Source organism: Pagrus major, chromosome 20 (genome assembly GCF_040436345.1).
Source record: "Pagrus major chromosome 20, Pma_NU_1.0".
NCBI classification, from domain to species: Eukaryota; Metazoa; Chordata; class Actinopteri; order Spariformes; family Sparidae; genus Pagrus; species Pagrus major.
This window is the reverse complement of record NC_133234.1, coordinates 11787900-12076257: the sequence shown is the minus strand read 5'-3', so window position 1 is coordinate 12076257 and position 288358 is coordinate 11787900. Positions and strand designations below refer to the sequence as shown.

At 43.1% G+C, this 288358-nt stretch overlaps 8 protein-coding genes across 12 annotated transcripts; 6 read left to right on the top strand and 2 right to left on the bottom strand.

Moving 5' to 3' along the window:
* The first annotated feature begins 10043 nt into the window (after nt 1-10043).
* On the top strand, nt 10044-22242 carry med24 (mediator complex subunit 24). Of its 2 annotated transcripts, none has more exons than XM_073490348.1 (26): nt 10044-10125; nt 10395-10525; nt 10638-10720; nt 10826-10864; nt 10950-11023; nt 11496-11719; nt 11917-12028; nt 12173-12323; nt 12537-12650; nt 13162-13215; nt 13354-13436; nt 13558-13644; nt 13875-13974; nt 14949-15091; nt 15293-15330; nt 15446-15528; nt 15741-15919; nt 16256-16355; nt 16758-16933; nt 17047-17311; nt 18521-18702; nt 18788-18881; nt 19074-19173; nt 19996-20076; nt 21405-21553; nt 21901-22242. In XM_073490348.1, exons 2-26 carry the CDS (start codon nt 10396-10398, stop codon nt 22015-22017), a joined length of 2958 nt encoding a protein of 985 aa, XP_073346449.1. In that variant the 5' UTR covers nt 10044-10125; nt 10395; the 3' UTR covers nt 22018-22242. The 2 variants fall into 2 exon arrangements, with proteins under 2 accessions (XP_073346449.1, XP_073346448.1); XM_073490347.1 differs by having other exon boundaries at nt 13863-13974.
* Nucleotides 22243-22684: 442 nt separating this feature from the next.
* Nucleotides 22685-26433, bottom strand: csf3a (colony stimulating factor 3 (granulocyte) a). The gene is made up of 5 exons (XM_073490077.1): nt 26364-26433; nt 25675-25850; nt 24179-24286; nt 23956-24096; nt 22685-23867 (listed from the first exon to the last, which is right to left on the bottom strand). The coding sequence occupies exons 1-5, from the start codon at nt 26377-26379 to the stop codon at nt 23676-23678; spliced, it is 633 nt and encodes a 210-aa protein (XP_073346178.1). The 5' UTR covers nt 26380-26433; the 3' UTR covers nt 22685-23675.
* A 9437-nt stretch (nt 26434-35870) lies between these two features.
* On the bottom strand, nt 35871-39855 carry lrrc3ca (leucine rich repeat containing 3Ca). Of its 2 annotated transcripts, none has more exons than XM_073490262.1 (2): nt 39797-39855; nt 35871-36764 (listed from the first exon to the last, which is right to left on the bottom strand). In XM_073490262.1, the coding sequence occupies exon 2, from the start codon at nt 36679-36681 to the stop codon at nt 35887-35889; it is 795 nt and encodes a 264-aa protein (XP_073346363.1). In that variant the 5' UTR covers nt 36682-36764; nt 39797-39855; the 3' UTR covers nt 35871-35886. The 2 variants fall into 2 exon arrangements, with proteins under 2 accessions (XP_073346363.1, XP_073346364.1); XM_073490263.1 differs by having other exon boundaries at nt 35871-36714; nt 39797-39818.
* An 11341-nt stretch (nt 39856-51196) lies between these two features.
* top2a (DNA topoisomerase II alpha) lies at nt 51197-64123 on the top strand. The gene is made up of 35 exons (XM_073490385.1): nt 51197-51327; nt 52531-52677; nt 52891-52981; nt 53097-53160; nt 53269-53414; nt 53631-53728; nt 53823-54035; nt 54391-54564; nt 54924-55025; nt 55140-55277; nt 55374-55512; nt 55603-55760; nt 55931-56056; nt 56258-56368; nt 56737-56842; nt 56985-57094; nt 57197-57289; nt 57373-57487; nt 57577-57698; nt 57820-57968; nt 58114-58345; nt 58436-58570; nt 59335-59535; nt 59665-59860; nt 60045-60136; nt 60226-60372; nt 60476-60559; nt 60675-60884; nt 60990-61110; nt 61835-62005; nt 62382-62562; nt 62669-62724; nt 62821-62940; nt 63174-63406; nt 63540-64123. Exons 1-35 carry the CDS (start codon nt 51310-51312, stop codon nt 63687-63689), a joined length of 4749 nt encoding a protein of 1582 aa, XP_073346486.1. The 5' UTR covers nt 51197-51309; the 3' UTR covers nt 63690-64123.
* A 1639-nt stretch (nt 64124-65762) lies between these two features.
* On the top strand, nt 65763-66632 carry LOC141015994 (gap junction delta-3 protein-like). The gene has a single exon (XM_073490223.1). It carries the CDS (start codon nt 65763-65765, stop codon nt 66630-66632), a length of 870 nt encoding a protein of 289 aa, XP_073346324.1.
* Nucleotides 66633-108615: 41983 nt separating this feature from the next.
* Nucleotides 108616-260374, top strand: raraa (retinoic acid receptor, alpha a). Of its 3 annotated transcripts, XM_073489362.1 has the most exons (9): nt 108616-108718; nt 176429-177240; nt 244278-244426; nt 250919-251060; nt 256536-256696; nt 256825-257001; nt 257111-257315; nt 257497-257655; nt 257788-260374. In XM_073489362.1, exons 2-9 carry the CDS (start codon nt 177087-177089, stop codon nt 257982-257984), a joined length of 1344 nt encoding a protein of 447 aa, XP_073345463.1. In that variant the 5' UTR covers nt 108616-108718; nt 176429-177086; the 3' UTR covers nt 257985-260374. The 3 variants fall into 3 exon arrangements, with proteins under 3 accessions (XP_073345463.1, XP_073345462.1, XP_073345460.1); XM_073489361.1 differs by lacking the exons at nt 108616-108718; nt 176429-177240 and adding an exon at nt 217034-218119; XM_073489359.1 differs by lacking the exons at nt 108616-108718; nt 176429-177240 and adding an exon at nt 217079-218119 and having other exon boundaries at nt 256539-256696.
* A 1934-nt stretch (nt 260375-262308) lies between these two features.
* On the top strand, nt 262309-274432 carry mki67 (marker of proliferation Ki-67). Its single transcript, XM_073489358.1, has 17 exons — nt 262309-262429; nt 262998-263100; nt 263504-263585; nt 263851-263966; nt 264594-264663; nt 264768-264843; nt 265202-265870; nt 266010-266242; nt 266365-267031; nt 267157-267272; nt 267460-267637; nt 267740-267883; nt 268432-269132; nt 269640-269685; nt 269821-269904; nt 271132-272103; nt 272393-274432. The coding sequence occupies exons 2-17, from the start codon at nt 263012-263014 to the stop codon at nt 274171-274173; spliced, it is 6024 nt and encodes a 2007-aa protein (XP_073345459.1). The 5' UTR covers nt 262309-262429; nt 262998-263011; the 3' UTR covers nt 274174-274432.
* An 809-nt stretch (nt 274433-275241) lies between these two features.
* Nucleotides 275242-281515, top strand: tut1 (terminal uridylyl transferase 1, U6 snRNA-specific). Its single transcript, XM_073489777.1, has 10 exons — nt 275242-275457; nt 276155-276345; nt 276500-276706; nt 277125-277239; nt 277346-277473; nt 277578-277804; nt 277913-278022; nt 279132-279254; nt 279782-279874; nt 279979-281515. The coding sequence occupies exons 1-10, from the start codon at nt 275382-275384 to the stop codon at nt 281100-281102; spliced, it is 2394 nt and encodes a 797-aa protein (XP_073345878.1). The 5' UTR covers nt 275242-275381; the 3' UTR covers nt 281103-281515.
* Nucleotides 281516-288358: the final 6843 nt, after the last annotated feature.

Here is a 288358-nt window from a genome sequence, read left to right as displayed (position 1 = left end):
ATTTTCCTAATAGTCATTTAACAATAGCAGTATGCTTGACTCTATGATATTTCTTGCTTATGTGTTGCTTTTTTAGAAAATTTTGGCTATTAAGTGAAATGTTCTTAACCCAACCCCGAATAATTTATTATGCTCATTGCCTTCTGGGAAGGTTCTATACACTGATGTGTGAAGCCTCTGCACCTACTCACAAAATTTCAGTGGTTAAAAAAAGGTGTCACGCCGCATCACTGAAATGTATAGTTCAATCATTTCTACTGAATAATTTTTTCGGAGCTTGTTTTAGCTTTGATGTTGCCCACCTGAGCCCTTCAAAAAGAAACACACACAGATGTTTTAGCTTAATATAAAGGTTTATAGTGTAAAAAGCATAGTAATGTTGTAAAGATTATAATAGGGAGCAGCCAGGCTGAACAAACCTGCTTATTTTTATACAAAGTTCTTTTTGATAGAGTACAGCAAACAATATTTATCTGTTTTTATCAGAGTACTACAATGAAATCACTATTGAGAGGCAAAAATATGAATCTTGTCTCAGTTTTCATTGATTTAATTTCTGTTGTTTCATTTCAGCACAGATGTTCATTATTAAACAGGTATTTCTCTTAAAGGGATGATTGGAAAAAACCTTTGACCTCTGTAGAAGTCTTCCTATGTCCAGCAACATGTCTACTGGGCTTTTGGTTTTAATTCAGATTCATTGAATTCATTTAAATTATTCAATTAAAAACTAACTGTGAAAAAAAGATTGTTTTTTTAATCTCTTTTGTTGAACATGGTCTACAAGTCTGGCCTCATTTGAAATGTAAAATCCAATACAACCCTGGACATCCCAAAGCCTAATGAATGGATGAAGTAGTAGCTGAGGTAATACATCACCATGAGGGGTGGTTTAAGATGAGAGATCAAGATTCATGTCACCAAAGTCAAATGACTTGCTGGTCTTAGGCCAATTATTCAAGAAGGCTCATCAATTAATCACTGCGACACACAAACAACAAGCGGGGCCAGGGGCCTTTTGGCCTCGCTGAACTGGGCAAGAGGCCTGCAGCTGACTTTGTCAAATCAATGCGGTAACAACACAGGAGAGATCATTATTACCACTACTACTACTACCACCTCATAACTGAGAAAACCTTTGTTTTTAAGCATTAAATTTCACTATAGACCTTTTTTAAACTGAAGACATTTTACCGTGTCACAGCAGGGAAAGGTACAGGTTTAAATAATAAAATGAATGATGGTTCTATATTCAGTTTGGGTCCTGGTATTCTGCATGCTGCCTCACTGTCACAATATGCCAATTAACTTGTCTTGAATAGTCAACCCAATCTCCAGAATAAATTAGAATAAAAAGGTTTATACAAACCACAGACATGTTGAAACTTAACTTTTCTTTATGTTAATAATTAAACATTTCTTTATGTTGTGACAATGGCGTGCTTATGGTCTGCTTAAGGCACAAAAAACACTTAGTTAGGGTTAGGAAAAGATCATGCTTTGGCTTACCTGGTTCTGTCACCACAGCTGGAAATTGTCTCAACCTCTCGTTAAAATTTTAAGTTTTCAACCGCAAACACCTGTCTCCTCCTATGACGAAAGTCAGCTCACATTCATGTAATCTAGGCGTTATATGACACGTAGTGTATGAATGTTGATATGATACATATGAAATGTAGAAATTTAACGTATTGAAGGTTTGCAGTAATGTTCAATGCCAACAATTTATTCTGGCAGCTGGGCTGGAATATTACGGTGCCATCATTTATGTTATTAGTAATACCTCAAAATGTCTGCTGTTAAAAAAGGCTGATTACACAATAACTGCACATGTAGGTCTTCCTGTAAATTAAAGTGTTAAACTATACACACAGTTCAGTTGAATCTAACCAATACTGGGTATGTTAGGAAGATACTGACAATAACATTCATAAGTTAAAATTCTAATAACATATCAGCAGATATTTGACTTTTAACATTAACACAGCACTGAAGCAAAGACTTTTGTTGCTTTAATTTGGTTATTAAAGAATTAATAACCAAATCTACCAACACCAATCTGTGATAAGAAAGTATCAGCTTCCAACACTGGCCCAGCCAATTCATCAGCTGATCTCTACTCTTCAGTGAATTTTCAAGTATAATCTAATTTGTGATTAAAATAATGATTCTAACAGTGCTTTGCAAATATATAGTATAAAGTTTAAAAAATTAAGGGTAATTGTTATATAAACTCAGATGAACTCCTCCAGGACATAACAGTTGCACTGCTGCAGCCTGCTTGGTTCACAACAATCTCATTCAAATGAGATAAAATTGAGGAAGGAATTCATTAATAATTTTGAATTGGATGACACACTGCACGCAAGATTGAATGCAAAAATTAAAACATTTTAGCATCCATATAAAGATCTATGATCAAATTTATGGCATTGCTGTTTAACAGGGCCCCCTCAGAGTAAAGAGTTTAAAGAGTGCTAGTACAATGCCGTCATCAGCACCATTGAACTAATTTTTGAGTGGTGATGAATCCTGAACTCTTTGCACGACATCTGCAGCCATCAGTTCTTTCTAAATAATTCAGGTTGGGGTGATTAAGTCACCCACAGTGAGTGACAGATGTAGGATTAACATGCTGGCCACTGGTTGTGCTGAGCTCAGGCGTTGGGGTCTCAGCACTAACTGACACTGGGATCACAGAGGCCATGCTGGAAGCGGTTGCCAAGTTTGATTATGTAACATGGCCCGGGCAGTGTGTGATATAGGCTTTGGTATCACACACACAAAGCAGAAGTGAAGCTTTCAGGATTAGTGTTGGACACTGTTAATGAGTGCCTAATGCATGGACGCATTATAGTTTTTTCATCAGTGTAACACGACTTGTGGAACTCAGAATTTGAGTTGACTCTGAAAGTGAGCCATGTTTTGATAGCTGTGATGTCAAACCACTGTAATAGTAGGATTAAAGGCCAAGAAGTCTTGGATAATTAAGGACATGTCAGGATAAACTGCCCTGCAAGTGAGATGGTTGCTGTGTAATCCCAAAACACATGCCATACAGATGGGATGGGTAGCCTATTGGGATGGGCAGACTATGACTTCACTCATTTAAATCATTCTCAGCAGGTAGTATCCGTGTCTACTGTCGGTCACAGTTTAACTTTACCAGCTGTGGTCTGTGCTCTAACATGCAAAGCTGCTATTGGTGCTTTTTATTGCCGATTTTGCCAACAAAAGCAAAAATGCCTTTTTATGTTAGTTATTTCTATCTATTCCTCAGGTTAAAAAAAGCTGCAATTCAATTATGGTTTGTTAGCAGTTGTCTGCATCCCAGAGCTATGAGTGTCACTAGTGCACCAGCCTCTCCCTTCACACTCACGGCTCCTGCAAATAAAACGTATTAATTACCATATGGAGGCTGTTGCCACGTAACCCGCTGGCTGGGGGGAAAAAAAGGGTGACGCTGGCGAAAGAGCCAGATACAACCTCGATGGATGGATGGATAGATAGATAGATAGGTAGGTAGGTAGGTAGGTAGGCAGATAGATAGATAGATAGATAGATAGATAGATAGATAGATAGATAGATAGATAGATAGATAGATAGATAGATAGATAGATAGATAGATGTGATGATTTTTTTCCTACATCATCATGTTATTTTGTATGAATTACACAACAGCACGTTGACACACAGGATCCCTTGGGAATGTCCCTTCTGTGACTCCCAGTGAACAGTTGATTAGGCCAGCTGGGGCCTGGACTCGCACATTTGCTTACGTGATATAAAAGAAACAGCGTAACACCTACTAAAGACAGAGCCTGTTAAAAGATGTGAAAGGATGCAAAGAAGGAAGTGGCCTCGCCAGGCTCCCTGCCAGCCAGCCAGCCAGCCCATATAGACTAGTTATAATTAATGCTGGAACAAACTCCCAGTAGCCTGGACTCTTGATGACAGTAAAATGAGGGGAAACCGTGTTGAAGGGGCTATATAAAGCTCTTCAGTGTCAAGCCTCATGTGGCTCTGTGGCCAACACTTCACCGCTAAAAGTACTCCCTGTTAATTCCTGTGATAGTATCACTCAATCATAGATGATTACTGGAGATCCAAGGTTTATGTTATTATATTATTATAGTCTGCATTTTCTGCCTTGAGAATATTAAACAAAGCAATCTATATACATGAATATATAAGCTGAGCCCATGGTGTTACAAATGGGTAAATATAATACTAACATGAATCCAGTTCACTTCTAATTAATTTTAATGTCATTCTCTCTAACATGCTTTAAGTGAAAAGTGAAGTTATGTATAGTTTACTAGATGTGTATAACGTCACATTAGGAACTCCATTGTTACATAATGTATATTACTATAGCAAATAATGAAACTGTTTGTGCTACAATACAATCGCGATGTGATTCATGATTAGTGGGAATGATCACTTTTGCATAACAATTTTCATTTTCACTGAAAAAACTGAAAAGCAGATGATGTGACATTCATTGGGGTCTGCGCCAAACAAACATGTTTTCTTACACCTGGAGAACAGGATTTTTAAGTGCTGTCTGCAGCATGTCGGTACTTTATTATAATGCTGCTTTGTCACGCATTTTACCTTTACCACAAATTGCAGCTTCTGCGATTCAAATATGGCTTCGACGATTACTTTTCCAAAATTCAGTTTGTGTATTCTGAGCCTTACTAATTGTTTATGTTTCACTTGATTGGGGAGAAATCAAGAAACCCTCGGGATAATTCTCAAAATGTACTGATTTAAAGAGGTCATATTGTGCTAGTTTTCAGGTTCATACTTTTATTTGGGGGTCCTAGTACAATAGGTTTACATACTTTAATTAAAAAAAAAATACATTATTTTTCTCATATGGTGCACTGCTGCAGCATCCCTTTACACACTGTGTCTTGAATGCTCCGTTTTAGCTACATAGTGAGACATCTCACCTCTGTTCAATCTCTTGGGTTTACAGTACCCAAATTAATAACAATAAATTAGCAATATAGCAATTCATAGAGTAAGCAATACATTTTATTGTATTAGGAGATCCGTGATTGGTACAAACTGAAGTAAAAATATTTTTTTCCTATACAGACTTGTTTTGTGCAGATGTGTTTTTTAAACACTTCACAACAGATCGGTTTTCAACAAACAGGCTCAAGTTAGAAAACTGAAAAGAAAAGAAAATGAAAGTGCTGCTGAGTTGACAGAAAGTACAAACTGATCTGAAGGTCTGAAGGTCCTGAAGTGTGATGGGAATTTATCCACTGAGTGAGACATGTTTTGTTGTCTGTTGCCCAAATCGAAGAGACACAACAAGATCTGTCCGACTGCCTACGCCTGTCGTCTTGCATAATAAGCCAAGAGCCTGCTGGTGTTGTCCATCAACTGTCAACGGTGCCCAAGTACACATCAAAAGACTTCAAATGTGCACAGGACTTTTAAAGAAATGGACGGGCATCCTTGGGTGATGACATCACCAAAACACTCATTCAGGTAAATACATTAGATATTTTGACATGTTATAGGAGGAAAAGCACATTCATAAAATGATCGAGGGTAACACGCATGCTTTTCCAGCTATGACAAGCCAAAATGTCTGCTTTGAAAAAGGCCTATTGCTCTCAGCTGACTCATTGTTTCAGCCCGCTGATGAGAATCAGTAAATCACAAATGACACTGCTTAAACCACATCAGAGGGGCTGATGTCTTGATTTTGATAGAAGTTCTTTTGAACTAAAGTTTGCATAATTACTAGCTAAGTAAAAGCATCCATATTTTAACAGTTAAAGGCCTAGCACAACCCCACAGGTATTTTCACTTGGCTAATTAGACCTCTGTGCACTAAATATTAGGGATGCAGATCATCAGCAGGCCATCGGTACCAGCTGATAAAGGCTTTAGAATGAAATATTGGCATCGACCAAAAAAGGAACATTTCTGCTGATATGACAGGCTGATAAGATTTTGCTTTCGTTATGTGAACACAATGTGAAACACTGACCGAGTAGTTTTCTTATTTTGCCTTGTGAATGTGTGCATTTTGAGTATATCACAGTTATAAAGTATATATAACTTTGTGTTAGTCACCATTGCACCATTAGAGTAAGGTTCTATGTGTTGCTTTAATGCGTGCTTGGCTGTCTGCGAGTGTTTTGTTTGTTTGTTTGTTTGTTTGTTTGTTTTGATACTGTAGGTCACCAAAACCAGCCATCTCCTCCCACCACTGTGCATATTTGCTCGCTGCAGCTAATATTAGATTTCCCAACCAAATGTTCATCTTTGTTCTTAATCATCACCAGCTCCACCAGCGACTGCATCCTCAAGGTTGCTTGGACCTAAGAGAGGGGCTATGTGCAGCATTAAACATGGTAACACATTATGCGCCTTATCTCCTCTCGGTTACAGTAGGTGCCTCTAGTCTATCCTGATTCATGGAGGAACATGAATGGACATCCTGAGGGGACATGAGGGGGGCACACTCATTTCCTTGCTCTCAACCCTCGGTAATTACCTATGTGTGCCCAAAGGCCTTTGGTGTGTTTTAGAGGAAGCAAGAAAGAAAAAGCAAGACAGTGAAGTTCTGTACTATAGAAGCAGTAGAAAAGGCCTATTGTAACAGATGTGCAGTTCTACCACAGCTCGTAGAACAGGCCATGAAATATTACTTCTATTTACTCATATTATTGCATAAACATTATTCTCTTATGCCTGTCTGTGCAAACCAAACAGGTGGATGTTGAATGGATTAGCTACAAAATTCCCCTAATGGATTTGATAAATAGTTACCACAAAAGCACAATAAACATGATCCACCCATTTTCAGTCTTATTTGTTGAGGTTTTAAGAGAGCAGCTGCTGTTTAGTCCAGTACAATGGAGCCCGGAGGTATTTTGTGGTGAACAAATCACCTATAAAACTACATCAGAGAGACTGATAAACATCCCTTTCTAAATAACATTCACAGAAACCAATGCAGCATGTTGTAAACTGTTCTTAGTCCTGTAAAAACAAGTCCTAAATTGAGGTATTCACTGTAAGGTGATTTTAGGAGGCTGTGAATACCACAACTTAAATATTGGTGAGCTCTGTTGTATTGGGATACACTGCAGCTGATAGCTTTAAAGGAACAGTTCATCCCAAGATCAAAAATACATATTTCCCCTCTCATCAGTATCTCTATTTATACATCTAGATTGTTTTGGTACGAGTTGCCTAATTTTTTAGATATTCGCCGTAGAGATGTCTGCCTTTTTTCAAAAATATATGGAGCAAGAAAAATACATTACAGAAATGTCTCTTTCCAGAAATCATGACCCTGTTACTCAGGACAATCCACAGACCTTGATGCTAGTAGTTTCGTGTAGGAACTATTTCCTCACTATCAAACTACAGCGGTGGAGAACGCTATTAATTTTTACATTCCTCGCAGTCAAAAGCACAAACCTCTCCTCCATAAGTAAATGCACGCTTCCCTCCACGCGGTGATACGGTTGACGGATGTAGCTCTGTCTCCAGAATTTGGCAACTCACACCAAAACAATCTAAGTGGATAAAATAGCACTACAGGTAAGAACTTTTTTTTTTTTGATTTGGGGGTAAACTGTCCCTTTAAGCAAATAACAGTAACTACAAAGAATAATAAGAGTCAGCAAAACTGGGTCCATCCCAGCAGTGAAGTCATGAGAACAGACACAGAGCTGCGACTACAGTCTCTCTGGTCTCCCCAGGGGTAGACTCAAATCTGTCAGCACCCTTCACTAATGCAGCTCTCAGTGGAAGGCAACAGGATAGGATAGTTCTCCCCAAATACCCCTCCACTCACACACACACACACACACACACACACACACACACACACACACACATACACACACATACACCTCACACCCTCATCACCCCTCCATCCAGCACCTACCCAGACTATGCCAGGACGCATGGATCATCTCTTGTTGGCTGGCATCGCTCTGTCCCAGGACACAGACATCGCTCTAGCCAGGACAACGTCTCCAGTGTCAGGCAGAATGAGGGTCTTTGTTACCGCAGACTCAATACAGGACCTTCACTTGCAGAGGTAGTTGGGTGGTTTTGATATGGAGAACAGTATCCCTTTTAACATGATGACGACCTGAGTGCAAAAGTGGAAAGGAGATATTTAGTAAAACTCTGCAGACCATACCTGAGTAGATTTTTTTTTATATAAAATCACTTTCTGTACTGTTTGAAACTAAATGTGATTTGTAGTGGTTCTGTTATAAATAGCTAATTTCCTTTGTTTTTTTTACAGAAATACTGTATTTTAACCTCTCAATAAAGATACCAACCCCGAACTTTGCATTGGACTTACTCTTGTGCATTACATTCTGTTTTTAACTGACTGTCTGGTATGGCTGGGATCTTCGATGTTTTGAAGACAAATGTTCTTTTCTTTTCACCTCTGAGGTGTGACATAATAGACAAAAACCCTGTTGAAAAGATCTGAACTGATACACAAAAAAAAGATGAAATTACAGTGATGGAGTGAATCACACAACTGAATGGGGTGGTTACGTAAGAAAACAAAGCATTCCACTGTATTATGCCATGGAAAGCCAAAATTAAAAATGAAACAAAGTTAATTAAAACTTGAAATAACACATCATCATTAGCCTAAAATCAACACTGTTTATATATTTTTTCGAATTACTGTTTTTGAGATTTGTGGATTTCTAACTTTTCTTCACAGTACAGACAGTATGTGCTGGCTTTGACCACTGATAAGGAGGCCTTATCAGACCAGATATTACCTGAGGTTTAAGCTACAGAAGGCCAACCATTGTATTGATGATGAGATAAATCATGCATTATCACATTTTTGCAAGGGGAGGACTGTTTTCCCTTGATGTGGCCTTCATGTGTGTGATGTCTGTTTATAAAGTTGTGACATTTAGTTTAGTGTTTGTGAACATGCAATATTTGCTTTTCTCCCAGAAGATTTATTTCCTCATAATCCTCATAAAGACAACCTTGGTAATTTCCATAATACCCTCTAGTGTGGATCTGTATGTGATCATGATGCTGCCTGTTGGACCCTTTCCAGCACTGGTCAAGGTGAAGAGGAGGAGTACTGGGGCTTTGGTGGTAATCGGGGACTCTAGATGTCACAAATACAACTGATTTGCAAAAAGTTGATATGCCACGATTGAAAAGACATCTCACTAACAGGTATTAAATGACTAATGAAGCTGCTTTGACAACCATGACCACTAGGTTTCAATGTAATGTCATGCTACAATGTGAGCATGTCAAATCAAAAAGTCAATCAAGGTAACAAAAGTATTATTGTCTCCTCTTAATTATAGTGAATCACAGTATAATAGTTTAGCCTGAAAAACATGTCCCTAAGGAAAAATTGTTTCATCTGTGGGGTTATACGAGAACAGTTTCAACACTGTAGGAAAGGCTATTGGGAAAGGTGTACATGGTCACTCTTCCCTTTCACTACAGGTTACAGTCCACCATCACCTATAAACCTGGTTATTATCTCTGATTAACAGTACTTTCCCTTCATTTCTTTTCAACGTCCTTAAAGTGTACCTACATTTTTCAATTTCAAAAATGTTTTATAAACTTTTATTCAGTATGTTTACAGGAGGTAAGTGAATGGTGCACATCTAGCCAACGCTAGCTTAAACTGTAGTATAGCCTAAATACAAAACAAAAACAGTCATTTAGATTTTTACAGCCAACAAAAACCGAACTGTATTGAATAGACGAGGGCGCGACGCCATTCTTGAGTTTAATTTGTAAATATTTCTCCAGTTGGATAGTTTGGTGTTTATTTTTAAGGATAAGTTTAAGCTCACCTTTCTCTTTGACTTTTCATGCAGTGGTGAGCTTTGACTCGGTCGCCTTGTTAAGTGCGCCATCTTGTGATAGTGTCAAGTCATTACGCTGCCGTTGAGCGTTCTGCGCCTCTCTAAACCAATCAGCGGAAAGAATATTCAGACGTCGAAATATCAACCAATGAACTCTTTCGTCTTTTACAGCAAAAATGGCGTTCTTTGTATTGTGAAGCAGAGGAGCTACGAACACAATATCTTTTATGTTCTGAAAACCTGAAAAAGTCAGGTAAGTACCTAAATGAGTGGTGACGCTGTGTAGCGGGGTTTGTCTTATTTACTGTGGCGTTTTTGTGTTTTTGCAACTAGCAGGACAGCTTTATCTTAATTCATAGATGAATGGCATCGGCATCTAACGGCTAACGTCAGCTAGCCAAATCATGAATAACGTAGCTTAGGAAAGCTAAACAAAGTGGTATTCTACGACAGAATAGCTTTTCAAGCCTGTGGCTTGGTAAATTGATATTGTTTTTACAAGTTTATGGTCATTTTTACCAGGATGAAGGTGGTCAACCTGAAGCAAGCCATTCTGCAGGCATGGAAGGAACGATGGAGTGACTACCAGTGGGCCATTAACATCAAGAAAAACTTTCCAAAGGGAGCAACATGGGACTACCTTAACCTTGCAGGTCAGAGGAAAGACAGTGAAGTTCCCCAGCCATTATGCAAATGATCTGACTTGACACCAGTTATCTCATTGATATTTATAATGTGGCTTTAAATGCTGTTTGTGTATTCCAGAGGCCCTGATGGAGCAGGCGATGATTGGTCCCTCTCCTAACCCCCTTATTTTGTCTTACCTCAAATATGCCATAAGTTCCCAGGTGAGAGAAAAAGCAGTGTTATCAAATAATGGCATAGCTGAGCATTGTGTGTAATGGTGCTGATGTTGAGCTGCAAGTTCTGAATGTTTCCTCCTCTCTTCATAGATGGTGTCTTATTCCAGTGTGCTTACAGCCATCAGCAAGGTGATTAATGGTTGATGAAAGTTATGGCAGTATGCATTTTACTATCACATATAAGGCTCTCATGAATATGTCTCTTTTCTTACAGTTTGATGATTTTTCCCGGGAGCTGTGTGTCAAATCACTGTTGGAGATAATGGACATGTTTTGCCATCGTCTCAGGTATGAAAGTTATTGATGACAGTGTTGTCATTCTCCATTAGTATTACATATTTTACACCCTTACTAATACCCATACCCATAATACTTACATCAGTGTTAATGTTTGATTTTTCTGTTCTGTATGATTAAGGGTTTCTTATAAAGTCATTGTAGATGCAGAGAGCATATTTGTAACTCTATGTAATTAAGGCTAACACTAGGTATATATACATTTTTGGAATGGTAAATTAATATATAACCATAACATGCAGAATATCATCTGCCTTGAATGGGGTCTAGCATCTGTGTTCAACCATTTTAACTAACCATTAACAACGTGTTAAATGGGAAATCTAGAAGCCCAGAAATGATCCTTTATCATAATTATTCCTATTACTCTAACTTCATTCACATGGGCACGTCATCTTTTTATGTAAATCTTATGTTTTGTACTTCCTTTGTACTACCCTGGCTCGCATCTCTGACTTTTAAGCTGTCACGGGAAAGCAGAGGAATGCATTGGGCTTTGTCGGGCTCTGCTGGGAGTGGTGGTGTGGCTGCTGCAGGGCTGTGCCTGGTACTGCGAGAAGCTGAGAGAGCTGGGTCCATCAGCCAGCACAGAGGCCAGCCTGAGAGCCTGCCAGGAGAGGCTTCACACTCTGATGAGCAGCACCAAGAACAGAGCCCTGGTACACATCGCTCGGCTGGAGGAACAAGGTGTTACGATTGTGTGTTTATGCAAGATGGTGCATAATGAATAAGGGCATAGACGTTATTTTTTTGTTACCATTTAAGGTGATGGTTAACCCCTGACAAAGCTACATAAAAAGCTTAAAAAGTTACTATCAGTCAAATGTTATCGTGCGTGAATGTTAGGAGCCATAAATCTTAAGTGTTGTTGAATTCCTTCACAGGTTCCTGGAGCAACGTAGAGCAGTCAATGGTGAAAGTGACGGAAGGCCTCGGAAACGTACCTAACCAGACAATGAGAACTAAATTAGAAGAAAGCTTGTCACTAGTAAAAGGGTGAATATTCCTCATTCTTAAGTATTGAATGCACATAGCTATTTAACTTGCGCATGACACTGCTCAGTTTAGACGTGGTGATATAATAATTCAAAGACCATCGCAATCAGTCTTGCTCATGCTAGCTCTTTGCGATTTCCTCAGTATTACCCAGATGCTGTCCGTGCAGTGTGACCCTCAGAGTCATGCCTCCTTCCCATCAGTCCATGCCTTCATCATGCTGGAAGGGACCATGAATCTGACAGGGGAGACACAGCCTCTGGTGGAGCAGCTGATGATGATCAAGAGAATGCAGGTGAATATTTCATTGCAATAAAATTTCTTGTTTCAAGAAACTCAAACAAGTCCAGTTGCCTACAATGCAACACTTAGAATTACCATGACCTGTATGACTGAGAAACTTAATCAAAAGTGAAATATATTAAGTCTGCGTTAAACGCCGTTGCCTGTGGAACACAGAAACAGTGTTCACAGTCCACAGTCTTCTGTAATAGTTTGTCTTCCACAGCGAATCCCTGCTCCTCTTTTTGTCCTGGAGATCTGGAAGGCCTGCTTCACTGGCCTTATTGAGTCACCAGAGGGCACAGAGGAGCTCAAATGGACTGCCTTCACTTTCCTCAAGGCAAGTTCAACTTCAAAGATGACTGCTCCCCCTTTTCTCTGTCTGTCTTTCTCTTTTTCTTGGCCCGAGTGTTTATTTTCCTTTTGACCCACACTTAATGTCATAATGTTGAGTGAAGCTGAATTTCATTACTTTGTTAATTTCTTCTTTTAAGTTTTAAGCCATTATTATTTCCACTTGATTGTCATAAGTGAACTCTCTTTGTTACCACAGACTAACCCAATCACTTTCACCCCTCATTTGTATATTTTTTTATGTTATACTATAGTAATATGATTATATATTATTTTATACTACAATGTATACGCTCCCATACTGTACAGTATTATATTATACATAACTATATCTTGTGTATATGTTATCTTGTTTTCTTACATCATATCCCATGCTATATTATGCTATCTTATTTACTTTTATATACCTATACTTTTATATTTATCTCTTTTGCATAAGGATTGTCACATCTATGCACATGCAACTTGATTTAAATGGTTTGGTTTCTTTCTGCTAGATCCCACAGGTTCTGCTCCGACTAAAGAAGTATCCTTATAGTGACAAAGGACAGGTAAAACAATTGACTCACTGATGTCTTACTTACAAACTTATCCAATCATGACTATTGGTCATTGAAGCAGTTATGTTTAAAATGTGATGTAATGAACCTTCACTATCTCTTTTTAAACATGACAACTGTATTTTTCAGGACTTCATGGAAGATGTGAATATCGCATTTCAGTACTTACTCAAGCTCACACCACTGCTGGACAAAGCAGATCAGCGATGCAAGTACGTGCTCCGAAAACTTGCCACAACCATCTTCGCAGCCTGTAATCTCTTATTTTCTAGAAATGCCTGGTACGCCAGCACCATGACGTTTATCATTTTTCGTGTGCTTCCTTTTACATAGTTGCGATTGCCTCGGCATGCTCCTACAGGAGTGTAATAAGCTTGGTCTGCTGTCAGATTCAAATACAACCTGCCTCACTTCAAAACGGTACGGGCTCCCATTTCAACACCATGACACCTGTTTTCTGTCTTTTTTTTTTTTAAATTTGTTTTCTGAACTTTGTTGTTAAATATGATTGTGGATGAAAATTTGTTCACCATATTCACACAGTACATCCCATCCTCCCTCCCATTTGCCCCACTTCGCCTCTGTCTCTCCTCTCCTCTCCTTCTCTCCCCTCCCCTTCCCTTGCAAATTTGATTCAGGACCGAGGACAGGGAGTTCGCCCCAAGGTTAAAGACCGCAGAAAATGCTAACATCCAGCCTAACCCAGGTCTCATCCTCAGAGCGGAGCCAACTGTCACCAATATTCTCAAGGTAGAGCACCATAACATGACCTAAACTGTACAGAGCATTCTCGGTGTATTACAGTGTTGATGTAGTGCTGGTGATTAATGGTCTGGGGCCAGGTGTCAAAGAAAGGAAAAATTCTGTCATATTTCATAAGCGATTCCTAAACTCATGGCTGTGTCCTATCCTATCTCAGACCTCGTATCTTTCTTAACTTAAGAAATCCTTACTTAACTGTAAACTTGATTCTTCAATCGGCACTCGTCCTGTCATGCCTGTATCTGTGTTTAGAATATACACAGGATTGCCTGTATCCTTGAGAACGGCTGTCTCGCTTCATTTGTCCCTAGCTAGCTATTTTAGCTTTGATGTGTCTGAGGTATTAATTGTGTATGTGGAGGAGAGAGTTTACAATCATTGATAGATGGTCAAGTAAATTTAAAGCTAACAGGCTAACATCTATGTTAGTTTCTCCAGCAGGCTAACATCAGTGTTTGCTTACTAAACAGGCAAACATCAGTGAGTTTCTCCAACAATTAGAGTTTGAGTAGCTTTTCAGGCATAATATTTCAGTGCTCATGTTGTTCCGCGTCTTCCTCCTCATCGCCATACAGACCTAACAACTGTGGTGCTGCCAATTCGGCAGTTATTTTGAATTTAGGACAGGGTATATGTCATCCCAGCTGAGGATTCCAAACTTAGGAAACAGTTTGGACAGTTATGTAATAGCCAAACTTCTATCCCAGATAAGATAAGCTTATTTCTTGAATACAGTTGATGAGATAAGATAAGATTACCCACTTGGGAGGTTTCTATAATAAGGCCCTTGGTCAGTAGTAGTGACATGAAAAGTAGTTTTCATAATGGCTACAGAAATGCGCAGACATGCTAAGAAAAATTAAAAGGAAAATATCAGAAGTGGTTCTCAGATATCATGACAATATAACATACATTTTGAAAGAAGAACAAATGAACATATTTCCTCTTTTGTCGTTCATTAGACAGTTGATGCAGACCACTCCAAGTCCCCTGAGGGTCTTTTGGGGGTCCTAGGACACATGTTGTCTGGAAAGAGCCTGGATCTGCTCTTGGCAGCAGCAGCAGCTACTGGGAAACTCAAATCTTTTGCACGGAAGTTTATTAAGTGAGTAAATGCAAAATAGAGTTGTAAGTTAAGACAAATGATGCCCTCAGTCACACTAATAGTAATTAAGTATATTTTAAAGGGTGGCAGGTTGTAAATGTTCCTGTGTTTAGCCAGTTGGAAACTCCAGTCAGCCTAGAAAGAAGATTTTTAACCAAATGTTTCACATCTTGTAATGTGTTTTTTTTGTATTTGTTCTAGACTTAATGAGTTTCCCAAGCACATCAGCGGTGAAGGATGTGAGTTCAAATACAAGAGTGACATGTTCCAATGTGGGAATTTCTTCCCTCTTTGACATTTTATTTAGTGAATGAGATACTAACATTTGGGATTTTTTTCCCTCCTCTCCCTCAGCCAAGTCTGCGTCAGTGCGGGCCCTGCTCTTCGACATCTCCTTCCTCATGCTCTGCCATGTGGTGCAGACGTATGGATCTGAGGTTAGTTCAAGACAATTCAAGCTTGTCAGAAAAAAACTACTGATGTTCTAGGGTAGAGTATTTTGTGTGGACTTCAGCCTGTTCTTTCAGCATCAGGCCACAAGATGTCCAGAGAGGGCTGTGAATTAGTGGCATAACAGATCTGATTGTAGATTGAATGAACCTGAATTGATTCATACAATTCATGGCTGCCCCGTGTCTCGTCTTTCCAGGTGATCCTGTCAGACCCCAGCCCTTCAGGGGAGACCCCCTTCTTTGAAACATGGCTGCAGACCTGTATGCCTGAGGAGGGCAAGACTCTGAACCCCGACCACCCCTGCTTCAGACCAGAGCCTGGCAAAGTGGAGAGCCTGGTCACCCTGCTGAACAACTCCTCAGAGATGAAACTAGTGTAAGTTGTAGACTAATCTTTAATTAAGATGTACTTTAAGCCCCCATGTTCTGTATTTATATTTATGGAATATAAACATTTAATAAATGTTTTTTAATATATTGAACATTTTGTAGGCATCTTTAGCACTGCTTCAGATGAGTGTCATTTCTATTTTGAAACTAGGACTTTAAATCAGATCAGATTCTAGACCGATCATCTACTGCAGTGATGCCCGGCAGTTTACTGTAATTTTTCTTTTTTTTTTCATTGCTTTTATGTAATGAAAATGTCTTAAATATGTCCCGACATTGCTCTAAATATGGAACTTCCTCTGATGTTCATCTGTTGTGACAGTCAGGTGAAATGGCATGAAATATGCCTCAGCACTCCAGCAGCCATTCTGGAAGTTCTGAATGCGTGGGAGAACGGCGTACTTTCTGTGGAGGCAGTACAGGTCTGTTTATCTTTTATGTTCTATTTTTTTACTTTTTCTTTCTGTGACTGGAAAACACAGTAGTGAAATTTCCAGAGTGTCAGTTGCTCATATGATACTCCCTGACCATTGCATGTCTAAGAATTTTCTCTTTGCTACTTTTGTAGTTTGACTCATTACTCAAGTGAGCATACGTCATGCTCTGTGGAAGTTGACGAATAACAACGTGCTAAGAACTTGCAACAGCAGTGACGTCCCAAAGTTTAATAGATGAAGCTGATGTGTCATTTTTTCCCCTTTTCCATTCAAGTTTTCAAATAGCGTAATGTGAAACAAAAGCAGTTTTAGCAAGAATCCTCTTTACTCTTCTAACCACATTCTTCCTTCCTCTTTTTCTTGCTGCTGTCATCCCTTTGAGTGTAGAAGATCACTGACAACATTAAGGGGAAGGTTTGCAGTATGGCAATCTGTGCTGTGGCGTGGCTGGTGGCCCATGTCAGGATGCTGGGGAGGGACGAGAGGGAGAAGCCCCAGACTATGATCCGACAGCTTGTAACACCGCTGTATGGGGAGAACACTCTGCAGTTTTACAATGAACGGTACAAACACACACTAATTTATATTAACAAGCGCCCATGAACTCATGCGGATGAATCTTCATTCATTACGTGTAATAACACTTACGTCCTTTTTCCCCCTACACTCCCACCAGCGTGATCATAATGAGTTCCATCATGGAGCATATGTGTGCCGACGTTTTCCAACAAACGGCTGCGACCCTGCGACCCCCAGTGGAGGGCCAGGAGCCGATCCCCTACCGCAACCTGCTGCCGGCCAAAGACCCCATCCACGTGGCCCTCAGCAAGCAGTTTCAGACGGTGCTGCGCAAAGGCTGGGTGGACAGCCGGGCACTGCATCTGTTTGAGAGTCTTCTCAACATGGGAGGGGTCTTCTGGTTCACTAACAATTTAGTAAAGGTAGGTGGACCAAGAAAACTTGCTGATAACTTAAGAATCAACATCAGCAACATTGCCTCTATTTAAAGGTTGAAACTAACAGTAATTTTCATTATTGATGTCTAAACAATTATTTTCTTTATTAATCGCAAAAAATGAATGAAAATTAATTTAATACAGCCTCAGGTAATGTCTTCAAATGTCTCCCTTTTCCAACCAACTGTCAGAAACTTCTCACGTTTTACAACCTGGAACCGTCAAATGTTTGCTGATTTTTGTTTGAATAATTATTTTAAGGTGCACTGTGTAGTTTTGAGGAAGATATTTGAGTTTGAATTCTCCTCAAAAACTACATAGTGCTATATTAAAACATTCCCTGTATATCGGCAAAGCAATTAAATGACTAATTGTTGTAACTCCACTGCATTTACGGAGAAATCCATTTCTGACCAACTATGGGTTAACCCTTGTCAACACATCGATTATTTTTTAGATTCCTCTGGTTTACACCCATACTACAGTGGTCAATATGGGCTTTACCATCTGTGCAAATACACCTGGGTGTTTTATCCAGGATGATTTTGAATTTATTTTTCCTGTATTAAGAGCAGTTGCTGCTCAGTAAAAGAGGCTCAGTTTGGCTTTATCTATTATTGTGTATGTGGGCATAACACCATAAACGGGCACACTCTTCACTGGTCTATTTAAAGATATCCTGTTGAGTAGTTTGTTGTAAACACATTTGCTCATGTTTACAGAGTTTTCCCCAAAAAAGGATTGAGTGTGTCTTTTTGGCCCAACATATTTTGAAACTTCCATGGTTAAATGAGAGCTGCAACAATTAATTGATTACTTGTCAGCTATTACATTAGTCGCCAGCTTTTTTGAAAATTGGTGCTGAGGTCATCGGTTTGAGTAATGTTCTGATTTTAAAAGTCTTAAATGTGAATATTTTGTGGTTTCTTGACTCTCCTCTAGGACAGTAAACTGAATATATTTGTGTTGTGATCAAAACAAGACATTTAAGGACGATTTTTCGCCATTTTCTGACATTTTATAGACAAAACAATTAATGGTTTAATGGAGAAAATAATCTTTAGTTTCTCTGGTTTACATAAATAAAGTTTTAGTGCATATTTATTTACTAATGATATCAAATAGAACTAAGAGTATGTCTAACAGCCAGATTACTCAGTGTGTCTCAGTACTCAGACTAATGTCTTATTTTAGGAACTGCTGAAGGAGACTCGACAGGAGTGGGCCAATCGAGTGGTGGAGTTACTCTACAGCATCTTCTGCTTGGACACCCAGCAGATCACCCTCACCCTGCTGGGTACCATACTGCCTGACCTGCTTACGGACTCCGCCCACTGGCACAGCCTGGCAGACCCACCTGGAAAAGCTCTGGCCAAGTAAGAGAAGCTTAATACTTTTGATGTTTTCGGTTTTTGCATTTTGAGATCTGACGTTAACTGTACTTTCCCAATAACTTCTCAGATTGTGTGTGTGGTGTGCGCTCAGCTCATACTCCTCTCATCACAAAGGCCCGTTTTCAGCTCGTCAGCGCAAAAGGCAGCGGGAAGATATTGAGGTAAAACAGTCACACAAGGCTGAGTGTGTCGTATGGCTGTGTATTGTGTTCCTCATTAAAATACTATTTTTAACATGAGACACTGACCTGTTTCCTTAATCTTATTCCTTATAATTGTAGACATTAAAGATAAATAGGAGAGCAATAACTATTATATTAATGGTTTTTAATACAATGCTAACTGTGTTGCAGGACTACAACAGCCTCTTTCCCTTGGATGACACTCAACCCTCTAAACTCATGCGTCTGCTCAGCTCAAATGAGGATGAGCCAGTAGCCCTTTCCAGTCCAGGTCAGTCTATTTACGTTTGGGTTTTAATAGATGGTTTCATTATGAAGTCTGTCAGCCTTAGATGGGGATTATGCAAATACCAGCTGCTTTTCAAAAGCAAATGGACCTTTAAGACCCTGTCACCGACAAGTTGCTTCTTGTAAGCACTTTCAGCGAAATCAGAAAAGCATAAATAAGCTTGCTGTTATTAACCGATCCAGTTAAACTTTAATTACATGTTGAGCTTCTTAGCCATCAGCAGGTCCTGACTTGAGCCAGTGCAGTCTAATGCGAGGTTTTAGCTTTGAACAATTGAGTATTAAAACAACAGGAGGCAGGCTGGTTTTGAGAGCAATGGAGTTATTGTTTTATGGTGCCAAACTTCATAACTTTTTGATCCTGCTTTCAACCTAACTTACATAATGAGTGTTCAGCATACCGGCTTTTGGAATTTTCATTTTTTCAGTTCTAGCTGCGGCTTCATACAGAGATTCTATGAGCTTCTTTGCTTGGTATTATTCAGATTGAAACTAAAAAAGTCGGTGTTTTTTGTCAAATGAACTCCACCTATTACACTGAAATGTCAATTAGAAACTAAAACAATTGAAATGTGTATAGCAACATTATTTTAGGAACAAACGAAGATGGTGCAATACTTCAGTAGAAGGAAGCCTTTTTTGACTTTCACAACCTTAAGCCGAGATCGCATTTCATCAACCACTGACAGAACACTTGACTGATAATTTCAACATCCCTGTTTGCATTTTGTTGTTGCATGTATTGTTTTCATAAAGTTAAATGAAAACAAAAGTGCAGCTTCTTACGTCATGTGTTACTTTACAGGCGACCGATCTATGAGCAGTTCCCTCTCTGCCTCCCAGCTCCACACTGTCAACATGAGGGACCCTCTCAACAGAGTCCTGGGTGAGAACTCTGTCTGTGTCCAAACTGTGTCCTTTTTTGGCTGCATAATGCACAAAGAAATGGACTAACATCTGTCCACTCTGTATACCTCCTTAATGAAGAAATTAGATCAACGGTCAAGTGACAAGTTAAATTAAAACCTGAAGGTATTCTTCCTGCTCTTGTTTAGCCAACAGGTTAGTAAGACATTTTATGTTGGTCTTCCCCCTCAAGTTGTTGCCCACTTTCAATTGTTCATTGTTATTAATTAAAATGTTTTTTGTTAATGAAAGGGCTTTTCACACTGCATATTCTAAGTCCAGCTCTATCTTTAACCCTGAGCTAAGAGTTGACCTTGTGATAACTTTTCACAAACACACTGTTAAGCCAGGGCTAACCCAAGACCAGGGGCTACATCATTTACACTGCATCTCTACCAGACCTGGGTAAAATATCCAGTGGAACATGTGACTTATGTTTATATTGTAGAGTATGTGTGACTACTCTTTTAAAGACCTGTTCCAAAAATTTGCGATGAGTTAAAACATGCAGCTACTGGCATTGTGCCTGCAACACCCTCAAATACGAATGAGCAGTGATAGTGGGTTACTTAGTTGTATATCTGTGAGCAGAGCAGGAGAAGAGCAGTTATGTTTTCAGTTTAGCAGTACGCTAAATTTAAACTTTTAAGGCTTGTGTCATACAGTCAGGCTGTTACTCAGACATATTAATGAGGTGATCCTCTCTTTCCTACGCCCAAACCTGCTATTTCAACCAACAATTTGTAGCTGACTCAACCAGCTGACTTTGTTATGAGGTGCTGTGATTGTATTATGTGCATAAATTTCTAAGACCAGCCACGGGCCATTTGAGTCGCAGGTAGCACCATCAGCCGGCCTGAGTCAAGCTGAGACTGGACACTTTACGCTACAGCAACAATCTAAACTGTTTTGTCCCATTGTGAATCTTTGGACTGGGCTTTACTTTAGCCCCGTGTCACACTGTCACCTTTTAGCCCTTTGTTTAGTCAATTTTCAGGGGATAACCCCACAAACTTGAGCTAATCCCGCTCCAGAGTGGTGCCAAGAAAATAATGTTTAATTGTATTTGATTGGAAGTAATCACAGAAAGGTCACTCATTAATGACAGTTTTGTTTGCCAGTTCTGCTCTAAAAAAAATAATAACAACATTTTTAACTTAACTAATTAAAATTTATTTGGAGGCGAACAGATTCTAGTTACAAACCTCGGCAGTAACAGCCCATCACCTCTGGGAAAATGCCATCAACACGTAAACCTCTAATAACTTCTACCATGACCATTCACACCACCTGTTTTCTACTCCTCAGCCAACCTTTTCCTCCTCATTTCCTCCATTGTGGGCTCCAAGATGGCGGGCCCTCACACCCAGTTTGTACAGAGTTTTATGGAGGAGTGCGTTGAGTGCCTGGAGCAGGGAAGTCGTGGAAACATCCTGCAGTTCATGCCCTTCACAATGGTGAGTTATGACCTGGGAGGAGAAGAAACTGGGAGTGGAAGCCAGTCAGATGGAGATAAGGAGGGAGATGAACAGCTGTTGCATCAGACGTTAATGGGAAGTCTTTGGAATTTATTCTTGAGGAGTGATAAGAAAATTCAAGGGTCAGGGTGTGAAAAGTGGCTTTGCTGCTGCTGTTGTATATGAACCAACATGCCCTGAAAACCAGATCAAGGAGTCAGAACCTCCATCTGAATAAGGATGACCTGATTTCTTTGTGCCTTGAGCAACATGATGACCTTTGAACTGTTTCTTCAGATCCACTAAAGCAGTAAAATAACAGTTATTTGTCTTTTTTGTGCATGCAGGTTTCTGAGCTGGTGAAGCTGCCTGCTCTGGCCAAACCTCGAGTCGTCTTGGCCATCACCGACCTGACTCTGCCGCTGGGGAGGAGAGTAGCTGCCAAAGCCATCTCTGCCCTGTAAGCTGTGGGTCTAAATTTAACCTCAGTACCAAAATGACCCTCGGTTGGCCCAGTGTCTATGTGGGTTAAGTGTGACTGGATTGTCCATTTAAAGATCGTCTTTGTTGGAAAATACAATGTTTATAACCATGTCTGTGTAAACACTGTTTTGCTATTGTTTTTTATGTTTTTTCACACAAAGAATGTGTAAATAAGTTTTTAAATAAAAACCCCGTAATGAACATAATCTATTTCCTCTAACCAGTATTTACTTACTCGGAATGTGTTTCCTTCATTGTGTGGTTAAGATCATACTATGGTTACGTTTGGTGACATTTGGAAGTTACCATAACATGACCACCGTGATCACAAACCATGGGTCAGTTGAACGGTCACATGCTAGCGAGGCAGCCACATGACATTACGTACAAGGGACTTTGGACCATCCTCTTAGTGACAAAAGCTTGTGGTCATCAGACTGTTGCCCACCCACTGTTGCTTGCAACACTCCAGGAAATCTGTCTGGCAGTGTGGCAGAAATAATGACACAAGAGCCTCTATTTCACTTTTAGTTGCACTTCTCTATACCAGTATTAGCTTAACTGGAATTTTAGATGTAATTTCATCAATGAGACAGCATTTCTGAGCATCACCAAGTGGCTTACAGAAAGGAGCGACTCCCTTTTCAGTGCAGTTATTTATTTTATTGGAAAATCAGAAAATACAAACATGTACAGGTTGTTTTTTTTTAAGTCATTCATTCAAAACGGATTCAAACAAAAGTAGTTTCTTTTAAACATTTAACAGACTGTATCATTAATCCTTAGTGTGCCCCCAATCCCCTCAAATGAGTGTCAACAAATGTCTGCTAGTGTTACCATTCAGCTCAGACAGATGTTGAGAAGTCAGGCTGTCTCTAAACTCCCTGTTTTCCTCCACATTTTTTTTTTATTAAAAGGGCACTATGTAGTTTTGGAGAAGAAATTCAAACTTAGAATTTTAATATTTAAAATATTAATGAGGTAATAATACTCAGAAATATTAATTTTTTTCCAAACCTGAATAAACAATCTTTTAAGAGAAAAATAAAGTCCCCAGAACACTGTTTGAAGCTAGAAAGGTGGCAGGGTCCGCCACATATAAACAAAGTAAAATAGTGTGAAACTGTGTTGTCCTTTAAGGTCATTTTGTTTATTCAGTTTATTCAGTCATTAAAACGAAGAGAGTTTGTTTATTCTGTTTGTTTAGATATTAAAAATCAGTCAATGAAGATCTTTTCTTTTTCTTCCCCAAAACTACATCGTGCCCCTTTAAACTCGGCTGTAAGAATTGTTAGTGTATTCATCTCTTTTGCACTTTTTAAACATAAATGTATATAGTTTGTTTTTGGAGGAGGATTTCATTTTACAGTTATTGCCATGTAATGTAGGTGTGATGATGACGTACTTTCAGAAGAGGTCAGCAGACTAGTGTTAAAACAGAAGTTAGCTCAGCCGTCAACAAAAAGAGGAACAAGGCATACAAAGCTATCAAAAATAAATTCCCTCAATAAATATTCTATTTAAATAAATATCTATATAAATAGAAATAAATATTTGTAACAAATAAATTAATGCCATAATAAAAAATGGCAGAATATGTCACGTTTTTGGACATGTGCCAAAAGCGGTTGGATCATGGTCAGCTCTCTGTCTCCTCCTCATTGCTCTGTTCCAGACTCCTGAGGCAGCGGACCACGTCCTGCCCGAAGGCCTGGAGCTGCACCAGAGTCAGGTGTGCTGCTACCTGGTATTCATATTCCCCTGGTAGATTTAAGGCAACAGGGGTCGGTGAGGGCTGCACCACAGCCTCTGCTTGCACCTTTTTCAGCAACTGCAAAGTACACGAAAAAACATCAGTAAACTTGCCTAAAAGTAAGCATCATTTGTTAAGAAAGATTGATTTAGAATAAATCCCCCACCTTGTTGATCTGAATGACAAGGTCTCTGATGTCAGTCTGTAGCGCGGTCACTTTGTTTTGGTTCTTCAGGCGAGGAGTGACAGAGCTCAGTAAGGCCCGGTGCAGCTGAAGACCCTCAGACATGTTTGTCAAACAGGTCTCCTAAGAGGACAGAATACCAGGTCATGTTGTCTGTTTTTTTCTTAATCCATTACTTCATTTACAGAATTATTCTGATGCTCACCAAAGAGTAGCTTTCTGACACGGCTTTGAGTACAGGAGCAGAGGGGATTCCAATGGTTTTCGCCATCATTGCCAGCTTTGAATTTTCAGAGGAATTGAGCTGTAGGGCCTGTGGTGGAGAGAGAGCGTAGAGATGTTATGGATAGATAGCAGCCTACATAAGCAAGCGAGACCATTAGTGAGAAGATTTGCTATTTCTGTTATAGTTAATATAGTTATTCTGACCTATCTGGTTGGATAAGTGAGAAAATAACAACAGATTGTCTAACAGAGTGCCAAGGATAAATTGAACAAAATTACTTTGTTCCATTTTTGACCACAGGGGGTGCCTGAAACAATGAAATTGACAGATTTTGTAGCAGCTTTAAAGTAGCTGTGCTGCAATATAACCATGACATTTGGAAATGAAATGTTGATATCATGTTAATAATACACATATGATAATATTGCATAAAAAATTCAGCACCTCTTAAATCATCTCTGTTTCTTTTTATTCTCGGATTGTCATATTAGGCAGTGGTAAGCACCTTGACTCTGGTTTCTAGCTGCCATTAAACAAAAAAGAAGATGACGACAACACAGAAGCTATCTGCGAACAGAGAGTGTGGCTACAGTGTGGGAGTTATTTCTAGTCCATAAAAGAGTAATTTGACTGACAGCATTGTTTATTGTTTCTGGGTTTTCTTCAAAATGTCTACAAATATCACAATAATAGCCTATCGTTACTGTGAATTATTTCTCATGTAGTGACAGCCTACTTCAAAGCTTTAAAAGTACTCACTATGTTGCATGTGAGTGTTATATTTTGGGGTCACTATTAGTTTGTAGGCGAGCAGTTGAGGTTGAGCTAATTTTAGTTGCATCACATTTTATGAGCTTATTATAGGCCTTGTATGTACTGTCTAACTTGTAAGGTAACTTGTAATAAGATATTCAAGTAGAAGTACCTTAATATTGTACTTAAGTGCAGTACTTAGTGCAAAGGAGTCTTTTAGCAAATTCTTTACTGCTTAAAAATACTGCTGCGTCACACAGTGACACATTCTTTACTGAAGTAGAAGTAGGCTCCAGATAGTTGTATAAAAAAGATTCAAAATTCAACTTTTTTACTCAAATTAAAGTAGAGAGTGTCATTTCTACCAGCCATTTCTGTGCAAATCTAACTGAACCTCACGTCAAATTAATCACATTTAAGGTCTAATATAACTTAAAGATAGAGACTGCAGGATTTATCCGAGCTGTTCGTAACTACAACTAATAATTCATCAAAGTTGTGTATTTTATATGCAACACATTTCTAATGCACACAATGATTGCTGCACACATGAAGTGATGAAGCAGCCTGTCAGACCAGTACCAGGGCACAGTGCTGACTCAGGCTCAGGAGCTCTTATTATGGGCTCACAGACAGAATTACCGCAGCAGCTCCAACAACCAACACTAATACATCTACACGTAAACACTTGCGCCATCGTGACGCGTTCACTGTCTCCTCACCTGTGAGGTAATGCAGGACGCGTGCGTGTCGGGAATGGCCTGCAGGATCTTCTCTATCAGGCTGCGGCTCATCTCTACCAGCTCCTGAGATTGCGGATCCTCAACAAGTGCGCCTCTCCCCGGCAGAGGTGCGCTGAGGCCGAGCGTGGCCATGTAGCAGGGAAGGACGAAGGCTGCTGCGTGATGAGAAAAACCGAAATGTCACCGCCGAGGCATCAAAACAATCGGCTTTATACATCCAGCACAAAGTGTGTGTGTATGTGTGTGCGGCGGAGGAGGAGGAGGACAACAGGCGGAACAAAAGCCTTCCTCTCTCCTCAGCAGCTCCTCTGTGCCTGCTGCCGCACTGGGCATGTCTGTCTCCCCTCAGGCTAAATAGCTGCATGAGTTGAGAATAGTCTGTAATGTGAAACCCTGAGCCAAAAGTCACTACAGCAGTTAAACATAGCGAATATGAGAGTCTGATCAGATGTAAACTGAGAAGAAATCTACTCTTCACTCCTAAAAACAGGTCCAGATGTTTTAAAATTAACTTTAATAGCCTAAAATACCAGTAAAGATAGTCCAAAGGCTGATGCTGAGTAGTTCCCTGAAGCCCTCCCTCAGAGTCGCTGTCTGCTGTGTCTGGATAAGATCAGCAGGGAAGAGAAAGCAGCATTTCTCAAGTATTACCTCACTAGCCTACTCACCAATCAGGATGTTCATTGCCTCTGCTCAGGAATGTCTTTAAGTATTGACCCCCAAGTGAAAACTATCTATGATTTATAGCACACTTATAGTGGTATATATACCAAGTCCATGTGAGGGATTTCCCATGATTTGATCATCTTTCTCACAATGAGTGACAGGAGATTTCTACGAAATGTACAAGGTTGCAGCCCTGACATGTTTTAAGAGGGGCCCAAGTTAATGGGATCCATATTGTGGAATTGATAATGATCTATTGATTTAATTTAATGTATTATTAAATATGACATTACATTATTGATGTAATCTAATTTAATAATTTAATTTGGCTCAACGTTAGATGTTCTGTTAATTAGTCATTTAACAATGTGTGTCTCCCAGTAACACATTTTTAATACAATTTCTCAAACAAAATCCACCACTAGCTATTAAAGTTTCTAGCAAATAATAGAGTGAGAATGTTTAAAAGAGTGATGTACCACAAGGATAAAAATGACAGAAAGAAAGAAAGAAAGAAAGAAAGAAAGAAAGAAAGAAAGAAAGAAGAAAGGGGTGACAGTATCAGCCTCAATAGTAACACAATCCAAGAGTTTTATTTTGGGAACTGGAATTCATCACAGATTTTTTATACTGATGTAACACCGCTTGTAGTTCAGGTATGAGTCTAGCCAGTTGCACAAAACTATCCTGTGGTCATACATTAAGAGACAGAAAGGAAACAGGCATCACCTGACACCAGTTGGAAGGAAATTGAAACTGGAAGTGTTTAAATTCCTTCTGAAATGTAGGACTTTTGTGAGAAACCTTTTGTTTTATTTTCTCATGACGTCTGTAGTCGTAAGCTGGACGCCTTGTGGCTTTTGCCTTGCCATTAATAGATTGGAAAATGTGTCATCTTACAGGAACACATACTGTAAGACACTCATATTTGTGGTAAAAGATGAGATGGGAGCGCAAATGACTACCTACAGACTGAAGCTTCCTCAATACACACAGGTGATTCAGGGATAGAGAGTTCACCAGAATTTATGTACATACAGGCACAGTATAACCTGCAGTGGAAAGAGAGAATAAGGTTTGACAGATACAAGAGTGCCATCTGGTGGGAGCCTGTTACGCTATACATTTCACTCAGAAATATCTCAAAGTGCAGTCAAAAGCAACAGTCACCGAGGTGAACGTTTGATTACTGGAAAAATGTGTAACAAAAACGCTGATGTAACACTGATTTATTCCATAAAAATGTGCTTTCAGTTGGTTCTTGCCTAAACAGAATAATTCAACATAATGAGAGATACTCTTATTTGCTTTCTTATCGAGAGTTAGATGAGAAAATTGATACCACTTTCATGTCTGTACGCTAAATTTGAAGGTTAGCTTAGCTTAGCATAAATCCTGGAAGCAGGGGGAAAAAGCTAGCCTGATTCTGTCCAAAGGTTAAAAATCAGCACATACCAACACCTCAAAGATCACTAATTGCCATGTTATAATTGTTTGTTTAATCTGTACCAAAACTGACGATGTAGTTTTGAGGCTTTTTTACATCTTTTACATTCAGACAGACCCATGCTAGCTGTTTCCCATCTTTATGTTTAGCTAAGCTCCAGCTACGTTATTGATTTTCACATCCACCTGTTTGCAAGAAAGAAACCTATTTCGTTTCTACTCCTAGTTATTCATAAAACCTCATTTCATTCCAGACATACTGTTTACCATTCTGTTGAGAGTTACTGTATGTAATCACCTCATAGGTTAATCCGGAGCCTCCATTGTGGCAGATCAGTTTGCTTCATGCTCTGACACGAGGGCCCCTTGATCAGTCATTGTAGCTACGTTACATCTGGCATGCTTGACAGGCTGTGAAGTGAAGCCGTCAAATCTGATCCCTGAAATCCACACTGGTCTGACCTCCAATCAATCCTGCACATGAAAGGAGGGCATTATTCACTGCTGAGGCTTCGCTCTGTGGCCCCGACAATGACCCAGTTGGAAACACTATTTGGTTGTAGCGGTGGAACAATGTGCTAGCTCGCCTCCGGCTGTGCAGAGAAAGACTGTACAAGCATTTCCTGCCTTTTTAACCATTGAGCACATCCACTCTGATGCTTGATTTAATCCATTGCACAGTGTCCCCTTTCTGATTGTATCTGATTGTTGCATCACCCTCATAACAAGAAGTGGAAAGATATCTGGTGCATGGAGTCCGTTAGATTTAGTATGTTGGAGTTTAGCATAAGGTTCTGCAGGGAAGAACAAGGCTCTGCTTTTCAACAGGCATTGTAAAGATGGACCTTAATGTCAATTTGGAGAGGTTGAAGTGTTCTAAAGGGATTTTAAGATGATCTTAATCTCTCATTTTTGTGACATACAGATTCTTTGTCATGTTACATTACCCAGGTGTTAAATGACTTGAGTTTAGAGAGCCCCAAAATGACACCTTAAAGGTGCATGTTAAAGATGCAATATGCAAGAATTGTGGTTGAAAACATTCAAGATTTCACTAAAATTATCAATAAAATGTGAAAGAATAACAGTTCCGATGTTATGACCTCTATGAATTGTGTTGCAATGTTTAGCGTGCTAACCAGTTAGCCCCGGCACGAGTAAGTTCCTGTGCTAGCGGTGTAAACACCAACACTTCCTCAGTGCCCTGCTCTCTCAGCCTGGATCGCTAGCTGCACGGCTAACTGAGCTAACTAGCCAACAGCAGCTACAGTTGGCGGTTACTCTGGTGATATGCTGCCCCCTTTTGGTTGGGAGTATGAATGGTGGCCAATACTTACATACTGCACCTGTAAGAAAATAGACTTTACGGCCAACCCTGGGTCCAGAGACTACTTCTTATTTTCACGAAAGGTGTCAATCTCAAATGTTTTCTTTTTTTTAAACATAAATATTGTTAATCTGCAATGATCTTAGTAGATAAGCTAATACCTTCTGAAATGTTTGTAGTAAAAGCATTTGGCCCGAAGGAACTGATATTAATTCAGCTCAATGTTAACACTAGTGTTCATACACAACTACAATCCTGTGAACAAAAGCTGTGCTGAAATACCATATGTGTTCCCACATTTCAAACACTGAATTCTAGAGATTTTTTCCCTCAATGAAGCAGCAATAAAGAACTGTCATTGGTTTTGATTCTGGCATCCTCTGTGGAGACAAGTGGTATGAGCACAGCTGCCTCCTGTTTAAAAGATCTCGATCTACTTAGCATGTGCATTTGTTTTGGAAGCGAGTGAAGTTATTGTTATTTCCAAGTAATATTATGTCTTCATAATAATAAGCCAGCAACAAGATACAGCTCGGTAGCAAGACCAACATAAAATGCTACGTTATAAGCCAGTTTGTTCTGCTGCGGTTACAGAAGTATCCACTGCTGTACCGACAGACTACAGAGCAGCTTCTCTCCTCAGGCTGTGAGATTACTCAATTCATACTCAGCACTCTTTAAAATAGCTAGCTTTTTAGGCATCAACAATACCTATATAGAAATGGCCAACCTTCTCGCTTATGGCCTCATGTGTTTATATAGATCTTATAGAAGCATCAGTGTTAAATGAGACTGTTTCACAACCAGTTCAAAGTACCTTGTGGTACATTTAAGATGCAAATCAGGAAACTTTTCAAATAACATACTCTGAACCATGGGTCAGATCCAAAGACAAGTTGCTATGGTTACATGAATGACTGATACCACTAATCAAACAGGACATCCAGGTTCAGGTTATTTCGAAACCTGAGTTTGCAGAACAGACTGTTTCATGTGATTTCACATGGAGTGAGAGTCAAGCTGAGCTGTTCTTTTATCCGGGAAATGACAGAAGAAAAGAATTGCAAAATGTGTTTTACTTGGAATACAGACCCGGTCAGGAGGATGTTTTTTCCTCAGAGGAAGGAGGTTTGGATGGGAGAGGACATTGCTCAGCAGATGATTTTACAGGAAACATGATTGGTTAAGTTCATAACAATTCTTACTCGGATACAAGACACCTTCATCAGCTGAATTTCAACATATCAGCATACCTCTCCTGTGTAATCTTCTGATCGGAATTTATACAAACTGAAAAATGTTACGAGAAAAATTATTCATGAATTCTTGTTCCCGTTTTGGTTTTATGGATTTCGCAAGAGATGAAGAGATGATCCCTGACGGTACATTATCCAGACTGAGAACCTTGACCTACATTATGTTTATGTCACTATAGATAATAGGCTACATCTCTGAATCTAGATTTAGATTGATTGTCTACAGCATAATTATGTACATACATATCTATCCAGTCCAATAGTTATACATAATACATTGTATAAAATTCACATCACATTTCATCCCCTGTGCTTTAACTAGTAAATCCACATAACAGTCATTATATGTCTATAGTAAAATTGAAATATCCATTTAATGTGTAGTAGCAGTCACCAAGTCACCTCTTGTATGTTGGTGTATGACATTTTAAAGATGCAGTGTGTAGGACTTTGGGGACTTTAGTCGGCGTCTATTAGCAGAAATTGGATAAAATATTCATAATTATGTTTTTGTTTGTGTATAATCACCTGAAAATAAGAATTGTTGTATTTTTGTTATCTTAGAATGAGCCTTTAAATCTACAGAGGGGGTGGGTCATCTTCCATAGACTCTGCCATGTCTCTAGAGGAGCACAGAAAAGACAAACCACACACTGCCTTTGAAGACGGCTTTTTCACCTACACACTTGTTCTTTAACATAACATTTTGACATCATGTTATGGTACGATACATCGGCTTACGCTCACTGAAAATGCTGGTACATGGATTAGAATGTCAAACAGGGATGGATTACCAACCTGGCAAAGCAGGTAACTGCCATCAGTGAAGGTCTCGGGTTGCTGGTTGGCCAAAATAAGCATGATTGTAATTTACCTTGTTGGTTACTCATATTTGCTTATGTTGCATGGTGCATTTACCTTATCTTGAGGCCCTGTTTTATAGATGAGCCTGGTGTCAATTCTAGTTTATCACCTCTAATACTTTAGTTATTAATATGATTAAATGACATGTATTCTTAAAGTTTGTGTTTAATCCAATTTTCACAAACTAACTTACAGGAAACCTGCATTACGGTAGTATTCAGGTTGTGTTCTGTGACTGCAACAGTTTGCTGTTACGATCTGTGTTTTTGGTTTCACCTGCGCACACTGTGTGATATCGCTGATGTACATTTATTACAAAAGCATATTTGAATAATAAATGTTTATCTCGATGTGAACACATTTAAGATAAAGACATTTATTTTCCCAACACGTACACACTCTCCACAACAGGGGGTGCTGTGTCACACAAAATGAAGGCAGGACTTTAAGACAGTGTGTTCTCCTGAGACCAACCATCACACAAGATTGACATTCACCCAAAGGACATCCATGTCACTCCCCTCAGACGCAGCATCTTAGGTGTAGCATACCCGTTTTTGGCCAAAAGAGGAAATCAGGTGCCCACATGGACTCTCGCTGGGAGACCCCATGTGATCTCAGGGCCTGGAAACAATTTCACCTGCAACCCAATCCCAAACCGGGCCGCGCTCTGTGGGATTGGATGCGTCACCTTATCCTCCACTTTGTGTCCCATTACCCAGCAGTTGTAATGCTCACACCAGTGTAACGTGTCTAAGGTAGCAGGCGGGGCAAACTGAGCTGGCCTGAAATTTAAATTAACCTCAGCGACATTTATGTGTGCCGGGGAACAGAGGTGTTACATTACCAGTACCCTCACTCCCGCCATGCACACACACTTGTCGTACATACAGGTGAACAAAGGAATGCGCGCACTCAGATACATAAGCTGTAAGAAATACAGAGCAACACATGTCTGTTACTAGTTTTGTGTTTATCTCCTCTGGTGGTGAGCCTTTCTTAACAGTGGCTGGTTTCAAAGCCACCGTGAGAGTCTGTTATCAAAGGACAGAGGAAAGGAGGGAGCTGCGTGTGTGTGTGTGTGTCAGGAAATGTCAGAGAGAGAGGCTTACCATCTATTTTTCAGTACTGTTGAACCTCCTGCTCGTCATGGGAGGCTGTACCTGGGCTTCCTTAAGATTAACTCTGTCAAGATCAGTATCATTGTTTTCTGTAAAACAGACTCAGCCTATTCATTGAAACTGTGGAGCATGGACAACAAAAAAGTAACACAAAGAGAAAATGTCTGTCACAAACAACCACCTCTAAATTTGTACTTGGAGGATAATTAGGGAAATAAATCAATATGTGGTTTAGTGAAAGTCGTGTTTTCCTTACGCTTTTCTTTTTGTTTTCTTAAAAGATATTCTTCGACATTTTGGGGAGATCGATACCACTCTTGTGTCTGTCTGCTAAAGAAGAAGCTACAGCTATCAGCTATTATTAGCTAGCTACAACAGACAGCTCACCCTTCTCTGTTCATGTGTTGAATAATGTTGTGTGTTGCTACATCAAGCGAGAACTGCCATTTCATGCCAAAAAAAGAAAAAGAAAAAACAAATCGATTTGTTTGTTTTCCTATATCACATTCAAATTGGCCATTTGGATTTGCATAGCATAAAGACTGGAACAGCTAGCATACCTTTATTGAATGGTGGCAAAATACACCTACCAGCACATCTACAGCTAGGCCTAATTAATTGAAGTCCAGAGAAAAGGACAAAACAGGAGAAATTTGATTTGTAAGTTGAAGACTGGGTGTGCAGAGACAGTATAGCTACACTGACGGGATAGCAGTAGCCCTGAGGGGAAGTGAGGCGATGCCCATCGTAGCATTCACGTAGCTGTTGAAGCAGTCCAATGTAAAATGCCTAGCGCATAATCTGGAGCTGTCGCGGATCCCACTTGCCTCTAAGTAAAGAAACTCTAGCCAGCAGGATTGTAACCACCATATTTTGAGGACATAACGGTTTTAACATCCAAAGACACACCGATGTACCATGCTGTTTCTAACTAGCTAACTTTTGCTCTGTGCCGCTCAAAGTTGAAGATTGATCGATGTCATGTTAGCTGTCAATGCTTGAAATTGCTTGCTTAAATGCTATGTAAGCACACTTAATTTTTTGTTTTACAGGAAAAAAACATGATTAGATTTTGACATAAGAATACAAAGACATTTATTTTTGGGGAGGGGGTTGGTAAAAAGTCACTCCAAGCACCAAACTGGGCCATTCGTAAATTTGGAGCACTGTATGAACATCATTTTCTGTTAGCCTACCACATTCGGAGACAGAAGACACAACCAAGAGCAGTGGGAGTTTCATAAACAGTTGAAATGGCAGTTGACTGAAAGGTAAATTAACCCAAGTAATTCAACACACATACTGTAAGCAGAGAAGAGTGAGCTGTTCATGCATGCATGCATTTCTGTATGTATTTCCGTAGACATATTGTTACGGTAGTATGCTCACCATCTCTTACATTATCATTCTGCTGACAGCCTCTTCCATAAGAGTTGCTACATTTTGTTTTATAGTACATAATCAATAGAAAGAACTTCCTTTAAGCAAACAAACCATTCCTTTAAACACTGCTCCACCTCGTCTAAGGACGAGGTGGAGCTGACTTTGGCTGCCACTGTGAGCACTCTGGACCCTCAGCGAGCAGCCCAAGGGCATTTGGAAAGTGCTTTACCCAAGCAAGGGTGAACCAGGCAGCAGAGGGGGCAGCTGATCCCCTGTGGCATTCTCCCTAAATTTCTCCTCAAGAACTGGGTCACACAAGATGATGGGTGCATTCCCAGACCCTCTTCTCAAGTGTTTTTATGGTCACCATAAATCATTGATTGGTCTTGCTCTGCTCTAGAGGCATTTGTGTGTCTGACACAGGGAAATCCTTGTTGACAAACCACTTCCCACATCTTCAATATCAAACTGGATTATTCAAGACAGCACAGGGTCCTTCTTACCTTGCTTTGTGGAAAAGACACAAGCATATCTTGAATGAGGATTCAATTACGCCTCCACTCAAATACATTTACCTTTGCGTGGTCTCAGTTTGTATTGACAATCTGATTAGAAGAGGCACAAATGCATCCCCCTCTTTGCCACAATCTGGTGAAATTGGAGATTCACAGCCCCAGCAACTCCTTCAAATGAATAAGCAGGTCATGGCCCCATAAATGTTATTTGGAAAACCCATGAGAGTGACCTCATCAGACAACATGGCTCCCACAGGCACCCTGGGTGCTTATTAAAAGGCGTGACAAAGAATAAAAAACAGCACAGAGGTAGAGGCTCCATCTTGATAACCACATAAGATCATGAAGGACTCCTCTGTGTTCCCTGAAATACTCTGGGTGAAGATGTGAGGGTAATAAGTGTTTGCTGAAGGGCTTTTCCAACCAGAATATGAAAAACTTGTCCCCGTTCCGATTATAAGTCTCACTTCACTCTCTCTTTCCATTTTATAGCAGCCAAACTGCAGTAGCCTCCAATTTCCTACTTCTGGAATAATCTTCTCTGACAATTAGATGATATTGTGCAGAGGGTTATTGGCTTGTGACTAAAGATTGTTATGTTAGCATATTATGCTGATGAGTAATTCCACAGCCGCAGTGTGTTTCTGATACCAGATAAAGATTAAATGCCATGTCTTTGTAAAGTTTTCTTCTATCAGGTACTGGGTGAGAAGTTCTTCCATGTCCTACAACATCCTACATCCCTGCATTTGATAGACATTAACCTTCAACGGGAGTACTGCTGTGGTCTATAGATCATTTAGGGATCCCACTGGTTATGAGGGTGAGCTAGCAGAGGTTTCCTGTCAAATACTCTTAACATACAGAGGCAGCTTGGAGCTTTGCGGTTCTCATCAGTATGGAGCTTTGGTAGAGTAGCTTCTATCAAAAACATCCCAGAATAACTGATGAGCCCCTTCATCACGCCGCAATCTGATTCATCAGCATAGTGAGCTGAATATGCATCTACTAAAGAGTGATTCATATTCTAAATAGTGTATGTATTTCTTCATTTTTTGTGAGACAGAGGACTGAGTCGAGTAAGAGAAACCCCCAGAAAACAACAATTTAAATGGAAAACATCATTTTACTTGGAATATACCAGTGAATACCGTAAGGGTGTTAATGGAAAACGGTTGTACATGGAGTTATTCATTCTACTATTGCCTCTCCCATTGTTCATATCACTGTCTGACGTCGCTTCCTGGATTGTCTGTCTGTAAGCGAGATGCATCAAGGTGCATGCACCACTGAATAAATCCCATTTGTAGCCCATATTTGGAGTTCGCCAAAACAAATACAGCTGCTTTTTCTCCCTTATCGCACAGACTAGACCATCATCTCAGCCCCAAAAAACTCCTAATGGGTCGCCGAGAGATTAATTATTCATCAGGGCTAGGTTGCATCGGCCTGGTTTTCTTGCGCAGGCACATGTCTTGTTGCCCACCTTGGCTCTGTAACAACAGCTGGGAAAAAAAACATCTGAGACTGATGACGACTGTAGTCGCAGGTTGTAGCTCCATCCTGTTTGGTGTGGGTTACCACTTCAGGTCCCATGTGTAGCTCCATCAGCCCTATACCACAGTACTAATGGTGGAAGACTCCTCTGACTTGCCCTGCCTGCTAGGCAACGACTTGAGATACTCCAGGTGTCTGCGGGCGTCCTCCTGATTAGCCCTGACATAGTAGACCAGGTAGGAGATGACCATGGTGAACCAGCCGAACATGACGACCAGCATGGCCACATCTGTAGTCCTCTTCATCACCACACATAGGTCTATGTCTGGTGCCAACAGGAAGGAAAGTCCTTGAACTCCTATTTCCTCAGGATCTGAAGTCTGGCACACAATGCCTTTCAGCGACGCAGGCTCCAGGTCCACACGAGGCAAGGCCATCTGCAAGTTGCAATCACAATGCCATGGATTGTTTGTTAGGTTGGCGCGAGCCTGCAGGCCTTCGAAGGCCTCAGAGTTAAAGTTTACTAACTTGTTCGAAGAAAGGTCTAGAAATTGTAATGAGGAGCCCAAGCCCCTGAATGCCCCTGGTTCTAACTGGCTTAATTCATTATGTGATAGATCCAGTTCAACCAGATGGGGCAAACCTGCAAAAGCATTCGTTGGAACTGATGTGAAGAGGTTAAAGTCCAGGTAGATGCGCCGTGTGTCATTGGGAATATCGTGGGGGATCTCTGTGAGCTGCAGATTGCTACAGCGCACCATCTTTCCGCCGCTGTCGCTCTCAGAGCAGTAGCAGCTCTTGGAGCAACTGGTGGCAGCATGGTGGAAGCAGAAGGTCATCAGCACCAGGCTGTGCAGCAGCAAACACATAACCACTGAGTGGCGCAGCAGCCAGTCTGCAGGTAGGGACATCGTGGAATACGGGCATGCTCCAGGAAGGATCACCTGGGTGCAGGAACGGAAATACACATCAACCTCCCCAGTAGCTGTTGAACCTATGACATAAAAACAGCAGAAAGTCACATTAGCAATGGTGAGAAGACTTTGATACCTTTGAAAGACCTTTGAAAAAAGAGAAGTGCAGATTGAACAGTGAAACATTTTTCTCTTGCGGATCATTGGTGATTAATGATGTTCTTTAGAGTCCATTTACTGCAGAAATAGGGGGTACAGTATCTCGTCTAATTGCAGTGAGAAAGCAGCGGGAATGCTGCACGCTCATTTCAGCGTGTTGTTGACCAGAAACAATCGTGCTTCTGTTGTATTTCCAGGAAAGTCTGCGGATCAGACATCCCCTTCATACTTGCACAATAAACGAGCTTCGAAAATCCTTTGGTGTCACTGTGCCTCTTTTATAATTGACATCCCTGCGATGCAGGGCTATTTCAGTACACAGAGACTGGCATTAACATAGTGATGTGACACCACGAGGAACAAAATGTTCCGAACAAAACATGAAACCAACTCGATTTCTAATGGAAGTGTAAATAAACCATCTTTCCAGTTCTTTCTAATACTATAGCTGCCGTTGTGATGCAACAGTTTTAGTAAAAGTGACCATTAAAACTGTCTTTTCTTCGTGTCCGTCAAGCTATGTAGTCTCTAGTCCATAAGGTCATTTAGTCAGAAGTGCAAGTAACACAAAGGTAAAAGCTCCCCTGCATGTCCTGTAAATTACACTTTATATTTTGTATGCAAGCCTTTGAAAATAGCAGCTCTACCCACCCTAACACACTTCATTAATAGCTGATCAGGGCTACCTCCTATCCTGTTACTAATCCTCTTAGGGAAAAACTCCTTAAGTCAGTGTAGCATCAGTGTTGGCCACCCAATCCTTTTGTTGGGGTAAATGCTAATGCTATAAACAGCACTGAGGCCAACAAAACAGACAATGTGATGGCCTGTCTTCTTTGAGACAAAAAGGAGCCACGGAGTTCAACCAGACTTCTTAATTTCTTCAAAATGGCTTCAGACTGGGCAAGATCCACTTACCAAGATTAAAAAATGAAATCGATCTCTAAGTACTTCTAAGTATCACATGACGTTGGGGCGTAGAGGACAGAGTGTGGTAGCGATGGCGGTGTGTATGTGTGTGTTAGGGGGACAGATGATTTGTCTACGAGACACAGCTAATAACGCTCATTGTGTTACGCCGGTTTACAAGATGCCTGCCAGACAACCCCAATAATGAGCCATTGGGGGAGATGGAGGCTGATGCATTGGAGCAAAACACAGTTGAAGCCTCTGCGATTAAGAAGTTGTTTATCGAGACATCTTCATTGAGGCAGAGCAACTTCAAAAGGATTTCCCTCTGTGTCAGCATGGTGCACGAGAAAGCAAAATAGCATGACAGATGCAGCTGAACACCCAAGGAAATAATAAAGTCTTGCCTGAACTAAATGGGAAGCATTAAGCGCCGGTAAAGGCTATACTTTTCCCGTCACACAGCATGCCACCCTGGTATTTTCCTGAGAGATAATGGGGGAGCAGAAGTCGAAGGCTGGTGACAGAGGAGGAGAAAGCATGTGGGCAAGGGAGGAAATTGGACACACTGGCACAGTGTTGAGAGAAAGACTGGTATCAAGAGGATTTAAGGAGAGGGGTAACATTACGATAACAACACGGAGAGCAGTGTGTGACACTAATGAGATATCGAGGAAGGAGGGAAGGGGCAAATGTGAGTGAGTCAAAGGGACAGCTGATGAAGACAGCTGGCAGTGGAAGAATAAAGGCGACAGGAAGGAGGAAGGTGTCGCCTGTGGATGAGATAAACAGAGGGTGAGTTGCAGGGTGGGGCACTGGCATAAGAGATTTTCAGACAGAAAAATACTCCTCAAAGACATTTTACTAATGGTCTACACGCTAATAACAAACAAAACCCATCTCAAAACCATATACTGTAAATGCAATAAATCAGTTGGCCTCTAAATCATATGAGGTCTTTGCCCGTGCGATAAATAACTCTCCTGCTTTTAATTTACACAATAAACGTGTCACTGCGGAAGCCAAAGGTCAGTCTCCTGCTTCATAAATTCACCGCTGTCAGTGCTGAACTAACAAGTCTCTGCCACAGATGACTCAAGGAGCTGTAATTTGGACTGGAGAGGCATCAAAATGCAACCCAAATTTACTATGTTAATACACTTCGTGACGTGGCGTTTCTCATGCATGAATCTGACCTCTTCGTGGCATCACATCACAGCTGTAAGCATTGCATGAATGGCAAATAAGCTCCTGGTTTCTAGTTATCAATGAGGAGGGAGGGGGGAAGGTGGAGTGTTTGCATGACAGAAAAGGAAACAGGAAAATAAAGCATCCTGGACATCTTTGCCTTGAGAGCTTTTAATGCAACTGTAATCATATTTCAGTGCTTTTAGCTCCATCCACTCCCGATGCCTTACTCAATGCCCATCTCGATTACTACAGAGGCTCTGTCTGTTCATTAGAGCACAACACTGCGCTTGGCAGGTTTCCACTTTCCCTGAAGACCCCATTTTTCCTCACAGATAGAATAATCTTGTTGAGTTAACAGCACACTGTTTGAGGAGGGCAGTGAGCTCTTTTGAGGGCGTTATGTCATTAAATGTACAGTGTGCCAGAGATCTCAGTCAATTTAACTTCAATATTCACATCCTCAATGCAAACTTCCAAAAACTAAAGCAACGCTGGTCTAATCACTTTCATTTCTGTTAATCACAACACAAGCTGAGGACATTTAAGATGCAAAACTAAAGCCTAGCAGTGGGTTAAGTATCAGTTCCTGCTCAAATTTAAATTCTGCTCATAAGCAACAAGCATCTGGTGGAAAATTAACTCAAAAGGACAAGAGATAAAGGCGATGCCTCGCGGGAACTGATACCCTTGTTAAGTTTGTCTTTCATCCTGTTTTAGTCAGCACCATCCGCTGCTTGTTTTTCCAGCGAGGATCACATGTAGAAACCCGCATTAACCACTGGAAAAAAAACAGTTGCCCTTTTATGGATTAAATCCCAAAGAACCCACATGATCAGGAACAAAACACACTCACGTCTTTGCCGCTTTTCCTCTCCTTTTCATGATGCGTTTCTCTGCAAGTGCCCGACAATAAGCTCTTCCGGCAGATCAGAAGCGCACACAAAGCAAGCGGCTCGGTCGGTGTTTTGGTTGGCTTCCATCAGGTCCTCTCTCGCAGCTCGTTAAACTTGTGCTGAGAGCCGCTCTGGCAGCCGCGGAGCGCCACTGGAAACGCTCCTACAGTTCAGGGCTCGCTCGGCGCAGCCTTTTAGTTTCCACGCAACCAGAAAACTAGGCAACATTGCTGGAGCCAGCGCGAATTGACAAGGACGCAGGGCGAGGGCAAGGCTGTCACTGAAGGCGGTGTCTCATCGACCCTGATCCTGGATGTGACACACACACACACACACACAATAATAATAAAAATAAATAATGGAAAGTTTAAAAAGGCAGGCACATGGCGCGCAATGCATTTACGCACAGACGGAAAGCCTTAATGGCTGGAAACACTCACTCACATGCTGAGTGCATTCATGCAAATATGTCATGGCGTGACTGATAACACTCATTGATATGCAGCTGTTGATTGCTGTGGGTGTAGTGGAGTTGATGTGCATGCATCAGGTGCCAGTAAAGTAAGCAGCACCCCACCCTCACACACACACACACACACACACACACACACACACACACACCTAGTCTCTCTCTCTTTCACACACATTAACACACACAAAGAGAAGTGATCTCATACATGGGCTCATACATGGAGCGGTTTGGTTGGCACACTACACTAATCGTTTTTGATCTGAAGCTTGTTGTTTCAAACATGCAGCCTGGCTGCCAGGGCGGTGGATCTCTGGCCGTCTCCAGGCCTTTTTCCTGCCTGCTGCCAGCAGATAAGGAGAGCCCAATCAAATCCACTATGAAAACAGACGTGCATGGGCACTGGTATGGGAGAGTCTGCCAAGCGGCAAGTCATAAGGTATTAATGGAATTAAAATCAATAAAGTGGGACACTCCACCCAAATTCCCTCCATGGTACTCTGGAACCAGAGACAATGACTGATTGACTGCAGCTATACGGTCTTTCTTTCTTTTCGTGCTTTCTTTCCTTGGACAAACCAACTGGGTAATGTTTACAACAACCCCGGGCCCCAGACCAACAAGGGCCCACAGAGCCCAGTTTGCTGGTGTGGCCATTGCTTTGTGGTGATTATACTTGCATTTTTTGTTATTGCACTAAAACATGATGCAAAACTAAAATGGTAAGGGATCTTATTGGTTCTTCTTGTATTTTTTACCAATCTGGAGGCACGGCCATGTAGGCGTTACCCTCTGTCAATTCCAGTTCTAATAACTGTCTTTAGATGGGCCAGTGATTGTACAGTACTTACAATCATTTCATCCAGTGGCAGACTCAGGATGTTTGAGGGGCAGGGGCGAGAAAAAAAAAAATAAGAAGGGCAGCACATGTATGTGGAGGGGCACAGAAAGTCATGATATATTGATAGCAAAGAGAGGGCACATCTCCAAGCTAGAGGGCACTTTATCATGTTTGATCTAACTTCCGTGGCGTTTTCTTGAACATGGGGCACTAGGTGATCGCCCCTGAATCCACCAGTGCTTTTGTCTTATTTTATCCAATAGTGGAGTCAAATAATAGCCTTTTAACCAAGTCTTTTAACATTAAAAAAATGTTTGTCATTTTAGACCATCTAGTTTGTCATTCTTTTGAACCTCTCGGTTGTGCTACCAAGGCCACATCTTTTGTTGCTGTAAGATATTTAAAAAGATTCATAATCTCTCACGCTCTCCTCTTAGAAGATGCCTGGTCTATCCCTGTGGTGGCAGGTCTAATAGGGTTGACTTGGTTCAGTAAGACATCCTTTGGTCAATCTGCATTCTGTAATGTAGTGGGGGAGTGGACCTCCTTACCATCAAACATTTAAGACTCAGGAAGCTTTGTGGTTTTTAAAACCATCTTCAAGCTTTGGCCCAACAGTTCCACCGTCAATAATTGCCCTTTATGTATCGTATTTCTCGTAATGATTTTATTTACCATCTCATACAGATGGGCTTTTATGTTTTGTGCTGCTTTATGAAGTGTATTTTCTATTCTGTGGTTTTTCGTCCCTGCTCAGGGAAAACAGATGCAAACTAACTACTAGCTAACTTCAGTGCAATTACTTTTAACTGTGTGCTGACCCTGCAAAAAACAGGCTCCAAAATAAATACAGAGCTCAACAATGCAATGGGCGGTCATACTGGGTTATTGGGCCACTCTGTTTTATGTTTAGCCCTCCAAATAATGCCTTTGCTCATTAAGTTCAGGCTGAACTGTTGAGGTTTGTATTACTTTGGTCTCATTGCTGTTTCCAGCAGAGAATACATGTCCAACATCTCAACAGTATCTCTGTTTTAATGCAGGTTGTGTTTGCCTGTATGACACGGTAGGTTTGATTGATTGATCATCATAACACATCTGTGTGTATCTCAGTCCCCATGAGAAACACATATAAGGTGGCGTTCATTGTTGCCGCTCTCTATTCACTCCTTTGACAGCCCCGAGGTTACGAAGCTGCTCTTGTCAATTAGAAGAAGACGAGATAAGTGGAAGAGCATATGACAGCGAAACAGCAGAAAATAGGATTACTATCCTCATGGAGAGAGAGGAGAGTGCACTGAGAGTCTTCCCCAACGTTATCAGATTACTTCAAATGCTCCGCTGAGGTTGTAAGCTAGACGGGCGCTGTGTGCATTATCAACCAAGCATTAGTCCTGATAGACTACACTTTCAAGTGGATCAAAGTGTCTTTTTTTATCATTTTTTTTGTACTCCTTATGCTTTCCTCTTCAGCCTGTCAAGTATCGCAAAGCAGGCTGGAGCTTCATCTCTGTTACCCTGATACCTGTGCAGGTGGCATACCTGTGAGCTAACATTAATCCATGAAGCCAAAGGGCTGAGCGGGAGTTTGCCTGTGAAAATACTAGAGTTTCTACAATGTCGCTTCAACTGTGTAGAATGATGTACGCAATGTGATGCCATTAGGGTTTTCTGTGATGCAGTGGAACAAAAGGACTCATATTAATGAGCTCTCTCGCTTTCATTCTCATTTCTTATCCTTTGTCTTGCCTGTTCACACAAACACACATACATGCGTATATATTTAAGCACACACTCTCTGGCTCCCAGCCTACTCCTCGTCCCTGTGCAAGATCAAAGTCCTGCCTTGTCTTTGTGAATACAACATTACCCCGCTTTATTTATTTATTTCCTTACCAGTCTTGAAGCTTTTAATCAAAAATGGTGAGAAAGGTGTATTAAAAGGATTCCACATCTACCGCCAGTAACAGGGGGGTCGCTTCACCTCATCTTTCCTGTGAAGAGCCTCGTCTTTGAAGTCCGATGCTATTGACATTGAGGAAACAAAGGACTGGCAATATGAAAGTGTTGTAGATATTCATAGATCCTTGAATTCCCCACTGGCAAAGCTACTGCTGGCTTAGCCTTGTCAAAAGCTTACAACAAGCAGGTTTAAATCTTGAGCAACAGCAGATCATGAATGAGTTTTTTGCTTTACAGGTTTGTTCCAAGTGGTTGATGTTGTTTGTAGCTCATAATTTCTTGAAATTTCCTTGAAATATGTTTGGCAATCTGCTGTTTTTTGCTTTCCTCAAATCTATGCTTTTTAAAATTTATTTATTTTTTACTTTTTGGTGCACAATTTTAAGTTAATACAGCATTGCTAACAGCTCTCTAAGGCTTTACTTGGGCACTGTGGTGCTTTGAGCTGCATATTAAAGCCTCCCTGCAGTCAAAACTGTGTTTCTCTTCTTGTTCTTATAGTTGAATGTTCTTCACTGTGTAGAATGATGTACGTACGCGCTTGACACTAGAAGGCTGTTTTCACATTCATCTACTGAAAGTGGAAATCTTATTTTAAAGAGCAGAGGCTGCATATCTACAACACTATATATGTACAGTATGTATGTATACAATATATAGCACACCATCACCAAAGCTATTACAATTAATCTTGTAGGGCTCATGACTGTACTAGAGATGTCATCATCGATTCATTTTGTTTTCGATAGCCCGACCAGTAACTAACCAATTAAATATAAAGGGAAAAGCACAAAATGACAAGAAATATAAGAGGCTCTGTTGTTTAAGTCCAGCGCTGTATTGACTCAATGAGCTCCAGCTTCTCGGCAAGGCTCTGATTGAGAGGAATCTACCAAACAGTCAATCTCATGGTGGTGCTAGAGGAAAGATCAGGGGATCACAAAAATCAGTAAGCTTTATCTACTGGTGAACATGAACATCTGTAGAAAATTTCATGGCATTCCATTGTGCAGTTGTTGAGATTTTTCAGCCAAGACTGAAGTGGTTGACCAGCCAACAGACAGATGAGAAGACCACTGCCCTCCTTGGAGCCATATATCACTGAAAATCATTATGAATCGGTGTGAGAAGAGAAAACCACCAGGCTGAGCAGCTCAGGAGACATGCACTCTATGACAGCGACTCAGTTGACCCTGCTTCATATTAAGGGGTCAGAAGTGGGAAAGGTTGGGAACTACTGTTTCATGGCTGACCAGGCTGATGGGGAACTTAACGGTGCCTGACTACGACTGGCGCACGCACAGGCACGATTTACACGATCGTCGATCCTTATCTCAGTCAATATTATTGAGGTCATGGTACGCTATCTTTCACTCTGCCAGCTGATGAAGCTGGTTAATCAAACCTGCTTCCTTTGTAGAGTCAATATTAAGTTTTAGAAAGTGAAAATACAGCCCTCACTCTGCATTTTGTCTATATAAGGTGTTCCATCTGTTGCAGATTTCTTGTTGTTATGATTGTGAAAGCACTCGTGGTAACATTTTTTACAGTAGGTGTGAACAATCAACCAAGTGCCGTCACTGATTGCGATGAATGGCATCTTAAATGTTAAGTTGTTATGATTTCCTGCCAGCACAGGCAATAGAGGCCCTTGAAGCTGCTTTCCACTGCCCTTTTAAAGTAATTAATAATTCTTGGTCCTTCATTGTGTTTCTCAGACATATTCACAATGACAGCCAGGGAGGGGTGTTCACCTTAAAGGTCATGTTATGGACCTCCAAGGACACTGCTGGAAATGTGATGGTCAAAACATGACCCAACAATGAAAACTGTCTGTGAATGTTAGAGGATCACTGTAGATGTTTTTACTTTCCTGGCCACTGTAAATGTTAGAGGTTTAAATATTCACGAGTCTCATCTACAAGAATATTACCAATGCTTTTTATTTTAGTCAAGGTTGGTCTTCTCATTTTCATTTTTTCCTGTGACAAATTCAGCATACGGTGAGCTATTGAGATCTGCTTTTGCATCTTTAACAGTTTGCTGCCAGTCATTTCATCTGTCATACACCTGGAAACTGCCTGCGCTGAATACTCACAGCGAGCATGAAGCTGTACTTTCAGTTTTTTTTAAAGATTTGTGCCATTATTTCATGCTTGTTGAGTGTCTTCATATCAGTACGCACATTACACTTTGCATGCTCTACTTCCCGTCGATCATCTAACACCCACAGGGATAAATGGGAATAGTCTTTGCTGGGAAATAATTACTCAGAAACACTGAGGTGAACTGAAGCGAATTCACTTAGGCAAACTCATAATTGAGTTCTCCAAGGGAGAACACACATCTGCAACTCTAAAACACTGAGTTTTCTCAAAGAACAACTTGTACAGACATTTTTGGGTCGAGTTTTAAGTCAACATTTAACCAAATTAAATTGGGGGCAGAGGTATTAATTGACCTTGGTGAACGATATATTTTTTTTTAATTAAATGCTTCTTGCAGAGAGTTAGATGAAAAGATGATTACCACTCTCATGTCTGTACGTTTAATATGGAGTTACTGCTAGAAGATGGTTAGCTTGACCTAGCTTAAAGACTGGATATAGGTGATAAAGCTAGCTTACTTCTTTCCAGAGCTAAAACAATCTGCCTACCAGCACCAGTAAAGTATAAGTCTATGTATGGTATTGCAGCGATATCTACTGAAGTTAGCATACTAACCAGCTAGCTCCGGCCCATCTGTAATACCACTCTGAGCTCCCAGTCTGGACCACTAGCTGCAAGGCTAACTGATTCAGCTAGCTAATGGCAACTATAGCTGGCAGCAGTTAATGGTTACTCTTTAGATATGCCGCCCTATATTTGTTTGTAGCATGAATTAAAGAGTTGGCTAATTTCTTTAATGTTGCACCTTTAACACATCAGGTTTTGTGCCGGTTTCCCGGCTGCCTCACGATGACCGTCCAGAAGTCACTGCACCCGGCCGAGAAATAGTTCTGCACAACCCCCCTAGCAAAAATCACAAATTGCTGTTTTCAGTTTTTGTCTGGATTAAACAAATGACAAATAAAATGTTAATTAATAAATTTGATGTGCTGATACCTTTGTACAGAGCTGGACTAGCTGTTTTCCCCAACTGTAGTGTCTTTAAGCTAAGCTAAGCTAACTGCCTCCTGACTGTAGCTTCATAGACAGATATAAGACTAGTATAGATCTTTGAATGACTTCCTAAAATATCTAACTGTTACTTTAAGATTAAGTAGTGGGAAATTCATTCTGAATGTCAGGCTGAGGTGGTCTCAGATTTGAGTCAATTAAAGTGCATGTGGCACGGTCAGCTCATACAATGTTTGGTTTATCTTGGGTGGATGTAAAGGCCAAAATGCAGAAAAAAGATGGATGTTGAAAATGGTCTTTTTCACTGTCAACTGAGATATCTTTTGTTTTCTGTTGTAACCAGCTCTGACATACCTGTCAAGTACTCAGCTGGAAGCAGCAGTTGTTTACCTGTCACCCTAATATCCGCGATGCAGCACTATCCTTGTATGACACGGGACATCAAACTGCACCAAGCAGCCCCTTTAGACGGCTATAAACAGATCTATGACACATCAAGTTCCTTTCTCCCCCACTTCCCCAACAGTCAGGCTGTATCAGGCCTCAGAAAACACAGGGCCATCAATAAATAAACAGGAAAGCAGGTGGTACTGAGAGGGCGGGTGTCCATCTACTTTGCTAACATCTCTCAGCAACTTCAGATGGGTGACTATTTTTGGATGCTACGTACTTAGTATTCCCTGTTTCAAACTGCCCACTAGTACTAGATAAGAGGAAGTCTGTGTGTGAGTGTGTTACGAGGTTAGAATAGTAATGGGATAGTTGCAAACAGGTGTGAAGCTGCATTCTCTTAAATTACAAGAGGATTTTATACTGTGGAGACACATTTTTAAAATTACTACAGAGAAACTTATCAGAAGGCAATGGAAGGTTTCCTACATCCACAAAACATTTGCCAGACTTCTTATTTTGTCAGATTTTCATGTATGTAAGGCTTCCCATTTTGCCATTAAAAGGAATAGTTCAACATTTTGGGACATTTTTGGTGATTTGCTTTCTGACAGAGAGTTCAAAACAGATAGGTATGACTCTCATGTCTGCTTTTTAATTATTAAACTACAGTACAGGCAGGAGACAGTTAGCCTAGCTTAGCAAACAGACTTAAAGCAGGTGGTAACAGCATGCCCAGCTTTCCCAAAAACGCAAACTATTTCTTTCAAAAAGAAATCTGAAATTTATGTTTGCAGATGAACTGTTTTTTTCAATACAAACGCCCAACTGTCCAGGAGTCCTGACTGCACTGCTAACCTCAGCTAATGCCCCAGGTTGAACCACCAGGAGGTTACCACCAGGCCATGCCTTGTTTCTCCCCATAGCTAACACCTATTGCCTTAATTCTGAGCTTTCTCCACTCTGCTGTAACAACATGAAACAGCCTACCCCCTGCAGTCGTCAGAGACATCACATCAAATCATGTTCATGCCTTCAAGAAGAGATTGAATAAACACCTCCTCTGGATGAGACTGCACTCCTAAAGCTTAAGGCCTTCAAACAAACATGAGACAGCTTCATATTCCTGAGTAGCTGCAGATCTGGGTGGTATTCGTGAGGCTTATTTCTGCAAAAGTAAAAAGAAAGAAAAGTTTGAATACACGGTACGGCTAATCCCCTCTAATTATAGTTTTGATGAGGTGATAAAATACATTTTGAAGGTAACAGTAAATCCCATCTCACAAAACTCTCAACACTGCTCTGCAGCACATTTTGACTCTAAATTGTCTCTCTGTCAGGTACAGAGGAATCAAAAATATGCTATTTTGAAGGTAGCATCCAGCTCCTTGTGTTGTTGTACGTGTACAAAAAAAAAAGCCTGGATGAGGGCAGTTGGAACATTCTTTTATATTTCTTAAAAGAAATCAATCATTCTTTCTGGCTGAAGATACCGAGTGCAAAACCAAACTGTAATGTGCATTTGCACCTTTATACATGGGTGCAGGTGTGGGTGTATTTGTGTACATACACTCCACTACATCTGCTGGACCACAGCTCAAACTCCTCAGCCCTATTATTATCATGCCAAGGTCAGATGAGTGGGCAGCATAGCAGAGGAAGACAGATAAGAATGGAAGAACGGTTAGATAAATCAGGTTACTGCATTTCCATTGACTGATAACCACCAGACCAAAACTGTAAAAGCTTTGCTTAGTGCTGAATAAAATCCTAGACTTCTGAATATCTTTACATTAGCTGAACACAGCTGCAAGACACAAAGTGAAGCTCTGCACAGTGATATACTGTAGCAGCTAAAACACATCAGCTGAGTGCTATGATGAAACTACAACAGCACACTTTTAGGGAGATAAACCCATTAACCACTAAATAGCTTTTAGGCAGCTATCATGTACAGTGTGTAAGCGTGTGTGACAGAGCGATCGGAGGAAATGAGGGGGAGAGGGAGGAAGGCAGGGTGGGGTGGGAGAGAGTATTGATAAATGAAGCAAAATTGAATGCTGAACACTTTGGGGTAAATGGAAGGCTGCAATTCCAGAAAACATTACAGAACATTTTCTTGCAAGTCGTTTTTGTATATTTGTACATTGAAAAAGACAGTAATGGTTTGTACCAGAAGCGACCAACATAAACAATGGCATTATCATTAGGGCAACATGGAGAGAATGGGCGTGCTTCATTCTCTACTTCCTTCCAATTAGGGATGGCCTAGTGGGCTGGGTAGTGTGTAGAGGGAAAGACACAATATAGACACAACCAGGACACAATCTCTCACCCGCTTCGATTAGACTGCAGGCCAACTGATCCGGATCACAGCAGTGGAGAGCTTGTTGTGGTGAATACTTGTTTGTCTAAAGCAGTCTAAAGTGTACTTTTAGTCATGACTTAAAGGTGCAATATAACGTGTTGCAGCAATATCTACTGAAGTTAGCATGCTAACCAGCTGGGCCAAAGCCCATACCGGTCCAAAGCTCCTGTGTTAGCGGTGAAAACACCAGCACAGCCCCGGTAATGCCAGCTCCCAGCAGCCAGCGGTTCTGGTTACATGCTGCCCCCTATTTCTTTTTGAGTATGAATTCGACAGGATGCCAGCGCTTACATATTGCACCTTTAACTGATATGAATATATGTATATTGTGAACTGCTGACTGTCTGGTGAATCAAAAGATCATGCATTTGGAGCCCATAGTGTTTCCTTGTTATTGTACATCTATGAAAAATGTACATCTTAGATGTTTATGTGTGTGCAGGTGTGAGTATGTGTGAAAAGATGTATATAAATATATGGATTTAGGTCATGCGCACGTATGTACACATATACATCTGCATCTGCATAGATGCCAAATTTGTAAGGTATACATACTGTATATGGTTTGTCTCTTACTTGCAAACTATGTGTACTGCAAGTTGTGTTATGTATACAATGAAACAAATTAAGGTTGTATTAACTGTACTAATGAAAAGTTGTTCACAAAATAAGAATTACATCTCCAGTATTTTCTCCTGTGTGTAAGGAGCAGCTGTCACCTGCTGTACTTTGGACTAAAATAAGTACCTTGAGTGATGATGCACACTTTGACTCTTTCGGAAATTATTTGCTGACTTTGCAGGTGCAGCTTCCAGGCGAGATGTAAATAAGATGGAGTGTGCAAAGATGTTAAATATTGCAGCTTCACTTGGCTGTGTGAATCCTGAATGGCATTATGCAGCTGTGAATATCACAGTTTCTCTGATCTCTTGAAATCCTGCAGGATTATACAGCTATCATATTAGGCTTCAAAGAACATGGTAAAGCTTTAAAAGTGCTTAAGCTTGTGTGATATGCCATAAATAAAGACAGACCTATGAGTTAGTTGGTAACCAGCTGACTTAGACATTTGCAATTTAAGGGTGGAACAGAGTAAACATTGTATGGAGAGACTTGAGGACGGACAAGGCATTTGTCTCTTACTTTCTCATTTGCCATTGAAAGAGACAAGTGTGATAACATCAGTGAAAGACTGTGTTTATGGTAAATTTGGAGGATTTTTTAATTTTAGCTTAATGCCTTTTTAATTATCACACAAGGTACTATCTAGTCAGTGATTTGATGAGATATAAAAGCTCATTAATAAAAGTGTATATATTATTTACCAGTACCCAGGTAAAGCATCTCAAAGACAAACAAGGGCTGTTTTTCCATGTACATTTCTAAACTATGTGGCCACACACTGTGTAGACTATGTACAGCACATACAGTGAAACAATGCAATGATGTTAGTGCTGACCTTCAGATTTAATGGTTGTTTACATCAGTATCCTGTGAACTGTGTGAAAGTGTTTTTAGAAAACACCCATGGGATAAATGGGCTACGATTGTGACACTGCTCACCAAATAATCATCTCCAATACCTCCATGCCAATATCATATCAATATGTCTAGTATTTATTCCCAGTGCGCTGCAGTACAGCCATAACAATAAAAAACAAACAACTGATCATTATTTTTACACTCAGTCACCCCACTGTAAATGAAATAAGTGCTATGTATTAGCTGTGACTGGCCCATATGAGCAGGGCTTCTATGATCCAGGACACATAAGAATCACTCAGTCATTCAATTAATGAGTGTTTACAAACATGTTTATTTCCATATAGGCCGATTATTGCCAAATCAGATTTGAATAGACAGTTTTTATGACAACCATGACAAAATACTTAGTTCCACTTTTCACCTCTTCTCTTGTTTTTAGATGAGTGTGTGTCAATGATAAATAAACTCCTGAAACTCTTTCCAGCACGTATTCTATTATTGTCCATGTTGGGAAGCTGATTGGCCGTTAGACACATTGTGGGCGGGCTCATGCCTCTTAAGAAGTGGATGATTGGTTCGCTCTTTGAAAAAAGACGCCTTTAAGTTCCTCATTGGCGGAACACTTCAGAGGGCCCTTCGTTTGATTGGTCAATAAAGCTGGCGCGAGAAGTTTCCTCCAAGTTTTGAATGTTCTAACCGGGCTTTTGATTCACTCGGCGACGACAGTGAAGCCAGGCAGCAGTTATTGTTAGGAGTTAGCCGAGGGTTTATCAGCTAGCGTTAGTTATAAGCTTAGTCTATAAATTAAGCGCCAGGGCTTAGTAATACATATAAGAAGAATGGCTGAACCACTGAAGGTAACATTACTGTCACTTTGATGTTCGCTATTTGCAGACAGTGCTAATGTTAGCTAGCGTCACATTGAAACTTAGCAACGGATTATGTTAGCTAGCTAACATCGTCTATCAACTTATTTAACGTAATGAGAGTGGTGTTAAGCGTGTCATGCAAAGTGCAATGGTCAAGTGATCCGTCAGAAACGTAACAACTCACCTCCCAGACACAAGTCCAAACTACAAATCTGATGTGGGCCAATGCATCTTCAGAAACCGTGTTAATGCTACGGTCCGTATTAACCGTTTAGCTAGTTAGCTAACGTTAACGTACCGATACATCCTTTTCATATACCGCTTAAGAAATATCGTTCACATCACAACATGGCGGTGCACACTCAGTAATAATATTAACTTATATTCAGCTGGAATCAACGTTAACTTGGATTTAACTGCTTAGCCTATGCACCAACTGTAACTTCTCTCAAAATGTGACGTGAACATTTTTGTCCTCCTCTGAATTGTCCTTAAGCTACATGGTGAAATCATGGGTCCATTTTTTTGTCCATTGTTTTATCCTGTAAGGAATGAAGTAATTTCAACAATGTGCAGTTGTTTGAACAAGTGGCATTGCAGGTGCTGTTGGTTATTGTTTGGAGATTACCTGCAGCACAAATACAACCTCTGCTGAAAAATTTTTGACAGCTTTCCTAAAATCTGTCTTTTATCCAAAATACTGTAAAGAGAAAACAGGGAAGGCTGTCATCATGAGGATGTGTTTTGTTTTATGTTGATCAAACTGCATAAATGTGGGTTATAGTACAGGTGAACCTGTCACAATCTTTGCTGCCTACGCTACTACCAACCAGATTTAGGTAGAATATGATGGGAACTAGGACTGGTAACAGAAGCCTGAATACACTGTGCAAAAAAGTCATGTGGTCGTGCAAAAGCAGCATACTATTGAATCAACCAAAGGGCCAAGTATACTGTATGTTGCAAGGTAAGGGGCAGAAAAGAAATAGTTTACTGGACATTATATTAAATGTCAGACTACCTCTCAGCATCGGTAACATGTCCCACATGCCCCAGATAAACATACTATTTGTCCCTCATTTGTTTTTTTTTGTTTTTTTTTTCTAGTTCTTTTTGGTGTAGTCATACAATTTAGACAGCAATACAAGAAAATGCACATTAAAGATAATAACTGTGTGTCGTGCTTGACAGAACTTCTTAGAAAACAAGCCTCTGGAAAAGACGAAGAAAGATCCGAAGCGGCTGTCGGTGGAGAGGATCTACCAAAAGAAGACGCAGTTGGAGCACATTTTGCTCCGACCTGACTCCTACATAGGCTCTGTAGAGCCTGTCACTCAGGTAAGAAGTCACAAAGCAAGGTCTTTGAAATTTAAGGCTTCTCTGATGAAACAATTGATTTAAGTCCTATGTAAATTTTAGATATTTTTGGAGAGAATATTGTTCTCACTGCAGAGTTGCAGAATATTGATTTGAGGAATAAAGCGTTAATGGTTCATATTATACAAATTTATGCATGATCTTTGGAATCATTGATTGACTTCTTTCTTTTAGCAAATGTGGGTGTATGATGAGGATGTTGGACTGAACTGCCGTGATGTGACATTTGTGCCAGGGCTTTACAAGATTTTTGATGAAATCCTTGGTGAGTAAATGGCTCATAATTGTAGATGGTGTATTACGTGTATAGACAACATGTTGGTCGTCCTATGTCGGGCCTACTTTACTCAAGCAGTTTGTTTGTTTTATTCTCTCTACAGTAAATGCAGCTGACAATAAGCAGAGGGATAAGAACATGAACTGCATCAAAATCAGCATTGATGTGTGAGTAATAATTAATACTGCACAACTATATAAGATCTCAAATGTCTTATGATCCTCCCACAGTGTCAATTTGCAGACGCACATCATGTCTACTTTTTTTCCTTTCAGTGAAAACAACACCATCAGTGTATGGAATAACGGGAAGGGTATTCCTGTGGTGGAGCATAAGGTGGAGAAGGTCTATGTGCCTGCTCTCATCTTCGGACAGCTCCTCACCTCCAGTAACTATGATGATGAACAGAAGAAAGTGACCGGTGAGTTTAATCATTTATATTTAATAATTACGTATAGTCTACTATAAGAGTGGAGTGGCAAACTGTGAACATAAGTCTTAGGTTGAGCAAAAATATAAATTGAAGCCACACAAAGGCTGTTTATAAACAAGCTACAGTCAGGTTTGGTGTTAAATCAGTAGACTGTTACTTTTCTAATATCCTAACCCACGTATTCATACCAATATTGTTCTTCAGGTGGACGCAATGGATATGGTGCTAAGCTTTGCAACATCTTTAGCACAAAGTTCACTGTAGAGACTGCCTGTAAAGAATCAAAGAAGACCTTCAAGCAGGTAGGATGGAGGTTCAACCAAATTTGCTCTTTTGCCATCATTGTAACTTGTAAGGGGAAATGTTTCATAATATGTCTGTCTGTGTTTTTCACAGACTTGGTACGACAACATGGGCAGGACAGGGGATGCTAACCTCAAATCTTTTGACGGAGAGGAGTACACTTGCATCACCTTCAGGCCAGATCTGCCCAAGTTTAAAATGAGCATCCTGGACAAAGACACAGTGGCTCTCATGACCAGGAGGGCCTATGACATCGCTGGAGCATCCAAAGGTGTCCGTGTGTTCTTCAACGGCAAGAGGCTGCCAGTACGTTATCATGTCATTTCACTTTACTGTCCGTCACTTCTGCCTGACAACCACCTATCTTTTAACTCTCTCTCGCTAAATTAGTTTAGTCTAATTTTTAAAGCTAAATTAAGTTTCAGGGTGAACTCTGCCCTTTTAAAAATGGTTTTGAAAGTTAAACCATTTGAATTAATTAGAAACCTGTTTTTTTTATCCTAGTAATTAGGCTCCAACATATTATTATGACATTTTTCAAAGCCTTTTTAAAATATCCTTTACTTTTACATAGCTTTGATGTAGGAGTTAGGTTTCTGAATGGTACGAACAGGAATAAAATCTTACGATTAAGACTAAGACAACCGCTGTTGTACTCCAGGTTTCAGGTTTCCGTAGCTACGTGGACATGTATGTGAAGGACAAGGTGGACGAGGTCGGGAATACACTCACCGTGGTCCACGAGATCGTCAACGAGCGCTGGGAGGTCTGCCTCACCATGAGCGAGAAGGGTTTCCAACAAGTCAGCTTTGTCAACAGTATTGCTACAACCAAGGTAATTTCACAGTGAATCAGAACTTTTGTAATGCATTCATTGTATGTATACAGTACATATTTGTGTAACAGTGATTGAATGTGGGTTTTGACGACTATGCCGAACCTGTTATTTAATTTTTTAAGTGTGAGCTGTTAGAATACTGAATGCCAATTTTAATCATCTTTTATCAGCCCTGTTTGAATTTTCATCTTAGAGCAGCTATGAAGCATCTTAAGTTAGATTGAACTCGTAGGCTAGGACCCTTTGTCAGCTAAGTACATGCTTGGCTGCGCTCCCAGCCACTTTGTGTCACAACGATTAAGACTTATGACATTTATTCTGTAAATGGGATGTTATGTTTGTCCCCTGGACCTCAGGGAGGGAGGCACGTGGACTATGTGGCTGACCAGGTCGTTGCCAAGCTCATCGAAGTGGTGAAGAAGAAGAATAAAGCTGGGGTGGCCGTCAAGCCTTTCCAGGTACAGTCATCTTAGTGTACCTTCACATCATAATTCCTCCCAAGTATCTGAGTAGAAAAAATTTGCTGTTAACAAATTGAATAACTGAATATACTCCACTTCCTTTCCATCCAGGTGAAAAACCACATGTGGCTGTTTGTCAACTCCTTGATTGAGAACCCCACCTTTGACTCTCAGACCAAAGAGAACATGACGCTGCAGCACAAGAGCTTTGGGTCCACTTGTTCTCTAGGAGACAAGTTCATTAAACAGGTGCTAATGGAAATACTACTGGCATGCATTCTTGCCTTTTTTAAAAGTGTAATAAAATTTGATTTCACTAATTCCCCTCTTTTCTGTTCCTCATAGGCCACATCCTGTGGGATTGTGGAAAGTATCATGAACTGGGTGAAGTTCAAGGCTCAGACTCAGCTCAACAAGAAATGCTCGGCTGTCAAACACACAAAAATCAAAGGGGTGCCCAAACTGGACGATGCCAACGATGCAGGTATTGTACACCACAGTCTTTTCTTTTTTTTAATAGTCTAGCCTTGTGAGAATGAAAATGAGCTCATGCAGTAACCATGTTCTCTTGCAGGTGGGAAGAACTCCATCGGCTGCACACTGATTCTCACTGAGGGAGACTCAGCCAAGACACTTGCTGTGTCTGGGCTGGGTGTGGTCGGCAGAGACCGTTACGGAGTCTTCCCCCTCAGAGGAAAAATGCTCAACGTGCGGGAGGCCTCACTCAAACAGGTCAGACCCAACAGCATTGTGGTTTGGCAGATACATATGTCTCAGTGGTGGGTGCCAGGGGGGTCATGTATCTAGTTTTGTATTATTGTATTTGTCTTGTATGGACACAGATCTGTCAGTGATGTAGTTTACCAAACAGCTGAGAGTGAGTTTTTGGTCTTCCTCATTAGATTATGGAGAATGCTGAAATCAACAACATCATTAAGATCCTCGGCCTTCAGTACAAGAAGAACTACAGCGACCCAGAATCCCTCAAGAGTCTGCGTTACGGCAAGATCATGATCATGACAGATCAGGTGCACCAACTGTTTCATCGAAGACTTCTGTTTTACTTTGTAAAATACAAATTGGATACACTAAAAAGTGTATCCAATTTGTATTCATCATTTTGCACTTAATTTATGTCTATAGGGCTGCATGTATAAGTTCAAATTAGCTTTACAGATTTCTTAACATTAAAATGACTGGTATCTACTGTATTCCTGTGATTGCGACAGGATCAAGATGGCTCCCACATTAAGGGCCTGCTGATCAACTTCATCCACCATAACTGGCCATCGTTGCTGCGCCACAACTTCCTGGAAGAGTTCATCACCCCCATCATCAAGGTACATATTCTCATTACTGTCACTATGATTGCCTGAGTCATTTCACTTGGAGCAACTCAGATGGAGCCTTGGTAAATCTTGTTGTGTACATCTTGTTGAGTTGATTTTCTAGCCCTGATAGAGATCCAAACATGCTACTTAAATTTGCAACGACACTGCCATCTGGTGTCAAATCCTAGAACTGAATGTAGTTTTATAGAAAAGCTGCCATTGACTGCTTTTAGTCAACAATTCTACCATTTAAATAATTCTTCTGATGATATTCATAATCTATCCTTGTAATGCTAATTTTCAATATATAAACCATTTAAATGACACAGTGAGATAACATGAAGTGATTCAGACTTGTTTTATTTCCCTCTTTTTAGGCATCTCACAAGAAAACTCAGCTGTCTTTCTACAGCATCCCTGAATTCAGTGCATGGAAGGAAAGCCAGCCCAACCACAAATCTTGGAAAATCAAATACTACAAAGGTTTGTTATAAACCCCTGTGTGGTAGTGAAGATGACAAGTAAGCATCCCTCCATACCTGGCCTGTTGCTGGTTGTAATCTTGCCTGTCTTTATAGTGTTATATCTAATGGGTTCTCTTTCTTTGCGGTCTTCATCCATTCAGGTTTGGGAACCAGCACGTCGCAGGAAGCCAAGGAGTACTTCTCTGATATGCAGAAACACCGTATCCCATTCAAGTACTCTGGACCTGAAGACGATGAAGCTATCACCCTTGTAATTATATAACATTATGAGCTATTTCAAAATGTCTTACAATACAATCAGTAGTTGTAGTGCTAACATCTGATTCTTGCATATTCTTTTGTTTTTGCCCAGGCCTTTAGCAAGAAGAAAGTGGAAGAGCGGAAAGAATGGCTGACCAATTTCATGGTCAACAGGCGCCAGCGCAGGGAGCACAACCTGCCTGAGGTAAAATCTCAAAAATGAGTGAACTACATGTACTTTATTGCTGTTTTCTGTCAAGTTTCACAGCATCTTTGCTGTCTTCACAGGACTACCTCTACGGTCAGGCCACCAAGTCCCTCTCCTACAACGACTTTGTCAACAAGGAGCTGGTACTTTTCTCCAACTCTGACAATGAGAGGTCCATCCCCTGCCTGGTGGATGGTATGTGAAACGAAATCGAAACTTTAAAAAATACTGTTTATTAGTTGTAATAGCGGTCTAATATGCGTCTGTCTTTATGTGTATATCAGGTCTGAAACCAGGCCAGAGGAAGGTGCTGTTCTGTTGCTTCAAGAGGAATGACAAGCGGGAGGTGAAGGTGGCCCAGTTGGCTGGCTCGGTGGCAGAGATGTCAGCCTACCACCACGGAGAGGTGAGATGACATTACACTCAAATGAGCTGATTGTAAACATGCTATGAATCTTACTGTTTCTTATATTTATCATTTTTGATAATACGGTTGATTAACTTTCCTCAACTCTTTCATTTTTCAGGTTTCCCTGATGATGACCATTGTTGGTTTGGCCCAGAACTTTGTGGGAAGCAACAACCTGAACCTGTTGCAGCCTCTGGGTCAGTTTGGAACCAGGTTGCATGGTGGCAAAGACTCTGCCAGCCCTCGATACATCTTCACCATGCTCAGGTCAGCAGCCTCCTTACAAACTCCACATAATCTGAAGCTGCAGGCCTCCTGCACACGTTTGCTAAGATAAGGATGTCGGGAGTTGATTTCATGGTTTACCTATTAAGTGATTAACTCCAAAACTCCCAACTTTCTGTCTTTCCAGCTCGCTTGCCCGCCTTGTTTTCCCAGCAGTGGATGACAACCTGCTCAAGTACAACTTTGATGACAACCAGCGCGTAGAGCCGGAGTGGTACATGCCCATCATCCCCACTGTGCTGGTGAACGGTGCCGAGGGCATTGGCACAGGCTGGGCCAGCAAGATCCCCAACTACGACATCCGAGAGATCATCAACAACATCCACCGCATGCTCAACGGCGATGAGCTTCTGCCCATGGTGAGGACAGGAAATGGCTGTTGTTGCTTATTCTGTGTCTTCTGGTGAGCAAATAGAATTATAAGGATAATTTATGTTTTTCTTCCCTAGCTTCCAAACTACAAAGGCTTCAGAGGCACAATTGAGAAGGTGATGGAAAACCAGTTCATGAACAGCGGAGAGGTGGCCATTATTGATTCCACCACCATTGAGATCTCTGAACTGCCTGTCAAAGCCTGGACGCAGGTTAGTTTTTGAAGCTTTGACCCTTATCCTTGATGTATTCAGGAACTGTGTTTCTGTTTCTAGAAATTAGTGCTGGTCCACATGTCCTGGTAGATTTCACGTCCCGCAGCAATTGAGAGAAATTCAGGTCAAATATTATCTGTTTATTGAGCATATAAACAGTTGATGAAGGCCGCCAATGCTGTGTGTCACAAACTGTGTTGGTATTTGACAACCTGTGAATGAGACATTAGGGTTTTCCCTGCTATTATATCGCTTTGGCACCTATAATGGCTGTAGTGGTGGAGTAAAATACATTTCCCCTCCATGATGAAGAGAAATGGCACATTACAGCAGATGATGGAGGTCAGCACCTCCTCAGCTTGCGGTTGCAGACAGGTTGAGAGACGAGAGTGACGATAAATCCACATCTAAGCACTAATCCCAAAAGTAAAAAAGAAACAAAAAATCAAACATCTGAGCTCTTCTCCTGCTGGAAACCGCTCCAAACCAGAGCAGAGCAGAGCAGAATCAGACGTGACTGAGGGTGTTTAGTCCTCCAGAATCGATTTTAAATATGTTGGACAGATAAAAATAGAATAGACTAAAAATAAAAACAACAGTAAATTATTGGATAACAGAAACCCCATTCAGGATGTTTCACCATGTACATTGATGCGGTCTATGACATAGAATCAAATTAAATGAGTTATTTTTCATTTATTACTTTAGAGACCACTTTAATTGCCTCTACGTGTCATTCCATGTTTTTCTCTGTGGTCTAGACCTACAAGGAAAACGTGCTGGAGCCAATGTTGAACGGCACAGAGAAGGTCCCTTCTCTGATCACCGACTTCAAGGAATACCACACAGACACCACTGTGCGTTTTGTGGTCAAGATGACAGAAGAGAAGCTGCGGGAGGCAGAGGCTGCCGGCCTCCATAAGGTCTTCAAGCTTCAGAGCCCCCTCACCTGCAACTCTATGGTAATGGCTGCCACATGTATGCACACATGTAATGTTACAGCAACAGAGGATGAATCAAGTCTTCCGGATGCTTGCTATAAAATCTCACGCATTTCTGAAAAGCTTAACCCGTTTGTTTTCCCTATTTAGGTTCTGTTCGACCATGTGGGCAGCCTGAAGAAGTACGAGTCCGTGCAGGATATTCTCAAGGACTTCTTCGAGTTGAGGATGAAGTACTATGTGCTGAGAAAGGACTGGTTGGCTGGCATGCTCGGGGCAGAGAGCGCTAAACTGACCAACCAGGCCCGCTTCATTCTGGAGAAAATCCAGGGCACCTTGGTCATTGGTTAGTAGCTTGTGTAATTTCATTTAAAAGACATGCAAATAATAAAAATGAAACATTTGTATTTTTTATATTACTTCTTACTAAAAGTGGGCAATCCTACAGTCCAATTTTTAGGCATAATTGAGCAGACCTAAAATGTTTTGGGATTTTATTAAAAGTATTAATTCTGTCCATGTGCTTGCAGAGAACAAGCCAAAGAAGGAACTGATTCGCATGCTGCAGGAGATGGGCTACGACTCTGACCCAGTCAAGGCTTGGAAACAGGCTCAAGAGAAGGTAGGACACGTTTCTACATCAATGAGGAATACTAAATAATCATCTACACCTGAGCTAATGGCTTCACATATTTGTGTTCATGGTTTTAGAATGAGGAGCAGATGGAGGAGGAAGATGAGGAAGAAGCAGAGAAGGAAGACACCAGCGGGCCAGACTACAACTACCTGCTGAGCATGCCCATGTGGTTCTTGACCAAAGAGAAGAAAGAGGAGTTGTGCAAACAGAGGGATGCCAAGGTGGGATGTTCAGCCATGCCTTAAAAAAAAATCAAAGTTTACATTTAATTTGGTCTGTCTCATGCAAACTTTGTCAATTTCTGACCTGACTGCTGTTTTATAGATTACAGAGCTGAACGCCCTGAAGAAGAAGAGTCCAGCAGACATGTGGAAGGAAGACCTTGCTGCTTTCTCTGAGGAACTGGAGGTACTGGCTTGTTGTCTAATTGTTTTTTTTTTTGTTTTTTTATACGTCCAGTCATAAGTGCACCTCTTCAGTCTCATAAAGTCACTGACAATATCTTGTTCCTTCTTGTGCTCAGAGATGTGAGGCAAAAGAAAAGGAGAGTGCCGCCATGCCTGTCATTAAAAAGGGCGCTGGTAAAGGCAAAGCGGTGAAGGTGAAGCAGGAGACTATGCCAACGCCACAGGGTCGCCGCGTTATCCCACGCGTTACCAGCACCATGAAAGCTGAAGCTAACAGGAAGGCTGATATCAAGAAGGGAGAAGGCAAGAGGGGCAGAAAAGTCAAGGTACATCTTTTTATGAAATTTAAATCTGCATCTTGAACTATTTTTGGTACAGTACTCTGCCAAAATGAAATAACATTTACCTTGACCTTATTTCTGTAATTGTAGAGTGAAGATGTGGTGATGAAGATGGAGTTTGGAGAAGATGCAGAGAACGCTGAGCCGAGTGAGGAGATTGGCTTGGCTGCACGACTGAGCAAGAAAACTAAAACCCAGGCGAAGGAAAAAGGTAAATGAAAACAATAATTGACCAAACTTGAGTTGATTATGAGTTCTGTTCTTAGTATATTCACTAAGATATATTCATAGCTCAAATGAAATGTACATTCCACTCATTCAAGAAATAAAAAGTGCAGTAAAATTATTTGTTAAACTCAACAGTCACGATCAGAACATCATTTACAGCCTAATTGCACAGCTCCCTCTCTGTTTACATACAGTAAACCTGTAACCAATCATTCCTTAGTAACATCTAGCGGCAGCTCTGTGAAAATGCATCATCTGCAACTTGCCTCCTTTCACTTTGAGAATTTGTTTACAACGATCAAACTTTACCACCAGTGATTCAGAGATCAGATATGAGGCTGTATATCACAAGTGTTTATTATATTTACCCACAGTTTTTGAATTTCAGCAGCAATTATTTTACAACTTCACCTTGATAACAAACTGACTCAGGTGTCATGTCATACTGCTTGATTGCAAAACTGGGGCAAGAATATGTTGATACTGTTAGCTTCATCATAATTTGTTTTATATATCCAACAACATAATGACAATTCTGCACCAGCATTTAAAAGTTCTGTCTGAAGATCCTTTTACCAACAGCTGCACCTGTATTCCCACAGTGGATAGTTAAAGGGACCTAAAAAAAAAACCACCATCATAATAAAAATGTATGAAGCTTTACTGCATTTTTATTAAAGATGACTAAGAAACACATTTCTCTGCAGCAACGGCATCAAAGGCCGGCAAGCAGAGCACTCTTCAGTTCAAGCCTGTTTCCAAGAAGCCCAAGAAGAACCCGTGGTCGGACGAAGAGTCTGACAATCAGTCCGGCGACAGTGACATGGAGGCAGAGGAAGTGGTTGCCCCCAGGGAGCGGGCTGGACGTAAAACCAAAGGTGAATCTACTAGATGATCCTGACCTCTGTCATCACTGATGGTGTTATCCATAGTTGTTTCCCATCCTCCTCTGAGAAAAGGACCGTCTCAGCTGTTTGCTCATACATACCCAGAACACCAGATAAGATGTAATCACTCTAGAAATGTTTGGATTTTAATTAAAACGCTGATAAGCTGCATTTCCTAAGGCTAATTAGCTCTCTTATCTCAATTCTACCCTAACTGGTCTTCGCAACAGCAGTAGTGACTCATCTATTATGGGATATCTCTAGGGAAAACAAACTTTTCAGTCTAATTTTTGATTGAAAAAAACAAAAACCTTAGAATACCCGGCAGCATTGCTTAATCAAACCATTCTGTTGCCTATTTCTGAAGCTGCGGTGAAGTACAGTTTGTCTGACAGTGAAGATGATTTTGATGATTGGGGGAAGAAGGACGCTCCAGTGCAGAAAGCTGTTGTCAGTGATGACGATATAAGCTTCGCCCCAGAGCCAAGCTCCATGCCTGACAGCGATGTGGACTCGCCAGCCCCGCCTCCTAAAGCTCCGGAGCCCACGTGAGTATGAAAACAATGATGTATAAAGCTTCGTCCTTAACATCAAAGCTTTCATCAGACCATTTTTATATTGATGTTAAAATTTAATTTCATTATTTCTATGCAGGAAGAAAGTGGCAAAGAGCAAATCCACAGTAAAACGAGCTGAAAGCAAGTCAAGCTGTAAGTATTTTTGTGTAACGCTCCTGTGACGAGCTGGAGAAATAATGGGCTAATTTATCTGAGATCTAATTATTTGCTCTCTGTGGTGCTTCGCAGCTCCCTCTGATGATCAGGTGCCTGCAGCCAAGGCACCAGTTCAACGTAAAACCAAAGAGGCAGCGCCTAAGAAAGCTCCTGCTGCCAAGAAACCAGCTGCATCCAAGAAGAAGGCTGCAGGTATATAGCCAGTTCACACAAATTAGGAACAGCTCAGCGTGGTTTATGACACACTGATGTTGCTGTGTTTGTTTATTTTTCATCAAATGGTACCAATAAATAGTAAAGATTACAGTAATACTTTACATGTTTGTTACAAATATTTCTTGTTAGTTTATGATTAAAGTGCATGATGGTTGGAGAAAAGAACTGAAATGCATCCTTGGTTTGTTCTTCCTGTTCATTTCTCATAGATGTGAAGCAGCCGTCCATCATGGATGCTTTTTCGAAGCCCAAACCTCTGTCCAGCAAGCCTGCCAAGAAGGTCCCTACATTTGACTCCAGCGACTCTGAGGGTGAAGTTAAAGCTCCAGTCACAAAGGCGAAGCCCGTTCTAAAACGGAAACAGGCCGTCAGCGACGACTCTGACAGCGACTCAGACAACCTCATGTCACGTCTGAAGGCCAAAACAACTGCCGGCAGCAAGGTCAGTTTTTACACTGAATGCTAATTTCAGAAAGGGGTTTTACATGTTAATGGACCACCAGGCTTTCAAATTTATTTAGTGCAAGTCGTTATTAACACCTTGTTATGCTTGAATATTTTCTCTGTTCCTGTAGAAAACCAAGAAGTGGCTCGACGACGACAGCTTCCAGGTCTCAGATCAGGAGGAAGCATCTCCTGCGGCGATGGCCCCACGGGACAAGCCCTCACGTGCCCGGAAACCTGTAACCTACAACCTGGACTCAGACTCAGATGAAGACTTTTAAATCTTAGTCCCTAAACCAGTGTCTACATGGTCAAGTTTTTATAGATTTTGTATAAAAGACAGGTTCTTTAGTAAGTTATACATTAAGTTTGTGCCATGTGATTACATATGGCTTCGCTTTTATCGCTGGAAGCACTGTTGCATTTACACTTGTGGCTTGAATGGACCTCAGACCTGTAGTTTTTACAATGCTGATTGATTGTCAAAATAGAAGTAAAAAAAATAAATCTGTTCCTATATGTCAGGTGCTTGTACCCTGTTATACCTGAGTATGTCTACCTTTAGTGTTAGAATTACTAACACTTAGGCTACTTGACATTTCTTTGTAATCCACTTTTGCTTGTTTGTTTGTTTTGTTTGTGTCGTGTCTTGTAAATATTTCAATGGCTGTTCATTTTATATCGCAAAAAATAAAGTTAACTTGTTTGTACTGATTGCACTGTTTGGAAATATGAGTCGCATGATGGGATTGCTTTAGGGCTAATGTCAAGTGAAACGTGCCGTTGATTTTTTCTGTCTGTACAAGTCGGGTTTCTCAGTAAGAGTGTTTAAGGGAGGGAGACTGATCAGCTGCACATGTGGTAGATAGGACTGGTGTAATGGAGAATAAGTCTTTGGAAAATTTGGATGGGTAAGTAACATTTTAAATTAATAATCATGATTTCATATCAGAGGTTAAAATGATCCTTAAGACTGCTTTTATTCACAAATTGAGATTGTGAGAGCTGAGAGTAGAAAGCGAAAGAATTCTCCTTATCAAATATTTCAGTACAACTTTGATAAACTGCTTCAAAGTCATAAAATTGTTGAGAAGCAGTTATAACGGCCAACATCAAAGAACAAATCTTGAACTTGAAAGCACGAAGCTCAATAAAAATTGCTCTATGTACCTTAATGCTTTCTGAATGACAGTACATGAGAGGGTAGCATTATGCAAGTGGCATGCTCACGTGTTGGCCATTGTGATCAGAGAAACTGTTGGTGCAGCTTAAAGCAGACCCTTCCTGCCATTTAGGAAGCTCTTTGAAATGCTCATCAAGAGTTTGCCTTTCTTGGGTAAACATCACTTCTGTCTGGGACTCTTGATGGGTCCAGATTAGGACGTCGGAGGAATTTCCTAAACTGTTGCCGCCCTCTCAATTATAAGCCCCTGCAAACCTCCATCACATGCCATTTGGAGTGGGAGCTGGTATGGACCAGCTCCCAAGTGTAACGCTTGATTGGACACATTTTTTATATATCCTCCGTTTTGCCTGAGAACATATCTGAGTTGGAGAGGACGAACCAGAAAACAGGATTTTTAAGGTAAATCAAATGCCTAATGCCTTAAAGGCTGGGCTTGTTTTGTCATCTTGCTGCCACTGACTTGTCAGAAATGTATCCGAGTACAGCTTCAGACCAGCAAGTAGCTCAACCAGTCAGTTTACTTCCACAAGCAGCAGCCTGTAGCCTGATCGATGCTGTATTCATAACTGCCGTGCCATGAAAATGACTTACAAATATGTGGAGAATAAACAAAAACCAGTTCACCAAAATTCCTGGTAACTGGTAGATTATTTCCGTGGCGGATTCAGGATGTTTGAGGGCCAGGGGTGAAAAAGATTAAAAGGGCACCACATGTGTGCAGGGATGTTTGCCCCCCCTTGCACCACCAGTGATGAATGTACTTTATAGCAATTGCTTTTTGAGATTAGACATGTGAGGTTTGACTGTTTTCTCTTGCAATATATTTACAATCATCTGTAAAAACAAAACCTAAAGGTGAGGGGAATACCTAGAGGTTTACTCAGGCCAGTGGGATTGTTTTATTCCTTTCCTGATATGGTTAAATTGCTGTTATTGCAGGCAGTATAATTGTGTTTCATTTTTGGTTTCAGGTCGGTGGAAGGTGAGCTCTGTCACCACTTTGGGCGCGTAAAACCTAGATAAGCTGATTTATCTTTGACCCTCCTTTAGGTCATGAATTGGACCTAATAAGACACACTTTGGTTTCTCTTTTTAATCAAAGACACAACTCTGAGGCGGATAGATCTCCACATTCTCAAGAAGCCATACCCAAGACAGTGCTGCGATCATGGGGGAATGGGGCTTCCTCGGCGGACTCTTCGACAGCCTCCAGGCCCACTCGCCGATGCTTGGTCGTTTCTGGCTCTTGCTCATGCTTGTCTTCAGGATCCTGATCCTGGGAACTGTAGCCAGCGACCTGTTTGATGACGAGCAAGAGGAGTTTGCCTGCAACACCCTCCAGCCGGGCTGCAAACAGGTGTGCTACGACATGGCCTTCCCCATCTCCCAGTACAGATTCTGGGTGTTTCACATCGTCCTCATCGCCACACCTTCCTTGGTTTTCCTCATGTACGCCATGCATCACCACAACAAGAGGACCGTCCGCTCCAAGTTCAACCAAATTTGCAGCCAGGACCAAAGAGAAGACCGCCGTTTGAGGAGGCTTTACATTATCAACGTGGTCTTTCGCATATTTGCAGAAGTTGGCTTTCTTTTGGGCCAGTGGTGGCTGTACGGCTTCAAGGTGGAGGCCCAGTTCCCCTGCAGCCGCTTTCCTTGCCCCTACACAGTGGACTGCTTCACCTCCCGCCCCGCAGAGAAAACAATCTTCCTCTGCTTCTACTTTGTCGTGGGGCTGATAGCAGCTATTGCCAGCTGCGCAGAGGTTCTCTACGGCTCCGTGAAGTGGTTCTGCTCAAGCCAGGAGTCCATCACCTCGGAGCGCTCCTGCGTCTGCGAGAACCTCCACAACATCAAGCATGAGGAAGCAGAGGCAGAAAAGGAGAAACCTAGAGGATATAAGGTGTCAGAGAGCACGTTCAACAGCGTGAGGATGAAGGGAGGATCTGTGAGGAGCAGCGCAAGTAGGAAGGCCTCCAGCTCCAGCCACAAGCACAGGGGTGGCAAATATGTGAGCAGCAGGACATTCATGGTGTGAGAGAGTCGCTTACTTTCATCTAAGTGTTGTAACTATTTCCTTAACGTAGGAGACATCATCAGGAAGTTCATGGCAGACAGGAAATGAGCGAAGACGAGACTGATTGCTTTGATAAGGCGGATGCACTGTTGACTTGTTTGGTATGATGATTCATTACATAATATAAATAGTACAGGAGGGAAAAGGCCCATGGATTACACTTGATGCACTGATTGCTTCTTTGTTTTGAAGAGAACTGATTGTACATCCATGTACCGACCCCTTCTTATTCCACTTATTCAGCAGAGCAGCACCTTATACCACGTTATAGTTTAATCCATACGAAAGAAAAGAGTAAAAGCAATACATTATGGTTTCATGACTACTCTTGGAGCAGCAGGCTAAGTGTCTGGCATTAGTTATCTTGTTTTCTGGCTTTTCTGCTAAGCTAAGCTAAATAGATGCTGGCTGTAGCCTCATATTTGCTGAACAAAAGTGTTAAGTTTCCAAAAATGTCAAACGATTTATTTTTGTGACTGATGACAATGACTTCCCTTGGATTCTATATTGAGGTATTAATAGTACATATTTGCACAAATGTCCTGAGTGTAAGATATGTACATTTATCAAGGCTGTTATGTTGTTTTTGATTGAGATTTTCAGCACAACTTTTTAAAAAGGCATCCGTTATAAAGGGTTTGTAAGGCTAGCTTTATAACGGGTGAATAATCTGCTAAATCTTGATAGAACAGTTATAGAAGGTCTTGTTGAGAACAACTTTTGGATTGCCAGATTGTGGAAAAATGGATTTATAACTGCATTGTCACCAAGTAGAAACACTGATCTTTTCAAACACAGAAATCCATTACATTGTGACCTCGACCAGGCGGAGTAAAGTGCTGATTTTGAATGATTCTTTATTTTGTAAATTATAATTACTGGCTTGAATGCAATTGTGTGAACACAGACGATGTATCACAGGCGTGCAATGAATGAATGAAAAACCGCACGCACTTCTGAACCTTTTGTGAACGTTTCATTTGTTGTATTCAACATTATAAGTGTCATTTCATTAACTTTTACGTTTCACATGGATGATTTTTTTTTACTGACTCTTTTGTAGTGAATATTTTTCCTTGAGTGTATTTTTTGATGGTAAACAGGCCAGTAGCAGGCTGTATGACATGATTTCAGTTTCACACAGTATGACTGAGAGACTGCTGTAAAATAAAATGTAATCTGTCATTTCAGAAACAAGCAAGAGGGATTATTTAAATTCCTTGTTGTGTAGCCTGTTGAACATGAAGCTACTTGTTCCTTGTTACTTTTCCAACACTCTTCACCTGCAGAACGTGAATATTAAAGTTCCTCGTCACCCCATTATGTGTTTTTGCGTATTGTTACTTAGGTGTTTGTGCAGTTTGTTTTCACATTCATCTGCTGAAGCAAAAAAATCTCTGTGGTCATCTCAGATCTCAGTTTAACGAGCAGCATTTGTGACTTCACAGCTAGTTTTCAAGACAGTTGTTGATACACCTTTATGATCAGAACATAAACCTTTGAGGTGAAACATTTTTCTACATTCATCATAAATATCTTTATCTTGTTTTAACAAGTTTTTTTTCTTTTTCATGTTTTAAAAAACATGAAATCGTTCCCTACAGCTCGTCCGGCATAATCCAAATCTTTCGAATGCCCTGAGGTCCAATATTGATTTGAAAAAATGTTATTAACACCCTTTTTAAGATGAAATCTTCTTTGCAGCTGCTAAGCTAAAAGAGTTAGCGTGCACCCTGTCTGAAGTCAGTGCACAAGCTCGACCCTGCACTGAGTGTGTAAATATTGTCTTTTTCAAATCAATTTGGGATCTCAGGACTTCCAGCTGCAGCTGTATGGAGCCATTTTATGTTTTTTTCTGTTTTTTTAAAAATGTTTTAAAACAAGTCCCCATCTAGAATGCTGCAACGCTGTTTTGCTGTGAAGCTCCAGAAATGTTTTGTGGACTGTGGACCCGACTTCCCATCCGCATGGGGGTCAGTGGATGATAACTTACATTTTCATTTTTGGGTGAACTCATCCTTTAGAACATGTCTAAATGAGTTCTTTTCATTTTCTTCATTTTAGCTCTTTGGGGAAATTATTTGACTTTTGTAGCCTTTTAAATTGCCTGAACATAAATGTGATGGTCCCTCTGTCATGTCTACATGTAACAACATTTCCCTGTCCCTCTGTCATTTCATAAATGCATAATGCACTGTCAGGACTTTATGCAGTTAAACTCAGATATTTGGTCTTCCAGCTGCTGAGGAAACAATCATCAAGCCTGCATCGAAACATGAAAATTCATACACAAAATCATGTGAAAATCCAAATAAAACATACATGTATTTACTGGTGACTGAATATGTTCTCTAAGAGTATTTGGCAAAAAGTGCATTTGTTCCACCAGCAGGTGGCAGCATTGGAACAGTAAACCATGAAACATAAAGCTCTCATCTTCAGTAAGACGTCTTCATTTGCAGACACATTATTTCAATGACAGCATCCACACTTCAGAGACACCAGGGGCTTATTTGATTTTTTCTTTTTTGAAGCCGCTGCATGACACTGTGGTTTCATTAATTCTCCAGTTCAGATTGAAACACTACAACGTATCTCTCAGCCATCCCACAATAAAAAAATCTTACGGCTCCATGTGAACTGAACACTCTCGTTCTTTGTTTTGGAAGCTTCCTGCTGTATCTGCAGTGAGATGTGATTATCATCTGAAGACTAAAGCATTCACAGATCCAAGTGGCTCTTCTGAACACAAAGTAATCTAAATACTCTCCACAGAAGCTTATTTTAGACTGAAACATTCCTCCCAGAGACACACACACATACGCACACACTCCTCCTGCTGTTCCCTGGACGCATCATATATGCAGATTGCAAAGCGGTGCAGGCTCTTTGATGTGCATAGAACAGAATTCTAGATGTGTTTTATATAACCACTCGAGAGGGAAGGAAGGAAGAGTCGAAAAGGATTACCGTCAAAACTTTCTTTTTGTCTGCCTTGTCAAACTGGAAGTGTACCTGTTTCTGTCTTTCTATACCTTCACTCCCTCTCTCTTCTTTCTCTCTTTCTGTGCCTTTCCATACTTCGCTCTTGTCTTTTCTGAATCCTGGGAGGCCTCGCTGCTGGAATCTTTTCTCAAAGAAAATGTAGGTCATCTGTTTTCAGCGACTCCCTTCACACCAACACGGAGGAGGAGATGGAAGTGATAACATCTTTCTCTGCACCCTCCTCCACCACCTTCCTCCATTCTCACTCCACCTTGAATGAGACACTTAAGGGGCTCCCTACGCTCTACCTGTGTCACCTGTCCCACCCCATGGAGGGTCTCTCAGTGCACACCTGGCTGACAGACAGCTCCACATGGAGCGTCTCCAAGTCTCTCACTTTCTACTAAGTCATGCAGGGACGACACTTTCTTCTTCAAGGGGGAGAAACGCCACTCTTTTTCTGCTCCGAACATCAGCTGCTCACTCTGTTGCATTACTCTTTGATTTGGTTTATTAACAGCACAGTGCCCAGTTGGAAGCAAATCAAGCGGCCTGTTTACTGGCCTGAGTTTTGCTAACTTGTGACCCAATAATGTTGATTCCAGTCCCTGTGAGTGAGGAAAAACATGACTTACAACACTTAATTTTTACGAGTTGTGACCAATAATAGGAAAACTGGAGGCCGTCTCGCAATGGGATCACACCAGCTGCGATGTCCATCAACATGTTGATGTTCCACACTCAGTACTCATGGGTCTCGCCACACCCATCTTCAAACTCAGCCTTTTTCATTTTGATCTTCATACCTGTCATGTTTTGTGACTAAATCTTGCATGGTTTTGATGTTATCCCGTTTAAAATGAATCCACAACAGACAGAAAGACAGAACAAGGACATGTAGAGACATTGTTGGGGGCTGGGGCTCAAGCCCACCCACCCAAAAAATCCTCTATTCCCATCCAGATGTTGTTGTTCATAATGTTATTCATATCTGAAGATTGGTAATGTGCAGTGTTCAAAGACTTTATTTCTTGTTCAGTTGTTTAGACCAGTTCAGCCACATTCGATAAGTGGTTTCTTCCAGAAAGGAAGATTCGGAAATATGCAATTTAATGGCATCCAAACAGATTTCCTGTATGTACAAGAGCCTGATTATTTGAGGTCAGTGCGATACTGATTACTCTTCTTAGTGGAGAACAATTCAACTATTCAGGATATGGCGGTAGACGCAGCACATTTCTGAGCTGGAGTGGAAAAAATACAAGTTTTCTGTGTGGATTATGAGAGGGCGCAGGTTTGCATATGGACGGTAGAGACACATGCCACGCCCTTGCAAAGCAATAGCGATACTTAATAACAGCAAATAGCGGAGAGTCACTGATACGCATCACAACCACAACTGAGCCACTTCACCTGATGCTGTTCAGTTAACAGAGCGGCAGAATAACCTGGTTTTGAGAATATGTCAATTTTTTTGTCGATGCTAGGGTACTAATTAACACCAACCAAGAGGGCACCTATCCTCTGTAGTTCCTGCTGCAAGAGGTGTACTAGGAATGTGGGCCGGTGGTGTGGAGAAGGGGGGACATGCACTTACTTCCGACCACCTTTACCCGGACCACACAAATCTCTGAATTCTGCCGTATCAACTTGGGCGGTAAGGGACACAAGACATTATGACTGGAATTCACCTTTTCTTTTTTCAGTTAGTTCGAAAGCCTAAGAAGGTCAACACCATTCTAATGTTCATCCACAAAACATGAAGCTACAGCTAGCTGCCAGTTAGCTTAGCTTTACACAAAGACTGGAAACGTGGAAACAGTTGCAGGCCCGCTTCCAACCCTGACCCCAGATCCGAAAAAGTGTCCGTACAGAGGGGTGCCATCACGCTCCATACAGCCGGAAACACGCTCCTAAACACCCGCTGGAGGAACAATTGAAAAATCTTACCCCTGACACTTTGTCAAATTTCACCTCTGATCCATCCCATTCACTTTGCAGGCCTGCCTCTAACCAAAACCTGACCCCAGATCCGAAAAAGTGTCCATACAGAGGGGTGCCAGCACTCTTAAAATAGCCGAAACACGCTCCTAAACCCCCCCTTGGAGTAACAATTACGAATAATTAACATGTTATATCTAATTTGTTTAGTGTTTGGTGACCTTTAGAGATGCTGGTAATCAGAGTTTGTCTGCTTTGGACAGAGATAGGTTAGCTGTTTCCACCTTTATGGCCCCTGTGTGCTTCTGTATCAGATCTTCAGGCCCGGTTATATAACTGTGACCTTTAAGACCTTCTCGTCACTGCCCTATACATTTCTGTGTGTCCTCGCTGACCTCTGCCACACAGCCGGCCACAGAGCCGGTGGCCATGGACAGCTTATATCTCTCTCCTCGCTCAGAGCCACTGAAGCGTGTCTCCAAGTTTATGGCGTCACCGAAGAGCTCGGGTCAACGCACATCACACCTCACCACTCTATGTCCTCCTGCTCCTCCTCATCCATCCATCTGTGCCATCCGCCGTCCCCCTCCCCTCTCTCTTTCCCATTGCCACAGGGTGCTCTGTGTGAGCATTTACAGTGAAATATTCTTCCCGCCTCTCTTTCTCTTTCTCTCATGTCTCCCTCCATCTGCTTTTCTTCACTTCTTCCTGTTTTCCCTGCCCGAGGGGGGTCGCGATGTGAATGGTGCACCGTCATCCAAGCTCGTTTTCTCTCCCTCTTCATCTCCTCCCCCCTCATCTCTCATTTTCTCAAGGAAAATATTGTATAAAAGCCTCTGGGCTCGGGCCACTAAGCCACGTCACATATAGTGACCAGAGAGCGGATGAGCTGACTGCTCTGCCCCTGCTGACACAATGGCTTTGTCTGATGACGATGATGCTTCTTGGCTGCTCCCTTTGCCCCGTGCAGCAATGTGTTCGACGGCGGTAAAGTAAATTGTTATGGTTCATTTGTAGCTTTGTGCAGCCTGCACATATGGGTTTGAACAATTTCTTTCCAAAACACGATATCGCCTGTGTTAGTGCAGCGCCGAGCCAAGAACATCAGGTTGCAATATTTTCCCAACATGAATGCACAGTCTTCTGGGACAGACAGACTTCATTTGGTTCTGATTTATCCCTTTCCAGTCATTTTTTCCGTTTAGTGTGCACATTTCTGTGAGAAAAGGCAAAGGGAAATTAATATGCCTTTGTGACGACTGGAGCCACAAATGGCTGATGGGATGGATGGACAGAGCGCTGTAATGAAGGATGAATGAACGGATGGATGGAAGCAAAGTTGGGAGGTTGAGCACTCTCCCCTGGTTTCTGTCAAACCTCCATCGGTGCTCACTTGTTTTGGATGTCCTTGTGGTCCTCGTGGGAGATTACAGTGTGTGTGTGTGCACTCAAGTGTAGGTACTGTGTGTCCTTGTGAATTTAAACCTGTGTGTGTGTGTGTGTGTGTGTGTGTGGTTCGCCCCGTGTGTGCAGAGCTGTCCAGAGTGGTGTGCTCAGCAGTCGTGCTCGGCTGCACACTAACGCGATGTGACAGGGTAGAAATACCAGTACCGACCGCGCTCTCGCCCACCCACCATCACACACACACACACACACCCTCCTCCCCCACCCCCCCTCACTCACTTCCCACTCCGCCGCACCGCGCCCACACCCCATTGGCTGTCTACTTCCGTCACTCCACGTCTTCTGCTCGGAGACAGAACCATAAGCCCTCCATGTTCTCCCTCCCCCCTTTTCATTTTACCCCAAAAGCCCTTTCCCTGGTTTCTATCAGTGAGTGACATGCTCTCGAATGGGACATATTACGCAATATCCCATTATGCAACGGCACATTTTCATACGTTCATCCGCCCAGCCTCGCGAGACGACTTCTTTCCTCTTTCTCTCTTTTTTTTTTCTTTCAATATCTTCCTGCTGGTCGGTTGGCTTCCTGAACAATGAACCAAGGTGACAGTCACAGTAGGGGACGAGCCGTTTGACATTTGCGGCTGTCACAGTTTGAACTCTGACCTCTGTTCCTTCACAGCTGGCGAGTTCAAGCTGATAGGACAAGGGGAAATTTAAATACCACACCGTTTTCTCATCTTAGCGCCCTGATGTGGAAGAAGACAAAGAAGACACCTTTCTTTAACCTTCAGCTACAGTATCTGGGGAAAGTTGACTTATCATGCGACGCCTTGCTCCATATTTATACCGTTACACATTTGCACGCCTGGATGCTGCTGGATAAAAGCCCGCCAGGAAGCTCAGCTCGAGCATTTGAGTTCTCAGTGCCTTGCTCAAGGACATTTCTGCTTTACTTGTTGAGCGAGGAGATCGCTGCCTCACTCTTAAATATTTAATTTAATTTTCATGAATGAGTGGCATGATATAAACAAAACAGACAGACAAAACTTCCCTATTCACTCTTTAGCTCAGGATGCTTACAAATAATTACACGTGCATATACATATACTGTATATACATGCCCACACGTTATGTAGAAAGGTGTGTAATAACAATGATGAGGTAAAACTTGAGATCAGATTTCATTTTCAAACCTGTATGATTCACACTACACTGTAACAACGATGAATAAAGCAAGAGTCATTTATTATTTAGAAGTTCGTGAAATATTCTCACATATAATGATAAATATACTCAGACTGTTTACACTGCGGAGATGCCAACAAATGTATCTGGTATAGCATCCTTGGAGTAGAATATATTTTGTGAATATATTTAAAATGCACCACTAGATCGATATTTCTGGAGGCAAGTTGAACACTTTCCCAAGCAAGGAAAGGAAGAAGTGTTCAGCTCCTGCACACAAGTAAGAGTGGCTAAACTGCAATCTAAAAATAATCATGAAAGGTAAAAATCAAGGTGTTAAGGTTGATTTAATAACAATTAGAACAGTTACAATATACAGTTAATTATATACATATACTTATATACACCCGCAATATATGTACAGTGTGGTCAATGTCTGTGTAAAGTTTAAAAGCTGCATTCAAGTACTTTAATTATCAAAAGTAAAATTACATTTTGCCAAGAAATGTAAAAGTTAAGTTACAGTTAAATAAACTTGAGTGAAATAACAAACTTCACTCACGGTAAATATACTGCACCATTTAAGGCTACTTTATACTTGTACTCCACTGCAGTTCAGAGGGAAATATTGTACTTTCTACTCTATCTTCATATCATATGTAGTGTTATCTACTCATCACCTTACATTTTAAGATTTTACATAGAAAACTTACGACCTTGTAAAACACGATGCACTCAGTTTGATTAACAGTGTATAAAACAGTGAAATGGCACTTACACATTGACGCATCAGTAGTAATAATCTAATCTTTATTTAACAGTCAAAGTAAATACTGGTTACACTTTATAATAACCATCACGTTTTATAATCAAAGGTGCAAATGTAAGAATTTGGTTTAAAATATCCAAAAATTAACTGAAACTATCAACAAAGTGAAAAGAAATAATAGGTTTAACATTATATCAAGGACGTCCTAGTGTATCGCAGCAATATCTTCTGAAGTTAGCATGCTAACAAGCTAGCCCCGATCCGTTCTGTCTTGTAACACCTCTCCGAGCTCCCAGTCTGGAACGCTAACTGCACGGCTCACTAGCTAACGGCAGCGATATGCTTCTCAACATTTGTTTGGAGTGACCTTTGACAGGTGGCCTATTCTTACATATCGCACCTTTAATTGAACTTCAGTTAATAGTTATCTGACTGTTGAAAAACAGTGAAATGATTTATAATTTATTTAGCAATATTCCTCAGTTGCAACTTTAAAATAGCCAGCTAAAGTTGTTTATAGATGAAAGATAAATGTTCTGTGGGAAAATATACATTATTATTTTATCACTATTGACTACGACTTTTGTCTAACTTCTAGGACTTTTAGTAATGGAGTATTTTTATCCGATCTGAGTACTTCTCCCACCACTGATGGTGACTGTGAAAGATGGGAAGCTAAGAGAGATGGAAAAAGCCGATTAGGCCAGAGAAGGGACAGAAATACCCCCTCCCCTCGCCACTTTGACCTTTTATACAGAACAATCTATATTAAGCCCAAACATCACGTCTGTATTTTCTTTCTGCATCACTCTCCCTCTCCCTCTCACCTCTCCTCCTTTCTGTGGCTTACGTGCACTTTCTCCCCTCCTCCTGCTCTTCCATCTCTCCTCCCTTCTCTCCACGCTGTGTTTTTCTCTATCCTCAGGGAGCCGGCTGCATGCACAAGCATTGTGGATCACTGAGCTTCAAGAGACCGTCTCTAAAAATTGCTCCATTTTTTTCCACAGAGCGTTTTTTTTTTTTACGAAGCGCTGAGAGGGACGGGCGGCTTGATATGATGCTGCAATTCCTGTCTTGGAATTTGTTGTGTGAGATGACGGATCAGCTTTTGTTGCATTATTGATGTAATGTGACTTATATGTCTTTGTTGCTGATTATTAAGTCATATTTGGGTTGTACAGTCATTTAAAGTTGACAGTTCTGGGTGGTAATATCATATTTGATTTGAAAGTTCCCAAACATTAATAATTTATAATGTATGAAATCTGAGTATTGATGAATGCAAAGCTCATCTCCATCAGATTTCATTCTTGATAGTGTAAGTTTCACATCAGTGAAGCCCCGGAGGCATCCATCTTGGATCTTCTCCAGTCCAGTGGAGGCGTTGGGGGGGAAAGACTGGTGGAGACTACATTTTGGCTCGCTTCCAGTCCAATGGGCATGAAGCAGGCCTCGGAGGCTCCTGGGAGTTCCCTTTACACCAAACCCCTCTGCCCTCCATTAACCAATTAGAGGAGAGAATTGCTTAACTGGACATATAAAAGACTGTGCGCAGGCTGCGGGGAGCAGGGATAAATCAGGAGTAACGGGACGATGAAGCGCCATGGGAAAGCAGATGACTGAGAGGAAGAAGTGTGTGTGGAAACCAGTGGAGTGCTGATATAAAACACAGGAAATATCATAACGTAGCCCCCTCCTGCTCCATTGCACCTGATTCATCTGCCGTGCATGCCACACTCAAATGTGTGTCGCCGAAATACACAGGCCTGTGATAGATGTTTATGAGCTAATGTCAATTTTCTTCTGTGAATTTACTGTCAGCGGATGATGAATGCACTCAATATCACTGGTTATTCATCTCATATATTCTCTGCAACAGCTCCCACTGCAGGACAACGTCTCGCAGCCACCAATAGGTGTCGTCATTGCCCAGCTTGTTCCCTCAGAGGTCACAGAGGAGAGATGAGGCTGGCAGGGAGAGCTTTTAAAGCAACTGGGGGCACGGTGTGGTGTAACGCTGCATTGCCGCCATAGCTCTGTCAGAGTGAGTGTTACAAAGGCGGGGGAATCTTCCTTTTGCATTTAGGTGTGTTTTATGCGAAGCTCGGGTTCGATGAGTGCACGAGCACACTACATGACAGCAGGTGACAGGTGAAGGACAGTGAGTGCACATACACAGTGTCACCTCACCTTCGCGGTTCACCTTTTATCTGTGTGTGTGTGTGTGTGCCTGTATTTGCCTGTCCTTGTCCTGGCCGTGCTCTTGTAAGCGACCCACATCAATTCATAGGGCCTCTGCCCTTTTCCCGGGGCTGCCTGGGAAATGTGATGTGACATGTTGGATGAGCAAGACGGAGGAGCGAGGGGTGAGGTTAGGAGGGGGGGAGGAAGAGGGTTAGGTGAGGTTGTTGTTGGTAGATTCTAAAGGACACTTTGATACACAAGACTGAGGATACACCGTCAGCCTGTCAAACAGACACACAGACAGGCTGCATTCTGACAAACTCCTGAGTACTTTAAACAGACTGTAGATTTACTGTAAAGCTACAGAGGGACAGAGCATTTACAGCGCTAGGATACTGTATAAAAGCCATATAAGCAATAGACTGACTGCACAAAAAACAAAAAGCGTTAGTATTTGTTCAATAACATATTTAATGCTGCAACACTATTTACGTCACTGATAAAATAATGAAGCAATTCTGATACGTTACATATTTATCATACACTAATAAGTCCTATGAAGGCTGACAAGCTCTTAGCTTTATTACCGTCACCCAGGAGGTTATGTTTTCACCCGTGTCCTTTTGTTGGTTGGTTTGTAGGCAGCATTTCACAAAAACTACTGAACATATTTCCACAAAACTTGGACGGAGGATGGGTCTCAGGCCAGAATAGACCCCATTAACTTTTGGTGCAGATCCAGATAAAGGGATTTTTACTTACTTTCTTTAACATTGGGCACTTTCCGACATTTTTTGTTAATTTCTCAGGCAATAAAAATCAGGCATATTTAGCTGGTACTTCGCTGGTATCTATGAGTGAATACAATTTGATAATAAAAATCCAGATCTAGTGGATTTAAATATATTTTATTTTGATATTGGATTAGGCTTGATTGAATTGGGGGGGGGGGGGGGGGGGGGGGGCAGTTGAGCCTTGCGCTCTGTTGAGTGCCATGCTATTACATTGTTATCCTTTGCTGTGTTTTAGTGGAAACGGAAATTTGCTGATTTGCTTGTAGACACAAAAGAGGAACTATGTCAAGTTATCAAGAACTACATTTCCCTCCATTCAACAATTATTTGCCTAATGTATTTTTAGCCTAGCTAGCAGCATGATAATAGCGGTCCACCACTTTGGTCCAAACTGAAATCTAAATTTCAACTATTGATGGATCGACATGAAATTCAGTACACACAATAATGTCTTGATCCCTTAACTTTTCATCTAGCACCATCAGGGTCAAAAACTTTGTTCAGTTCTTTTCTTTATGATCAAATACCTGCAAAACTAGCGCAAGCTTATTCCAATTAGCCTCAGCTGTGCTTTGTATTTAGTGCTAGTGAGCAAATGTTAGCATGCTAACATGCCAAGCTAAGATAGTGAACATGGTAAACATTTTACCTGCTTAACATCAGCTTAGCATTCATTCTGCTAGCGTGGCTGTAACTTGCTCTTATTTTAATTTCACATTTACTGAACGCAATTGGATGTCAGGTTGGTGGGGGTTTTCTTTACCAGCGCTTATCTACTAAAATCTGTGCATGTACAGAAACACCTGAGGCAGCACCCTTGAAGAACTGTGAACTCAATTTCCAGAAATATTAAGATATCTATGCAGCCATGTTTGCCATCGTAATAAATTTAAAAAAAAGAGACAATACTGTAGCTTGTGGTGTGCAGACACTCATGCCCGTAATGGGCAGCAGATGAGAATGAGGGTAAGAGAGGGAATGACAGCAAGAGAGAAAATGAGACAAGGTGAAATCTATTAGCGTGACAGGCCTCCTATAAAGCAGGAGACCTCTGGGGACACACTCACAGTGCTCAGTGCAAAAACAAGAGAGAGAGGCAGACTGGGTGAGAGAACAGAAGCAAATAGTGGATATGTGCATGTACAGAAACAACTGAGCTGACCCCGGTGAAGGAATTCATGGCCTACAGCCTGAACAGTGTGTAGACAGTGCATGTGCATGCATGACAAGGTTGCACACACGTATATGCGTGTGCATCGATGGATTGGTGTGTGCATGTTCTCCCCTCCCCCCCTCGTTTTGAGTGCCACCAGGATGAGTGTGTTCCATATGTATGTCAGCTCCGATCACTCAGTGAGACGGGGCGGGGGGGAGGGCGAGGAGACTCCCATTCACGTCTGCATCAGTCCACGGGTGACTGAGCATCACAAACCTGAGGTGAGAAAGAAAGAGTTACACTGTTTTTGGGAGGAGGTGATAGATGAGAGTTGAGAGCGGTGTTCTTTGGGGAGGGATGGATGGATGGAAATAATATTCTTTTAGTGGTTTCAGCTTCTCGGGAGAATTATGGGTTTACTGCTAACATTCATTCCTCCCTGCCTTACTTTCTTTATTTCTCTTTCTTTTTTTCTTCCCCATATTTCTGCCCCACTACCTCTCTCCCTCTCCTGTCCTGTCAGTCTCCGTCCTTCTCCCTCTGCGCTGCCCCACCCATGTGTACTTTGACACCCAACTCCTGCTCCGGCGCGGCAGAGGGCCGGCCCCAGCCTTCAGCGTCCTAGACCTCAGTCATGTGACGCTGACCTGCTATGTTTTACAAGGCTGCAGTGCAGCGAGGGGGCCTCCGAGGAAAAGGGCTGCGTTCACCAGCGGCAGGAAACAAAGCAGAAAAGCAGTGTGTGTGTGTGTGTGTGAAGGGGGATTGTGTGTGTGTGTGTGTGTGTGTGTGTGTGTGTGTGTGTGTGTGTGTGTGTGTGTGTGTGCGTGTGTGTGTGGGTGGGGGCTCAGGAAGCAGTATTTCAAGGGATGGAACTCCACTATAAAAAGTTTGACATCAAGAAGCACGGGGTTTTCAAGCAAGGCTGCGTTGTTGTCTGCCTGAGATGCCTTTGATCAGAGCGAGTTGGAGTTTTTCCACCTGGCTGACGTTAGATTTTTTTCCCCCCCAACTCTTATTGACATGCTTAGATGAGCCCTGGCCTTAATCTCCTCTCTCCCCCCTTGCATTAAATCTCACGCATCCGAGCCTCCTCTCCCGCTCTCCAACTCGACTTTATTCCCAAATGAGTTGACCTTCGCTATCGCACAGCTCCGTCGCTGACTCCGGCCGTAATCTATGGCCGTAGACGCATCCTGTTGCCCTCCCACGCACGAGCACAAAAAAGGAGACTTTACGCCAGAAAGTAAGTACATGAAGTATGACCACAGATACTCACAGACAAGTGCGGACACACACTGCACACGCAGTATACACACACACGCGTACGCGCACATCTGTGTCATTCCTGGGAGATTTCAGCCCATTAAATGAGAGCAGCCTGGTCCAGTCTCTCAGATCGCTGCCGTTCCCCCCTCTTTGTTCCCCAAATCAGGAACAGCTGTGCTCCTCCACAGTTGTAAGTCACTCACTCAGTGGAAATTTAAAAGCCATTAACCGAGCCCCTCATTGCTACCCCACCCCTTTGTGTGTGTGTGTGTGTGTGTGTGTGCGTGTGTGTATGAGTGCGTGTGTGTGTCTGTCTCGCTTATCTGCGTCTGCACACAGAGACACAGACACATTTGTATGCACACTTGTGTGTACATGTTGAAAGTCAAAATACCCCCTCGGCCCTGCACAGTACATTTGACACCGCGTCTCTTAAAGCGGCCTCTCTTGTTGAATGTTTTCAATGAAAGGTTGCGAGCAAAGCGCAGACTGCCCCCCCACACTTGAACACTTTGCTGTATTCCAGCCAGAGTAGCTTTTCAAGGAGGGGGGGGGGGTCACATGAGGTCATGTTGTCTTTGAGTGTAGAACAACAAAAACTAGGCCCTGCTGAAATAGCTCGCTGCTTGTCCACTTTCTTGGCTTAGCCAGCGAATTACTGTGCCAGGAAAAAACAACAAGCCCGGAGCCTTTCATAAGGCGAGCCCTTCAAGGTTTGCTATATGGACGCAGGCGCAGCTGCACGCACGAACACACACAGCAAGCAGATGTTCACGGAGACGGAGACAGAAAGATGGAGAGACGAGGAAAGGAGGAGATACAGGGAGGGGAAGTGGGACAGTGAGATGGAGTGTGGACGTTTGGATGCCAAAAGTCAAATCTACAGTTCTCTCCGCTGTTTTCCTTTTGTCTCCTCCTCCACCTTCCCTCCCTCCTCTATCTCCTGTGGAGATCTCTCATTTCCTGCAGGTCCAATGTTGATTTCATACTGGAGCTCAGGGCTTAGAGTCACAGTCTGTGAGATGGGTAAGGAGGGGTTGTTGAAGCGAGGGGGTATTTGAGTTCAGGCCAAAAACAACTTTCACCTCCACTTCTCTCAACCGCTCTGTGCTGATTTCAAACATGTGAGCACGCTAGTGGAGGTGTTTTTTTTAGTCAGCCTACAATCACACACACCTTAGCACCAGGGAGAGGCCTCAGGACAACTTCAGTCTTATATCAGTCATAGATATGCTCTTTCTCTTTGACAGTAAATTCACTCTCCCTGTGGAGATCGTTCCAGGAGGTAGACTTGTCCGCTTGCCTGCTAATGGCCTTCTTCATGTATTCATTTGTTGTAGCATTTCATGACTTCTGAGACAAGGATTCCATCTTCTGCTCCATAATGATAAGAAAAAAAGTGCTAGCATTTAGGCTCATTAGCTTCCTGGTTAGCCTGCCTTGCTAGCTTTCCACAACAATGCAAACAAAAGACGTAGTTTGATCGAGTCATGAAGTTGTGTGGGATCATGGGAGTTGTTGTCTTCTAGGACAAACAACCACCATTGATGAGAAAAATCTATCTGATGTCACTCAGACAGAAATGTTCACGGGGGAGGTGATGTATTAAAGTCTCATTTAATCACGTTCGCCAACTTCCTTCCTCACCCTCTGAAGTATCATCTGGTGTTTCCCCAGAGGTTATAGCGACAAGCGACCAAATAAACGTGCCATTATCTTGAATAAGATTGTGATTTCTCTTGGTTTGAACATTTTTGGAAACATTTGGGTTCCTGTAAGTTCACAACACTGTAGACATTGTTACATATTATATCTTTTCCAGGGTCCTATGTTCTAAAAGTCATAAGGGCTTATGTTCCCTTGATTTGTATGGCACATAATGAGAACATGAAAAAGAGTTTTATATACCCCAGTCCTGTGTTCCCCGGTGCTTATATTCCCAGGGTCCTAACCTTATGTTCCCTAGATTTATGTGGCATGTACTGGGAACATGACAAAGAGTTCTGTATTCCCCAGGTTCTATGTTTTCAAGGTCCTAAGGTCTTATGTTCCCTAAATTTATGTGGCAAATAATGGGAACAGGGCCAAGGGTCCTATATACTCTGAGTCCTATGTTCCCTGGGTTTAATGTTTTCAAGGTCTTATGTTGTCTAGATTTATATGGCACATAATGAGAACATGACAAAGGGTTCTATGTACGTTGGGTTCTATGTTCCCAGTCTCCTATGGTTCCAGGTTTAGGGTAGAGGTTAGGGTTTTGACCCAAACACAAAAGGAGGGTTAACGTGTGTTAACAGAATATTGAACTGATAATATAGGACACTGGGTACATAGCAGCACGGGCACTTAGCACCCTGGTAACATACACTTCCTGCACAGAAACACGACCTACCAGTCATCGTGACCTTATAAAATCCAAGACCTTTGTGGGAACAGATGACACACAGCCTGATAGAGGAAATAGCTAAGGTGATGTTTCGGAGTGCCACTCTCTATGTGGTGTCACTTTGACCTTTTCTCGTTGAGGCGAATGGCTTTGTCAGCATACACAACCAGGATGACTCACTTTGCTTCTAGTTCGTAAGAAGCATAAAAAAATGACAGCTTTCTACACTAGATTTTTATTTTTACAGCATGTGCTTAGTGTGTTAATCTCATGAGCAGTAACCATGGAAGAGGAGAGGGGCTGAAAAAAGGAAGTGACTGTTGTGTCTTGCTGGTACAGATGCCAATAATACGCACAGTTAGACTCACATGCATGGCAGATTGTAACACTCAGATTACTGTGGCACAAAGCCAATTTCTGCTCTTCACTTCCTTTCTCTTATTGTTACCGAAGATGAGGCCTTCTAGACATGAACAGCTGCGGCCCTCTGCTTTCACTTCCCCTTCTATGAAGCCGCACATGTATCTGTTACCACAACAAGTTCCCCAAATGTGGCCTCTAATGCCCTCTGTACCTCCCTCATGCCAACACGTGCACACATGTTCCTGCAGGCTGCTCACATATATATAGTAAACTGCTGCCACCGAGCTTCATCTGAGGCGGCGTGGTGTGCTAGTTTGCTTGTCGGGTTGTCCCTTGAGCGCATTGTTGAAGACTAATGATATTTCCAGACATGTCAGCAGACGAGCAGCGGTTAAAGGTTTCGGAAAAGACTTTTTTAAAGGTGCAAATTTGTTTTTGAGCACAGAAGGGTGGTGTCAGGAACCATGACTTCCTGCTTGCAACGTAAGATCGTCACCTTTGTATGCAGAGGCACACTCACTACCTAACCACAACACACATACCAAATTTGGCACACTACTGGTGCCATGGCACCCAAAGCACACACACACACACAAAGTCACACAACAGGGCGGCATTGCGTGACTGAGGCTTCACACCTCTCTTTCTCTCTTTCACTCAACGAAAGCATGAAAAAAACCCTTCACCCACAGTAATGTGAGAAGTGTGTGTGTGTTTCTGTGTGTGTGTGTGTGTGTGTGTGTGTGTGCGCGCGCGCGCGAGTGACAGCCTGTGTGTGCGTGTGTCAGTGTCAGTCTGGGGCACAGACAGACTATGCCCTTGTTTGGCTTCTGTCTTTGTCATTTGACACACTGTACATGCACACACACGCGCATGCAGAAATAGACTATCACACACTGGTTTGTTAGCATATAACTCGTCAATCCAACTCAGATCAGCGGCCCATATGCTCGTGAGGTTTCTTTGTCTGCGACCTCACAGCTCTGTTTACATGCAGTCCAGATATGCTCCTACACACTCATACTGAAGCCTCAAAACTCTCTCTTAGTGATTTGTGAATGAACTCGCTGACACAACAGCTCAGCCCTATCATCGTCTCTTTTTGTTTTCACATGGGATTTCAGTTAAAGCAATTCAAAGTTGAGGTGTGGGTGAACAATAGCTGATGATCTCACTCCCTCTACCAGCACTCCTGTCATTGAGACGGTTTATGGATCATTTGGACAAAAACAATATCCAATTCTAAGGAAGGTGTTCCCTTAAGCCTGTGTGTGCAGCTGGCTGCCAAAAATCATCGCATCCTCTTGATCCATTGCACCTCTGCCCGCGGGCTGAAAAGCTCAGTCTTGTGATAGGGAGGCAGCGGCCAGGTGGCTAATTGAGCTGTTCCCAGGGCAGCCTGTGACAGCGTGCCACCCTGTGCCAAGGTGTTGGGGTTTCCCAGGGCTCAGTAATAGATGATTTTAGTCCCCGTAAAGTGTGTCCAATTGCTCTGCCCCGCTGGCACAGAGCAGGCACACAGGACAGGATGCACAGGACAGACCGGTCACACTTATCCCAGCGGAGAGATGTTGGGTCGAGTGAGCCTTTTGATAATGTGCTGGATGTGGATTCCAACACCTGACCTGCTGCGCTTGGTTAAATATAATGAAACAGAGAAAACGGACATTTTTTTAGTTTTAGTTTAGGGGAGAAGAAAGTACACTACGAACATATTGTTTGGTTGTAGCTATACTGTGCTCCAATGCAACATATTCTCAATTTCGTTTCACACTGAACTGTTGTTTGTGCTTTCTACAGGGTTCAGGGTAAAGGTATGTGTGACAGTGTGACAGTTGGTCGCTTGCTAAACTTGCATAGATCAAGGAGATGAATGTCTGCTGCACTTCCTGCAGACAAGGAAGAACCTGCCAGAATGTAAATATTGGACACAACACAAGCTTCGTCTTGAGTTTGCAGAATATTCAACCATAAATATACATCATATACAGACCATGCAGTATTGTCACACTTTTAGTTTTAGTGCATGTTCCTTTCATTGTCCAAAAACTGATATCAGGTTATCAGAAACTCCACAAACAATTGGTCAGTTGGTTAGTTAGTCCATCACTTTGGTCCAGACTGAAATATCTCAACAACTATAGCATGAATCATCTGGTCCCCAGAGGATGAATCCTGATTACTTAAGCGACCCCCCCTGTGGACTCATGTCATTTACCATTTGTGGTTTTGACTGAAATGTCTCAAAAGTTAATAAATGGATCGAATGGGACTTTGGTACATGTTCCCATCAGAATGAATTGTAAAAACATAACTTGATTCCTTGTCTTCTCATCTCGTGCCATCAAATTAAAATTCGTTCTTGTTTTTTATGACAAATTTGAAGAGCTGATGTCATTCCCATTAGCCCCAGCTCCACTATGTGTTGAGTGAATAAAAAAATGTTAGCGTGATAACATGCTGAGCCAAGATGGTGAACATGCTTAACATCAAATCTGCTAAAAGTCAGTTTGTTCATTCTCATTGTGAGCATTGTTGATGTTAGCATTTAGCTTTAAGCACTGCCATGCCAGGTGCAGCCTCATATAGTACACTTTGAACCTGTACGTAAACCGTGCTAACTTTACTTAAACAAATTAATTTTGATACTTAGGTACATTTATATGTCAGATACTTAAACACTTTTATTCAAGTACTGCTTGTACGGATGAACCTCACTTCTCACAAATTAATATTTTAACAGGAGATCAAGTATGAGTATGGGATCTGTGTGCTAGGTACCTCAACAGAAGGGTAAAGAAAACACATGATGGCATGGAGCGGTTCTTTTGGTACCATCAACAACTTTTGGTAACAGAAAAACAACCGTTATAATGTGCAGATAATTGAACTGAACTGACAACAACTGCAGTGCTGTAAAATGTGATTTGATTAAGGGTCATAAATGCTACCTTAACCGATGCTAATGGTATTTCCTGGGCATCTGTATTAGGGGCCTCAATCAAATAACTAATCTATACTCATTTAGTTGTCTGACAGCATGCTGATGGGAACACTGGGAGTGTGTGATCGGCTGCACTGAAACATGTAATGAGTAAATGAAGAGACAGTAGCAGTACAGAAATACCTGACCACGATGATATCTTTGATAGCTGATCATCTTCCATCATCGATCTTTTCAAGGATTCCAGAGAGAGCGTGTCTCTGCGATGTTCCTTTTCGTGGTGTGGATGGAAAAAGAGATGCCTTTTTGTTTATTTTTGATGGATTTGTGGCCACATAGTCTTAATACCGCTCATGAATTCTTCCAGCATTCCATTAAAGAGCGAAACAAGCTCAACATAATCACTGAAAGCTGCCTCGCGAATGACATATGCTGCAAGCGCAAACAGACATTCAAAACATTCATATATCAAAACGGTCGTTTCCTGCAGAGTCGCTGTGAGTTTTTCCATTTTATTTTTTTTTTTATTCGGGGGGAGTGGTGGGGCGGAGGGGGGTAAAGCTGGAGGGAGATACGCCGGCTGTGAGGGATCAGTTTCAGGATTGTAAACATGGCAAGGACACCCCTCCTCTAACCCCCCTCCACTCCCCAACTCTGAAAAGTGCCTCTTTTGAAATGGTTGAGCTCATGGGTGTGTGCCCCCCACCACCACCACACCTCCCCACCCCAAACATCCCAGCCCCTCCACCACCACCACCCCCCTTTCCTCTTCGTGTTTCCTGTTGAGCTGGCTAGACTCCTTTGACAGATTTACAACTCTGGGGTCAAAGTTTTCCGACGGCAGCAGATAAATCTTACACCGCCCCCCTCCCTGCTTCTCCTTCACCTGATAAAAAGACACACACTCTGAACAGCCGCCCCGCGCTGCCCCCACCGCCCCCCCACATCCTTTCATGTGTAATGCAGCCTTTCTTTCTTTTTTCTTTTTTCTTTTTTTTTGAAGAAAAACTCTGTGCACCTCTGTTCGCGGACATGTGTGTGAGGACGGCTGCGTTTATGTGTTCTGCAAGAGGTGTGTGCAAATGCCTTCGTGCATGTCTGTGTATGTGTGTGCGTGCTTGGAGTTTTGTGGTTAAGAAAAAGAATGCAGGACATTGTTCTTAAAACCATAAAGGCTGGCTCTTCAGACCAGTCGGAGGTCTGGGGATTTTTCTTCTTCTTCTTCTTCTTCTTCTCCCTCCATCTGATTTTTATGTTTTGGTCCCAGTGTGATACTCACTCTGCGTACCTCCCCCAGATAGATAAGAGGAGCAGGAGTATGCTTCATTCCACCAGCGTGCAATCATTTGTGTTTTATTCCCTCTCTCTTTCTCTCTCTCTCTCATCCCACCCACTGTAACATTTATTTCTCCTCATTCGCCTCGTCTTTTATCAGCATGTCTGTGTCAAAAATCTTCAGCTCTGGCTGGGCAGACTGTGGAGAAACCGAGTATTGAGGGAGAGTCTCAAAACAAGCTCTCGGGGCCATGTCTCTCCCACTCTTTCTGCTCCTCTGTATCTGCTCTGATCCAGGGTGGGAGGCAAGATGATCTGTGCTCATAATCTTCACCCGAAGCACATAAAACTTTCTGTTTCAGTTGTTTTAATAAAATCTTCACATTACTTTTGTCATTTGGCATGTCGGGACACCTGACCCCTTCTCTCTCATTCATCCCTTCGTCTAAGACGGAGCACAAATGAAGCTGAATGCTGCATTACCTCGAGCAGCACAACCTTGTAAATCAGTATAGATTTTCCTCACAGTAATATCATATTCTTTAAAGGCTGCAATGACAAACATTCCCTGATACACACACACACACACACACACACACACACAAACACACGCACACATACATTCCTCCCATGGTGTCGGATCAATGGACATGATTGATTTGGTGGTGAGCTGGCAGCCAGGTCCTGATCAATGTTAGCTTGGCTGATGGCCGCAGACCGTACATCACTGTCACCTCACAGTGTGTCGAAATAAGTGTGAGTGAGTCTTCTATCACTTCCATCACGTTTGATAGATAGTGGTTTGTTTCTTATTGCATCACATTACATTTGGCTTCCGTTTTTGTTCCGCAAATGTTGTCGTCGAAGTTTAGTTTAGTTTCAGTTTAGTGTCTTAACTCCATTTCTTAAAAGATTTTTTTGCATTAATTTGATAGCAGACAGTATAGAGGCAGACAGAAAACAAGGGATGGGGGGGAAACGACATGCAACCATGGTTCCCAGCTGGAATCACACCAGGCTACCATTCACCTCGCTCCAGTTAAAGGACAATTCTCCCCAAAAATCAAAATTACATATTTTCCCTCTTACCTGTAGTGCTATTTATCCTTCTACATTGTTTTGGCGTGAGTTGCAGAGTCATAGAGATATCAGCCGTAGAGATGTCTGCCTTCTCTTAAAAGGTGCAATATGTACGAATTATGGTTGAAAACATTTAAAACTTGATATAACAGTGTTGACGTTATGACATCCATGTATTGTGTCGCAAAGCGTATTTAGCATGCTAACCAGCTAGCCCCATCCCTGTCCAAAACTCCTGTGCCAGCTGTTTTAAACACCAACACTTTCCCGGTGCTTGGAGCTCCCAGTCTGCTAGCTGCACGGCTAACTGAGCTAACTAGCTAACGGCAGCTTCAGTTTACTTGCAGTTAGCGGTTACTCTGATGATATGCTGCTCCCCGTTTGTTCTGAGTGTGAATTCAACAAGTGGCCAATTTTTACATAATGCACCATTAATTAGACTGAATTAGATTGCACTCGGCTTGTGGTGCTCAAAGTGCCCAAAAAAATACATTTGAAAAACTCAACAGCAATGTTTTCAAGAAAGCATGACCCGATTACTCAGGATATTCCAAAAAGATTGTTGTGAGCAGGTTTACGTGGGAACTAGTTTATTTCCGTATCATTGTGCATAAGGAGGAGAGCACCTACTCATGGACAAGTGGCCAGCTAACTAAGCTAGCTAATGTTAAAGCATAGCCAAGAGGGACGCCATTAATGTTTTCTCATCCGTGGGTAGATGCATGCTACCTTCTTCTTTGTGATGAGTTTGTTTGGTGTAGTTCAGTAGACAAATATAGTTCCTCCCCAAAACTGTAACTAGCTAGCTTAGTTAGCTAGCCTCTTGTCTGTGAGCAGGTGCTCACTTCTTTCTGCGTGGTGATGATACAGAAAGAAAATAGTTTCTACATGAAAATGCTCACAACAAGATCTGTGGATTATCTTAAATCACCAGGTCATGGTTAGTGCCATTACATGTGTGAGAAGGCAGACATCTCTACAGCCGATATCTCCAAAACTTGGCAGCTCACACCAAAAATATCAAGATGAACAAACAGCATTAGCAATAGATTAACTGTCCCTTTAACTCTGCAATGGTTGAGAAACTCTGTCTCATCTTTATGTTTATGAAACTCTTTGAAAAAGCTGTCTGTTTCCTGGAAAGTCATCGTTTTGGAGATTTTTATCCTGACAACAGATGTGTGATAAGATGCTGATTTAACAAACTAAAACTAAACACGCATGAGTCAACTCGGCCTTAAGAAAGACTGATGATGTTGGAACAGAAAATCTAAATGAGTGTAAACAACACTCTTTGCCAGGACACACCCTGTCCACAGGTCATCCTGTTTCGCAAATTGCAGTAACAGACACTCACTCGCCTGAGCGCACGCTATCAGATTTACAGGGAAGCACATCACATATTACAAAACATCACATGCCTTGTGAAACACTCCACGCGCTGCGGCCTGCACTTTGTCAAGCGGTGACCTTGAATACTTAAGAGGCCCCTCGGTGGAGGTTTCTCCCCCTGTGCTCTTCACACATCAGTGCCATGGGAATGACTGATATGATGGCAGGAGAGGAAGAGACGAGAAAGACCCGCCGATCGACAGAGAGGAGGAAGGTTAAAGCGGAAAAAAGGAGAGGAAAGGAGGTAAAGAGAGGTGGGGGGGTGGAGTGGCACCATCTGACTCTCTCCAGGGAAATCTCATCACAGTGTAGCGGGGGGAGGGGGCTTTCCACTGGAGCGATAGATTGGGATGAACACATCCAAGTTGGGGGGGGCTTTAACAAATGAACAAACCTGTTGTCCTCCCTCTCTTGCCCTTCTCTGCCCCATCCTCCTCTTCTGCCAAGTGGACATGCTCTATGTGTCTGGCAAAGTCCCCTCATGACCTCTCTGGAGTTTTTATGGTCAGCGTGTCTTTTCACAAGACCTGTTATTGGATTACCGCTCGCTCCAAGGACTCTCTTTCCCTCTCTCACGTTCTGTCCTTCCTCTCTCTATTACCGGCTGTGCTACTCATTTCTCTTTCTCCTTTAAACCACTCTTCCACACTTCCGTCTCTGCGTTAGGGATGAAGCAAGGTTGGATGGAGAAGCAAGAAAGACAAGCGAGGGAGCGAGCTAATGCAGTCGTCCGATCTGTTTCAGTTGGATTTTTTTTTTTTGGGCTACGCACACCTTACGTCACTCCGCTGGTCCTATGTTGGCCATAATATCAAGCGACAGGCCGGGTTTCCACTTCAGCAAGCCCGTGTCCTTAAAACACGGGACAAGAGAGGAAGCGAGAGGCTGGCAGAGAGACAGAGAGGGAGGGATCAAGAGGGATGGGAAAGGAGGGGGATATCAAAAAATAATGAGATGAGTAGATGGAGGGGGTCAGGGGATGAGGGAAGATAGGAAAAAATATCCAAAAATGTAATGACGTCCAGCCTCCAGAAGCACTGCCTTCACAAGGACACTTCCTCAGTTCAGCAGCACAGAGGTCGGCTGTTCCATGAGAGATCCAGTGACCTTTGAGAGCAAAACTTTGATGTTAACTTTGCATGATTTGTTTGGCTGCTCCGCTGTGGTGGTGAAGAAAGAGACAGAATAGAAAGAGAGAGAGAGAGAGAGAGAGAGAGAGCATGGACTGTATTCTTGAAACTAGGCCAGTCACTGTCTAGAAATGTGGACTCATGTTCCCGTTTCCAACCATTCCCCGGAGGAGCGAGGCTGCCTGCTGCCTGCCCGCTCAGCCAGATCACTGTCCGCTGTGCTGCCTTCACTGTCTGCGTCTGGTATCTGCTCTTCTGCTGTATAATATCATGGAGTGCAGAAACTGTTATCTGACTGGATATTAATCAACAAAAAATCAAATAATCGACTTATCCTTTTTAATGAAAATTGAAATTAAAAACTCACACACACACTGTCGTTTCTTTTGATTCAATCCAACATGCATCGTCCTGCTGCCTTAAATACTAACTGACATGCCAGATGTGTATTAATCCACGGCTAAAAATAGTCCCCGATAAATGCACGATTTGCTCCTGCTTGACGATCATTTGCGAAAAACTAGTGCCCAGCTGTTTCAGGTTGTCATTGAGCATTTGAAAGAAACATATTTGTGACTCATTTGTAAAGAGAGACACGTCAACGTATAGTTGGCTTTGCAGGATATTTTTAACAATAAACTGTATTGTCCAAAATGACATCAGTGCACTGAAACAGAAAACTTAATTGGGAATTCCATAATTAGAATGCATTATAATTCAGACAATATATACACTGATACAGATTTGTTTGTTGTTTGTGATTGGCCGATTATATCCACCAGCCTTGGTCGGTCTTTTCTCAGTTTTGGACTGTGAGTCAGACAACAAAAGGGAATTGAAGTCACTTGAGGCCCATCACTTGTGATGGGATTTAGTGGCATTTGGGCAAGGGCATCAATTTGTGTTGAAAAATGGTGGGGACTTGAGGGCTCAGATGAATGAACATTTTTGTCTTCAACATTTGTCATTTTATGCAATTTAACTGGGGGATCGTACGAGGTTAGAGTAGATTAAAAAAAAATGGTGCGTCAACATTCATTTCATCTGATTTGCTAGTTTGCATTTCTTGGTGTGAGCTACTTTTAGCAATTTTTTTTAATGATTTAAGCTTCTAAAAAGTGATGGGGACATGTCCCCAGTGTAAATGAAACCTAAGGTTTGGCTGCAGATTGCAACAGCTCACCTCACCCTACCCTACAATGGGAGCTATAAATATGAAAAATGAGAGAGGCCCTTTATTAAGTCAGTGTTTGTTTTTTATCCATTCTGGGCTACTGCAGAAACATGGCAGTGCAACATTGCAGACTCTATTGAAAAAGACACTTTGGAGATATAAGAAGGCCCATTCAATGGTAATGAACGATTCTTAATTTCAGGTGACTGTTCAATCCTGCACACTGCACCTTTAATTGATTGTCAAAAATCTTAGATTGTTGTATTGTTTCATGTAACAGATAGTAGTATTAGTGCAAATATGGCACAATGACCCAGGTGCGTTCCTGGTAAACAACAACAGGGAAAGCAATAAGTTGCATCACAATATCCTGTGTTGCGTTGTGTTGAGTTTCAGATTTCACTGTGTTACGTTTTGTTCTGTTCCCTTTTTTTGTTACATCATTGCTGTTTACACTCCGGCCTGCTCTGAGGTCAGCTACAAAAACAGTACAACTCCAGCTTCAGTGCCTCCAAAGGGTGCAGACACAATAACATGTAACATCTGTACAGTATAATCGATTATCCAGTACATCACCACAACAGACTGTCTAACAGACTAAATCAATACCTGCAACTCTAACAAGAACTACACATAATAAACTTCACAAAAGTAGTGTTTATTGTAGAGCTTTTGCACTGGATTGGAAAATGTTGTACATCGGATGCATGAGAGAGAGAGAGAAAATGAAGAAGATATACAGAAGATATACAAACATAAGCCCAATACTCCAATTGGGCTTACTCCAATTATTAGATTGGACCTTTGGGTGATTGTGGCCCCTTTCATAACCCCAGCTGCTGCTACCAAGCCTTTTATATCATCGCTCATCTGTTTTGGTAAAGTTTGCTTGCAGAGGGGGCCGTGTGGAGGGACGGGCCGGGCACAAACATAAAAGCCTCGTGTCGACATCTGCCAGCATACCTATGCCTTCACTCTGCCTGGCACTGCCAGTCCATTAGCATCATGTAGCGCCTGGCACTAATCCAACCAGGACATTGCGACCTTAATCTCTGTGCCTGTCACTGAGCTCCTGACACATCTGGCCATCACCAGATGCAAGGTCTGCCTCCTCAGCTCCCGTGTGCACTGTGGTGGGCGTGATAATCCCTGACTGTTTTTACAGCCTCTTCTCAACAACACTATAGGTTAGCCCTCATTAAACTGCACTCCCTAATCAGCTCTGGCATAATGAGTAGCTCAGACTTGTTGTGGATTAACATGGACACACGGCACTGGTCCAACCTGATGATACTTTCTCTTACTGGAGAATTCTTGTTGTAAAAAGTGAGATTTGAGAGGCAAAAATGCCACACATCGGCTCCAAGTTTAAACAAACCTGTGCACAAGACCTGTAAAAAGAGTACTGGCTGAAAAACAGAAAGGGCACAAACTGTATGAGGTGGGGCACCACCACACAGAAAGTCGTAATGCATTTATGCTGAAACAGTTAAAGGTGTGTAGGGCAGCTTTCGTATTACATTTTCTCCACTAGAAGTGCGTCATAGAGGGCTCTGCATTTTCGTCACTTAAAAGTGCTGCATCACATTTTCGTAATTTAAAGGGCACCCTAAAGGGCAGCTCATCACATTTATCCATTGGAAGGACCCCACAGACAGCACTTCATCACGTCTTCAGCCAGTATAGACAGCAGTTTATAATGCCACCATAGAACAAATTTCATTGGCTAATTTAAAAAGTCAGTAGCCTCACTGGGTAGACAAAGTACTGAATGGTATTGTGTTGTATTGTGTCATATTGTATCGTATCGTATTGTATCATAGCATATTGTATCATATCATACCATAGTGTATCGTATCACATCGCATTGTATCATAGCGCATCATATTGTAACATATCATAGTGTATCAAATCGTATCATAGCGTATTGTATCATAGCATTACCTCTGCAAATGAAACATCATGATCTCTGCCTACTTTTTTATGTTTACGTTGTATACTTGTGTGTTTTCATGTAAGATAATCATTTTAAATATAGCTTTCAAATTGTCTTTGTTTCTGATATTGAAACGGAACAGAAAGTGTGGCAAGTAGCTATTCACAAGAGACTTCCTCTTCCCTTCACTGTACTTAGACATGCAGACAAACCACATTGTTAGTGGCAGAGACAACAGGAAAGAGCTGGTTTATCTTTGAATAGACTAAGGGCATTAGTAGTAGAAATGCCCTTGAGCATAATTACATTTGATGCCCACGTCCACCAAGATTTTCAATTTATATAAACAAAAACACTTACCAACCTTACCAAAACCATGCCAGTATCAAGATATCAGTCCTGGTGTCACTTGATATGGGATGAAAAAAGGAAATCTGCACTGTTACTGATCCCTACTTTGTTAAAACCTCTGTTCATTGACCCAGAAACGTGGTTCTGCAAGATTACCATCAAACTGCTGTCCCCCTGTTATTTGTTATTTTTCCCTGCAGGGAGATCAAGGCAAGAAGTTTTCCTTCTCCGCCTCATTTGGATCAGATCAGCAGCAGGTTGCTGGTGGATCACGGGGAGACATTTGAGGATTATGGTCACTCCTCGCTGCCTGTTTCTGTCAGTCTCTGCATGGACTCTTGCAACCCTGGGAAAAGCGGCAGAAGTCACAGATGAGCAACATCTGATCCCGACTGATCATTATATGTGGGTATCGTTTCCCATTTGCGTGACTGCACGCAGTGAGTCATCGTGACAGTGAGTCAGAGTGCCAATATAGACACTGAAACTAGTGAGTGAACTGTCTGCACTTGTTGAATATAATTGTCTAAATATGTAAAAGACACTTCATTACTTCAGCACTTTAACTAGTAATATAGCACTGTTGAACTGAGTGCTGTTTTTCATTTAGAAGAAGTCATTTCTTTTTGAAGATAGTTAAAAGTATGTGATCTGATAAAAAAATCTCCACCAAAACTCCTCTGATTTCTATAACACTATAAAGTTCTCATAATGGAAACAGAATTATGAGATTTTGCTCATGACATTTCGATTTATTGTATTAATTCAGCTAATTTCTTTGGGTACTTTTACTTGCGCCCGAAAGTAACCTGAACTTGAACAACCTGAAAAAGTTGTGTGTGACTGCTCATGCAGAGAGTCATCAGGGGCACATTAGTGTGATGGTGACTTTACACAGGAAACCCAAAAAGAGATACAGCAGAGGATTTGGGTGGTGATAAAAGCCGAAACCTCAAACTTCCGTTGCTCAAGTTGTTTTTCTCTTTCACGAAGAAAAAAACCCAGACTGGCAGCTGAGGACAACTCTACTTATCGGTCTTCTTTTTCTTATTATAGATTTTTACAATAAAGTCTATAATAAACAAAAAATGGCAGGTCCTGCTTTTAAAAGTGGAACCCCTCCTGTGAGCTAGTGCAGGGCGTGTTGTTAAAAAAAATTCCCTTTATTTACTCTCCAGCGGAGTTTACTTTATGTTCACCCCCCCTCTGAGCCAGGCTCCCGCTCAGCCATGCATTACACCCCTCAATTCTCATCACTTCCAGGTTTTCCTCCATTGTTTCCCCTGTTTTTGTCACAGCATGACACAGCAATCAATAAGCAATTAAAAAAAGGCAACATAGCACAGGGGCATTGCTTACTTAGTTCCAGTGTATGCTTAGCCTTCGCAGGGATGGTGCAGGGATGAGCCCACCGGTGTGTGTTTGGGGCCTTATGGTAGATTTCTTTTGACATTTATAAAAGCTCACTACACTGCTTTTAGCTCATGTATCTGTGGCTACAGGTATGATATTTGAAGGGTTTTTATTGACATTACCGTGCCATTTTCCTGACATTTGATGAAGTTGACTCTGCAAGTTCCATGAATAACATTTAAAGCCGCGGCTTATGATCAGTCTTAAAGCAGGGGGAAGACGAGCCAGCTCAAGGTCAGACGACACTCGGCAGTAATCGTAACCAGGAAGAGATGTTGAAACCACCCATCCTGTGCGAAGGAATAGCTGCTGCTGGTTTACAAGGAATTCACACGCGGTGGTCGCACCACCCAAACCATTTTCCCCCTTCTGTCACCCTGCACCACAGCCACCGAAGGCATTTACAACATTATCTAACAGAGTTGCACTGCTTTGCATGACATGACCGCTCATCCCCATGTCACTTGACAGAATAGATAGTGCTGCCTGCTTGGAGCAGGTTCTTTCTCTCCCTGCACCTTGTATGTATTCGTGTGCATGTGCATGTGTGGGCTGTTTTATCACAATGCCGACACCTCATTCTATAGTCTTTGACCCTGACAGACAGGCAGCCAGGGCAGATGTCTCCCATCAGCCGTGTCCAGTCCACCCCCAACACCTCGGATATGACAGACCTGCCTGCCTGGCGTCCTGGATGGCTGTTGGAAGAGGCTCCAAGGGGTGTAGGTGTGTGTGAAGTGAGCATGTATGTGTGTGTTTGTGAGTGTAGAAGCAAAGACAAGAACATTTTCAGGTGACATTTTGTGTTTCCTAGTAATGTTAATAGTTAATATTTCAAAAGAAAAAAAGTTAAAGGTGCACTATGTAGTTTTGGGGAAATGTTTTTAATCAGAGAAGAGAAAGATGATTTTTACGCCTAAACTAACTAAATTAACAAACTGTCTTTATTTTCATGACTGAATAAAAAAAACGACAACTTATTTTCATACTGTTTTACTTTGTTTATATTTGGCGGACCCTGCCACCTTTCTAGCTTCGAACAGTGTTCTGTGGACCTTATTTTACTCTGAGAACAGCTTGTTTATTCAGTTATGGAGAAAATAGATATGTAAATAGTTTGTACTATATCTTCATTAATATTGTAACTGTTCTGTTAAATTCCGTGTTTGAATTTCTTCTCTGAAACTCCATAGTGCCCCTTTAATTTGTGTGTAAAGTCTATGCCTGCCAGCATTAAAATGAGTAACTCACTGTGTCGGTGTTTTTGCATGTGTGTGGTACAAGCCAAGAAAAAGTATAAGCATGGCATGTTTTGCATTAATGTAACAGATGAAAAAAAGCGAAGGAAAAAAAAAATCAGAACCAAGTCCAGAAACTTCCACTACTCCCCTTTTTCTGCCTCTTTTCCTCCCCCTCGCCTCCTTTCTCTAACACTCTTCGCATTTTACAGGCTGCCATTTCCACTAAATTAGTGCCCAGGGTTTTAATTGCAGTTTATGAAGCTCATTTATTGGCGCGAGAGTCTGTGTTTGTGTGATCTGGCATCCAGCGAGGCAGGCCGGTCCTCTCCAAGCCTCCCTGCGGTTTTGCATTTCTTTTTTTCCTCCTCTGTGTTGTCCCCCCCCCTCCTTCCTTTCTTTTTTAACACCAGAATGTTGCTGGGCTTAACCGTACATGCTGCTGTTTTTATAGAGAATTAGCACTTCTCTACCCAGCGCTGGCTGTGTGGCTCCACACTGGAAGTGTTGCCTTTAAATCAGCCCTCCCCTTTGAAACCGCCTCGGCACGTGCCAAGAGCCACACATTTAGCATACAGAAGCAAGCAGTTCCTCTTGACTTTAATCAAAGCATTGAGGACATTTAGTAACATTATGATATCCAGGCATGATGCACAATAAATGTAGTGTGTCTTTTATGATTGTTTTACATGAGGTAGGCTAAAGGGCGGACGTTGCTTCATGACCCATGGCGATCTCACTTTCTCTAAATTTCCCTTTCACTTCCCCTCTCTCTTTCTCTCTTCCTCCACATCATCCCCTCCATGGCATTCCACCGACACCCCGGAGGATAATTAAGCCTTAATTACATTTGTTGGAATTGATTTGTGATTTAGTCTTTCCTCTGTTGTTCCAGCTCATTGGCCCCCATAGAAATGTCATTAATGCACCATTATTTTCACGGGCGGTCTAATTAAAGGGACATACTCTCTGGGTTTCCTCTGATGAGATGCTGGGAAGGGGAACATGTTGGCGACTGGCACCCCGATGATCCAAAATGGAAGACGCGGCAGGAAGAAGGGAGGGGGGGGGGTTGTAATATAACCTTATGTGTGGGTATAAAGGCAGAGTGCAGATGGAGGCTGCCAGGTGGTGAGTTCGGAGAGGATGTTTCATTCATGTTGCGTGACAGGACAAGAGGTGTAGTTGTAAGATTTTTATTACAACTTCAACTGCTTTAAATTAATGGTTGCAAATGGTTAAACATGCAAAAACTGAGAGCGAGATGAGAAGATCAATACCACTCTCATGTTTGTATGATTAATATGAATCTACAGGAAGGAAAAGGTTGGCTTAGTTTAGCTTAGCATAAAGACTGGAAGCAGAGGAAAACAACTAGCCTGACACCAGCACCTCTAAAGCGCAATGATTAGTGCGGTGTAAGTCTGTTTAAGGGGCCAGACAACAAACTAGTGACGCACCAGTCGGCCTTTGTCGCCTCATTTCGCATGTTTCTCAGCCAAAAAGCTGTACTTGAATGCACCACGTGGACCACAGCCGACGGTCAACTAGCTTGTGTGTTCTGCGCCTGCATGTAGATGTTTCAGGAGCTAGGGTTAAAAAAATAAAGAGGGCACCAGCTGTATGTGGTTGGGCACCAGCGCACAGAAAGGGCAACCAAAGACATTTTGTTCGCTGGAAGGGCACCCGAGAGGGCACTTTATCACGTTTTATCAACCATAAGGGCGTCCAAAAGGGCACTTTCGCAGCAAACATTTTCGAACTAGAGGGCACTCGCTGATAAAAAAGTTGCCATTGGCACAGGTGAATAAGGAGAAAACGCGGTAAATGGGTGAAATCATAGATTCTTTTCCTTTCGTTTTCTGATTTGTTGTCACGCACTGATTCGCTTAGGTGAACAGTCAAAGCGATTTCTCTGACCTATGCAATGTACTCAGTCAGCTGAAAAGCCACTAACAAGGGTCGGCTAGCGCTCTGACGACAACAGCCTGGCTTGGTATGTCAGGGCCCTAAACAGAAAAGTAAATGTTTTTTAAAAACATTTTTATTAATTAATTAATTTTTCTGAAGTTACGTGCTAGGCGTGTTGCCTGTTGACCTCATGGTTGTGTGCAAATTAAAGAAACAAGAAGAATGTCTTAATTAATGAGATTTATAGGCCCTGCTGATGTGATGTGATGATGGTGTATTTATCAAATGTAAGGTTAACCAGGCTAGCTGTTTCTATCTGTTTCCGTTCTTTATGTTAAAGCTAAGCTATTCAGCTCCCATCTCTACCTTCATACTCAATGCACAGACGTCGAAGTGGTATCAATCTAACTCTCGGCAAGAAAGGGAATGAGTGTATTTTCCAAAATGTCAAACTTGAATGTCAGTTCTTGAAATTAACCTTAGAGGGGCACTATGGAGTTTTGACGAAGCCATTCAAACTCTCAAACTTTTAATATTAACAATAATAATGAGGTAATACAAACTCAGAGATATTTATTTTTTTCCATAACTGAATAAACAAGCTGTTCTCAGAGGAAAATAAGGTCCCCAGAACACTGTTTGAAGCTAGAAAGGTGGCAGGGTCCACCTCATATAAACAAAGTAAAACAGTATGAAATTGTGTTGTTAAGGCTGAAGAAAAAATAAGACATGATTTCTCTTCTGATAAAAAATTCTTCCCCCAAAACTACATAGTGCACCTTTAAAGACAGGGGTTGTCTTAATTTGTGACATCCAGCACTTGGCATGTGGAATTCTTCCTCATGCATATTCTAACTCCTCTACTGTGCCTGGTAACAAAAAAGCGGATATTTGATGGGAATAGGTGGAAATGAAATATTCACAAATATGACCCTATTGCACATAATCCCCTCTGGATATGATCCCACTTGCTCTGTCTTAATGGGCGACCTGAGTAACAGAGCATCAGGCTGCTTGCAACACAGCACGGCGGAGGAAAGAAAAGCACGCTTGATTCCCCTTCAGAAATAAAAAGCAGAATTTGGAGTTGGCAGTTGTTTGTGCTTCTTTTAAAACACTGGTCTTCCTTAGGGAGGCTTGTGGGAGGGAGGGGGTTTTGTGGTGCATTCACATGTGGAAGCTTAAAGCAGTAACAATCTTTCCCAGCCTGCTCTGGCCTCATATGGCCTATGGTATCCTGCTAAGAGCCTCGTAGTGCAAGACTATTCCCTCTATCCCTCCTCTCTCTCCGACCGCTCCTCTATCTTTCCTCGCTTGCTCACCGACTCTCTGCCAGTGACTGCCTGCCTGCCTGCCATTCTCCTCTGCCCTCGATTTTAACGCAATTCTATCAGTTGTCTGCATGTACCCTTTCTGTCTGTTATGATTGTGCATAATGGGACTCAGTCCAGCATGCTGGCTGGCAGTCTGACGGGCGTGTTGGACAACTGCTTCACAGTTGGCGAGGCTGGTGAGAGAGAGGGGGAAGTATGGAGGGAAGGAGAGAGGGAAAGAAGGAGAGATAAAAAGGCAGAGGGGAGGGAGCTGAAGATAGAGAGGGAGAACAGGGAATGGGGTCACTTGAGTTTGTTGCTCATAGGATATCAAGCAGCTCACTCTCTCCACCCCGTTTAGTAGTTTGGCTCGTCTGTTACCTCCCTCCCTATCTCATCAAAACCGCCATCTTTGGGAGTGTTACTACAACAACAACGTCCTTCATAAAACGACCCAGCGACTCCGTTTTGAGCCCTGGCTTAATCATGCCATGTAAACAATGATGATGAAGTTCAAGTGAAGCATTAAGTAAGCTTTAGTCTTGCATTTTCTGTTATATGGCATTGGCAAAGCTCAGCAGACTGTATTAAATGCGCTGCGAGACGTCGCTTTAGAGCTGATACATGAGAAATGTTCTGCTTTGTTACAGGTTGCTCTGCAGGGGAAAAAAAGCCAGGAAAACAGTTTGTTGAGCAATGTGGAGAGAAGTTAACCGTGTCGGGAGTTTGATTGTCCCTAATAAAGGTGTTTTCCTTTACTTTGCCAGGTCCCAGCGATTGCTGAGTCATCTGGAAAACGCAGCGCTCTCGCATTCTTTATTCTTGGGTAATGCAGCATAAGAGGACTTCCATTTTTAGCTTTACGGCAAATTACATTAAGCCACAGCTCAGTGAGCCCTAATGCTTTGAAAGTAACAAAAATCGACGGAGAGGGATAAAAAGTTTTTTGATATCGCTCAGGCTCTCTCCCGGCGAGGCCTCCTTTATACCTCCTCCCTGCCGCCGAGCGGGAGAAGAATGGGTTAAACCTGTCTGCGGCCCACATCTGGGAATCATTTGAAACATTCCACAAGGCTTACCACATGTTTTCAGATGGACTAAATCCTGCGAAAGGCTCGGCTGTCAGAGGTTTGAAAAATCATCTCTTTTTTTTCGCCAGGAGGGGAAAAAATGAGAAAGAAGAAAATTAAACTGTATAATGGCTTTTCTCTCTTGCAGGTGAGATTAGGTAGGGGATGTGGGTGGGTTTGCAAAGGCCGTCCCTGTGTGTGCCTGTGTGTGTGTGTGTGTGTGTGTGTGTGTGTGTGTGTGTACTAGTGTGAGTGGAAATGTGTGTCCTCTTGCATGTTGGTGGCATGTTATTCGAATGTGTTCTGAGTGAAAGCTGTTTCTTAACAGCCATTTGCAGTTCAAAGGAAGCTTTGGGGCTTGGCTAACTGTTTCCATGCGGCTGATACAATCTCATCTGTGCTTCCACCCCTCGCTCATTTCTTCTTTATACTTCACAACCTCGCGCCATAAAGTGAACCAATGTGAAAGCTATGTAGCTTTTCAGCATGCCTGTCAGGACACACTTACAGACACGGGTGGTACAGTTCGCTACTGGCAGGGTAGCTACTTTTGAGCAATGGAATGGTGCGATTTGTTCATCTCATTGTGATACATCCAAAAAGGCTCTGTTATTAAGCACAATCGTGTAGCCTTCAGCCTGGCAGTGGAGTGCTTTCTCTGACGGTCTCACCATTACACTCCACTATGGATGACAAGCTAATAAAGGGGAGTCGCAGAGTGATGAATGGTTGGCTGCTGGGAGTTCCAAATAAATATGTGGTTTTGAGAAGGCAGCGGCAGGCTGGACGAATTAAAAGTCAAGGGACTGTGGATGGTGATTGACCACCAAGCCTTGGCACCTTCATGGCTCTCTCTCTTACCACGTCCCTGATCCTCTACAAATGTATTCCCAAGAAAGGCTGGTAGACTGCCGGGCTTTTTTGACGTCAGGCCCCTGAGCTCTCATGTTGCCCTGGTGTATTAGACGCCCCACTGTAATTGCCCACTGACATTTGGGGACCTGGAAATGTTTCTCTTGGGTGTGGGTGACACCGTACACACAGGAGGGGCCCCCTGCCTCTCTGCCACCCTCGCTTTTTTTCTGTGAACCAGACTGTGACATGTGGTATGTGGCCCCGTGCTGGGGGTGAAAACATTGATCAGGCTGGCTAATGTTACCACACTTTGGAAATAGCACAGGACTTTTTACACTGGACCACAGACCCGACGTTTAGGGGCGGAAACTGAGCACCTGCTATTGGGGCTCACCAGGTGCCTTGTAAAATGAAACATGAGAGAGACACTCCACTACAGTCCTGAAACAATGAGCATCTAAAGGGACTATTTCATGTCATGGTTTTTATAGGAGGGGATCACAGGATTAAGGCAGCTCTGTGAGGCATCCGTATTAAAGATATAATTTGTAACATTCCCGTAATAAAATGTGGTTGAGTTGTGTTATTACATTGTCCCAAATGTTTCCAACTATGTTGAAACCCAGAGAAATCTGTAATTTTATGCAGGGTAATGGTGCATTTCAATTGATCCCTATCACCTGTTGCTATAACTTGCAGGGAAACACCCAATGGTACACGATAATGATACATTACCTCGTCCATGAACATTTCTGCCTTAGTCAGGTCAGGTAGATTTTCATCAGCAATGGTGGTTGTTAAACAATGATGAAAAGAAATCCACGTCAAACTTCATCTTTTGTTGTAATTGCTTTGATTGAGAGACCACTAGTGGCAGAAATGATATAAATAGGTTATGAAATGGTTGCCTATCTTTTTTGTTCTGGTTACAAACAAGATATAACATGCTAATTAGTTAATTAGTTAGTTCGCTTAAGCAGTTCTGGCAACCTGATTTTGCTGCCCTTGGACAGAGCCAGACAAGTTGTTTCCACCTATTTCAAATTTTTACGCTAAGCAAATCTAATCTAGCTTTATACTTATGTAACAATTTTTTTTTAGCAATTTAGCACGTTGTTTAAATATTGCTGGACTCTGCTGGAGATTTCTTTGTGAAGGACTTCGGTTGGACAGTCCAAAGACCTGACTTTCTGGAAAGAGAAATTGCTCTTTCCAGGAATCAAAATTAAGTTTTTCAAATGCATTCGTTGGTGCTTTTGTTGCGGTCTAGTTCAATTATATTCGAGAGAAGGCAGACATCTCTGCCGCTAATATCTTAAAACTGTGCGACTCACACCAAAACAATCCTCATGGATAAATAGCACTACAGGTAAGTGATAAAATATGTATTTCTGATTTTGGTGTGAAATGTCCCTTTTATCACTTGGGGCCCACTCATATACTGTACATCTGACTCAGAGGAGGATTCTGATCCTCAGCTTAGGAACCCCTGATGAGATGGATAGAGCTATCCCAATTTGAAAAGAAACATCACTTGCGGGTTGTAAATGTTTGACTAACCAAAAGCCTAGACAGACACTCTGTATGCATACTGTACTTAATCCTTCACGTCAGGCTTGTCTGTCACTTTTACTCGCTCCTTTACAGACTTGGACATGGAGAAGGCAGCATTAGAAATCTTGGATCTTTGAAGCATGTCCAAACCCTGATTTTCTGTCTCCGTACAGTAGCCAGACACCAAGCTAATGCATGTGTCTTACAAGGCTCTGTGTCTAACCCGACATCCTGAAGGTTTGCTTGCATACGGAGAGTCTATGTAAAGCATTACGTGGAACACGCATCACATGGCTTTTCACTATGCTTGACATGACACATACGCTATACAGTACACGCTGAAATGCAGTCTATATCTGCATCTCAGAGCAGAGGGGAGCCTTACTAGACTGGAAGGCCATTAAGATTCTACTCCAGTAACTTCCAGTGTAAACCTGGCTACAAGTGGAGGATGCAGCTGGGCTAAGGAGACCCCAGAGGCCCTACTATCCAACCCAGAGATATGTAGAGGAAACACAATGCAACACAATACAAATCCCCACACTGCAGTCGAGTCAACGAGGGCGAGGCCATCCAGTTTACACGAACAAAACACATGCACGCTGGACCACAGTTCCACCTGTCAGAAGGCAGTGAAATAAGACAGTTTCATCTCTTCATCATCCTGCTATGGATGACAACAGCTACTTCCACCAGTACATACTTTTAGCATTTCACAACTCCCTCAGTCCACAGTTACTCGCATGCCTGTGTCCCATGTCACAACCACCCCACCACCACCCCCAGCACTGCATTCCTCACTTGTGTGGCGATGTGTGACAACTGACACAGCTTAGTGCCACTCACAGCTTTTGTATAAGGAAGCCTTAAAGGCAGCGGGGGAAACAAGGAGGATACTGTCGCTCGCACTCTCTCTGTAGCAGTGTCAGTGCTCCCAGGAATGAAAAGAGATGAAACGCAACTGAGAAGGTAAGGTGGAGGCAAAGTATGTCACAAGCTGTCTCGTGGCCTTTAGTCCAATCATATGGGACAAGGGGATTCACATCTACCACCTGTCACCAAACTTTGCTTTCTGGGGCGGAAAGCTATTCTGGAAGCAGTCAAATCTGATAGACCTGTGCTTTCCCCGGGCACACAACGCCTTTGCATGCAAACATGCTTTCAGATGCACACACTTCTTCGCACCTACTACTGTATGCACAATATGCACACATGACTAGGCTAAATGTGGGTCATTAAAACTGCAAGTAACTGTTATTTTAATGGCTGGTCAATCTATTTTTTATGTTTTTAATTAAAGTAGTAGTGAAAAATCTAAAGGATTGTGAATTTACATTTTATTTAAAAATTCTTCATATTTATGAAGCTGTAAGTTATCATCATCACAATTGCCACCACCAATTAATTTGCAGTTGAACAACATGTAAATACAGTGGTCCACATGTATGCGTGCACATACAGAGTTGACACCCTTATTGCTAGTACTGTCTTAAATAACTGCTTACATATTACATAAACAATTTGGTTTGTGAGCTTTAGTATTTAGTATTTAATGAGTCTATTGGGTAACTACTCAGTATTATGTCTCACTTAACCTGAAGATACACAAAAAGGGTAGGTAATGATTAAATAATTGGTATTAAACAACTCTGGTGGGTAACTACTTAGTATTATATTTCACTTTACTTGAAGGTACACAAAAACAGTGTACCTTCAACCCAACAACTAATGATTGAGTAATAGGTAATTAATGAGTCACTAGTTCGTGCCACTCAGCGGCCGGTTCATAGTTAATTATGAACAACTCACGAAGAAAGTGGTCAGTATGTCGATTCACAGATATTCATGAACTAAGGAGTTACTCATTAACGATTCATTAACTACCAAGTCGTTCCTGATTCATTCCTTATAAACTCCTCAGTAACTACTCACATTTTTGTGAGCCTGATTGTAAAGTGTTACCGCACACAGTTAGGACATCATCACAAAAAGAGTAATTACATAAAGGCATACATGACAAAACATATAACATGTTACATTCATATTTAGTTGATTTACAGTTTGTTTTTGTTGTTGTTTTTTTTTCTTTTTAAACAGCCAATGTCTGTAGTATAACTTTAGCAATGCATCAAAATGTCAATAAGCACATGTCTTAAGATAAAAGCATAATTTGGTTTCAAATATAAAAACAGCTGAAGCTCTTTATGTGATGTGGGAGAGACTTTGTCGAGTGGTGAATTTAACACAACAAGCTGAATGCCCAAATGCAGAGTGACAAAAGGGTGCAGTACAATCTGTGATGGAGGATATTTTAGAGCCTTTAATGGTGTTCTCAGCAGGAAGGGGAGGCAGTCACGCAATGGAGGGCGGCTCAGATTGTTTAAAATTTTATACAAATGATACATATTTGAATAAAATCAGAAGATTCCACAGTTTCTCTGGTGTCCTGTGGTGATATGGAGTTGATGTTTTATTAAAAGCTTTACAAAAAGGGGAATTTATTTCAGTGGTTTATAATGAATGCAGAATTGTTGTGCTGGTATTCTAATGATCAGCATTATAATAACATTCTGTTTTTTCCTTACACAATAAAATAACTTTTCATCTGTCTGCCCAAAATTCCGAACATTTCGAGGCTTTTGTAAAATGATTATTACATTTTGCTGTGTTTTCCTTTGGCTTGCTACACTCTCTGTTGCAAACTTGTGCTTGGTTGCATTACTTTGAAAAAATACCACAGGTTACATAATCACACATTCACTGGAGACATCATTGACTTTAACCTCACATTAAAGGTTAAGTACAAAGTTGGTTCTTTTGCAATTCTAGGAACTGTGCCTTTGGCTGCCAGACTGAGAATAGAAAGGGAGTTTTGTGCACTCGAGTGCTGTATACAATTTTGAAGTACCTTTTATGTTGATTTATACCTCTAGGAAGTAAAGAACATATTGTACGTTTCACTTCATTTATCTGACAGCTGGAGGGACTTACAAACACAACAAGCGGTCAGTTTATGTAACAGCTAATGATAGCCATAGTGTAAACCAGTGGTGGAAAGTACATTGTACTTTGTAATTTTATGCAGGGTAATGGTGCATTTCAATTGATCCCTATCACCTGTTGCTATAACTTGCAGGGAAACACCCAATGGTACACGATAATGATACATTACCTCGTCCATGAACATTTCTGCCTTAGTCAGGTCAGGTAGATTTTCATCAGCAATGGTGGTTGTTAAACAATGATGAAAAGAAATCCACGTCAAACTTTGTCTTTTGTTGTAATTGCTTTGATTGAGAGACCACTAGTGGCAGAAATGATATAAATAGGTTATGAAATGGTTGCCTGTCTTTTTTGTTCTGCTTACAAACAAGATATAACATGCTAATTAGTTAATTAGTTAGTTCGCTTAAGCAGTTCTGGCAACCTGATTTTGCTGCCCTTGGACAGAGCCAGACAAGTTGTTTCCACCTATTTCAAATTTACTTTGTACAATTTTGAGGTACTTGTACTACACTTAAGTATTACCATTTTCTGCTACTTTATACTTCCAATGTTGTACTTTTTACTCCATTGCATTTCTTTGATAACTCTATCACTAGCTATTTTGCAGATTGAATGATGCATCATTTGTATTGGCAATATAAACAACCCCAAAAAACACTGATTCCAATATTTAGAAAAATGCTGAATATCTGATCCAGGGGTTGACAAATAGTATACAGTATATACATACATGTAAATATATGTAGAATTTAACTTTTACTTGTAGGCTACTTTTGATACTTCAATACATTTATTGCCAAAAAAATACTTTTGATACTTAAGTACATTTAATATTATTTATTTTAAGACTTTTACTACAATTCATATGAGTGACTTTACCTTTTTCTACCAGAAACATCTTAGCACACTATCTCAAGTATGACTTTTGAGTATTCTTTTGGATTAAACAACAAATTTAACAGTATACTGTTAAGTAATTAAAATGAGCTCCAACTCCACCAGCTGTAACATAAACATGCTTTCATATATGTCATTATTTTTCTGATAATACGTTTGTACTTTTACTGAAAGATGCACTTTGTAGTTTTGGAGAAAAAATTTTAATCAGAAGAGAAAGATCTTCACCGACTGAATTTTATGCCTAAACAAACTAAATACACAAACTCTCTTTTGTTTTCATGATTGAAAGAACAAATTGACCTTAAAGGACAACACAATTTCATACTGTTTTACTTTGTTTATATGTGGCGGACCCTGCCACCTCTGTAGCTTTAAACAGTGTTCTGGGGACCAAAAAACAGCTTGTTTATTAATTTATGGGGAAAAAAAATATTTCTGAGTATATATTATTACAATTCTGACTTTGAATTTCTTCTCCAACACTACATAGTGCCCCTTTAAGTCAAATCTTGAATACAGGACTTTTATTGCTACTTTGGCTTCAGTGAATGCTGTATGTGAGCACCTCTAATTTTAGTCCAGCACGTAGGAGCTACACGAAAAATGATGAAAAGCTGTCCTGCTGCCTCACATCACCTGAGCGGAGCACTGAGCACATCTGGAGAGAGCAGGACATCCACTGGGTTTTTGAGGACTGGCCCCCAGAAGGAAAGGGGCGGGGTCAGGGCTGGTGTTGGATTTCACAGCCAGAGAACGTGACTGCAATGGTTGCCTTCGCGAGCGCCGTGCCAAACTTGCCTGCTCTGTGAAAAAGCGGCTCTCCGTCTCTCACCTACCGGTTTTGCCGAGGGCACGGGGAAGGAGGGGGGGGGAAGGGGGGCTAATGCCACTCAGCCCTCGTGAGAGCCACCGTTTGCAGATTTGAGAGTCGACAGAAAACTTTGAAAAGAGTCCCCGCCGCGGAGAAATACAGCTGCGCGGCTCAACTTCCAGCGGCAGCAGCAACAGCAGCAGCAGCAACAGCAGCAGCCCGAGGGGGCCGGGAGGAGGAGTCAACAGGTCCCAGGTACTACCATCCACTTGTCATTGACAGCTTGTCAACATTTGACAGCATGCGTCCAGGTGTCAGCCTCTGCCGGGGGTTAACCGTGTAGCTTAACTGTTGCACCTGGAGGATCGTGAATGCGTCATGCACGGCTACGGTTGATGTGCGATGTGTGACAGGTTTTTATTTTAAAAGAAAAACGCCTTTCACTGTCAGAAATAACTGTACTGAACAACTGGAGTCCGAAGCTGCCTGTCAAGTTTTGCTAATTCACGGCTGCCAAAGCGAACAATAAGTCTAACTGTGTTTGTCCGGGCGACATTGGCGTACATTTAGTGTATACGACGTCCGCCCGGGCAGCTAGCATGCAAAGCTAACGCTCCCCTGCTTCTCGGTGGGGCTTGTAGGGACATCGGGGGACGTGTTTCAGCGCTGACAGTTTTCCAGAGTCGGTTAGCAGAGCCAGCCTGCTTACCATCCTGTTGGTCACATCAGAAAAGTGTCGATATGTGGAGTAGAAATCATGATTTTCTCTCTCTCTCTCTCTCTCTCTCTCTCTCTGTCTCTCTCTCTCTGTGTGTGTGTGTTTGTGTGTGTGTGTGTGTGTGCGTGTGTGTACCCAGTCCGATTTGTTCTCGCAACGGAATGTGGAGAGACGTTCACGCGTCGCGCATTTTGCACATTTCGGCCAATGTTGCTTCGCTTTGGGCTGCTTCAGGCTTCGGGGTGAACTTTGCTCGAGTGCATTGGTGTACTTCGCCGCTGATAGCGATCATATCAGGAGCCCACTTCCTCTCCTCGGTGTGCTGTAAATGGATGAGCAGGTACGGCTCCACAGACCACAGCCTGCATTCCTTTTGGTGTGCTCCAATGTACAGAGCTGGAGCACTTGATGACCCACGACACACATGCATCCCCTCTGCTGCTGAAAAAAAAAAAAAATGAAGCGCCACTGCGAACTGACAGATATCTAACCTAATTTGTTAACACCCCCTGATTATCCTCTGCCAGCGTAATGTGGCAGTTTGAGGTGTCTGGATCCCAGCAAATGAAATGTCAGGACTGTGTTATAACAGTGGAGTAACATACCCTGCAGCATCAGAAACCTGCAGTGTTAGTGTGTAAGATTGTCATGTAAAACCGCAGATTACACTGCCTATTACCCTCCATTTAAGGCTGTAACAAGTACTTTCAAGATGCCTCCTTTTAATCTGAGTAATCCGTGCACTTTATGCATTTGGCACGGCATGATTTGTTGAATGATTTTTTTTTATGATGCCACAGATTTATGAGGCCCGCGCTCAGCTTCTCTCGTATGCATGCGGCAGGCTGACTTTCCTGTGGGGTGGGGCAGAGAGAAGAAGATGCCCTTTCCTGTGACAACCTGTGACATTCAGAGCGAGATGCAGCAGAGGCCGAGGCACTCTGTGGGAAATCTGGCGTGTCTGAGGGTTTTCCCACCCTGTCAGCCTCCTCTGTTGGTGTGATTCACAGTTAAATGTTGTGCCACCACCGTAATTGGGAAGGCTTGGGTTAAACGCAAGATTGGTTACATGCCCGCTAAACTGTCACATATGATAATGATTTTGATCATAACCTTTAGACGGTTGTTGTAATTGTTTTAATCCGCTGTCTAGCCGTCTTATGATACCTAATCCCACCTCCTGCTCATTATTGAATTCTAAAAATACAGTTCCTGTCCTAGTGGTAGGAATGAGGTTATATCAAAGGTATGATGTTGACATTCACAAGTCATTCTCATATTTTAACCCTTCAGATCCAGTTGGAAAGGTGTGGAGAAAGTGTGTCCTTAAAGCAAGCAGCTCTAGCAACATGTTTGTCTCATGCTTCCTCGTTGCTGCAGAGATGAAAACCCTTTGATACAGTTTAAAAATAAATTTTGCTCATGTTTTATTAAATGTTAAACTGCCCAGTGATGTACTGTAAAAAAAAATGCAGTGGTGTCCTATTACGTAACACAAGGCGAGAGTTTTTTGTGATACTGTCAGCCCTCTCCAACAAGCGCCAACGGGAAGTTGCTTCTCCCCTCGTGTGAACTGTGCCAGTTAAAGGCCTCGCACGCCTAAGTTTCACATGGTGCTAAATGTGTCATCGTTGTTGAGGCAGTGGCACAGTCACTTTGTCCCCTCGTGTTCCCCCTCCCCACACCGTCACCACGTCCCTCTCCTTCCTCTGCAGATTGCAAAGTCAAGTGTGAATGACACTGGAGAGGAAATTTTGTCGACTTTGTTGCTTAAAAACACAGCAGCAGTGAGTCAGTAGCTCCAAGCTCAAACAGTTTAATTTGTCATGTTTGATAGCAGTTTCTTTTGCTCATCTTCTGTGGAACAAATGACGCTACCAGATGAAAGATGATGAGTTATGAAAAGTTGGTTGGATTTTTTGCATTTAGAGACATTTTTTGTGGAGGTTATGTCTGTGGAGCAATGATTCGTTGAAAGTAGCACCGGCTTTGTTTTCTGAATTAAAAAAATTTGAGTGACATGGTTTCATATTGAGTGGGTGCTGTACATCTTTCCGATTGTGATAGATGGTTTCACCCATGCAGCTCAGTAGGTCACCATATCGTTGAATCAGGCACATCGGTTTGATCTCAGTCACAAGATTGATAAACCGCAAAAAGTAGGAGGTGAAAATGCAGATTTAGCAAAGTGAGGAGGAGACAAGATTTTAGATATGAACTCTTGGCTTAATTTACTTTGCCTTTAAAAATAGCAGAAAAAATGATGGTTGACAAAATGAAATAACTTTTTTTTTGGACAACAGGAAAGGCAAATTTGGACTTGAAATTAGGTAAATCTTTTTATCAACTGTTAAATGAGGTCACTGTTGTAGCTGGAAGGCCAAATATTTAAACAAAATTATGTAATATTTCTGCAAAAAAGGTAGTGGTGTGCTCAAGGACTGTCTTTATATTATCAAACTTAAGAAAACGCAGGTGGTCTTGAAAAAAAGGGGCCACAAATGAGAAGAAACAACAAACCTTGGGCACTTATGCGTGGAAAAGGAACAAAAATACTTTACCTTTATTCAATACATGGCTAATTACAAAATAAAACAGCGACTGGTTTGGACCCTGAAGGTCTCCATCAGGGTACAAAATTCTGATGAAGACTGTTTAAGGTCGAAACTGGCTTCTTAATCAAATTCAAGTATTTTTGTTCCTGCTCCACACATGAGTCGTTGAAGTTTGTTTTTTCTTCTCATGTGCTGACCCTTTTCTTCAGGAGCACCTGTGTTTGTCTTCAGTTTGATCAAAGAGTTGTTTCTTTATTTTTTTATTTTCATCTCCAGCCTAATTGTTAGTTAAAAGTATCAGCATTCATTTAACTTCTACTCCAAACTGTACTCAGCTGAAGTACATCTATTTACAGTAAACTGTAGTAAATTGTTCAGCTGTTAGTTGCATTAGCTCTGTAAGTTCTGTAGCTGTTAGCTCCTTTAGCCAAAAACACTGACACCAGGAATCTTCTGCCCACTAGATGCTATCAGCAAACAGCTAACTAACTCTCCTCCTGTTGATCTCTGTTGAGTTTAGTGCAGCCTTTTCAGATTTTAACTCTTCATATTTTTTCATAGGTTTTGAGCTGAGTAGCCATCAAATGATAGTTACTATAGTATCAGCATGACGTGATTTGCTCCATTGTAGGTGCTTGGATCAGTTTGTCATGCATAAAATAAGGCACTGAAATCTGGGTTGCTTGGTAAGCGACATATAGTAACCGATGCCATACGGCCTTGGTGTTTCGGTGCCCAACCCTTTAAGCGTTGCAGGTGGTTTAGTTTGTTTTTTTATGTGGTGGTCTACACACAGCCCTGAAACAGCAGCCTGCTCCCCTGTTGTTGACAAGTCAGTCTGACCCACGAGGCCGTGGCTGTGCAGCACAAAGTCATCAGGCACTGACAGATGAGACATGCTCCCCACAATGGCAGGGCACCCTGGAGATGTCACCTAGCGCTTGCCTAACAGTAAACACCTCTACCCAGGCCCACCCACACACTGTCAGATTTGACTGCTAGTAACTCTGTTTGTGGAGTAGGAAGAAATGAATAACCACATTGCAGTGCACTGCAGTTTCACTCACTATAAGTAGGAAAAAACAATGAGCTAGGATTTTAGAATTTGTTTTGATGTGCACATGTGGACTGATGTTGCCATTCAGAATAATTCAGTTTGGGTTTTTAGAGAAGCAGTTACTTCTGCAAATGGAGTCCACTGGAACCAAGCAGTGTAGCTTTACGCTAATAAAATCAGCCTTGACCTAAATGAAACAGGCCCCGACTCTGTCAGAATAAGTAGAAATAAATTGGGATATTACAGTGGTTTGGCTGTGGTGCCCAATGACGTAGTCATTGCCTTAGGGACTGGGGAGAGTGTGGGAAAAGCAGGAGAGAAGAAGGGTGGGAGCCGATACCAGGAGAGTGTAGCCGAAGCCGAGTGGGATTTTTTTTTTTTGGAGGGGGAGTTCAGGAGCTGCTGTGATGTCGGGATGTGGGAGCTCCACTCACGTCGGCCGGCGGCAGTTAGACAGGCCCGCTTTTGCATACTGATTCTTCTTTCTGCTGCTTTCAACATAGCTCACTGGACTGCCCGGCACTGCCAGCCTCACAAGGGTTAACAACCCCCCTTCTTTCACACCGCCTCCTTTTATTCTTCTTTTTATGGCTTTGATGGTATTAAATAATCTTTACGTGTCAGAGTGCACAGCTCCCAGTGTTCATGTCGGGAGAGCGAGAGAGCAATTAGGTCAGAGTGGTAGAATAACTTGGTTTCATCCCAGCCTTAAAGCGGCAGGGTACCTCACTTCAACTTGCGCTTTATATTCACCTCAAACCTTCAGAGTGAGATTTTCAAAGAGGTCCAAGGCCAGTGGGGTTATCAAAGCACTCTGAGAGCGAATGTTGTATCTCTCTGTTGTATAGTCTCATGATAAAATGTCCCAGAACGGCTCATCGGTTGTGATATTTTAGGTTCCTCACTATGTTAATTTTGCCTGAAGAATCAGGCCACGTTTGTCTCCTTTCTTCCTAATGAGGCTGAGCTAAAGACCCATATAACCTATTATCCTGGTTATTGATTTGGAATGTGTTTCAAGCTACGGGTTGTTTTGGTAGACCTTGAAACCATCGACATATTTATCTGTTGTGCTGCTTTTTTTAGACAAACATCTTCAAGACATGCAGAAAACAATAATAAATTGTAAGCCTTGTCTTTCTGTTTGACTTGTTCTCACATGATCTGTGTTGTGAAGTTTCCCATCGCCTGTTGTCCCATGTTCGAGATTACGTTTCTACCATTTGGCATGGGAATGTTCTGGCCCGTGTCACCCGGTTTCATTGCCCTCGTCACAGGGTTTCATACTATTTTCCACACTCATTTTGTACCTTGGCTTTTTACGAAAGCGTCTCTGCCCAGTCGGACAGTCCCCCGGCGTGACGGCTGACATTTCTAGTGAAAGAGCGCTATTGTTGCTTCTTAATCCCCCTCCACCCTCCTCTCCATAAAACAATGGTATCAATCGCTTCTACTGAGTACATCCACAGCTCTGAGTGAGAGACAGACTGGCCGGGCCTGTTAGCTAGCCTGCCAGCCGTCCTACCAGGCAGCCAGGCCGACCTTGTCGTTCCCAGTGATAGCTCTGTGCTGCCCACAGATTCCTCTAATACTATCTGTATAGCATGAGAACCTTGATCGTAGCTGCACTGCCACCTCGTAAATGCACAAATAATGGCTTGTGTATATATTTATTTTCCCGGGGAGACACTGGAGCAGACCAATGACTTCGACACAACCCCATCCCCCACCTTCTTAATGAATGGTCTCCTTTCTATTTTCCTTCATTTTCCCCAGGACACTGCCATTAACTTTGACAGATGATATGTTCTTTCACTGAAACAGTGATCCTGAGCACACTGTCACTGGAAATTGGATTCGCACACCCACCCCTTTGCTGCTTGCCTTTTCTCCATCTCTCCTTCTCTCTCCGTCCTCCTTTTTCCTGTTGCTCTCTCTCAGCCTGCACTGAGGGACATGCTGTTAATATTCCTTTTAGAGCTGCACTGTACAGCCGGGCTGCCAAGTTAACCCTCTGCTGCCATGAGTCAGACAGCCAGCCAGATAGCTGGTGTCACTTACACAGATGTCTGACCAGCCAATCTGTCCTGAAGTGCTCCTTGATAAAACCAGCACTGCTCTGTGCCCATACTGCCCAGTGTGTGTCTGCAGTCAGTTATCACATAGCAGTGATTTGTGGTTGGTTGTCCAGAAGAACAAAGCCTTTCACTCTTATATTCACTTTATTGACATTGGTTGAATTTAACCTTCATTTTTTTTTAGGTAATTTGAAATTGAATAATAGAATAATACAAAAAGGTGCTAGATAGAGAATACCCAAGGAGGCAAAAAGATAATACTCGTCGCGCTGGATGGCTCCAGATTATCGCTGCAACTAACAATTATTTTCATTTTTGGGGTTACTCTATTATTTGTTGGCTTTACTTTACTGAGACGTCTTGTTTTGTTCCGATCAACTAGGACTGGACAATAGGGCTTTAAAGGAAACCTATTATGCTTTTCCGTTTTTTTTCTTTTCCTTCAGTGTGTTACATAGGTTCTTGTGCATGTAAAAGGTCTTGAAAATTGAAAAGTCCAAAGTCCATGCCAATGGGAGCTCCTCTCTTCCACAGAAAACACTGCTCCTGAAGTGCCTGAAACACCTCGTCAGTAGTCACGCCTTTAATTATGTGACTGCTTGACATCACACTACATCGCCATGTCACACATTTGCATAATTCATGCCTATATTCAAGAGAAGTGAAGCTAACTGGAAGCTGAAAAAATCCAACAGATCCAACTGTAGACACAGTGAGCTGTGCTGAGCCGACCAATCAGAGCAGGCTGGGTTTTCGGGAGGGAGGCCTTAAAGAGACAGGCACTAAAACAGAGCATTTCAGACAGAGGGGGAATACAGATGAGTTTTTAGAGTGCTTAAGCATGTAAACCTATTCTAGGAGGAAGACAAAATAAAAGTAAGACCCTGCAAATTAGCATAATATGTCTTTAAAATAATATTCTGATATCTTTAGGCTGATTTCATGATGCATGATATTTATCATGATATTTTGAAGGGCAACAAAGTCAAATATCACGGTATTTCTGACCATATTCCTGTATTGACATTGTGGCAATATTTTAGGGATAACGACTGGTAATTTCACAAATTATTAACACAATGAGATTTTTGGTAAATAATCATCAGTAATGGGGGGTAAAGGTGAATATTGGAGCTAGTAGAACAGTCTGGTAAGTTTCAGGAAATTACATAAATACTTTCGCCATACAGCACAGCACTCCAAAATCTAAGAAGATATATAATGTCATATAACAATAATGATATGATATAGCTATATCGTCCAGCCCTATGACTAACAGTTCAAAACCTGATGATATTCAGTTTACAGTGAGAAAAACTGAAAATATTCACTATTATTCAATAATGCAACCTCAAAGTGGTTGGTGCTTTGATGAAAACATGACTAATAAATATAATGAATAACAATTATCAAACAAATCTAACTAATTTAGAATCTATTAAGACTGAAGTGATTACTTATCAGCTTCACTGCTCCTCATCATACCAAATCTAATCTTCCTAATTAAGACACATGTAAGTGTCATGTGCAGCGGCCATGTCCAGTTTCCCTACACAAACCAAAGCATCTTAACAAAGATTTCAGTGGAACAAATCCTCTCCATTGTGCCTCCTGTGTGGGCGTATGTGGCAGTTGACAGTGTATTACCCAGCTGCTGCGGTTGCAGCTGCTTGCACATTAGCCTCAGTTGCGCGGCCACATTTATCAGTGTGAAGTGAACACCACGTCGGAGAGATAATGGTCCTGAACAAAGATGATACCACTCTGGTTGCTGCTAGCTCGAACGGCTAGGTGGTCATAAGTGGCTCGGCTCATAGCATCGTTATCACACTGCTCTGCTGCCTTAGCTCGTGCCCGCAGAGTCTGTGTAGCTAGTGAGCTGCTGCTGCTTATTCCGTCTCCATGGGCTGTCATCCCAGTGCAGGAGCCTTCGCACCGAATCACTGTCACGCTGAAATGTTTCAGTGCCGAGCCTGTTAGATGATAGGATTCCTATGTTTGTAGCTGCAGGAGTGGACGGCAAGCCAAAAATATGCCCCAAAAAGAAGTGCAGCAAAAGATGATTACAGACTAATGACATTTCCCTATGTGTGGGTATATAGCACAAATTAATCTTCCATGTCTTGTTTCTGTAAAAGCTAAATAAATGTTTGTCTGTTGGTAGTTTGTCGGTAGTTTACACAAATAAACTGCATGTGCAGTACATGTATTTGTGAGAAAAGTATCTCAGAAATGCACCCAGCAAACTAGACCTCCGGCTGCAGATGTTTGTCAGTGAGAAACCACAACTGCTGGATGTAAATGATACTCATTCAGCAAGTGAGGCTGTCAGACACTATCAATAAAGGCGGATCCTTTGATTGGTTTTGTACTTCATTTCATGTCAACATAATTTCCATTTTTCTTGGCTTTTTGTGTCGCAGTAATAATTCTGTAATATGGCGCACCAGGCAGCATATGGCTGCCATTTATGATCAACAGCCCCTGTAAAGAGGTGACTGGAATATGCAAATGTGAGCATGCTAATGGAATAGTAATGTAATGAAGTACGTTGTAGATGGCCAATAATGAGCCCTGGTTATTGAGTGTTGATGGCGTCTTCTCTGCCAGCCTTTGTTGTTTCACGAGCTGCAGCTTTCTTGTTTGTTCTTCATGGCACAGACGCACACCATCATCCAAAACACATGTGCGCACACAAACACACACTCACACAGACTTAGATACATAAACATTACGTTCTTATTGATTCATGGCTTTGGCTGAAAAGTGTATTGATAAATACCTGGAGTACTTGCCCACTGAAATTGTGAAACTAAATTGGGCAGAACTGAGACAGATGCGGCGCAGTAAATTAAACAAGCAATCTTCTCTGTTGGGTGACAGCACAATGGTGATTAGGGTTTCATGTGAGCTGCCCTACATTATTTATGGCAGTGCTGTGGGCTGCCTGCAGTTGAATAAACCCACAGTCCATTGACTGGGCACATTACAGGAGGCCGTCTTGTAGCGAGAGGGGGAGTTAAAAATGGCTTTATTTCCTCTCGAGGAGGTCCATTTTCATCTAAATGAAGGTGGAAGCCCCAAGCGTGTTGTTTCCAGGCCCTGCGTGTGTGAAATGTGTTGACCGTGTTCCAGGAGGCTTCCCGGCAACGCTCGGCTCCGTGTTCCAGAGTGATTTCTGCTGAACCTCTCATTTGCTGTTGCTAGTTTTCTTAGTCACTGCCTACTCAACTGAGTATTGCCATTACATTTTAGTACATACTGAATCACAGTACCGTATTACATTTTAATACATACCGAATCACAGTACCGTATCCACATAGAAAAAAAGTGTGCATCTTATATGACCGGAAGGTATCTAGACATTCTCTCCTTATCCACAGCATCGATTCCACCTGCAAAGCAACACTGACATTTTTTTAAACCCAAACTTGGGTTGCTAACGCTGGCTGTCTGTTTGGAAAATATTAATTGGGACTCCTGGCTACTGTTTATTTGTTCACGCTGCCTTGCAGTTCATTCACTTGCAGTACAATGCTGCGCCTCAAGGACCAGGTTCCAGTGTTTATAGGAGCGCAGTGGATTATGATAAACAAAGGATCGGAATAGTGATTGAGCTTTATATAATCCATTAAAAAATGCCTTGATGGCCTCAATCCCCATCCTGTAGAGCAGCTTCGGACACACCTAGTTTAACCTTGCTACAATCACAAGCTAGGCTCTGTTTTTCATTGCGACAAAAAAATCAAAGACAAAATGGATGAGGCTGGACATCCCCGACAACATTTACATCAATAATTGTGATCCCTATTAATGTATAACTGATTTTCTTCTCAAACCAATAGCTGTGCACATTAATACTAATGAATATATTGATTGATATTAGTTTCTTTGTAGATATTATATTAAACCAGCGTGTGGGTGGGAGACCCAAGCACAGGATGTGGTTGTTTCAAAAATGACTCCACACACTCAAGAATTTTAAGTAAACCTATCTTGAGCGGTTTGAGCTACTTTAAAGACCCTGCAGCAAACACCAGCCTCCTTTTTCAACAGAAACACTGTCAGCAGAGGGATATCTGCCACAATCAAGGACTTGTAAACAGACACATTAAAAAGAGTCTTTTCTGTGATAGGCATATTTTCATACAGATTTAATCAGCGGTATATGAGATGAATAAAGAAGAAAATCTTAAATTTTTCCGTCACTGCAAGAAAGGCACAGGTGTAATTAATAACATTAAATTGGCTGCATCCTATTTAGTTTAGGCAGTTCTAATGCCTGTTTCTGTACATGATAGCTCACTGTTATGGCCTCCTGGGCATAATGTAATTGGTAACGCCGATACATTTTCTGATATGAAAATTGAAAATGCTGGCTGTTGATTTCGACTGCTCTCCTTCACTGTCCCAGTCCAGAGAGTTGACCGGTGTGGCTCAGCGGTGAGCACGGACAGTGGTGGAAGCAGGAATGTGAAAAATGAGGTGAAAACAGTTTGCAGAGCATTTGGAGCTCTGCCCGTTGTGACACCTATGCACATGTGAAAAGTCTGCTTTTCTTGCATTCTTGCTTAGCCATGCTCCCCAACATTTTAGGGGTGCTTGAAGTGCTAAACTATTGTGTGCATCTCGGTGATAATCAGTTATTCTTCTTTCACCTCTTCACAAACAACAAAATGACAGTTGTGATTAAAGAATGTCAGTGTAATGTTTTCTTTGTTGGGCTTGTGGTCATCTGGCTCGTGAATTGAAAAATTGAAAACAGGTGTGCATTGTTTCATCATCTGAGCACCGAGGGAGCTCTATCAAGTTGTTGAAGGAAGGGTAGAACAGTTTTAGATGTAAATCTATCAAAGCTGGATGTGCTCATACCTGATGTTTTTTTTCGTTAGTAAAACCCCATCATCTTAATGGATCCCTGCCTTCAGTTGTTGCATTAGGCAACATAGTCCCCACAGACAACTGAAATTGCGGGGTTAAGGGTTGCTGATTTTTCAATTGAAAAAGAAAAAGTCGCTTTTCACTGCATTTGTACCATCATAACACTTCATTTTAAGAAAGTGCTTGAGAATCTTGGAGACTTGTGTTTGCAAATGAACACAGTTAATCTCTGTGCGTTGGAGGTGTGGGATGTGAAAATGGGATGCCATCTCTAATTTGTGTTTTGTTTGTGAATTTCATGTATATAGTAGACTCATTGTGGGGTTTCTGCCCATGCACAAGTTATGAAATGGCTAACAAGAAGGCTATGTTTGTTTTATTAGTGAATTAAGTGTCATCTTCACTTTGATGGATGTCTATTACGTGAGCTTGTCCTAATTGTCCTCCCGCACAACAGCATGTTTTCATCCTCCGCTGGCCTCTGGCCCACTCGAGCTCTGGTCCACTTGTCCAGAGCACCAAAACAATGCGAAGCTGCCGTGCTTCTTCAGAGAGCCACTGTCGGGCAGTCCCCCAAGGGTGGAGTGTTTTCTAATAAGTCTGTGCCAAATCTGGTCCCAGCACTCAATCGCCTCTTTGTCAATTCCTCCATGTGAATGTCAGTGTGGCTGAGCTGTGGCTCCATGGATTCCCTGTGTTCATACCTTACATGGCTTCCATCAGGACATAGACAGCACTGCTTGCCTCCCCCTCAACCACAACCGCAGCTCCTACATCCTCCAGTCATTGTTTTTCTATCGCATGAAACTTATTTTTTAGCCCCTCTCATGAAGCGTGAAATACAAGCTTTTATATTGGCATTGGCAGGTATTTAAACTTCTGATGTGATCCAGGCTGCGCTCATTAAATCGTCAAAATGATGTAACGTTTCACTGCTGCTGCTGTGTGCCAGCATGGCATGTTTTTCCACTTAGGGATTCCAATATTTGTCTCTGTCATAAACACAGGGCATCTGGTTGCCAGTAGTGGGCCCAGCCTTCATTTGGACTTTGACATCGAAATGTGGATGAATTCTTCAGAGAGAAGCTGCCTGGCTTCTCTTTTAGCAGCTTGCGTAGGTATGATAAATGTTACTAATCACCTATTGACCCCGAGAGGTCAAGCCTTTGCCCTGTCGCCCATCACCCTCCGCCTTCCCGCTGTCTTCTCTTTGCCCCTGTTCCCCGTGGATAGCCTTTATCTTGCTCAGGCATTAGTTTTTCTCTCCAACACAGATACCAGGCAACACAAATATGCACTTTCCTTGTTTGCAGTCAAGTGTGAGATTTTCTTCCCCCTTTTCTTTATCGTACCAAAAAAAATCTGTTATTTGGCCTTGTGGCCTCAGAAATACATTTATGTTGTGAATGTGATTAGATACAGTGAGCCAGAACAGATATGCTTTCCTCTCCGTGTTCTCAGCTTTAGTTTTGACCTTTGCACTTCTAATATCACAGCCAGTTTTTAGGATCTTACTCGAGAGATAAGCAAATAGAAGAAAGTGTGAGATTATCTGGGAAATAATCTGCTGGAAGAAATGAATTTGGTTGAAATACCAAGGACAGGGGCTGTAAATGTGTATGCGCACCCACACACACACACACACACACACACACACACACACACACACACACGGTAGTATCTATGCTGGATGTGGTTTCTGTTCAGCTTTTTTTTTTCACTGCCAGTGTAAAGAATCGCAGACGAGCTTTTGTTCTTTTGAAAATCCACCTGATAATGTCGGTAGCTGGCTCCTTGCCTGAGCTGGTTGGATTTAAAAGACGAAAAAGAAAAAAAAAATTTGTCTCTAGTGCCCAGCCCAGTGTTACACTCTTTACACACCCAACACAGTGGCCCAGATTCTCCACAATACCCCAGTGAAACAGCTCCTCTGTTTGGAGCCTTTAGAAGTGGATGGCGAATGTCGTTTTCAAGGGGGGAACCCTGAGAGTTGAAGAGTGCAGCACAGGTAGGAAAAACAATGCGGGTGACACAATAATGGCACCAGCGTGATGCCAAGTTGTCTGGGTTCACAGATAGGCCCTTACTCCATCCTCTTCACCCCTTTCCCACTTAAGTGTTCCACATGAGACTGATTGAGCCATTTCGTATTGCTAAGCTGCGTGAAGAGTGCTACTTTTATAATGAAAGAATACTGCTAAATCAAGGCTTGACAAATCTACTTTCTCCATGTCCCCATATTGAGGGTTGGCGGATTAGACTCTAATTTTAGTTCCACTTATCTCTTCAGCTGCTTTTAAGAATTAGTTCCAAATAACAAAAAAGTGTGAAAAATGTGAAGGGTTTTTGGGGGTTGGATGGGAGGGTGCTGGGAGTTGGGTATTGTCTGCGAAGCAAGGCTGTGAAAAAGAGATTGTCTAGTAGCAGCGAGGGCCTTTGCAATAGAGTTTAACTGTGCATACAAATCTCCAGAAAAAGCTGCACTTGTGGCGGTTAAGCAGGGGGCAGTTGTTAAACGGAAATCTTTGAGGAGTATTTCAATTGCCGTCGCTCCCACCACACGGTGTCTCAAGTGGCTTCATGAGATTACAAACCTCGATGGAATTTTCAAACAACCCAGACCATGAAAAATTGAATACAACTTTTTTTCACTTCTCTGTCTGGCCTCGTTCAGTTTTCCAGAAACTGGAAGTTTACAGAAACATTTGTGATTGTTGCAGAATCTGTGATGAATGAACAGTTAGTCAGAAAGCCACTGAGTGTTTGTTTTAGGCCTTGGTCACACTACATAACTTTCAAAGTTGTCAGATGGCTGTGCTGTTCACACTACACAACATTCTGTCTTATAATCAGGAATCTTGAAGTCATGGTTTGCACAGTACATGACTGATGAGCAACTAGGGTCAGAGGAATCCTCGATGAGTCTGTCATGTCTCCAAACTACGTTTTCTGGCTGGCTGCTGCTCCTTTGCTCTTCTATCTCTCCTTCTTGACTCATCCCCTCCCCCAGCCTGTGTCTGCTCTCATTGGCTGTAGCTCATTGCATGGCTTCCTGACCCATCTCCTACTGCCCCTTTTTGACCAAAGCGAGCCATGTGCTGGTTCTGTGCAAGTGCTAGTGCTGGTTCAAAGGTGGTTCAACCAAGCGCTTCTTTGTTCTGGCGTTGGTGCCACTCTGGAACCAGTTTTCCTGTTCTTTGGTTGTCGAAACGCACTGGTTCCAAACCAGCACCTGAACGCCCTTGGTTGAGAAGGGGTATGCATGACCAGATATTTAGCCTGCTTGATATTTTACAACCATCTGCAAGGCAAAAGGGAGATTACGGATCATGTTCTTGAATAGTTCATGCGTGAGCGCTGAGGAAACTGTGATTTGCCTCCGACCCGGGGTTTTTGTCTGCAATCCCCAAAAACTGTTGGCATGTTAAAAACAAGGGTTACAATCCTGTTGGCATTAGAGTTTCTAGTTGACTTACTGCCAGTCATCAGTAAGTTCATCTGGTCTAAACAAAATCACTTTCATGGACCTACTCTAATGTCACTAAGACCCTGATAGTTTAAACCTTTCCATCTCACATGTATTTGGCTACTGTGACACGTCATCAATACTAAACAGCCATCAATACCCCACTGGAGGCAGTTGCATTTAAAACAATGGAGGACACAGCGTTGGTGTGCATTCAGCACTTTTGAATAGCCGTCAGCTTATTGATTCCTTTTCAAGGTCGGCATCAATTCCTCTCTGCCCCGTCTTTTCTGTTTGTGACAGCGGAGGACGTGTTAAAAAACTTGCTGTGCAGTTGAGCTGGGAGGTGGAGACCCATTAAAAAACCCACCATGGCGGTTTTCACTCAGATTTGCTTCTCTTGGAGCAGAGCCCTTTTGGTCGCGGGCAGTGTTTGGGTGTGATTATGTAATCCATCAGGGTATTACCATAAAGGGGATGGGGGCAGGGTGTCGAGGGGTTGGAAGGTAATAGCGGTGCTACTGATGATCATCGTCTAGCAACTGCCCAAGGGCAGGAATGTTTTGTGTGCCGATGTGTCCGACAGGTGGCTCGGAGACGCTAATTGATTAATGATCAGGGTGATATATGAGCCCCCGCGGCCAGTCTAAACATAAAGGCTCAGAGCACCGGTGTCGCCCTAAATCATTTCCAACCAGGCCAGTAAACCCAAAACGGTTCCCTCATTAGCATATGAAAGACCAATTGGGAGGGAGACTGTGCCTTCCAAGCCCTTTGTAGACCGTCTATTGTCAACATCCTGAGTCTGAATTAACAGGCCAGCGTTTTATGCCAGATGAATAATGACAACAAAGATGGTTTTATGATTAAGGGTCACTCAGTGCTAATGAATGATTAACATCACCACAATCTAAGCCTTTGATATCGTTCGGATTCTGCCCCCTCTCTCTGCCTGTGCATGGCTTTGACAAAAGCCACACTAACCAAGATGATTGCACTGCTAAAAAAAACTACTGCCTCCTGCACTGTACGAGATGTAAATTGCTGTTATTCTACTTGAACTCATAAAATATGGTTATAAAACGCAACGTTGAATGGATGTGTTTTCCCCATGTGTTATAGTAACTATAATTCCTTATACCTAGAGGTGAGATAATTTACATTCTTTCTTTACATGGCTGTTCTGGCTCTCTACATCATGGAGCTGACGTATTTTCCATTCAAGCACTGTCAGATTCTTCTGAATGATTGAACATTGGTGGAATTCACCTGCCCCCAGACGATCATATTTTGCACTTGGTGTTCCATATAACACAGTCATTGTCAGTGGATTACTCTCTGAATCTCTCCCTCACTTCCTCTCCCTCTCTCTCTGACTCTCCCTCTCACTCGCTCTGGTTATTTACCATTCCACAGGGGGCCTTGCGTGACCCTCTTCATTGTTTTGTTTGGATGACTCTGAAGGACAATGGCAGTCTGGAGCCTTGGCCGGCACTCAGCGTGTGTGAATCTGCATCTTTCCATTGGGAGTGCTGTCCTCCGATGTCAAGAGAGGTTATGTGATCTATGTGTGACTGAAGGGGGTTTCCACCGCTGAGAGCCTCAAGGAGAGAGGTTTGTATTGTGTGAGCGCACGTGCGCGCGCACGCGGCCAATGGAATTTTATAGAGCCAAGCGAGTTAAAACAACACATTGTGTCTGTTTTAATGTCAGCTCATGACTCTCGCTGCAGGGCTGCCATTCCCAAGTAGCCTCGCACTTGGAGACTGCTGGTCCTACCCGCAATCAGTTTTTTTACACATTTGCACTGAGCGGCGAAGGAGGCGTGCTGCTGTCACAACGAATAAGTGAATGTCCTAGAGTCAATGAATGATTTCACTTGATAGTTGAGCCGCCTCCCATCAAACCTTTTTAACCAGGAGTACTTGTACAACCCAAAGTCCCATGAGCCGATGCTCGCCTGTACATTGAGGATCGGGTGACCCTGCTGTATTATCGTTTCAGGCTCTCCGCTTGGTCAGACTGCAGGTCCCTCAGCAATTGAGGCCTTCTAGGTGTGGTAAATTGGGTTCCATTTTAAAAGCAGATGGACTTGTCTGGCAAGGCTCCAGCAGCGAGGCCCCCTTCTTCTCCGTGTGTGTGTATGTGTGTGTAAGAGAGAGAGAGAGAGAAAGGTGAGTGTCTGCGGTTAGTCGCTTTCACCCATCAGCAAGGATAATGACGTGATTACCCCAGGCTACTCCTGTCCACTCTGATCAGTGTATAGGCTTCAGGCTTGCATATGCACACACACACACACACACACACACACACACACCAGGCACACACACATGCTCACGAACATGTGCATAAACCCTGTCCTCATTTCATCCTACCTGCCCTTTTGTCTAAATTAGGCTGTTCTTGGTCTAGTGGACCGGTAAAAACACACAATTCAGACACCATTCAGATCCACAAACAGGAAGTGAGGGCGTGTAACGAGACAGGAAGTGGAATAAATGTCGTCCAGGGTTGTTCAGGGTCTGGGCACACAGGCCAGCTGATTGGCTGATTGTCAGGTTGGAATATCTATACCATAGGGCAGCAAAGACCCAGAGTCTTACACTTTAGAGTGTTGTCAGCTGAAGGAACAAGCAGTTTCGTATTACTAAAATCATATAGAAGGCTGGTTAGCTTGCAGCTAAATGCTCCATACAATATTAGGTTTAATTGAGACAGGCACAGCTTTGCACCAGAGCCATGCTTTGACTGAATGGACTTGGTCTGATACAAAGCTATAATTCACCTCTGAAATTAGTGTGTTTTTACATGTTTCCACTCACATTTACAGACATATAAATTGTAAACAAATGCAGGTGCATCACTTCATTGACTTTTATTATAACTGCAAGAAAATGGACCAGTGATACATTTTTGGACGCTATGATTAAAGGTGCAATATGTAAAAATTTTAGTTGAAAAACATTCAAAAATAAACTAAAATCCTCAACAGAACGTGAATAGCATCTCTGTTGTTATATTGTCTGTGTATTGTGTTGCAGAAATATTGACAAGAGTTAGCATGCTAACAAGCTTGCCCCATCCCGTCCCGGTCCAAAGCTCCTGTGCTGGCGGTGTAAACACAAACACTTACCCGGTGCAGCGAGCCCTGAGTACGGACCACTACCTGCAGGACTAACTGAGCTAACAAGCTAATGGCAGCTACAGTTGGCAGTAGTTACTCTAGTGATATACTGCCCCCAATTGTTTTAGATATGAATAAATATCACAGGTGGCCAATTCTTACATACTGCACTTTTAACAGCCAATCATGCCAACATCAACATAATGTAGTCTTTCTACTCACTGTTTTCTATTGACCATGTCTAAGAGCTGTAAATCTGAATATATAGTTCTTGAGGCCGTGTTTTGTTGGTTTATACAGCATATTGTATTTTAGGGTGTATCACTGTATGTTGTTCTCTACCCTGCTTGGAAATGTAAAGGACAGCAAGCCACCTCATACAAGGTGATATTTGTTACAGGGCTAATACGTGGCATTGTGATTTAAGTGTTCATGATGTAAGTGTCCACACCCTGTTGTGAATGGGTTTTTGTGGTATTAGACAGTACAAATATTACATGACATGTTTGTAATGCATAGGTCTAGAATTACAGTAATTGTAGGATCTGCAGAGGCACCGCTTGACAGGGATGTTGGCTTTGCATCTTTTAAGTCTGGTCTTCCCTCACCATCTTTGTCAAACAGGGTAAATTAGCACATGTAGCAGGGAGGTGAGCTTGAAGCCAATACATGCAAGAGCCATATTTGCTGTAACAAAGCTTGATGCATTTATTTGGCAAACACCTCATGTGAATTTGGAAACATGATTCCTCCTTAAGATTGACTTGAGGTTTGGAGTTGAGTTGCATCATGTGCAAATAAAAACAGTGCTTGTAATTTAAAGGTGCACTATGTAGTTTTGGGGAGGAAATTTTAATCAGAAGAAAAAGATCTTTATTGACTTTTTTTCCTAAACAAACTAAATAAACAAACCGCTTCGTTTTCATGACTGAATAAACAAACTGACCTTAAAGGGCAACACAATTTCATACTGTTTTACGTTGTTTATATTTGGTGGACCCTACCACCTTTCTAGCTTCAAACAGTGTTCTGGGGACCTTATTTTCCTCTGACAACAGCTTTTTATTCAGTTATGCAAAAGATAAATATGGAGTTTGTATCTCCTCTCCAAAATGAATGCATACATTTTGACTGTCCTCAGGAGATTGTGATAACAAATTAGTGTGAAATGAATTTACTGCTTCTTAGGCACACTTACACTGGGCAATCCATACCATGCCCAATCATGTTTGACCCCCAAAGTCCAGTTTGTCTGACTAGTGTGAGCGCTCCGTACTGTGCTCAAGCACGGTACACTTTCTTGGCCCTGGCACAGTTGGCAGAGGTGTGCTTCGGCATGTTAAGGTTGCTCACACACGAACACAAGCAAGGGTACGCCATGTGGATATGACGTATAATCGATGCAACCTTTCTTTTGTGAATATACGAATTCCGTCTATGACCAAAACGACTTAAAATAAGCCACAAAGTCAGTAAAGTTACAGTCACATTCCCTGTGTTGTTCTCCAATGTGCTGCGACTGCGCTTCTTGTAAACTAAAGGACACTTTATGATGACATGAAGTCATGCATGTGTCATACTACGATGTGATAACGTATGTACAAGAGGTAACTGTGCTCAGGCCCGACTGGGGCCGGAGCAATGTGAGTGCAGGCCAGCGGGGGGACTGGGGAGGAGGGACAATCGTGCTTTGGCATGGTACGGAGCAACTGGGCCAAGTGTGAGTGCGCCCCAAAATGGCTCCAAGCCCACTTTGGCCTGGAGGGAGGGGATCTTGTTTTTCTTCTTTTTCATAGTAGTGTCACCATGGTTGTCAGGAGAGCTCTGTCCTTTCTACAACATGCTTGCTTTGTTAATGTATAGGACCATTCCTGCCCACTCCTAGCAAAGTGAAATAAAACCAAACAGACCATAGTTTTAAATGTCAATGGTTTCACTTGAACATGCATTTGGAAAACCCTGGTCCTCAGCTCTATGTTTTATGGGAGCTGGAGGGATTGTGTAGCCAGGATATGCTCAAAAGAGACTGTCTCTGTTTTCTCCTCAAGGAGACAGACAGGAAAAGTTCACTGCTTCTGAGTAATTTTGACACAATCCAATTTTCTGTTCAAATATTATTGACCATGATTGTGCTGTTTGAGCAGTTTCTGTTGAATCCATGAAATCCAACAAAGTGCCTTTTAACATTTAAAAAACCATCCTGTAATTTTCATCCAGTTGTTTCTGGTTAAAAACAATCCCACAAAACATTTCCCATGCCTTCTGCGGCACAAAGGTGGCATTTATCGGAGGTCTCAAGTGCCATGTGACTCTTTTAATTTAGATCTGCGACCAGCCATATTGGTAAACATATTTAAGCAACATGCATAAACAAAATGACATTGTGCACAGACTCGCTCCAGAACAGCGTTGTGAGATCCATGTCTGCTGCAGCCATTCGTCTGTACAGCTTAGGCCTAGCTGTCTGTGTAGAGATGACACGCCACTTTAGATTTGTCTCCATCCTGGCAATGAAGGCGCCTCTGTGTTCCTATTTGTGCATCAGGCTGAGGGGATTTCTAGGCCGCCACCTGATTCACATTGCTGTAATTGAGTTGTGGCCATAAGCGCTACTGTGCCTGCCTAGGCCCCAGGTTAATTCACACACCACAAAAGCACTGTTTTACTCCACTTTTCACATGATGTCTGGGGTGCAAATGTAGTGAGTGAGAAAGTCCAATCTATTGGAAAAAGCGCGAGGAGATTACAGGGAGTGTGAGAGCTGAAGGAGGAAAAAGAGTGTAAGAGTTCTCGTGTAGTGGAGCAGTTGTGTGCCAGAGAGGCTATAGGGAGTCACTGAGTCTGCAGCACGTGGATAAGGACCACAAAGCTGTTGGTTTCAAATATCTTTCTTTCTCTTTCTTTCTCTTTCTTTCTCTCTCCTCAGAGCTTAGGAGCTGCAATCGATTCAAGGGGAGATTTCCTTGGCCAAGGACAGGGAGATTGACGTTTTTGGGGTAAGCCCGAATTTGTCGCTCCTGTCAACTCTGGGTAATTGGACTTCCCTGCACTTGCGTGTGTGGGTACCAAACGCCATCTTGCTCTCTACACAATAGCATTGTTCCTCGTCATGTGACTGCCATATTGGCTTTGTTGTTGCACTGAACGCGTAGCTCATGATTCTTTAGTCTTCATCGTACATTCTGCTTCTCACTGCTGTCGCAAAGGTCACTTTCTATGTATCACTGCTGAGGTATTGGAATTATATTCACACACACATACACAGACACACGCGCCGTACTGTTTCGAGGAGGTACTGTGGCCCGCATGCCGCCAGTGGTAGGATCAAGTCTAATCCTGGGTCTGTTGCATCAGAGTTGGAGCTGGCAGCGGGGAGATTTGCTCTGTCATGTTCGAGCGACAAAGACCAAACAAAAACAGCCATTCATCATTAGGAACTGGCTTGAAGAACTTGGATCATAACTCTGTGACTATAGACTGATTTATTGAGTCTGATTCATCTTCCTCTTGTCAGCTGCGCAACATTGTGGCAGCACAGAGAATACTAGTGAAGTATTTTTTTTGTTCTGTCCTTTCCCTTCATTTCATTTCATGTTGTTCTGCCAGAACGTTGCCACAATAATGACTGGCAGTGAGGAACTGTAAAGGTTGGTAAATTCCTCTCTCAGCCAATCACAGTCCCCGGGAATGTGGCTTAGTTTTCCCTGTCCTTTCCCATTTGCTCTTCTGCTACCTGTACAGACTTGTCTTCTCCTGTCCTGTCCTGTCATGTCTTGTCTTGTCCATGTCCTATCCCGTACATTCTGTCCCTTCCTGGCCCTGGGGAAAGGCGATCTCTTCCCTCAGACGAACACCGTCCCTCATACCAGCCTCCAAGCAAAAAGCGAACAGAATGGTATGCGCACCAAGATGCCAGCCAATACCCAGAAGAATGCAGACTCCCTTTGCAAATCCACTCCTTCATTGGATGCCCACACCAGAGTGGGTGTACGTTTTTGTGCACAAACACATATTCACTCCCACAGAAGACGTCCATGTGTCGTAACTGAGGGTGACAAGTGGTCTGGCAAATACTTCCCTGTTAGTGACGAGTTTGGCATGCGGGTGGCCTGATGGACAAGAGTAAGACTGGCATTCTGGTCTTAATATTCAAGTCTGTGTTGCTCTCTCTTCTTTTACCTTTCTTGGGGAAAGTTATCCCACTGTAGTTTTTGTGAGGTTAGAAACTGGCAAAGGCAGCCAGAAAAACATGTAGAAATTAAAGTAGGTCAGTTTTCAATTCAGTTTGGCTCTCATTTTAGTTGTTTGGAGGGCAATAAAGCTTATTCACTTCATCTGTTCATGATGAAATGTCACTCTTATTGGAAGCAAGTAATTATTCCATTAGCTGCATCATTTATTTATTTATGTTTTATTTAACTGGCAGAGGATACGTGCAGTACTAGTGCACAGTCGTTCTCCAGTTTTCCTTCTCACTCACTGTCTCTGAGTAAGCAGGTTTGGGGTTTTCATCTCCACGTACAGTGGTATTTAACCCTCCCTTGCCCGTCGTAATTCAGACCCAGGCTCATACACGGGTTGGGAAGCGGCCCCGGCAGTTGATGTGGAACACATGCCTTTAATGATTCACACTCTGTGTGCGGTAGGTCGGTGGTGGCTGCTGAGCCGGCTGCCTCTCCCTCTGTCTAGAATGGGACTCCTGTGTTTTTTTTCTCAGTGGTGTGTTTCTCTCCACTCCACAGATGGAAACTTGAGGGAAGTTGAAATGTGTTGTTATTATGCACAGTTGTTCCTGTATGATGGCACTTTCTTCTTCAAAACAGGCATGTTACTTTGCATCTGCAGAATATGATTTGTAGGCCGGGGCATCTGTAGCAGCACAATCCTTCATTTATAATGGTATGTTGTGATAGATTTTACCTTAACCTCCTTTAATTGAGTTTGGCAGATTTGACAATAATAATATTTTGATTATTTGTTCACCTTACTCTCACTTTTTCCTCCTTTATTTGACACCCTTTAAAGGGGCACTATATAGTTTTGTGGAAGAAATTCAAACTCAGAATTTAAATGTTTATGATATTAATGAGGTAATAATACAAAGACAGAAATATAAATTTTTCCATAAGCTGTTCTCAGAGGAAAATGAGGTCCCCAGAACACTTTGAAACAAAGTAAAACAGCATGAAATTGTGTTGTCCTTTAAGGTCATTTTGTTTATTCAGTCATGAAAACAAAGAGAGTTTGTTTATTTAGTTTGCTTAGGCATAAAAAAAAATCGGTCAGTGGAGATATTTCTCTTCTGATTAAAACTTCTTCCCCAAAACTACATAGTGCACCTTTAATTTGATTGTAGTGTTTGTTGCGACTGTGTTGCACACTGGGGCTTTCCACCACATCCACCAACAATTTACACAAACCCCCAATTTTGAGAGTTTCGGTTGAGAAAACTACTTCAAGCTCAGTGTTGTGCTGCTGAGCTCATTTATTGTAAGGCATTTGAATAGCAAAGCTATTGAGTGGCATGTTACTTCCTCACATCAGCAGAATTGCAGAAGTACACTTAAGTCCTGATGCTCAATCGAAGTTTGCAGTTGTGAATGTGCACCTCACCCACAGAGAAAATATAGAGAAGTTTAAAAAAGCATCATGAATCTCATTCAAACAAACGCAGCCAGTGCCTTTCCCTGCAGCCACTGGTGTACTTCTCATTGTGTGTGTAAACGGGGAGTTTCAGGCTGTACAGTCAAAGAGCAGTTAAATGTGCCAGCACGTGACAGGGAGTGGGCGCTGTCCCGCCATCCAAGCTGACATAAATGGCTTCCTGTTTTTGCTTTCACCCAGTTCCTCCCCAACCCCAGCCTACATCTTTCCATCCGCGCTTCCATCTTTTGTTCTTCCCCTTTTTTCTCTCTATCTCTTCCTCCGTCTCGCCATCCTGGGTCCCACGCCCCCTTTGTGTGGCCTTGTCTGACCTTTCCTTCCTCCACTCACTCACACATACGCACATCTCTCTATCTCCTACCACACGCACTGACTGGACATTGCACGGTCGGGTTTGAAGACAAAACGGCTCACGTCCTTGACATAACTGCAAGTAAGCGGCTCTTTCCTTTCTGCAGGGACACAAACTAACGGGTGGCCGCAGCACTTATCATAGAGACCAATGCACTTGCTGACCTTGCTTGACAGAGTGGCTCATATGTGGTGGATGAGTCAAGAAATAGCATGCACATGCCAGGATGAAGCATTGTATTAATGTGCAAAAGTGATGCAGTCATTGTTTCGCTGGCAGTAATGGATCACACTCTTGTTATGATTCAAGGAAATGTTTGTGTGTGTGATTGGAAGTCTTTTGCATTAGTGGGAGAGTAATTCAGATTTAGCTTTTTTCCCACAAGAGCTTGACTTAATGCCCGCAAGTTTACCAATCCAGTTTACTGTGTTTTTATGTGGTGGTGCTCAGTTTTTTACAATACCCATAATCCACTGCATAACAAAGTGCCACTCGTAAAGCTTTGCTTTAATGAAACAATGCCTTTGTGCTGTTTTATGTAACGTGTTTTGTGTAAATTGGTGTTAATCTGTTTGGGCTCATAAATTAAGCTTTCTGTTAGAACTTGTTCTATAAAGTTCGCTGCTCTCAGTGCTGGTTTTGGAACAACAGAGCGAGCGCTTGAAGTGTGTGTGTGTGTGTGTGAGTGAGTGCTGAAATTGATGAAGAGACCTCCCTGGATTTGAGTGTTGCTACAAAGCACCACCCGATACTGTATGCAGAAAGCCCCAGCCACTCTAGGCAAGAGGGCGTAGCTAACTGTACTGAGTAGTCTGCAGTTCCTCTTTGGGGCGCCTCCTGACAGGAACTTGGCAGCGAGGAAACATAAACAAATTCCCTGTGGTGGGCTGGCAGGCTGGGCGGCGCGGTTCCCCCCTGTTACCATACATGCACAGCACAGCGCAGCTCGGCTCAGGCTAGCCCGCTCAGCTCAGCTCAGCACCCACAAGCTGTGAGAAATAGATCTTAAAGGGACAGGTGCCGCCTGCGCTCCTTAAAGGGGCACAGGCCCACTCTCTATCTGCAGTCTGTTTTTTCTTGTAGTGGTCACAGTTGCATACACCGACATGTTTGCTTTTCACTCTATTGTTTCAGACTGACAGTGATGTGTGTTACTTCTGGTGCACTGACCTCTTGGCGGTTTCCACCAACACCATTTAAATGCCGCCTGGGGGAGGGAAACTGCTGCCAGGGGTCCCAAAATTGTTGGTTGTGCTGAGGTAGCAAAAAAGCTGAGGCGATGATGATGTAACGATGGAGGTTGGGGAGATAGGAGGGAGGCCGTGCAATCCAGCATGCATGAGAGAAAGGGTGTGGTTGGCCCAGCAGCCATAAAACACACACATGCACATGCTCACACACACATGTGCAGTTTTCCCACAACCAAAACATACTCAAGCATACATGCTTGCACATATTTAAACATGTGAGCGCACATAGGCTGACATGCTTGCAGTTTTCTCTTTCTCTCGCCCTCTTCCTCTCTCGCTCTGCAAACACAGGGGTGTATTGTGCAGCCTGACCTGGTCCCGGTCCAAAGGCAAAGAGAACCCAGATTGCTGAAACAGAGAGCCCACTACTAACAGGCCGGCCAGGCTGTAGTTGTTATAGCCCGCTACAGCCTTCCAAACCAAAGGGGACTGCTAGCTGAGCCCAGACAGTGTGTGTACATCTATGTGTGTGTGTGTTGTGTGTACATGTGCACGTTCTTTTTGATCAGCCACAGAAGGGTTTTTTGGACGGCACTTGCAGGAGCCTACATGGCACCTCGGCGCAATTTCATAAGCACTGGTAAAGGCATTTGAATGACTTTTAATAGCCCTTCGTCTCCACAACATCGTCCAAATGCACTGTTTTCAACCGTCCTTTAATAACGGTGCTGGTGGAGATGGGCCGCAGAAAAGAGGGCGATGGCGAGTAGGAGGTGGAGACCCTTCTCCTCCTCCTCCTCCTCCTCCTCCTCCTCCTCCTCCTCCAATTCCTTGAAGGAGGATTACATATGAATCTCTCTTTCACTTTTTTTGTGGAGTGGTGACGAATGCAAGAGCCAGCTTACAGTCTGCCTCACTGGTTTCAGTTGTCTGTCAGACTGTCTCATCTTATCATGTGATTAGCACCTGTATGAGTGTTGTTTAGTTAGAAAATATAGCGTTTTAACAGGCTGGAGTTTAGATATTGTAGTGTGATTTTTTTTGGAAGTAAAATGGTTAAACGGTTTTCTTTTCAAAAAGTGGCTGCAACACATTTGTGTACCCCAGCTAGTTACATTAGTAACTAATTATGTTATCCACACTGACTCCCTTCTCAAAGTCATTTGAGCTGTGAGCAGACGCCTCAAGTACTTCAAAACTGGAAGTGGTGAGGGATTATGTCACTGCTAGACATTTTGTGGAAATAGCAATGCTGTCGTTTCCCCAACTTTGTGTGCGTGTGTGTGCCTGTGTGTGTTTATGTAAGAGAGAGAATAGAACAGTCAGTGCTCTCTCTGCAAGCAGCAGAGGAGCGGTGGATGAGAAGAGAGTGACAGAAAATGTTAGGATCCACTGACGGAGCGCAGCACAGGCAGCTCTGGTGACACTGCAGTTCACAGGAGGAAAGCGAGGCGGGAGAGGGAGAGAGAGGGAGAGGGAGGCTGTTGGAAGTGGAGGAGAAGACGTCACCGAAAAGTGAGTTAGAGAGACAGTAAGAATCTTCCCCCCGCAGGATGATTGTAGATGAGGACACTGGAAAAAGAGGAGATTAAGAGAAGGAGATGAGGATGAGCACTGCTGGCGTGGCGGCAGGTCTCCTGGGATGCCATTAGCTGGTGTGTGTGTGTGTGTGTGTGTGTATGTGTCCTCGTATAGTACTTCACCATTTAACTTAAGGCTTACTAAGGCTTAATGCACCTACATGGCCACGGTTGTGTGTCTGACCACTCACATGGAGTAAAACCTCCCGCCAATGAGGTAAAGAAGACAGCATCAAGGGCCCAGATGTATCCACCCCCCCCCACACCTCCTCTTCCAGGTCCCAGTAGGCACATCTCTGTAATGGCCCCCTATCGATCCTGAGACCTCCTTGTCCACACTCAATGCCCATCGATCGGCACCTCGCAAAGAGTCTCGAAGGGCTGCTTCACATCCTGTGGCTCGCTGTGTAGAAAGTGTGTGTGTGTAAAACAGCGCTTTTTTTTTTACATATTAGAAAAAAGAAACCTGTGTCCGCATGCTTGTGCCTTCATATATCTGTATACCTGTGTGTGTATGTGTGTATAGGAAGGTGCGAGTCCAACCTCCCTTACTCCCATTAATGGTGCCAAAAACCTTGGCTGAAATTGTCCTGTTGCACCATGAAGCGAAGGCCTTACTCTCATTAAACCATGAACGATGCAGGCCTCTAAAACCTTGCAGCATAAAGACATAAACACCCAACATAAAAAGACTCACTCAGCCTCTCTCTCAGTCTCCCACAAGAGAGACAAGACAGAGAGAGAAGAATAAAAGACTCCCTCGCCTCCCATGTCAGAAAAAAAAAGCCTGATTAATCAGTCAAGCCACATGAAAACTTTGCTTGTTATTGTTGCTGCTTGATTTATTGAAGGCCTGGATCTGGGTCAAGCATCCCCCCTTCTATTTCTCTCTCTTCCCTCTCCCTTCTTTTTTTACCCTCTCTGCCTTTTTTTTTTCTACCTAAATAAGGGCCCACCCCCCACGTCTCTTCCCTTTGTCTCTCATCTGGTTTTCTGTTTTTGTTAAAGGACAGTTGATTAATGGTGCCACAGACAAAGCCCACAGTCTGCTCTCAGGCCGGGCTCAGATAGGGCTCCGCTCTAGGTAAACCAAAACACATGTGCTCTGGACAGCCACTGGGAACCCCTGAGGAGAGAGAAAGGGGAAAGAGAGAAGAAATTAACGACAGTAGTGGCTGATGTATTATATACAGTGATATAGGGTCCTTCCTGCACTGGAAAATGTGCAGTAAAAGGAAAAGGAGGAAGGATGAAGGAGTTGTGTATAACATGTGCTCAGGGTGTGGCCTTTACACTGCTGAGATTTAGTTGCACCATGCTACATCTGTGCTGTTCATTAAAATATAAAGCTATCCTTCTGTTCAGGCTCAGCTTCACTTCGCGCAGTGTGAAATTGCACATATTTACTGATTGTAATGTAGCAAAGAGACATTTCAACACCTGGGTATTGTTTTCTTGCCTGCAGGCTCCTCAGGAATGAGCCCAGTGCCACTGAGAGTCTTGTAGAAGAGAATTGCCTTATTGAATGATAAAGAAACATATTACTGTGACTGCATTGAGAGCTTCATTGTCAATTGTCTTCCTAATGGCAGACCTTGACACTGATGTCACACACACTACTGTGTTTGTGTATTTATGTTTGCATGCGTTGGCATGGTCTAATTGGCTGCCGCCTAAGGTAAACATGTCTCCATAGGAATTAATACCCAGAGGGTATATTGGTTAATAACAATAATGTGTTCAGTTATACTATATGGCACCATTTATTACACTCTCCTTCAATTTAGAGGTAAACAACACATCCAACTATAAGCCCATATAGACAGTAGTATATATGCAGTATATATGAGTATAATGATGATTGTATTATATGAGCAGAGATTATAAATGCTCAACTTTCCTTTATGATGACTCTTTTCTCTTGAGGGCCCTATTATCCCTGTATGGCTATATGTTGGTGTGTGTAACTCATCCACCCAAGATGTTGCCACACTGATGATTTTCTCAGTGTTTATGCTGCATTCATTCAATGTAGGCAAAGTCTCTAGGACCGATAAAGACAAATAAAAGTATCAAATGCAAAATGCTTGGCTGTTAATAAACCTGGGCGCCCTGCCGAGTAACGTCTATGTGTGGGAAACACTGTAGGGGTAGGCACTCTTTAAACTGAGGGTTATGAGATCTCTGTCTCCATGTCTTATGGTCCTTTTCTTTATAACAAGCATAAAACAATTGCTGCTAGTTTGCTGAAGTCTCGGTAGCTAACTAGTAGCTAACAAGCTAATGCCACATTGTTATTGAGGATTTTTGCATGGCATGATAGGCATGATAGTCTTACATTTTGATGAATTTCAATGTTGCATCCCCCCTTTGATGAAATGTGACACTAAAGTCCAACAGTGAAGTTGCACTTGGTACCGCTCCTCAAATGTCGGTGCAGACTGGCAGATTAGGAACACATGTTGGTAATGTTAGCTTACGAAGCACCGCTAGTGTCCAGGTAATGAAGCAGTGTTCTTCTTTATTTAATGGCTTGAGTGATAATGTGAAGTTGTGAACAATCGCAATGGCATCGTGGTGTACCAGGATTAGCACAGTAACGCAAGTGAAATCTCCACAGCTGAAGACGGCATATTGGAAGTGTCTGGTCACGTCTGTTTATGCACACACTACCAACAACTACTGATGAGGTATGAGGGTCTTGAAGGGTTGTCCCGTTTCATTGGGGGAGATTTTAGCCACTATCCCATGTAACAAGGAGGCACTTAAAAACCAGGTTGAAATTGGAAATGGGATTTTGTGTTCATGCATGCTGCTTTTGCGGTTTGGTGCAATTTGTTAACAAGTGAAACCAGATACAAAAAAACATGTAAAACTCATCTTTCAAATTCAAATGAGCTTGGTTGCTTCAGTGATTTTGAAGGCATTTTGCCACAGTTTGTTTGACTCTCTCTGTAGTTGTTTACTCCATGTAGGAGAAATCAGGGGAAACTTTTTCCCTCTCAACCGGGTTTTTGTTACATGAACGGTGCTACCAACCAACCTGAAGTATGTGGGCCAAGGCAAGCAGGGATTGAATGTTGTTTTGGAGGCAGCGAGATCCAGGAGGAGTCTAGCTGGTCAGCAAGGTCGCCATCCAACACCAACAACACCAGCACTTTGCAAAATTCTGCACACCCAGAGAAACAGAGAAAGGATGGAGCTCTCCTGAGGAGTTTGTTACAGTCATCCACCGCATCTCACTCAGACAATATGTGCCTGCCAGCTTCCTGTCTTTCCCGGCTCACACACAGGGATAATCCCGAAGCCTTCCTCTGGGTCTATGAGGGATTAGCAGTGGCATGTGGACTGCCGGAAGAGGAGGCAGGCAGAGAGCAGACAAGTAGTGACTGTAGCCCTGGAGCAACACCGCTTTATTAGGAATAAATCTATTCTCCATCCACTCTGTACTGTCCTCTTTCCAGTGATTGGTCTGGATTTGTTGGGAGTCTGCAGAGAAAAGTGCGGCTTAAACTGTTGACCCAGGCCTGACCAGTACAGCTATATGTTGGTTAGTGGTGCAACTGATAACAAAACTCATCTTTCGGATCACTAAAAATTAGGGTGCGGATCACTGATTAACAACATTTCGTTACACCACTAATACTGATGGAGGATATTTTAGTTCAAATCACTTGATATTTGACACAAATTGGTGTGAGAAAATGCACTGGGGACTGTTCACAATCGTCAGGGTGACTGGGACTGGGGCTGCATTTTGAGCAGGCCTCTAGAGTGGTGCATTTTTTGGACTTTCCCTTTCCAAGCTCTGCACGTGAAGACTGTACCATAGTGCTTGCTTAAGTTTCCTTCCCAGTGCCAAACTGACACCAGGAAGAAGGAGAAAACTTTGTCTCACGCTCCGGCTACATTTGCAATAAACATGTGGTCAAAAAGTCAGCTGAGGTTCTGCTGATGGGCAGAAACCAGCTGAGTGGAAATGTGTGCAACACATTTTTTCCTCTTTTTTTTTTGTACTTCTTCTTTATGTGATGTAAGACTACTCTACAGTCCATTAAATATGTGCCCGACATTGCCATTGAGCATGGTGTTGACAGAGGAAAGACTGTGGTGTGCAGGGAATCCAAAAAAATCAACAGTGTTTTCCTAGATAACCAGAGCGTTGTTCATGGCAGTGGTATAGGTGACATGTCACTTGTTGACACTCTAACCTGCTGTGGGGCCTGAGCACTATAGTCCAAACAAGCATGGTTGTCTGCTCTGATGAGCACAGAGCCAAGTGGCTCATCTTCACTTCATTAGACCGAGCGCCTGTTAATAATTCATGCCCAGCTTTCCCCGGAAGCAAAACCAAAGGCTCAGCTGCGCCTGTCTGTCCATATTTCTTGTCACCGGACATTTAAGCCTCTCCCCATTTTGGACTACGAGTTATTTACTCACTTAACCCAACTCCCCTCCTCCCTTCCTCAGCCTGCGATGTGCACCTGCCTGGGTGAGCAGATGATGCTGTAGTGCCAGAGGCAGAGGTAGAGCAGTTTTGACATATTTTTATCTTTTATTTTTCTGTTACCTTGTTTTTCTCTGTCGTTGCCTTCCCCCTCCATTGTTACTCAGAGATGATGTGTACCCAGTGTACCCAATGTACTCGTTCTTCCTCCCTCCCTCCCTCCATCCCCGGGGAGTGTCTGTTCTCGCTTTATATTTTAGTGTTGTTTCGGCTGTTTTTTTCTCTCTCTCCCTGCTCATCGTCTCTTGTTGCACTACGGTGTCAGATTTAGTTATGTATGCACCCCATGTGTTTGATCCCCCACCACTCCTGTGTTGTGTACATTGCATAACCACCCGCTGCTAACCCTAGAAGTGTACCTCAGTTCCTTCTCTCCCTCTCTCACTCTCATTCCTCTTCTTCTGACACCCCCCCCCCTTTTCCTTCTTTGGCAGCAATCCAGGTCGTCACTCCTCCATCCCTCCCTTCTCTCCCTCCAATCCCAAACCTTGAAAGTTGGAGCAGTTGCCTCTCTAACTCTCTGAGTGTATTTGTCTTTTCCTCCCTTCCACTCCTTTTACCTTGCTATTCACTTTATTTCCCATCCTCTCTCTCCTCTCTCTGCTCATCTCCTCTCCCTGCCTCTTGCTCTCCACTCTCCCAGTGGTCTCATTAGGCGTGAAGGAGGCTGCCTGGTGTGTGTGTCTGTGTGTTAGTGTGTGTGTCTGTGTGTGTGTGTGTGTTATCTTAGGCAAAGTCTCACTTGACTGAGCAAGCCACTCGCACTAGCGGGGGCCTGGGCTCCATTATTACCACAAAGCTGTCACAAACAGTATATAAAGTAGCCTCCTGTTGCCGACTTGTGGGTGAACACAGGGTACTCTCTTAACAACAGAAGCTACCACTGTTCTGCTGTCCTTGTACTAAAGGAAAACTACTGTTGCCACATAATCTGGCTATAGCTTTACTAGTATATGCTGCTCTGGACTCTCAAAACCGAACATCTGTACCGAACATCTGTCTTCTCTCTAGAATGACACCCCACCTATGTGGTCCAACCTGTGGGATGTCGGATGCCCCTCTGTCTTCTTTTCTTCTGAGTGAGTGAATGATTATGTGTGTGTGCGTGTGTGTGTCCACCACTGTTTTGCTAGTGTCTAGTTTCAGGCGATGTGCAGGAATGGGCCCCTCTGCTGCCTCACTGGCAGGCTTGACCCCGGCAGGTCAGCGTCCATTACTGCACGAAACCTAAATGTCAAGCATGGCCCTCCCGCTACAGCCATTTGTCTTTCTCTGTGGGTCAGTCAGCCTGGACGCGCTCACATATGCACGCGAACACACTCACCTGCTCCTGCGTGACCAGTCTGACATGCAAAGATATCTTCCACAACAGGGGACTGCAATGATTTCCTGATTTAACATGTGTCTCTGCATCCAAGAATGAATAAATTGTTCCTCATAGATACCAGGAATTCATTTCCTCCAACAAGTTCGAGCTTATCAGTGCTGTTGAGTGACTGACAACATGACTGGAACCAGCTGTTGGCCAACAGTTGTTTAGTTTTAGCTTATCTGTGAGTGGACTGACTAACCTTTGGTGCTCATAATGACCACAAAGTCAGTGGATGGACTTTTAGATGCACGCATGCAAGTAGTTGAAAACTTCTGTTTTTAAGTGCTTTTGACAGTTAAAAAAGCCTTGATAATGCAGGGAACTGTACAAAAGTGAAAGAAGTACAATAGTTATAGGATCAAGGACAGAAATGATTTTCTTTCATCACTAGCTCTAAGTGATCGTTCGCTTTGATTTTCTTTTGTGACAAGGTCACATCATGAGAAAGATTCATTCACTATTTAAACATTTTGTTATCCTGGAGGTGATTGAGGCTGGGGAAACATCTTGAAAAACCGAACGCCACCTCATTTTTCCGCTCTCACCTCGTGCATCAGGTCCTTTTCAGCTCTCTCTCCAGCAGTCAACTTGGAAAAAGCATTTATTTCTCATCTGTTAAACAACCTCAGCCTCTGTATACAGTGATGAGCCCTCACAGCCATTATCAGAAAGCACACTGGCCAGCTCCATCACTTGTTCCCCCACATTACTGAGCAACAGCCATCCATTTTAATAGATAACGCTCATGAAAGCCCGTGGAAGCTGCAGCGAGCGTCCGCACACTCACACACACACACACACACACACACACACACACACATGCACATATATAAACACACGACTTGTTTACAGGAAGCTGTCAGCCATGTGTCCTTATGATAAATAAACAGGGAAGCGTCCCCTTTTTAATGATGGCGTGTACAGGCCTGCGCGCTGAATATTGACGGAAAGATTGAAAGCGTTCTCAAGGGCCTTTCCAACATGACGTATGGCTCCCGCTCTGTATTTTTTCTCTCCTGCCCTTCATTTTTACCCCCCCCCCCACCCATCTCAGCTCTCCTTTTATTTATCTTAGACGGCAGCTTGTGCAGGGGTTTTGCAGACGTGAGAGATGCCATAAACACATTTATCAAGCGTGGCTGCCAATAGGGAAAACATCAGGAGTATGAATGAGAAGAATGTGATAATAAACGCATAACAATGCAAAGTGAGTTCCTCGGGGACGGCGGAGGGCATCAGCAAAGTATAGCGCCAATGGAAGCAGGTTGCTTTTGAGTTTTCACAAACCTGAAGCGAGCAGTGGCAGCTCAGGATACCACAGCAACAATGCCACCTGCATTAGCAGTCCGCCCGTGCAGCGCAGAAGGTGCCGCGCTCCTCGCTTTGATAAATGTTTCATTGTTTATGCTGTCTCCGTCTCGCTTTCTTCTCCGTCTCCCCCCATCCCCACACCACACCCCCCCACCCCCCCACCTCTCCATCCTACATGTACAGTGGTGAGTGCGTTCAGAGACTGGCGAGCTTTTTACCAAGTGTTGTTTCAGCGCTAGTCAAGCGTTTGATGTCTGTCTCAATTGTTGTTCATCGGGCCTCCCCGGGCTGAGATCACAGGCAGCGTTTATTAATTTGCAGGTTCAAGTTGTCAGCTGAGGGACCGCTACCAGCAGGTCCTCCACGTGGCTTTTTTTTTTTTTTCTTTCTTTCCTTTTTTTTTTTTTTTTTTTTCTTAAACACTATATGCTGCCCCCTTTTTTGACTATTAGCAATTGACCTACTTTCTGGATCTAAAGTTAGCTGCACTCAAGGCAAAGGCGCGAGCTGATCGCTTTGCTTGTGAAAGGGGGGTCAGGGTGTTATCTGTGCTCCACAAAGACGCGGGGTTAATTGATGCATGCCGGTGTCACTGTCCTGATTGCTGGCTTTTTTGCCTCGTTGGCTTTTTTAAGCTGCTGTTTAACCCCATTATCTGATTGGTTGTATGTGTGGAGGGTTAGGGAGTATTTTTTTGTGTGTGTGTTTGAGTCCTAGTTGCCTCACAAAGATGAAGAGCTCTCTCTTTACCTAAGGGGGATGGGGTTTGACAGTACTGTAGCGCCCCCACCCACCCTCCATCCTTCTATCGAGGCCCCCCCTCACCCACCATCCCCCTCTTGCTGATGAATGTGTTTTTCTTAAAGGAAGGAGGTGGTTGGTTGAGAGGAGTCTCTTTTAATGTAGCTTTTTTTCTACGTGTGTGTGTGTGCGTGTGGCTTTGCTAATGCTGTGCAGGGCCGTGCTGCGGGGCTACAGGCAGGCAGACTCGGAGGCAGGCCCGCAACCTCGACCCCAGCATCATTTGTTTGGACGAGGGCCGTCAGCGCCTGTCGCGCGGCCCATGATGAAGTGTCAGTCGGTAATTGTCCCCGCGAAGCATCCACATCTCAGGGGGTGATGGGGGAGGGAGGGAGGATGGGGGAGGCAGGGAGCTGACAGAGAGAGAAATGACACCCTGGGCTCCTCCTATTCTCTCTCTCTCCCTCGCTCCTTTTCACTCCCTCTTTCCCTCCAGTTTTTCTTCCCAGTCTTCCTACAGCTGCACCTCATGAAGGTCTGCTACATGCCTGGCTCAGACCAGTGGCTCCCATGGAGTTTCAGCTGGGCCTCAGCGGCAACATGATGTCTGTTTGTGCATCTACTGTACATCTGAAGTATGTCTCTGCCTCTGTGTATGCACAAGAGATTGCATGTTTAATGTAGCTGCGGTGAATAATTGATAACTTGACAACTATTAAATTAATCGCCACCTATTGACTGTCGATTAATCAGTTTGGGTCATTTTTTAGAATAAAAGTCAAAATTCTCTGATTCCAGCTTCTCCTATATGACAGCAAACAGAATATCTTTACGCTGAAAGAAAGGAAGACGTCCGCTTCTGCTCTGGGGAACCATGATTGACATTTTTCATTGTCTCAGAAACAACAACAGATTATGAAAATAATCGTTAGTTGCGGCCCTCATGTTTAAACCTACTGTATTTTTCCTTCCTCTGTTATCCATCAACCACTCCTCCTCCATTCAGTCTTCCATTTTTTTTCTTCCTCATACTACCCACATCCCAATTATCTCTCAAAGCCTTGTACTCAAAATAGGCTATTTATTTTGTTAAGAGTCCTCTTGAAACCTCATGGTCGAAAAACAGTGGCTGCACCCGCTTGCCCAATCATCTTGAAAATACATATATATTTTTTCCCAGCCCTGCTCGTTTTGGTAATTAGATTTAGCGCGGGGGCTTATATTGATCGAACGATGTCTCTATGTAATGAAAAGCTTTTACAGGACGCACGGCGGCTATTTATAGCACGATCCATAATGTCTTGCTGTACGACAGGGGCCCCTAATGCACATCATGCAGGCTCCTGTGCATAAATTGCCAGCGGAGGTATGAAGTCAGAGCCCAATGTAAGTAGCTCCATGATGGAGGAGTGGAGGGGGGGGGTTAAAAAGACAGATAATAGGGGAGAAAAGAGAGATGGAGATGAAAGGACAGACACAGGATCAGGTGAAAGAGGGATGAAGAGGGGGTAAATATGAAGGAGAGGGGACCCAACATTGAGAAGAAGTACAGAAGATGAATATGGAAAGGTGGGAAGGGCAGGAAATGGAGATGCGGAAAGAGGCGAAGCAGCCAAGAGAGACGAGGATATGAAGGAAACCACCTTGAGATATGAGTCCTATATTTCCAGTTTCCTCATTCCTCCATAAGACCCCCCCTCCACCACCACCACCCCTGCTATCAGCACCTTTATGATGATGGGATGAAAACTGTAATGCATGCCAGATCAGCGTCAAGGTTCCTTACAGAGTGAATCAAAGAACAACGACAGGAAAGAGTGTGTCTGAAGAGTGAAGGATGCAATACAGGATTTAAGAAAGAAGAGAAGATTAAAAAAATAATGTCACATTAAAGACCAGAAGGTACAAGCGCCATTATTTTGGCACGTGGCTCCCTATGACACCCTGAGGACAGCAGGTGAAATGGGAGGGGGCAGATGGGAGGTCTGTCTGTCTGTCTGTCTGTTGGCTGCAGGTGGAACACAGCCTGCCACTCCTGCTGTCTAAATGAGGAGCCCCTCTTTCCCTCTCTCTCTTACACACACACACACTCACACACACACACACACACATACACACACACACACACACACACACACACTCACTGTCTCTCTCTCCCACTTTCTCTTTAATGGGGCACTGGCCTGGGGCGCTAAACCAGCTCCCTCCGGAGCAACACTCACACAGCATGCACACACACTGATCACACATTACTGACACTCCTGGATACCCTCGCGCATGGTGGGGTACGCACACACACACGCAGAAAGAAAAGGGAGAGGCAAAGGAAACCACAGCTCGCCAAATTATGCCCCAGTCTGCGAGATGATGAATCTGGTTGGTGATTAGTTAGTCGAGGAAGGAGGCGCACTGCTTAGGCCCTTTAATGGGGTATAATTTGGAAGATAACTGTATTGTCCTATCTCTCTTGACATTTAAATCTAATCAGACCCTGCTGGTTAGCACTGTGGTCCAGGACGAGGGAGCCTGGGAGGGATGAAAGGCTGCTCACGGAGAGGGATTGGCTCATAGCGGGGCATTCATCCCTCTGGGCCGCTCAGGCAAAGCAATTAGACAACAAGGCCCAGGCACACACATTATTTCTTGCATTTCTTTTTTACGTATTTTTGTGTAACTGATCAGTTAACAGAGCCTTAAATTCAGTAACAGAAGAGCATAGCAACAGATGCAAGTCTATTCCCCTTCCACACACACACACAAACATCACTTGGGAGTCACTCCAAGGGCTCTCCTCTGCTCCCTTATTACCGCAGATGAGATGCTCAGTTTGATTAACACTTCTCTTTCATCCTCTTCATTAGCAGAGGAAAGCCACCGCAGCAGCCGCGGCCCATGAAAAGAGGGCATGAATTAGAATCCACTTATTCCATAGACTGCCACTAATTCCACACAATGGCGGTTAATGGTGGGGAGTAATAGGAAAAGGGTGTTTCTAATTGTTTCTTTGGATGGTGCGGTGCACACTGCAGCAGCTGTTTCCAGACACCGAACCAGGCCGCGCAAAAAAGGATGCCGGCGCTGGATTGCCCGCACAAGTCCGTTCGATAGAGCTCACGAGCAATAAACACACGTAGACGAGCTTATTTCCTCCGGCGAAGCGTCTTGCCGAGCGGAGGAGCTGGGCCCCAGTCAATGAGAACCACCTGGCGCTGAGGGAAGTGATTAGGGTTGGCACCACAGTGAGCGAAGAGCTGTTTTGTTAAGGGGGATTGAGATGCGGAGGAGGGGTTGGGGGGGAGGACTCACCGGAGTTTGGTTTGTTGGGGAAATATTGACGTTAGGTTTTTGTCACAGCCAGATCTGAGGCACAGTGTTTTTTTGTTGGTGCTCAATTAGAGTGAATTATTTGGGTTTCAGCATGTGTTCTGGGTTTTCACACTGGTGCTGATTGGCGGGCGGGTTGGAGCGTGGGACATGCCACAATAGTGGGGTTGTGGGTTCAGCTCCCACACAGACTAACACACATACCAGCTTAGAAGTCCAAATAGTTGAGAGAGTGGCTAACCATGTAGGGGATGAGCACTTTGTCTGCACTGATGGAAATTTAATTGAAAACCACAAAAATGTGTCAGTAGATGCAGAGAGAACAATTTCTGTGTGGTGAGAGGTTCAGTTGCAGCCGGGCCCACCCACACTACAAACAGACAGTGTTTGTAGTATGGGTGTAATATGGGTGTAGTATGGGTGTAGTCCGGGCTCCCATCAAACGGCATTAAATGTGTTTCCTTGTTACAATACATCACTGTGACATTAAATTACAACAGTCATCTCAAATAAGCATATTCTGCTTTATCATCTACTTTATGCTAAATTGGACCATACTTGAATCATCAATGAAGATCATGCTGTTTTGAAGAAGACTCAAAACTAATGATTGAGACCATAAACGCATTAGCAAACTGTTCACCGAGGTAATAGATCAAGTGGGAAGTAGGGTCATTTTCTCGTAAGCTTACATACAATCTGACGTCTTTTTGAAACCAGTTCACTTCTCAGACCAGGACTTCTGATCCATATTTTAAAGTGTCAATGCCTGATCAAAAATGTCTTGTTTGTGCCAACTGTCACTGCTATAGAGGCGCTCTGATCAAGAAATGTTAATGTTATTATAATAATTAATATAATGTTATTAATTGGGTGACTTAACAGGCAAAGGATAATTTATGTTTATTACAACTGGGATCTTAGTTTCGTTGTTTAGCATTGTACTCACCAAAAAAGTTTTGCAAATGTTAGAAAATAGCAACATGGTTACAACAAAGTCAGTCTGTAAAAATGCTTAAACCTTAATTGATGTTTTTAAAGGACAGTTTGGTCAGTAATTATGCCTTTGTTTGCTCTTCCGGCTAACCTTGAGGTTTGTTTTAAAGCTTTGAAATCATGTTTTGGTCCCATCTGACCTCCCTTTAGCGATGTGGCCGCATTCCCAGATCTCAGCAATTAACTTGGTGAGTACAGTGTTATTATTACCCATAGAAATAGCAGCCAAAACTATAAAAACAAGAGACCCAAGTTGTCATAAAGTGGAATTATGCTTTATGTATTTTAAATAATACATGATTATGGCGCTCCTCATTTTCTTCGAGAAAACCCCCCAGAGCTCAACCTCTGAGCCGAGCCACGGCACCATTCATCTGAAGGCTCGTTCACTTTGATGTTTATTTAATTTATTTGACCTTTTAATTTAACCGGGCATGTCAGATCCTTCTCCGCTGCTACCTCGGCTGGTCGCAGCAGGCTCACCCTGTGTGTGTGTGTGTGTGTGTGTGTGTGTGTGTGTGTGTGTGTATTTGTGTGTGTGTGCTGTGGTCAAAAGGTTCGGTATTTTGTTGTAAAAAAGTGTCGCTGTGTGTGTGTGTGTGTCTGTGTCTGTGTCTGTGTGTATGTGAGCGCCTTCCCACCGGGGTTATCACGGTTGAGTGAATGTTGGCTCGCGGACAGTGGCGCTGATCAGATTTGATGATGGAAATACATACCAGAGAGGATTGTGTGTGTGTGTTTATGTGTTTGTGTATGTGTGTCTATGTGTGTATACAAAGGCAGAGCAATGGCAGACAGATCAAGGAGGTCATGATAGTCCTGTTGGTGTTTCTTGCTGGAATTAATCTCTCTGTCTCGGCTTGTTTGTCCAATTTTTTTCCCATGAATCTACCGCTCTTGTACCACTGTGTTTGTGTCCTTTCTCTTTCTTTCTCCTTGCTTTTGCATCTCATTTCCTACTTTCCCCTATTCACCTGGCACTTCTTGTCATTTCCCATTTCCTTTAGGAGATCTACATATAGTCCATCATTTCCCATCACTTCATTATGGCCCTTTTTCCCTGCCTCTAGTGTCCTCATTGTCCCTTTCTCCCTCTCTCCTAATCTCCCTTCATCTCTGTTCATCTCTTCATCCCTCCCCGGTCTGGATCTTGGCATTTAGGCCTCTAATTGAGCTGGCGTCACTTGAATACTTCATAAAGCAGGACCAGCAGAGAATCCCGTCATTGTTTTCTGTGCCCTGCACTCAGAGAGAGTGGGCAGGGCTTCTCTCTCTGTGTGTGTGTGTGTGTGTGTGTGTGTGTGTGTGTGTGTGTGTGATTTAGAGAGAAAGATTTAGCATTTTTCTGAACATTCACTGCATGGTTATTTGTACGTTTCAAAGGATAAGATACCCATGATATCCTTAATGAACACGTGAATAGTAATGATCCTTAATATTTTCAAAAATAGTCTGTTGAACTTAAACAGTCACTGATTAGTAGATTGACGAAAAATTAAACTATTGCTTTAATCTTTTAGGTCATTTATCCAACAAAACTGTCAAACGTGCTTTGGTTTTGGCTTCTCTGGTGTTGGTCTATGTAAACTGAATGTCTTTAAGTTTTAGACTTGAAGTAAAAAACATGTTAGTTGCAGCCTCTCTGACTGTTTGATATGATATCATGACTCAGACCATAGCCAGCTGATTTAGAGAATAAGTTCACCCAAAAATGAAAATGTAGTCATTATCTACTCATCGCCGAATGAAAGTCCAGTGAAGTTTCTTCGTCCACAAAACATTTCTGGAGCTTCGCAGCTAAAAGCGTTGCAGTGTTCTCCTAAACAACTGAAGTAGATGGGGACTTGTTTTAAAATGTAAAACAACATAATATGGCTCCATACGGCTCGTTTTTGGAAGCCCCACAATGCCAAATTGATTCGAATAGATGTTATTCACACCCTTTTTTGAAGAGAACTCTTCAGTGTAGCATTAGCATGCACTCCATCCGAAGTGGGTGCTCAATTGCATGTTGAGGGTGTAAATACTTTTCAAATCATTCTTTGATCTCAGGGCCTCCGGAGACTTGGATTACTCCGGACCAGCTGTCTGGAGCCATTTAATGTTTTAATGAGGTTGTTTTTAACGTTTTAAAACATCTACTTCAGTTGTAAAGGAGAATGCTGCAACGCTGTTTTGCTGTGAAGCTCCAGAAATGTTTTGTGGACTACAAAACTTTACCCGACTTTCCATCAGCATGTGGGCGAGTAGATAATGACTGAATTTTCATTTTTTGGGAGAACTTATCCTGTAAGCTTACACCCAGTCTAGTTAAAGTCTTTCCTTGGAACTATTCACGTGACATTTTTCGCATTTTTATCTGCTGAAGCCAATTTTTTTAGTTTTTTTCCTCAACCGACACACCATCCCCACCCCCATCCCCAAAAAGTGGAATGAAGCAATAGCCTGCTCCTTTTTCCGAAATGTGTTTGACAGCTACTTCAGCTCTCCACTAACAAATCCCAGCACATACTTGCACACACACACGCACAAATACCTTGGAACAAATCCCTGGCTATCTGCAGTGTGCTGCAGAAGTACTGATCAATCAGGGTGAGGTTGTGTGGTCTACCTTTTTTTGATGCAGCACATAGTTGTAATCTTCACCTTTCACTTTCTGTCTGCATGGCCCTGGGGCAGAGAGAGAGAGAGAGAGTGTGTGTGTGTGTGTGTGTGTGTGTGTGTGTGTGTGTGTGTGATAGTGAGAGAGAGAGAGAGAGAGATGGAGAAGTTTCTGTACCTGGGACTCTCAATCTTTCAATGAGTTTGCTTTTTCAGGTGAGAGGCAGAGGTGGAAAGAAAGAGTGTGTGAGTGAGGAGAGGAGGATGGAGGGAGAGAAATGGTCTGAGTTCTCGAGTTGCAAAAGGAAAGAAGAGCCACTGCAGGATGCCCTCCAGGCAACTAATGTAGCTAACTCACACACACACACACACACACACACACACACACACACACACACACGGCAAAAAAATGATGGAAAAAACTGAAATATGAAACAGTGGCAGCACACATCAGCACATACAGTAAGAGACAGAGAGCCCACGCACATACGCACACTGACATGTATACCGAACTCTGTGTGTGTGTGTGTGTGTGTGTGTGTGTGTGTGTACATGTCTTTGTTCTGTCTGGCTGTCCTCTTGGCACGTAAATCATAATGGATCTCATTATCCAGCTGGGCTGGCTTGGTGGGGCCTGTCTGGTGGGAGATGATAGCTGGATGGCTGAAGGGTTGCCATCACGCACACACACACACACACACACACACACACATGCACAAACGCACACATGCACACTCAGCTTTATCCATGTATGCATGTTATTTAGCTGGCATAGCTCCTGTGGCAGCATATACATTTCATTCTCACTTATAACATCAACAGCAGGACAGCTACAACTACACACGACAACTGAAAACACATGCACGCCCACACACACACACACACACACACACACACACACACACACACATGTGCATGTGTGTTTGCAGCCCATCCAGACACAATGGACATTAGCGGCTCAGCTTGCCGTCAGACAGAAGGGGAAGTGATGCAGAGCAGAGGGAGGGACGGATGAAAAATGGAACTTATCCTCTTATTCCCTCTCTCGTCATCCCCCCTCTTCTCTCCCCTCCTTCACTCCCTCCCTTTATTTCTTTCTTCCTTTCTTCCTCCCCATCTCCTATCTGTCACTTGTTTGGAGGACACCGGCAGATGCTGGTTTGTCCCTTGAGGTGAGCGGGGGCTTGTGCTGCCATCTTTTCCCTCCTTATCACAGCGCAGTCTCCCACACAGGATACAAGCAAATCATGAATCACCCATACCGGCCATGCAGAACACATCAGTGGTGAGGTGGGGGGAAGAAAAAGTTGCGTCTCGGTAAATCAGATGTTTTGTGAGTCTTTACACAAACACACACACGCTGCAGCCATGCGGTATCCGAGCAGTGCTGGCTTTTATGCTGTGAATACAGGAGGAGCAGTTGGTTGCTCGTAACACGGTTAGGGCCTACACCATTTGTCTGGACATGACCATTACCCAAGCCAATTACTGGCTGGTGTACAGGCGACTCGCCAACAACCTAATGTTTTCCTGTCATGCCTACCCCTCCCCTTACAAACACACACACACAGGCAGAAAGAGGGGGCGAGAGGGGGGGAAATAGATAGAGAGGACGGATGGAGGGCCTGGGGCAAATCCCCCACCCGACTGACTGACTGATACAGCTAATAAACTTTCATTTAAGCTAATGTTCCCCTTTTTTCTGTTTTCTCCCTCTCCCTCCTTGCTTATCTTTCTCTCCTCACTCTTTATTTTTACTCTGTTCTTTTCCTCTCCTCATCCTCCTGTCTATTTTCTTGCCCATGCACCAGAAGAAGGGCTCATCCGAGCAATCGATGCGGGCAGTCCACCAGCCGGAAGCCCAGTTGGCCGAACAGCACACCACTCAATCAGTCTGAGCAGCAACACAAAGGGGCTGCTGGTGACCGACAGAGGTAGACACACTCTCTGTATACAGCAGCACATCCTGATTGAACTTCTTTAATGAATCAAAAGCACACCTTGCAACAGAGTTTTTAAATATCAAAACAGAGCTGAGTGAATCAACAGCACATCAAGGATTCATCTTTAAAATAGAACAGACTGGCCCGAGTGTTTTGGCTCGCATATCCTCGCCACTGCTAACCCCTCTATCTTTGAATACTCTAGGTGCTATGCTAATGAAACTTTCAGACAAAGCAGCTGCTATGTTCCTTTTCTATTTATAGCAGCTGAATGGGCTTTGTCGGAGACCACATTTGGCTCTGTGTTTACATGTGTGGTTTTCCCTGTGCTGGTTACCGTGTCAGTATGTGTTGACAGTGGACATGCTCCGTATAACCACACCGCTCGCAGTTGCTGTACTTTCACCACGTGCGGCAGATGCAGTGACTGAATTCTAGGATATGTGTGGGGTTTCACTGAATTGTATATCTTTGCTTGCAGTAATACATGTGCTGTAAGCTCTACTGTTTGTATTCTCAGCTAATCTGTTTTTAAGTGTGCGAGGAAAATGAGTTTCTGCTCTTTGTCTCAGTATTTGAGCAGGGAAAGGAAAACAACACTGCTATGGTTTTCTCTCCCATTAATTGCCTGTAATACAAGTTATCCAGAGCAGTATTTGAAAAGTAAACACTAGTTTTTGGGGTCGATTTCATGGTCGATGTCAGAAACAATTGAAGTGAGCATTGTCTTGAAAGGAGTTGTTTTGTTTAGCTGCCACTCCAAAGGCCAAACTGCTTTCAATTAGCAACAAAAATGTAAAACAGAGAAACAATAAAATCTTCACATTTAAAACTGCTCTATTTTCAAAAAGTATCATTAATTTGAGTTACTGATTCACTTCACCAAGCTAAGCTTTTGTAATTTCTTCTGCTCAAGGGAAATCACAACAAAAGATGTAGTTTGATATAGTCGTGAAGTAGCGTGGCATCATGAAAATGAAATTGAAAATGAAAATCTGACGTGATATAGGGAGGCGGGTAAAATGAGGCAAAAAAGTTCACGAATGAGGTAATGTATATAAGTTTTATGTTATGTTTAGTCACTTTCGCTGACTTCCTTCCTCACTCTCAACGTATCTGTCGTGACAGGCAACTAAATGAAACGTATCAGTAACTTGGGTAATTAGGGACATTGTTTAAACATCGTTGGAACAACTAGGATAAAGAAAGTATACAACCCAACAAAATATATATTAACGCATTTTTATCTTTAAACAAAATTAGCAGTCTGATAACCATTGGTTCTTCAAGATGTTTTAAAAATGTGCCATATACTCCTTTTCGACCAAGACAGTTCAGGCGCTGGTTTGGAGCCAGTATCTACTCTCAAAGAACCACTTCTTTGCGTTTTGACAGCCAAAGAACTGGCTCTCAACCAGATTACTGAGTGGCATGAAGAACCGCTAATGCCGTGGGCAGGGATATCGTGACCAATGACCACAATATCCCTTATGACCACCATTTGTAAAAAAAACAAAAAAAAAACAGCAAGTCTAGAGTGTCTGACTTATCTATGGGAGAATAAACAAAAGATTTTCACTATGGGCGCCAAATTGAAGCAACATCGGTCCGAGGATCAGTCATGTTTGAATGCCAATGTAGGCATGCAAAGCCAGGAGCAACACTTGTAAAGATAGTTGATCCTAGCACTGCTGGGAAATTGGAGACATATACAGTAACTGAATGTTGTGACTCTACAGTGGCTCTCATCCCCATGAAAAAGCAAACTGGTTCTTAAGACCAACTCCAGCACCAGCACTAGCCCAGAACTAGCGCTTGGTTCGCTTTGATCAAAAGGTTGTAATAGAGTGTCTTGACAATAACGTCCTGAGCCTCACTAATTGAAATCATCTCTTCATGTGCCACAAGTCAGGATCCATTAAGACTGCAGCAAATCAGAAATCCCTCTGCTCTCTCAGCATACGGAGCGACCGGCCTCGGTGTGGCTCGAGGCTGTTAAGTACACTATCTGGCTCACTCCTGTCAAAGACCTTTGCCAGCTTGTGATATGTGAAAGGGAAGTGTTTGATCTGTTGAGTGCACAGCAGCCTGAAGTAGAATTGCCTCGTTTCCCTCCTTTACCCACTGACCTACAGGCGCACACACAGCCCCGTCACTCCACGGACTCTTTTTCTCTCTCTCTCCTCTGAATTGCTTTTGACGCTTAAGAGAAGTGTCACCCCTCCTTCCTGAGAAGAGGCGACAAAGAGGGAGAGAAATCCCAGGGTGTGAATTAATGTGTGGGTTTCTTTTCCTCGTGTGTGTACAGTATCATGCATCTCCCCGCTGCAACCTTCATGTGTAGCTGAGCCGCATTTCTGCGATATGAGCAGACTTCAAATCATTCCCCCCACCCTCACTTCATATAGGTGCAAACCCCGCTGTGTGCTCATCCCTCCTATATGCTCCGTCGCTGGAGGTGTGGTACAGTAGGCGAGGCAGACAGTCTTAGTATTTTTTAATAAGACAGCAATAACAATAAATCCTGCAGGCTAATCACCCACTCGCCACTCTTCTTCTTCACTCCCCCCCGCCAAACCCGGAGCGATGCAGCATTACCCTGCTGCCGCCTTCAATTACGCCATTCATCATGCGTCTTATCTGGCCGCCGGTTTGATTGAGTGTGCAACGGGAGGCGTCGCAAAACCCCGCATTCTCAACACCAGCACGCGTGTGTGTGTTGGGGGTGTTGACAGGAATGGAAAACTGCATTTGGGGGGCATGTGTCGGCGGGTGTATACGGGATGTATTGGGATGTATGAGTGTGTGTAGAGATGCAGAGAGGGTGTGTGTGTGTTTGTGTGTGTGCACGCCAGATCTACAGGAGTGTATAAATCAAACCAGATGATCGTCCCCCCACTCTGATCCGCTCTGTCTCAGCAAGCACATTTCTCTTTTTTCCCCTCCTACTGTCCCTGTACTTCCTTCCTTCCCTCTTTCTCCCCCTCCTCTTCCTCTTCTTCTTCTTCTACTTCGTCGTCTCTGGAACAGATTTGTCTGGGGGCCCCTGTCTAATCTCCAGCAGGGCCGGGTGTTGGGAGACGGGCGACAAATTTTAATAAGCAACTGGGCGCTGTAATTTAGCAGCCTGGGAGGGAGATTAGGCTGATTGATGCCGGGCTCGCCTAATGGTCCAGCCTACGGCTCCCGGCCCAAATTGGTGGTAATGAAAGTTTTGTGCAAATTGAGATGGAGGAAAATAAGGCGTCCTCTCATCTTCCCTCACTCTCTCCGTCTTCATTCATTCTTTGTCTTCCTCTCTTCTGTGCTCACGTTCTCGTCCGCTCTCTTGTGTTTTTTTGACAAGGTGTGTCTTTCTCTCTGTTTCCCTTCATCACATCCTCTCCTCTTTCCCTCTTTCTTTTCTTTATCTATTTCACTTTCCCTCACTCAGGCTGTCCCCCATTTTCTCATCATTGTTCATGCTCTCCTGCGTTCCATCGCTTCATTTTTCATGCCCACCGCTCGCTCTGCCTCTTAACAAAAATCAATTTGTCCCTCATCTGCTGTCTCTCCCTTTTTATTCCCTCTTTCACTGTTTTATAGTTTCTCTCAGGCACTCTTGAGTCAGTTCCTGTCCCTACTTAACTTCATCTAGTAGGTTATTCACTTTCACTCACACCCTCATTTGCTCTCTCCCTCCTCTGTCTTGGCCTTTCCTGTAGGAGATGTGTGTTTGTGTGCAGACAGATCGGGGGGTGTTGTCTGAGTCGCTTCTGTGCTGTCAGGACAAATTCAGTCAGATCTATAGAGAGATGGGACGACAAGGCTGATGACTGTCTCCTACGAACACCTTGTGTTCCTCTGTCTGTTTTCTCTTTCTCTCTCTGTGCCTCTCCTGCTTTTTCTCTTCATCCCACCAAATCACTTTCAGCTGGCCTGCCACTATGACAGGCTCCGTCTGCCATGCGTTATTAGGCCGTGGAGATTTCCAGGCCACTTTTCAGGATATATGGCGAATGCGTGTCAGTGTCCTGTACCATGTCCCACTGGCAGACTCTATATTATTCCATTTTATTTGTCAAACTGATTTTCAGTATTACAAATTCCAGTAAGTTACACTAAAGTCCTTTTAGGCAGGGCTTGCTGCTTGTCAGCCATCTTGGCAACGCTCCCGAGCAGTTATTTCAGGCTAACAAGACTAGGCCCCTATCTAAATGAATGGGGAAGGAGCCAGAACTTCACTGTCAATGGTCGCCAAGACATAAAAACTGCATGTATGGAATGACCAGTCAAATGTGATAAAAATTGCCCCATAATAAGGTTTAAAACGGCTTTTCACCACAGGTTATAATTCTTCTGTGCATGTGCATGCTTCAGGACACCAACATCTTTTGCGGCTCATCCCAGAGTGCCACAATGTGACGTCGTCAGCTCATCATAGCAGATCCCTTAAAGGGGCACTATGTAGTTTTTGAGAAGTAATTCAAACTCAGAATTTTAGTATTTACAATATTGAGGTAATAATGTAAACTCTTAAATATTTATTATTTTTCCATAACTGAATAAACAAGCTGTTCTCAGAGGAAAATAAGGTCCACAGAACACTGTTCGAAGCTAGAAAGGTGGCAGGGTCCCCCAAATATAAACAAAGTATGAAATTGTGGTGTCCTTTAAGGTCAGTTTATTTATTCAGTTTATTTAGTCATGAAAACAAAGTTTGTTTATTTAGTTTGTTGAGGCCTAAAATTTTTTAGATCCTTTTCTTCTGATTAAAATTTATTTCCCAAAACTACATAGTGCACCTTTAAACAATGCAAGTTTAATGTCTAATGTTTGAATTACGTCACCTTTCTTGGTAATCCTGTACATAAGCACAATATCCTCCTCTTCCATGCTTATAAGAAGTCCGCTTACAGCCGCACCAAATCGGTTGAAACTGTCACAAATCTCTCAACTGTGCACTTCCATCCATGCAACAACGCAATTGGCTGATAACTTTCCTGGTCATACATATGTGTCACACAACCGCCATGTCTGGTGTTGCAAACCTTTCTGTTCGTAAAGTTTTAAATGGTTTGTAGAAACTCACTTTATTATCACAGAGGTGAAGTGAGGAGTGATTGTATCGCAAGAGGCTTTGTTAGTGAAGCACTGAATAATGAGTGCTCTGCAGCAAATCGTCACAATAAAATCAATGTAGATTCCTGCCTGTGTGGGTGTGTATGTATGTGAGTTTGTATGAGGCACAGGAAACTGCGGTTTCATAAGTCATGCATGAGCAAATGTGTGCCCGTACCAAATCCCCAACTTCCTCCGACCACCACTCCCTTAAGAGAGAGAGGGACAAAAACAGAGAAAAGAAATTGTATGAGCACTAAATGCAGGGAAGTGAAGAGTGGCCTTGGGGAAAAAAACAAGAGCAGCTAGTGGCGGAGGGGCTGGGCAACTCTAATAGAAGACCACAGTACTGTATGTTTCATTTGATATTCCGAATGTTATAAAATCCCCTGAGAATGGATGTAATGGCGTCAACTCACATGGGATTTCTCGCCTTAGGAGTGTGTATATGTACTGTATAAGAGTGTGTGCATTTTGTCACAACTTTACAGTCCCTGTGAGTGGGTGTGTATGTGTGTTAGCCAGCTATCCAGCACACATTCCCCAACAACAGAGCGACTGTCTTCTGGCACTTTTTCAGTCTCCCTTTCTCTTAACTCCCACACAGCACTCGACTCGTGTTTTTTTTTTTTTTTTTGTGAAGAAGATGGTGCCGAACTTGTCCTCCTCCTCCCTTGCTGCCACATTGAGTTATGCACTGATCTATCATTAATAGCTTCATTAGCATTTTTTTCCCTCTGAGGTGCTTGTGTATATAGTTCAAACTACAGCTACGGATGCTCACATCATTAAACAAGCGAACATCCTGTATTCTCTCTATGACAAAAAGGCGGAGGTGGGTAGTGGGAGGTAATAACACCAATACAGTTGGAGAGCTCCCAGCATAAAGCGTGTACACAGTCCCCTACTAAGCATTCTCTCCTCTGTTCCCCTTCAAGGCCTCCTGTAAAGTGTGTTTCCCAACTCATATTGCACAACCAGTGTCCTCTTGCAATATCCTGGACAAATGTGAATAAGAAGAGCTTTTATTCAAAAACCCAGTCTGCGCTCCAACCAAGGCTAGAGAGAAAACTAGCGAGGCGACCAGTCCGATGCACAACAGGAACGATGCAGCCCGGCCCGTAAATGAGTGGCAACCGCCTGTGAAGTTTATCTTGGCCAGAGGCGGCCCTTGTTGATTGCTCACCAAAGTCTGTGGTCGGGATCCCAGACAACACAATATAATCTCGCTCCTTGAGTGCCGACAACTGCCTAAACGCAGTGTGGTCGAGGAGCTGGTGTGGGTAATTTCAGATTGGATGCGGCCTCTCTCCACAGGAGCTGTTAAAGCTTTGTGAGGTTCACACCCGGCCGGCCAAAGCGGTTTGTTAGAGTTGATTGTTTATTTTTCTCGCTGAGAGAGAGAGGAGGTTTTTATACGTTTGAGGCGGATGACGGAAACACAGAATGTGGCTTTGACTGGGAACTCGTGGGAATTCTTAGTTCCTGGTTTCCTTTTTACAGTTGTAGCTTGTTTTAAAATGTCCGGTGGTCAGGCGTGCAGTAATTTGGCACTGTTCAGCCTGTTGCACAAGTGTTTATGCAGGCCGAGCTGTTTCTTGGAGAGGCAGTAAGACAGGGCCATTTTAATAAATAAGCTCTTGGGACACCAGGAACAATGGATAATGCTTGGCTGCTCACTGTACTATTTTCTCTCCTGCCTTTGCCCCACTGGATTTGATTTCATAACGATTTATTTGAAGGTTTTTTAAGGATGTGGTGCGATCGCTTTGATTATCTGCTTCCTTGTGATTATCTTCCTCCCATGATACAGGCTAGTGGCGAGGCAATAATGCAAGAAACCAAGAGCATATGAATAGCCTCTGTTTGCTGAATGCTCTCCTCCCACCTCATAGTTTTATGGTGGCTGATGCTGTGAGATATTAAACGGGCTGACGGAGCGCTTTGATGTCCCCCTTCATGTGATCGTGGTGTATAGTATGGGTTGCAGAGGAAGGGGGGTTCGTGTGTTTCTTTGACTGGTTGCGGAGATGCGATGCAGGGTGGGGGAAAAAATGCAGGCCGTGTGGCGGAGGGGGGAAGGTGCAAGGCGAGGTGCTGATGGGAAAGAGACGAATGGCGTGCCAGTGTCAGAAGTGGTCATGTGCCGAGGAAAGAGTAGGGGAGAATGAGAGGGAGGATGGAAGGAGGGCTTGACTGATTAACCTGTTTACCTCCCTGAAAACGCTCCAGGCGCCATTCTGATTAAAGTTCAGTCTTTCATCTATCATCACCGTGGCCGGCTTGAGCCTTCAGAGCTGCCGATACCAAATGCTGTCAGACCGATCGAGCCTCCAACCTGAGCCACCACCGCAAACCTAATATTCCCCACTTCGCTTGCATCGCTACCTCCTTACGGTTCTGTTCTCCCTCATATGTTGCATGTACGCCTCTCTTTAACTTCTCCTCCCTCTGTGCTACTAAGCTTCTTGCTTCGAGATTTCACTGGGAACAGTGCTCGTGTGTCACAGCCCGTTTTTCCTCCAGTGACGCGCTTACCCAAACTCAAGGCTTTTAGCACCTCAAGCATAATACGATTACACCCGTTTGGGGACGCGAAATTGTCAACGGCTTTCTAAAAATATCCCCTCAGTCCAGTCGCAGCAGCACTGAGCGAAGTGAACACAGCGGCAGGCAGAGGCAGCACTGCACACAATGTTCTGGCCACTCAAGCACAAATGTTAGCCCTTTAAAAGCTTTTTGCACCGTCATAGACCCAGTGTGTGCGAAGGGAGCCCGATGGTGAAGTAGAAGACAGGGGTTGGCAATTAGGTCTGTCCATGGACCATAGGGGTTATAGAAAGCAGGCCACACTTATGGCAAGAGACTTCTCCACAAAAACAACAGAAGCAGTTGTATCAGCAAACATTGGCCCCCCCAATTCCAGTCGGTTTTCTCCACTGTCGATCTTCGTAGATCTCTCTCCTCCCTGCTTCTCTGCGATGGGTGGCAGAAAATTAGGTCAGCGCTGTGTTTGATCATGCTTTCACTCGTTCCCGGGGAGCCATTCCAACAGTTTTATTTAAAAAACGCTTCTTCTTTGTTTTCCTGCTCATTCTCTGTCTCTCTAATCCTCTCTCACTCTATCTTCCACGTTGTGTGTTTTTCCTGCTGCCAGTGAAAGTTGACTGAAAACACATGGGCATCGGCCTGCCTAGTCATGCCTCAACACACGATCCTCAGTCAGGCCAAACAGCAAAACACAACCAGCTTTCACCAGAGTTATGCTTCTTGCTCTCCGTTTTTGAAAATGTCCAGGTCAACTTTGTTCCCATTTGTTTGGCATTTTGGCAGTTTGTTATACAGGGGAATTCATTTGTTTTATATATGTCCTATAGACATGAGTAGCAGGAAGATGTTTCTAGTTGCTTGATACTAGACCGATATAATAACGATAGCTTTGAGACAACAGCCGATACCCCGACCCCACCCCCTTTTTGATGCTGTCAAATTTTAGATGGGAGTGATTTTTCAGGTCGCACTCAGCTAACATCAGCCAAGACGGCTAAGCTATTACTAACAGCTCTCAGGTGATTAGCCAAACTCCTACTAGATTTGTGATATGCCAGTTTCCTTTGTCATATCTGGCACTCGACTTTTTGGGGTCATCTTTACAAATTTTGAAGGTATTCCAGACGCTTGAACACCTTGCTAGCATTGTAACTTGCGAGCCTGACTGTCACACAGTCACGTGTTGTGTTGCTGGTGTCTTTAGATAATGCTGTGACGCACAAAACCATTCAACTTAAACCTCCTTGTATAAGAATAACTAATGATAATTAATGTGATGTATAATGAGTAAAGACTAAATTCTAATACTGGGTTATTTAGGAAAACACCCACCAACGGCATCAAAAACTGATCTGTGTCGCTTACCATGGCAACATCTCCTTCCCAACATTCAAAGCATTCGGGTCAGCCTTAGAAAATGAATGGAAAAGCAGGAAGTGTATGTTGTTTTCGAGATGAACATGATGCAGATTGGATGGAATACATTAAGATTTTCACTTTTGTTTTTTTACATATGTCAATTGTGCTGTATCTATTTCATCAAACTTACATATACAAACAAATGTGGGCTGGTTTGTTCCATTCAGAGCACATGCGTGTACACATCTGTTTACACAAAATTAGCTTAGGGAGTGCCATTATTGGTCTACATGGACCCTAACCCTGGGGGCAACAGAAAGGTTTAGGTGATTTCACTTCAGCACAGACAGCTTATATGGTATTACAGCAGCCTGTGATGGACTGATTTAATCCTACTGATGGTGCTTATAAGACACAGGAAGAGGGTCAGACATGTGCGCACATGCACGCATGCACGCACGCACACACTCACACACACAGAGTCACCCTTCAGTCATACATGTGGACATAACAGGAATTGTGTGTGCTTACGTGTGTGTGAAAAAGAGAGGTCAGCAGGGCTAACACAGTCCCCTGGCTGTTCTCAAGGTTAATGTGGGACTGACAGCGGCTGCTATTAGCGGCCTTCAGATGATCTCCACCCCCCATATGCGGAGCTGATTCATCCCGGTGGCAGCAGTGCATTAAGATGTAACAGCTTCACTCCCAGGTGTCACTCACCCCTTTAGACAGGGGCTACATCATAATTTTACATTTCCTATTAACTCCTATTGTCTCCGCTCCACCACGATGGTCCATTAAAGGGATAGGTGCTGCCGTAACCACCTCATTCTCACGTGCCACTCAACTCGTCCTATATGTCATTATTTCATGTCATCCCATTGTCTGTTAATTGAAATACCACAGACATTGTCTATATGGTCCATTAAAGGGACACGAGCCTTGTTCCTGAGTGTCACCACTGCTTTACGTGCCTTCTCATTAATTTTCATGGTCTGTGTTTGACTTACACAGAGAGGTGGGGCTGAGAAGAGGAAAAAAAATGCCATCAAGAAGAAATGCACACTGGCATGTTGAAGATCACCCAAACCATCCAAAACCTCATTTACATTTTAATTCAAAGACATTAAGCAGATGCTCGTATCAAGTGCAGGTTGATGTTTAGTGTCTCGCTCAAGGACGCTTAGGTGAGGAGGGTTGCACAGTTTAATGAAAACAGTCAGATAAAGCCATTTTCTGTCTTCATGGTAAACAGTCGCATTTTATTTTTAGTTGTTATGATGGTCCCAGTGTGGTGGGGTTTTTTTTGCGCCTCCATTATATCTAATGAGGAAAGTGGAAGCTAGCACAGATTGGCAGACAGCTTTGTTGGAAAACGATGGAGAAAACAGCTACATTGCAGTTGGAAAATGGTAGCACAGCATGAAGTTAAAATGAGCAGATACACCCAACATTTGAGAGGGAAAAAAATAGGGCTGACCTGAATGCTTCGAAGCTTTTAATGTTGCCATGGTAATCACCTTCCAAACTCATGTTCTAATGCTTTGTTTTGGGTCTTTGGGGTTTTTTTTTATATGGAACAAGACCTTGTGTTGGAATTGAAGCTTGTCTGTCTGTGCACATAAAAACCTGGCCTGTTTACTTAATATGAGCACAGAGAACGGCATCCAGAAACAGAAAACCATCCTTGAAGGGAGCATTGGTGCTCCATGTGCACACATGCAAGCATGCATGACACTATGACAGGCATGCACACAACAGCTCAATGCTTTCTCTTCAGGTTGACTTTTGAGGCTTTGGAGGCAGGGATGGAATGGACAGTGGTTGATGTCTTCTCCTTCTGTCCTTGTCTCTCATTAGACTCACAATTACAGTAACAGATAGTAAAGTATATAAATAAATAATGACCACAAGTTTGAGGAAAGTATACTGTGTGGAAAATATTAGCAGGAAATTCTCACTGAAGCTCCAAATCCTCCAAAATGGTATTCAGGACAGCCCTAGAACAATTCTTTTCCTGCGTCTAAATGTATAAACATTGTTTTTTAATCAGGAGAAAGGTCGTCATTGACTGATTATTATGTCTAAACAAACTAAATAAACAAACTCTCTTTATTTTCATGACTGCATGAACTGATAAACAAACTGACCTTAAATGACAACACAATTTCATACTGTTTTACTTTGTTTATATTTGGCGGACCCTGCCACTTTTCTAGGTTCTAACAGTGTTCTGGGGACCTTATTTTCCTCTGAGAACAGCTTGTTTATTCAGTTATGGAAAAAGTCAGTATTTCTGATTTTCTATTATTACCTCATTAATATTGTAAATATAAAAAATCTGAGTTTGAATTTATTCTCCAGAACTACATGGTACCCCTTTAAGTTTTTAAAAGTAATTGGTCATTTAGAGATCCATAGGGGGACAAATTCTGTCCAAAGGTTCGTCTTAAAACTGCAGCTCAACAACTAGCAGCACGTATTTAAATGTTGTAAAGGATTCATGATAAGCAAGACTGGTAGAGGATGGAGGTTTGTGTGTGTGTGTGTGTGTGTGTGTGTGTGTGTGCACGCGCCTGGGTCCATATGAAGAGTGATGATGTTGTTGACTCACTGTCGGCCAGATGCCAATCAATCAATTAACCAATCAATAGTCATCTGGTGAGCGCCTAAGGACACCGGAGAAAATCTCCCAGAAACACTCGAATCAATTACTTTTCGCCTCAGCCGCAGACTCACACACACGTGCGCAAACCACACACACATGCATTGGTACAGTTATATATTTATACTTATGCAGGCTTACATGTTGAAGTCACTGCCTCCCCCCTCTCCCACATGCCCAAACGTGCAGGCATCAGATTGCAGTGCCATGGGAAAAAGAAAAATGAGTAAATTCTGTCTTTCCCCTCATTCCTCATCCCTCATCCCCTCTCCTCCCCCTCCTCCTCTCTTTCCCTCCCCTAATGGAAAGCAGCATTCCCTGACTGCCGTCAGCAGCTATAGCCAGCTACACTATAACACAGTTAATAGATAGGCCTGGCAGCTTATGGAGCCCATGCATTTTTAAATGTGAGTTTTATGACTCCTGGAGAGCAGGCAAGAGAAGAGAGGCAGGAATATGCTTGATGTTTGTTCCCTGAGTGGATGTGTGTTAGTGTGTGTGCCTGAGAGAGAGTATGTACGAGGAAGAGAGAGAATATGGAGGGCAGAATCAGTGGATAGGATGAGTATCACAACCTCGCTGTGGCTTCTTTTTTTTCTTGTTTTTCCACCATCTTTCACTTTATTTCTATCAAATTCTCTCTTTCTCTTGTTTTCTTAATTGAAGATATACACAGGCTCATCTTTAAAAGGTCATTGTGGTCATGAACCCAGTTCCTAAGCAGGATGAATGTATTCATAAGCTGAATCCAGCTGTCGTTTTTACATTTTATACTTTTAATTCGCATGAACCCAGATGTCAAGCAGATTTATATTTATATATAGTGTGTGTGGCTAATGTATGATCCTAATCTAGCAGCTTTAGGCTTCGTGCAATGACCTCTGGGCATCGTCAGGCAACTGAATCTCACACACATACACACACACACAATGTATGTTGGCCTATGCGTGTGTGTCCTAGAGAGGTCATGGCATGCTGACCACCACTCGGTAGTATTCATCTGTGTCTGCCTGCCCTGACCTACAAACCCTTGCCTCTTCCCCACTGTTTCATGTAAACACAAACACACATGAATACACACACATACACACATCTAGCAGGCGACGCTCCTAGTGATGTGCCCCACATACTACCCCTGTTGGCTTGCTTGTTTTGCTGACGGCACTGGTCGGGCATGTATGGAAACATGCATTTTTCCCTCCGGGGGAAAGTGACATGCAGCGTGAAGCCTAGTTTGCTCAGAGGCGTTTAATGCAGACAGCACCAGGACAGGCAGCAGGGCTCCATGATGCTGTTGTCTGACGTGTGTCCACACTGGTGGAGATCTGCCGATCAGGCACAACCGCAAACAGTTGACACGTACATTTCATCTCATATTGATAAGTGGGGAGGATCATTTCTGATTCACATTCCCATACATGCAAACACCAATGAGAAGTGGTCTCTGGGCACTAGAGCCTCTATCCTGAAAGTTTACATTGCCGGTGATGCAGTGTTCATTTAAAGTGACTGATTATAACCAACTCAGGATAAAATAAACTCATAAACTGTAGACGATATTATACCTGCATTGTATTACTGCTATAATTCTTTTTTCAAGGAGACCAGTACAACTCTGTTATTTTACAAAACAAAAAGTAATTCTATAATCTCTACGTTCAAGGATTAAGGTTGAGCTTTATTGTCATTTTACTATGACGTGGTTCAGGAGTTAGAGTTAGTGGGGTCATCCACTGTGCCATCAGTGTATGAATGTGTGTGTGAATGGGTGAATGTGACAAGTGTTGTAAAGCGCTGTGAACGCTTGCTATAGAAATGCAAGTCCATTTATGTTTTCAATACAGGTTGGCACAATGAAATGCAGTTGTAGCTCTCTCCACAGTGCACCCATAACAACTGTAAAAAAACAACACAATAAAATAGGTAAGAAAGCTAAATTATTTGTATAAGGAAGATATTCAATTACATCTGTACGTATACGTATACCCGCAGACAATATGTGCAAGACAAAATTTTTGTTTGGTACAGACCCCAACAAATGTCATATCATCTTGATTTTAATCATTTTTTCAGTGAAAATGGAAATTGTGTTTAGCAAAAACGATCGATTAGACTAATTGTGAATCAAATCGTGCTGACCGTGTGTCTAGGCATTAGGCATCTTTTTGCATTGGTGGCTCCAAAAGGCAGTTGGCAGAAAGCACTGTCAGGCCAATGACGTTTTTATGCCTCCGTGCAAGCGATAGCTGTGGCAGGAGGCATTATGTTTACGGGTTGTCAGTGAAATAACTATAAATTAATCATTTATTAATTATGGTTATTATAAAGTTTTACAGAGACAACAAAGCCAAAATGTGTACTGCTGAATCCACTCCTTCATTGCTTCACTGCTGCTCTAAACTGCATTTATTAACATATATTTCTTCACAAACATAAGACAGTAGCATTGTGAAGGCCATGCTTGGGCAAAAGGGCCACATAAGTGTCCATCCTTGGCCTACTTACAGTAGAACCCATGGTACCCCCATGAATATACAGATATACACACAGTTACAAATGCACTACGGTAGATCATTCAAGTAATCAAAGTTATCCTTGTGCAAACAAGACGCATGTCGATGTCAATGTATTTCCAGAAGGCTTGTTAGCCTTTTGGAAATACATTGACATTTAGCACGGTGAGTCAAACAGCCTTTTTGTTTCACGAAAATGCTTCATACCAGTTTATTCACAGTTCCACAGTCGATGCTGAAGCACACACAGGTTCACATGTTAACACCACAGAATAGCAGTCACACACAAGTGCAGAGGGGAATGTGCGTACAGAAACTAATGCACTTCAATTAAACCTAAATACAATGATCAAGATTTGCTTACACCTTAAATAAACTATTAGTGTTGAATTATAATGTATTTTCAATGACAGTGCTGTTTGTTTACATATGCTGGTATTGAGTTGCCTGGAGGAACCGCAGACTGTCCCTTTTAAGAGGGGAACACCCGCTTCGAGGAGCAGATCTTGTTTGATCCTCCAGCGGGCGAGTGGCGGCATAAACAGGAAGGGGCCCCGCGCTTTAGTGCGTCATTAGCTCTCGTGTCATCGGATCTTCTGTGTTGAAATGTGCCGAAGTGTTTCGCATAACATTGTTAGCCTGATATCCTGGATAGGTACACGAAGGTGACACAGTCATAGACACACGCACACAAAAGACACATGCTGACACACACACACACACACACACACACACACACACACACACACACACACACACACACACACACACACACACACACAGGAAAAATGAAACATCCTCTTGAGCCAGCTGTGTTCTGTTCCCTTATGAGAAAAGAGAGTGATGTAAATGTCTTGGTCAAGGTGCACGCAGCCATCTATGTTTATGCATATGGAATATGACAGCTTAAGTGTTTTAACTCTAGATATTCTGCGTGAGTGTGTCAGCATGTGTGTGTCAGCGGGTGGGGTGTGTTGAGTCTGTTGGAGTCCTGCTTAGAAATATGGACTTCATTTGTGCTGGGCCTCTCCTGCTAACTGGAACAGGGTTGGAGGTAGACTGAGGGAGCCACCCCACTCCCACACACACACACACACACACACACACGCACACACGCACACACACACAGACACACACACACGCTTAGCTCTTCTCTCTTGTATAATACTTTAGTCATTGAGAGACTCGGTGGAGGACATATTTTATTGTCAGCCAGTAGACAAGTAGACTCTTATCTTTACATTTTACAGTTGTAACTACCTCACTCCCCCATTTACCGATGGCCTTCAATGTGAGTTACAATGTTGAATGGATTCAAACATTGAAATAAACAATATTCAGTAATAAAAGACAGTGCTGCTCACAACATATTTTCTTTCAAGACATCACAAAAAAACCTTACAATAACTCAATAGTGGTACAATAGTGGTTCTTACTTACATTCTGGTTTTGGGTGTCTAATAGAATAGGTTTACATGCTTTAATGTCTAATAAAACACATTATTATTACTATTATTATTATTATTATTACCTGCAGCACCTCTATTCACCCTCCGTCTGAACGCTCTGTTTTAGTGCCTGTCTCTTTAATGCTCCCCTGCCGAAAAGCCTAGTCTGCTCTCACTGGACAGCTCTCACAGGTCTGAGCAGGCACTGCCCATCGTATTTCTGGCATCAGCTCTGCGAGTGGTTTGCAAAGCTGTGACATCACAAGCTTACGGATGTTCTGACGGCTTGTTTGAAGGCACAGTTCTGGTTACAGGCGTGTGTGTGAATTTCTCCATGAATTGAACGTTTTGATACTTTCACTGTATTATTATTGCACCTAGACCTACTTTATAGATAAAATAGGTAATGACTTTATTAAGGACACAGAGGAATGTCCATAGTACAAAAAAACAACATACATTCATCTCTGGATCATTATGATAACATGCCCAGCTCATACTCAGGTAATTTTCATATTGAGGACACAAATTATAATAATAATATTTGCATAGTATTTGTTATGTAATATTGTTTTGCTTTATGTGTTTTCTATAGAGAATATTGGCTCCCTTTCCCTCAAAGAGAACAGTCTTTACTTTGATACTGTCAATAGTTGTCCCCATTACCTCTGTTCCTTTGTGAGAAAGCACATATTTTCTTTTCGAACAAATCCAAGTAACATTTCAAAGAAACTTTGTAGCCTGAGGTTTAGTCAGATAAAGTGTTAAAGGAGGTAGGTGGAAGAGCTGAGGAAAAGAAGGGATTGCAAGGACAGCACCAGAGGGTTGGTGAGGCAGTAACTGTACGGGTGGAAGTGGCGTGTGTAACTGTTGGGAAAGAATAACATGCACTACAGACCCCAGACCGCAGGAGGCATGACTCCCTCACCACTAGGAAACCTCAGGGCTTTCTGCTCCGTGTTCTGTTTGCTCTCACTTTGCTTTCGTCTCCTTGGACCTTCTGTGTGTGCTCTTCCAGATTTAGCGTTGCCATATTGCTTTTATCCTCCTTACTGTATTGTTTCCTTCCCTGTTTTTTTTTGCCACCTCTCCTTGTATCTCTATTGCTCACTTCCTATGTCCCCCAATCTGGAGCACATTTCGCTTATAATTCGCTTTCTGGCGATGGCCTGCTACACCCCCCCTACCTCCCACCTCCCACCTCCCACCGCCACCCCTCTCACTTGGCTCCCTTCCCTCTTTTCTTCCCTAGCTCTCTCCCTCCAACCTCTCCGCTCTCTTCATATTTCATATTAAGCAATCCTTTCCATGGAGCCAGCTGTGTAAACAATAGGGACCGGCCCTCCATGTTTTCTCTGAGCGAGAGAAAAATGCCGGAAAAACCTGGACACAAGGAGCTCGCCGCACGCCGTCCTCGCAGATGATCTATGGCCCTTTGTCTCTCCCGACCTCCTTTGAGCGCGAGTGGGACTTTCTGGGCAGAGTGTTGGTTTTTGTGCATGTGTGAGGCCGAGTGTTAAGTGTACAGGCTGGTGTGTTTATGCGGGTGTGGGAGCTCTCTGTTACCATAGCCCCCTGCAAATATTGACCGAGCTGAATAGCTACAGTGAGTAGCTGAAAAGCAAACACCGCGTGTCACGCTCTGCCAGATATGCCCCGAGTTTTGTCACCAACTGCACTCTGACCGGAAATAATTTGGCTTGCTGAACGCGTCATCTTCACAAGAGCACCCCTCTCCTTTCCTGATTGGTGCTTCTCAAGTTTTGGTGCCTCACATAGCTGACCTATATTTCACAGAAGCACAGGCCAATGCTACTCTTCTATCTATAGATCTATAATCTGTCTACCTATACTGTCAGCAGCCTATTTTTACACAGACGTTCCTAGAAGCTGCTGATGTTCCTGGGATTTAGCTGTCTTCATCTGATACTCTTTATTTAAAGGGCGGGTTGGCGTGTGACTGTAATTTTATTGACTTTGGTTGGCACGGTTAGTGTGCGGGTGTGCATCTGTCAGGGTTTGGCTGTGAATGTGTGTTTATGGGTACATATGCATGCATGCATGCAGGTGGGCAGATGGTCCAGTTCTGCACGGACAGCCACAGTAGAGCTCATTATGTGTGAAGGAAGAAGGCTACCATCTTACCCTGACACGCACACACACACACACACGCGCGTGTATACGCACACACACAGGCACAGCTCATCCCTGGGTTTATTTTTTGCAGGTGCAGTGCTTGCTGGCATTTGAGATAATTAAAGGCTGACCTTTCTGAGGTGAGGCAGAAATGTCACCCCGCCTGCTTCACTGACAAGTGGATTCACCCCACAGGGGTCCTTGGCAAAACTGCAGAGGATTCTCACCGCCCTGGGATGTGCACTTAGCACCCTTTAGCCTTCTTGCGCCACACTTTCTGGCTGTCATTGAGAAGTAGCTTCCACCTCCTGCTCTCGCAGCCGCAGTGCCCTGAGCTCGATACGATTCTGAAGCTGCACAGGTGGAAGGAGCACTGAGGTGGAAGTATGGTTGGGTCAGCAAATGGAAGAATGTTGAACATCTTTTATAGTTTGTTATATATAAGTAAGGGATTAAGAAATAATCCATACAGTGTAATCCTTGTTGCATAATACTGTAGAGATAAAGTGAATTGTAGCAGCTAGAAACCTGTTTTTATTAGACAAACGGTTGGATATAATTGCTTTTAGTCCATTCTTTACTAAGGTCTAAGGAGTGGTTGACTCACAGTAAGGCAGTTCACGTTCACTCATCAAAGCCCGGTGACTGACTGAATGTAAATGCATCACAGTTTTTGCATGGATTTATTTATCAGCAGCCAATCACACAGACACGCATTGCTGGAATCATGTCCCCAGCAAGACCATTGTTTTCCTATGGCCTGGCGTCCATTACTCTCTCATGTTGTCTTTTTCAAGCGGCCACGTCTGTAGCGACAGGTCTCAGTGTGATCGGGGCCTTTTGTCTAAGTGCTATCGAATTTAAAGAAAAACTCAAAAGTAAGAGGGGGATTACATGCAACAGTGTTCCTAGATCAGGTTTGAACCTTAGTTTAAATCATAAAAAAACCCATCAAAGTACATCATTAAATGCTGCTCATTTATTCTGCAATAAAATAGAAGTTTTATTGAGTAAGAAGGTAATCTAAGGTGAAGTTGTACAAACTATTAATGACCTTCTTTGATTCCCAAACCTCTCCCTAGCCTTGCGTGACCCTTTCTGGCACATCTCTTAGCTGGTGTCCTGTGTTAGTGACTTGTCAAAGTGTTCCTATCTGCCTCCACCCCTACCCTTCCACACTCACGCATATGTGGTTACTCTGTATGCAAAACCCATCCCATCTGAGCTAGTAATGTACAGTAAATGCAGTATACTGTAGGACTCTCCCCCAGGGCTTTAGGATGACATGCAAATGTGATTCAGGACATGACTTGGGCATACATTAACAAGCATACAGGCTCGCACGCGCGACCGCACACAACAACCAAGAGCTCAGACACTTGTTGATACGCACACTCGTATTTGTCTCATGCACGTGCACGGCTGCATGTACAACAATACACACTCATGCTCTTAAATGTGCTTTTGTGCACACTCATGCGTGCACAGAAGCACATTCGCTCCCCCCCCCCAAAGTCACATCTCACTTCTGACGTATACATCCACCCACACTGCTGTCCTCATAAAAATTTCAGTGCATCGTGCTTGAGCGACTTCCATTATGTGTAACGCTGCAAAGCCTCGCAGGCTGGAGCCGGAGCCCACTCTGTGCTGTTAAAGAGCGACATCCACTCTGAGCTCGCAGCCTGTGGAGAGATTTTTGTACAAATCTGTGTGGGTTTTATGTTTAGGCCATTATAGAGAAATTCTAAGTCCCCCTGTCTCTCAACCTTAAACGGTGAGCTACTCTGTTATCACAGTGGAAACACCAAAGACAATTACAAGTGCGAGTGTGTGTGAAGCAGTGTGTGTGTCATTTTAAACAGCAGGTGCAACACATGGGTGATATTAAAATGATATGCCCACAGGAAAGGAACAACAGTCATAAAGGAGCAGGTATCATATAACAACATGATAGCAATTGACTTGATACTGTGTTTATTACTTCAATATTTGTTACCTCAGGCTGGTGTAAGCTCAACTACAAATCATTGAGCAACGTCATCATGATCAGTTCACTGTAGCGTGTAGGTTTAGTTACAAAGCCATAATATTTCCTTGAGAATTGTTATTAAACTACTCTTATTGACAGCTGAAAGACACATATTAGATGTAGGACGCTTTAACATAGCCATGTGGCTTACTCCACTGACCTCCATAGCATTAGTAACACGTTGAAGTGTGGTGCTGCTGCCACCGACTGCCAGCTGCTCTTGTCACAGAGATGTGTAGCACCAGCAGCCTTAGCGTCGCGGATAATTGGTCATCAGGAGAGATATAGATGATAGATGTAGGTGTGTGCGTGCATGTGTTCATACTTGTGTGTCATCATCTCAAGCGGTGTTTGTTTCATTTCCTCTTGGCGACCTTTTTGAACTGTGTGTGTGTGTGTGTGTTTGTATAAACGTGCATCTCGTTCTATTCATGTGTCCCTGTGTGTCATACGTTGCATTCTCCGTCCCCTGCAGCTCTGTTTGCCGAGTTGTCCGTCCTGACCTCACGCTGCCATTTGCTTTTTCTGATTATTTATTCAGCGATTGCTGTCACAGCCGATAACAGTCTCTTGCAACCCGTGACTTCTGACCCCTTCCTTCTCTCTGCCTGTTATACACGGAGTTAAGACCAAGTGACCTGGATTGTTTGTTTATTCCCCCCCACGGTCCATAAGTGATTTTTACATTCCCTCAGGAGCCTCCATCCATACAGCGCCCTTGCCAGCGTGCTCTTGAGTATGTTTGCATATATAGGCTAGCTATATAAAGGTAAAGAGATAGACAAGGGTGCACAAATGGCAGCTGCGGAGGAATTGTTAGAAACTCCTTGAAAAGACGTACGTTAATAGCCCAATTCCAAGCCCCAGGGTCCCTACCCACTTCTATAGACTACGCTATCCTTTTTCTGTTTTTAGACTACAGTCATCCATGTTAGGGTTGTATAGGTCTAAGTGTAGTGTGCAAGTACGTGAGTTAATTTTTTATGCGTACACACTGGAATACAGTTCGCTTTCCTGTTTGTTACGCTTGTTTTCCCTCTATGTCTTATCATCCTCAGCTTTACTTATGCATGTTTGTGTGAGGCCTGTCTTGTCGGCCTTGACAGCGCCCGAGCACATCTATACTACAATAAAGACCAGCAACCGTGCAGCATTATGCACACAACTGCTCCCCTTTATTCTCCTCCATATCAACGACCTTGTGTGTCAGCCGCGTCATATAGAACACATACATCATACGACGGGAGGCACCCGAGATTCGAGAGCACCCTGACGGAGGAATGGAGGGGAGATTAGTGTGTGTGTGTGTGTGTGCGCGTGCGTGCATGCGTTTGTGTGTGTGGTGTAAGAGAATAGAGATGTGTGCACGAGGAGACAAAGAGTAAAAGACAATTATGGCTTTCCTTGTAGGACATACTTGAGGATTTCAGCTACTACCTACCCTGTCGTATGTAGGAACCGAGGATGCAGCTGTTTGTGATTGGTTTGTGTACATTGACAGGAGGGAGTACACGTCAGCAGCTTCACCGTGCTTGCCGTTGTGCGTGCAGTTTTCACAGCAGATAATACGGCCCTCCGTTGTGCCTTGATTTTCTCATTTACCGGTGTGTGTGTCTGATCTTTGTGCTGCTGATTGTGTGTGTTTGTTTTTGTCCCTACCGCCAACAGAGGGATTACAAGGCGCTCAGTTACCTGCTGCTTCTGTCCACACTCGCTTGTGGCTTTTGAGTGGGTTATTCTGATTGTATAATGTGTTTAAAATGCTTCAGCTGCATCAGTCAGACATGCACCAGAAAGTGTTGGTCTGCTCTCAGCTTCAGAAACAAATATTTAATTTTAACTAATATCGTACCGACATTAGGATTTTTTGAGTGATTCAATTGTCAATATATTGTTATCTTTTAAATTTCTAAGGTAAAGACAATCAGCTATGTTTAATAGGACAAATAAAACAACATTTGTGGGCATGATGTAGTTTCGGAGAAGAAATTCAACAATCAATTTCAATCGAAATATCAAAATTGCAATATGTTGAAGTTCAATATCCAAATGCATGTTTTCATAAAGGTAAAATGTGTGACAAATCAGCATTATAACGAAGTACTGTTGTGCGACAGAGATGCCCTGACCTAGAAATTTTCTCCTACAGATGTCACATCATCATGATTTTAATAGTTTTTCTTTTGCTGTGAAAATGAAAATTGTGATGCAAAAATGTTCATTCCCTCTAATCGTGAATTATATCACAATGGTAATATCTGGTAAAATAACAAGCAATCTGGCGTCAACGCAATTTGTTTTACAAAATCGTGCAGCTCGAAAGCAAAGCTTGGTTGTGTTGCAGCTACTTCCTTTCAACTAAACAACAATATCCCAGTGTGTTTACTGTGTCATCAGGGGGTGTGGGTGCGCGACAGAAAAGTTGCTACGGATATAAGTGCTCTATGTCCGTGTTTGATGTTGCTTATCATTCCGAACGGCCTCTTATGGCGCCCACACTAGACTGTAATGATAATGCTGAAGGAAGTGGCCGTTGTGTCGCAGTGAGTTGTAGTTCCTCATTGAAAGAACCAGCTCAGCATCTGTAGCCTCTGGGTGTTGCATTAAATTCTATATGGCTTTACATCACTTTAGTGTGTGTGTTTGACAATGCTGATGCATTTTACACGATCGCAACAATGTGCAATATAGAGTATATCAAGGTTGCATTTCATAATGGTAATGGTTGTGAAGTACTCTGTATTATGGAATCAGAAATATTACCTTACAGGCCATTGTTAGTATGCTTTCTTAACTCTTAACTCTCTCTTAGTTTAATAGGTGGCTACTCAGGGTAGAGAGGGGCTTTAAGAGCAAATGAAACTATATCCAACTCCCATGGGCTTTAAAAAACGCTGTTAAAGCTTTCGGCCTAATACAAACGCACCCTCCGGCCCGCAACCACTGACCACCACACACACCAGCTCCCTGCGACTGGGTGACTAGAGAGCACTTCGGCAACAATCAATAAAAATAAGACGGCTAATAGAAGACCGAGCCCATAAAATCAGCTCTCTGCCTGATAAAGAGACATATCAGAGAGTCATATCCACTACCCTACACACACTCACACAACCACACAGACAGACATAGTGTTGCTGACTCACTCAAATTGTCATAAATAATTACTCATATTTTCTACATGTAGGTGTACAGTCACACACACAAACCACTATGGAGTCACTGACAATAGCATTCTGCTATTAAAGGGACAGTTCGCCACAAAATCAAAACTGCATATTGTTCCTCTTACCTGTAGTGCTGCTTATCTGTCTAGATTGTTAAGAGTTTTGGAGATATCGGCTGTAGCGTGCATCTGCTAATGGACCAGAGGCTAGCTAACTAAGCTAGCTAACATTGCAGCACAGCCAACAGGGATTCTCTTCATGTTTACATTGTACATCTTCACGAGCACAAGTCTGTTGTCCTTGAGTATATTCACGCTTCCTTCTGCGTGGTGATACAGTAGAAAGAAAATAGTTCCTACATGAAACTGATCACAACAAGGTCTGTGGATTATCTTGATTAACCAGGTCATGATTTCTGGAAAGAGACTGTCAGTTGTTGAGTTTTTCACGAGCGCTCACAGTCACAAGATCTCAACCACATTGTTATAACACCAAATTGTGAGAATATATTTAGGAAAATAATGTCCATCCCTCCAGCCGAGTTCATCGGCTTGTAGAATCATGCCGATGAGCACATGAGCCGCTCTGCCCGCATGTCACCTCAGCTGTCATACCCTGATGCTTTATGTACATCGTTCAAGTGGGAACAGGCGCACAAACATGTCTGACTTGACCCCTCTCCCTTTACAGGAGTTCATCCATGATGTCCTGCTGTGATTCATGCAATAGTGCCACATTCCTGAGCAACACTGTTCATGCAAAGACACATTCCTTCTGCTTTTTAAGTGCAGTCTGTCTGTGTGTGTGCGTGTGTGTGTGTGTGTGTGTGTTGCAGCGATTTTACTTTTACTACCGTGCATTACGTCCAATGACTCATAAAAGGCTCATTACAGTAAAAAATAAGTTCTGCTCATGTTATGACAAGCTGTTTTGGACTCTTGTATATATTTTGGTGCTGGTGTACCATTTTATGATAACTGTGTTCTCCGGGTGTGTAATTGTCAGTGTGTGCTCACGCTTTCAGCAGCGGTTACAGGTCTGTTAGCACATGTCTTGCTCTTAATTTGGAATAAAACTCGGCAGCAGAAATCTCGAGTGGTCCCGCATAGGCGCCTTGGGTCTCACCTCTGGCTTCTGCAACTGGTGTAATTAGCAAAGTTTTCTTTCGTGTTCGCTCCCTTCATTTATGTTTTGGCTCGTCTCCCACAGTATTTGTAGTCTGTCACTGTTAATGAGCGTGCGTACGAGCGCACAAAGCTGCGAGGAGACATCACACACCCACTGCTCTCTTCACAGTTTTAACACTCCATTAGATAATTAAGGCAGAGGGGGTGTTTTTGTAACATTTCAGATGAGACATTACCATTAATTAGTGTCAAAAGAAAGGAACTGCTTTGCTGGAGCACTAGAGTACAAAAGGAAACAATCTCTTTACCTTACCATTGAAGCACTAAATGGATCTCTCTCTCTCTCTCTCTCTCTCTCTCTCTCTCTCTCTCTCTCTCTCTCTCTCTCCCTCTCTCTCTCTCTCTCAGGCAGAGTCTATTCCTGCAAAGAGGAGGCCCGTCGAAGGAGCAGAGCTTTGTCCTGGCATCATGTGATCTGCGCATTCCCGTGCAGTGCTCTGCAGTGGAAGAGTGAATCTACGCTTCCTTGGAAGCATCGCAACCACTAGCACCCCTATCACCACTATCGCCACTCCTGACTGCAGTCATCAAAGTAAACCTGTTCCTGACTCAACTTGCCTCCTGTCTCTTTCGCCCCCCCTTTCATCTCGGAGATAAGGAATGGCCGTGCGAGTTTGCAGCCTTCCCAACGCCTCTTGCAAATAAGGCCTTTCAGCCTGTTTCACAATACCAGAGAAAGGAAGGATAAAACACTCCACGGTCCTCTTTTATACTTTCTTTTAATCTTTATTTCTTCAGTAACTCAACCTTCAACACACATTCACTAAACTGGATTTTTGTCTCGGTGACAGCCACTTTAAGGACGGCATTCAAGTTTCCAAATCATAAGGAGATTTTTATTTCTATAAACTTTGCCCGGCAGTCTTTTGGAATATCCACTCATGCAGTGTCCCTATGGGGGATTAAATCAGTCCAGGATTCCACACTGACTCCTCTTTTCTTAAGATCGTGTTAAGGTGGTTTTTCAGTGAGGTCTGTTTGTGACTGGAGGTGGACTTGAGCCATCATGGCTGGGAAGGGCAACCCGGTGCCGGGCCCCCACCTCAACGGCTTCCCCATGCCCACCTACTCCTACTTCTTCCCCCACATGTTGGGGAGCCTGTCGCCTCCGTCCCTGCCAGGACTGCCCATTAGCGGGTACAGCACCCCCTCACCAGCCAGTAAGTAAACTTCTAGACTTTTAACTTGCTCTGATTTGGGACTGTGCCATGCTTTGGCTATTGTGCAGGTTGGTTGCTGAGTGACAGGAGGCGGGCAGAGGAAGATTTACTTTCCTTTGTGTGTGTCCTGGTTTACCTGCGCAGCTGCAGCGCACTGTTTCCTGTGTAGCTCCCCTGCTGTGTGTGTGTACATACGCTTGTGCCTGCGAGTCTGCTGGTAAAAAAGGACTCTTTCATCTCATCCTGTTTAGATCATTCTTATTTGAAAGATGTGTGTGTTGGTAAACAGAGATCAGCAAACCACACACACATTCCCACACACCCACATCGCCTCCAGCACTGTCCTTAATTTACGGGCCCACACACATCTGCTCACACACACACGGAAATGTCAGGGTAGATCACAAGAAAGTGAGGCAGGACAGCCAGAAAAGAGCATTGTTTATTTGGGGAACACAAATTTGGCAAGCGCTCCCAAAATAAATGTTACAAAAGCTACCATCAGAGCCAAGCTTCATGCTAAGACTGCTTCATACAAGCCATCAAATTTAAGTCAAACTAGGTGAAAAGTACTTTTGTCGTAAGGAAAGAGAGGTTGTTCTCTAGTGTATTGAATTATACACAAGGACATCTGTTAAACAATAAACAGTGGTGGAACAATTATTCAGAGCCTGAGCTCAAAAGTCGTTTTTAAAGTTCCTTTATATGAAAGTGACAGATTCATAAATACTGCAATATGTTCAGTGGATGCTTTTAGAATATTCAATTGATTCATTCAAACTGATGAATGAACCTTTAAGCATAATTTTGATGTTGTGAGAAAATCTGTGTGTCTATGTGAAGTCAGCTAATCTAAAGGATTCTGGAGGTGAATTTTAGCATCTGGAAAGACAGCTTGCAACACCAATCTGCGACATTTTAAAGGGGCACTATGTAGTTTTGGAGAAGAAATTCAAACTCAGAATTTTAATATTTACAATATTAATGAGGTAATAATACAAACTCAGAAGTATTTATTTTTTCCATAAGTGAATAAATAAGCTGTTCTCAGAAGAAAATAAGGTCCCCAAAACACTGTTTGAAGCTAGAAAGGTGGCAGGTCTGCCACATATAAACAAAGTAAAACAGTATGAAATTGTGTTGTCCTTTAAGGTCGGTTTGTTTATTCAGTCATGAAAACTACATAGTGCACCTTTAACCTTTTCAGCATTATTTTAATGTCATGACAGGTGTTGTAAGAAAATATCTATGTGAAGTAAACACAAGTCAGTTTATTTAAGAGAAGTTCCGGAGGTGAATTTCAGCATCTTGAAAGACAGTTTGCAGCACTAAAATCAAGCAAAATATGACACCTCCTAAGTTACACACTGAATCCGAATTTCACACAAACACTCTAACATTAATTTGTATTGGAAAGCAGTTAGAATGATCTCACTGCACTGGCAGGTTTTTCGTTTATTTTAAGAAAAGACGACTCTAAGGAGTCCAGAAAATTTATTTTAGCACTCTGCAGCGAATGTAAAATGTTAATTAGCAACCACAGCTGACATACTGTATGCAGTGGAGCATAAAGTGAAACATTGCCCTCTAAAAAAGTTGAATAAATGTGAGTAAATTCTCCACCACTGACTGCAAATCAAAACCCCAAAAGTGCTCTAAAACTCAGTTAAATTTAATCCTCGCACAATCCCTGGATCGCACAGCAGACTGAGGAGCATCGACAAACAGCTAGATAATCAATTAAATGGCTGTGGCAGCAGCAGAAATATGAACTAGAGGAATAAGGCCGCTGGTGCAGATGTCCAGTCGGTGTGTGTGTATTGGCGTGGACAAGGCCTGTCAGAGCACGGCCTCACTCACAGGTTCAGAGGGGGTCAGCGTATTGACTTTCTATCTGCTGGAGTTTGTGTTGGCAGCCGGCGTTGAGGGAAGTGAAGAACAGTTAGTGGCCAGCCCAGTCACTCCCACTTCCCCAATACCAGATACCCCACCTCGCCGAGTCAGATTCCTCTTTTTACGCTGTTGCAAGTGTGTGTGTTTCCGAATATCTGCATGTGTGTGTGTGTGTGCATCGGGGCCACTCTCCCAGTGTTTGCCATGCAGGGCGGCAAGGTTCCTTCCCTTTTGCCTTGGACAAACATTTCCTGTCTGTAAACACTGGAGAGCCAGGGACACCACAGCTTCCTGACGTGCGCGCACACACACACACACACACACACACACACACACACACACACACACAGAGATGAACACGCGCTTTTAAACATAAACACAATCTTTGCCCTTCATGCTGGCTCACTTTCTCTCACTCCTGCTCCTCCTTGCATGCAGATAACTGCAGGCATAATTCACACATGCTCACAGACATACACACACACACACACACACACACACACACACACACACACAGCAACAGAAGCACACACGTGTCTCCTTCCATATACTTCTACACACTGTAACACAAACACACCACCTTCACCACTTTCTCCTCCTCCTGCTCCATGGCAGATCATTTCTCTCTCCCTCCCTCTTGCTCAAACACCTCTTTTTTCCCCCCTTTCTCTCACATTTTCACACACACACACACTCCAGCTAAGCCCTCACCAACCCCATTCAATGCCGAGCAGTGACGAAAGAGAGAAAGAAAGAGCGAGTGCCGACACGGGGGGGGTAAACGAGAGGGATTTACGGAACGTCAGATTGGAGGCGAGAGAGCCGAGCGTCGGACTTGATGGATTTCAGCGTGGGCTAAATGCACATGACTGTATGTGTGGGCATCCCTGTGTTTACGCAGAGTGAATAATGTAGATCGACTTTGTCGTCTTTTCTCACTATTGTCCAGAAAGATATTTTGTCATTGACAGTGTGATACAAATCTTTATTGCATTCATGGTTGGGCCTGAAGGACACATGGTATAAGGGATGTGCGTTACTAGAAATATAATTTATATGTAATATTAATTACATAGTGTCATGATTTACACTGAAATGTCTTGTCTTCCTAGTCAATTGTTACTTGAATAAAAAAAGACAAGCATCTATTATTACTGCCGACAACGCCAATTAACTGTTATGTAGAATAATTTACAAGACCACCCACTACTTTTGTGCCAGCACCACTTACAATTTGGTTATTGAAGAATATTATAAAGCCTCTTCAGCAACTGGGGAACTTGAAAGCGAAAAATGATTCTGGTACAAAAAAGTATAATTTCTATTTTTATTACTATGCCGTATCGACATGTATGAGGAAGGTATTAACTGCAAAGGTAAAAGGGTGTTATTGGCAGTTGTTGAAGTGGATCATATTGAGTGGACAGTCCCGAAGCCAGGCCTTGTCATTTTGCCTTAATGCTCAACTCATCTGCCACCAGAAACCTCTTCAGTAGACCTTCCCTCTTCTCTCTGGTCTCCTCTGTCCACACTCATCCTCCTCCACCCCATCCTCAGAGTTGTCCAGCTCCTCTGCCTCGACCTCTTTTAGCAAACCACAATAGACCAATTATTTGGACCAAGCAGAGCAGAAGGGTTAATCAAGGCCTGCAACACACACACACACACACACACACACACACACACACACACATTCTCTCTCTCTCTGTCAGTGTCTCCGCAGCTCTAGCCTCCTGGGTTATGTCTTCACATCACATTATCTGAAAATCATCAGGTTAGGTTACGCACCGGAGCAGATCAGTTGCAGATATTGATATTACATTTATTGCCTGCAGCTTTATTAGTTAACTGAATATTATCACCGTGGATTGATCTCTCTCACGCGCTCACAAATGTGCACGCCGCAGAGTCCAACCCATCCACATCTCCGCGTTTCAATAGAATGTGCTCATTACGCGCACACGTACACGTGCACAGCTTTCATTAGTGTTTTCGATTAAATCCTTTGCGCCGCACGCCCGCATGAATATGGAACTATCTGGCAATAACACCCCAACTATTGATCCCGTTATTATCATTAAAGCCTTCCGCTGTCTGTCACCTGCTCTAACACCGTGCTATTACATTAGCACAGTGTTATGAGGGATCATAATGAATGGAGCCAGCTTGCTACCTGCTGCCACGGCGGACTAATTGGCTTTTCCCCACAGAGCGCTCTTGTTTCAGCAGCCACAGTAATTGCTTGGTACAGGAGTGTTTTGTAGGACGTCTAACACACACGCACACACACGAGCACCATCTCTTCTGACTTATTAGGGGCTTTTATGGCATTTATGAATGTACATTTGGGCCAGAATGAGAAATATGAAAGGGTATTTTCAGACCTCAAGGAAACTTGTGTGTGTGTGTCACCTATCCCATTAAGCAGCCCGTGGTGGAATGCACTGACCATGAGTAAATATGGATATGGTAATGTCGGGCGAAGTGTGTGTTTGTGTGTGTGTGTGTGTGTGTGTGGACAGACAGGTGGTTCCTCTCTGCCCCGGTGGTCTGCAGGAATCAAGGGGGCATGTCAGTACACTCCATGGGTGGCAAACACACGCACGCACACACACACACACACACACACACACACACACGCACACAAACTTTCTCATACACACACTGTTTGTGTGGTAGGGAGAAGGATAATGACAGTGAGAAACACTTGCGGTGTGCTCTCTTTTGGCAGAGATCCAAAGTGTCTGTGGATGCGACACAAACACGCACGCTATTGACTGGAGTAACTTTTTTTTATCAGGTAGCAGCCATTTAGGCACTTCAGAAAGACACACACACACACACAGAGACTCACGCTCACAGAGAGAAACAGTACCTCTGGGGAGCTGGTTGTCATTATTGGAAAGTCATTTGAGGGGTGCCAATACTCTGATGGCAGGGATGCAGGCTTATTAAACATGGCGTGTAAAACACATCTAGCACGGCAGCATAGCACTCACTCACCCCAGCTTAGCGACCTTGTTAATTAACTGCAGAACACTGGGAGGCTGAAAGCACGAGGATGGCCCTATTCTTACATTTTCAGAGAAGTAATTGATGCTACTTTGAGATCCTTGGTGTCACGTCGCAGGTTGTTTTATTCTTCGTATTGAATCTGAACATGTTCTTTGTTTACAGATCTCACCACAGCTTGTCAGTCAGTCACAATTCTGAATTGTCACACTTCTCAAAAAACTGCACTTAGATAAAGGCCACAGCTCCTGCTTCTCTTCCTTTTATCATGAGCTTTTTTTTTTCTTTTTTTTTTTACTTCTGTCTGTGCTTTCAGAAGACAGTTACACAGGAACATTTTGAGAAATGATTCTGGTAATAATGGATTGTAAAATGGTAGATTGTCGTTGCACATTGACAGACTGTATAGTATTTTAGACACTTTCATTTAGAGAGCATGATATGGATTTTTGTCAGCCGATACCGATAACCAGTAATTACCTGCTTTTCACGGTCGATGCAGACAAGATAAGTGATAAATTCCCTTTGTTTTTTTAGAAGGAAGTTCATAACCTGCAGTTTATGCACACCTGAGGGTGAAAAAGGCTAGATTGAAGAACATGTATTGGAAATTGCACTTGCAAGCGAACTTAACATACATCTAAATTTTCAAATATTGAGATAATTTGTTGGCCCAATGTATATGCATCCCTGGACAAAAAGCATTTTATAGTATATTACCAAAGGTGGCCGTAGTAAAGGAAGGCAACCATATCTCTGGATAAACACATAAAAGGAGCAATATGTAAGAATTTTAGTTTACAACCTTAAATAATGATAATAACCCTAAAATAATTAATAAAAATTATTGACAGAAATAACAGTGTTGACGTTAAGTCAAGTCTATATATCGTCTTGCAGGGATGTCTTCTGAAGGCAGCATGCTAACTAGCTAGCCCTAGACACTTTATTCTGATAGTAAACAACACCAACACTCCCCTGGTGCTCCAAGCTCCTAGTCCAGGCAAAGTCAGCTAATAGGAGTGCTAGCTGCACGGCTAACTGAGCTAACTAGCTTACAGCAGCTACAGTTGGCAGCAGTTAGCAGTTAGTCTGGTGATATGCTGCCCCCTATTTGTTTGGAGTATAAATTTGACGGGTGGCCAATTCTTACATGTAGGTCAACCACTTTCAACCAATAACTTATGACATCAATCAACTTTGCGGTTAAGATTAATATAGTTAGCTAGCTAGCAATAGCATGGTATATCAGTGGTTACCTGAAACTTTGTTCTGGGTCTGAGAATTTGTTCACTTCGAGGAACGCAGTATCTGTTACGGGTCCAGATTACTTGTAAGGCATTTTACATCGAACTGCTTCAGCAATTACATGGAGCATACAATGGACTTTGTCTCTATCTCCCTGACGAATCGGCAGCCCCGATTCCTCCTAACATTATGCCCTATGTGCCTATCCTGTTTCAACTCAGGAATAGTTCGCGATGTGGAAGCTAGATGCTCCCAAAATGCTGTTTCATCCGGACAGTTCTGTGTTCAATGCCGCTGAAACAGAAGAGAATCAGAGAAGGATATAGAGACAGAGATGCAGTCCTTCTGTGCAGATGTGACAGGCACACACACACGCATAGATACACACACGCGCATAGATACACACACTGGCTTTGGCAGCACCCGTGTCCCCTGCCAGCATTATGTGCCAAAACACCGGCAGGCTTCGCCAAAAGGGGCTCCCACAAGAAAAACCCATCACCCTCTCCTTTGGCCCTCTGGCCTTCCCTCATATCTTCTTCAATCCCTTCTTTTCTGGCTCTTGTTCTCCGTCTCTCATCTCTCCAGCTCCATCACCCTCTCCATCACTGCTCTCTCTGTCCTCTTCTCTTACCTGATCCATCCTTCCCTGTCCGCTCAGCTCCATCCCACTCTCATCTTTCTCTCATCGTACCTGATCAACGCTCATCATTTCCCACTCCTCTCTCTCTCCCTCTCCAATGCCTTCCTTTTCTCCCACCCTCCCTTTCTCCACCTTAGGACTTGACAGAGCTATCATTACCCTGCCACCTATTTACTCGCAGCCTGTTATTTTCCATTTGCTTTGAGGGGACCTGGGGCCAAATCCCTGCCCAGAATACTTGATCCTAGCCACAGGATTTATCCCGGAGTGGCTTGGCAAGTGTGGTCCACTCCCCGGGCAGCCCCAGCACCCCTCCTTCTCTCTCTTGTTCTTTTCCTCTCTCTCTTTCTCCCTCTATCTCTTGCTCTCTCATTCGCTCTTTCTTTCTATAGGTTTTTTTTTCCCCTTCCATGGCCGCTTATGCAAATACAGGCCCTTCTTTTCAAAGAGCTGTCTGCCCATAATCCGATGGATGGCTCCATTTTCGGAGTTCTACACACACACACACACACACACACACACACACACACACACACACACACACACACACACACACACACACACACACACACACACACACATTTGTGCACGCAGAAAGGCTGAACGCATCACACACTCTATTAGGAATACAAGGACACATGCTATCTCCCATAAACATTCACACCAACTGGCACATACATGCACACACGTGTACAGACACACACCGCGAGCTGACACACGGAGCGCAGAGAGAAAGCCCTCCTCTGCAGCATGGGTGTTATATTTTGAGCAGCGAGCGCTTTAAGCTGTAGTTGGGCCATAACAACTTCAAAACCGGCAGGCTGTCGCCAGCAGCCATGCAGCACTCAGTTGGGTAAACACTGGCATAATCTAAATCTCTCTCTCTCTCTCTCTCTCTCTCTGATGTGCCAGCGCAAGTATCTTTATTTCTGCTCTCTTCAAAGGCCCCGCAAGGAAGTCAAGACAAGGGTAACGTGATAAGAACTCCCGCTTTTTTTCCTCCTTCTCCACGGCTTCCTTATCCTTTCCTTCAACCCACTCTCATGCTGACCCCCTTCTCCTTCCTTTTATCTCCTCTCCCCTCCCCACACACACATCTCTCTATCTTCTTATGCCCTTTCTGCAGCACCCATCTCATGCAGCCATAATTCACACTGCCGCATACATTCAAATGTCAATGACTCTCTCACAGGCATCATTCCTCTATTGTCCTTTGATAAGCGGTCGGGATGACGGCATCTGTAAAATATAGGGCAGTTACCTAATGGAGGAGACGAGGGAGGAGAGTAAAGGATAGACTGGAGGAAAGGTTCTGAGAGGTTGTGTGGGTCTGCCCCGCACAGCTCGGAGAGTGATTGAATTATCAAGCAGAGCTTTGCTTGTTGTCCAAGGGGGTTTCAGAGGGAAAGCCCTTTTCTCAGCAGCTAATGCGCTTTTTCAGCCTAGCACAATGGCTAGCTGTGTTGCGCAAAGGGGCTAAGAGAGCTCTGTTCGGCCAGAGCTTATGGGGCCACCAGCTCTCTCTTGGCACCTCTCTAAGGGGGCCCTGGCCACACTTAACCTCAAGCCTGTCTGCTAGCATTAGCGCATTGCCTCCTCAGAGGGGAAAGATAATACACCGGTGACAGCACGAACACGTGAGCGGCCGAAGTGTACCATCCAATAACTAACACACACGAACACACACATCTGCTGTGTCTAGATTATCAAAAGCATTTCAGAGAGTTCATCTGGTGTATTTATTGATTTGTCAGTTAGGTTCTTTGTGAAAGACAAGTCTTTGTTATTGTACCCTTTTACTAAGTGGACCTAGTAGACTGCTTTTTAAATCTCAAGGATGTTAAGTATTACATCAAGCAGTATTGTATTGTGACACAGTACTGAAATATTTGTTCTACAGTCTTTCATGAGGGACATAAGGAACCATCTCAAAGCAAATGAAAGGTTTTCATTTGAAATTAGAGGCCGACTCATGGTGGATTTCTAAAGGCTGATATAATAAGTGGATAGTTTAGGACCAGAAAAAAGAAAGTAGTAGTAAGTAAGTAAGCAGTAAGTAGTAAGTACAAAAAAAACCCAAAACAAAACATTTATATAACATTTTTCTTGCTTGGAATAAGTTTTAAAAAATCTGCCAATAGAGCAAGCAAACATTTTCTACTTTATCTCACTGAAATGCTACATTCCAGGTGAGTGTGCCTTATATTAATGTAATTTGTAAGAATTATGGTTCAAAACATTGAAAAAATTATTGACAGAATGTGAAGACATAACAGTTCTGACGTTACGTTAAAGACAGACTGGGAAAGCTCTTTCTCCCAGCTGTCCAAAGCTCTTGCTCTAGCAGTGTTAACACCAACACTCCCCTGGTAGTTCAGCTAGCTGCACGGCTAACCAAGCTAACAGTAGCTACAGTCAGGGATTGATAAACAGAATACAATAGCGGCAGTTAGCAGTTACTCTGGTGATATGCTGCCCCTATTTGTTGGGATTGTGAATTCGAGAGCTGGCCAATTCTTACGTACTGCACCTTTTAGTGTGATGAGATAGTTTTGACTATAAATTAGACAAATAAACTTGGTAAACCTGGCTTGGATTTTGTTGTCATCCAACCTCAGGCGCCATTTGTGTCTAATAGCCTAATTTTTTCTGAAATCTGATAATATTTGTTTGACTTACATGAAGCAGCATCTCAGTATTTCCCTTTTTATAAATCGAAAATAGGATTTTGGCAGCATTTTGAGTGTAAATGCAAGTGGAGTACGAGCGAAAATTAAACTAAAGCCCCATCTGGAAATCAAACAGTGTGCTGAGCTGATAAAATCAGTTATTGGAAAAATGTTCCCTCATGCACATAAACTAAAATACACTGTAAACTACAAGGTTATCTGTCCGATTAGGACTTACACTATGGAAAGACCAATGAGCGTGCCAGAAAACAGTAGATGTTTGGGGCTGTAATTATTACCGTGGAGGGAAATGAAACACTGACATATGTGCTCCAGACGGGATTAAAATCACCAATCAACACACGCGATATTAAAATCAACGACCCGGCCTTATATAAATAAATTCCATCTGATAGTGTATCCTGTCTGAAATAGCTGCACTAAACACAGATGTGGGCTGTAAATTCTAAATCATATGAGGCCCGCAGGTAATTCTGGTCCAGTGGAATAAGAGTTTACTATATTTTAACACAATCAGAAGTAAAATGTGTCCTTAGAGCAGGCGTACATTGAGGGTTTTACACTACGCCCTTTGTTCTTATGTGCGTGTAAGTAATCAAAAAGCTCTACCATGAATAAATCAGTGAGTGGGAGAAGTGCTTCTTCTCCTTTTAAGTGTAGTATTTAACCTAATTTTACCTTCAGTTCCTTTACTGTACTGTAAAATGACACTGTTGGGCTTGAATTTCATTTTCTCTGTGTCAAGCGAGTGTGTCTGCATTTACTACTCATCATTCTACTTTATTTTTCACTATTTTGCTTTCGTTTTTCATCAACTTTCATCCCTCTGATGTGGCCTGTCTCTTCTTCTTTTCATCTGGAACAAACAGCTGTTCAGCAGTTAGCCTGTGATCAGTGTTAAGAGGCACCTGAAACCTCTCTTATTCTTCCTCACACACATTTCTATGCTCCTTCTTTTATCGTCGTGTCCCAGTCTTTCTCTGTTTCATACAGACATCCTGTAAGCATGCTCACACTAAGCGGGCAGAGAGGAGGATGTGATTAGTGAGGGCTTTGCCCTCCGTTTGAAATGGCCTTCTGAACAACTGGTGTGCATTATGCCTTGATTAGTCCCCTAATTTGGTCTGTCTCATGCAACAAACAGATGTTCACACACTCTCGCAGTCACACCAGACATTAAACCGTGTGCCAGGAACGTGGCAATCACAGCGGCCATTTTTGACAAAAAGTCAAGTGGCCGTGGTATAACACACAACAGAGGGACACGAGTGAACCTGAAATGCAGAGTGGTAGCCTCTCCATCATTGTTTGTGTCTTAATTAATCTCTGTCTTTAACCCAGCTTTGTGTTGGTGGATTAGACTACGGACCCTCAGTGTTGTTGTTACACACAAACTGTTGATGGTTGCAAAACTGGTTGCATCCTGTGGAGCTGCCGAGGAATTCCACAGTCCGTGACATTGACTGATCAGCTACCGTCAAGATAAAATCTCCGGTCTTTGGTTGGACACACACACGCACTTAAATGGGAGCACACAAAGACTTGTGCTGACTGTTACAAAACATTTCCTTTCTTCTAACCCAGACAGACTTGCAAACATGAAAGCCTCAGTTGGGAATACACTGTATGAGTTTGTTCAAATTTGAATTGCGGCGGACCCCACAGATAGGAACTGCTTCTACAAATCTTGTCTCTCTCGGTTGAAGCTGACATAACACACATTTTGACAAAGCACCACATAATTACACTGTAGTACTAAAGTCTCTGAATCAGCCGCTTTTTTTGTAGAAAAACCTTAAACAGACATAATATATCCAAGAGCAAGGCAATCAGGGAAGTTTATGGTGCGTCATCGGAAATGCATTTTGGTTTTTTTTAGTAAATGGTGTTCACATCTAGCTGGGTGAATTAGGGGTTTATTTCAACCAGACCCGAGGTTGTGATTGTTGGAACAGTGGAAAGTCGAAAGATGGTTTTGATGAGTTTTAATTTTGTTTATGTTGACTTTGAATGAAGTGTGTTTTATGATGATAGAATTAATGTTCCTGTAAATAGAGTCTGGTGGATTTGGCAAGAGCGACATAACGGCTGTTTCTGGTTAAATAAAAGGATTTTATTCTTCAACAAACAGGTCTATGGAACAAATTGCAGTTTTGACATTATGATGTCTATGTACTATGTTGCAGAGCTATACTGAAGTTAGCATGCTAACCGGATAAACCCTGGCTCATCCCGCTCCAGTGCTAAGGGTGTAAACACAAACACTCCCCTGGTCCCCAAGCTCACAGTCAAATTGTAGCTACCTAGCTAAGGCAGCTACAGTTAGCAGCAGTTAGCGGTTATGTTAGTGATTTGTTTTGAGTATGAAGTTGACATGGTCGAAGTTGCCCTCAAGGATTGCGCTGCAACCATTGCAGCCTGTGTCGTGACTGGCGGCATAGGCGATCTGCTGGACAATTCCAAGACTTATTGTTCCTATTAGACATTTACCCACCAAAATATATAGAAACATAGGGCCTGAGTTTACAAATACAGGAGTTCCCCTTTTAGGGTTCTTTACACTTCAGCAAATATAAACACTTTTGTCCTCAGATGTTGCCGTGACATCGTCCATTGTGTGCATACCCCTGCCTTCAGGCTAGTGGATGTTCCAATTGAATACAAGCTGGGGTTTAGTTTTGTAGTTTGGGCCATCCATTTAGATCTGAGATTGCATCAACATTGCTACAAATAGCTGAAAATGGCCAAGAATCATTAGCAGTCTAACAAACAGACAGGTTTGTAAACACACCTGGCTACCCACACTGATTAAGAAGAGGAAACAAAAGCAAACTGTCAAGCTATTACCCAAAATGTGTGATGGAAATATTGCTAAACTGTCTAATTATTTAACTTTATAACTGGTGGAAACAATGGCTAAAAATAAATAAAACCCATGCTGTAATAAACTGGAATCATCCCTTTAAGTGAGCAGACACTGACTCATATTTCCTGTGCATTCTTGGAGACTGTATGGTGAAAAACACTGTGTGAGTAAAGCTGGACATCTTAAAGGAGTAAAAGGCAGTGGTGACTGATCACAGAGAAAGAAATAGAGCGACACAACATACCGAAGGTCAACCCCAAGACCTCCCTCTCTGACCCGGAGACCCCTCTAATCGCTCATTCTTTGAAAGAAAGAGACAAGAGGAGGTTAGGAAGAGGGAGCTAAAGATCAAGAGAGGAGGGGGAGAGTGGATGAGGAAAGTGAAGGGCCCCTGCAGGCATCTTAAATCACGGCAGGCCCAGGCAAACCCTTCACCAAAGAATCAGGAGCAGATTCACACTTTTTCCACAAGTGACCACTGACTTACTTAAATACCTTCAGCGTGATGCAGGTGAGGGCGTTTCATCATTCCCCCTCTGTGTTTCTGTCTGCGTGGAGTTTGTGCAGATGCACTTCCACTCACGTCATGTGTTGATTTGTTTCATAAACTTGTGTTTGTGCTGCAGAATGGAGGTAAAATGTCTCTGTTTACTGTTAACAGAGAGAGAGAGAGAGAAACAGAGGGAGGGAGAAGTCAGCCGGTGCCAGAGATGGGATTTCGCTGATTCAATATTTACTCATCAAACAGAACTATTTCCTGTAAGCACTTGGCCAAACTCTCGCTCTCACCACCTCACTCTTTCGCTCTCAGTCTACTTGTGTTTTATCTCTCTCTGTTTCTCTCCCCCCTCCAGATCGTCTTTCTGGACGATTTTCCTTTCAGCATCGTAAACTTCCACTGGATATATTTTCCCTCTCCACTCCACGTCGTTCATCTTTATTTCCTGCATCTTCTTTCTTAACAATTGACTTCTTTTTCCCTTTCTCTCACCACTGTGAGCCTTTCATCCGTTCCATTTTTTTTTACCCTGCCATCTCACTGTCTCAAGGCCATGCATCAAAAAGATATTAAACTCTGAATAAGCAGTGAGCAAACATCCGTCTATCCACCCACACATCAGTCCAGCGTGGCTGAGAGTTTTCGGATCGAGCTGATGATCGGGCTGTGTACACAGTGCGAGTGAGCTGGTTTGACTTGAGGGAGCTGTGTTGCTTTAAATATTACTCTAACTGAGGTTCTCATGGGTGTGTGCATGACAAGCGAGTGTGTTTTAGCATTTGATCAAGTCCGGGAAATGTCCACGCCTTTTTTAATTTTCTGTGTGTGAGTTTGTCTTTCTTTGTGCCTGTGGGTTTAGCTGTGTACACTATATTTCAGAGTGCATATACACAGCCATGAACAGTGCCAGGACAGTGAGTTTCTGGAGTGCATTAGGTGGTTTTATGCTGGGAAGACAACTACACGGCTCCTCTGCTCCCTGCTCCCCCCCTCCTTGAAGTAAAAAAAGAAGGCGCTCAGTCCTGGCAGATGTGCTGTCAAAGCCGGCGTCTTTCAGACCTTTAGACCATAAATAGCCTTTATGTCAAAACCAGCTCGCTTGGACTGAAGGTGCACATGGAAAGCAGTGGAAGAGCTCCAGGGGAAAACGTTTTGAGGGGAATATTTTAAGTCTTTATCATGAAGGTAGTCGTCTGTCTGTCGACACGTTTGGTGGGGCTGCTTGTACTGTATGCCCAGAAGCTGACGTAGTTTTCCCTTGTGGTGCTGTTCTATGTGTTTGTGCACGTGCATGCATGCACATCTGTCCATTTCTAACTGTGTGTGTGGCAGTGGATTCAAAACCGTCCCACCCAGAGTTGGTACATTTGGGCCGTGTTGCTGTCGCTGAATAGACTCCATGTAAACTGGTCTCAAACCAGCAAGAACATCCTTGGATATTTATCCAAGTCTCTCATTTCGTGCTAGCAGGGTTTCTGTTACTCGGTACAGTTTTTAACAGGGAAAATCATTTGAAGTCCGACATATTTATATCTCTCCAGTCATGATGCCCGGTGAAAATAATTCCCTTTAATCACAGTTTGAATTGTATTAAGAAAGATAGTCGATTATTAAAGGTGCTACATGTAAGAATTAGCCACCTGCCAAATTCATGCTCTAAACAACTACAAACATACACTAACACTAAATGCTGCTAACTGCTAGCTGCTGTTAGCTAGCAGTTAACCGTGTAGCTAGTGAGCGATCCTATTAGCTGACTCTGCCCAGACTGGGAGCTCGGAGAACCGGGGTAGTGTTGGTGTTGTTTACTTTTGGACTATCATCTCTTGAGATACAAAGGGGCTAGCTGCTTAGCATGCTAACTTCAATAGATATCTCTGCAACCCAGTACATGGATGTCTTTGACATAACGTCAAAACTGTTATTTCTTCAAATTGTGGCGAGAATTTGAGTACATTTTTGAATGTTTTAAACCAAATTCTTAACCTTTAAGTTTATTTCCCAGGTCATCAAATACCGACACTTTGGGTTGGTGAAAGGTTTGCACAGTGCACTGTATATCTGTATTATTATTATAGGAAATGTATATCATCATTATGTGCATTAACTATAGATTAGGAACTTCTTTTTAAGATACAAGAATATGAAATTAACGACAGGGACCTCTTCGAGGACAAGTGGCCGGCAGCAAACAAAACCCCTGACCCATAGACCTCTTTCCATAAACAGAATTCCTTTCCGAGGTCAAGAGCTCTTACTGCTCTTAGCCCTTGCTCCCAGTATTTTCTCTCATTGTAATGTTTACATGCTGTGCTCTCACTCTAGGCCCAATTACCCCCCCCCCCCCCCCCCCCCCCTGCCTCTAATTTTATCCAGTCTCTACCATATTCGCAAACAATTTTGCTCAACAGGCTTGTGCACAGTGTACACAAAGGATAAGTCTTATGCCAGTAATTGAAGAACGCTGCAATTATGTTGAGCAGGCAGTGCAGATAACGAGGGCAATCTTCAGATGCACAGGTAGCCTCTCAACAAGCTATTCTCTTCAGCATCGAGATGTTTTTAATTGAAGCCCTTCATAGCTGCCAGTCATATCTTGGTGCTTGTAAATGGAACTATATATGTATATATATATATATGTATGTGTATATACATACATATATATACATATATAGATATATATAGATATATATATAAAACATAAAATCCTGCCATAAGCCACCATTTGATAACCTGCAATGATTACATAGTTTCTGACTGGTCTAGTACTCGTACCATTTTATCCCAGCCACCATTTTAAAAGATCTACAGCTGTAAACCAGTTTTTCCATGCATTCCATTCATTCAAATACCCACTCTCCCCTGATTGGTCAGCTCACACAGGCCTGAGCCAGCATTGCTAACAACAACAGAGCAGCTGTGCCAAATTAATTCTTTCATACCAAACTATCCGCTAGGCATAAATTATGCAAATATGTTACATGGTGATGAAGTGCGATGTCACAAAGTCATGGAATGAAAGGCGGGACTACTGACGAGGCGTTTCAGGAGCAGTGTTTTCTGTGGGAGAGAGGAGCTTCTGTTGGTGCGGACATTGACCTTTTTAACTTTCAAGATAGTTCACATGCACAAGAACCTTATAAACACTGAAGGAATGAAAAAAACAAAAAAAGCATAATAGGTCTCCTTTAAATTTTACTGTAGTAGTGTTATTAAGTAAACAATATTTGAAGTTTAAATACAAGTCAGTTAGGATAATTATAATAATTGTGGAAAACCTTGTACGGTGATATGCACAATGCGTGCAGTGAGCGTTTGCAAGTGTGCAGCTTTGATTTTGTTGCCATCATTTCACAGCCTTCATTTGTAGCTGTTTTATATGTCGGTGTGGCGACATGCAAAGGTCTTCACAGGGCTTTTACTTTTGTCAGGAGTACCTCAGGTGTTGTGTTTCAGGACTTTGAGAAGGCAGTAGAATGAATGCTCACTCTATCATACACACACAATCACACACACACACACACACACACACACACACACACACACACTGAGGGAAGTTCGCTCCTCACTCCGCAGACTTCAAAGCTAACTGCCCCTTGAGGAACTTCAAACGCTGGGGAGGCCATTAAAAGACAAAAATTATTTTCTGTAAGGTCATGATTTATTTGATTGAAAAATGAAACCACTAACCCCACAGACATTATTTTTCCTTCCCAGGGCCTGCTTTACCAGGCAGGACCTAAATTGCTACCAGGTGGGAATCCTCTTAAGAGCAGGGAGGCGCAGCCTCAAGAGCCGAGGCTTTCTTGCTTGCTCTTGTCTTCCAGCCTCTCGTTGACTCTTGTTTTGTTTTGCCTTTTTCCCTGTCTCCTTTTCCATTTTTCCTCAAGATGTCACTCCTTCATTGACAAGTATGAAGAAACGCACACATGCCATCTAGTCTCTTTTAAGCCCTTATGTTTGGTGTGGTGTTAGTGAAGTCTTAGCCTGCAGTGCTAGCAAACAGACCCTCACAACCATCAGTCAATGGAGAAAAGATAAAAGAGGCGGAGAAGGAGTCTGCTGTTTGAAAGAAATAAGGAGGCAGTGAAATTCAAGCGCTTGAGAGAGTGATGGACTTGATGGAGTGTGTGTTTTGAGACAGATGGACAGGTGGAAAGTTTGAGGTGAATTAAGAGACTGGGCGGGTAAGGAGTTAGACTTGGGGGAAAGCACTTGAAAGAGATTAGAGATTGATGGAGACACCGAAGCAGACATACTGACAGAAAGGAAGCAGTAGATGATTATAGACTCAGGATGTGAAATTGAGTCCTTCCTACTTGAATATTAAAGTTTGATCATGCCAACAAGAGCATAAACTGAGCTCGAACAACTCAAAGTATCTCAGCTGATTGGAAAGGGTTCACATTTATTCTTTGGGGTTGTTCAAAAGGCATTTAGGGAAATTTAGGAATTTCGGGTGCACACCGTAACATCATTCCTTCATAAAGCAGTAAATCTCTTAACATCATAGGTGATTTTATATGATATATTAGTGTAAAGATGCATTGATTGCACAATCATGTCAGGTGGGCAATTTCTGCAGTCGTTGTTTAATTGCCCCAACAGCATATCTGTACAGGAGTTAGCTGTAGCTAGCTAGCAGTTAGTAGTACAGTAGTGTACACTCTGACTAAGCTCAGAGCTCACCATGAGCTCCAGTTCTTTTATGAAGAGCAATCATAAAGCCCCTGGATTTGTTGTTCAAGTTGAAACACTCAATACACACAAGGACGTCTCATCACCAGGAGCATATTTGCATCAGTACACAACTACTCGCTCTTTATACTGCCTTAATGTTCTGTGTGAACATCCCTCAAGAGCATCTGAAGATGGACTGGTCTTTTATTCTTAGGGAAGCATCTGTTTTTAAGACTTCCTTCGACAGTACATGCAAGCAGCCAATTGGACGTCCAGATATCCTCTCATCCAAGCACTGATGTGAGAACCAGACAGTTCCATTGAAGGTGTCTTGTATTCGGTGCATAGAACCAATCACAACATCTGTTTGCAGTAAATTCTGGGTAGAACACCCCTTAATTGTCTTTTTTCATAATGTTATTTCAAAGTGTATTCATGTAATTCATCTAAAGTGAATGTGTGATTTCCCATATATATATAAACGTTATAGTTGTGGTTAAAAACAATAAGAAATCAACAAGTTTATCAAGCCGTTGTCTAACCCGAAGTGACAGTAGTTGTGATTCACGGTGATTTGGAGGTGTTTCCCACACATACACTTTACTTACTTCCCACTAAAAGAAGCAAGGGGCTGTGTTGGTGTGGGCTTGTTAGTACAAGGTACAGATACAGATGAAGATGGTAAATCTGAACTAGTTAGAGAAGTGTAATCACTTATGAAATGCCAAGATGGAAATTGGATCTAAAAAAATGACCCTGTTCTACATCTGAATAAGCAAGAAAGCAGCATATTTTGTGGTACATGGTATGCACGTGTTTTGCCAGAGCCTTGTGTCTTATCCAAATGAATGAGGAAGCCTGCCTTTTTCTGCAGACAGAACGGGAGACAGTTGGTGTTTTCTTTGCGTTTTGGTTGGGGCTTGTGTTTTGTGAATGTTTTCTTGGCTGTGTTTATCTGTGTTTGCTTGAGTGTAAAAAAAGGGCGACTGGAAAAAATGTTTTTCGCAGCCTAGAAGCCGATATTTTCACCAACTGTCTTGCGGTTCGAGCTTTTTGGCCACTCAGCAAATGAATCACTCACTTCGAGTGCAATTCGTCCATGTGGATATTCCCACTGTTTGTTTATGAGTGTGTCTGTGTGCTCCTGTGTATGTGTGCAGCACTGATGAAATTGCGTCTCCTCCTCGTCTTCCTCCTCCTCCTCCTAATGTTATCTCACTTCCTCTGGGCCCCTGACAAACCCACCAAACAGGGAGAAAATAGAGCGCTTTATTGGGACGCCTGTCAGGACTCCCCCTTGGATTTATGGCCAACAGACAGTGTTTATCACTCAGCCGAGAGAGGCAGAGTAAAAAGGGGTGGGAAGGAGAGACGGGGAGGGAGAGGAAAAACAGAGTAAAGGAACAGAGCGATCCTATCCCCCATTTGCATACACAATCACTGAAACTGACTGGAACCATCTCTGGAAAAGGATAATTAAATTATCACACTGTTCACATCTTGAACACATTCGCAGGACAAGCCAGTGCCACTGGAGATGTTTGTTGAATTCATTATGTCAACTGTTCAAGATCGTTGGGAACTAATTGCACACTTTTGCTTGTTTGCAAGAGGCAAAGCCAGTGGAACAAACATAATTTCGGTTGCTCTGATTGATCAACAACGAATGGCGACAAGGTGCTAACAGAGAGTTGAGTCATGCTCCTTTTCGCATGTAATCAGCATCTGTTGGGTATTATTGTCGTATTTGTATGCTTGGAAAGGCTTTTAGTCCACTGCATTTTCTCTCCACTCTGAATCTTCACCTTCTGTTTATGTCTTCATCTTGGTCTCTGAATGAACAACTGGGGAAATGATTCAGTGCAGGCCAAATGACCATTAGTTTAAACTACATCACCAATGTAAATTATTTGGGTTTGGATGTGCTGGGACAATATTTTGTGTACTGGAAAGTTTTATCCAAAACAACTGACTGAGGTAAACACACTTGTGCTTCAGAGCTGCTCAGTTTTGCGAAAATAGGGTCTGCACAGTGCCGTCCCCGTCTTCTTTTGTTGAATCTCTGAAGGGCACTTTGGCTAGCTAGGCTGTAAATTCAGTGGAAGCTGATTCATACTTGTACTTGTCTTTTCCTTGTAGAAAGCATATACTGTGTCTTGTTTGTTGATTAGGATGGAAGTATAATGTCAAGTTGTTCTATTTTGTGGCTAAATGTATCTCATATTTATTTTCTCCCAACTCCCATGTATTCAAGAGCCCTTAGATCAGAGTAAAGAATCTAATATCAGTCAGTCTCCTCCTGTAGATTAGTTTTCTTTTTGTATCAAGCAGCAAAATATGTGTGACATGACGAGTTTGAGTTCATTTGCCTTCTTGACATTGCACGGACTGTGATGTGGCTGTTGTGCATGAGCACATTGCGATGTTGATACTGAAACCAAATATTGTGCAGCCCTCATTGTTATTTTGTGGCAACTCCCGCTCATCCATTGTTTTGTAGGCGTCCGAGTGCTTTGCAGTATCCCAACATCTATCAGAGGGGCTACTGTTGTCATTTGACAACCATGCTTTATAACAATTAGCAGTCCTGAAAGTTATTCATTTTGTCTTTACTTAACTGTACATGCATAAACTCCTAGCTCTTGGAAATGCTCATCAAAATGTTCGCTTTGGTGTTACATGTAATGTTAATCTATATAATCTGCCAAAAAAGTATGACTACATGGAATATAGACCCTTGATGGCGTGGGTGAGTGGACCCTCATGGCTATGCAGACAGGAAAAGTGTACCTTGTACTTAAGATTTAGATTAAGATGTCAAAGTTTATGATTGTGTGGACAGTGCATTCACACAAAAATGCATCATCACTTCCTACATTATATCTAATGTTTTTTCCAGGACCCTCGTTTAAATGGACCAATCATGTTTTTTGTAATTTCGTAGCTTAGCGACTAGGAAAAAATGACCAGAAAAATATGCATACGGAAGAAACATGTGTTTTACGTGGGTGAAAGGATTTATTTTAACCCATGCATGTCCACTTTATACTTTTGCATATGTCTTGGCATATAACCTGACGTTTACAAGTGAGATCTATCTCCATCAAACCGTTTTGAGTTAACGTTACTCTAAATCAGCATGTTTTTACCTGCTTTTAAAGCTCTTGTTGGCTTACAGCAGCACTGTATTCATCCTGCTAATCGCTACGCTAACTACCATAACAGTGCCGTCAGCAGTGCTGCTCGATAGTAAACACATGACGTTCTAACTCTCCATGCACCTTGCTACATGCCAGTAAAGCTGACAACATAATGGTTGGCACACACACAAATGAACCTCTGCTACATGCTAACTAGCATATAAGAGATGCTGTAACGCCACATGTCAGTCCATCACAGCGACACGGTGATGGACCATAATGACACCGAGACACAACACTGACATTGTAGTCAAACTGCGATCTTATTGGCAGGAACTAAAGAGTCTCTGGAGAGAGTTAGCAGCCCTTCATCTTCTACCTTCTCTCACCATCCCGCATCTCTGTCTGCTGAGAGGATGAATTAGGGATGACAGAGCCTCTGTACAGCCTTTTAGTGAAGGGGAAAGGAGGAGGGAGGGAGGGAGGGGGAGAAGCGGGTTAACGGAGTCATTAACACATGATGATTTAACTGGTTTGATTTAGTGCCGCGCTACGCTTTTCTGGCATCTGAGGCTATCCTCCTGTGGATTGGAGGGGAAAGAGTTTTCTTTTCCCTCGCAACATCCTTCCTTCCTGCCCCCGAGGATTTCCCTTCTGTGTGCTCTCCTCCCTCACCTTCTCTCTTCCTCCTCTTCCTCATCTGACACAACCCCTCTGTTTTTTTATCATGTTCCCTCTGCCTTTTATTCAGACTCTCACTTTCTTCCTCTCATTTTCTCCTTTTCTCCATCTCCTCCCCAGTGTTCATTTGTATTAAGATTTAATGCCCCCAAACAAGCTTTCTGTGTCAGCCCACTGAGAGTGTCAGCGGGGGCGCTCTGTTCCCCCTCATGTCTCTGCTGTGAGAATCGCTCTCAAAGCTGCTAAGGCACACTCACACACACACACACACACACACACACACACACACACACTCACGGGACACTTGAGTTTTGGGCACAAAAATACACACTCTTAGGCGTACACATGCAGCCTCAACAGAGGTTTTCCACACACTGCGCCTGAGGACAGTGTCCCACAGAGTCCTACTAGGCCTCAGCTCACCCCAGCCCTCGAGGAGCACTCCATACACTAGCAGTGTGTGTGTGTGTGTGTGTGTGCTACATCACCCACCAATCACATTTCACCTACCCCATGGTTCCCTTCTCCGTGGGAGGCGGGACTCCCTGCCTGACCATCAGGAATTAGATCAAGCAGCATCATGATTGGATTCAGCTTTGATACACACACACACACACACACACACACACACACACACACACACACACACACACACACACACACACACACACACGAACACACTCCACCTGCTGCCTTGATGGGCACCCTCAGGCCTCACCCCAGCCTTGCACACACATAGTGCTCACTGTCGTCTCCTTTTTCCTTGCAATTTCCCAACCTTATGGGCACCCACATATACTGCTGCTCGCACACACACACACACACACACACACACACACACATGCACAAATCTAACAAGAACTAGGGCAGGAGGTGTAGCTCTAATCTCCTTCTACATCTCCTCTTTCTTCCTCTTCCCTTATTTCTTTTTTTTCCTTCCTTTTTTTTTCTCCCTAAAGCCCTTAAATCAGAGGGAGCCCCTTGTCCCTCCCTCTTTCTACCCGCGGGGCGTCCCAATTCACCGACCTGGTGAATAATTAATGCCGGCAGGCCGAGTTGATTAAAATAACACATCAGGTCTCCTTCATTGAGAAGAGGCATGGCTCTGCTGCGATATTGTATGCCACATAAGAGGGGAGAGTTATTCTTAATATTAACCTTGATTAAGATTTCATGGGCATAAGTCCGTGTGAGTGCATGTGGTATTCACATTGTAGCTGGTGATGGAGGTTTGGATAATTTACTGCAGCTGAGAGGCCAACACATACTGGATTTTATACGCTTACACCAATAGTGTTTTGAAAGTTTTAAAAAGTCTGGTAAAAGTATTAACTTTTTTGCCCTAAAGGTGGTATATGTTGGCCAGCCTCTCTAATTCATATTGGTGCATAATGTGATCCTGGTGATAATGGTGTCAATATTCATACACAGGAGCTCTGGACCAGACAGGCCAGGGCTAGCTGGTTAGCATGCTAACTTCAGAAGATATCTCTGCAACACAATACATACATGTCATAATGACAAAATGGCTATTTTTTTCACATTCTGTTGATTATTTCAGTTAACTTTTAAATATTTTCAGTGCACTGTTAAACGTATAACAGAAACATTTTATGATTCCTTTTATTTGATTGTTGAAACTTTCTAATTAACCTCAAACATACAGAATCTCTGTCATTCTGTGCCACAGTTTCTTGTTATGTAACATTCTAGTACCAATGTATATGTGACAAGCTAAAATTCATGACAACTGAAGATTTTTCACACATTTCTTTCAGCTTCCTGTCAGATCTCACTGAGCCTGTCAGAGCTGTTCTGTCTCTGCGTTCCTACGTTTGTAAAGTTTTAAATTGAAGCAGATGGCATTCATGGGTGACACATGATGCATGTTCGTGTTCGCTAATTATGTCTTTGCCGTGCCGTTGGCCTGTCTGCTTTGATTCCCTCGCTCCAGCAGCTGTACATTCGCTAGTGTCACACACACACACACACACACACACACACACACCCCTCCCTCCATCTCCGCTGTACATTTTAGCGCTGCAGCTCCAATAAGTCTGTCAGAGGAGGCTGTAACAAATAGCGTGGAATCAAAGGTGCTGCAGACTTAAAAAGAAAGGAGTTGTGATTGTTGGTATGTGAGTGTGTGTACAGATTTAATAAGGCACGTTCCCTTTTGAAATGCCATCTCATACAGGCGGAGGCAGGTTGTACTCTGTGTGTGTGTGTGTGTGTGTGTGTGTGTGTGTGTGTGTGTGTGTGTGTGTGTGTGTGTGTGTGTGTGTGTGTGTGTGTGTGAGTGGGCGCTCAAGTGGGTTTGTTTACCATTCTTAGCTGCTGTGAGCTGCGAGAGGCTGACTGGTCAACACTCCTAATGAGTTCCTCCTCAGCCCCTTCAACACGCACACAAACACACAACCACACACGTGCGCACACACACACACACACACACAGACACACACGTTTGTATCTCTGCCTTACTCTAAAACATCGGTGCAGCCACTGGGGGTCATTGTTCCCCATAGCTCCAGCTCAGAATCATGTTGTCATAGTTCTGCTGTTGTTCTGGTGTGTTTGTGTTTGTGTGTGTGCGGGTCCATGTCAGCGTTAGTTGCCTTGACACCATCCTCACCAGACTCACACTACGCACCCATTTGCAACATATTTGTTAAGAGATTAAAGGTGCACTTTGTAGTTTTGGGGTAGAAATTAATTAACCAGAAGAGAAAGATCTCCACTAACTGTTTTTATGCCTAAACAAACTAGATAAACAAACTATTTTTGTTTTCATGACTGAATAAACTAAATAAACAAACTGACCTTAAAGCACAACACAATGTCAAACTGTTTTACTTTGTTTATATGTGGCTGACCCTGCCACCTTTCTAGCTTCAAACAGTGTTCTGGGGACCTTATTTTCCTCTGAGAACAGCTTGTTTATTCAGTCATGGAAAAAATGTATATTTCTGATTTTTATGATAACCTCATTATTATTGTTTGGATTTTTTTCCCATGAGCTATGTAGTGCCCCTTAAATACAGCACGTGAGAGTGAGAAACGTCTGAATAAAGGAGGGAGATTGGTCGCTGCTCTGCTTCGATCAGGTATTCATTTGTGACCTTGTTTCCCAAAAAGCACATTTTGGATTCCAGCAAGAAGGAAAGAAATGTTTACTTTGTAATTCACAGTGACGCCTCGTTTCTTTTCTTTCCGCACATCTTTTTAGCTTCAGATCGCTCCCCTTCATCTGTGTTTTCTCTCACTGAGATGCAACATCCCACTGATCTTTTCCCCTCATTACCTATTTTGCCTGACTCTTTCATGCTTCTCCCTTTTGTTCTTCGACTTCTCCCCCTTTTCTCTCGTTAGTATTCTGTCTTAGAATGAATTTAGTCAGCGTTGACTTGCTTTGATGTATCTTTTTCTCCATAGAAACAAGTGATCTCATTTAAAGCTTGTTGAGTTATTGGTGCTAAATTAGCACACACTAGTATCTACTCCGCTGTTGCCACCTGATCCTGCACGATCTTGAACCTCTTCAGGTGAAGTCCCAACCTACTGTTAATGGGATTATTATTTGACCTTTGACCACCCGCAGCTAGCTAGCTAAGTACAGAGCAAGCACCTGATGGCCGCTGGATTAATGCTTGATCCCTGGATATACTAAAGCTTGTTTGGTAAAGAAAGCAACCCTGCAACTGCCTTGTTCATCTGGAGTGCACTGACAGAGGGCACACAAACATGTAGAGATTTGAGCCCACACACACGTACACAAATAGCCAGCCAGGAGGCTAACCTGCATCAAGTGACCGTGTGTTGTTTTTACAATCAGCTCTCTCTGGATTGCAGCTCAGACAGCCCTCCTCCCCATCTCCGTCTCTCTCTCTCATCACAAAGAGCGGCTGCTTTACGACGGTCTGGCTGCAGTAAAAGCCAAGGGTTGTAGAAGGAGAGGGGGGCACAGAAGGCTGTCAGAGAGGATGTAAATTACACAAATAAAACTCCGCACTGGCACTGAGCTTCCCCCAAGAGGGAGTGGAGAGGAGGAGGAGGAGGAGGAGGAGGAGGAGGAGGAGGAGGAGAGATGTTTGCTATAACTTCAGAGAGGAAGGGGACAGGACAGACAGAGGGAGGGGAGGAAAAAAGAATAAAAAGGTATGCAGAGAGGAGGTGGTAAAAGCGCAGAGAGGGAAGGGGAAATACTTGATAGCAGACAATGATTCGATTGGAGAAAGAGAGAGAAAGAGGTGGAAAAAGTTTGTAGAGAGCCATCATTCAGCACTTGAATATTACTGTCAGGGCTCAGTGCATGTGCCTCCCTGACACATTGCCCCACAGCTACGGCAGCCGTCTTCCTCTCCTGTTAGTCATCACCTCCTCCCATCCTTCCCTCAGCATCCCTCCCTTCCTTCTTGAGGGGTTTTTCGTCGTCTGCCTGCCCATGCACCTCCACACTAGACACAGCGTGCCCCCTCCACCCAGCAGATCTGCTCTTTGTCTCTGCGGGAGCAGGAGTGGCGATGAGTGACCAGCAGCAGGAAATTGGGTGCGCGTTGTAATGCAGGCATTATTTTCGTAGCATCAACGGAGAGAGGAAACCGGACTATAACCAGGGTTTCCTCTCTTCCATAATGTAAAGCGCAGAATGGATACTGCCAAATTGTCCTTCTGTCTCATTCAATTACTTTGGTATGTTTCAATTTCCTCCCAAGTCCTGGAGTAGTTTTAAGGCTTCGGGTAAAGATTATGTTGAAAATTGTAAACATGCCTCGTAGGGCCACCAATGAAGTCTTCAAAATGCTTTGGTAGCACTTAATAATAATCTTCATTAATTATTCAACCTTAGTTAATAGTTATTTTACTGTTAACAAAAATGAAATGATTTATAACAATTTATTAAACAAATATTTAGTTCAAAGTTGAAACTGATGTTTATAATTCTTTGTAAATGGTTGAAGTTGCAATATGTAAGAATTTTAGTTGAAAACATGCAAAAACTTACTAAAATGATCAACAGAATGTTAAGAAATAGCGATTTTGACTTTATGGCGTCTATGTATTACGTCGCAGAGACAGCTACCAAGGTTAGCATGCTTACCAGCTAGCCCTTCTCACCCCGGTCCAAAACTCCTGTGCTGCTTCCCCATTGTTCCGAACTCCCTGTACGCACCATCCTCTCTCACTGCCTGCCTGGACCTCTGGCGATAAGCCGAGGGAGGAGAGCCGTGTGACCAGCAGACCTCATGGCATGTCAGCATGGTGGCAGACGGCAAAGCGATTAAGTTGATTATACGTATGCAGTTGTACGTTTCCTCAGGGAGCTGAGGAGGGACTGAGGCACGGCGGTGTGAGGAAGATCAATTGGAGGGTGAAAAAATCAATCTAGTGTAAGATATGTATAAAAAGAGAAGAGAGAAGGAGGAGGAACTTAAGGTTGAGTTATAAGCAGAATTGTCCAAGAAAGACACAGTAGTAGAGTAAAGTAAATGATGGATGTAGAATGAAGTCATCTTTGCAAAATGGTCAACCAGATCTCAAACCAGCATCTCAACAGATCCAAAATTCATGTTTCAGAAGGATGAGGTTTTGAGTAAGCAACACATATTTTGACAAACAACATCCTCGGACTGTTTGGTCCTTTTATATAAATCACATTTTCATCTAAATTCACCTTCAGATAAAGTTTTGACTGTTGCTTCGTCGTATTTGGACATACATGATAATGGTCTTTTATTATGTACCAAACCCTACTCCGGTCTATTCTTGGAATTAAGTGCTTATATCCTTGAAAATGGATTTTGCTGACAAATGATATGTCTTTTTCAATCATCTAATTGTATTTGTTGCCTTGCCAACAGTGGCCAGTTACAGGAAAGGAAATATGTTTTTGTATCCGGAGAAGTGTTTTTCTCCTGCTTTGAAAAGCACAGCAAAGTACTCGAGTCGCTTTTATATAAGGCCATTAGATCATAATCTTGAAAAACAACTAAATATACATGTTGTCTGCGATGTCCAACATTCAGAGAGAAATGTAATTATTTATTTCTGCGTGATTACATTTCTTCCATGTTGATGTTTCTAAAGTTGTGCTCTCTTTTGTCCCCATTTTTAGTAGACATTGTGGTTTCCAACTGCTCACACAACCAGCTGTTTGTGTTTCCTGTTGACTGTACAAAATCAACAGTCACTGCATTCAAATGCCACACAGAATATTGATCTTTGTCCGATTTGCCCTTCATATAACATTTCACCTTGGTGCTCATCACACACTTTTTTTTCACCACAGTTGTATACAAATAGCAGGGCTCCTGACTAACTTTTAACACTGGTTGCACTGGTGTGTCTAACTTTTGCATTTAGGTGCACTAGCACATCATTTTGGTGCACCCAATAATACATTTTAATTTGATTTCTTAACACATTTAAATGGTTCTAAACAATAATAGAAAGTGCAAATACGTGCTTTTCTTCAAGTTTTTCTAAATCACAGCACACACAACCAGAAATGGTGGTAACCTCAATCGTTTAAAAAAGAAACTGCTGAATTTCAGGTGCAACGGTGCAACCAATGAATATGTTTAGTTGCACTTGACCTAATCTAATTTGATGTTGGGAATCTATTTAAAGTACTTTCAACAAAAGTTTAGTTATACTATGTCTATATCGTAAAATACTACATAATGACAGCAAGATTCCTGCAAGATTCCAATGGGCTCAAAAACAACACCAAAACACAAATTAAAACAATAAATAAAAATTCCGCACTCTGACAGTACGACAGCCAAAACAACATTTTTCAGTGGCGCTGCTGTCGCCACGCCATTGTCGCTGCATGTGTCAGTCATATTGTGCTGCTGTGCTTTGGTACAACAGAAATACCCTGGAGGATGTGTCCCACTCAGCTGTTTTGCCAGACGACTGGATTTTTGGCACAGAGAGAGACAGAGAGAGTGAGAGAGAGAGAGGATGGCCTCCATTGTTGTCTGCTTGCTGGAATGATCGTGCACCTGCATGTTGCTGATGGTGTGATTTGCTGTACGTGTGTGTGTGTGTGTGTATGTGTGTGTGTGTGTGTGTGTGTGTGTGTGTGTGTGTGTGTGAGTAAGTGTGTGTCAGTGGTGGACTATAACAAAGTACCTTATACAGCTTTATGGCAGCCAGTATTCCCTACAACCCACAGTTCTATTATAATCTGAAACAAAAATAAAGTTAGCCATGTGTCTGTGTGTGTTGCTGTGTGGGTGGTGGCTCAGAGCAGTTGTCTTCTAAGTCTAGCCATTGATTGTTTGCGCACATCTATTGACTCAATGAGTTTAATTGGCTTGTGTCTATCCAGATATACGGAGCTGACTTGTGTGTGTGTTTACAACCTGCGCCTGACTCTATGTCCATGTTCTAGTGCAACATTCACACCCTGCCCATTCATCTGTTATTAGGTAGCAGCTGCCGGTCTAAACGGTGGGTGTGACATCGTTGGTGTCGTTGCGTTATTGGCCATTGTTATTCAGCAGTAGCTCTCTGATACAAATTATGATCATCAGTCCAAGTTGAGCCTGGAGCACTCTGGCTAACTGCCTGGGTTTGACTGTTGAACCCTGAGGTGTAGTCTAGCAACTCCCTCAGCACCAAGCCTGCAGGGCATTGTGTGTGTGTGTGAGTGTGTGTGTGCATGTGTGAGCAAGAAAGGGACGGGTTTGTGTACAAGTTTGCTGGCCACCCTTCTTTATTGCCTGATCATTGAGAATGGGGTAAAAAATGTCATACGTGCACAAATTATTATATATGTGAATCCACTTCACAGATATTGCCACACTATACATATTACACAGATGTTTGTACAATTGTGCACACATGTCATGTGCATTTGAGTGTGTGTGTGTGTGTCTCTGTACAAACCTGTTTATCTTCAAATGCTCATGTATGCTTTGTTTTATTGCCATATATGTGTCTGTTCACCTCCCTTGTGGCTATACTTGCATGCTGCTCCACACCAACAGGGTTATTTAATGTGAATTTTTTTTCGGGACAGCTGAATGTCAGCAGATCCATTATCCTTTATCTGAACTCCTCGGAGCAGAAAGAGAGAAAAGCGAGAGAGAGAGATGATGAGGAGGGGTTCAGTGGATGGATGGATGGATGAATGGATGGATGGACGTCAGTGTCCTATGACACACTCCTGTTAACTGTCGCTTTCTGTCCTTCATGAATTATTCACACCCAGTCTCTTTGCATGTCATAGCTGCTATCTTCTCTCTCTCACAGATACTAATGGTAGGACGATAATCGACCTTTATCAATACACTGATATAAGTATTGCACTATTTATACATTTAAATCTAGATCTTCTCATTTCTCTTCATAATACAGGCAATATATATGTATAATTTACATTGTTGTTATGGTCATATTTTTTGCCCTTTTAGATCGTACAGTGTAAAAACACACTCTATTAAGTCCACAGCAGATCTAATTACTCCAGAGCCTGTTATGTCTCAAAGGTATGTGTGTGTTGTGTGTGTGACCACAGTCCAGTTGGAGTGGAAAGATGTGCATAGGGTTTGACCTGTCATATTGAAATGCTTCAGACAGTTCCTATTCCCTGATGTTCAGACAGACAGCCCAAATCCTTTTTTTTTTATTTTGGCATTTCCAGGTCCCCTCCCCTCCCCCTCTTGGATGGCCACCCCAAGATTTTCAGTGGCCCATTCTGGCCCTCCACAAAAAAATTCTTGGGGCGCGAGGGGAAGATGACGGATCTATATTTCTCATGCTTTGGTGTTGAAGCAATGTCACCAGCATGCGTAGTGACTGACGCCATCGTTGTTACAACAGCAACCCATGCAGATAGGGTGGTGATATCTGGACACAAAAATCTGTTCTGATGATGTACAAATTACGACAAAAGTACACTCAGTCACGCGGACGATGGCTGCGTGTGAATATACCACATGGATATGAGTCATTTTGCAACATGGAGAAGTTAAAGTAAAAGGAAGGAAATGTAGAAGACATTAGTCATTACTGTTAATAGTGTTTTTTAACACCACTTACTGTATATTGCCCCTGAAAGGTCACACCTTTCTTGTGTCAAAGTGTTGCAAAATCTATTTCAAAATGCTGAAATTTGCCAATACAGGAGATCAGATGTCGGCATACCCTCCCTGTTTATCTGATAAGTCACACGGGAATCTGGTGTAGTTGTTAAAGGCAGGGGAATGAAGGTGATGGTAAAGCGGACTGGATCTCCCATCACAGATATGCAGCACACAATATCATTCTGCTATCAGGGGAAAACGCTTTGGCTTGTTTGTATTCCAGTACCATTAAACGCCCATACATGTTCTACTGAAACAGCCACTGAAGTACTTCTAAGAAAAGTAACCTCCTGCATCCCTCGAGTGTTAGTTCTGCCCTTCAGATATCCAGATGGCTGCTACATTACATACAGAGACCATACATCCATTACATTTAGATACACTTGATCACAGAAAATATATATGCTGATGTCAGATAAGGATGACAGCAGTAAAACTGTCACTAGACAAACTTTTTCCTTTTTTATGACCTTGAAACAACTAAGCTGTAGTCATGTCCTTTCCTGTATTTTTATTTCTGTTTCATTTTCCATTTATTTATTTTTCTCTATATAATAAGACGAGTTTTGAATCAAACATGCCATGAGTGTTACCCTTATCTGTAGCAACAGCTGTATTGGTGGGGCTAATGTTGTGGACCAGGATGCTGAGGGAGGGAGCCAGTGATGAATGATCTATCCAGGGAGAGAGGGAGATAGAAAGAGATGGGCTGTCGGCCAACTAGGTTAGAGGTTTTATTGTTAATGTCTGCTTGGTCGCATGGAGACTACCTCGGATAAACACACAGACCTGAGAGCATGCACGCCCCTGGTCAAACACAATCTAGACAGCCTGACGCTTACTGAAATATGTATCATGCCTTGTATGTTCACTGCAAACAGGACAGTGTTTGAAGACAAATTTGCAAAACAGAGAGAGGCGTGACAAGGTGTAAAACTTTAGAGTCTCAGGAAGAGATATGAAATCCACAATGAACTTTATTGATCAGCGGGATCTAAAGCAATAAGACAGCAAAATCGTGGATGTAAAGCTACTACAGCATCTCTCAGGTTGAGAAAATAACAGTGAAAGATGTGACAGGAGAGCGAACTGAATATTGACAGCTTCTGGAGGATGATTTTGTTAACTCCTGATGAGCTCTGACATGCCAGGCCTCCCAGCAGCCCCTGGCACTCCTGTTCTCACCTCCATACATGAGCGAGCTCATCAAACTCCCCCCTGCACCTTTTTACACATTTTATTGTGGCACCTTTTTTTCCGATTAAACATGCAAACACTGATAGACAGGGATCCATGCCAAAACACCCCAAGATCACACACACACACACACATAGGCCCACACGTTCTTTCACTGTCAGTGAAGCTTAGCTTTTACTTTTTCTGCAAGAACCATTGGCAGCAAGGATGGAAAGACAGGAGAAGCTCCAGAGAGAAGGAGAAAGAGAGAGGGAGGGAAGAATGGGGCTCTCCATCATGCTGTCACTAAGGTGCAGCTTTAGCAAGGAATAAAGAGTGTTTTTAAAAGGTGCTGCGAGGTGCAGCGAAGATGAGTCGGATAAATGACTTCTCTTTTTCATTCAAAGAGCCTGGTAAAGCCCACAGGGTCACTGCCTGTGTGTGTGTGTTTGTGGAGACAGAGAGAGAGAGAAACTGTGCAAGTATGAGAGAGTAGTTGTGGAGGCGTTCGAGCACACATGCAAGACCCAGACTTTAGCCATGGCCGGCTGACGTTTTTGTTACCCGTGACACTATAACATATTATGTTTTTTCTGGCTGTTGCCCTTCTCCCTTCACCACTGAGTGGGAAAAGTAATGTAGTTCAGAGGGGGCATGTAAGGAGGAACAATGGCTCAAAAATATTGAATGAAGAGTGAAAGGGAGCTCGGGTCTTAATGACAATAGGCCAGAGCTGGGGGTGAGGACTGATGATGTGAGGGGGGTTAGTCCAGATTGATGATACATCTCTACTGGTTAAATATTATCAGGCTTCTTTTTTCATGTACCAACCCCCCATCCTGTCCCGGTATCACACAGAGAATGGTAAGATGTGGCCGGCTAATGATCTGCCCATCTGAGCCATTCACTTTTTGTATTAGCCCATTTACTTACTATTGAGACACTCCCCCTCTCTCCGGGTTCACAACACAGATGGTTTGGGTAGCCATAGTGACTGCTGAGCTTTATTTACATCAGTCCAAAGCCCTTCTGTGAAGTTTTGTCACAGATGGAGTGCTGAATTGTCCCAACAAACAAGCAAAATGTGGACCATTTAAAGTATTTTATATTTTTAAGCTTTCTGAAATAAAGGCGAGATGACATAAGGAGGAAAAAGTACTTTCTTTGAAATGTATTTCCTGTAAAATTGAAATTGGAAAGAGCTTAAGGGAGCACTGTAGTTTTAGGGAAGAAATTTTAATCAGAAGAGAAAAATCTTTTATGTCTAAACAAACTAAATAAACTCTCTTTATTTTCATGATTGAATAAACTGAATAAGCAAACTGACCTTAAAGGACAACACAATTTCATATTGTTTTACTTTGTTTATATTTGGCGGACCCTGCCATGTTTCTAGCTTTAAGTGTTCTGAGAACAGCTTGTTTATTCAGTTATGGAAAAGATCAATATTTCTAAGTTTGAATTTCTTCTCCAAAACTACAAAGTGCCCCTTTAAGGCTACCTCCTCTTTGACAGCTCTACTTGCCAATACAGATCTGTTTGCTTAAGAGTCGTGTCATTGAGATTGCCAAGATATGTGTAAGATTGTTAAGCAACAGCACGCAACAGTTGCTCCGTGTTGAGAGATGGGATGCAGGTTTTGGCATATGATAAGTCATGTGATGCTGGTCATGATTTGAGTAGTTCCCTATTTTTTGCCGGTGTTTGTTTTTGCATTAAATACCAAGCCAGGGCCTGAGGGCAAAGAGTTTGACATTGATATGAATTTTCACAGCAGCTCTCTGAGTTTGTTATCTGGGACTGACAAAGGACGAGCCTCTTTGCTGAAGCCTGTGGCTAAGCCGAGCAAACCCTCAGAAAACAACCACAGAGAAACAGAATCTGTGCTCCGATATGGCGCTTTTCACTGTCAGGGTTATCCACGACTCACAGATGAAGTTGACCTGTGCACACCTCTGGGACTTGTGGGTAAAAAGGGCTGCCTCTCATCCAATTATCTTCTCTCTTTCATACACATAAATATATATACATGCACAAACACACACACATACTAGAGCTGGTGGTCAATAATAGAGAGGGTGAAGGCAGAGAGAGGGGAGTAGCTGCTCCATCTACATTCCCTGCGCCCCCTTCTTTTGAAATGCTGATGACACCTCCTCCCTCACCCTCATCGCTCTGCTCCCTTCTCTTTTAATGTGGCAGAGTCATCCATTCCATTAACCCTCTTCCCGCTCCCCTCCCCAGGTTAAAATGAGGCAGATCCCCCACCACCGGCCTCCCCCCACCTCCCTATAAAAGGCAGGGGTAACAGGGGCCACAGTGGTGACGATGGCAGGGGCATTTGTCATGCTCTGAGCCGCGGCAGTCTGTTGCTCTCCCGTGGGCCTTTGTTGTCCCCCCAGCTCCCAACTTGCTGGCTAAGCAGGGGATTTCACATGTTTCATTAACATCTGAACCAGCTCGGCACTTTTGTACATTTCACATTGCTTGGCGGGAGCGTGCGCGAAGGCACACCTGCACACGCTCAAAATCATAAAAAAGTGGGATGCAGCAAGCACATGTGCGCAGGAGAGAGCAGTCAGGGCAGAATTAGACAGTCGTATCACCCACACACATGCACACACAACCATTTCGATGAGTGTTGACTGCACATTCAGCCTGCAGTTATCCAACCTCTGCGCGGTTCGTGGCACACATTCACTCTTTGTACAAAGCACAACAACAAGTGTGCCCTGCCCGGCGCCGGCGTCAGGGGCACCACTCAAGTGGAGGTCACTCGCCGAGGCGTTATAATGCTTTTGGGCTGGGCACAACAACACTAAGGGCAATCCACTTAAAGCGAACCCCCCCTCCCACCTCCTCTCATATCCCCTCCAGGCCACCCCGTGTATCACACTTCTGAATGGAAAACGGGATATCGGCCCTCTGCAGCACTTCAAAACCTGGAAAGAGAGAAGGCAGAAGAGGGGTGAGGGGGCGGGGGCGGGTGGGGGTTTCATGTGAGTGATACAGAGCTGCTTTTTTAAACACGGTGCCTCGACAGCCAGACAGCAGCGCCTAAGATCTCTGTTAGCAGGAGATGAAACGTCTCGAATCAGGCGACATAGGCAAAATCAAAGCTTGAAAGAGTGTTTTGATGAGGGGATGACTTTTTTGATTTTCCCCACTCCCACATTTTCTCACTTCATCTGTCTTTTTTGTGAACACCGAGTGAAGGCCCACAAGGGCAAGTCTGCGGTCAAGAACCTAGATGCAGGAAATGTAGAAATGAATGGCATCATACATAGATAAACAGGATGTAGCTTGAGTTGTAATTGCATTAGTGATGCCAATTTTGGTGTGAGTTTTGGCAGAGCAGAGATGTGGACCGAGGTCCTAGTTCTGCCAGCCTCTTCCTGCTCTCCTCTTCACTACTGCTCCCTGCTTTTTCCTCTATCCCTCTGTGCGATCTCATCGTACTATTTACCAGTATGTCGCAGATTATTTAGTTGGGTCGATTTTTTATTGAGGCAGCTGGATTCACAAGATTGTGTGATCTCGCAAATACATCATGCCCAGCTTCAAGGTATGCATCCTTAGTAAGAATTAATGGAAGCTACAGGCAAGGTTTAGATGTGACGTCCAGCGAGAAGCAACCATTCTTTTGAAAACAACAATGGTGGCTCCTCAAGAGGTTCGTGCAGATGCTGCTAGCACCAGTTATATCCGAACTGGAAAGTATATTTCAATGAAAGAAGAACAAAGAACTGCACTGAAGGCTTTTCTTAATACAAAAAAAAATTGCTCACTCCTCTCTCGACTGGTTCCGATAGGAGTGTCATTTACCAACAGTATTGTTTCCTTTGCACTTCCTTGTTACTCAAATACTGGAAATAGCTGTCTACATGTTGGTTAAACTCACGCGATAAAATGTAAAACAAACAATACAAACCAGTTCTCAACGAGGAACATTAACAACTGCAGTTGTTAGAAGGACTAAATCAAACCCACTTCTTTGTACCGAGAGATGTCAGAAGCCCACTGATCTTTACTCTCCCTGACCTTTTTTTCAGTCTCTTCTCTCATCCTCCTACTTGTGTCTGGGTTTCATTCTGTCCCTCTTGTCTTTCTTAATAGAATTAGCGGTGTGTCCATCCGTATGTACTAAACATCTCCCTGTTTCTGACAGCTAATGGGGGCCATTCCAAGTCCAGGATGACTGATATTGAGATATCCTTCCTCCAGGGTAACATCCATAGCAATTTTCCCTTGATTTGCTGAGTGATGGACTCGGTGCAAAGGAACATAGACCTAATGATCATTGCGGAGATGGGCGCTCTAACTCAAGGCCGCAGAGTGTGGACGATTACAAGCTATACAATAAGCTCTGCCTCCTCCTCCCCCTTCCCTCCCTCGCTTTCTCTCCCTCTGCTGAGGTATTTCCAGAATGCCGCCGGCCGTGATGGATTTATGAGTAGGCCATACTTTGGTAAACACCGATGGTGGGCAGCTTTGTCCTCCCCCCTGTGATATAGTGAAGGTCCCCATAAAAAATGGGAAAACCAGGTTACGGCCACCATAGAGCTGGGCAAAACAATAAAAGGCTTTATGGGCAGATATAGCCCTGTACCATAAATGCTGGAATCTGCTGTCAGAGGGACATTAAAGGGATAATGACGGGGGGGTAGCTTTCACAAAATCCCTGCAGCCACTAAGAGGGTCTGTTAAGACAAGACACACACACACACACACACACACACACACTGAGTATAGCAAAGGACAGATGTGGAAATCTATACAACAATTTGACTTTGGGTCAGGTTTTGTGTGTGTGTGTGTGTGTGTGTGTGTGTGTGTGTGTGTGTGTGTGTGTGTGTGTGTATCCAGTAGATTGACAGAAAGGAGGTGGAAGCGGTGCAGTGTTCATCGATAACTGCAGCTTGTTCTCACATCGAAGGGTCGGGCCCTCATTACACATTGGCTCGCTGTCGGAGAGCACAGCTGTTGGGTTTGGCTGGTGCTGCCTGTACGGGCTACACAAAACCAGCTGTGCAAACAAACACACGCATACACCCACACTGAAACCATAATGGCGGTAAGGGGAACGGAGTGGTAACAGACAGGTCGGTTGAGTTTCAGGTAGAAGCAAAGATACACCGAGCGCATGCTGACACACACCCACGGGAGATGTGATCCAGGTTGGAGAGTGGCAGCAGGAAGGAAGGTGGCTGCTGGGACCATGCCAGTGATACGAGTGGGGGTGGAGGGGATTATGGTGCCGATGATCACAGTTGTGGGATAATGCTGCTGACTTGCAGGCGGCATGTTTTTGCCCTACAGCGTGACAGAGACCTGGACATCTCCTTGGGGGAGGAATGGCAAAGGTAGCACTTTTTACTGCTTCCTAACAGCCCTGATTGGGCTTAAAAAAGAAGGAGAGTGGGGGCAGTAAAAATAGTTTGACACCCTCAAGGTCCAGTCAGCAATCTCCTCTCCGCCTTCACCCATAAAACTCTTTGAATTCCCTCCTAAAATCCTTCTCCCCCACTCTCTCCCGCATCTCTCCGCTGGACTCTCAGTTCCAGCCTTGCCCCGAATCAAGGACGCTATGTTTACCGCTTGTGGTATCCCTCTATTATTTGCACTTACATAACCGTCTATTTCGGCGAAGCCTTTACCCGACCGAACGGAGCTTTAATCAGGCCTCGCCATCGGTTTTCTTGGACTTCGTGCAACAATACTTTGAAGCCCGAGCCACGCAACCGAGGTTCCCCTCTCGGTGTAAAGCTAGGGGAATTAGACTCAATCTCATTCTGTCTGGCATCGCTTCCCGCCTGAGTACTTTTCCATGTTCTTAGAAGTGTGGCGCTTATCGATGCTGGCTCAGGAACAGCCACCTGGACGAGTGAATTAACGTGGGTGGGACCTCATGTGACTCTCTCTTCCTTTTTACTTTACACAGTCATGAAGACGCAATGGAGACAACTGATCACTCTCACTCCTGATACACTCGTGGCACCAGTTCTCAAGCACTTAGGCTCATAATGTGCATGCATGTGTGTGTGTTTGTTAAGGACAAGTCACTCTCATGTAGACTGGACACAACCTGGCACCAAACCAGCACTTATTGATGTAATGTAATGAATCTAATCCACTAACTAACCTCTCCTCGGAGCACTTCCTGCTCCCTCCTGTGAGTATAAAAATACCACATTTATTTCATTTTAGGCACCTGGACATATTCAGCTCTTTTAAACAAAGATTAAGTGACTCTTTTGTTTAAAAATAAATATTGGAAAGCTGTGGGGATTATTTTTCTATGTCTGTAATCTTCCCTGCCCCTCTATAATAAGCAACGATCAACAATCTGTTATCTCCTAGCTTGTTCTTGCTATCACAGGGTATTACCCGAGGATGAATGCTCTCCCCTCGGAGAAGAAAACAGAGCCTGGATGGAAAATTAGCATTTTCTGACAGCCATTACTCATAGGGCTAATCCTGTCAAGGAATGTGTGGCTGCGCTATCAGTGCAGGCGAGGGGTCGCCGTGGCCCAGGCCTGCACACTGGGCTCTTATCAGGCAGGGTAAACACACTGGGGCCTGCATTAAATAAGTGTCACAGTCAGTGGGGGCGGAGCAGGCCAAGCCCCCCTGCCAGGCTCCATGCAGATAATCCCTCTCAAAAACTGTGTTGGTCAGACCCAGCTGTGGCCTGGTGGCTCAGGTGTAGGGAAAGTGGGGGAGGAGAGGTATTGTTCAGGCGCTGGTGTAGATTACAATACAAGTCACACTGTGTTTTTCAGCCACATTGTGATGCTAAAACAGTATGAAAATGATTAAGATTGCATGTTCTCGGGTCGTTGAGAGGGCATGGGTGAGTTTTCAGCTGCTAAATTTCTCGGGGCACCGGTGCGACCAATGACAATTTTTAAGCGCACCTGACAAATTTTTGGGCTCTTGTGCTCTTACTCTGGCAGAGGTCAAATGAGTCCAGTATTCTGGCGCTTTTTCTACCTTTGGGCATGTGCAGGCAACTTGAGCCAGCAGCTGCACTATAGATGACAGGACAGTCACAGGTCAAAGCTTTTGAAAAGCTCAGTTTCCCTGTCAACACTACAACACGAGACTGGTGATGTGTTTGTGAAAAGTTTGGCTGCCTTTGTGGGAGCGTGACCTCGCCTGTCAGTCTACTCTTTCAGTGTTAGCATCACCTGAATATGAAAAGGAGATGGGCCTTTGCAGTTGTGCTATGTTGCTGGCATGGACTCAAGCCTCGTGCATGACACAGCTGCATGTTCAGCATAACAAGTTGCAACAATGTTGCATGGAATGTTGCACAGTAAAGGTGGAGTGACATTTCATCAGAGGTGGTGCAACCCTGGAGCACAACTACTTCCTGGACGTCCCAGCTGTGACTCCGCTGCGAGAAAAGAGAAGTATCAGTCACCATGACTGGGTGACTTTACCACTTTTGTTGCTCGATGCGCACTGGGTGAAGTGAGGCGCCTCTCTGGGCAGAACTCGAGGAAAAGTGTAATGGTGTAACACTCAGCGTACAAGGTGGGAAACCTTGAATAATGTGGGATGAGAGCGAGCCCGAGTCAGCCAGTGGGTCACCAGGAGGTGAGGCTGCCTACTTCCCTGGGTTCAGGGAAAGTTCAGCCGCATAGCATTAGGCAAATTAGGGAGACAGGGTTGGGGGAGAAAAAAAAATCGGAGGGTAGGGACTGATGAGAGCATGGGGGAAAGGGTCAAATTAGTTGGAAGGAGGAGCCCAAAATAAAAAAGAGTGAGAACATTGAGGGGAACTTCCAGGAAAAGAAGGAGAGATAGAGTCTGGTGCAGCACTCATTATGTCCATGAACTCCGTGTAAAGATATGACAGACTCATTATAGAGCTTATATAACTTAATCATGTCCTCAAATACGTTCCTGTTTAAAGTCCCCGCACCTACATTTGAGTGAGTGCGGCTGCCTCCCCCCTCTCCCCCCTCACAGTCCCATGCAGGGCCCGGGTTTCGACAGAGGGAGATCCACGGTGACGTCCCTGAAGGGGTTAAACGGAGGAGGAGCAAGCCATGAAAAGAGACTGATGAGGGCTGGGAGAGGAAGAAAAAAAAAAAAGGAAAAAAAAAATCCTAGTGGAGGTGGAGCCAAAGCCCTCAGCTGCTGTGCCTTGTCACATTTTTGCAGAACATGATAGCCGCACGATTTGGTGTGGGAATGATTTAGGCTTCTCTCCACCTGCAAATACAAAACAAGGCGCCGCGGCGTGTTTCATGCGAAGCCGGACATCTGAGAGGCTGAGAGCGGGGGTCCGGCCGAGGAGAGCCGCCGGTTGTTGTGGCGCACGGAGGGAGACCGGTTCATTCACGGGGCTGACAGGAGTCCACCCACGGCGGGGCGCAGACGGGACAAGCGGCCGTAACCCAGAGGACGAACTGCAACTAGACGGAATCTCCTCTCTCGTATCTGCGCCTTCATCCCACTGATCATCCAGGAGACCCGCGTCCTCTCCTCTTGGATTTTACCCCCTTCTTCTTCTCTTCATGGTGTGGATACAGCCTCAAATGTTGCTCTCTGTTTGAGCAAGCAGGCCGAGCGGACCGATCACATTCTGCCGAAGTTGCTCGGCTTTATTTATTATTATTATTTTTATATAAATATATTATTTTTTTAGTGCATATTCCGAGCCGTGTTCTCGCGTCGGACACCATGCAGACTGTGCTTTTAAATTATGTTTTCAAACTGAGCGCAGCCGATTAGGGGCTCCAGAGACACGCCGATCCACTCCTTGTTCGGTTTGGGGGGGTTTTCGATCAATACCAGCTGAATAAGAAAGATGCCAAATGTTCAGATGTCCCCGCCGTGTTTGGATTTGTCACTTTTCCCTCGATTTTGATGCAGTTTTCCCCCCTCCGTTTGGCCCCCTTCGGTTTCTACCTCTGCTGGTGGCGAGCTGAAAACCACAAGGCTCGTGTGTTCCTGTGTGCGCCACGATAGTTCGTTTATTTTTTTGTTTTTTTCCCCCCTAGATATAACAATAATAATAATACCAATAATAATAGTAATCCCCCTGCTGCTATCGCCCTGCACCGTATGATGTATGAGAGCGTGGACGTCGTGGGACTGAATCCCAGCCCGAACCCGTTTTTAATGATGGATTACTACAACCAGAGCAGAGGATGCTTGATCCCAGAGAAAGGACTGGTGCCCGGGGCGCCTCATCCCTACAGCACGTCCATCAGAAACCAGCACTGGAACGGCTCCAATCACTGTAGGTGCCCTTTTTTTCCTGCCTCCTGAACTTCATTTCACTAATTGGGGGGGGGGAGTTAAAGCCTCTGTGATCATGTGTGCGCGTGTGTTATCATAATCTACATACAGGCAGCGTGTTTTTTCCATTTGTGCCACATATCGATCAGAATGATTATTATTCCCGCGCTGCCAGCCTGTTCTATCTCAATTATTTAACGCCCCTAATATGTGCCAAACATCGCTGCATGTTAACGCCATCACCGAGCTTCATAACTGCATTATATATACTTGACCCACTTTCAGCTCCCTGTTTCCTGCCTCTCTATGCGCCCAGGCTCTGGCTCCCTTTTTTTTTCTGAGAGAAACCTCTGCGAGACTGCGGTGCTGCCACTGATCCCAGGCCACGTTATCCCGAAGCTTTTGTCGTTTCCTGAAATATGCACTTGATACAAACAAGGTTTCGCGAGCCATGCCAACGTTAATCAGATCAAACTGTCCTGCCAGTGTTATCCCCCCTCGGTTCCTCTGGTAATCTGGATAGCTGCACCCACAGGCCACATTGAAGCGCGGCCTCAACCGGACACTATTAAATGTTCCAATCAGGCCTCCCGCTAATTAAATGTATTTTAAAGCAGTGATTTATCTTTAGAAGGTAGCCCAGAGGTCAGCAGTTACACCACAGTGTGTGCTCTGAGTTTATACAGCCTAATGTTTTAAATCCCGCTTCTCTTAATGTCTTAACATTTCCTGTCACAGCACATGTGTTTGAGCGAATATTTTAAAATGCAATCAAATGTATGTTTTCAGTGCCAAAGAGAGCTGGTGACAGGCTTCCTGCCACGTCTAAAAATAGCATGTCAGTGTCTGATGGTGCTTGTAAAGGTGCACTGTGTAGTTTTGGGGAAGAAATTCTAATCAGAAGAGAAATTTCTTTTGACTGTTTTTTTATTTTTTATGCCTAAACAAACTAAATAAACTCTCTTGATCTTAATCTGATCTCAAATTACACTATTTCACAACGTTTACCTTTGTTTATATTTGGCAGACCCTGCCACCTTTCTAGCTTCAGACAGTGTTCTGGGTGCCTTATTTTCCTCTGAGCACAGCTTGTTCATTCAGTTATGGAAAATATCAATATTTCTCAGTTTGTATTATTATATTATTAATATCGTAAATATCAAAATTCTGAATTTGAATTTCTTCTCCAAAGCGACATGGCGTCGCTTTAAAATCTCAGTCAGACTTTTTTTAGTTTGTGATTCAGCCCGTGCATGTGTGTGAGTGTGAGTGTGTTGAGTAACTGCCGCCAGTCATGGGAGATTTCAGTTTATTGATAGGGTATCTGCGGCAATAAGAGAGAGTTTTATTGCAACAACAAAGTATCACAGAGGCCCTTCCCATTCTTCACCTCAAAGGAGCTGCACTGCACAAAGCTCGAGCAGGCCCCTTTAGAACAGATAGCTCTGTTGTCTTTCACAGCTGAAGGAGTGTAAAAAGCAGGAATCTCCACAGGCCCTTAAGGGCCAATTTCCTCCTCGTCTCAAGACTATAGAAACACACGACAAAGGGAAATTTAAACAGGAATTTCGGGTGTTTGGCAGCGGCAACAAAAGCACTCAAAAAACGGTCCTGTTTGTGCTGTATTCTCCCTCTCCTCTGTCTCCCTCGTTTTGCGCTGCTTGTTTTTCCAAGTCAGATGAGATTAGAAATTCCTCTTGACTGGAGGACGAGTCTCATACATTTTTCAAAGCAGATACCCAGCGAGCTTGATAGTATTTATCGAACTGGGCCAGTAAACAGCTCTAGTGGCAGCATTGATTCAAACCATGTGAGCTCGTCTGAGGGGGGCTGTGGGGGTTTGGCCCAGGAAAAGACCTCTGATCCCTTGCTCGACTCCACATTGTATTGCTCAACGGAGGAGTCGCGGGGGGAGTGTGTGTGTGTGGGTGGGGGGTAGCATAGCTGCTCTTTGCCTTACTGCTTGAATGTAATAAAAAATTTAGTGCACAACCGGGGAGCGGTGGCAGTGGTGGTGGTGGTGGTGGGGGGTTTAGAGTAGTGAGGCACAACATCCGTTAGTGTCATCACGTGGCTCGGAGGCTTATTGGATCATTGGGGTAGAAAACAAAACAGAGCAAGAATTCTTTTTTTTTCTTTTAACCTCCCTTTCTTGAGCAGGAATCCAAACCAGTCAGGCTCAAAAGCACGAGACCGTCCCAAAAACATCAGCCAGCTTCATCTTTTTCTGGACTCTTTATAAATACAAACTTCACAGACAGTAGTTTTGTGGTATGTTATCCTCTGCACGTGGGCTCAGAAACAGATTGCTGGTGGAGCTAACATTTTTTCTTACCCCCTCTGTGCTTTTCCTTTTCGGTCCTCTGTTTTTTCAACCTCTCCACATTGGATCTAACTATTCATTACAGGCTTTAAAGACGAGCTCTCTGGCTCGAAGAGTGCACTCAATGACATCTTGGCTGAAGTAAACGGCCTCCTGGACCCATTAAGTGGCCGGGCACAAATCCAGATCATATGGAGGCTTCATCCCTGATGTTATTGTTCTTTAAAGATGCTGCCACTTCGGTTGTTTGACTCTTTCCATCCAGCTGCTGTCAGCGCAGGTTAGCCCAGTCACAGGCAGTGACAGCAAGCCGCTTATAATCTGGTTATATTCAGAGCAGCAATGCTGAATCTTTATGGTGAAAAGGCTCTGGCCTTTGCAGATTAAATGCACTTTTTTCACCGAGTGCCTGTCAGAATCCTTACGGCAATTATGGGCTCATGCATGAAAGAATGTGCGTGGCCCTGTTCACATGACTGTCACACACTTAAAAAAATGGGGGTATGAAGGAAAGAGGGATTGCACGGGGGGGCTCAAATGCTCAGCAGCCCATAGGCTTCTTGCTCTTTGTTTTTTTTTCTCATGCTGTCCACAGACCGAAAGAAAGCAGTCACCAGGGATTTCCATAGAGAGAAGGACGAGCTTTAGCTAGTTTGTCTTCAGAAGGCAAGTCCTGCCAAGTGGGCTATTGGACACGAACGCTGCTGTGTGTCTGAGGGGCGAGTGACTGGCAGCTTAATCTGACTCATGTGGTATTTAAGTGCGGAAGTCCTTTTGCCTAGCAGGAGACGAGGCCCAAGAAAAACCAGATGGTATTTTATTGTCTTTTCGGCGCTACAGACTGTAAGAGCAGGAGCAATTTCGGGCAGTGATGAAGGGGGAGGTTAGAGAAAAAAGCAAGAAAGTTTGAGCTCCGCCGGTGAAGTGCAAACCCATGTGTTTTCTCTTTCCGAGGGGCTGCAGCATCAACAGCGTCCGTAATTGTTTGTGCTTGTTAGACAGCAACATGGAAAACTGTGGGTGATGTGTTTGGACTCAGTGCAGCCCAGCAGATTGGCGTTGGCCTTGTGAACGAACTGCGAATATCACATCCTCCTCCCCACATTTATTTATATATGCAGATTTTCTTTGGCAAGCGTGTGCTGAGAATTGGGAGAAACAAGAACAACAGAGCATAAACAGAGAGAGGCTCGTCCTGTCCCCGAGCAGAATTGGCCAGAGTACTGTCGGTTTCTGACATTGAAGGGAGGTCGCTGTCGTAATCAACTGGAGAAAAGTTCAGCTATGACGGCAGGACATAAAGTACTGCATTTATTTTCTTGAACAGTCCACTCAGGATTTGTTGGCATAGCTGATTACATCTTACTAGAATTATAGCATTTGATTTTGTTGACACAACGCAGTATTGCAAATCCCATCTCTCTCTTTATATTCCTGAACTGCTGCAGTGTTTGTCCCTGAGCCTTATAACACTGCCTGCATGCTCTTTAACGTCCGTACACCTGGGTGCTTTCATGGACAGGCTGATGAGCGAATGGGCCTTTCCTCCTGGGGGCTTTGTTGATCCCAAGCTGATGGGCCTGGCAGGATGGATGGACAGCATTGAGGCAAGGTCCCCCGCTCTTCCGGGGAAGGGAAGCGTCAGGCAGGCCCCTTATAGCGCCACGTCTGCCTAACCCCTTTCAGCCAATGGCGACAGTGATTTAGTAGCCTGAACGCCTCAGAGAGTGAGTGTGTGTGTGAGTGAGAGATCAGCACGTCCACAGGAACACGCCTGCTTTCACCTTCAGGTGAACATCAATAACACGTTTTGTCATCAAGGTATGTTTGTAATGGCACAGGGGTGAAGGGAGTTCAACAGCGCTGCCGCCGCTCTCCTGTGAAAGGCCGCGGGGCAGCATTTCACAACCTGCCATCACTCGCTCCCAAAACGCCACCTTGCCACCAACCTTCAAAGCTGTTGCTGCACTTTTCAATGCGGTTCATCGTGACTAGAGATGCGCTCAGGATGGGATGTTCACCAGGAGCGACAGAGATTTTTGTTTGATAGTGCCCATTTGTTGTTTAAAGGGGCACTATGTAGTTTTGCCAAATAAATTAATTCATTTTTTCCATAAGTGAATAAACAAGCTGTTCTAGGAGGAAAATAAGGTCTCCAGAACACTGTTTGAAGCTAGAAAGGTGGCAGGGTCCGCCAAATATAAAAAAAAGTATGTGTTATCCTATAAGGTGAGTTTGTTTATTCAGTTTATGCAGTCATGAAAACAAAGAGTTTGTTTATTTAGTTTGCTTAGGCATAAACAAATCTGTCAATGAAGATGTTTTTCTGCTGAAAATGTCTTCGCCAAAACTACGTAGTGCACCTTTTAACTTGTGTTGAGTGGGTGTGGTCTGTCCCCTTGAACATTGGCAGAGCAACTGGCTTTTGGAAACAAATAATGATATAGCTGACTGGCAACTTTCAGTTCCTCCTGAGGGGGATGGGGTGGCATGATCCAGCATCATTCCATATCTAACATGTCAGAAATTCAGCATGTTTTTTGTCTGGGCCGTCTTTTTGTGAACACACGGACGTACGCTCAGACCCACCGATGGGCCCCAGCTTGTTTGTAGAGAGAATTAGCCCGAGGCATCAGTCAGAGTGTACTGTACACCAGTTTGGTTTGACGCTAAATCCCCAAACAAGGGTTGGTGTACACTGCAAAGCCCCCTTTGATGAGCAAAGCAGGGCGCACAAAAGATCCAGGCAGTGTCATTGATTCATCAGGGCTTAAAGAAGGCAGCTGATTGCAGACATTGTGACATGGGGCCGTAATCTCGCTATCATTAATTACAGTCTCTGCGGTGTCTGTCCTTTTATACACACACACACACACACACACACACACACACACACACATATACAGGGGATGAGAGGGAGATCGAAACAGTTCAGGTTAAAGGGGGGTTCTACCCTCTAAAATATTCATAGCTTCTTCATTTAAATCAATTCGGCTCTACGGGGGCAGTCGAGCGTCAACTGTCAGAAATTGAGCTGGGCCTGTTGTAATCACTTCTTTACTTATCTCTACAGATGGCTTGTTCGCAATGGGCTCTGCATGGCTAGCTCACCAGCACATTGAGAGAGCTCTCTCTCTCTCTCCTTTCCCATCTCTACGCCCCATCTCCATGTTTCATCCCCACCCTCTCATAATGGAACACACATAAATTCATCTGGGTATTGAACCAGGGACATTCATCACCCCAGAATTCATCTGCGAGGCATTTTCATTCCCAAAGTGTCTCCTTTCTCTCCCCCACTTTATCTCTCTCTCCCTTCTCTGTTTCCCATCTCCATGGTTGCATTCTCCGCATGGCAAGCCTGAGCTGGGCAGTCAGTGTCGCGATTAATCTTTAATGCTCGCCTGCCCTAATTTTTCCTCATATTTTACAAGATTTCCTGCCCTCCAACCCCCCTTTTGCCAGCATCCTGCTATATATAGAGTGATTACATGGAATGTTGCCTTGTTTCGTCAGTCGCGGACGACCACTGGCTGCCTCTGCCTCACACACTCTCTCAGGCCACTCGCTGCAGGGCTGCTTCCACCGACACACTCACCCCCCAGTTTCCCTTTGGGGATCTGTGGTAACATCACATGGATGACAACTCTGTACACCTCAAGTGCTTCACACAAACACACCGCAGTGGAATGCCCTCCTATTTAGAGAGCGGGACAGCCGAGGAAATAGGGTAGAGGTTAGTATGCTAAAAATACAAGAGCCTGGCACTTCTCCTGCTGTCTGGGCAAAAAATAGCGGCGTGTTGCTGCCGTCTCAGTCAGCGTTGTTAACTAAGGGGCAAGGGAGAGCAGCTCTGCCCCGGCTCGTGTTTGTGTTTGATGTGAGAAAGAAGACGGAGCTCTGAATCACTCGCTTTGTGCCCACAAAAAACAAAGTCCCCTCGGCTACAACTGTGCTTTTAATAAGTTCGGAGCAGATCCAGAGATAGAAGAGATGTCTCAGTGTTTCAGATGATCTCATCGCGGTTAATAACTGGAGTCCTTATTTGCCTGGTGTCAGTGTCTTTAACAGGCCCCCAGGGAGCACGCTGGGGAAGGTTGGAGGTAGACAAGCCCTTTCTGTATGTCTTGATTTATAGAAGCCTCTCTCTTAAGTAACTTTAGATATCCATATTGTGTATCTTCTCCTCTGTCATGTCGTTCTGGCCCAGCCCAACTCAGCTCAGCCTGTCTCAATATGGTCCCACTTAGCGACAGAGGAGCTAGGCCTGTCTGGACGCCACTCTCTTCTCTTTCCCACAGCCCCTCTGAATCATTTCATATTCATTACGTGTCTGGCTGGAGCCCGGCCTCTGACATTTGACTCTTAAAGGCCCACCTGGGACCGGGATGAAATAGACTGCCAACAGTGCGGCGGAGGTGGGAAGGAAGAGCGCAGCGCTGGATAGTGATGGATAGGACAACGTGTTCGACTGAAGGAGGCAGACAGGCTCAGGTTACAGGCAGTAACCCTGTTTGTGATGTGAGCATTGTGTGAACTGAGAGATGCCCTGTAGCCGAGCAGCTCCGAACACGTGGAGGTTAAGAGAGGTGAATGAGAAGAGGCTGAAACAACTGGATCCTGTTTGTCATGAATGGAGGCACTGTGTGTTAAAAGGGAGGTGCTGTGATATCACGCAGACCCTTTATTTCAGAGAGATGTATAACCTTTGCTGCGACCTGTTGTGTCTTATCTGGGCCATTGTTAGTGAGAGAGATAGTTGCTTGGCAGATATCACAATAATTAAGTGGTCATGTCAGATGTCGAGGAGCACTCATTGTTCAGCAGAGAATAAATATGTCACAACCCTCTTTGATGCCAGTACACTCACTGAGAGCCCTGATAGGGTTAAGTTGTCGGTCTGTTGGTGTTTCTGAATGCTTCGAACCGGAGACAGTACAGTGGGAAAGAGACTGAGATAAAACCCTCAGGATGACATGGGCCGTCCTCTTTTGGATGAAACCAGACACATAAATGTCGCTGTCTATTCCCCATTCCAAGTCATCTTCTTTCAAAAGCCCTGCCGGCCCGGATGTTCCTTCAGATCAGGGAAGAGGAGTTGGCTGATAGGGAAATATGCAGCCATGCAGCACTTAGAGCGGAGAGGGCACATTCTGTTATTCCACGGGATTTTTAACAGTAACCTGAGGAAAGCTTTTTATAGAAGGCTAAAAAGATGACTGGAGCGTAGGAAAGAGAGAACGAAAAGAGGCGCTAGTTCGTCGGTTGCTCACGGATATGATGGAAAGGTCTGAATTATTAGTTGCGACCAAAGTCTAGCAGTCTTCAAGTCATTGTCTTAAAGGGGCACTATGTAGTTTTGGAGAAGAAATTCAAAGTCAGAATTTTAATATTTATAATGTAAATGAGGTAATAATACAAACTCAGAAGTATTTCATTTCCATAACTGAATAAACAAGCTGTTCTCAGAGGAAAATAAGGTCTCCAGAACACTGTTTGAAGCTAGAAAGGTGGCAGGGTCCGCCAAATATAAACAAAGTAAAACAGTATAAATTGTGTTGTCATTTAAGGTCAGTTTGTTTATTCAATTTATTCAGTCATGAAAACAAAGAGAGTTTGTTTATTTAGTTTGTTAGGCATAAGAAATCAGTTACAGAAGATCTTCCTTTTCTTCCCCAAAACTACATAGTGCACCTTTTAAATCTTTACCATTTGCACACACCTTTGATAGCACAGTGATCAAAGAGGAAGCCTCCTCTGTGCCTTGTTGAGATAAAATCAGAAGTCCTCTGACAGGGAGGTTTTCCCCCCCCCGCTCCAGCCGGGGGAGCTGACTAATGGAAAAGGTGACAACAGTTTGAACCAGAGTTGTCAAGTCGCACAGTGTGGCGCCCTGTAGTAACTGGTGACCAGCCCCCTTTCTTTGCTTGTAGCGGTGTTGTTCTGTGCCACCGCCACGACGTGACACCCGGCTTTTGCCCTCGCGCCATACGTGGGAAACCTTTTGCACAGTGCTGCTGCCACTGTGGCGCTTCCACAATAGAGCTGGATTATTGTGTCTGGGCTGTCAGCACCTCTCAGCTGAAAGAAAACGAGAGGGAGGGAAGGGGAGAGAGAAAGAGAGAGCGAGAGAGAGAGATCTCAGGCAATGGGAAAGGAAGGGGGGGGCACCGGGAGGGCTGGCATTTTCAAACAATAATCTCTGTGGAGCCTTTCAGGGGGTTTAATGTCATTTTTGGCCTCTGGATTTTTGCCCTTTTCTCCTTTTGAACAAAAAGCGGCGGAGAGTGAATGGGGAGGGGAAGGAATGAGGAAATAAGTGAAGGGAGACAACAGACAGACAGACAGAGAGGGATAGAGAGAGAGAGACTTGGCTGGGTGACTGATATTATTAGTGTTCTAGTGCAACTGATGGAGCCCTGGCCTGCATCCAGTGGCTGCCAACAGGCCAGCGTTGGCAAATTGAGTCTGGTACAGAATGACCTATATCCTCGTCCTATTTAGCACATTACAGCATTTGTCTTTATCTTGCCCATCTCTTCATCCGTTCCTTGCTCCTTTCATTCATTTATTTCATTTCAAGTGGCACGATGAGCCAAAAACCCAATGTATGATCTTAGTTCGAGGTAGGCCATCTGGCCAGAAAATATTATCGCAATCTATTTAATCGCAAGCCAGTGTTTAAATAACCCAAGAATTTCTCCATTAAAACACAATATTGCATTTATGGTAGTTCCCTTTTGGCACAAGCTCCTCATCTGCCATGTCGCTAGTTATAAATCACGGTGCATTGTTTACAGTAGAGCCATGTGAAGCAATTCTTCCAATGAGTAAAGCCATCTAGTAAGCTGCATCTCGCTATTGATATGTTAAATGGGCACTATGGAGAAATTCAAATTCAAACTCAGAATTTTAATATTTACAATATTAATGAGTTAATTTTTCCATAACTGAATAAACAAGCTGTTCTTAGAGGAAAACAATATGATATTTTGTCAGGTTTGGAAACAGGATAAAGAGGACATTAGATACTGCAATCTCTATGATATGCCTGAAAAGTTGATTCTTGTTCCTTCAAGATCAATAATGATCTAAAATCGCCAGATCGCCCACTCCTAATCTCAGTGTTTTTTAATATATATAACCTTATTGTTTGTGGCCTAGTTGCATTGAGGCCTTTCCAACCTCATCATCTTTATTAGCTTGCTCAAAATTGATCCTTTCCAACTGTAGACATGTTAAACAGTGAGGGCAGATAGATGGCAGCTTAAGCCGACCTGTGCTTTTTACTTTGCGTGCAATCTGCATGGCTGCCCAAATTTGCTCCTTCTGGCAACGGGCAAGAGTGGCATCACTAATCTCCCCGCCCCGTGTGAATTATGGATTGGATGTAATGCAGCGATTAGACACACGCACCTACACACGTCCCCCTGCTGCAGTGGTGACCAGCTAGGTTCCCCTCCTGCAATGACAGAGGGTTTCCCTGGCTGCACATCAAAGTCTAGCCCACAGTGCTCTTCCCTAACCTGGCCACCCAGCCTCGTCTTCCCCCCACACTGCTCACCTCTAATCAACCTCCACCGCTACATACATCCTGAAGCTAGCACAGGAAGAAATCCACTCTCGCACATATGCTTGCTAAAGCCTTTCATGGCTGTAATCCCCGACACCAGGAAGAGATGCATGGGAATCTTGGTCAGCTGACTCTAAAGAGGGAGGAAGGGAAGGAGGAACTACGGCGAGGCTGAAGTCTATAGCCCCCCCCCCTTTCGTAAAGCCTGCTGGGATGCTCCTTGGGCTTGACATACCCAACCCCACCTGCCCTCACTGCTCAGCGGGAAGCTCCATCACTGGCTTCCCCTGAGCTGGCCTACTTGGGACTGTTTGATCTCATTGTAGAAGCAAGCGGGCTTGCCCGCTGCCTGGCAGGCAGAGAGCTCCTTGATGCTGAGGGTTGGGGAGGTGGAGCAGGCTTCAGTGGAGAGGCTTAATAACTGTATTAACATCGGTGGCTCCCCCAGGACCCACGCCTACACAGCAGAGGGGGGAGGGGGGAGGAGGGAGGTGGAGGGTAGTACTGTAAAGCTGCCTTCTCACTCTTTTAATGCTCTGCCCTAATTTTCTCTCTTCTCTGCTCTCTTCTCAGCTCAGTTTTTCAATTGACTGTGATTTTTAAATCAAGATATATTAAGCAGTAAAATAAATGCCTTATCTTCACGCTGTTTTTTACACACATTTCCTTTTTTCTCACTGTACTGCCTAATAGTTTCTCTCTTTATCAGTTTGTTTCCTCATCATCCCTGTGGCAGCCCACTTCCTGTAACTCTGTCTCCTCATTTTCTCCTCTTATCTGTCTTTTCCCAAGTTGTTTGTCCACATTTCTTTGCAACTCACTGTTTATTTATTTATCACAGATTGACATTAGTATTGTTGTTCCACCACATCTCATTAAACAACTTGGCTCACAGATGTGTAATATTATAATCAACTCTCAATTGAAAGCTCTGTACTCTTTCCTCACCTGTGTGTGTCGCTATTCATGACAGCTCCCCTCATCCCTTGAATTATACATTGGAAACTGTTGCATAATTGATGGGCCCCACTTAGCTTAATGGACAGAGTTAACTGGGAGAGGCGTGCGTTCCTACTTGGGGTGGAACTGGGTCGCAATAAACGGCGCACCAGTCACCCCCAGGGTTGTGACGAGGCCCGGGTCACGAGGCAGGGAGACGCAGCAGTCGGCAAAGGCCAGCCAGGGTTAACTGGACCCCAGAGGGAAAGAGGACAAGAGGGAGAAGTGGGAGCATTAACACCAGGCTCACCTGAGGGCTCGACTCAGGTTACTTCCACTCATTGTTTTTGGCAGGAGTGTGTGCATAGGGCAGCAGCGCGCATGCAAACATACAGGATCTGTTTTATCACACACGTGCACTGACAGATTGAGGAAGGCACGCTTAAAGGTGGTAGTTTAACGGAAGGAAAGAAAGATCTTTATTGACTGACTTTGTCATGCCTCAACAAACTAAATAAACTAACTCTTTGTTTTCATGACTTAATAAACTAAATAAACAAACTGATCCTTTACTTGTTTATAATTGGCGGACCCTGCCACCTTTCTGGCTTCAGTTTATTCAGTTACGGAAAACTTTTTTTTTGTTTTTGTTTGTATTATTACCTCTTTAATATCATAAATATTAAAATTCTGACTTTGAATTTCATCTCCAAAACTACATAGTGCCCCTTTGATGTCAACAATTTATTGATGTGACCTCCTTTTTTAGCCTGACACCGTAGGGAGAGATCAACATTGTCTCACTAAAACCAGTCCACTCACTGGTGGGCAGCCATATCACAGGAAATGGTGTGCGTTTGTGTGTGCGTGTGTGTCATGATCAAATGGCTCCCCCCAGGCTACATTGAAAGGTCAGGGATCCATGCAGGAAATTAGTGTCTGTGGAGGCACAGACAACACACACACACACACACACACACACACACACACACACACAGAGGCACACACAGAGGCACAGAGAGAGAAGGGGGAACAGCACAAACCATTCTTGAGGAAGCTAAACATGTCCTTCATTAAATTCTACTAACATCCCCACTGTGCTCCCTTGATGACTCTGCCCGCTCTCATCAGCCATTTTTCCTAGGCACTGAGCTAACTTAACCTCCCGGTGCTATCGACAAGCACCTCACTTTTTTATTTATTTAATTTTTTTTTGCATTAGCACTGACACTAAAGACAAATGAGTCTGCCTCTCCCCGCCCACCCGTTCTCCCCTCGCTCTGCCCAAATCTTCCACTAAGCAGCCCCCTGACACTACACATCAGACAGCTGAATCAAATGTGTGTCATCAGTCATCATTAGAGCAGGAGAGCAGTGGCTGGCCGTGCATGGTTGAGGCCAGGGTGTTTAAAGGAACAGTTCAACCCAAAGATCCTGAGTTTTGGAGATGTCTGCCTTCTCTCAAATATAATGAAACTAGATGACACAAAGAAATACATTTGGGAAATGTCAAACTATTTCCCAACTGCCAACCGTATCACCAGAGGAAGGAAGCGTGCATCTAGTCATAAGTGAGAGGCTGAATGTAAACATTAAGGGCGTCCTCCTCAGCTGAGCTGTAATGTTAGCTTGCTTAATTAGCTTAGTTACCCAGCGCCTCACCCATGATTAAATGCAAGCTTTCCTATGTACGGTTGGCGGGTGTAGTTTTCTGTAGAGACATTGCTGTTTTTCAAATGTTTTTTTTTTTTGAAGGCAGACATCTCTATGGCTGATATCGGCAGATCTCAGAACCTCACACCAAAACAATCTATAGTCTATAGTATCTATAGTATCTATATAGTCCTTTAAAAGCTACTACAGTCATCTCGCTTTATGCAGTGGACTTTGGTCAGGTGTGCAACGTTTATATATGTAGAAAACGAAGGCAGATCAGAGTGGTTGTTTGCTAAGATTCTGTGTCATAATTGTGCAGCTAGCTTGTTTTCCTCTTTGTCTGGCTATTCTAAATATGTCAGCTGTCTCCTAGAGGTCTTAAGGTCATTTTAACCCCTGTGCTGACCTAGTAACCCCCCCGGGTCCCGGGCATCATTGAGCTCTTTAACAGACTCGTGACAGGATAATGGCACGCCTGCTGCACCGTCTTGTCCACACCCTCGCAAAATACCTCCACTTACATCCACAATAATATGCTTTCAACTCAAAAGCTGACATCGGTACGTCGAGCTAATTTATGAAGGGAAATGTTGTCATTATGGGGTTTCATGTACAGTAGAGGAATGCACGTCAGCCTGCCTAGGCTTGAAGGCGGTGGTAAATTACAAGCAAGTTTAACTATTAGCTCTAACTCACGTTGACGAGCACACAAAGTGACAAACCTAAATGGGTGTCTGGATTTTAAGAGAAGCGTTTTGGTGGGAAGGCACGACACTGAGCATCGTTGAACACGATGGAGTCACGCACACACTGAACCGGCGACCTCTCCCCCACTTCCACCAGTCATGCTCCCGCTCTGAAGCTGAGAAGATCAAACCCTCGTAATCTATTCCCCTGTGATTGACTATTGTGTCGTCCACAGAGAGAGGGAGAGGAGGGGAAAGGGAGAACATGAGTCGAGAGAGGCAGTTTAACATGACAAAGCCCGTCCCTGGTGATCCTCTCTTCTCCTCCCCAGATCCTCATGAGCCTCTTCTCTTTCTCCCTTCCCTCTTGATCCCTTGTTCTCCCTTTTTTACTTTCCACCTCCTCCCAGCCCCTCCAAGTCCACTTTAGCCCTCTAATGCAAATAGCCCTTTGCTCCCCTCCATATTTATGACCTGCTTCCTCCTCTGTTAAATATGCGCTTAAGAACGGAGGGCCTCGAATGCTGCCAGTCACATTGGATTAGCGGGTATCAATGGTCAGATAACCTCTCTGTTAGAGTGAGTGAAGAGCAAACACTCGAGCATAAGCATTCGTGAAGGGCTTTTGGCCTCCAAACACTATGTGTGGCACTCAGCTCAATAAAGATGAATAGGGCCTGGTTAATGTGTATGGATGTAATTTCAGCCCAGGCGGACAGAATCACGGGGTATGAAATGCATTTTCCAGTATTTCTCCACCTGTGATTGTTTTTTAAATGCTGAGGGCAGAAATGTGTTCATGATCTCCCCACTAATTTAAATCATCCGTCCTAAATCTTTCAACTACGATGCTCATAAAGGACATAACTTTGCGCTCACTACCACTGTCGTATCTTTTCACGACCACTATTGTATCTTTTCCAGCCCTTCTCTTTTTATGATTACCCCAAGGTCACTAGAATATTTTCATACCCCTCACCCGTAGACTTCTTATTACCAGTCGCTTGTAATGTCATTGACCTTGGTTTCTTTTACGGGAATAGAGGGAATTAAAGCTTATTTGGCTGTTGCACTCATTCTAAGTGGCTGTGAAAAAAAGAGCATCAGCCAGAAGGCTAAAATGTAAACCATGAAAGGCTTTTTGTTGGACCACACAATGAGTTTCAGGATTGGGTAGGCACCAGGGTTAGTGTTGCTTTGGCACCCTCCTGGTTCCTAGTATGTATGAGCGCAGTTTGTTAACACAGAAGGAAAAAGAGCACACGCACGATTCTATAATTAACCGGTGCAGGTACTCTGTTAAAGAGATGCTTAATGTTTCATGAAGCTGTTTTCACAGTAAGAGCGGTTACATTAAAGGCAGGTTTGTAGCAGGCTGTGGTTTCACTCGTGTGTGTGATCCAGTGATGACCTTGATCTCAAATCATGTGTCAAAAGGTTTCACAGCTGTAAGTCACTCCAGGGAGGGTGCATTAATTCACTTCAGCTGAGTTTCCACTGCAGGGACCAGGCTCTAGATTAAATTCCAGGGACCCCTAAAAAGTCCTGGCTTGGCAGGTTGGTCGAGTACTTGCAGCATTTTATTTCAGCCACTGTTGTTTAAAGGTGCAGTATGTAAGAATTGGCCAGTTGTTGAATTCATACATACATACATACATACATACATATCACCAGAGTAACTGCTAACTGTCGCTAACCATATTCTGTTTATTTACCCATGACTGTAGCTACTGTTAGCTCAATTAACCGTGCAGTTAGCCGGACTACCTATGGACTGTTGGTGTTTACACCGCTAGCGCAAGAGCTTTGGACCGCTAGGAGAGGAAGGTGTTCTGGGCTCGGGACTAGCTAGCTAGCATGCTAACTTCAGCATATATCTCAGCCACGCTGTACATAGAAGTCTTTGATGTTTGACGTTTCAGCTAGTTTTTTAGTGTTTTATACTACAATTTGTACACATTGCATCTTTAAAATCTGCAGCCCCAAACCAGATTGTTTTGTTATTGATTGTGCTTTGACACATCAGCCTGGAATTAATCGTATTGATTAGCCATACACAAAAATGACGTGTAAAATCAGCCGTTTCCTCATATGGCAGAAGACTAATTTACCTTATCTGTGTGGCACTGGAAACGCAGAGAACAACAGGCTTTTTAGTTCCTTGAAAAGTAGTTTAACTAAAAGTTCCAGATATTTTGGATGGAAATCTTTTGAAAGAGTTTACAAAGGGAGGTTACACCGTAGTTACACCTTCTCCTGTTCCCACTGTGAAGACTGTGTCTAGAAGCAAACATGCCAGGCAGTGTGCACAGCTTTTATTTTGGGGCCTGCCTTTGAAATGTTTGTCTTGCGTGTCACACTCCTCCCCCGGTCCTGTCGCTCAGCTCGGCTCCTCTTTCTCCTCAGATGCTCTCTTCTCTTCTCCTCTCTATCTTTATCAGTTTCTCTCGCAGCATGTCTCTTTCTGCTTTCTGCTCTCTTGCTCTGCCTCCGTTTCTTAATGTGGGTCAGTGATGTCGCTCAGCTGATAGTGTACAGCAGCTGTATGCGTGTGATCAGCTAGTAAAATTAATGTCCATTGGCAGCTTCATTGAGGGCAGACACTGCCGGTTTTTGTCGTGGATTAGCCACGGAAAAGGCTTGCTAATCATAGGGCTGCTTTGCTCATTGAGTTAAATTCCCTGTCTGTAGCTCATTCATGAAGCTTTGGGGCTTCCACTAATGCACAAAAAAGCACATACATTGACAGCACAGCCTGTCAAACCCTCTTAATAGACCTGCCATGTACCAAGTGTACATTCAGAATCCACTCTTGCTTTGGATATCATGTGTTGGAGTGCTCATACCCACACCCTAGTGCGACATGTGTTACAGGCTGCTGAAACACACCGCCGTGCCTGTCCACATCCTGGCATCCTCTGGCCGACACGGGCTGCCTTTTGCCCCCTTGTGCCCACCACCATGTCCCACACCATCAGCTCATGCCAAATATCTCCAGTCACCCTGGGGCAAGTGCCAACTCACATAGTCCCGCTGTCAGTCAGCAGGCATAGGCAGCTGCTGGGTAGAGTTACACCGTGTTACTCAGGGTTGCGAGGGAGCACTGTTGCCAGGGAACTTGTGGTTCTTTCCAGCAACGTAGCTGCCTTCGGCTGTTTTTTTTATTTTTTGCATAATATGATCTATAAACACTGGAGTGCTGATCAGATTTATGAAATGTATTTGATTTATAGCATTCGTGCTATAAATCAACCCTTGAAAGTTTGGAAAATGCTCAATTTTAACCGTTACGTTTTCAAAGTTATGCTTGAATTTGAATCTAATCCTTGAAAAAATGCTTGATTTTCAACATAATCAGGTGTTTCATCTGCAGTCACTCATGTGCACCAAAAATCTCTCAATATTTGAAATGAAACAATCATTTGTTTGTCTGGCGTCGAAATTCATGATCAAACGCACTGATTGCTGTGGGTGTAAACAAATTCTGTAAACTTTGTATTTTGCAATTGCATTTTCTTTAACAATTTATGTGTGATGACGAAGGCGTCATGAGCCTTGAAAATGTTGGTTTAGATATCTCGAAGGGCCTTGCATTTTACTCTTAAAGGGGCACTGTGTAGTTTTGAAAAAGAAGTTCAATCTCAGAAATGTAATATTTACACTATTAATAAGGTAGTAATACTAACTCGTAAAGGTTCATTTTTTTCCATAACTGAATAAACAAGGAAATGAGAGGGGAACAAGAGGAGATAAAGGTCGCTATCACACCGTTTAATGCTAGAGAGGTGGCAGGGTTATATCAACAAAGTAAAACAGTATAAAACTGTGTTGTCCTTTAAGGTATGTTTGTTAATTCAGTTTATTCAAGCATAAAAACTAAGAGATTAAAAGTTCTTCCCAAAAACTACATAGTGCACCATGTCCTCTGAATTCTGTACTTCATAATTACCTCACTATCAACTGTACTTGGACTAGCATGTGGCAGCAGCAGCATAAAGCAGTCAGCGTGGTTATCATGAAGTTGCTGCTCCAAGTCTAGCCCCTATAGACCTCACCTTTGCCATCTGCTGGCTCCCCTCGCCGCCCCTCCCCCGCGCTCCAGTTTGTCCACACATGTTCTCAGTTCCGTCTCCATTTGCTGGGTTAGCAGTGATAGGAAAACCTGGTGTGTTGTTATTTCAGAGGCCTGGCAGCATGGAGAGGGAAGTTATCTTGGGCCCCTGGAGAAGGGCTTGGGAACATGGTGGGGGCCGCTGCGCTGATAAAAACCAGACGTGGCCTAGACAAGAACACGCTGAGGGTTCACACGCACAGGCTCTTGTGCACATACACGTCATGCAACATGCTCTAATATGCAAACAGGCAGATGCACATTCAATTTGGTGTGTTTCCTGAAAGCAATCAAACAGTAGAAGAAGTCAACATGCCATAGATTACTCACAGCCTGGTGTTTTCCCACTTCTGTCCTACCATTTCCTGGTGCTGAGGAGGGATCGTCATAACAGGCAAGCCAGACTCCTTACTCTGCACCGCCTTGCCCTTCGGCCTCTGCTCGGACCCTCATCTATCACTCATACATGTGTTTTTCTTGGTGTAGATGGGGGAGTTACTTGGCCTCAGTTTGGAGCCATCACAATTCGGTCCGACACAGCATTCGAATATACTGCGCAGTCCTTTTAGGAACTCAGACTGTCACAACAATTTCTGCTCTCTTTGCAAAATTTGAATATCTGCAATGGTTGCAAAACAGCAGGCTGTCATTCCTCTGAAATGTAGACCACAACATACCCTCCTAAGTGGAATTGATGTGTCATTCACCATAGAAAATTGTATTAGAATTAGAGTAAGCTCTCAGTTTTATCCATGACCTTCCTTCACACTAAGGGTGTCATAGTGTCAGACGTGTGAAGTAAGAAATATATTATGATAAACCATACATCATGCCAGGTCTTGGTTTTTCCTAAAATTCTGCAACTATGTTCCCATTATTTTGGAAAGCTTGGAGACTCATTATTAGTGACAGCACAGCTGTATCTCCATGCATTCTCTCTCTCTGTCCCCCTCCTTCTCCCTCCCTGTCCCCCTCTCTCTAATACAGAAGGTAGACTGCAAGCTAGACATGCAGCAGCTTAGGTGGAGCACAACGAGGCAGGGGGATCCTCAGTAATCCTCCTTACTGAAACGTACACACACATTCATATGTATGGTGGCATAACATGCATTATATGAGTGTGTGTGAGCAGTGACAGATGGCCTACCAGCACAACAAACTGCATAATCAAGATCCATTGTGATTTGTTGTTGATCTTCAGGTGGAAGATAAACCAGATAATGACATTGCTGTGTCTGATACTGGATACTTTGAAGACCTTGTGCCAGGTGTGGCAGACATGATGAGCATCTGCAAGTCGAATGAAAGCAAAAGTACTTACTGTTGTACCTGTATTATTTTTATTTATTCTGGGATGCATATTGACACCAGGGTGAAGGGACTGCCAGTGAAATACTACAGCTAACTGTAGTATTTCAATTGGTTTGATTGTTGATTAAATTACACTTTCTTTTTTCAAACACATAGAATTAAAGGTGCAATATGTAAGAATTCCCCTCCTGTCGAATTCAAACAAGAAGGGGGAAGCATATCAACAAAGTAACCGCTAACTGCTGTTGCTATTGTTAACACATTAGCTCAGTTAGCCATGCAGTTAGCTATCCTACTGACTCAGTCAGACATGAGTCAGCACCACCCTACAGAGGCCTTAATTATCCTATGGAACTATCCTCTCTATTGAGTTACAAAGTGACACTATAATTTATTTATGCAGTTGCAGTCTGTTGATAATGTAAGTTGATTTTTGCATGTTTTAAACAAAAATTCTCACATATTGCACCTTAAAGATTCTTTCAAAAATCGCACCGTGACAGTAATCGTGATATTTTTCAGTGAATATGCGGATAATGATGCAAAAATTACCATTCTGTCCAGTGTCTGGACTCATTGCAATTGCAATATCAGTCAAAATAATCACAAATAGACATTTTCTCCATATTTTTCCAGCTGCTTTGTCGTGATAACTGATAAGCTGGTATTCCTTAGTTTAGCCAGCATAATTTCAGTGCCTTGTCTGATATGTATGTGTAAATCTGAATTGGTGACATTAGTCGAAATTCAGTGCTTTGGTCTAAAACCCACTTCCCTCGCATGAAAGGATATCGAAAAAGGAAAAGCTGCATGGTATCTGCTGCAAGTTATGGAGAGAAATGGAACGAAGAGAGTGTCAGGATGGAAAGTGGCGGGAGACGGGGGTGGAAAGGCTGGATTTAGTTACAGTGAATATGGTAGGCGTGAGGCTCGCTGTCTGCTCTCTTGCCCCATGTTAACCTCCACGAGCTCTCCTTCCTCTCTATGTGTGTGTGTGTGTGTGTGTGTGTGTGTTTTCACTTATGCTTGTCTGCCCCACCGCCAGATTCCTCCCCCTCTCCCATCCAATAACTGTTCACACTCCATGTTTGAACACAAACACACCCCACTGTCGCTCTCCTTACAGCTGTCAGTCTGTGCGTGCCTGCAAGCATGTGATTGCGCGCGCACACACACACACACACACCCTTAGCTCATATTCAGATGCGTGGCTTTTGCTGTCAGTAATCAGTGTGAAGGCGGCAAACGGAGCCCCATCCATTTTGAGCGGAAGCTGTTCTGACGCTCTGTTAGAGAATGGCAGGATTTCCCTGTAAGCAAGGAAACAGTCCCATTTCCCCCTTCAGTAATTGAAGAGTGCTGACAAAGCATTCCCGCATGTGTGTGTGTGTGTGTGTGTGTTTATCGTTTTCCCTGCTGCTTACCCAACATTCCTGACATGGAAACCAGAAATAACAACTGAATATTTAGCAAAAGTCAAGCACCATGCATGAGTGATGCCAGTCTGTTTCGCTGCACTTAAAAGCTCTTAAGTTGCTGCCAGTCGTTTTTATGGACATGCATGATACATTGGCCTACAACTCGCAGGGTTCTGCAAGGCGGTCTCTAACTCTCTATCCCCGAGGCTGTTCCATTGGCCGTCCCACTTCATTATTTTAAGCAGACTTCAAAGCGGGCCCTAATGCAGCAGCCTGTGGCATGGTGGTCTGTCTGGTGTCTCCTCTCCTGCACACTCACTGCATGGAAAGACAAATGGACCTCTATATGTTCGTCCATGTATCTTACACATGGTGAGCATGTGTGTGTGTGTGTGTGCGTGTGTCCAAATAACCTAATAGAAGGCAGGGGGACACAATGGTCCATGATGGAGTAGGATTCAACAAAGTGAAAGACCCTGTCAAAGCCCTCCCTCTCCTCCTCTGCCTTCATTTTCTCCACTTCTCTCCACCACAGTCCAGCCAGCCGGCCAAGCAGCCAGCCTGCTAATGTAGTTAGCTTCCCCCTAATGATGGTGAAATCTCATTAATATGCTTCACAGCTGGGCCCAGTAACCAGTGGGGATGAAGGTAATCAAATCTCAGAGGACTAACCTAGAGCTGAACCTCGAGAACTGCTCTGCAGCACTGGGCCGAGACAAGACGAGTCTGGAGGCTTGATAATAGCCGCCGGTGGGCTTGTGTGTGTGTCTCTGTGAAAGCGTCTGTGGTCTCGATGCCTTTGAAGTGCTGATGTTAGCCAGGCCATCTTATGTCAGTAATACTGCTCAGGCCAGTTCATCATCGGAATAGATTTCATTTCAGTCTTGTGCATATTTGTCCATTTAAGTCTCGGCATGCGGTAATTGCTTACGGAGGATGTGGCTGCGAGGGCGCGGCTCCTCTCTAAGTGCACTTGTGGCTCATGATGTATGCAAAGTGAATCTGAAGAGCGACATTACAGACCACTCACACTTGAACTTAATTAAATCACCGGTGCTTTGGCTCCGAGTTCGAGAACACCACGCTACATTAAGCTATTAAGATATCTGGGTGCTGCACACGTGCACACTTACAGTACATGCACACACGAGCAGTGTGAGAGGATAATACTAGTGTGTGAATGTGAGTATCAAAGGATCTAAGTAGATTTAATCGAGGGGCTGTCGTTTAGAAATGGGGCTGCAACTAATGATTATTTGCATTATCAGTAAAGCGACGTCTTCAAGTTGCTTCTTTTGTCCAATAACAATTATTAATAAACCACGGAAGCAGAAATCAAAATAGTTGGTGAAAGAGCCCCAGTATTGGCCTATCACAGATGCATCGATATCGGCCTACATGTTGTTCAATATGCACTGACATGAAAACATTTATTTTTGTGATTATAATGCAGAAAAATATGATTGGGGTAATTGATAATCATAAAATTGAAGTTCGTGAAGTTAATTATTTCCTTGCACTGATGTCATTATAAGAATTGAGTATATCACCAGAGTAACTGCTATCTGCTGCTACCTGTAGCTGCAAACTGTCGTTACCTAGTTAGCTCAGTTAGCCATGTAGCTAGCAGTCCTATTAGCTGACTTGAGTATGCCCGCTCTGTGAGCTCATATCGCAAGCACAGGAGCCTTGGACCACAGGGGCTAGCTGGTTAGCATGCAAACTGCAGCTTTATTCAGAATTGGCCGTCAGAAAGGATCATTAGCCAGTGGTCAGATGTTAGACAGACACAACTGTCTCTAAATGGACTTCTGCTGTTTCGACGCAGTGCAGTGTCAGGGTTGTTTTGGCTGGTTACACCTGACGGCCTGTGCTGTTTATTCTTAGACTGGTCCGACAACATGCCAGGCTTTAGTCTTGAATCCAGCCCTCTGTCTGCTTCAAAACAATTCAGTGACCGTACAGTTTGTCTGGTTTTTGTTTCACCTCCTCACCACAAGTACAATAGATTCCCTATCAGTTACTTCTTACTGTGTTCCTGTGCCTGAGCAAAGCGGGGCGTTATTGTCTCCTCACTCCAGCCCTCTCTTGGCTTAAGGAATGATATTCTAGCTGGAGCTCCAGTATTAGTTACCGTGGTGACTTCGCAGGCTCTGGAGGGGCTCTGGCCTGGAAACCTTGCCAGACTCACAAATTTCCAGTGTTAACATGTTGCAGGGATATCGAGGGAAGCTCTCCAGGCGAGTGTGAGTCAGTTCTTCCAGTGTATGATATTCGTGGAGCACACAATAGGCAGGCTTGTATGATGCTCGGTGTTGATCAGAGCTTGGATGCAGACCGGTGTTGAATAATGCCTGGGTGAGGGCTGCTGAAGGCCTAAGTAGCTCCGTCCTCTCTGCCTCTCTGTCCACAGGCCTGCCATTGTTTTGCTCCATGCCTCAGTTTGACAAGGCTCCAGAAGCCAGCCATTGTATTTAATTACAGTCGCCAGCCCCCTCACAGACTCTTGTCCTTGTGTCCCAGATTTCCATGGGTGCTCTCATTAAGACTCTGTGTGTGTGTTTATGTGTGTGTGTCCGACCGATGAGGTTTTTTTTTTCTTTTTAATGGCTCCAGGAAAGCCCTCAGCCTGTGTCAACATGGGCATGGATGCAATTTTTATGTTCATATGTGTGGGTGGGTGACACATCTGTTTGTCTGTGCGTTTCTAATGAAGGCAGCTTTAACGTGGATGAATGGCTCTGTGGTCACACTAATAATGCAGTGCCGTAATCAGTCCACATCAAGAGAGGCAGAAACGGTGAATGGCGTTTTTTTCCCTCTTTTGCTAATGAGAAAATATGCCATGTTATGTAAGGGCTGCTCTATTTAAGTTTAATTTGTTTGACATGAGTGTGGTGACTGCATTGCCCAGTGGCATGGGCAGAGTTGGCCCGTGATGACACCAATAAAATAGCAACGAGAAGGACACTCTCTCACTTTGGGACTGAATCATTTTCCTCCTTTTTTCCTCCTTAACCTCATAAAGAGTCCTTCTACTGCTGTTTGCATAACTCTCCTTGCTGGAAAAAAGGTATAATTTAGGGCTGCAATTATCGATGACTTTCATTATCGGTGAATCTGCCAATTATTTTCAGGATTAATGTCGAAAATTTTTAAAAAAATGCTCAATCACAATCTTCAAGTTGCTTTTTTTGACAATCAACAGGGCAGCATATCACCAAATATGTCTGCTAACTGCTGCTAACTATTCTTTTTTTACATCCATGAGCTGTAGCTAGTGTTGGTGTTTGCACTGTTAGCACAGGAGCTTTGGACCAGCTGGGAGAAAGAGGTTTTCATGCCCAGGGCTAACATCAACACTGTTGTTTCTTCACATTCAGTTGATAATTTTAGTTAATTTTTGAATGTTTTTACCATAATTCTTACATATTGCACCTTTTTAAGAAGCTGGAACCAGCAAATGTATGATTTTTTTTTAATCAAAAGGATTAATCAACTAATTGCTCTAGTTTGATTCAAGATAATCAGCATTTGAATTGCCCTTAGCAGTAGCATTAGCTCAAATCGATCACTCCTTTCCTGTAATCTCTGCTGAAATCAATAGCTTGCACTTGAGCTTCGTACAAGTTCGGATTTTTTCTCGATATGGTGTGTAGATGAGCCTGAGTACTCGATGGAGGAATATGAGTAAAGTAATACAGTCTAGCTTTCACTCCCTGCGTCTGAACCATTTTTATCACTTCATCTGTTTCGTGTTTCCGTCTTTGTTTATTGCTCAAACACATCATAGTTCTCTGTCTCTCTGTGCCAGCTTCCCTCCTCCACCCTTTATCATCTTAAAAGTTTCTCTTTTTTCTCATTTCCCCTGCATTTGTAAATAAATCTCACGAAACAGCAAAAAAAAAACTTCCAGAACATATTTTACATTTATTTAAGAGCTTAAAAGGCTGTCGCTGGTGTGAAAGTGGCATATGACATCTGGGCCTCCATAAATGAAATGTCTTAATATCCCAGGCCCGATTGGGTGTCGCTTTTAGGTGGTAGGCAATGTGAGCTTTATTGCTGTTTAGCTTAACTGTCCCTGTCACCTGAAACCCTCTTGGATATGCTGTGTGAGATAACATGCAGGCTTTGCAGAGGCTAGATTTTGGTGTACGGTGCTTGTGTCTGTTATCTTTTCCAGGAACATATCTGGGCATCAGGTTGGTTTATTTTGGTTGGTCTGAATGTAATCTTCCCCTCCACCACCTGCTGCATGCACATGGAGATTGGAGCACACAGACACATTTAAAGGACAGCAGAGGGAGAACAACTTCATCCTTACTTTGTGTTTCCCAGTGAGGAGTGTGATTAAAGTTGTGTGTCAGTGTTTGTCTGCTTCAGGTGGAGTGTGTTCCCAGGTGCACTACGGGCCTGCTGAACTAGCCCACTCTGTTAAATATAGATGGCTTATTTACACTCGAGCACTGAGCTGCAGGCAGCTCCTGAGCTGCTTGTCAACCACCCCAGTCCCCCTTCTGTTGAGCTGATGATGCTGGGAGGGTGGAGCAAATATAGTGCAGTATACCTGTATGGAATAAGATTTAGATCAGTAAGTTTAAAATTTTGAGCAAGTTTCTTATTTTATTAAAGGTGCCACATGTAAACATTTTACCAACAATGCCAGGGTAGTCCGACTAGCTGCATGGCTAACTCAGCTAACAAGCTAACATTAGCTACAGTCATGGATAAATAAACAGCAGCAGCAGTTAGCAGTTGCTCTGGTGATATGCTGCCCCTATTTTTATGGGAGATATGAATGCAACGGCTGGCAAATTCTTACATATTCCACCTTTTTAAATGAAAAAGAAACAATCAATGTCAAAACTCAGGCTTCTTATCGACATCAGTATTAAAACATATATAAACAAAGACTAGTTACACAACACACGCGCTGGTTTAAAATGGTCCGATTAGCTATCAGGGATAGTACACTCATTTCGTCAGCCATGGTTCACAGGGTCCAGGCCTGTGCTGTGAATGTGTGTTTTTACATTTGATTAAAGAGCCAGGTTTTGTAACACACAGGATATTGAGGTCAAAGTCCAATACATATTACATGAACACAACAGCAGGGTACTTCCCTACAAGCCCAGACATCTTTGTTTACAAGCACACTGATGGGTTTATATAGCATACATATTTTTTTTCTCTTTCCTTTTTTTATCCTTTCTTTTTTCTTTTCCTTTCTTTTTTATGTTCTCATTCTTAGTCATTTGTCTTTATCATTGTGTGTAGTCATATTCACCATTTGTAGCGGTTGCTCATCTGTCTGTCTTACTGGTAGTCTTTATTCCTGTTTTACGTGTGTTTCCTTAAAAGCCTAACCAGGGACAAGGACTGCAAATTGGCTGTGGCTACATGTATCATCCCTGTTGAATAAGCTAATAAAATAAAAAATATTGAATAAGAGGAAATACGAATTAAACTGAATTTGGTTGGCAGGGTAACCAGGTTACAAAAGCCTGTCTTTCTTGGTCAGAGGCAGAGAGAATTATGCCTACCTTGTCCCCAATATTCTTTGCTTTTGATTGGTCTGTGCTTTATTCGTATTTTCAAGCATTCATCCTGCGTAAGACTGTGCAATTGGAAAAAAAACAAACAAAAAAAACATTATAAAAGCACAACTCCAGGCCTTGTATCAAAGGAGAAAACCTGTCTTTGAACGCTGCTAGCAAAGCAGCCTCTTGCTGTAAAACACACACACGCAAGCCATAATTTCAGTAGTAAATAAGAATGCTCTGCAGAGGCTGGTTTCACTGCTGCTTTGATGATCTACGTGTGTGTGTGAGAGAGAGAGAAAGTGTTTGTTCTCTGAAGGTATTTTGAGGAGTCTTTCCTGTGGCAGATATGAAAATGCCACAAATCAAGAAGTTGTCCTTGCATTTGCGGTTTTATTTGTTCTTCAAACACACCAGTAAGTTCCCCCTTCTGGTGATTTGTATTGGATCTTGTCAGCAGTGTATCTATCTAGGCCGGGGTTGTTTAAGATCCGTGTGTGAGTGTGCACGTGAGGATTTGTGTTTATCCTGCTGATATCGATCAATCCATCTGTTAGCGCTCACTCACCCCTTCTTGTTGCTCTCTCTCCTCTCCGCAGCGATAGAGACCCAGAGTACCAGCTCAGAGGAGATAGTGCCAAGCCCGCCCTCACCTCCCCCGCCGCCCCGCGTCTACAAGCCCTGCTTTGTGTGCCAGGACAAGTCCTCAGGGTACCACTATGGTGTCAGCGCCTGCGAGGGCTGCAAGGTGAGACTCCTGGCCTTCCTCTGAATCTGCCGAGCAAGCAAGATGTTGGTCAATCTTGTAACCTTCATGTGAATTTCACAAGAAAAAAAACCCACACACACACACCCAGATCTTTACAGCCTGAACTGAGTTGATCAAATCATAAGGCACGTCATTTCGAGTATTTCACATCCTTTTGGTGTTTTTCCATTGCTGAACGCTTGAAGTTGATGTTGGAAACAAGTCTAAAGTGTCTGCTTTTTCATGGGGAATCATTTACCGACATTATCAGTTGTCTTATTGAGCTGGACGAGTTGCAACTGCCTCTTTCAGCACTTAAAGACTCCAGCCTTTATCTGCACATTGTAAAGATAACATATAGATGCCTCTTATCACGTACAGTATGTGAAACTTTGTCATCTGTCAAGTGTAGCTGCTGCTCGTATCAGCTGTGACAACGTGCCCGCATCGGCCGTCTGTTATCAATACAGCCATGTTGCACAGGTGCTGAAGAGGCCTCATAACCCCCACCTGCTCTGTTATCAGCTGATAGTTGGTGTGTGCATGTATATATGTGTGAGCACACGAACAAGCTTGTTTTTTTCTTTCGCAAGGCGATCATGCATTCTCGAGTTTACCAAAAAGGGGGCCTCCTTGCAAGGTTTTCTCATGACAGCAGCCCTTTGTGTAGCAAGAGGAGGCAGGGAGTGGTCTGATGAAGGCAGGCAGGGTGGTGCTGCTGTTGACAGGTGCCTGCTAGACCCTCTGACTTATTGACTGTTCAGCCAATGGCGTGTGTGTTTCCATATGTGGGGGCAGAGAGAAGAAGGCGGGAGGCAGTAGCAGTCAGAAAAAAAATGAAAGTGTAAGGAAGGGCAGGAACACGGGGGGGAATGTAGAAATGCAGACAAAATGAGACAAAGATGGGGGAGACTGCAGGGAGCGAGAGAGCAGCTAGAAACAGAGAAGTGGGGATTGGAGGGGCTGCAGATTAGGGGGATGGGGGGGCCACAGCTGAACTCACTGACACCAGGAGAAAGACGGTCAGTGCATCAGAGGCATCAGAGGCATCAGAGCCCAGGAGGCGAGGGGAGGAGGGGATGGCTGAAGAATGCACAGGAACGCTAGGAGTCTGGCACAAACACATAACCCTGTGAACGCTCCATGAAACTTAACCTAGTCCCTAAATCCCACTTATAAAAAGTTAACAAAGTGAGTAAAGGCTGACCCCTTTGCTGTTTTATAGGGGGAACCAGGCTGCCGCTGACTATGCTGCTCCACGGGTCCTGTGAATGATTGAAATATCTTCATATTGAGTTTTTTTTTTTCATTCTTACAAAATAATTTATTATATATTTACTGTTTTATTTACTTACCTAATCATATAAAATCAAATACTGAAAGGTTGAGGTTATTGGAAATGCATATTTTTGACTGTCAAGACCGCACAAAGCATAACTGATATAAAGAACCGAGGACGATCAGCAGTATAAAACAGTATAAAACTAGACAAAGAGGAAGGTGTGGTGTTTCCCACACATACAGTTTACTTAGTCAGGAGCCCGGGTATATTCAATTGCCAAATGAAGGATTTTATAGGCTACACTCTAGTATTACATCCCATCTATAAACGCACTGATTGTTGGTTCGGCTATATAATTGATAATAAGCGTCCTCCACATGCGGCTCACCTGGAACCACAGGCGAAAGATTCTAAACGTTCTCCCCACCCCCAATTTTCCAATGTTATCCAGCTTCCAAGCTAGCTGCTACCGACCCCATGTATCATGATATTAGCCTTGTTTGCATCCGTGTGGGGAGGGTGTCTGCATGTATTTAATTTGCCCACTTAACATCGCTCCCCGTTGCCTTATAGCGTCTGATTACATTTTGTAATGACTTCAATAATAAGGCTAGATGAAAGCTTCTGTAGAGAGCGTGTGTGTGTTTGACCAATATAGAAATACGAACCTGTGTTCTGTGGTTCGTGTCGGTGTTAAACACGCTCATGTCGCCTCAGGCAGAGGCGGTGGGCGTGTGGTTGAAAGTGGTCACCTGCATTGTCGCAGCATTAATCTGAGAGTTGTTAGATTAACCTGGATATCTGAATAGAAAGTATGAGGCAGGGCCAAAAAAGTTAAAACACTCAAGCTATGAAGAACTGGCTTTTATCACAGACAAAGGAAGCATTTAAAACATATTCCACACACAACAGTCTGACATTTGCAAATGGTAGCTAAAAAAAATCCATAACTGTGTGATGTGAAGCACAGAAAGAGGGCACACAATGGGTGAGCTATAAGTGTCAGAATTGACTCTGTAATTAGCTTTTTGAGGCTGTTGTGCAGTCGGGATGTAGCTGGTGTTTTAATTAATCAGCCAGCGGACACTGTGCAGTCCAAATTATTGTAGAACAATGACGAACTATAACTTATTTCACAAGTTTTACCATCAGCTGTTGACATTGACAGTCTGTCTGTGCCCTGAAATATTAAAGCTCTGCATTTGAGGTTTGATAGAAATGTCTGCTCTTTAATCTGGGATTAATTTCATGACATGTTTCTCTACAAACTCTGCATTCCGTCTTGGATGAATATGATAAGATTCCCAGACAGAGCTGAGCTAGATTATTTTAAACCATAGCGAGAACACATGCGTATAGATTGTGTCTGAAGAGCAGCAGCAAAGTAAAACGCATTCAATCCAATAATATGCAGAACGAATAATCATATATATTGATTAACCACAGTTGGAAAAGCTGTTAGTGTAACGGCAGCACTTCAGAATGGAAAAACTGTTATATCTGTCCTTTGCATTGAGACTGTGTGTGTGCTCAACAGCACTAAGTGTATCAGGTCAAAGATGAGCCGGGAAGTAGATAACTTAATTTTCAGTGTCAAATAAGTGGTTTTAAGTTGAGGAGTTGTTTTAAAGCTGTGTGACCGCTCCATGCCACCGTGTCCCAACAACACAGTAATTCAGCTGGTTTGCAAAGCGTTTCCTAATCATTAAAAATGCTGTCTAAAACTACGAAAAACATCCCTCGTTCAGCAGCTAGCGTCACTCGCCGAGTCCCCTGTCCGCGAACCGGCTGCCTGCCCACTCAACAGCCGCAGAGCTAATTTGAAAAATTCAGGATGCCTTCCCCGTATCTCTGACTTCAGAGGAGATGACTTGGCGTAGCATGCTCAATAATTCAACACTACAGGCATGTGAATGTATATGGTTGTCTCATCTGAGACCGGGGTAAGTTGAGGGTTAGCAACGTCGGCTTTGCTGCAGCGTGCCAAACTACAAAGGCATTTCCTGGGGGCTGCAGCGAACAGAGGAAACAGGAGGGGGATGTTGAGCTCTGCTACTTGGAGACAGCTCATTCGTTTGTTGTTTAAGTTCTACCGCCTGCACGTACTCACCGGCATTGCACTTGTATTCCCCTCCAGATATTAACACTTAAACATTAAATATGCATGCCCACCCCCTCATGTTTATGTTTTTGTCCTGGAGGCATGGCAGCGCGCGGCAGGCGAACTCTCTTCCTTGGTATCAGCGGCCATATTTCCAAACTCCCCAGCCGCCGCTTTTTACAAGAATCTCTCCTATTTGCTGTGTTTTTTTAAAATGGCCCTCCCACCACGCATCCGTCTCTAGTAATGTGTGGGATGTAGCAGTAGCTGCTTTGTAATAGAGGCAGGGGCACAGGCACATGCATGGGCGCAGTGGGAGGCTGGGAACGCACTCTTAATCTGGGCACAGTGTGAAAGTCACGTAAGAGAGGATTCCTGTGCTTCCCTGTGAACTTGCCAACCCCAGACTCCCCCCTGCTTTCCTCTTAATAAAGCATTTCCTCATGCACATGCGAAGCAGAACGCGCCGACGTGCTCATAAATGCGCACCAGGTAGACGGCCGTGACTTGGAGAGCACATGACACATGCAGTCATGCACTGCATGTGTCGTTACCGTTGGCTCCTCTTTTTCATCCCTCCCTCCCTCTCCCGATTCTCGTGGCTCTCATCTCCTCTGAACACTGCAGGGTGGCTGACAGGCCTGCTGAGGGCTCTTGTCGCCGGGTGGATTAAGCGGTGATACAAAAAGAAGCTTAAGGGCCGCAGGATGCAATGACTCCTAAAAGGAGGGGGGGGGGCAGGAACAATCGACTGGCCCACGAGCCGTAGGCAGCAGCCAATTGGGAGGTGCCGCGAGTAGGCACCTGAGCCTGCCGATGTGTGGAGGGAGTGGGTCAATCCCCTTGTGACACTGGGGTCAGGATCGGAGCAACATCGGATCAAAGAGGACATGAGACACACACACTCAGACAAAAGCCACAGACTTATCCCTCAGCAGCAGCAGCTAGAAATAAAGTGGAAGTATAAGTCTTGTTGTTTGTTTGAGCTTCATTAGTCTACTAAAGGCATCAAACATTCTATTTCCAGGCCGGACGCGCTGCAGAAATTGCTGGGATTTTTCACCCTTGAGGTCTATTTTTATGTGGCAACAGGTTGTTAAGAAGATGTTTGGTCTTTGCTGAAATCAGGACAAAGATTAGATGAGATGACCCTCTAAGGACCGAAACACATCCTCTATCAGCCCGAAGCAACGTCTATCATGTGTAATCACCACAATCACCCGTGCTGGTACCTTGCTTAGACAGATACATGCATACACTTCCCCTCCGAAGCTTGGATCACTTCCTTTCTGCGGTGGCGGATGGGAGATATGAGAAGAGGGCCGGTGATCCGGGAAGGACAAATTGCAGGCTTAGGTCCACCGGCCATCTGTCGGCTAGCAAAGCTAATCCCTCGGCATGGGATGGGGCTCCCTGGCAGAGCTACCCCTCCACCCTACACTCCAACCCCACCACCCTCTCTCCCCCTAGCTAGCCCCACCCACCCGCCTACCCACCAAAAACACAGCCCGTGTCCCACTGCGTCACATCAATACTGACATTGACCTGTATTACATTTTTCCCGAGCTCTGCTTGCTGGGTACTCACTCAGTTGTGGATGATTTGCATTAACCTCTTTTTATCTTTTTGACACACAAGGGATGTTGGAGCAGTCAGGCCACAGAGGTTAACATCGAATTTATTGGCGTTGCGTGGTGTTATGGAGAATATAAGTTATGATTCATGGCGTTTTAACTGGTTTGTCATTGTTGACTCTCTGTAACACATTGGCAGCATTTAGAGGGCCACATGATCCGACAAAAAATTACATTTTTAATGTTAACTTAACTTGAAGTCAGAGACTGTTCAGCCTTCGGGTTTTGAGATGTTCTTCGACAGAGATATCAAGTTTTATCCATTTTTTTCCTCATCACAAATCCCAGGTGTCATTTTTTATTTAAAACAGGGATAGCCCCTTTTACACTTGGCTCATCAGACCAAATGTTCTGAGCTTATTTGTGGCTGTTAAAGAAACTCTTAAAGCTGATATGGAGAGAATCTAAATTATTACTGACTAAGTGTATAGTACGTGTGTTGCATCTATCAGCGAGAGATACTGTGTCTTGCTTTTGCGTAATCAAAACATCATTATTCTCCCCAAAGATCTGCCATTTCAGCGCAGCGCCTAAAGATGAGCTCATTACGATATGTCGTCCTCCTCACACGCATGGACTAAATTTTTAAAAAGTATTTTCTGATTCCCTTTGATCTAGTTAGATTGAAAAGGGAATTCCTTTTTTGTTCTTACACAACAGTCTCAGCCTATGTTCTCTCTCTCTAATAATATGAGCTTGGCCTGGATCTAGAATCGCTTATTTCTGGCGACGTAAACTAGGCCATGGTTATATGGCACCCAGTAACCCTGTGCCTTTTGCCCCCAAAAGCCTCTGGCCCTGAAACATCTCCAAAGGCATTATTGTGTTGTGTCCCGAGAGGTCATCATCGAGGAGGTGGACAACCTTATGAGATGGTGACTGACTATTCGTCTCTGTCCAGATTATGCTACGCAATAAGCCCTTTAAGGACTTAACTGTTTGGTTTTGACCTCCAGCTGCATATGGCCTCTCTGCATGACCTCTTTTTTTAACCTTGCAAGCATTTTGTTTTTGTTGGGAACTGAATGAAAAGAGACAAAACATGGGCAGTATATGAGGAGAGAGTCTGCAGAAGGCATCCAAAGCACATAATAAATACAGTAATGTTACAGGTGCACTGTGTAGTTTTGGGGAAGAAATGTTAATCTGAATTCTTTTTTAATTTTATGCCAAAACAAACTGAATAACAAAGTCTCTGTTTTTATGGCTGAATAAACAAAGTGACCTTAAAAGAAAACACAATTTCATACTGTTTTACTTTGTTTAAAAATAAATATTTCTGAATTATTCCCTCATTAACGTTGTAAATACTAAATTCTGAGTTTGAATTTCTTCTCCAAAACTACATAGTGCCCATTAATAGATACCCATATGCTGAGCAGACACACAACAACAACCAGTCCAGTCCTTTTCTACCCGTCCCTCCACCAACACTTGTCCTCTCTCCTGATCTCTCCATCATCTCTGTCACGCAGGGCTTCTTTCGGAGAAGCATCCAGAAAAACATGGTGTACACTTGTCACCGGGAGAAGAACTGCATCATCAACAAAGTCACCCGCAACCGCTGCCAGTACTGTCGGCTGCAGAAGTGCCTGGAAGTCGGGATGTCCAAGGAGTGTGAGTACAGAAACTGTCCTACCCAGAATGCCCTGCTACCAAAGAGCTGAGCGCAGATCTCATCCTAGTTGTTTAATCCCGGAAAGGTCTGCGTGATTGTTACCAATCTTAAGCTGCAGCGTTGGTTGTCATTTGTTCCGCTACCAACGTTCTAAGTGTACACTGTTGATGCACACATGTATCAGCTGTGGCAGTGATCCATTATTGTTGATTTATGACCCCATCCTGTCAGTTTTTATGAGAAAAATCAAAGCTGTTGCTATTAATTCCCCCTGTACAGTGATACTTTTATTTTGGAGGATTTTGCATCCGCAGTGAAAGCGAGACACAGGGCAGCCGTGATGCAGACCGGCAATAACAGCCAGGGTGTCGCCAGGCTTGGCAGGCCTCTGTGATGAATATGTTCTCACCTGCCGAGAGTGAAAGAGCAGGCGTCTGCTCCCATCATTGCACCCCGGGGGCTGTGTGAACACACACACACTCTCACACACACACACACACACACACACACACACACACACACCGACACACACACACACACACACACACACACACACACACACACACATACACACACACACAGGCTCTCAGACTTGATAAAGTAATTGGAAGAGGTGTGACCGTAGAGATCTCAGAGGCCGGCAGGGTTTTTACCTCAGACACACACACTTACATCACCAGAATGTGTGTATGGGACGTATATTGACTCATGAATACTGATTCATGCTCAGAAATAGAAATAGGCATGTACAGTCTGAAAGTGCAGCATCCCTCCTCTCACAGGCGCACACCTGTTTAAACTCACATGCAGACAGCCTCCATAGCTCCGTCCCTCTCTGCCTTCTGTCTTCACAGCGCTATTTACCTCATCTTTCTGGCACAGCGAGTGCAGGGAGCGCTCCCCATGCCACAGCACTGTGGCTTACAGTAAAAGAAGTTATCCTCTGAGCTCCTTACCTTTGAATGGGGCCATTAATCATGGTTAGAAGGATCACAGCAGCCAGCTCTTTTACACACACACACACACACACACACACACACTGAGGAACACAGCACATAACAGGAGGATAGACTGGAGTTGGAGAGCCATCTAGTGGTGATTTAGTGATACTGAACAAGTAAAAGCAGCTCAAATTGGATTTCTGAATGGAATGGAGGCTGGGGATTTTATTATGGGATAGATTTCGACCCACCTTTGCTCGGCTGGTTGTGGTTTAATAGAAATACTTTTTTCTGATTGTGGTCATTTTGTGCGGAGTGTACAGATTGCTCGTCTTGTGTCCTCAGCAGTGACTTTGGCTCGTGAAGCTGCTCTGGCCTGGTGAGGAAGGAGAGGCTGGCCATCTGGGGCCAGCAGGGAGCCTCTCCGCCTCTCACACACACCGACACAAGAACACATACACACACACGCGCATAAAAATGCATGCTTGTGCATAATTTCATGCACACGCTGAAATTAATGCAAGGTGACAAACACAAACTGATATGAATAAAAAGTTAACAGAAATACACTCGGACAGCTCAGTTCAAACACCATACACTCTCTGTCACACACACAGAAGGTGGACCCCCCGCTGGCGCTGGGGGACGTCTGGGTGACCTTGTGTCTGCCCGGCAGACAGCTCCAGACGACAGTGCCAGGCCTGCTGCCAGGTGGCAATGCCAAGCAGGATGGCGTCAGAAGGAGGGAGGGGTTTGGAGCAAGTGAGGGGTTACAAGAAGACCGCCTGTTAGCCCACTGCCACATTAATATCAACCTGACAGTGTGTACTCAAAGAAGAGCAAGACCAATGGAATAAATCATCGAAGTTGGTCAAAAGTAAATTTAAAGATGGCTGAAACATGAAAAATGTGTTGCTTATTTATGCACACGGTGACCTTAGCATAGTACAGTGGTTCCCAGAACTAATGTCAGGTCATGAGATAACTCTGAGTAACAAGTTTGAAAAAAAACCTTTCAGCAACATAAACATTTCAACAAAAGGTTGATAACACTGGATTCTCCATCTGCATATTTATGAAGCACATTTCAACTGAAGTAACTTCATTCCCACCGCTGACACTTCTCCGCGTTGAGTCTTTTTTTTTCTGCATCAGGGATGATCATTGTTTCAGTTGCACAATCCCCGAAACTGAATTTATGTTCCCGAGTTCAAATCAGCCACCCAGTACCTCCCTTTCTCTATCATCACCTCCCCCTTTTTTGTCTTGCTGTCAAAGCTATCGCTCACATGTTCCTCGATCAAGGTGTTACTCAGCGATAGAAAAAAGTAATAAAAGTAAAATAAGATGAAGCAACAAATGATGGAGAACAGCGCGAGGGGGAGGATAACATCAGCCGGTGAGGCAGGATAGTAGAGAAAGATGAAGGCTGTGAGAGGAGAGAGTATTGAACCCAGTGTGAGTGAGAATGAAAATGTGGAGTTGAGAGAGCAGGAGGGGGGAGGAGGGATGAGAGAGGCTGGAGGACAGAGAGAGAGGGGGAGAAAGTTTCATCACTGTCGACGGTGGCTGTGCGCTGCGAGCAGCAGGAGCAGGGGAACATTGACATTTTTATCTTTCCATTGAATTTAATCTGTGTGATGGACGAGCTGCCACTGCTTTAATTTTCCTCACACGAATTATCCCTGTCTGCCCACCTCTCTCTGTCTTGTACACACACACACGCACAAATACACACCAAGGCACTAACAGAAATTGTCTATTAACTGCACACTGCAGCTGAAATCCACTATGAGAACAAATGATTGAGTGATGGCTGTGTGTGTGTGTGTGTGTGTGTGTGTGTGTGTGTGTGTGTGTGTGCGTGCTGTCACAGTATGCTGTACACGTTACACAACGGCTCTTGTAAATCATTTTTATGCGATGAACACGTAACCGCAAACAATCCAGGATGCAAGTCCCCCCATTAGCATTCATATTCTCATAATACATTTTGAAAGATGCATTGCTCCAAGTTAACGCGCACACAAACACACAAAAACCGAGGCAGTATTTCTTTCATTTTCACTCCCCCGCTTCAGTCCCCCCCCCATCCCCACCCCCAAGTTATTGCATGTGGCAATTCGCCATGACAGATCGCCAGTCGTGCCTAATAGTTCTTTAATGACTTCATTAAATTGTGTTGTGCGGCTTATGATTGTGCTGCCAATTTGTCAGCGCGGGTAATGTCTGGGCGCTAGGGATGCCCCACTTTTATTTGTGAATTAATTGGACATCGACTGTGTTGCAGCAGCCCCTCCACCCTCCACCCACCCCTCCCCGCATGGCAGGCAGGACACAGATTCCCAATCAGCACCACAAGCAGGACCGGCTCAAATGTGTTCAGCAGCTTACTTACGGTCCTTCACTAACTCAAAGTCATCATTAATCGATTAGTTTTTTGGTCCTTATAATGTCAGAAAGTGGTGGAAAATGTTGATGTTTGTCCACAACACAAAGATATTCAGTTAACTGTTATAAAGAAAATATTCATGTTTAAAGGGTAATGCCACATCAAAGTGTGTTTACAGGTCTTGGGGAGTACTACTTCATGTGTGAAAACAGTAGTGTAAGGCCTTTTGTGGCTCCAGGGGGAGCTGCATGTAATCTGATAAATTGCCTCCAGTGAAGTCACTCAGTGGCATTGTGGGTAATGTAGGCGGCAGGTTTTGTAACACAGTCCACCGGTCTAACATAGCACTCCTACAACACTGTTGGACTCATGATGGACATTTTAAAAATGAATTATCGAAGTTTTATTCCACACATTCTTCTTCCTTTTCAAAAGTTGGTGCCTACATTACCCACAATGACACTTCAAGATTTTATAGCTTAGCTTGTTAGCTCAGTTAGCCGTGCAGCCAGCTGGACTACCTTGGGAGTCTTGGTGTTTTGGACTGCTGGGAGAAAAGGTTTTCAAGCCTGGGGCTAGCTGGTTAGCATGCTAACTTCAGCAGATACCTCTGCAACACTATATATAGACTTTGACGTAACATCAGAACTGTTATTTCTTCACTTACTGATGATAATTGTAGTTGATTTTTAAATGTTTTAAACTAAAATTGTGACATTTTGAACCTTTTAATGTGTCAAATTGGTGGGGTTGCCCTTTAAGAAGCTGGAATCAGAGAGAGACTTTTTTTCTTAAAAAATATTCAAACCAATTAATTATCAGAACAGTTAGCTATAAATTTAGTTAATAGACAACCAATAGATGAATTGTTGAAGCACTATTTTTGATGCGTCACTGCGCTGTTTCCTGCTGCATGTCCACTTGTGTTTACTACACTCGCCTACCTCATGAGTATAAATAAAACACCCACAAACAATGTATCACCGTGCTCTATCCACACAGCAGGGTCTTCTTCATTTCTTGTTTTGGCGAGCAGTGCTTAGCAATAACATAGTGCAGCATCAGACTTCCAGCCCCCTCCCTCCTCCTCCCCTTCATGTTCTCCCAGGCAGGGAGGCCTGTCTGCGGGCTGATGGATGAGCAGCAGCACCAAGTAGTGCATCCCTCCCTGGCCCCGGGCCATGCCCCCTCTGTCACAGGCACTGATCTCCCATCAGCCTGAGCGCTCCCACCCTTAATGGTCAGGGTTAGGATTAAGACAAGGAAAATCTGATCTCAGGTCAGCGGCTGGGGGAAATTCAGGTACCTGGAGGGGAGGCAGAGATGCGAGGACTGATAGAGATGAGTTTAGGAAAGTGGGATGATTTAAAGCACAAGAAATACAATTTTTGAAAGGAGAGCACTGGTGAGAATGAAATGAGAGGAGAGAGTGTGTGTTGTATAACAGAGAGAGAGAGCTGGAAGGTTTTTTCCGGTATGGGCGCAGCAGCCGAGCCCTTTTAAAACCATTAGAGGCGGGATATTTGTCATATTATGTTATTAGATTAGCCGGGACCTCTAATGAAAGCTGTGGCAATTTGTCACCCTTATGGATAGCTCCATCCACCACCACTATTTATCAACTGGCACCCCATCACACCCCCACCCTCAACACACACACACATACAGAACTAAACTGCACCCCAGTCTGGATGGGCCGGGAGAAATGGATGGAGGCTGTAATGGGATTCCAATGCTAAACACCCCGCCTAGTGTTTTTTGTCATTTGGGGTGAGCACACTATTCTCAGCCAGATCGCCCAGAGGGAAACCACATTGGATTATTTCAAGCCCCCCCCCCCCCCCCCCCCCTCCATTACTGTGGTGCTTCTTCGATGGCACTGCCTCACAACATTTATCTTAAAGCATCGGATAAGGGAAGTGATGCAGTGACGCTCTGCTGCTGCAGACAGAGCATCCTCTCCTGCCGATGGCTTCTCCTTTAATCTTGATCTCAGTTTTCCTCGTGGCTGTGCTTCAATGTGCGGACCTGTACAGATTTATACGTCCAATGAAGGCCACATAACGTTTGGTTTTCACTGCAGGTTGAACTCAGTGATTTCTGTCACACACGCTAATCCTCTCTCCCTTTGCTTCTTGTAGCAGTGAGAAATGACCGGAACAAGAAGAAGAAGGATGAGAAGAAGCAGGAGTGCACAGAGAGCTACGTGCTGAGTCCCGACACAGAGCAGATGATCGACAGGGTTCGCAAGGCACACCAGGAAACCTTCCCCTCTCTCTGCCAGTTGGGCAAATACACTACGGTCAGTAGCACGACACTGACAATCTGTGTGTGCCTGCATTTGTTTTAGTTCATTATGTCCCCTGCAAAAAAAATAATAAAATAAAATAAATATCTAAACCTTTTCCCCTCTTCTTCTCCTCCTTCCAGACTAACAGCTCAGAAAGACGTGTGTCCTTGGACGTAGACCTGTGGGACAAGTTCAGCGAACTCTCCACCAAGTGCATCATAAAGACAGTGGAGTTTGCGAAGCAGCTGCCCGGCTTCACAACACTCACCATCGCCGATCAGATCACTCTGCTCAAAGCAGCCTGTCTGGACATCCTGGTAAGAACTGCGACCCTGCATTTTTCTTCACAGAATTTCTCCGAACACCACACATTATTTTCAAAAAGAACCAAATCAACAACCCGTTCTGTCTCTGCTGTGTCCACAGATACTCCGGATCTGTACACGCTACACACCAGAGCAAGACACCATGACTTTCTCAGATGGACTCACGCTAAACCGAACCCAGATGCACAACGCCGGCTTCGGTCCACTCACCGACCTGGTTTTCGCCTTTGCCAACCAGCTCCTTCCCCTGGAGATGGATGATGCCGAGACAGGGCTGCTCAGCGCCATCTGTTTGCTGTGTGGAGGTAAATTTATTGAACATTCTCTTTGCCAGCTGACAGTCTGGAAAAGCCCAAATGGGTGCTGTCACAAAGTCCAGTGTCAGTCCCGTCTGTGGATGAAACAGTAGGGGCACCACCTAGTGGCTAACTGTGATTATGACACATTTTTGACACATTTTTCTGTACTTTGTGTGTTCCTCCACAGATCGTCAGGACTTGGAGCAGGCAGAGAAGGTGGACGTCCTGCAGGAGCCCCTGCTGGAGGCGTTGAAGATTTACGTGAGGAGGAGGAGGCCCCACAAGCCGCACATGTTCCCCAAGATGCTGATGAAGATCACCGATCTGAGAAGCATCAGTGCTAAAGGTCCGTGGTCCAGACTAGTGTCGGCCCCACACTTCATATTACATTGGGTTGAAGAGAAAGAAATCATGAATGAACACCTCGTAGGAGATTTGGTAGTTTACATTTTCCTTCTCTCTCCAACTATCTCTGCAGGAGCTGAGCGTGTCATCACCCTGAAGATGGAGATCCCAGGCTCCATGCCCCCTCTCATCCAGGAGATGCTGGAAAACTCAGAAGGTCTGGAAAGCGGGGCTGCAGGCAGCCGGCCCAGTGGTGCCCCCCCAGGCAGCTGCAGCCCGAGTCTGTCCCCTAGCTCTGCCCAAAGCAGTCCAGCCACACAATCGCCGTAGTAGCGGCCCACCTTTTTAATTTTTCCTCACGATGCTCTCCGTCTCCTCCCTTGACGTTCTAAAGAGGAGGGGGCGAAGGAGGGGGGCCTTGACCCTGACTGCTGAACACAGGAGACCGCCGGCAGAGCCAACCTTCTCCTCTGCTACGACACAAATCCCGACCCTCCTGATCTGCTTTCCCTCACTCTGGAGCCACCGTCCTGACGTGAGGGGGGGTAAGGCCGGAGCAGGCCGGGGCAACAGGATGCCTCCGAGAGACCACACCGTAAACACTGCTGATGACTCAACCTCCTTCTCCCTCCACTCTCCTCTCCACCGCTGCTCCGCCCCTCTCCACCTTCCTCCAAAAGACTCATGGAAACAAATCTGGACGCAGTGGAGACTAGTTTGGAATGGAACTGAGAGCGGGTGGGGCACCGTGGGACAAATGTATGAACAAGGACGATGCATAAAGACTGACTTGACAAACACCAGACACTTTTTTTTGTTGTACTCCGAGGCAGACTGCAAGTTTGGGACTCGTCAAAAGACCCCCCCTCCTCAAAGACTCTGGGTCTTTTCTCTTTTTCCAACTTAAAAAAAAAAAAAAAACAGATTTCGTACAAAAGATATATAAATATATATAGAAAAAGTTAAGGAACTATTGTGATCGACATGTCCAGAAACAGAACGGCAGGTTGAAACGAGGACATGTTTTCTGAGATTAGAAATTGTTGTACTCCTTCACTGTTTGAATCTTTTTCATACCCATCGAGAGTATTGAGAGAGACGTTTCAGTTTTATCACATTTGTACATTATTCTAATTAACGCGAAGCAAAAGATGTTGAAAATTTTCTCTCCAGTCTACACATGCAAACACATACAGACACACACACACACACACACAAATGTGCACAGAAAACAAGTCGCGATGAATATCACCTACTATTCCAGGTTGGATTTGTTTTCCTTTTTCTTTCTTTCTTTCTTTTTTTTTTTTTTTTTTTTTTGCTTCCAAGAGAATGGAAAAAAAATGATTGTATGAACTCGGTTGTATGATATGGTCACAGGTCCTTTCAAGAAATCAAATTAATGAAGATTCATTATTAAGGTGTATTTTAAGTAGCCTTTGAGTTTGTGTATATAAGCTGTATTCATTTCTTTAAAACTATGAAGAGTTTTAGGCTTCACCTGATTTTTTTTTTTTTTTTTTTTTTTTTTTTTTAAGAATACCTTTTATGTGTTTTTGTTTATAGGTTTGTGATGCAAGAAAAAGACATTTTGAGCACATTTTACTGAAGGAAGTTCTTTCATGTTTTGTGTCCTACTAAATACTGGACAGGCCCTTAACCAATCACTGGCTGTTCAGAATGTGGCTGTCACAAACGATTTCAACCTCTCTCCCCACGCCCTACACTTTTAAAAAACATGTTTTTTACATATAGTAGATAACAAAGTAGCACTCCAGTCGGGGCATAGCTTTTTTGGCCATGTAGCAGAAAGAGATGGTGTTTTCTGAAAAAATGGTGAGCTGGACGCCGCTCGTGCGCTCCAGCAGCTCAGCTTCAAAGAGAGTTAAAATGTGAAGAATGGTGTACATACACACTGTATTAAACACACGTGATTCTCAGTAGTCTCTGAATGGATCAATAATCTGTAGTGGATGGGAAAAGACTAGATTGTAGTGATCCCTCTGCTCTGTCAGTGGTCAGGCAAGTGAAGGTCCCAAATGTGATGTTTGTCAACTAAGTCCTCACAAATCTCCCCCTGGCAACCTGTGGTAGAAAACAGACATGTGACTTTTTGCCGGATCCAGAGCAACCTTGCACCCTGCAACTCACTTTACGCCAAAACGCCTTCACCGTTACAACACACACGTCATCTAGACCATCGTTACTGTACACACGCCAATGTCTCAGGAAGGAATCATTTTGTGTGCTTGGCCTGTTCTTTGTATATGTTCTGTGCTGCACATCCTAACCCTCCTGTCACAGATGCACACATACACACACTTCTGCTACTGAGCCCCTGAGTTTTTCTTCAGTCACTCATGTTTTTTAGGCCTGGCAGACCCAGGACATGTTGCAGAGAGACACCGACCCTGACCCCCGCCACGTTACGACATAGGATGCCAGTGTGGAGTCTCTCTGAGTCGTTCATGTTTTCTTTTCTTTTTTTTCTTTTTTTTTTAATTTGTACGGTCAAAGCTGCTTTCATCATTTAGGACTTCACCTGTCCAGAACAGCGCACAACTTTTCCCTCCACAGCTAATCTGGAATAGCAACAGACACAGCGTCAGTTTGAGAAGTATGGAATATGTTGCAATTTTGTCAAGATTATCAAGCGACTTTGGAAAAAAAAGACAAAACAACAAAAAAAGATCAAAAATAAAACCAACATTTAATAATTATTGAATGTGTTTGTGTTATTCCCATGTGCCATTCTTTTCATGCTCTGCCACAGGATTGTTCTCAGTAGGTTTTTATACCTCATATCCATAGAATAAGAAATTTGGGGAAAATCAGAAGGCAGACACTAACATATTTATTCATACTGAAGCCTTGGAACCTCCTTTTGTGTGTGGGGCTATAGCAAAGCATTGCAGAGACTGATAACAAGGATTCACAGGTCACTCTTAACTTTTAAAGTCAGTGTCAGATATTTGCCATCACCCACTAGATAAATATCAAACCAGGAATCTTCATGACAGTGACATTAATTAAAATCAACAGTAAGTTTAGGTAAAGTGAAACTGAAATTAATTCATTTGTATGTCACCATTTGAGGTAATTTTTTTAAGTTGATCGAACAATTCTCTTTTTTCAGTTTCGCACATCTTCCTATTAAAAGTTGAATTCATAAGCAGTCGAACACGCCTGTGCTCAAATCACCACTCTCACAGGTTTTGCACCGACAACATTAGTTGATCTGGTGTGAGCAGTAGTTGATAGTGGTTAATGTTAGCTAACTTTGGATAGATTGCTGTATAAATGGCATTATAGTGTGAGTTTACCAACTTTATGATACTTTGTTTTAGCAATCGCCATTATCCTGTAATCATCACTTGTGGCTACAGTGGCCACTGTTTAGCAAAAGTTACACAGACACACTTTAAAAATAAGAGTAGAAAGGACTGAGGAGCTCTCTACCTCTCAGAACAGGCCTGGGTTACACACACACACATATGTGTTGGGGACATAAGGGCGTGGATGAAAAAAAAAGTTTTTAAACAGTCTTCCGCACATGCAATTTTAGGCGATGTAATGTATACGTTCAGATTAGATCATTAACATATGAATACGTTTTATCACTTATATGGATATTACATTGTATGCTGATTACATCTATTATCTATTGAACGGAAACAGTTTTCCTGCGCATGTTGTAGGCTTTCAAACAGGCCCCGGGTAGATTACTGTCCTGTGTTACATTTTTGTTTTATTTCACTGAATCAACAGCAGCGAGTTTCAAGTGCAAGGTGCTGATGGAGAGCAAAGCATTTTTTTTCTCATTTGTTATTTAATATTTCCTGGTGCAAGCTATTTTGCACAAATTATGCTTTTAAAAAGTGATTGAGACAAAATTGGCGTTTTCCTATAAGCCACATATCAACAGACTAATTCTAAGAGCATATAACGTTGCAAGTATGGTCCTATAAACATTTATCACAAACATTCATAGCAGAAACAGTACAGATTAGAGATCAGACTATACTGAGCTATAAACCATCTGACACTTAATCTGGATTTGTGTGGCTGTTTCTGAAGATCCATTCAAGTGGAGCTTGTTGAGGTTTTTCTGAAAAATATATTTAACAAATCTTACAAAAATTGGACACAAAATGAGAATTATTCTTTTAATTATTATCATATATTTTTTAAATCTCTAGATAACATAGAAATGCCATAACTGGTTTCTCTGAAGAAGCTCAGTGATAAGATAAGACTGTCTAGTCTCGGCTCGGCAATAATTTCTAAGTCATATGCCCCGCCCCCTTCTTGAGACAGTGACGTGTCAACCAATCACAGTCCTTCGCGCGGAATTTCAAACATTTTCAAATCAGTGTCCCTTTGCCGAAGTGAAATTGTTCCGCCAGATTCGTAAACAAAATAGTCCCCTTTACGTAAATGACGGTTACACTTGATGCAGACAACAACATAGAACTTTAAAAACACAGTAACACAAAAACACATCTATTGTACCCCAAAACACGAGTTAGCTCGTGTGTCTCTTTCAATTACAGTATGTATAGTATGGCGGAGTGATACTACACACCTCTGTGGAAGAGGCGAGAGGCAACAAATGACTGCTGCTCATGTTAGCTTCCGTTAGCCATTCGTCGATGTACATTGTAGTGTACGGTAGGTTACTTTTAGTCTGATATGACATTATAGTAAAATTCCTCTTCGCCACATCCCGGTTTATGGATTGCCAGAAGTTGACGTGTCTTTGAAAAGACTTCCAGGTAAGGCTACAACGCATAGAAATATTTTTCAGTCGGTCCAACCATGGCCACATATTAAAGTTTTAGCTAGCTAACGTTAAGTGACATGTTTCAACGGAAAACGCATCTTGTTTTGTCGATTACTCGCTATTCTCGAGCCATTTCTGCAACAGTATTTCATGTCTGACAAAAGTATATCGCAATTATCGAGGCGACATTACACGTGGGGTGACGCTGAATTGTCAGCAGTGTGTTTTAACGTTGATGTGACTTAATCGTGATCTTCTGAGTCGAATTGTGGCGATAACGTCGAAAATGTCAGCGTTAAAATGCAGTAGTGATTAAAAACAATGATATGCCTATTGTCAACTAACGTGGAGCAAATTTGGTATTGACGGAGCATCGTCAAGCATAGAAATGCTGTATTTTCGCAAACATCTTCCCTTTTAGTTTGTTTCCTGTTTCTAAAATGCTTTTTTAAACGTTACTCTTTAAGAATTCACATTTGGTTTCCTAATTTTCTCTTGACGTTGTTGTTTTTTGTTTGGCTAGCACTCGATTTTGAAACTTGGTTTGCTTACTTTCCCAGGTAACGTTACGAAAATGCCACTGCACGGAAAGATAGTCGTGATTAAGAGGAGTGGAGGAGATGGGACTGAGTTTCCTCTTACTGCAACATGCTTATTTGGAAGGTGAGAGCAGTAAAATGCATTTTTGTCAGTGTAATGTTTGATTAAATCACCTCCTTTCATTTGTTATACCTCAACTGCACTATTGTTTTAGCGCACATATCTGTTAAGCAAATACACACATGTTGAAGCCAGCATTTACTATGAGCAGCCTCGTGTTGGGGTTGACAGAGGTGCTATAAAAACCCTTTAGTTTGGAGGCGGGCCATCTGCTGCTGACGTCAGAAATTTAAACGCATGTCTGCTCTTGTACATACATGAAGTACCTCCAGTTCACACGTTCACTTTACTTTTGGACCCATGAAGACTTCATTCTCTACTCATTAACAAGCACCACTGAAAACCTTGTGATGATCCACGTAACATGTCTGTTTTGTTGATGCATGTTTCTTTGTGATCTTTGCAGGAAGGCGGACTGCGATATTCGTATTCAGCTTCCTCAAGTCTCCAAGGAGCATTGCAGGATTGACTTGAATGAAAATAAAGAGGTAATGACACATGCTGAACACAACCACGCTAACTTCAGTGTTTCAACTTTAAAGGATATCTGGGATAATGAGGAATTGTATTTGAATAATTGTGTTTATGTATATGTTGCTCATTCCAGTGTCAACAAAAAGTCTCATTGCTCAAATAACCTGTGGGTTCCCTGTGGGAAATCTTGACCTAGATGGCAGAAAAAGCCTGGCTGACACAGTATTCTTCACTTTGAGGGAGTGTGTTTGATAGAATTTTAATCTTTGTCTCTCTCAGGTCGTTTTGACAAATTTGAGCTCTGTGAATCCAACTTGTGTCAACGGAGAGGCTTTGCAACAGTCTGAGCGTTTGAAGCATGGAGATGTGATAACTATTATTGACCGTTCTTTCAGGTGAGTGTGATGAGGAACAATTTCCCATTTTTACTGCCTCTACCTCCTTACTTTTACTATTACTTTCAGTATCAAGTGCATTAATTTAAAAAAATAAATAAAATTTTTTTAAATAGAAACCCAATTTTCAGCTAGGTACATTTTATCAGCAAATATTTATGCAAAGTGCTAACATGTAATACATTTAAATAAACAAAAAAAGAGTTGTTGCTGTACTCCGTACAGTGAAGGAATGACCAATGGACAAAACGGAACACTCACAGAAATTACTTCATCTGAATTTCACCATCCACTCAGTTATTTACAGACTTGAGCATAATCTTCTACCACCAGACTTAACACAATGTGTCATTAAAGTATCTGTCACAACTTACAAATGCTGTCTCGATTGTCTGTACAAGCATCAAGAGTTCTACAATTTTGTATCCCGACATGCATCATGTTTGGTTTTCATTGATAGTTTTACCTGTGCTTCCAAGAACACATTAAAGGGACATTGAGTCTAAGTACAGACAGAATGTATTTAAATGGCATATATACCAGATGCAATGGGAATGGTAAAGTTGGCATTTTAATGATGTATGTAAATGAAGTTCTACTTATATTTTCTGCTGATTGTCATTTCAGGTTTGAGTACCCTCCAGCACCGACACCAAAGAAGAGGTCTTCCATAGGAGGCAAAACTGAAAGCCTCAAGGTAATTTGCCAATTATTTATGTTATCGCTAGCACTGCAGCCATCCCAACATCTTGACTTTGCCTGCACTGCTGCTGTGTGTTAATGAAAGTTTCCCATGCCTAGGTTCTTCAAGATCAGCAAGTGGGGGACACTGTCACCACTGAAACAGGAGGGAAGAGGATCTCTGAAGTGTCCACAGGTGAGACTGCATGATAGTGTTCTTGTGAATTAGCTGTAGTTGAAGATAATGTTGCACAAATACAGTCGGTGAACTCACAGAATTGGTGTTTCCTTTGCAGATGATTAAACATGATAGAATTAAATATTTTATCAAGTAGTTTTAAAAATGGAGATGGAAGTCATTGCTATGAATTTTCTATGTAACCAGAACAATGAATTTGAGGATCTGTCTCAAATTATAAGTCTTTGTGGTTGTTGTTTGTGCATTTAGCTCAGTATGGTAAACATCTGACAGATGAGTGAAAATGTTTTCGCAGCCCTTGCACTGTGAAGTGTACATGCCTTTTTTTTATGTTTTGTTTTTGGCTCTATTTTAGACCCTCATCTAAAAGATGGTACTAACCTTGACAACATCCAGCGATCTCTGGAGAAAACTGTGGAGGTGGAGCCCAAGGAGGACGATGGCCTGCTGCAAAACAAGACCGCCTCCCCCTTCAACGATCTGTATCAAATGATCAAAAAATCTCTGGATGTTAAGACCCCACGCAAATCTTCTGTCAGTCTGCTTCAAACGCCTATCTCGAAGCTGTGCACCCCGAAACCTATTTCAGTCAGAAAAAGTGGTGGAAAACCTGTAATTTCCTCAGAAGACAAAAGCACTCCTAAGAAGGATGAAGCTAAAGTCTCTTCTGGAGCTGAAACAAAGGAGGAGGCAGAAAAAATGGGTAATGGGACCCCAAAGTCAGTTAAGAAGCAGAGGAAGTCCTTTGAGGTTCCTTCTACTGTGATGGCCGGACCCGAAGCTGGAAATGGTGCCAAGTCTGAGGCAATGTCACCCCAGAAGAGAAACCGTTCACCTCCTCAGAGGTTTACTGCGAGTGAGGTTATTGAGCAAGTTTCCACTCAAACACCCAAGTCACCTGTGAGGAGGAGAAGCAAGGAGGCCACACCAACCAAACCTGCAGTGTCCAAGGAACAAGAAAAGCAAGCAGTGACTTCTCCCAAAACAAAGGCATCGCCAAAGAACTCAGGAAAGGTTGAAAAAGGTAATAAATATTGTAATACTATATTGTTTGTCTTCAAATTTGTTACGAATGTTACCTAAATTACAGAAATAACTTCAGTATGTTTAAGAAATATTTGGTTGTTTCTAATGTACAATCACATTTTCAATTCATTTATTAGTAAAAGAGACGTCCAAGAAACGCAAAAGTGGAGAACTTGCAGCCGACTTGCCCACACCACAAATGAAGAGGAAACGGGTTTCCTTTGGCGGGCAACTGAGTCCGGAGTTATTTGACAAACGACTGCCACCTGACTCTCCGTTACGCAAGGGAGCCACTCCCAGGAGAAGCTTGTCTCTGTATCGACCCCAACACTCACTACTTAGACGAGCATCAGTCATTGGCTTGCTCCAGGTAAGACTTAAGTGGACAAGGATGACTCAAGTTTGACTGAACAGAATTGTTCCCCCTTACATAATGTTCCTTTTTAAAATTGATCTTTTTTTGCTTGCTTCTTTGTTTTTTTGCTTTTGTAGGAGCATCCATCACCTAAGAAATCAACAAGTGCCAAGAAGGCTTCACCTAAGACTCCATCACCTGGAAAGAAGTCCCCAAAATCCAAGTCTCCTTCTCCCAAGGCAGTAACCCCTGCAAAGAAGTCCCCAAAATCCAAGTCTCCTTCTCCCAAGGCAGCAACCCCTGCAAAGAAGTCCCCAAAATCCAAGTCTCCTTCTCCCAAGGCAGCAACCCCTGCAAAGAAGTCCCCAAAATCCAAGTCCCCTTCTCCCAAGGCAGCAACCCCTGCAAAGAAGTCCCCAAAATCCAAGTCTCCGTCTCCTAAGGCAGCAACCCCTGCAAAGAAGTCCCCAAAATCCAAGTCTCCGTCTCCCAAGGCAGCAACCCCTGCAAAGAAGTCTCCAAAATCCAGGTCCCCCTCTCCCAAGGCTGCATCTGCAAACAAAATGGAAACTCCTAAGGCCATTAAAAAGACCCCCACAGTACAAGGGCGATTCTCTGTGTCACGCATCAGCACACCATCTCCAATTGCTGAAGATGTCGTTAATGACCAGGTGACTTTGGTCACTGTAACTCCTAAAATACCCCTGAAGAGGATGAGCATGAAGAGCACCTCACGGAAGAGCATTGTAAAAAGTGCTGTAAAAGTGATGCGCAGAAGTGGCATTTCACGGGCATCTATCAAAGGTATGTTCGACCCTGAAATATATGATATACTGTATATCTTTTATATTAGAAATCTTACCTTTTGGTCCATGCACTTTATGATCAATTTCTGAGTTAATTTCTCCCTTTTTTTGCTCTCCTTTCAGCCATGAATTCCTACGCAGACATGGTGAAATTTGGGCAAGCTAAGGCTCAAGTGGCTGCTCCAGCTAAAACGGCAGTCCCCAAAAAGACAATGAAGAAGACTGTGTCCAAACTCCAGGTAAACAATATTCCTGTTCCTGAATACAGGACCCTTTTTTAGTGAAGATTACATTAGATACTTAACGTCTTACTTACTGTTTACTCATGCTGAACATCATCTCTTACTGTAATAGGGTTATTTCTTGTTGTGATGTTAGTATGGTTACCATTTGAAAACTGCAGTGACTCTGTCCTTTATCTTTCAGACCCCTGCAAGAAAACTCAAAGGCCATGTCAGCACTGGACATGCAAATTCACCTGTTACCATTGTTGTGGGTAGAGCTCACAAACAAAACGTTGTGCATCCATCCGGTGCTGCACCAAGACTGATCACCAATATTGCACTCCTTAAAAAGAACATGAAAATGGATGAGGACTTGACTGGTAATTACGCCTTTTCCATCCTTACAGTTATCAACACTTATTTTTGGTAATGTATGTTGGACTACAATATTGTACCTAATCATATTGTGCGTTGTTTTTTAGGAATTTCTGAAATGTATAAAACTCCTCTAAATGTAAGGAAGATGAGATCTGTGATCAATGAGAACAATGCCATGAAGACACCCGTGGGAGCTCTGGGCACATCCATTGTAGAACCATCAGTGTTGAACACACCAGAGGAGCCAGGTAAAGTGTTTATATTGTTTGGAGAGGAGAAAAGCACGAAATCTCTATTCTGCATAATCACTAAGGGCTCAAACATAGTCCCTGCAAGTATGGAGATACTTTAAGCTGGCGCTATAGCATGAAGTGCTCAAAACAACCATGGCTTACCAGTTTGATGAAGCTTTAGCTGAATATGTCCATATGTGTCAGCGTATTTATGAGGCTTTGTCACCTCTTCTCTCTTCGTCTATTTCTTTTTCTCTTCCTTCTGTGCCATATGCACAGCAGTAAGCATTCCTGCACGGATGCCATGTTGGTTTACTACTGAAGTCATGTAAACATTCTGATTAACTCTATATCGCCCATTTGAGAACTCACATTTGTTACCTCCAACTGTTCATAAGAATGCGCTTTGCGTATATTCATTGGAGTTGCATGTTTGGGCCAGCTGATTGTGTCTGTGTACTTACGTGGACCATGTTTGTGCCCTAAGGCTAAAGGACTTGTAAGATTAAGTCGGTTGAGTAATTACATTTGCATTATCTAATATAACTTGACACATTTTACAGACGAAATGATGGTGTCACCACTGAGCACAGTAAAAGACGGAAGGTACAACAGTGAGGCTGTCAGACGCCTCCTTGATGGGGATCAAGAATCTAGCTTGGTCTGTGATGTCCCTGCCGAGGAGACTCCCTCTGATGGTCCCAGAGAACAGGAATGCACAGATGTGAAGACGACCTCTGTAACAACTCCCAAACAGAAGCCAGAATTACCAGAGGCTCTCACTGGAGTGAAGAGGATCATGAAGACCCCAAGACAGAAGGCTGAACCTGTTGAGGACTTGAGAGGAAGACTTCTGAAAACTCCCAAGCAGAAGCCTGAACAGAAGGAGTGTCTCACTGGTGTGAAGAGGATCATGAAGACCCCAAGACAGAAAGCTGAGCCTGTTGAGGACTTGAGAGGAAACATTCTGAAAACACCGAAGCAGAAACCTAAGGTACAAGAATGCCTTACTGGTGTGAAGCAAATTTTCGAGACACCACAATGGGAGACTGAGCCTCTCAAAGACGTTCAAGGAAAACTTCTGGAAACTCCCAAAGCTCCAGAGGCTAGTGACGAAGTTGTTGATGCACCAGTACATATGGAAGAATCTGAAGATCCATCTGAAATGACAACTACTAATGCACCAGTAGAAGACTTTGAGGGACTTGAAGAGCCCATGGAGGAGCCACTGCCTGTTTCCATAGAACAACTGGAGACAAAGGAGGTAATAATGAAAAACTCTATTTTGGATTTTTCTTTATTGGTTTGAGTATTTTTAGAAAGAAACTCACAACCTGGCAGGCCAAATGTGATCAGCAGTAAGAAGAGTTGGGATTCAGCCATATAACAAGTGAGCCAAAATAATGAACTGATGACTGCAAAAATAATTTTATTGGGATTTTAAATAATGGTAACAATTTCACATTACATGAAGTCATTTGATTGACGAATGATTTTGGAAGAGTTTAAAAAGGTGCCAGATGGTGTTCATGCAGCCCTGCAGCTGCATTTACCTTCTTTATTTTATTTTTTTAATCAACAAAAAGGTTTTGTAAAGACCAAAATCAACAATTTATTGTAATATCCCAGTATTGTCTGTGTACCCACATACTGACAATATTAAATTTCACGAAATCTAACTTTTTCAAGACATTTGTGTTGTTTGCTTGGTTTACATTATTTCAAACTGAGTGTTTGTTGTCTAAATGATTTTTCATTTTATTTTTAACAGGTTGAAGATCAAAATCCTCAGGATTGTGGTCTAGATGTTGCAAAAGGTTAGTTGGTTATTAAGTTTACTAAGAATATTGTTAGATGAGTGAGAAATTACACTACTTGTATGTTGGGTATATAAGTTACATTATTATGATGAACTGATTATTGTTGTGGTTTTGCCTTCTGTCCTTGTATAGAGCTAGACTTTGCCCGTGAGGAGCCACAAGATGATGTGCCATCAGATGTGGTTGATAATGTTCCCCAAGTTGAAATGGAAAAGGGTAAGTTTACTGATATTAATTCCTTTTTGTTTTGTTCTAAATACTTTTTTTCTGCATACTGATCTACCTTAAGAAAAGAAAAGTCTGCTGTAAAAAATCTAAGTGTTTAGTCTGTTATCCTAGCAAAAAAATGTCTGACTCTGAAATAGGGCTGCTCGATTATGGCAAAAATCATAATCACGATTATTTTGATTGATATTGTAATCACGATTATTAAAGACGATTATTCATTGATTTGAGAACAAGCATTTATTGAACTTTTAACTCTGGTATTTCTTTTAACACGATAAGTTTGAACTGAAAAATGCAAATAAATAAGAAAAATATTTTAATAAAATGAATTAAATAATATGTAATGTAAAAATAAAAAACCATAGGTCCGTTGTGGTGGCAAAATATAATGCTGTTGACACTTCTCTTGCAACTTTTCCGCGACATTCGTCATAAAGGGCAGGCAGCGCAATTCTGCTGAAATGGTGACGTGATGGTAACACATACTACCGCTTGTTCAATGTGTTAATCAGTTAATTGAACCCCGGCTCGCTAACGGTGTTGATAGGGCTCATGTCTTTGGCAATCATGTATGTGATGGCATCCGTTATTTCTTCATGCCTGCGGGAGCCGGGTGGATGTGCCTATCTTGCACAATATCTTCGTTTGTTCCGAGTCAGACTCCTCGAAACCGAAGTGTTTCCACACCACAGAATTCGCTTTATCTTTCTTCCCGACCAGAGGCTCCTTTCTGCCATCTTCTACCGTCTTCTTCTACACATTTTTTCCAAACACGCACCGGCGTGGCTGAAAGCGAAACTGTTCAGGCGGGGGCGGGGCGGGGCGGAGCGGAGTGCACAGGTGGAGATGGAAGGGTTCGCTGCATTTACCACACAAGACACGGCGTGCGGCAGAATGATCGTTTTATTACGATTATCTTGTTTTCATGATCGAGGGAAGCCAAAATCGAAATCGAAATTGAAATTCAATTAATCGCCCAGCCCTACTCTGAAAGCACCATGGCACAAACTTAAATGTAGGACATTCAGGTTATCTTCACTACTAAGTGTCACTTTTAAGCACACAAAATGTTCAGAACTCACCCAAAGCATTGAGGAAGGTTTGATCCTTGTGTGCGTGCTATGTAAATCTACTGTCAAAACATATCTTGAAATTGATGCAAGAATTTCAACAGTTAAAAAAGCAGCTATTTCTTCTTCCTTTGTCTTACTTTAGAAGCGGATGCCAATGAAGTTGTTGATGAAAATGTACCTGTGGAAGAACCCAAACTGGATATAGCAGATGAGACTGTACCCGAAGAACCTACAGTTGTTGCCGTGGATGAGGCTGTACCCGAAGAACCTACAGTTGTTGCAGTGGATGAGGCTGTACCCAAAGAACCTACAGTTGTTGCAGTGGATGAGGCTGTACCCAAAGAACCTACAGTTGTTGCAGTGGATGAGGCTGTACCCGAAGAACCTACAGTTGTTGCAGTGGATGAGCCTGTACCCGAAGAACCTACAGTTGTTGCAGTGGATGAGCCTGTACCCGAAGAACCTACAGTTGTTGCAGTGGATGAGCCTGTACCCGAAGAACCTACAGTTGTTGCAGTGGATGAGCCTGTACCCGAAGAACCTACAGTTGTTGCAGTGGATGAGCCTGTACCTGAAGAACAACCTAAAGTGGAGAAGAAATCTGTTCGTGGCAGAAGGGTAAAAACAGTTGAATCTAAAGTGGAGGATAAACAGGAGGCAGAAGAACATTCTGAAGATCCTGTCGTCTCTGCTCCAGTCAGAGGAAGAAGAGGCAAGAAAACCGAAGCTACAGCTCCACCCGCTGTTAGACAAACGACAAGAGGCCGAAATGCAAAGACCCCTGAGGCAAACGATGTTGAGCCCGCAGCGGAGGAAAGTCTGCCTTCCAAAATTGCAGCTAAACCTAGAAGAGGAAGAAATGCCAAAAAAGCTTCTGATGAAATTGTCCAGGAGGTTGCCATTGAAACTGAAATGGTGCCAGAGCCCGAGAGTGAACAAAGTCCCCCAGTTGATGTTGACCACGAAGCAAATGACAGTGCAGCACCCATGGAGAAGGCTGTGTTGAAGCCCAAGCGAGGGAGGAAAACTAAACAACCTGAACAGTCGGTGCCAGAGCAGCGAGATGTGCCCTCTACTGATCGTGATGATGTTCCCCAAGCTGACATGGCAAAAGGTTGGTTTTTATTGTTTCTGCTTTTGTGTTTTTGGTTCAAACTGAAATCACTTAAAAGTAAGGGAATCTGATAAATTTGAGTTAGCTCTGTACAAACAAGTGCTAACTAAAGTATATGCTTTGTGCATTAAGGTAGTTTGATCCATTTTTCCCTTAGTGTTTTACAATATTAATGAAAGGGTCATAGATTTTCATTGGTAAAAACTCAAATACTGACTAATGTACTGTTTAACTGTTGATAGTGAATTCTCTGCCACTTTAAATCTAAAAACAATCTGTTTTATTTTAGAATCTGATGCAAATGAAGTCTGCAGTGAAATGCTGGAGGTGGTGCCCAGTGGAAGTGATGAAAATAAATCTTCAGATGCCATGGAAACTGTTCCTCAGGCACCTTCAGACGAAAGTTTACCTGAAGTGGAGACGGCAACTTGCAAAGAACCAGAAATTGATGCAGCTATAGTTCAGAAAAAATCTGTTCGCGGCAGAAGGGCGAAAGTGGTGGACTCTAAACCAGCTGAGGATAAACAGGAGGTGCCAGAACACCCTGAAGATTGTGTCGTCTCTGCTCCAGTCAGAGGAAGAAGAGGGAAGAAAACTGAAGCTACAGCACCACCCGCTGTTAGACAAACAACAAGAGGCAGAAATGCTAAGTCTCAAGAATGCACCGCCGATGTCCAACCTGAAGTGGAAACACCGGTAACTGAGATTTCTACTGAAGCTGAGAGTGACCAGACTTCAACAGAAAATACCCATCAAGAAGAAATTGATTGTGCACCTCCTGCAGACGAGGCTGTTGTGAAGCCTGTTAGAGGAAGAAAAACTAAACAAACACCTGTTGAGCCCCTTCAACCAGAGAAAGTTGTGAGTGAAGAACCTCTTACAGCAGATGCTGAACCTCAAAAGTCCGTTCCTGCTGTTGGAAAACCCAGAAGGGGTAGAAAGACAAAAGCTGATACTGTTGAACAAAATGAGGTGGCAGACGACAGTGTCACTGTGGAGACCAAGCAGGAGTCTCAGCCTCCAGTCAGGGCAAAGAGGGGAAGAAATGCCAGACAGGAAGAAGAGAAGCTGGAGAACGATGACAAGACTACTAAATCCCAGGAGCCAGTTAAAAAGGGAAGGAGAACCAGGAAGGCAGAGCAAGACCATGAAGAACCAAGTGAAGAAGTCCAAACTACTGAAAAGGTTGTTCCAGTGGAGGCTGAAGCTCCAGTTGTTGCTGAGCCCGAGAAGGTGATTGAACAGACTACTGTGGCTGCAAAACCCAGAAGAGGAGGACGTAAAGCAAAACAAGACGCTGAGAGCGAAACTCCTGTCGAATCCACTGAGGTCCAAGAGGTCCCTGCTGTCAGCTCTACAGATAAACCCAAACGGGGAAGGAGAGGAAAACAAGTTGCTGATGAGGTTGAAGTCACTGCTGTGGTACCAGAGGAAAAACCTGACCATGAGCTAGAGACTGAAGAGAAGAGTAATGTGGAGCCAGATGCCCCAGTTGTTAAAGCTAGCAGGGCAAGGGGGGCGAAAAAAGAGGTTTCACAGGTCATTCCAGCCAAGAGAGCGCGTCGAGGTGCAGCTCTTCCCTCTGAGGAGAACGATACAGAATCCACAACCCTGGTTTCAGAGTCTGCGCCAACCAAAAGGGGAAGACGGGCAGCAGCAAAGCCCACAGCAGATGATGCCACGGTGACCAGTGACCAGGCAGAGCCCACTGAAGAGACGAGCAGTGCTGTTGAGGAAGACACAAAAATGTCCAAAAGATCTGTCAAGTGGAAAACTGGCGTTGACGTCTTTGAGATTCCAAAACCAACACCTGTGAAGGCAGTTCGAGGTAGGAAGTCTAAACTTGGAGACCAAGTTGACACCGAAAGCCAAAATGTGTCAAAGGATGCCAGCAAAACTGAAGAGAAGGATCTCTCAGAAACGGTTGTCGAAGCTCAGCCCGCCAAGAGAGCCAGGCGAGGGGCAAAGATCGCTGATGTCACCGCTGACAAAGAGACCACGAGCAAGGTACCAAGTGTTGAGGCCGAGACGCAGCCAAAAACCAGAAGAGGAAGATCAGCAAAGAAATAAAAACATTTGTGTACATAATCTTAATTGCAATGACTTATTTTCTTTTAAAATCTTTTTGTACCTGGAATTTTTATAAATTGTATGGCATTTTAAAAAGTAGTTTTATAGACTGAAAATTATGCACTCTTTTTGTTTTTTTTTGTTCGCAGCAGGGAGTCTTGTTCGTGACAAGTTGTATGTTATTCATGACTTCATTACTTTGCAAATATTTTTATGGTTAAAAAAGTGGTAATTAAATTTTTTTTTTGTTCTCAAAAATTGGTGTGAATTTGTCTTTATTTCCAAGCATGTCTGTACTGTGCATCCACATGTGGTGCGAAAATGACGGGTGGTAACTAACTGATTTGAAAGACATTGTAGAAGTGCTCACACCTGAAGCCTTTACTGTATGTAGCTTGTTGGTACAGATACAGTTCTGGTGATTGGGATCTGGTCAATTTAATGTTTTAGTCAGTTACATGAAGTGCTGGAAGATGTGACAGGAAGGGACTGGCATTACATTTTCTGTCATGTGCAACTCAGATTTGGTCCAGGTCTAGTTTCTGTAAGTTAAAAAATAATAGGTTTAGTCACAGCAGTTAAACATTTTCTGGGAGGAACAAGTAAAAGAGTGATAGAGGCAAGTGTGAGTTGGAAAATGGATGATGGGGTTTAATTGAAAATTCCAGAGCTATTATTCAAGATTTACAAATGATGCATACTACAGTCAATCCTCAAGTTAAACCTCAACAACCAGAGTCTGTGTCTATGAGCATTCTGTTATTGTATATTTGTTACCACTTTGACGTCTCTCAAAACACTTTTCAGACAGGTATTTTAATTGCATTGGCATATTAAAAAAATAGGAGGTAGCTATGTAATCCGTTCAATAAGACATTTAAAGAGTCGCTAAATGACATCAATATAAAAGTTGGTTAAAAAGTAACCAAAAGTAATACATGTGAGATAGTATCAGGAAAAGATAAAGATAATCTCATTATTGTATTATTTGCAGCGCAAATGCATTAAATAGGTTACACCGGAACGTGGTGATAAAACAGAAGAACAACCCGGACACATTTTGGAGACGGACTCGAAACAAACGCAGAAGAGACGCTGGAGGGAGATTTGAGAGGCGCATGGACATCCAGTCGGCCCCAAAACTTTGCTGATGACTTAAGCGCTTCATTTATTTCTCGCTTTATCGTCACATTTTACGTTTTGCCATCATGGAAGCAGGCGGTGACATTAAAACGACGCCGAAAGGTTTTCACTGCACTCTGTGCAATGTCAACTTACCAAACGGTAAGCTAACTTAGCCACATGCGAGTCAAATGAACTCTGTTTGTTTCCAATGATAAAAGTATTAGCTGACTAGAAATTCAGGCTAACATAATTCCAGTTAATGTCACGTTAAGTTCACGACTTCATATTATTCGTTGTTGGAGCAGTTCGCCAATTGTATATAGTACTGGCTAATTATTGCTTTGGATATATTTGTCATGTATGAATGTTATATGGTATGTTAGCTAAACATATCAGCCAGAATTACATACAGTTGCTGTACTACTTTAACTTTAAACGTGTTGCCAGATTGGTTTGGTACTTAAAACCCCACACAGTTGACAAAAAAACCCGCCCAAATATTATCTATAATTAACAATACAAAGTAACTAATAGAAAGAGTATTGTTCTTCATCACAACTTTCCAATATGATATAAAACAACAACGCAAGTGTTCAAAAGTGCGCTAAAACACAGATTTGTATTTGCATTGTACGACATAGCCATCTTGCTTTTTTGATTCTGCCCTCTGCCTTTTAAAGATGAAGAAAAAAGACACGGCTCAAATAAAAAAAAGGTTTTTATATAACTTTGTAAACTGAGTGACTGTATGTGTCGCTGAAAACGTTCCCAATCTGGCAACACTGTCTTTGAAGCTGTGGTATTTCTGATAAGAGTATTTCAGATGCAGTATTGATCATATTTTAATTTCCTGCAGAGCCGAGCTTGGATCAGCATGTCAAAGGGCGGAAACACAAGACGCTGAGCACTGTGCGAGCCACCAGGAAGGCCCAGGAGGAGCACAGTGTGTTTGTCAGCGGCATCAAGCCTGACATCTCTGAGACTGACGTAGCTGAGTACTTCCAGCAGTTTGGGGAAGTCTCAGATGTTATCATGGATAAAGACAAGGTCAGTGAGATGCAACTCATATTAAATTATGTCCATATCCTGACAGTGCTCATTGCCACACATCAAAAGTACTGACGGTCACCTTGCAGCATGTATAAAGTGACTGATGCTACTTATTGTAGTCTGACTGTGATGTATCATTCTGCCATAACAGGGTGTGTACGCCATCGTGCAGTTCAATGAGACTGACGGCGTACAGGCAACTCTGTCCCGTGTCGAGCATCTGATGAAAGGCTTGAAGCTGCGTGTCAAATCCCGGGAAAAGAAGGAGTTCAAGTTGATTCCCAAGAAGAGGAATGACTACCAGAACCTCCAGCAAGCTCTCGAGCGCCTCAAACCTCAGCTGTGTCAGATGGCGTCTGTAAGCATCCTGTTCCCATTTTTTAAACCCTGGTGAAAGCCAGTGAAGTGTGGGTCTGAAAGGATGGGAGATACGCGAGGTAGTAAGGAATGTTACAACCTCTAAGAGCTGCTGGTGGAACCTCAACAGAGTTCCACACTACAGTTTATCTTTTATAATATCCATAAACGCGTGTAGTTTAATATGAAATAAATATGCAGTTTAAAATATGCTAACAACAAAAAAAGATATACTTTTGTCTTATATACAGGAAATGATACATATGCCCTGTCAGATTAGTATATATTTGTTAGATTAGTATATATTTTGACTTCAGCTTTAGTCAGTGAGAATAGATCAACTTAATATAACAGGTTTGTGTGTAATCACAGTGTCTTGTTAACAAGGGACTGTGGTGTTGTCCTTCGTTCTCCTCCAGGTGGATGCACAGATGCAGTTCATTTTAGAGCGATTTCAGCTGGGTGAAAACGAAAAGAAGGCCAGAGGTTTGCTGGTTCAACTCCTGCAGGAGGTTTTTGTGGAGTTTTTCCCAGGTGACCTTTGCAAACACACAGACAGATGGACTGTTTCTGAAATCTTGAGTAGTACAAAAGGTTGTTGTATCACTTTTGATTCTACTGTATGTTTGATGTTTTGCAGAAAGCCAGATTCTGCAGTTTGGTTCATCTGTCAACACTTTCGGCATCCACTCCTGTGACTTGGACCTGTTCCTGGACCTGGAAAACACCAAGGTGTTCCAGGCCCGTGCCAAGTCCACCACAGAACAGGTCTGATTTTTTTTTTTTTTACACATACTATAATTGGTGCATTTAATTAACATGATTTATAGCCAAAATGGAAATCAACTCTGTACTTTTCTGTCTCTCTTCAGGCAGGCGAGGGCATGTCAGACGACGGCCGCTCTGAGGACTCCATCCTGTCTGATATTGACATCTCCACTGCCTCTCCGGCAGAGGTCCTTGAACTTGTGGCGGCAATCCTTCGACGCTGCGTCCCCAGCGTGCACAAGGTCCACGTGGTCAGCAGCGCTCGTCTCCCTGTAGTCAAGTTCCATCACCGCGAGCTCAACCTGCAGGGGGACATCACCATTAACAACAGGTGTGTAGTGTCTCCAGATGTGGTGAGACGGTGATTTTTTTATCTATATCTTTTTAACAGTGAGGTGAAATCCTGTACATTTTCCTTTCTTCCGTCCTCCCTCAATAGACTAGCAGTAAGGAACACCCGCTTCCTCCAGCTGTGTTCAGGGGTGGAGGATAGGCTGAGGCCTCTGGTGTACACCATCCGCTACTGGGCCAAGCAGAAGCAGATGGCTGGTAAGATGAAATGACTTGCGACTCAGAGCATAGCAAATGGCACCAATTCACCAGATACCGTTGTTTTAAACTCAAGATGGGAGTGTTGGGCTTATGTGTATTGAGGTTGTTATTTCATCTTTTGGTCAGCAGATGTCAGTAGAGCTTCACTTGCCCATTATCTTCATGCTGGGTTCAGTCTAGACACACTGATTTGCAAAGCCCTTTACTGCCTTTTTTTATGGAAATAAAAAGCCCAAGCAGAGTTCCTTTTGTGCTGTAAGTCATTCAGGCTGTGTTTCCTGATAACGAATAAAGTCTTTATAGGAGTGTTCTTCACTGAAGAGCTGACTAATTACCTTTCCTCCTGGGGCCTTTCTCCTTTATTCCCTTTGATGAACAGTAACCTCCGTGCTGCCAGTGTAGCTTTCAACAAGGCACTTACTCACAGTGATTAGCAAAGCGTGATGGGACTTGGTTGCATTTGAGGCTGCTGTTGTGATCCAGAATGTTAGATTTTGAAGTGATAGATCAGACTCACCAGGTTCCAAAAAACTACAACTGTGCAACAAAATCATTAAGACTTTATAAAAAGTTCTAAGTGGCGATAGGGAATGTTGATTGAGATTTCAAGAAAGATGTGATTGGATCATTCCTGGCAGATCAAGGGTTAGTTTGCTGAATTATGTTATATATAACCCCTTTCCACTGGTCAACATAGCATTGTTAACACGCAAAGAGGAACCATGCTGGTCGCACTGGCTTAATAATTGTTGATTGCAAAGGGCTAAACTATTGTACAAGTACAGCAGTTACTGTATACAGGCATAGAGGCCCTTTAACGTCAGTGTAATGCCAGTGTTTCCCACACATATATTTTACTTGGGTGAACTGCCCAGGTACAGTAACAGCCACCCAAGTATATTTGGCGACCCATTTTAGCATTTTATACTTGAATTTCTAGGAAGGAAACCAGAGAACCAAACCCATGCCACAAAAGCTCCTCCACACCCTGGCAAAGATGTCGACTTTATTCTATACTATTTATACACCTGTATAGCATTGCACTAATCTTGGCTTCATCCTGTCAGATAATAACAACGCTATCACATTTGCGTTGTGACGTGTAGGTAATCCCAGTGGTGCCGGTCCCCTGCTCAACAACTACGCTCTGACACTGCTGATCGTCTTCTTCCTGCAAAACTGTGAACCTCCCGTCCTTCCCACAGTGGACCAGCTCAAACACATGGCCTGTAAGTGCTGCATTGCTCCTACACTTGAACCCTCATGCAAGAACATCTTCACACTTTTTTCTGTGAGGTTTCAGTGTTCAACGTTGGATTCACTGAACCCTTTTAACTGCACAAATTTGTCATAAATAGCTTGTTTCAGCCTGATGAGTGCCACCTGTTCATTATGAGGTACATGTTTGTGAGGTTTCATCATTAGCCCAGATAATTGCCATGTAAGACCATCTGTTCCACTCTGTGTGTGGGCAAATTGTCTTAAATCACAAGTTTGTTTCCACTTAAGAATGAATCTTTTCGTACGAGAGGGTCTTGCTCGAGGCACAATGTGTCCTGATCCATGCTTCTCTACAGTCGACACTTTGAATATCTTTTCCAGACATCTTGAAATGACTTGACGTACAGTATCGTAAATCATTTAGGTAGCCCTGTGCTATTAAAATGGCGCCTTCGTTTGCCAGTTTTTCTGTCATTTCAAATATACGCTATAAGTCAACTTGTTTGTTAAATGTTATGTGTTCACCTCTGTGCAGGTGAGGAAGAAGAGTGTGTGATTGAGGGCTGGAACTGCACCTTCCCTAGTCAGCCTATTGCTGTGCCCCAAAGCAAGAATAAACAGGACCTCTGTAAGTAAAAGTAATTTAATCAAGAGAAATGAGCGATCCGTACATCTAAATACAATGCCAGCATCACCATTCTCAACGTACATGTATGTTTTTTCTCCATCCAGGCACCCTGCTCGCTGGCTTCTTCTCCTTCTATGCTAAGTTTGATTTTGCCAGTAGTGTCATATCTGTCAGGGAGGGCCGGGCACTCCCAATCACTGATTTCCTCATCCACAGTAAAGAGGAGCAGGCCATGGAAGAGGGAGAACCAACCAAGAGCCCTCACCACGGTCCCAAACTGGGCCCCCTAAATCTCTTAGACCCCTTTGAGCTGTCCCACAATGTAGCCGGAAACCTGAACGAACGTTCCCATCGCAGCTTCCAGAGGGAGTGCCAGGAGGCAGAGAAATACTGCCGTAGCCTGCAGTACCAGCGCAAATCCGCCAAGGGGAAGTCCTGGGGGCTGGTGCGCTTGTTCACCCCCCACGGGGAGGTCTCGCAAACCAAAACCGAGCAGCTGACCATCAGTATCCCCTTCAAATCAGCGTCGCTCCCTGAAGGGCTGCGTAATCAGCTGCACATGGCGGGAGATGGTTTCCGGCTGCTGTGGTTTCAGAAGGTTTGCTCTGCTGTGGAGGGAGTCTTCCAAAATGTTCTGAGGTGTCACCTCACTCCCTCCACAGACGCCGTCTTTGGCGAGGTTTCCGCTGAGGGAATGGAGACTACCTCAGCTTCCCTCAACACATCAATAAATGACAGCTATGACAGTGTTGAATCCCAAATCGAAGCCAGCCCTCTGGGCACAGCTGTGCTCGGTGCCAAGAGGCCGCTATCCTCTGGCAGTGACACTTCTGTGTCGCCTCAAGGCAAAAAGCCAAGGCTGGCGAAAAAGGGAAAGCCTGGGCTCCCTCACTGGATCTGTGTGCTCAAGCACATAGTGTGGGCCGGGAGGAGGAAAGTGAGAAGGGAGCTGAGCAAAGATACAGACTCGAGGCCAGAGGGCAGCTGTGTGGAGCTGGAGTCCCAGGTCACAGATCACATCATTGAAAAAGAGCCGGAGCTCAAGGAGCCCCTGGAGGTCAAGGTCCAGGCCCAGATGGTGGGTGAGACAGAAAGCACAAAGGCAGTACTCATGTTTGAGCCAACCAGTGACCAGGCAGGAGTTTTTCACGACTTCTTTCATTTCCTTGAAGCCTTCTTGCCGAAGATGGTGGAAACATTGCTGGAGAAAGACGTGGGGAGCACTTGAAACGGGGACCTTTTTCAGATTTCTCTGTTAAATCTAATAATTTTGTGTTTTGTTTGTTTTGAATCAAAGATGCGATTACTGCTACTTGTATTATCCCTTGAGAGTTGGACATGAGAGCCAGACTGTGGCTTTATATTGACCAGGCATCTATTATAATATTTGTAAATATGGGCTTTGTCCGAACGTCAAGTTTGTAGTGTTTTCATGTATACTGTATATTTGTAGTTACGAGTTTGTTTCAGAGTAAGACTTCCTGATTAAGCCTACTTTTTATGTTTTGAAACACGGCTTGATTTTAGTACATTTCTGTTAAAAAAACGAGGCTTTAAAGGGAAAATTCAGTGGCAGACATTTTGTGTACACAGCATCTGATTCTGTCTACAAATGAATAAAAAGTCTTTGTAAAACACTCATTCTGTATACAGTAGTTGTGCTTTGTCAGGACCATATTTACATTCATTTTATATTCAAGTTTCATTTTAAAACAGTCACTTTATGTAATTGTAGCGTAACAAAGTTGCAGGTTTTGGTTCGATGCATTGGTTCAACTCGTATCGCTGGCTGCCATAAAGAGGCCATTGAGCAGAGCTTTTATCCAGTCGGGTCTTTGCTCATACGACTGAGACAGATGAGAGTAATTACTCTGGCAGGCAGACTGCTTTATTATAGCAGGACGAGCAGGAGCTGAGGGATGCACAGAGCTCCCATGTGCTGATTAACATCGTTCATCTCACTTTTAAAGGGAAATACAGATGGCCGGTAGGTGATGTGAGGCTACGGAGGATGGAGATGGCTGCGATGATCAAGACATTTGCGATGGCTTACTTCATGTTAATCCTGATGCAGGTTTGCACTACAGATAGGGTGTTTGTTTTGGTCATGAAATTAAAGATAAAACTGGTGTATAGCCCAAAGACACGATGTGTTTGTGGTTAAGCAGAAATCATGATGTCGTCTTTGGTAGTAATCAGAAATCAGCAAAATATAACCGCTCCAAAGTTTATTGCCAAATCAAATGAGCAACAGTTTTTTTTAGAAAGTATATTTTGGCTCAAAGTATTGCTCATAGTTAATTTTTGTTCGGCTAATAACAGAAAGGTAATATTGCATTATGACTGTACTCAAACAACTAGAATGTTAACAAAATATTTATTTATTAACCATGTTAGCGGCACGGCTTTTTGGAAAGTGGTGTTGGTCTGGTCTTTGTTCCAGGCTGTAGAGAAGAGGTAGTGGAGTAACACACACCGATGTTGGAGAGTTACTGACGCATGCTTGTAGCCTAAAACTTTAATAAGAATTACACTCAGTAGAGTGCATACCTCTGCCAAGGCCCAACAGTCCCTTTCAATTCAATCAAGCCTAATCCAATATCAGACTCAATAGCCCTGTATCACTCACATTTTAAACCCCCATAACAACTAAACCATAATTTAAGCTCGCCATATCTAGGATCAACATCAGATTGTACTCCCTCATAGATACCAGCCACCGAAATACGCCTAATTTTTTTCATCAAGATCCATGAATTATTCCATTCTAATGCCATTCCAGTGTTTGTATGTGTATATTACTAATTAGCAAATGTTACCATGCTAAAATGCAAAAATAAGATGGTGAACATGCCATGGTAAAAATAAAAATCAGCATGTTGGCATGCCTCTGTCCGCATTAAGCACAAATGACAGCTGTGCCTACATTTGGCTTCACAAAGCTGCTTTACTGTCGATGTTGCTTATTTCTAGACTTTTGTGTTTTGCACTTCAGGGCCACCGTACTATTCTCATTTGTGTGCCAATTTTTCTGAGGTTTCGATGGCGTATCACTTGAACATAAGCCATTTACTTTCACCTACACTTCAGGCTACTCCAATATCACAGGTACTGCTGATATATGGCCTCACACACACACACACACACACACACACACACACACACACACACACACACACACACACACCTCTAAGCCAGAGGATCAGAGTGATTGATATCACACTTGGGGTGTGTTTGCTGTTGGCTTCCAACAAGAAAACAAACCATTACTGTTACTAAACCAGTTATTCTGATAAGACTTGTACAAGCTATTTTCCTTTATCAAGAAAATAAATCTGTTGTAAAATCTTCATAAAGATGGACAGAGACACGTGACGTCCTGGAAAACAATGAGATACGGTTTCATTAGGTATTGATGATCAATCACTTCAGTAACATGTAACTCATTTGCTGTAATTACTGACTCTTAATTACTTTAAGCATTGATTCTGGTGGGCACTGGTATGTGCATTACATCTCTCGCACCAGAGAGCCTAGTATTCATTTAGAATTCCCCAGAAAGGAGAGAAAATAGCCAGTTTCATGTTTTGTGTAATTGGTATCCATTGGGAAGAGATCCTGAGTCAACACCCCTGAGAACTGAAATCTCCACAGCTTCCGGGCAATATCTGCTGTTTACAGCTTCTGTCAAGTTGGTTGTGACGCACAAACACATTGAGTCAGATCTAGTATGATGTCATCTTGTTTTGCAGTGCGATGCTGCAAACTACGCCAAATGTACTCATGAGCCTCTCCGGATAATCTGATGCCTAGAATATGGAGGGGAGTGACTTCATCTTTAAAGGGGCACTTTGTAGTTTTGGAGAAGAAATTCAAACTTTTTACAATATTAATGAGGTAATAGTACAAACTCAGACATAATAATCTTTTCCATAACTGGATAAACAAGGTGTTCTCAGAGGAAAATAAGGTCCCCAGAACACAATTTGAAGCTAGAAAGGTGGCAGGGTCCGCCACATATAAACAAAGTAAAACAGTATGAAATTGTGTTGTCCTTTAAAATCAGTTTGTTTATTTAGTCATGGGAACGAAGAGAGTTTCTTTATTTAGTCTGTTTAGTCATAAAAAAAACAGTAAATGAAGATCTTTCTCTTGTGATTACAATTCCTTCCCCCTAACTACATAGTGCACCTTTAAAATATTTATACACAAATAAAACGCCGGCTTCCCGAACTTGTAGTGACTTTGAGAACGTGCTCTGACTCAAATCTTCCCTAACACCTGTCTCACCATCGGTCAGATTTACCCGAAGCTGCCATCACCAGCTCGCTCATAAACACATCAGCCGGTGGGATATTGCTGTAATTGGTCAGCTCTGCTTTCCAGAAAAGACAAATGGTCTGAGTGATGCTGCTGCTGCTGCTGCTGGCGGAGGAGCTTCGGTCCTCTGGGGGCAAAGAGAATCACATGAGGCATGGCTGTGTTGGAAACCAAATGAGCAAACGAGAAGCCCTGACTCGTGCACCCACTCTGCTATTGTGAAGAAGCTGATTGTGTTAATACCCCCCAAACCATGAAAGTTAAAGGAAAACATGTCATTGTTTTCTCACTAGAGCAAACTACGGCGCTACTGACAGACACTTGATGGCCCCTTTCAGATCCATCTATATGGTCATGAATTATCGCACTGTAGTAGCAGGCAGCCATCAACCTGCTCATTCTTTCTCCTGAGCTGTGCAAACAGACCTGGCTGCCTGAAAAGCACTCTGTTCATATTAGTGGCTCCCCCACTCTGGAGATAAAGCTAAATAAAAATCATTTCCCCCTATCTGTCTGTGATGGCAGGAAGGAGTCAGACATTCTCCTGGGAGATTGCTCTTACACCAGAATGGACTTTTGTGCGCGTAATCGTCCTTTTGTGTTTGGACTAGGCAGCGTGTGTCATGCAAATGGAAATGGTGGAGACGGGTTCAAGAGGAAAAGCTTTTAGAGCTCGTTGGAGGAGCACAGTCAGATGCCTACAGTAAGTAGATTTCCCTAAAAAGTAAAAGTTATACATTTTCTACATCTTATCCAACACAGCCACAGACATCATTAGCAGCAGCATGGGTGGGAAAAGTTGGTAAAACTCTACAAGATGAGAGGAAAAGTTCTGAAAATCAGTAGCCTCCTCCTGGTCCCATTATCCCGGCCTTGATGGCAACTCAAACACTTCTGCCCCCTGCAGGAGCCCAAACTGGTCCTCAGGAGTACATTAACCGGGGTTTATTGGACTGTGAAAACTTGAACTGTCTGCCCTTTCCCTTATCTGGTGGCCGTTACCTCCTCGGTGTTTACCTACAAACACAGGAGATAGCTAATGAGTTTTTCTTGTGCATATTGTTGTTTCTTGCCATTGCCTTTTATGGCCAGAGAGGTTGACTGCTGAAGTGGAATTAACTAAATGTTCAGGATAGCCACTGTTAGCTGTGGGGAATGGGCGAATACAGCAGAGCGGATCAGTTCACCTGAATGGAAGAATTTTATTCATGATTTAATGGCTGCTATTTTCCCCAACTTATCAGATTGTTAAAAGCCATGATTTTCCATTTCAGGTTCCATTTTGCATCATTTTGGATGCCATTTCTGTGCAAAAGCTGCAGCACACTAACAGTCCCCCAATATCAGTTTGAATTATGTGACAATAATTGCTCAGAAACGGTCAGTGCAATCAATGTGTAATACCACAATCCACTTACAACCTTTACTGCGTGGTCATATACGCTTTAACTGCTTGTTTATTATCAGCAGCAGGTCTGGGGAGGCTGTCAGTGGGGATTTATGCCCAAATCAAGTTGTGTTTTTGACAAGGGCTTAGGGAACAGACGAAGGAAAAACCATTGTTTTTTACAACTCCATACGGCACATGAGAGGAGTCATGACTTCCCCAGGGAGGGTGTGTTGTTATGTTACATGGCAGCGTGACAGCTTCTTTGATTCATCCATGATCTAATACACGGCTGATACTAATGTTATAAAGCAGGGCTGTAAAAAGATTATTAAAGCCTCCTATTAGCTGCTCCAGATAAATGTGTACAATATGTTGCTAATAATGGATCCACACTTTGTAATAGTAATGTAAATATACATCTGAATTTTCTGGCGACAGTTCATTACAAATAAATAAAATACTCCTGTACTCCAAGCATGAGAGGATATGATTGTGTGTGATGACTTTAAAGGAGGATTTCAACCTTGTGGGATATATGCTTATTATTGTGGAGAGTTAAATGAGAAGAATGTCTCCAGTGGTATCAATCCCCTCATCTAACTCTCTGCAACTCAGAATTTCACAATCAAACAATGGAAAGTGCAGAGAAAATAAAACATTTATTCCAGATGTCGCTGCCATGCAATCTGCACATCTCCATCCTGTGTGCATAGATATGGGCAGTAGCAGAAACCCAGCAGCATTTGCACACACACACACACACACACACACACAGATCACTGCACTTGCACTGTCGGATAAGCGACGACTTCAGGCGTCGTGAACTGAACAGCAGACCGTGAAGATCCGAGATAAACAGGAGCCGCTGCGACGGTCATAAATGTGACCGATTACATTAGACTGTCAGCACTTGAGGCCTGAAAGGTATTCGTGTACACAGCGTCTGCCAGCGAGTGTGTGCTCATGTCCTATCAGCGTCATGCCCACTCTCAAAATCTCTGCTCTGATATGAATTTGAAAAGGCAGCGTAATAAAATTGATGTTTTGATGCAGCGACACCTCTATGAATCATTTCACTCAATCATAAGGGAATTACTGTGGTGTGTGCAACACAATTGCATTATTGATTTGTGGATGACCTCTACCTCCAGACCATTTTAATGGCTTCATCACCATCTGAATAATACATGCAGGAGTGCTGAGTGCGTAGAAGGCCAAAGGTGACGGGGCTGATGGTTAAACAAGTTAGGCTACATCATTCCTAGATATGATACATGTTTACATTAAGGAATGATTCTAAAGTTGGTGACAGTTTAATTGTGTTCATTCTTTAAAGAAAAAGTTGTCAAATAGTTTTAAATGAGCGCATGTCTGTGGTGTGGAAAGTAATTTTGGTGGCTGCACAGAGATGAATGTGTTTGTTCATTAACTACCCATGCACAGAGTAGATTGGAGTCAATAAAACAATAGGATGACTCTGATTACAACACTCTCTGTGCACTGCAAGAAATTCACCCTAATTCTTTCTTTTTTTTTTTTTAAAGAAGCAAAAACTAATTAATGTGCCTGTCATTCATGGTGGCATCACTGCCATGTGAATATTCCATACAGACTGCATGTAAACTTGGCATTTTAGATTTTGCAGGGGAAACACTTTGACATTGACGATGTGTTAAAATATCTTCAACAAAGTAAGACATTTTCATTCAATATGATCAAGAACTCCTTGCTGCCCCTGTTGATGGTACATTAAAAGGCAAATTATTGTAAAAACAGATGTTTAAAGGTGCAATATGTCAGAGTTTTAGTTTCAAACATTCAAAAATTTACTAATATTACCAACAGAATGTGAAGAGATAGCAGTTCTGAGGTTACCAAACAACCTCCAGACACAATGAATTAGATGTCTACATAGAGGCAAGGTAGTATGTTCACGCACAGACAAGGACACGTGCACATTTTTGACTTTTTTCTTGAAGTACATAATGAAAAAGAAAAACCTTCCTCCTCTCATTTTCTTTTTCTCCCCCCTGGCCCTAATACTCTCCCATAGCATGCAGACTTTTGTGGTTTTGACGGTGGAAACACTATGTTTGTCCACAGCTCCTCCAAATCAGGAAAATATCAACGTTCCTTGTAGCGGCTTTAAATACCCTTGAAAATTGCAGAAAATGTCTGGCAACAGATAAGGTGATCAATAGATCACTGCTGACTGTGATAGCTGACTGTGATAGCTGATTCATTGCATGTCAGCAGGTCATCCCACCTCTCTCTGATTGTTGGTTTCTGAAGGGCTGTGCAGGCCATCATTTCAAGTGTGTGTTATTTTTTCTGATGGTGTTGTGTTGTGTTTTCTTCACTCCGGTCTGAGCCATTTTAAGATGGAGGAGTGGCCAGAGAAAGGACTTTGTGTCTTTTCTTTTGCAAATCTGCGCTCTCTACAACATTCTGAGGTTATCTGCGCGTCTCTCTCACCCACTTGTTCCTTTTGGCATCAGAGACAGTTTCACCTACAGGACTGTTACATCACATATTGATGGAGAACATACTGAGAGGGGCCAGGCGTACAATGAATGTGAAGAACTGTTTCATGGTCTCTTGGAGCTGCTCGTGGTGCTGAAACAGCAGGATGCAATAAGAATCCAGCAGGTTTCTGTTTGTCTTTTCATTTTTATAATCATGCGCAGGTGATGTGCTGCAAATAAAAACTTCTATAAGATGGCAAACATTAAACTCTTTACATTTTAAGTTCCAGAACAACATAACAGGCCAAC

Excerpts from the sequence above, each read along its gene's own strand:
- med24 (XM_073490347.1), top strand. The coding sequence starts at position 10,396 with ATGAAGGTGGTCAACCTGAAGCAAGCCATTCTGCAGGCATGGAAGGAA. Across the intron at positions 12,029-12,172 it reads AGCTTGTCACTAGTAAAAGG|TATTACCCAGATGCTGTCCG; the intron begins GTGAATATTCCT and ends CGATTTCCTCAG. Across the intron at positions 13,437-13,557 it reads AAAGCAGATCAGCGATGCAA|TTGCGATTGCCTCGGCATGC; the intron begins GTACGTGCTCCG and ends CCTTTTACATAG.
- csf3a (XM_073490077.1), bottom strand. Across the intron at positions 24,097-24,178 it reads TGTCAGAAAGCTACTCTTTG|GAGACCTGTTTGACAAACAT; the intron begins GTGAGCATCAGA and ends CTGTCCTCTTAG. Across the intron at positions 23,868-23,955 it reads TTGTCATTCAGATCAACAAG|TTGCTGAAAAAGGTGCAAGC; the intron begins GTGGGGGATTTA and ends TGTACTTTGCAG.
- lrrc3ca (XM_073490262.1), bottom strand. The coding sequence starts at position 36,681 with ATGTCCCTACCTGCAGACTGGCTGCTGCGCCACTCAGTGGTTATGTGT.
- top2a (XM_073490385.1), top strand. Across the intron at positions 56,369-56,736 it reads TCATCACCCCCATCATCAAG|GCATCTCACAAGAAAACTCA; the intron begins GTACATATTCTC and ends CCCTCTTTTTAG. Across the intron at positions 59,861-60,044 it reads CCAGGGCACCTTGGTCATTG|AGAACAAGCCAAAGAAGGAA; the intron begins GTTAGTAGCTTG and ends ATGTGCTTGCAG.
- LOC141015994 (XM_073490223.1), top strand. The coding sequence starts at position 65,763 with ATGGGGGAATGGGGCTTCCTCGGCGGACTCTTCGACAGCCTCCAGGCC.
- raraa (XM_073489361.1), top strand. The coding sequence starts at position 217,942 with ATGATGTATGAGAGCGTGGACGTCGTGGGACTGAATCCCAGCCCGAAC. Across the intron at positions 257,316-257,496 it reads CATCTGTTTGCTGTGTGGAG|ATCGTCAGGACTTGGAGCAG; the intron begins GTAAATTTATTG and ends GTTCCTCCACAG. Across the intron at positions 257,656-257,787 it reads GAGAAGCATCAGTGCTAAAG|GAGCTGAGCGTGTCATCACC; the intron begins GTCCGTGGTCCA and ends CTATCTCTGCAG.
- mki67 (XM_073489358.1), top strand. The coding sequence starts at position 263,012 with ATGCCACTGCACGGAAAGATAGTCGTGATTAAGAGGAGTGGAGGAGAT. Across the intron at positions 264,664-264,767 it reads GCAAAACTGAAAGCCTCAAG|GTTCTTCAAGATCAGCAAGT; the intron begins GTAATTTGCCAA and ends TCCCATGCCTAG. Across the intron at positions 264,844-265,201 it reads GATCTCTGAAGTGTCCACAG|ACCCTCATCTAAAAGATGGT; the intron begins GTGAGACTGCAT and ends GCTCTATTTTAG.
- tut1 (XM_073489777.1), top strand. The coding sequence starts at position 275,382 with ATGGAAGCAGGCGGTGACATTAAAACGACGCCGAAAGGTTTTCACTGC. Across the intron at positions 277,474-277,577 it reads CCAAGTCCACCACAGAACAG|GCAGGCGAGGGCATGTCAGA; the intron begins GTCTGATTTTTT and ends GTCTCTCTTCAG. Across the intron at positions 279,255-279,781 it reads CCAGCTCAAACACATGGCCT|GTGAGGAAGAAGAGTGTGTG; the intron begins GTAAGTGCTGCA and ends ACCTCTGTGCAG.